This window comes from Martes martes (genome assembly GCF_963455335.1).
Source record: "Martes martes genome assembly, chromosome: 1".
In the NCBI taxonomy this organism is placed as follows: domain Eukaryota; kingdom Metazoa; phylum Chordata; class Mammalia; order Carnivora; family Mustelidae; genus Martes; species Martes martes.
In genome coordinates, this window is record NC_137888.1 from 148,728,655 (window position 1) to 149,017,012 (window position 288,358).

General features: G+C 40.1%; 1 protein-coding gene across 3 annotated transcripts; it reads right to left on the reverse strand.

The window, feature by feature from the left end:
• Positions 1 to 261,860: 261,860 nt before the first annotated feature.
• On the reverse strand, positions 261,861 to 274,802 carry MOBP (myelin associated oligodendrocyte basic protein; the record flags this gene model as incomplete). Of its 3 annotated transcripts, XM_080816586.1 has the most annotated exons (3): positions 261,861 to 261,900; positions 274,067 to 274,312; positions 274,597 to 274,802. In XM_080816586.1, 3 exons carry the CDS (start codon positions 274,800 to 274,802, stop codon positions 261,861 to 261,863), a joined length of 492 nt encoding a protein of 163 aa, XP_080672712.1. The 3 variants fall into 3 exon arrangements, with proteins under 3 accessions (XP_080672712.1, XP_080672713.1, XP_080672711.1); XM_080816587.1 differs by lacking the exon at positions 261,861 to 261,900 and having other exon boundaries at positions 274,057 to 274,306; XM_080816585.1 differs by lacking the exon at positions 261,861 to 261,900 and having other exon boundaries at positions 274,057 to 274,384.
• Between the last annotated feature and the right edge of the window lie 13,556 nt (positions 274,803 to 288,358).

Sequence of the window (288,358 nt, forward strand, 5' to 3'; positions counted from 1 at the left end):
AAAGCTGAAACAAAAGAAAAAAAATCATTACTAACCTTAAGGCAGTCCTATAGCCAGGAGGAACCATTCATGATGAAATTCAGGCTTAGCTCTGGCTGACTGAAAACATATTCTACCTATAGCACTTGAGAACTCTGTGCCATGTCAGCTGCTAATCTATAAAGAAATAATCATGACTGCTCCAACCTGATCCAGCTTTTCTGGGCATCCAAATTCCCGAATATTAGTCAGTCCGCACCTGATATCCCCTCCTTCCTTCTTTCAGGACAAAGTAAAGATAATCCAGAAGGACAACTTTGTTGAAGAGGTTTTCCAGGACCAGGAAAAGATAGAGCTTTCCTGGCTTGAGATCCTAGTCCTTCTCATGCAAGTAAACCCTGGCTAGCTCTCCAGCTCTGCCCCTGAACTGAGAATGACTCTATTCTAATCATGCCAAACCACAGTAGTCAGGTTTCCCTCCTTACCGTTTCACCTAGGCAGTGCCCCCCAACCCCAGTTCAGGATTCTTCTCAACTTTAGAAAACCTTTCCTGATCAGGCTAGACGCCCTCATTTTGTACTGCCCACCCTTCTGCCTTGGCACCCCTCATGCTGCTAGCCTACAACAGTCCGCCTATGGCAGAGCTCTCTGACAATAGGGACCATACATTGTTAGTCTCAATTTTTTCAATGTCTAGTCAAGAAGGCATTGAATAAATGAATAAATGTTTTTTTGAGGGCTGTAAGCAGTTTGGGGGAAGAGACTTCGGTGCCTTGGGTTTATCAGAGCGGGCACTAGCTGCTGTACGTAATGTCATTTAAAGTGAAATTATCAGTCCCATGTTACAGATGATAAAACCAATGCTTAGCTCGATTAAACACTTGTCTGTGCAGTACTGATGGAAATCAAAGAGGGGGAGTCAGACCAGGTGGAGTTTGGGCTCTAGGCTCTCTACCTCCCTACTCAGTGGGAATGAATCCTTTATATCTCTCGAGAGATCAATATCAGAACTCTACTAGATCCCAAAGCCATCTCTCAGATGACATGACTTTTCACCATCTTATCTTCTACTCTACAAAACTAGCACTTGAATTTCCAACACCAGAAACAATTTGAAAGTTGGAGAGAGGGTTCTTACAGCCTCTGAATTTAGAGAAGAATATTTATTCTGTTCACATCAAAGTGGCTTCTGCTCACCAAGCTTTGATCAATTCAGGCAGTTCCTATAAAGCTGTACTTTGAGAACAGACACGTTTACTCCTGCCCAGTATCCACCATCCCCCAAGAATTTGGTAATGTCACCCAACTTCATTCTTGGGAACTTCCATTCCCACATTTCCTGTGGTATTGGTGGAACCATTCCTTTTGAAGTTTTCGTCACTCTCAGCAAAGTACAGGCATAGAAATGCCAGGACAATGAGACCTTCACCCCCAAAATGTGACTCTTGTACCAAGTAGCCCAAGACTGTCTGTAATTGAATCTGAGTAATTCAGAAGGCTCTTTCGTGACGAGGTTCTCCATCTGCTCACACTACCAAGTACCAAGATCCTTAGAGCCATCCACGTTCCAATCTCTGAGGCCTCCAAGTCTCTTTCTGAATATTTCCTTGTTCTGTTTGGTAAGCTACAGGCTTCTCCTGTCCTTTGCAGTCAGATGATTCTAACTAGCATATACACACATATAAATAAAAGGACTCTTGCTTCCATACTTGAAAAGGAGCTGAAATCATCGTCTAGGTATTTTACACTAAAACTGGAAAACATCAACCTATTAGTAAGCATACATGAAGCTTTTTATTTTTATTTTTTATTTCATGAAGCTTTTTAGAAATAACAATGTTATTTTTATTGTAGAGAAGATTTTTGGGGGTGGGGAATAAAAATTCCAAGTAAAAGGGAAATTCCAAGTAAAAGGGAGACAAAGTTGATTTCTGGTTTTCACAAACAAATAAAAGACAGCCAGTAATAGCAATTTTTTAAATCCTTACCTAACTAGGCAATAGTCATGTACAGTCTCATACTTCCTATGGGGAAACGGGCTTGGAGGGATTCAGTAATTTACCCAAGGTTACAAATCTAGTCACTCAAATAGAGACTGGTTTTCCTCCAAAGTCAGTGCTCTGCCTACTGGGACACATTGCCTCCACAGAGCGAAATTCACTGCAATCCACCCAAAAGGCTCAAACTGCATCTAACCCATATCTTTTTTTTTTTTTAAGATTTTATTTATGTATTTTGAGATAGAGCTCATGAGCAGGTAGAATGGCAAAAGGAGAGATAAAGTCTGAAGCAGACTTCCTGCTGAGCACAGAGCCTAATGCGGGACTCCATCCCAGGACCCTGAGATCATGACTGGAGGCTCAATTAAGAGTCCAACACTCAACCAACTAAGCCACCCAGATGACCCTATCTAACATTTACCTTAATCTCCTTGTCCACCAATGCAGTAATTTAAGCTGCCTATGATTAGCAGAAATGGATCCCACCCTTCTCTAGCTCTGCATTCCCCCACAACTGATAATAAGTATGCTTCTTATGAAGTATGAAGATTGCTTTATCAGAGACACAGACACAGACTCAAAGGATCTCACAAAACTTGAATAACCAAGAGAGTTTCAGGTTACAGGATTCAATATTTAAAATGCAGGTTTCCCCTGATGTCTGAGAGTAGAGTGTTCTTATGAAAACTTTCTTAAGTTGAAATGGTGTAAAGCAAAGATACAATTACCATTAATTTATATGGAAAAATTTTTTAGCATTCCCAGAACCAAAAATAACCTCTCTTAGGCTTTTCTAATACCTTAGGGCACATCTTGCTAATGGATGCACAAAATATATCAAAATAAAGCACAGATGCCCACAGACACAGTTCAAATCTATGACGGCTTGAGGCTGAGATGCTGAGTGTGGTTCTCAGAGAAAAAGCTTGGGAGCACCAGTCTGACTGCTCAGGATGAATACAGCCTCTATAATAATGGTTCAGCTCACTGCAAAACAAAACACTGAGTGCTATCTTTATTTCTGGCTTTTTTTTTTTTTTTTGGTAAATATAGAAGTCCTTTTCTTTCAATTAGCAAAAACAGGTACTAAACAAGGTCTTTTGTAAAGAGCAAAACAGCATAACATGAAATTTCAAAAAGTGGCATAGACCTGTATAATGCTTTAGAAATTAGTTGTACAACAATGTGAGTATACTCAACACTACTGAACTGTATACTTAAAAATGATTATAATGTATATTTTGTTACATATATTTTACAGCAATTAAGATTTATAGATGTATATATAAATATATATACATATATAAATATAAATATATAAAAATATGTATATATAAATATAAATATGTATATATAAATATATCTTTATTTCCAAAAACAAATGTCAATTTCACTTCACATCTACTTGGGCTACACTAAGGAATGTGAAGCAGGTTGTCTTCTGTCTCAGGTTCCAATGGGCAAACCTATACTTCCTGGTAAATGATATTAAGCTTTCAGGAACAGATATGGCTTGGTATGGAAAAGATCAGAGTTCAGCCCAGAGCCAGCAGGCTTGTCAAACCAGCATCAGGAACTGAAGGATGTTCAGCACATTTCAAAAACATAAACAATCCCCACATTTCAAGTACACGCTGGACAGGTGAGAAGTTGTAAAGTTGTAAAGAAGGGTTCATCCAAAAAGAATTGCTACTCTAAATTCTAAATTTAAATTCTAAATTCTAAATTCTAATTCTAAATTCTAAAATCTAAATTCTAAATACAAAATAAGAACTCTAAATGCAACATGGTAAACAACACATATCTCATGGATGAGGAGTTTTCCCTATTTATAGAGTCCATAAATAGTCATTTGTTGCAGAAACATCTGGGAATATATTATACATTTCAGATTCAAAAAGAAAAAATAGTGATCACTGGTCTCCATGACCATCAAAATTTAGTAAGGAAAACATGCAAGTCAACAGATTACCTCACATAGAGAGTAAGCAATGCTCAGTCTAGGAAATGCACAAGGCTCTACAAGTTAGAAGCAGAATGAATATAAGGGGGCCCAGAAAAGGCATAGAGTAAAACTACTAGTTGAGAATAACAAGAGGTTGGGGTGCCTGGGTGGCTCAGTCATTAAGCATCTGCCTTCGGTTCGCGTCATGATCCCAGGGTCCTGGGATTGAGCCCCACATCGGGCTCTCTGCTCCACGGGAAGCCTGCTTCTCCCTCTCCCTCTGCTGCTCCTCCCGCTTGTGTTCCTTCTCTCGTTGTGTCTCTCTCTGTCAAATAAATAAATAAAATCTTTAAAAAAAAAAAGAATAACAAGAGGTTGGTCAAAACATTTAAAAGGAAAAACAGAAATGAGATGTCCATGGGAGGTTTTGAAAAGCTGCAATATATGCCTGGGAATCCATAAAGCTATGTACATACGCAGAGCTGTGTGTTTGCTTAGGAAAGAGATAAAAAGACTCTAATCGCTCATCTCTTGATGAACCTTCAGGCACTGAGCAAGCAAGAACCGAAGACTAAGAAGAAGTGTAAATTGCTTGCCACAGTGCTGAAAACATAAATACAAAACCTTTTGCAAAGGCTGGAAGATTTATTGATTCAAAGCATCAAGGCAATCTCTGTGCAATCCACTGACCACTAAATTAACAAAGAACTTCAGGAGTCATACATTACAAAGAATGCAGAATTTACAGGATTCGTCCAGAAAAGTCACTAAACAAATAGAAACAACAACAAACCCAGGGGAAGGGGAGATCTGATTTTCAGAGTTGCTATATTATATTATTTGAAATGTCCAATTTAAAAAAATTATGAGATGTGTAAGGAAATAGAAAAATGACTCACACAGGGGAAAATAGCAATCAATGGAAACTATCCTAAGAACTACATATCAGACTTACTGGGCAATGACTTTAAATTAGCTGTTAGAAATATGATCGGGGCACCTAGGTGGCTTAGTCAGTTAAGGGTCCAACTCTTGATTTTGACTCAGATCATAATGTCAGGGTCCTGGGATCGAGCCCCACATTGGGCTCCATACTTAGCAGGAAGCTGGCTTGAGGGTTCTCTTTCCCTTTCTCTGCCCCTCCTCCTGGTCATGTGCTATCTCTTTCTCTCTCCCTTTCTCTCTCTAAAATAAATAAATCTTTAAACAATGAATCTTGGAACATCGAAAAAAAAATTTAAAAATAAAAATAAAGTAAAATAAATCTTTCTTTTTTTTTTTTTAAAGATTTTATTCATTTGACAGACAGAGATCACAAGTAGGCAAAGAGGCAAGCAGGGGGTGGGGTGGGGGGGGGGAGAAGTTTCCCCGCTGGGCAGAGAGCCTGATGCAATGTGGGGCTCCATTCCAGGTACCTGGGATCATGACCTGAGCCAAAGGCAGAGGCTTTAACCCACTGAGCCATGCAGGCACCCCAAATAAATCTTTCTTTAAAAAAAAAAAATATGATCAAAGAACTAAAGGAAACCATGTCTAAATCATTCAGGGAAAGTATGAGAGTGATATTTCACCAAAGAATATCAGCAACAGGAGAGAAATTGTGAAGAAGAACCAAGTAGAAATTGTAGACTTGAAAAATGTAATAACTGAAATGAAAAAATCACCAGAAGAACTCGACAGCAAACATGAACTGGCAGAAAAAAGAAACAGGTAACACAAAAATGTTTTGAGGTTGCTTGAGATTTAGATGATCTAGTCTAGGGTACAAGAAAAAAAAAAATGAGAGTCTCAGAGATCTGGAGAATACCATCAAGCACACAAGAAAAATAGGAGTAAATGGCATAGAAAAATAGGTGAATAAATAATGCTGGATAACTTCCCAAATGTGATGAAAAGCATTAACCTGCTCATCCAAGAAGCTCAACAAAAACTCTAGGTATGATAAATTCAAAGAGATGAACACTTAGACATCACAGTCAATTATCAAAAAGCCAGAAGAAGAAGGAAAAGAAGAGGAAGGAGGAGGAGGAGGAGGGGAAAGAATCTTGAGAGCAAGAGAAAAAGTGACTCATCACATACAAGGGATCCTCAATCAGATCAACTGCTAAGCCTCTCTTCAGAAATCATGGAGGCCAAAAAACTGAAAGAAAAGGACTATCAACCAAAATATTCTATACCCAGAAAAACTACAGTAATGAATGATAAATTAGGACAACAAGGCATTCTAGATATACAAAAACAGAAAGACTTCATCGGTAGCAGACCCACCTTACAAGAAATACTAAAGGAAGTCCTTACAACCAAAACTGACAGAAGAAAAGGAAGAAATGAGTAATTCAGCAATAATAGTTGGAGACTTCAATACCAACTTTCAATCATAGAACAACTTAGCAAAATATCAACAAGGAAATAGAAGACTTGAACATTATAAGCTAATTAGACCTGACATCTTCTGAACAATCTACACAACAGAAGAGTACACATTCTTCTCAAATGCATATGAAACATTCTCCATATGGATCATATATTAGGCTGTAAAATAAATCTCAATAAATGCACAATAATGGAAATAATATAAAGTGTGTTTCCTAGCCACAGTAGAATGAAATTAGAAATCAGTAACAGGAGGAAATTTGGGGAGTTCACATGTATATGGAAATTAAACATCACACTCCTAAATAACAAAGGGTCAAGAGTTATACGAAAATACTTAGAGATGAATTAAAATGAAAACACACACAACAAAACTTAGGAGATGCAGTGAAAACAGTGCCTAGGGGTAAATTTATATATACTTCCATTTAAAAAATGAAGAACAACAACAACCTCATATGAAATTAGAAAGAAAAAAAATATATAAACCCAAGTAAGCAAAAGAAAGGAAATAATAAAGTCAAGAAAGAAAACAGAAGTAGAAATAAATAGGAAAAAATAGAAATAGAAATAGAAAAACAACAAAGAAAAATCAACAGAACCCAAAGTTGGTCTCTGAAAAGATCAGCAAAATTGACAAAATTTGTCAATTTGTCAATCAACAAAATTGACCAAGAAAAAAATATGTAAGACTCAAATTACTAAAACAAAGAGGGAGGTCAATACAGACATCAAAAGGATCATAAAAGAATTCTGAGAACAATGGTATGCTAACAAATTGGATAACCTAGATGAAATGGAAAAATTCCTAGACAGAACATACAAAAATTGACTCAAGAAGAAACAGAAAACAGATCTATAACTAGTAAAGATTTTGGATTAGTAATCAAAACTTCCCACAAAGAAAAGCACAGGTTTAGATGGCTTCACTGGTATTACACCAAAAGCAGAAAAAAAGATATCACAATAAAATAAAACTATACATCAATATTTTTGTGAAAATAGATGAAAAATCCTCAACAAAATATTAGCAAACAAAATACAGCAACATACCAAAAAAAAGATTATGTATACCATAGCAAAGTGTGACTTATGCCAGGAATGCAAGGTTGGTTGAATAAGTGAAAAATCAATGTAATACAGCATATTATTAGGCTAAAGGACAAAGATCACATGATCATCTCAACAAAAGAAAAAGCATTTGTTAAAATCCCACACCTTTCATGATATATATACCCAACAAACTAGGAACAGAAGGGAACTTTCTCAACTTGATTACGGCTGTCTCTAAAAAACTCCCAGTTTTAATGATGAAAGGATGAATGCTTCCCCCTCATATATCACTGACATAACAAGATTGTCATTCTCATCATTTCTGTTCAATAAGGTTCTAGCCAGAGCAATCAGACAGGAACAAGAACTAAAAAAGCATCTAGATTGGAAAGGAAAAAGTGAAACTATATCTATTTAGAGAAAACATGATATTGTATACTGAAAAGTCTAAGGGATAAACACACACACACACACACACACACACACACACACACATACAATCAGAACCAAAAAACTGGTATCAGCAAGGCTGTAGGATATAACACTGATATACAAAAATCAATCATATTTCTAAATACTAGAAACAAACACTCAAAAAATAAAATTATGAAAACAGTTCCATTGACAATAGCATTAAAAGAATAAAATACTTACAAATAAATTGAACATAAGAAGTTCAAGACTTGTACATTAAACACAGGAAAGACATCCCGTGGTTATAGATTGGAAGACTTAAAACTGCTAAGCAAAACTCTCAAAATTGATATACCAATTCAATCCAATTTTTATCAAAATCCCAGCTGCTTTTTTTTGCGAGAATTGGCAAGCTGATCCAAAAATCCCTGTGAGTGTAAGGACCAAGAAAAAACAAACAATCTTGGGGAAAAAAAGTTGTAGGATTCACCCTTCTCAATTTCAAAACTTATTTACAAAGCCACAATAATCAAGACAGTGTAGTACTGACATAGGATAGAAATATAGATCAATGGAATAGAATTGAGAGTTCAGAAATAAACCATTATTTATAGTCAATTGATTTTGGACAAGGATGTCAAGACAAATAAATGGAGAAGAGAATGGTCTTTCAACCAATAGCTGAGACAAAATGATAGGCATATGCAAAAGAGTCAAGTTAGATTCTTACCTCACACCATATACAAAAACTAACTCAAAAAAGATTAATTACCTAAACGTAAGTCATAAATTTATAAAACTCTTACATGCAAACAGTGTTAATTTTCATGACCTTGGGTTAAGCAATAGTTTCTTAGGTATAACACCAAAAGCACAAATGACAAAAGAAATAGATAAACTGAAACCTGCAAAAATGAAAAAAAATTGTACTTCAAAGACTCTATCAACAATGTGAAAAAACAACCTATAGGATAGGATAAAATTACATATCCAATAAGAGACTTTCATCCAGAATATATAAAGAACTCTTACAACTCATTAAGAAAAATATAACTCATCTAATTTAAAGAAAAAAAAAAGGCAAAGGATTTGAATAGACATTTCTCCAAAGAACATATACAAATGGCCAATAAGTATATGAAAAGATGCTTGACAACCATTAGCCATCAAAGAAATGCAAATCAAACCCACAATGAGATACCATTTCACACCTACCACAACGGATATATTCAAAAGCACAGATGATAACAAGCTAATAACAAGAGTACCTGAAACACTTTGGTTACACTATTTCACAAATTCATCTCTATAAATGTTCAATCCTCAGGACTTTGTGCAATGCCTGGCTCAGAGTAGGTGTGGGCTAAATGGCTGACTGCCAAATGAATCAAAGAATGAACAAAGAGGTCTCCTTTGGCTCCAGGGGCACTCTAGCCCATGAATGGCTATCCCCAGACATACTCTGCAAACCCGGATTCCACCTGAAACCTTTTGCACTGCAGAAGAAGTCAGATTAAGTTCCAGGCCAGATACATGGGGAACCCACGGCTCCTCTAGTCCGAATGCCATCACTCTGAGACTGCCAGGAAGCAGTTCCTATAACCCTTGTGACATCCCTCTGATCCCTTAATTCTCCTGATAAACCACGGGGACTCCAAACTCATGCTTTTTAGACAAAACTTCCCCATTAAACAGAAGGGGCACTATGATTTTATTCCTGGCAAGTGAGGATAGGTCTGGAAGTTGAAATTTGTTGGGAGATCTTATTATCTCCATCTATATGAGTTTTAATTGCATCTTCTACCTCTTAGATCATGGTAAAAACATCTTCCAAAGTAAGGACGGCAGAGGTGGGGGAGATACTTCCGTGGCCTCTTCTGGAAGTGTCTGGTGGCAACAGCTCTTGGGAGATGGTTTCAAATGGCATTGCACAAGCATGCACACAAGTCCTAAGCATAAAGAAGTGGAGGGAAGGGCAAGAGAGCAGGAGTCTAAACCTTTGGTTCTCAGCTGAGGGCTATAGTGGCTCCCAGGGGACATTCAGCAATGTTTGGAGAAGTCTTTAGTTGTCACAGTTGGGCGTGTGCTACAGGCATCTAGTGGGTAAAAGCCAGAGATTGATGCCAAAAAAACCCATGATGCACAATATAGTTCTTCACAACAAAGCATGATCTGGTCCAAAATGTCAGTAGTGCCAATTTCTCAATGGTTGAGAAATCCTGGTTCAAACAGAAATGTCCCCAGGCATACCCAGCAGATTCCACAAGGGGGCCTTCATTACAGTAACTCTGTAGGATCATTGCAGACTCTGGGCTCAGAAATCATTCCAAGACCCCTGAGTGTCAACTTGACTAGGCCACAGGGTGCCCACATATTTGACTAAACATTATTCTGAGTATGTCTGTGAGGATCTGTAGACAAAATTCACACTTGAATCAGGTAGACTGAATATAGCAAGTTGCTCTCTCTAATGTGGGTGGGCCTCACCAAACCAGCTGAAGGCTTAAACAGAACAAAAGCGGAAATCCCTCCCCCAAGTAAGAAAGAATTCTGTCTGATGTGTTCAAATTGAGACATTGGCTATTTCCTGCCTCAGAGCTGAAACTGGAACATCAGCCCTTCCTGGTTCTCAAGCCTGCTGGCCTCTGGACTGGAACTATACCATTGGTTCTCCTGTTCTCAGTCCTTCAGGCTCAAACTAGAACTACACTGTTGACTATTCTAGATTTTCAGCCACAGAATGTGGGATATGTCAGCCTACATAAGCATGTGAGCCAATTAGGACAAATCTCTTTATTTTATACATTTATATAAATACGTACACTTAAACACACATTCCTATTTTCCTGGAGACATCCGAGTAATACAGACACACATACACATTACACATTCCTGACAAATAGATGGCCTCCTTAATAAACCTTGATTATATTTCTCTGGCTTCATCTGCAATGACTATACTTATAGGAAACAAAAGCCCAGTGTTTATATTGAAGCCCAATGGTTTTCTCTCCCATCTTGACATGAAAGCAATGCCTGCAATCCCCTACTTTTGTTTTCTGAGCCTCTGGACACAGTGGAAGCCCTGTGATACCTTTCCTGCCATTTGGGTTTTTTCTGTCTGCATCCCACCCTTTGGGTGTTTTCATGTAGATCCCCTGCACAAGAGGATAGCTAATGAACACTTGATAAAAATACATAGCTCTTCACCCCACTGAGAATTTCCTCTTCAGTTTCAACTGGATAATGATGCTCTTTGCTCTCTCTGCCATATAAAAGTCTGGTGCATTTCTTCTATCTGTAATAAAACTGCATCAAGATAAGAGTTGGCAGCTGGCTGTATTTGGAATTAGATCACATAATTATAGTGGAGAACATAAACCATGAAGACATATACACTGAAACCTCACTAATTCAGACTTCATCAATTCTGAATTTGGGATCAAACGTGATAGGCTAAAATTTACTGTTCTGTTTGTTCTCAGAGTAAAGGGATCAAGACAACTAATAGTAGATGAGAAAAAGCGAATATTTACCTTCCAAAGGGAGCAAATTATTATCAGATACTTACTTAGGAGTATCAATTTATATGTAAACACCACAATTACAGTGTAAGCAAAGAGCAGCTGTAGAGCCTGGCTTTTTAGTATGCAAACCTCAGATCTGAGGGTTTTCCTAGTCACAGATGCTGGAACTTAATCCAGGGACCAAGGTGAGTCCTGTTTGTTCATACTTTGACCAAGTGGAGGCCAGGATAGCAGACAGCAAAGGACAATCTGTATTGTATTGTCCTGTATTGTATTGTATTGTACAGTGTGCAAAGAGCTACCTGAGGAATGGACTGCGAGTCACTGTCCCTGATGGGGGAGAAGAAGCCAGAGATGGAGAGGCTTCCAGGTGTTAGAGTGAGGGCCCTAAGGAGACTCCTCTAAAAAGGAGCAAGGGCTGGCTAGGTCTCCAGGCTGAGACAAGAGAGCAGATAGAGGCACCCCTTAGAGATGAGCGTTATCACTCAATAGGTCTGCTATGACTTATGCGAGAGCTCTAAGATGAGAAGAAAGCAAAGAAAATGACTCAAGTCTGTCTATTTACTCTCTAATTAAAATTCCCTCCTCCTGGAAAATGTTCAGGCTGGTTAAAGTTCAACTCCCCAGTGGGGACACTACTTCCATCCCCCTCCTCCTTCCCAGGATGGCATCTGTCACCAGGCGCAAGCTTTACCGGTCTCCTGGCAGTGAGAAACAGGATGACTAGTCCACCGGGGGTCCTGCTAGGCTGGGCTCTGCCACAGGGGGCCAGTATGGTGTCTGCCCATATCTATTAAGAGGTAACCAGCCTTCTTTGTCCTTTGTCATGAATGGCACACCCAGCTACCCACTGTGACTCCACTGAGGAAGCTCATCCCCAGGGTCCTTGTTGCTGGCAGCCTCCTCTCTGGGCTTCAGCAGCTCCGGTTGTCTATGCAGCCATTCAGCATTCTCACCAGGGCTCACGGGAACTGCTGGCTCCCTGCTATGAGACCCAGCCAGAGACACAGCTCCTCCAATCAGTACTCCACAGTCATTCCTGGACCACGGTGCACGTGCTCACACAGGGCCTTCTGGAGAGGGTTACAGCACCTCACCCCCAGCTAGTCTTCCCCACCCTGTCCTCAGGCCCCCATATCTGCTTCTGAAGGTTCTACTCTACCCAACACAAGGCATGCACACACACCACTTAGATCCCACTCCAAGAAGGAGAGTCAGGACACACCCTCCTCACCTCACTGGGCTCTTTCTCTACCCTCTCTTCCCCATACTTCTGGGCCCAATGGGTTGGGCTTTCTTCTCTATACCCACCATGTTTCATCCTTTGGGCCTCACAGCTGAGCCTTAACAATGGGAGACTCAGCCTCTCTACACTGGGGAAGAAACTCATCTGAGTCAGATGAAATGTGGCTACAGGAAAAGTGAAGCCCAGGGACAGCCACCGACAGGAACTCTTCAGTTCACAGTCTTAAAAAATGTCTCCCCTCTACCAAACTTAAGTGACTGAGAGACAATGAGGAAGTTCACATTTACAGCATACGTTAGAAGTTATCAGACATTATCAGGTTATAAGCAAAAGCCATGACATGCCAGCAGCCACCATCTCCACACCACATAGGGTTGGCTGGATCTCTGCCGCCCGTGGCCCACCGCCATATTCTGTGCGCTCAAGAAAACCTCTCCCTGGTGTTACCCAGTTACTATTTTTCAAATGCATCATCAATTTAAAACACCTCGTAAAAATGTAGCTGTTTTGATGGCTTCAAGTACATAGACTCAGAAATAAATGATGAGCACAGAGATGGTTTTATTTAATGATGAGCACAGAGATGATTTTAATCCAACGTTTGACCACCCGAAGCACCCTGGGAAAATCTTTCACTATCTTCTGCTAACAGGACAGGGGAGCCTACTTCAGGATTAGGGTGTTCAGCCCCACTTGCTAGTAACAGGAAATCATTCCAGATCCTTTGTCCTTTCCTTCTGCTCCCATTTCAACACAACGTGGTTTATCTATAGACACAGAGTTCATTTCTAAGCTACATCTTAGAAATGGGTTTCACAGAATGAAAAGTTCTTTCACAGCTTCACAGAACTGGAAGAATGAACACTCTAAGTGATTCATTCCCTTCTCTGCAAATCACTCCTATGCGTGTTTGATAGGGAAGTCTGAGCTTCCTCCAGCGTATTTGACCTGGATCTCCCCCATTCTCTTTCCAATTCCTTCCTACCACAGAGCTGTAAATTATTATGACTCCAAAGGCCTTCCTCCTTCTTGATGTAAAAATTCAGCACTACTTTTAGGAAAAAGACGGCAGTAACTAGGAACTAACATACTTCATAGATTTGCCTTCAGAAAGAAGAAAAAGTGCTGAACACTGATGGAAGGAACTCTTTCAACTTTTGTGCTTGTTGTAGCCTAGTTTAGAGGTTTCAAAACAAGATTTTCCAAACTATCCACACACTGTAATTCTCTAGTACACCCTTTGGAAGGCACACACTTATATTTGATCTGCGTGTTCTACACTCATTCTGTGACTGCAGGAAAGTCATCTCATTTTGTAGTGAACTTAAATTATTTAAATCTGATCTAAGCTTTTTAATCTGTGCATTCAGATCCAGGTGACTCCTGGAAGTATTCCAAGAGAGCAGGCCATTACAAAGCACTTGCCAAGGGGCACCCGAGTGGCTCAGCAGGTTAAGTGTCTGCCTTCGCCTCAGATCATGATCCCCGAGTCCTGGGATTGAGCCCCAAGTCGGGCTCCCTGCTCAGTGGGCGTCTGCTTCTCCCTTTCTCTCGGTTCCTCCGCCTACTTATGATCTCTCACTAGCTCACTTCCTCAAATAAATAAAATCTTAAAAAAAAAAAAAGGCACTTGTCAAATTTCATGAAATCCAGCCCCAAGTGCTGTTACTAAGATAGTACTAACTCTTCCATGCCAAATAAGATCATCCAAAATGCCTACCAAGTACCTCAAAGCTCATATGTGACTTTGAAACTCAGAGATACAGTCTATACATAAATAGACAAGAAAATGACCCCATTCAGAGCCCTCAGCAAGCTAAAGGAAGACACAGGAATATGGATAGAACAGTCTTGAAGAAGAGGGAATGAAATGTATAGAAATGGTCAACTCCCTAAGGGGGGGTACTCTTCAAAAGTATGATAAAAAGTCGAATTCTAAACCAGCTCCTGCAGTACTTCAAAGCAAGAGTTTCAGAAACGAGCATCTGTGCCCCCAGCAGTGCCTGCTGCCATCAGCCCACCTGTGCCTCCCCAGGCCCTAGAAGGAGACAGAGTTAGGATGCTACCTCACCAGCTACAACCTTCGTCCCAGCCACCTGAGTTTGGTCATTGTTTCTCTGAAGGATTGTCCTAGACACCCTAGGGTTGTAGTTTTATTACTGCTATTATTATAATCACCTTATTATCATCATCATCATCATCACTTAGCCTTTCAGTGAAAAAAAAAAAAAGGCTTGAAGCTTGGTGGGCTATTTTGGGTTTCAGAGATGGCACAGAGAAACAAGCTAGTATGCTGCTCTCAGCCATTTACTAAGTAAACTATAAGGCAGCCAGTATTGAGTGTGGCCCAGAATAAGAGAAGGCTCCGTCGCAAGTCCATGCAGCAATGCAAGCCCCTCCGGCCCTTCATTTATGCAGGAACCAACACACGCAGTGACAAAGTGTCTGTAACAAATAAAGATGCAGTACGGGACCTCTGGGAAGTTCTAGGAGAGGCTCCATAGACCTCAAAGGGTATTAGAACACAGCCATGCCCTCTCCTCTACATTAACTGCTCTCCTTGTCAGAAACAGCTCATGTTTGTTACCAGGCCCTGGTACTGAACACCTGACAATCGGACATCGAGAGACCCTGTAACCAGCAGAACCTAGCTTTGAGCCTCTCATTAGGATAGGCAGGTGCAGTAGGCATCCACTGTCAAGTGAAAATGGTATACAAGAAATCAGGCTCAAGCAGTATCAGATGGTGTAAGCTGCGTGGGCAGGGGTCTTCAACTGCTGGGTCTTCCATGTCTGTTGCTTTCTCCTCTCGCTCAATCCACACCTACATCCTCAAAGGAAGTTCCTGATGATCAGCCAACATGAGGAAAATCCCCAAGCCTGATTTTAGACAATTCTGTGAGATGTCTTTCACACCAACCCAAAGGCGGGATCTGTAGCCTCACGGCCCTGCTACAAGGGTGGCCCTAGAGAAGAGCAGTGAAGGGTAATCCTTCTGGTGGGCAGGATTTCAAGCAGCATACTGATTTTTCATGTTGTTCGAACCAAGAGTTGTCTGGAAGGATATACACCAATTCATGGGCAGTAGCTACCATGTGAAACAAGAGGATCAGGAAGCCAGTAACAAGGAGGTCTGTGGAAGAAGTGTGTGGGTGATGGGCCTCCTAGAGAGCACAGCACCACCAGTGTCTCAACATCTTTGTGGAAGCTCTCCATACTCAGGTGGACAAGATGACATGTGGGAAGGTGAGGCAGCCTCTTCCCCAATCTCTCTCCAGTGGGCTCTTGTACAGAATGGACATGGCAGCTGGGTCCACAAATGTGGCTATACTTGGGTCCAACTCGTAGACTCCCTCACTGCAGCCTCATCTGACTATCACCACTGCTGAGTGCCTGTCTTCCCTGTAGCCAAAAACAGTGCTGAGCCCGTCCCCTGGATTTAGAGGTGAGGAAACCAGTCAACCACCTGGTAGAGAGTGATTACACTAGACCCCTTCTGTCACATTGAGAGCAGTGGCTCCTCCCTGTACTAGAAACACACAGATTTGCCAGCTCTGTCTATAATGCCTGCCTGCATCTTTCCCCCCCATCACTCACAGAATACTTAATTCACTGACATCATCCCTTACCCCACGCCACATTGTGACTGACCAAGAAATTCAATTTACAGCAAAAGAAGTTTGGCCATGGACTCATGTCCATAGAATTCACTGATCTCACCAATATGCTGCATCACCTGGTGACGTGGGGGAATGACCTATGGATGACACCTGGCCCACCAGCTTTCTGTCTCTGGACCAGAAGACTGTTCAAAACCCCTCTCTGATCTGATCCTTTTTAACTCTGTGGTTTCTTCAATGACCCAGGTCCAGGTGTAATAAATAGGCTTCTTTCTTCTTCTTTCTTTCTTTCTTCCTTTCTTTCTTTTTTCTTTTCATTTCTTTTTTTTTTCACTACAATATACTGAAAGTTGAAATAAATGTTTAAACTAGACTGGAGTGTCCATTTTCAATGAGAAAATAGTTTTGAATAGAAGAGCTTATAATAAAACACTGTGCTGGGCTAGGCCTTTCAAACTGGTTATGATCAAAGATATACAAGCAACAGCATTATAAAGAAATGTGACCCTAGATCATATCCTATTGGATAGATGACACAGGGAAGAGTAAAGTTGCTCTAGGAAATTTTTTAAAAAAAATCTCCAATTCAGTACCATGGCAGGAGGGAAATTATTTAATGATCTTTAACATTAGCCTGATCTGTCATGGTTTCACAAACCCAGCTATGAAGTAGTACATCTTCCATCAGCAGGGGGTTCAGAGACACATGCTTTAATTACCGTTAGCTACTTTGAGGATAATTAAAGGTGTGTTACAGAATTCTATAGACAAGATTACAGAATTCTGAAGCATAAGCTAACCAAAATAGCTACAGCTTTATTTTAAATAAAGCGGTTCAGCAATTTGAAAGAAGGTAGGGAAGGTAGTTTAGTTCTAAGTAGTAATGCCCATGGACATTTAATTCAAATTGGATATAAGTGAAAATTTTTTCTTCCTTTTTTTCCTCAAAGGCCAAAGGTAACATCCTAAAAGCATAACCTAAGTGCTCTGTAATGTGGCCAGTGGTATCTGCTACAGTATCTGTCCATTGATTCTTCAGTCAACAAACACCACTTGATTGCCCACATGTACCCGGAGACATGACAAAGGAAAACTGAGACATAAAGCCTGCAGCCCTGCTCTTCATTTCCAGACAGCAATGAGAGACCCCCTCCTAACACTGTGTATTCCCATCTGACCCAGATGGGGCACCTCTCCTGTACCATCTCTTTTTTTGGAGTTCTCAGTTCTGCAAAACAGTTCTCAACCAGGAACAATGTTGTAGGTGTTCATCAGAAGGCTCCTCTAACTGCTGTCTGCCCCTTCTCATTCTTCTGAGTTTTTCCTTCAGAACTTTTGTGTGGTTTTCAGTATCCTCCAAAATTCCCACATAAGAAAATTTGGAAGACATGATAATGTCTTAAAAGAAAACTAATCCCAAGACACTATCAAACAAATACAATTTGTACTAACACATTGCTTCCCCAAAGTGCCATGTGTCCCACTCTTGGTGGGGACTGCGGTTGTTTTTGCCCAATTATACACAGAAGCATGTGCCTTTTTCCACTAAACCCCTTATCTCCAGTGTACTTTCACGTTAGTAAAATCCCTTTTAAGCATTATCCTTAATGGTTATATTACATTTTGTCCCATGTATATATCTATTGACCTATTCCCAGCATCATACATCTGGGTTGATTCTAATTTTGGACAGTTTCACAGAGAATGATGATACACATTTTTGTGCACAAAGCGTTTTCCACTTTAAGGACTTTTCCCCTATAGGCTAGATTCCCAGAAATGAAGTGGCTAAGTCTAAGGTTACAGTACTGAGGATCCTGAGACACATTTTTCAGGCATCTTTCTGAAGGGCAGCATCTTAGCCATGAAGCCACCTTCATGAGGAAAACCTGACAGAGATGACAGTCTGCCTACAATGGGTCTGTCTTATTTGTACAGGCTCATTGGGGCCATCGCTCTACACTAAAATTAGGCCTTAGTTTCTATACTGAACCCCAAGCCATTTTATAGATATTTTTTTAAAAAACCTGTTTTTGCTGCTGACTAGATTTTCAGTAAGTCCCTACCTGAGAAAGGAGTGCTGTATGCCCCTAAATTGGCCATGTTACAGAGGGATGGTGTTTTCTCCAATTTTTCTGATTTTGCCACATTTATCTGATGTAAATACTAAATACTGAACACCTGTCCTCCCAAGTCTTGAAAGCTTATTTCTAAGACAACTTCCAAATAATGAGTCCAAAAGGGCAAAAACATGAGATCTCAGTCTCTGTGTTTCTGTCTGGCAGTTAAGTGAATTTCTCACATGTTTTCCAACAGAAGAAATGGAAACACTCCAAGACATCCTTTTCCACTGGGAAAGGTAATTATTTGAGGAGCTCTTCTATGAACCTGGAGAAGAATCTCTTGAAGAAAATTAACGCCAGATGGCTACGCTATCTATCTTCTGGGTTATAGTCCAGGGATCCTCCCTATTCAGGAAGGAGACACTGAAACTATTTCCAGTAAAATATTGTGGTCACCTAGGCCTTTCACACTGTGGTTATATTCAAAGATATATAAGCAATAGCATTATAAAGATATTTGACCCTAGATCATATCCTATTGGACAGATAACAAAGAGGTGAGAAGAGCTGTTCTAGACAAAATTCTTGACTTGCTTCTGACCAACAGAGTGCTAGGTGCTCTGAAAAGTAAGTCTAACTCTTCCTGTTAAATGATATTCAATTCAGCTATGGGAAAACATTTAAATAAATTTAGAACAACTTGGGTGTGTGCATGTACTTTTTAACTGTATATTTCATTAAATCTAAATATGAATCAAGTAATTCTGATGAAAATTTAGCATCCAAATTAAGATTTTCCATGACTGAAAAATACACACCAGATTTCAAAGAGTAGTATGGGGGAAAAAAAGATGGCAAAACAAGGCATTAATAATTTAGTTAATTATTAATAATTTTATAATCACTTAATAATAAATATTTATAATGGGTTTGTGTATTATGCCAAGAGAAATAAGTCAACCAGAAAAAGACAATTATCATATGATCTCACTCAAATGTGGAATTTAAGAAACAAAACAGAAGATCATAGGGAAAGAGAGGGAAAAATATAACAAGACAAAACCAGAGAGGGAGACAAACCATAAGAGACTCTTAATCATAGGAAACAAACGGAGGGTTGCTGAAGGGGAAGGGGTGGGGGGATAGGTTGCTTGGGGGATGGGCATTGGGGAGGGTATATGTTACAATGAGTACTGGGTGTTATATCAGACTGATGAATCACTGAACTCTACCCTTGATACTAATAATACACTATATGCTAATTAATTGAATTTAAATGAAAAAACGAAGAAAAAAGAGAATGGGTTTGGGGAGATCAGGGGTTCAATTTTCAAAGAGCTGATGTGGAGATAAGTATTGCATATCCAGAGAGGTCAAGTAGGTTATTCAAGGAGTTTGAGAGAGAGGTCCAGTCTGGAGGTAAATGTTTGAGGCTCACTGACATAGATGGGACTCAAAACAATGATACAAGAGCATGGTGAGGTCTGTAGGAAGGGAATATAAATAAAAAGGCAAAGCAGGGGTGCCTGGGTGGCTCAGTGGGTTAAGCCTCTGCCCTCAGCTCAAGTCATGATCTCAGGGTCCTGGGATGGGACCCCACATCGGGCTCTCTGCTCAGAGGGGAGCCTGCTTCTCCCTCTCTCTCTGTCTGCCTCTATGTCTACTTGTGCGCGCTCTCTCTCTCTGCCAAATAAATAAATAAAATATTTCTTAAAAATAGGCAAAGGGGATCAAAGACTCAGCCATAGGGCACTCCAACATTCAGAGGTCAAGCAAATGACAAAGAAGCAGCTGAATAGAGGAGAAAGAACTACCAAGGATGTGGAAGGAATTTATGAGTGCATCCTCCACACCTAGGGGAAAAAGTATATCAAGGAAAAGAGGCTGACTGGTGGGGTCAAACGGTGCTAATGGAGCAAGAAGGATGAGGACAGGAGCAGCCCTTGTGTTCAGTAAACTGGGGTTCTTAGTCATTGGGCAGTTGCTGGTGAAGTTGATGAAACTGAGCTGGCAATCTGCAGGGGTGGGGTTAACAGACAATGGGAGGAGAGAATTAACAGACAGTGAGTCTAGACAACTCTCTTTAGCAGTTTTTATATACAGGAAAGCAGAGAAACAGAGCCATAGCTGGAGGCAGAAGGGAGTGACAGAGGGAGTGTTTTCCAAGAAAGGAGAAATAACATCTTTGTAAGCCAGTAAGAATTACCTGATAGGGAGAGAAAACTGGAAATACAGAGGGAGAATCCCTGGAGGGATACCCTTGAGTATTCACGGCAGGTGTGCTGCAGGGCCGTGGAGTGGAGGGTCTGACTTTAGATCTGAGCACAGATATTTCATGGTTAGTGCCAGAACACATGGCAGACTATGTAGCTACAGATGAAGGCCGGTGGGCAATGGTAGAGTCTGTGGGAGGCCCTTCCCCCACAGATGGCTCCGGCTTTTTCAGTGAGTGGCAGCAAACACACTGTGAGAATGAAGATGGAGAGAAGGTGTGCATGTCTGAGGCAATGGGAGAATTCGAGAGGGCCAGGCCCAGAGAAGTCTCAGGCAGCGCTAAGGATCCACCCCATGTTCATGGTCACACAAGGCCAGCTGACTTCTTGTGAGTGTTCCTTTGGCCACACTCCCCAGCACTGATGTAGGCAGGAGGATGCAAAGACGGGGACTGAACCACTCTGGGTGTCTGCTGAGTGAAAAGGAGGCGGTCCGGGTTGGGTATGTGAACTGAGGGTGTAGTCCAAGGATTGATTATAGGGCACACAATGAAATACAGGCTGGAAAAGGCAGTGGGAAAGGACCTCAAGGGTCTAGGGTCATGGACTGAAAGTCAGGAGATTGAGGGACTGTTGGAATTAGAGGAAGAGAGGGAAAGACTTGGAAGATGGAAGCTGGTTCTCAGAACACATGATGAATGAAAGAGATTAGGAAGAGATTGGCCATTACTGGGAATGAGTGTCCATCTATGACTGTGGAAGTCAGTGGCAGGGTGGGGTGGAAGACAGAACTTGGAGCAAAGTAGGTCAAGGAACTGAGAGGCCCAGATGTTAGAAGGATACTCTCCCTGTATATTGAAGTGCCAGGACTAAGGCAGGAGTGATGCTGCAGGAAGTGGTGGAGAAGCTGGAGCTGAGGTCATCAGGAACTGAGGGGGAATGGCCCTGGAGACCAGGAGGCTGACATATAGGGGTGAAGAGCATGATGGGATGAGTCCTGGTCCATTCAAAGCAAAGCGGAGGTGGGACCACAAGTGATAAGGGGCAAGAAGGAGGGGTATTTCCAATTTACTCTTGACCAGGTCAGTGGAGAGCAGGAGGCCAGGGGAGACATGATCTTTAACCCAGTGTGAGGGGCTCCTTTCAGCCTTTATTGAGGAGGGGAGCAGGGCACTGCCTCAGTGAGGACACTGGAGGAAGCCCAGTGTTACTTAGGCTCACAAACACCTGTTGCCCTTTATGATACAGGTGGGTAGCACATCTGGGGAGGGGCAGCCTGAGTTCCAGAGCATGGTTGCTAACCTGGCCACTCGTTTGTTCTCCTTAATAAAGAACCCAGAACTGGAAGGCCAGGTCAGTCTTCTCCAACTGCTAAATTCCTGTTAATTGTGAAATTATTTTATGTAAAACATTAAACAAGTGTGTTTAATATGTTTAAGGAAATAAGAGTTTATCAAAGTATAACTTCAAACAAGTAACTATAAAAATTACCACATTTATTTGAAAAAGTTAATGGAAATTCAGTGAACATATTAAAAAAAAACCAGAAGAGACAAAGCAGAGAAGATAAGTGGTAAATTGATAAACAGAGCTGAAATAATAACCCAAAGAAAATAAAGTAAGAAAGGAATTTAAGGACACAGATGATATAGAAAGGAGGTCTAACATGCATCTGATCAAAGTTTTAGGAACAAATTATTGAGAATGGGGAGAAGACATATTCAAAGAAATAATGGCAGAGAATTTTCTAGAACACCGATTAGACAGCAATCCTCATATTTAAGAAGTCCAGTGACTCCTAGGTGGGATAACTGAAAAGAAGCCCACTACCACATACACTGTCGTGAAATTCAGAACAACACAACAACAGAAGGAATTAAAATCAGCCAGGAAGAAAAGACAGATTACTACAGAAGAACAACAATCAGATTGTTAGCTGGATTCTTAGAATGCAACAATAGAACATGGAAAACGGTGGAATAATATTGTCAACAAATTACACACTATGTGAAAAAATAATTTAAAAAAAATAGAGTTAAAGTCTGACTCAAACACCAGACAACGCCAACATATAAATTGAGCAGGGAGGGTGATCAGAGTTTAAGTATAAAGTCCTTGAATTGCTCAGAAATTACTGTGATTCAGTTTGGATTTTGTTAAAGTAAACATGAATGCTGAACTTACCATATCATAAACACTAGAAAACAGAAATTGAGTGTAAAGTTTTGAATAAGTGAGGGAAGAAAATGTAATGTGGAGTAGAACAGAGGATCTAAATTATACAAAAAGCAACCCCAGAGAGTAACCAAGTATACGAAAGGTGGGATAATGTAAAATGGTAAAACAGATCAAAATACATTAACAGTAGCACTGTAAATGAATATAACTTTTATATTAACACATATAGGTTAAAAAAGGCAACTATATACTCTTTGAAACAGTTTCACAAGTGAAATAAAAATATACAGCACTATTGACAGTGGGACACCTGGGTGGCTCAGTCAGTTAAGTGTCTGCCTTTGGCTCAGGTCATGATCCCAGGGTCCTGGGATTGAGCCCCACATCAGGCTCCCTGCTCAGAGGGGAGCCTACTTATCAACTTCCCCTGGTTGTGCTCACACACTCTCTCTGTAAAATAAATAAAACCTTAAAAAAAGGAAAAAAAAAACTGTTGACAGTGAAAGTATTAGAAAATGATAAGACTGGGGCGCCTGGGTGGCTCAGTGGGTTAATGCTTCCGCTTTCGGCTCAGGTCATGATCCCAGGGTCCTGGAATCGAGCCCCGCATCGGCTCTCTGCTCAGCGGGAGGCCTGCTTCTCTTCCTGTCTCTGCCTGCCTCTCTGCCAACTTGTGATTTCTGTCTGTCAAATAAATAAATAAAATCTTTAAAAAAAAAAAAGAAAAAAGAAAATGATAAGACAGGCAAATACTAAGCAAAAGAAAATTGGCATAGCCTATTAAAACAGACTTGGGGCACCTGGGTGGCTCAGTTGGTTAAGCATCAGCTGAGGTCATGATTTCAGGGTTTTGAGATCACCCCACCACAGGCTCCCCACGGAGCAGAGCATCTGCTTGAGATTCTCTCTCTCCCTCTGCCCCTCACCCCCTCAAATAAACAAATAATTTTTTAAAATAAAAAATAAATAAAACAGACTTAAAAACAAAGAGCATTACTAGACATTAACAGGGTTGTTTCATAATATATACTGAGTTGACCCAGAATGCACCTAATTACATATTACTTCAAAATAAACAAAGCAGAGTGCCTGGGTGGCTCAGTCAGTTAAACATCTGCCTTTGGTTCAGGTCATGATCCCAGGGTCCTGGGATCGAGTCCTATGGTGGGCTCCCTGCTCAGCTGGGAGTCTGGTTCTCTGCCTCTCCCCTGGCTCCTGAGTTCTGACTATCTGTCTCTCTCGCTCACTCTCTATCTCTGTGTCAAATAAATAAATTTAAAAACATTCTTTTAAATATACAAAGCAAAAATTGAAAGAAGCCCAAGATGAAACTGACCAATTCACTTCTATAAATTCCTCCCTCAATAACTGATTAATTAAGCTGCAAAAAAATGAGTAAAGATGGAAGATCTCAATAACACAATTAACTAGCTTAAGCTAATGAACATATACTGGTCACAGCAACTAATTACTTTATTTTCAAGAAAACATTGAAATTTGTAAAAACTGACTATGAACCAGGCCATAAAACTAAACCCAATAAATTTCAAGAATTGGAATCTTATAGACCACATTCTTTAATCACTATGTACTAAAATAGAAAAAACAATGGCTGAAAAGTTCTGAAATTTCTGAAAATAAAACAAAAGCATGTAAGGAACTTATAAGTCAAAGAGGAAATGTTAAAAACTTACATGTGAACAAGAAAAACACTTCAAATCAAAACTGTGGAAGACAAATATTCTTAAGGCAATACTTCAGGCAAATTTATTAGGCTAAATGCATATCTAAGTAAGAGGAAAGGCTGAAAGTTAATGAGTTAACCTTGAAAATTAAACGGAAAAAGAATGAAGTCAAAGAAAGTAGAAGGAAGGAAATAATAAGGATGAGAACAGAGCTTAATAAAATAAAATACAATATCAAAATAGAGAAAAGAAAGCCAATAGTCGGTTCTCAGGAAAGTCTGAAAAGAATCTGTACCTCTGCTGAAACTGATGAGGAGAAATAGAGGGGTGGAGCTTCTGGGGTGGTAGGAAGTGCTGGCCAACACGACAGGCATTCTTATCCCACTGTGACCCAGAAGGAACTTGGGTTTTGTGCCCAACCAAGAGCTCTCGCCCTCCTGAGAAGTGGTCTTGACTGAACACCCATAGCACATCTCTGTGTCTCCCATGCCTCACCAGTGGATCTCACTTCTTCAGGCAGCCCTTCCTTTTGGGGGAAGCAATTTTAACCATCTCCCCCATTTGCCAAAAATGGCGTTGGGTATTTTGTTTCTCATTTTCTTCATTGTTTTGGATCATTTAAAGAAAAGAGAAGAGGGGAAATAACAGCATTGTATTGCCGTTTACCACCAGCAGCCGTCTGAAGGGAAGGAAACTGGGGCAGTAGACAAGGAAGCATGAGGCACCTGGAAGCTATGGGAGAAAGGATTCAGAAATGGGAGCACAAAGAGACACTAAGGGGATCTCCGCAGCATTCGGGCACCAGACTGTAAGACCTGCAGTCCTGGGAGAGGCACCTGACATTTACTGGACCGTAAAGCTGAAAAATCAACTGGCAGATTTTTAGACTAAACAAGGATTCAATTAAAATAGCATTTTAAAAAATTTTTCTTCTAATTAGCCATAAAAGAAAGACACAAATCTTGAATACTCTGGTTACATGTCATTCTAGTAAATCCAGGTCCCTAATGATCAATAAGTTGCTTTGCAAAAAAGAGCAAAACAGCCAAACCACATTTATATAACACAAACATGAAAGAGCACCTACCACATCTTCTGAGTCTGGAGCTACACAGAAAAAGTGAATTGATGCTTGAGACAATGGTCTTCATCAAGAGGAGGTTAGGAAGAGGTTTGGGGCTAGAAACACTGTTTCTCCAGACTGGGAAATCTTCAGAGAAAACAGTGTAAAGAGAGGGATTATTTTCCTTTTCTGCAGTGTAAGTATCACTTCCTGTAGTGTAGATACCTAGGCTTCCCAGCGGAGAAAATGACCCTGCACACTTTGACGTAGTTACATTTTATACCAAAAGGAAAGAACCACATAAGATGACATGGTCATCTGAGCCACGAATCAGTGTCAAAAGACTATTTGGGGACCTGGGCAAACAGCCACATCAGATCCTGAGCCACGGACCCCTCTGTCTTCCAGGCACCTGCCCTTCCTTGCGTGTCTTACGTTCTTTTCTCAAGTGTCTGCTCAGTGAGATTAAATTGTCAGCCCACAGAATGGATTTGTACATCCCAGCTGCAGATCGCGTGTCTGTCGTATCTGTGACATTATGCTGTAAATCACAGCCACAAAAGAACTTTCTATACAGTGTTTTTGTTTCCCCAGCTGATGATATATAAATATAGGCAAAAAATTTAACTCATAATTACTTACAGAAGGTAATCGGGGAATAGAACACATGGTTGAATACCAGACCAAAAACAGTTTTCAGACGGCATTTAGGCAGTTTCATCAAGCTCTTTTTATGCTCCTGACACAAATGCAGACTTGATTCTCAGAGTACACTTGAAGTGGGACAGGTTTCTCTCGGTGAACTTTCCAGCCTGTCCCCAACCAAGCTCATTGTTCAGCCTTTTCCCCACTAACCTTTTCGCGGTTTCAGGCTATTCTGGTCTTACTGTCACCAGCAACTGATTGCAAAAACTCTTCGGCATTAAGGTATTCGTGGCACTATATTACTCTAGAGTTATTCCCCCAGCCTTCTAAATTTTACAAGATGAGGTAATGAAAAGGAACAACTATGCAGTGGCGGAACCCAGTCCCTGGGATGGGGAGGCACCGTGCTGAGCAGAGGCACGTTTCCTGTTCTCTTCACTAGTCTCCCATCTCCTTGTGCAGGCTACTCTGAAAAAGCACTACTAAACAGATTACCTTTTACTTAAACTCTTACCAATTCTCCTAAGCTAAGGAAATATTGATATGATGTTTATGATTTATACTTACATATAATCAGTTCTAATGGTGTAAATTTCAAAACGAAATAGTCAAAAGCCTCTGAGTTTTCTCAATGAATTTTAGGATATTCATGTACATATAAACATACATACATTTATACTTTTTCCTTTAACACCTTTGTTCCTCCTTCTCTGATATTATTGTTTCCTTGTCGTGACAAATGCTATCTGTACACACTGCCACAGAAGTTTAAATGACCATGATCACTCTGGGGAGCAATTTGGCACCAGGTGGTCAAGCTGTGTGTATAAAATATGATCATGCAATCCCACTTCTGGGCATATATCCTCAAGATTTTCTTTTGCTTGTGCTTAAATACATTTCAAAGATGTTTACTGCATGCATGCATGCAATAGACAAAAACAATACAGAAGTAATCTCAAATTCATCATGGAGGAACAGATCTTTTAAATCTGGTATTTTCATAAGATGGAACGATATTTAACATTAAAATATGAACGTGATTTGTATAAAACAATCTGCTCTATCAAAAACACCCAGTGATAATACAAGTTTCTTTTACAGAAAGTAAAAGAGGGGCACCTGAGTGGCTCAGTCGGTTAACTGTCTGCCTTCAGCTCAGGTCATGATCCCAGGGTCCTGGGATAGAGTCCTGCTTTGGGCTTCCTGCTCAGCCAGAGTCAGGTTACCTTCTCCCTCTGCCCGACCCCTGTTCATGCTCTCTTTCTCACAAATAAATAAATAAAATATTTTAAAAGGAAGGAAAGAAGGAAGGAAGGAAGGAAGGAGAGACAGGCAGGAAGAGAAAAACAACCATCATGGAAAACTTTATAGGGAAGTCTACTATGAAAAACCAATAAACATGGCGATATGTTCTGCCTTGCTAGAAAAAAACAAAATAAAAAACAAGAGTCTTGGGGCACCTGCGTGGCTCAGTCGTTAGGCACTGCCTTCAGTTAAGGTCATGATGAGCCCCATATTGGGATCCCTGCTCAGCAGGAAGCCTGCTTCTCCCTCCCACTCCCGCTGCTTGTGTTCCCTCTCTTGCTGAGTCTCTGTGAAATGAATAAATAAAATCTTAAAAAAAAAACAAAAACAAGAGTCTTTGTGAAACTGGAAATGATGATGAATAATCCTGTTTAATGCTGGCAAGGCATGGGGATCTGGCACATTTGTACATGATTAAATAGCAAAATAAATTTATAAACTTTCCTAGAGGGTTATTTGGCAATATGTATAAAAAATTTAAGGAAAAGCAAACAACTTTCAACAAAGTAATCCATACTAAGGAAACAAACATGTATAGAAGGATGAAGTTACAATAGTGTAAAGTACTTAATGTTTTAAAGAATGATTTTGTTGAATAAATTATGGTACCTAAAAGAAATGAGTTATGAGGAAGACAAAAATAATGTCACAGAAGAATAATCACTGACATTAACATTACTTCTATGTTGTTGAGTTTAAAAAATGGTATTAGAGATGTTTAAAAAATCATATTCAAATGGTCCTTATTATTCAAGATATCTGGTACCAGGAAAGTGTTACTGAAAGTGAATCCACTTGAAATGGAGATCAAGATTTCACAGTAAATAATGGAAAATTAGAAGTTTTGATTAACACTATATTTGGAAAAAATAAGAAAATATGTTTTATTTGATATTTTACCAAATTTTGATACCAGTATTTTTCATGGAAAGGGGTATTTAGGAGGGATCCTAAAATTCCTGTTGAAGCCTAAGGTGTCAAGGATAACCTAGACAATTTTGAAGAAAAAGGCTAAGAAGAAAAGAATTATTATAAAGCTTTAATAATTCAGTGAAATGGTATTAGCTCAGGAATCACAAAAAGATGAATAGAAAAAAGCAGCGTTCAGAAACAGATCCAAAAACATAACAGAAATTGATATATGAGAGAGATGGCAACAAAATAAGTGAGAAAATAGGTAACTATTCATTAAATGATAATGGGAGAAGTGGTTTTCTGTATGGAAAACAATTAGATCCCTGCCTCACACAACACAGAAATATAAAATTCAGGTAAGTATAAGACTTGAAAGTTTTATCTGGGAAAAACAGCAATGTACAGAAAAGAAACTCTGAAAACCAAAATATATTTTTTTAGCAATCTCTAAGGGAGGGGTGCCTGGCTGGCTCAGTGGGTAAAACACGTGACTCTTGATCTCAGGGTTGTGAGTTTAAGCCCCACACTGGGTGCAGCGATTGCTTAAAAAATAAAATCTTTAAAAAACAAACAAAAAACTGCTACAGGAAATGCAAGTAAAAGAGCAGTGAAACACATTTCATGCTTATTAGATGAACCAAAATTAAAACATCTGATGGCACAAAGTAATGGGGATACAAGGAGCTTCAGGACAGTGATAGTAGGAGTAAAAAGTGGCCCAACAACTACAGAGGACAATTTCCAAAACCCAGCAACAGATAGATGTTGATGTAAGCATATCCTCCTACCCAGTTATTCTACTTCTGGGGTTATAAATCCTAGACACACATACACTTGCATAAGACCTTATCAAGGATATTCCCTGCAATATTTTTCATAACAGCAAAAGGTAAAAACATCTTTTTGTCCATCAATGATCCATATTCAAACTCTGGTATACCAAACAAGGAAATATTATGTTAAAATGTATCAACTAAACTTATGATTATCAACAAATGTTATCAACATATGTTTAAAAACAATGTTGGGTGAAAAAAAGCAAATTACAGAAACAAATAACAGACCTCCACTTACATAAAATTTTAAACATAAAATAAGACTACACATTCTGGTGGGCCCACGCTCAGTCCCAATGCTGCAGGTTGCAAGGACTCAATCCCAAACTCTCATCCTTCACTGTCTGGATTTCCCTCTTGCTCAGCAGGAAGTTTCTACTTAATGGCAATCCCATACTTTGCCCTAAGTAGCTACTACATGCAAGGCTCTCTACCAGATGCCAGGGAAGACAGAAGAAGAATTGTGCAAAGCTCCTCTCACCCCACATAAGGGCACACAACTCAGCTGGGGAAGTCGTCTGGGAGACTTGGCGCTCCGTCCTTGCTCTGGCTCACATAATGTAAAATTCAGAAAGAGTGTTTCCAGGCCCAGTTCCTTCATCCAGAAAATGGGAAAACCACCCTCCTCCCGTGATGAAGATTAACTGAATATACATAGGTAGGGTCCAGCACATGGCAAGTATACAGCATTTTGGCAACCACAGTCATGGCAGCCAGCACACGAATACAATCTTCTAAGCAGCATCTCCGTCTCACCGACGGTGAAAAGAAAAGGCACTGGATGGGTCTGCTTGGCCCTCTCCACAGCTGGATACAACAGCCCCCACCCTGTGGTCTCCCCTTGAGACTTGGCCCCCACCCTGTGGAACACAGAGGGCATTTCATGGGGCAGCAATTTGGCTACACCCATGCCTCTTTATTTTCCCAAGTTCACCACGGACAGTGCTGTGTGAAAATAGCTACTTGCCTCAGGAAAGAGAACTCCTTCTCTCACACCTTTGGGGTAATTCTGGGGTGAAAGGAGACCAAGAAAATCACAATACACCTAAGTTAGTTTCTCAGCCAATTCTCTTTAAAATTCCAAGGACACAGATGCCTGGGTGGCTCAGTGGGTTAAGCCTCTGCCTTCGGCTCAGGTCATGATCCCAGGGTCCTGAGATGGAGCCCCACATCAGGCTCCCTGCTCTGCAGGAAGCCTGCTTCTCTGTCTCCCACTCCCCCTGCTTATGCTCCCTCCCTCGCTGTGTGTCTCTTTGTCAAATAAATAAACAAAATTTTTTAAAAAATGAAATAAAATAAAATAAAATTCCGAGGACATGCCACAGTTCCATACTACCCAAGAGAGGGCAACAATGTCTCAGCTCCCCATTCTCCAACACACAGGTGCCTCCAACCCACAAGCCACCCTCCTGAAAAGCTGGGACAGGGTTCGATCCATGGACTTAGTGTAGCAGGTAACAGAGGGGAAACTTACCTGCCAAACACGGGAAAAACCACAGTGTTTGGAAATCATTTCTGGAGATGCCAAACTGTTGGATTTTATTCCTGGGACTGCTTCCCCAGGACTTAGGAAAGAATGCTGGGTATTGCTGGTCTCCAGCCAACGTGGCGCCACCATGTGGCAATAGCATAAACAGTTTATAAATCACTAAGCCTTGACATTCTTAGATCCTCTATCAGTTTCTAATTTTGAGAAATTCAAAACATTCCCATTTTTACGTTTCCGATGAGAATTCATTCAAATTTTTTATGTATACTTTACCATGACACTATTTCAGACTTGCATTTTTCAAATACACTCTGTGAATAAACTGGCTTCAATTTATCAATATCAGCCTGATGTATCTGGGGTCTGGCTTGCTTCACCGCCCAAGAACCTATTGGGGGGAAGGGAGGAGACAACCAGTGTAGACTCCACCCAGCTCCTAAGACCAAATTCTCCCTCCTAGATTTCTGGACTGGCTTACCTACAACAACTACCTTTGGTTTGCATACATTAAAAGAGGGAGTAGAAAATCATCAAGCAGTTTCATTTTAGCTTTGAAACTAAACTGCTGAAAGAAATAATAATAGGAATAAAAATAAAACTCGTCTGACAAAACAAAGCAGGATGATGATTACCCTTGGGGGGACAGTACCTATAGAGGACGGGGGAGACTGGGAATATTCTAGGTCTTATTCTGGGCACTGTTTACACAGGGGTGTTCAGTTTGTGAAAATCCAGAGTGTACACTTCATATCTATGCCATTTTCTGTCATTATGTCATAGCTTAATATAATATTAAAACAAAGCCACCAAGTTCTGACCACTTGTCCCTCTTTAACTTGCCTTTGGGACAAAAGGCTGTGCAGATACAAAATGAACTAAGAACAGGGGATGCGTGTTTCTCTCAGTTATTTCAGTCTTTGTCAACTGATTTCTCCAGAGGCCAAGGCCACAAATGCTCTCCTTTTGCCCCTTTGGGAGGAGAGGAAGGAGAAAGGACACGATCTAGACCACTGTGAGTTTACATTGCTGGAGCTGGCTAATACTTCACTTTTCCAAAAATGAGCATACTCTGGAGCAGGCAACTGCCCCTCCCCTTTCCCCCTCCACACGAAACCAAGACCACAAAGATATCCATGTCTCCACAGAGACACACTTCAGTTCCACAGAGACAACCATCCCACATACACACACACAGACACAGTGCCTCACCACCACCATAGACAGCCCAAACCCCCCAGAGACAGCTAGCTTCCAGCCCACACACCACAGATGGGGTAAGGGGACATTGTGAGAGATGTGGCTACCCATGGACAGGTAAGGAACAGCAACTGGAAGATGAAATGTAGAATTTTCAAAGTCTTACCAAACTAAATTTCTCTGGAAAGATTTTTAGATCTAATAAGGTCCCAGAGACTGCTGTTAAAAAAAAAAAAAATCTTGAAATCACCTCCACTTCTACCCACAGCTCAGATCGTCTGGAACATCTTCCTTCTGCTTTCACCTCTACCATGTCCCCTGAACCCCAACTGCCTTGGGAAGACTAAAAAGCAGGGATTCTTCTGTTTTATAGATTTAAAAAAAAAAAAAAATGAGGCTCATAGCGCCTGGCTGGCTCAGTCCAGTAAAACACTGGACTCTTGATCTTGGGGTCCTCAGTTCAAGCCCCACCTTGGGCACAGAGATTACTTAAAAAAAAAAAAAAAAAAGTTGAGGTCCAAAGATGTTTGTCAGACATCACAAAATTATCCAAGTAACTATCTGATCACTGAGTTAGGGCGAGGTAGCCTGAGTTTAAGGGACAGAATAACAATGTCAAAAGAGGGGGGTGACTTTATCTCCAGTCCAAAGCTCTGAGAACCACCCACAGACCCACAGGAGCTGCCTCAAAGGAGCTGGAGTAAACTATTCACATCCGGCAACAGTTACACATTCTGCGACTGGACTCCACCCTCCCCAGGGAAAGTGCAACAAACCCAGATCTGGGGGCAGGGAGTAGGGCCGGCAGGATGAAGCCAGACTCAAGACATTTTCTTAGAGCTGATGAGAGTCAATGTTGACTAAGCCAAAAGCAGAGCGCACACGCTTCTCTTACGAAGTCCTAGGGCCCAAACTGGTGTGTACAGTTAATCTCTCCCATACTTATCCTCGGGAACAGGGTTTATTTGGGAGAAGGAAACGGAGCAGGATGGATCTAAGAGCAGGCACCTAGCAAATTCCCCTACCCTGCCGAGACGTTAGTAAATTAAATGACTGAGATTGGAGGGGATGCTGCAAATGCTGCAGGTCCAGGGGTCCCAGCCGCAGAAGCGCTCGGCTCACCCCAAAGGTCCCCCGCAGATACCCCTCAAACCTCTGTAGGGTCCCTTGGGATCGGCTCCCGACTTCTCCAAATCCGGCAAAGTTGGGGGGAAGGAATTATGAAAAGGAGACCGGGATGAAGCTAAAGTGACCATCCATCTGCAACAGCGCGCCCCTACCCAAGCAGTCCGCGGACCTAGCCAGACGCGACCCACTAGGGTTCTTACTCCGCACACCGGCCATGACCTTGAGCGAGTCCTGATTAGCCCCATTTTACAGAAATTAAGAGTCGGAAAGAGTCAAGTCCGCCGCGCTGGGCTGCTCCGGGGTTCTTACCCGTTGGTTCCAGGCGCCCCGCCGGAGCGCCTGCAGCGTAGTAGGTGCTCGGTGAACCGCAGCCCAGGAGCTACGTGGCCAGCGAGGAACGCCAAACGCGAGGGAAACGCAGAGTCGAGCTCCAGCCGCGTCCAAGGGAGAAAGGGGCGGTTCCGACTCTGCGACGATCCTCGAGCAAGTTCAAGGGCTCCCACCCCCGCCCCCAAGCCCCTCCGCAGAGGCAGACTGGCCTTGCCCAAAGGCCCTCGCTCAGGATTCGCACGGGTGTGTATGGGCGGGGGGGGGGGGGTACGTGAGAGACACCTCCACACACCCACCCCCGAAGTTGCGGCAACGCAACCGGGAGAGTGGCGCAAAGCCGCCAGAGAGAAGGGGACGGTACTCACAAGGGGTGGCCGGGCTGGAGCAGTTCCGTAGCCGGGGTCATCGATGGCGGCCACCGCGCCTCAGGACGCCTGGGGCACCTGCCGCAGCAGCGCGGCGCGGTGCGTGGATGAGCGAGCTGCGAGCAGCGAGGCAGGGGCGCGGGTCTGTCGGCGCGCCGGATCTAAGCTGCAGCGCCCTGGGGGCTCGGCCGCCAGAACCGCAGCCGCAGCGGGAGCCGGGGAGCGGGCAGAAGGCGGGGAGCGCGGCGGTGGCAGCGGCTGCGAGGGAGGCGCCCGCGCCGCAGGCAGCGGGGGCCAGCCTGGCCGCAGCGGCCGCCGACACCTGCTGGCCCGGCCCACGGCCAATCAGAGGTGCCCGGGGCGGGGGCGCGTGCGGAGGCGGGGCGGGAGCGCCAGCGGGGCGCCCGGCCGGAGAGGCGGTGCGCGCTCGCGCCTGCGCCGGGGCAGAGGGGTGCCCGCCGGGCCGGTTCCTCCGAAGCTCCCCCGGCGCGCGGGCGGCACGCGCCGGGAGGGGCGGGGCGCATCGGGAGGAGGCGGGGCTGGGGCTGCGCGCGCCCGGGGCGGGAATCCGCGCCCCTTCCTGGGCTCTTCCCAGCAGCGCAGTGCAGTGCTGGGGCCAAGGCCTTGGAGCCCCCCAGGCGAGACCTCAGGTCACTCCTATCTTTGAAGTAAGGTTTTTCCTGTCCCCTGCCCCTGAGCCCCGGGGCCCGGACCCTCCCTGACCGCGGAGTGACGCGTCACCCGAATCCGGGGTCGGCTTGGCTCTACCAGCGCGGCCGCTCGCCCGGCGGAGTGTGGGCGCCCTCCCTCCCGAGCCTCACCAAAGCCTGCGTGGCGCTTCTCCAAAGACAGCTCTTCCCCACTTCACAGTCCGTGGGTATTTAAAGTCACCGTGGTGATCCATGCCCTGGTCTGGATTCCTTTCATTCTGCCAGGAATTGACTGTGCTGGCGACGCTTAGTCGTTCAACAGACATAGACTGGCTTCGCGCTGGGCTCAGGGTCTGTCCCAGGCTACTGCGAGCCCAAACCTACGAAGCCCCCATCGCAGCCTCACGGGCGGCTTAGTGAGCCGGCGCTGCCAGAAGGACGCCCGAAGATTGCTGCAAGTAAGGGACGCGTTCAGGGCCCTGCCAGGAGGTCCAGGTCCTGGAAGAACGCCTGGGAGTTGAAAGGTTCGCCTCCAGGCCAGGGCTTCATAGCGTGTTTGCATTCCCCAGGCGCAGGTCCCGGAATCTCCCTGAGACCTACTGCCTTAGCCCCAACACCTGGGCTGTGAAAACACATTGTCAGTTTTAGCCACAACATGGAAGTCACTCCATCAAAATAATGTGTCTGTGGAGCTACATTGGTGATTCCTAAATCCCTGGGAGTCCTCTGGCCGGACGGTGGATTGAGAGTGTTCACCCCGTGTAAATTTGCTCAGTAGAAATGGATGGTTCCTTTGCCAATCTGCTCGCAGCAGCAAAAAAACAAAAACAAAAACCTTTAAGAAGGAAACTTGAAAGATAAAAGAGTTGATTTCTCTTAAGATCGAGTTTCCTCTTTTAAAGGGATTTTATTATCCACAAACTGCCTAAAGTGGAAGAAAGTTTGTGTTTTGTTCCTATTTTGTTTACATTCAGTTTTAGTTACCTGTGATTGATTAGCATTGGCATGGTACAAAATTCACCTAGTGCAGATGGCTGCACAGTTAACAAGACTCCCTCCCATCCTTGCTCCCAGCCTCTCAGTTCCTCTCCCTGGAGGCACCATTGCCTTCATGTTCTATTCCCATTTACCCTAGAGAAAATCTAATCAACCAAAGGTATTCGTCCAATGTTCTTATTTTTACTTTTGTTATACAAAATGGTAGGTCTAACTTCAGGCATAGGTCAGTAGAGGAAAGGGCTGAGTGTAGAATGTGAAAGGGTTACTTTCCACATGGGGCCCAGTAGTGGCTGCATCAGGACAAGAATCTTGGTTCAAAGATTATTTGACATTGGGCTGGTGTTTGTAAAACTGACCTAATGTATAAATTCACTTCTTTACAGACTCTTTCAGAATCAAGATCCTAACATCTTATGTAAGTGATAAACATTTCAAAGTAAAAGCAAATACATACAGAAGAGTTTAATGATTTGGGCAGGCTTACAAATAAGACAGGAAGAAAGTAGAGATGGAAATCTGGAGATGTTATGAATGAGAAAGAGCCCCAGTTCCCTATTTGTCATCTTGTAGGTCAGAAACAGGCAAAACTTCCATTCTTCACCTGAGCTACTACTGGCTTTTTTTTTTTTTTTAACATTCCCTATGAAAGGTTTGGCATTTGAAGATGAGCTGGGTAACAAAGCCTGCAAGATGACCTAAAGTGCTATCCCCTTGGTTACTCCATCCTGAGCTGTCACTCAGCAAAATTTTACTGAATAGCCATCCCTTCTTTTGCTTCTCATGACTCACAGGCAGTGTTTGTTTTTCCCTTTTCTGCATGATTTTGACCACTGTAAAAGTTTAAATGGATTCTTCCTTTATCAAGAAGAGCTCATTGACTTTTGTGAACCAAGGATATGTATCTCATCTTCTTTTAAAACATGAATCAGACAGTCCATTTCTTAGCCAGAAGATTGATGAGTTTATCCTGGCAAGAGAAGGACATGCCTCAGGAGGATTCTGGATAGAATTAAAAGAGCATTAATCACAAGACTGAGGTGCCAGTATGACCTTACTGCTTCCTGTCTTTGTGACCTTGGACAAGTTACTTAACTTTGCTGAATCCCAGATTCTCTAAATACAAAATGTGGCATAATCCTGTCCACTGTGTTATTAATTGATACAGTGTATGTGAAATTGCTTGGTACATAATGAGATTTAATATGTTAGCTATCTAAAAATGATCATTTTAGTAAAAAAACCCAATTTTATAAAGGAAGTTTCTATATCATTTTGTGGCAAGCGCTGGCATAGAAGTGATGAAACTTTCACCCACCACTTCTCCATCAGCCAAAACATGATATCTCATTTTCCAAAATATGTATCTCTACCTCTTCCATTTCAACTTAGTGTTTGTTATGTAATATTAGTTATTTGAATGTATCTTCAGTCTCCCAATTAGACTGGAAATGCCTTGAAATTGGAACCATGTCACATCTTTGATTCCTATAGGCACCTTGAACATTATCTTGATAAATGGTAGACATCCAGTGATTATTTGTTAAATGAAAAACAAGTGGGTGAAAAGAAAATTTGTTGACTTGGACCTCATCAAAAAAAATTTTAAACCCATCTATTCTGTGAAAGACCCCATTAAGAGGATGAAAAGACAATGGTACACTGGGAAAAATATTTCCAGATAACGTATCTGACAAAGGACTTCTATCTGGAATATATAAAGAATGCTCAACATTCAATAATAAAAACTCCCAAACAATCTAATTAGAAAATGAGCAAATGATATGAAAAGATATTTCACCAAAGAGTATACGAATAAGCACATGAAAAGATGCTCAACATTATTAGCCAAGGGGAATGTAAATTAAAACTATAATGAGATATCACTACATACTATCAGAATGGGTTAAGATAAAAAATTGTGACGAGGAGACAAAGAAATTGTGACACGTATGCATTGCTGGGAATGTAAAATGGTGCAACCACTCTGGAAAACTATTTCTTCTAAAACCAAAATTGAACCTACTACACAACCCAGCAATTTCACCTTGGGCATTCGTCCTAGAGAAATGAAAACTTGCATTCACACAAAACATTTTACAAACCGAGCCACACAGCACCAGTCAGTTCTCAGCAGCTCCACCCAGCACAAGATAGCAAAAGAACAAAGGACCATGACGCACATCCAGTCTGCTTGCTATATGAAGAAATGGGATGGAGCTCACTGGACTGAGTGAACACTCATGGTTTCGGACAAGTCAAGGAGAAGTGGGAGGCTTCAAAATGGAAATCCTAGACTTTAAGTAGTGATTATCAGGAAAAACAAAAGACATGTGACCATATGTGTATCTTGCATTGATGAAACAGCTCACACTGGACTAAACAGAACTAGAACTAGAAATGCATAGAAAAGAATTCATTGTTTCTGGTAAGTACAGTGTTTTTCTCTAAGGTATTTTTAGGATAATTAATATTTTATCATACAGATATTTGTTCCCTATTAAATAATGGCTTCTAAAAAGCTTTATTGCTTTCTTTAGTAAATCTGATTCTATCTTGGAAGGATAGTGTAGAAGTAATTATAGAATCTTGTCATTCACTGATTACAGTATCCAATAAAGGATCCTGGTGCTGCTAAGAGATACTGTTAAAAAATATTATTTTACAGGAGTAGATGATTACTGAATTACAGTCTTTATTTGTGACTGTCTCCTCTTACAATTTTTCTTATTATAAATTAGGTTCCTACAAAAAACCCAGGCTCAGTAATTAACCTCTGGAGCCAAAGCAGATACTATGCTTCTCTGAATCCTGAACCAATTGATGTCTGAGGCAGCTGACTCAGCCTGCAGTTGTGCTGAGGGTTAATAAAATTAGCAGTAATGCCCGGAAACTTAGCCAGTGCCTTGTGTGTGAGTGTTCATCCCCTTCATAACAATCCTCAAAGCCTGAGGGATGGTTTAATTGTCGTGATCTTATTCACTGGGGCTTAACAATAAGTTCTGTCGAAATGGCAGTTAGGCATCCCTAAAGAGAAGCAGACAGATGAATCTGTCCTCTTTCCCTCAGTGCCTGATCCTCCCTACCCTGCTCTGCTTTTTCTTTATTCCATAGCACTTGTCACCCTTTATCACAATCTTAACTTTCTTATTCTGTTTGGTACTTATTGTTTGTCTTCCCCACTAGGATACAAGCTGCATGAGGGCAGAGATTTTTGTTCTGCTCATTGATACCTCTAAGTTCCTTGGACAGAGCCTAACACAAAGGAAGAGCTGGATAAATATTTATTAAATGAATTAAGATGCCAGAGAAAATGCTCATCCACCAACATTTACAATTCAAAGATGTTCAGATGCTTTCATGTATGCTGAATATTCACATTGCTATTTTTTAAATCAGGTGACCTGAATTTTCATGTATTTTAAAATTCCTTCCAGAAGTGAAGTGATGCTGGCTGCAGTGATGTTACCGGATCATTGAGGATATTTCTCCACTCAGTAACTCCCCCCTCGACAAAGGCCATCACTATCTTTAAGGCAGAGCCAAGTGGCTTATGGTTCCAGGAGACAAAAAAGGTGGATCCTACCTGGAAGACAGAAATCTAAGAAGATTGAGAGACGATTCTGCTCTATAGAAAGGGAAAAGACAAGGAAGAAGAAGAGAAGGAGAAAAAAAGGTAGAAGAGGAAGAGAGAAAAAAGGAGAAGAAGGAAGAGGAGGCAGAAGAAGAGAATTGAAGAAGAGGAGGAAGAGGAAGGGGAGGAAGAGGAGGATGTAGAAGAGAAAGAAGAGGAGGAGGAAGAGGAAGTAAAGGAGGAGAAAGAAGATGGAACAGAAAAAGGAGAAGAAGGAGGAGAACTCTCTGTGCCAGAAGAGCAAGAGAACCATTTGGAATGATTGTAAATAGGTAAACAACACTATTTTGTTCTCCCAAGGATCCAGGACTGAATCTTTCTTGATCCCTAGGGGACCCAGAATGGAAATGTGGGAAGATGGTAAGGAGATGGAGATGACATAGCATTTGGGGCTAGCAGAGTTGAGCCCTGGAGAGACCGAACGTACAAATGGACAACAGCCAGACCATAGATGACAACAGGACTGACCCACAATCTCTCCAGCAACCAGCCAGGAAGCCAAACCACACCCTCCGCAGGTATCTGTCCTCGATGATCAGAACTTGGTCAATGGGTACCAGCTTCCTTATTTTTGGCCCCTGCTTCCAACTTAGTGCCAATCAGAGAAAGCCATATATGTTCCCAGCTTAATCCTATTGGATGCCCTGCTTCTAGTTAGCCTGCTTCCAGCTTCCTCATGCCCCAAACCTGGAGTCAGGGAGAACGCCTGAAGTCTTCCCTCTGTTTCATTATAAAGTTTCTTATTCCACTGCCTGCCTTTGAGTCTCTGCCAAACACAAACGCTGAACAAAAAGCTTGTTAATTCTCATCTAGGTGATCTTCATTTATTCCCACAGTTTTCCTAAAGGTCCTACTGAGACAGACTGCATTGCCCACCACCACAGACCTCAGCCTTTACTAAGCCAGATGCCCACAGAGGCCCTTTGTGCCTTGCCACTAGTGGCTTGTCCAGTTCTCACCAAACATTTGTAAATCAGCCCTGGTTCTGCTCTCTGGGTGTGGAATTCCACAGCTATTCATTCTCGGTTTGGTTTCTGGATTTTCTTATTGTTTTCTCTGGGCTTCGCATCCTTAGTGTAATCAGGCCATTTTGGGGGGACCCATTTTGCTGTCTTTTGTGGTTCTGTTTTGTGATGTGCTATCTAAAAGTGTTTGTACTGTTAAGGAGAATCAAAGAATAGAAAACAGGCACAGGTGCCCTATAAGCTGAGTCTGTGGTTCTCATCAAACCAGAACCCATTTGGACAAATTTTGCCAAATTACTGATAAAACTAGGTGAGATATTCCTTCCACCAATTTGTTGTTGTTGTTCTTTTTGTTCTGAGAGCTTGGCTTTGATCCAAGGAGAACGTTCTCTTTAGTGAATGTTCTCTTTGGTTCCACCTGCCTGGATGTGCTGGTGGTCAAGCCTGTGTTCAGAGGCAGCCAAACCATCAGGTTGGGGGTCTAAGACAAAAAGTGCACAAGCATGACTTTTGACTCACAGTTGCTTGCTGCCAGGGGAACATCTCAGTCTAAGTCCTTTTCTCCTCCTCCTCCTCCAGGAGAAACTCCTCCTTTCTACCTGAACTCTTCTTATAATCCTAATTCTGTCATATGTTGCTCTAAATGGCACAACTTCACCAATGGCGATTTGGAGCTTCAGTAGCCATTTGGGAACATTTGGCTTGAATAAAATTGTCTGAGAGGCATCTTGGGAAAGAAAGGATCTAAAGTTTCTCAGGGTTTATAGGCAGCATTTGTATTGGTATGCAGAGCCCTCAAATGAAATTCTTTTCTTTTTTTCTTTTTTTTTTTCATCCTCAATGGGGAAAAGCTGACAGCCTTACCTTTGAGATCAGGAACATGACAAGGATGCCCACTCTCACCACTCTTGTTCAACATAGTATTAGAAGTCCTAGCAACAGCAATCAGACACCAAAGAGAAATAAAAGGTATTCAAATTGGCAATGAAGAAGTCAAACTCTTTCTCTTCGCAGATGACATGATACTTTACATGGAAAACCCAGAAGACTCCAGCCCCAAAGTACTAGAACTCATACAGCAATTCAGTAACGTGGCAGGATACAAAATCTATGCACAGAAATCAGTCGCTTTCTTAGACACTAACAATGCAAATACAGAAAGGTAAATGAGAGAATCGATTCCGTTTACTATAGCACCAAGAACCATAAGATACCCGGGAATAAACCTAACCAAAGAGGTAAAGGATCTGTACTTGAGGAACTACAGAACAGTCATGAAAGAAATTGAAGAAGACACAAAAAGATGGAAGACCATTCCATGCTCATGGATAGGAAAAATAAACATTGTTAAAATGTCTATACTGCCTAGAGCAATCTATACTTTCAATGCCATCCCGATTAAAACTCCACCGGTATTTTTCAAAGAGCTGGAGCAAAAATCCTAAAATTTGTATGAAACCAGAAGAGACCCCAAATTGCTAAGGAAATGTTGGAAAAGAAAAACAGAACTGGGGGCATCACATTGCCTGATTCCAAGTGAAATTCTGATTTAAAAAATTCCTTCACTAAAAGATTCTTTGGCCAAAGCTAATGAGCAACCTGACAATCTGAAGCAATGACAAACTAGACTCATTCCCTGAGTAAGTTCTTCCTCTGTGTTCTCCAGTTACCTCTTTATGTCTAACTCTCCTTCATTCCTCTTATTCTTCTGATCTCTCTCCTTCCACACTTCTGGTAATTTCTCGCTCTTCTTTCCCTTGTCCAGATCCCCTATCTCTTCCTACTGACTTTCCTAAAACCCCCAAATTCTGGTTGCTTCTAAAAATCTATCCTTCCCATAAGTCAGGTGTGCCTTGAATCTGAGCTGAATTCACAGTTATAATTCAGAATTTCCCTAATCCATAGAAGGTCAACTCCTATTCATAGAATTTAGCCTTCTTTTAGATGCATTCATATGTCCCACCATTACCTGAACTATGTCAACCTGTACACATGTTGGTCAAAACCTCAGATGTTAAATCCTGGATGGCAAAAACTGATTGGATGAACACAGAAAGGGATCTCCAGAGTCCCTCTTTTATAATAAACCTGAGGGTCAAGAAGGGCCCCGAAGTTAGGGCAAAGTCTACTAAAAGCCATACCCAAAACATTTCCAACAAAATTTTATTAGACCATAATTCAATCGTGCACACAAAAAATGGAACTGTAGGAGGTTATGGCTGTGTAGTCCACTCCCTCAGAGACACAACAGTTATCCCCCTAACATCTGGTAACTACAAGACCCACACATTTAGGGATTTCTCCTCTGATATTCTGCCCTGTTTCTTGCAGAGTTGGCAAAATATTGCAAGGGACTCCTGTGCTCATCCCCATCTGCCTTCCCACAACATCTTCCTAAACAGTCTCAGCCTCCTGATGTCCTTAAAACAGGACATTTCATCTATTAGAAGAGACATCAGAGAAAAAACTATTCTTGAACTTCACTGGAACAGACTTCATCATGTACGGTTAGCAACAAATATAGTAGTGAAACTCTAGGGAGTTAGTCCTTGGGTTCATGTTTCATAATTAAAAAAGCAATTTGGAATTCCACATCATTGGCAGGCTACTCCTATAAGGGACCTCAAATTTCAAATTCCCAGAGATCCACTAGTAGCAGCTGACTTTTGGAAGTAAGTAGCTGACCAAGGTCTGTCGAATATGCAGATGACTTAGGATAGTAGATAGCCACTGCCTAAGACATGGTACTTGACTCCTGGCTAATTTCTATTTTGTTATTCATCTGCTTGCTCATAACCATTCTTCTCATTTTCTACAGACCCTTGGTTATTACCTACCCATAATGGCCCTTTTCCTCTTTTCATCCCACTTTGTTATAATTGTTAGGTCAGAACATACTTATTATAATGCCATTCTTAGATGATCCCAAACAGTAGCCATGGCCCTGAGTCTTACTGATTGCTGTATATGTCATCTGTCACCAGATCATCATGATAAAAACCTCTAGAGAATTTCAGTCTTAATAAGCAGATCATAAGGGGTGCCAGCTGATGGCATTTGCATCTAAATAAATAAATCAACACATGAATATGGTAGTGTCCTTCTGTCACAGAAAAAGAACCAATTATTACAAGACATTTGAATTCAACAATTTTCATGGGAGTGATGGACCAATTACTTGCCACCTGGAAGAGGTTAATAGAGATCAAACTGTAACTGGGCTAATCTAAGACCTTTCTTCTGATCTTCTGCCATAAACTCCTTTTCTCCTGTGTGTCTGAATGCCCCCTACTGGATACTACTTATTTTGCAGCCAGAATGCCTGGTATTACTTGCCTCAGACTCAAAACTTCATACACTTTACCAACAGTATGCCAAGACTTATCTGTATACAGAGGCCGTAATCCTAGAAATCATAAACTTGGCAAATTCCCTGAGATGCAAGTCCCCAAACAAGCCCACCCTTGATTATCCAAGCACTCCAACTGGGAAATTATTAACCAGTTGTTTATGTGAACAACCAGAGCAGTGTTCCCAAGGGGGAGACCTTATAAGCAGAAAGTACTATTAAAAACTAAAGTACTATTAAAAGTACTATTAACCTTGGCAGAATTTAAAACAATACTCCTCCACCCTAGATGATGTACAGACCAATCTCTACTCATTGGCACAGGTAATGATAGGCAATTGTATTGCTCTAGATTTATTGCTGGCTAGTCATGGTGGTTTCTGTGTCATTGCTAATACTTCTTGCTGTACTTAGATCAATGAAATGGGCAAAGTAGAACAGGCAACACATTGCCTTAAGGAAAAAATGACTTGGCTTTTTCAGGTTGATCTACATGGCCCATGGAATTTGTTTACTTGGACTGGGTTGGGCAATTGGGGTTCCTGGTTCCTGTAAGTGTCTTATAGGGACTGTTAATTATACTTGTTTTTGTCAGTGGTCATGGTGTGGTCTTTGGTATTCTAACCAGAATTGTAAATCCTACTGCATAGCTGCTCTCTTGACAGATAATCACCATGACAATATGACAACAAAAAGCTGGAGATGATCTTGCAATACAGTTGACCATGGAGAAAACTGAACCATCCCCATAGTGAAGATCCAGATCTGTAGCCTTCCCTGAATAGGTCAATCTGCTACTTGCAAGAGTGGAAGAATAACCAAAAGGGAGACTGATGGACTGAATACACGAAGGAAAATGGCCAGCCTATATGACAATAGAATGCTGACTCACAACCTCTACGGCAACCAGTTCAAGAAGTGAGAACACAGCCTGTGTAGCAATTGGCCCAGAACAATTAGCACTCAGTTAATAATTGCCAACTTTATAAGTTTTTTGCCCCAGCTTCCAAGTGAGGATCAAAAGGAGAAAGCCAAATATGCTTGCCAAACCAATCCCATAAGATGCCCCATATCTAGTTAGACTGATCCAGATTTCTTATACCAACAATGTCCAATGAGATCATACCTAACACCTTCCTTTTTTCTTTTGTTATAAAGATTTCTCACTCTCTTGCCTGCGTTTGACTCTACCAAACACAAGTGATGGTGGATTTATTTGCATGGTCTTCATTTATTTCCATAGCTCATTAGGAACTCTGGAAGGAGACAGACCCACATGGCTACCATCTGGCAACACAGAGCAGCTGCTGCCAAAGAGGAGTGGGACCATATCAGATTTAAGGTGAGAAATGGAGATTGGAGATAGAACCCTTACAGTGCCTTGACTGTTACACAGCATAGAAGAAATCCACAAATAACCTCTATACTCCCTATGAAAAAATGTAGAAGGTACTGATTGTTGAGGGCCAGCAAGCCTGCAGGGGGTTACTATTGGGAGGGGGTAGACTGTACCCACATATTACTCCCACATAGGGGATATGAGGTAGTTTGCCAAGGCCAGGGACCTGATTGGGATTTGGCTGAAATTCAGAGGTTCTGTCAAGACATTAAGAGGCAAAATGGGGTCAGGTCATCAAGGAAAAGACTCCAGGTGCTCACCATGCCAAGAACACTGCATCAGTTAAGTTTTGCTGTGAAACAAACCACCTCAAAATCTAACAACTTAGAATAATAAACACTAGATCATCATTCTGTGGGTTGGCTAGGTGGGTCTTTGGGACTGGGCTGTCTCAGCTGATCTTGTTGGGCTCATTCAGGGAACAGATTAGTTGTTGGCTGGATAATTTAGAACAGATTACTCACTGAATGAAATGGATTGTAAGTTAAAACTCATCTAACAGTTTATCCTTAGTGATTTTCTATGGGTTTCCTTCACTATTCTTTTTCCCTGTCAACCATTTTGAAAATAAGACATAGTTGCAATTCCAAGGCATTCACAAATTTTGGAATATTTATTAGTTGGTTATATTAGCAAGTACAGTAATGTGCCTAGTAATTTACCTGGCAGTCTCCTTCTAGCAGGAATGTTAAACTTCTTTCCATTTATGACCTTACAACTCAACCTAATATATACAGTGTTTTCAAATATGAGCATGTCCAAGGGCCAAATTCTGGGAAGGGCTTTCTGCACTGACTTTTGAGTTATATAAAGGATCTCATTTCCCCACCATATGAAAAATGAGAATGTAGCACCATTCCCATGCCATAGCCATCTTGTCTTTTGAATCAAGTCATTGATGATGAGCTCTTCCATATGCTTATCTGGTAACCATGTGTATCACATAGGAAGTTCTGCAATTCGACAGACCAAGCTCAATTAACTTACTAGAAGGAAACACTGCTTCATTAACAATAAGCTTCCCAAAGTTTACTGTACATGGGGAGAGAGCTCATGGTGAACTGGGTGAAGATTTAGACACTGTTCCTATTCCATCACCAAGATTTATTTCCCCTAGGAGCTCATGACTACTTCCACCATGTTGACCTCAGTAGATTGCTACTCTTCTAATAAATGTATCCAAACAGGGATATAAATCCTTTTCTCATGCTTCTAGAGGACATTTGAGATATGATTTGGATATTTTTTTTAAATCACTGAAAACTAGGGGAAAATGGAAACAATAACAAGAGTATCATTTTTTGAGACTACTGTTTCTCCAGTTTTGTTCAACAGAATGCTAATTTGGGGAGCTAGTAGAAGATGCTCCATGACAAGATGTTTGTGGTTCAACCAAAATCGGGAATGGTGCACACTATATCTACCTCATAGATACTAAAATGTACATGAGCATAATAAAGACTCTGCAAAGTCATGCGGCAGACCTCTAACTTTTCCTAATGCAGTGATTCCCAGGCTATGAAAGTACAGAATATTTTATTTAAATAAATATTTATTTATTTAAAATATATTTTATTTTTTTATTTATATAAAATATAAGATAAAATATCTTGTATTTTAAGATACACAACAGTATCTTATGGGCAGCATGCCCTGAGATATCAGTTTGGTTACCTGCATTGTATCCTAAGCCTTAAAAAGGGGACCCCTGTTAAAGCAAGGGTTGTGGTGGAGTCTCTTCTTTCCCACATCTCCCTTCAGATTCTATATGGTAGATGCTGTCCTGAAAGCTCAAGGTGAATTACTCCATGAATAGAAAAGAGAAGAACATCAAGACCTTCTTGTGGCTACTTAATATCTGCGTTCACAGTCCTACTTTCTTCTCTAAGAAGTCTTTCCTTTTCAGATGAGTGATGCCTGGAATGACCTGTCTCACAAGATAGAAGAGAACTGTAGAATAGTTGTCAAGAGAAAGAACCCAAGAGTCTGACTCCACCACATCTTAACTTAAAATTTCCATGCTTCGATTGTCTCATGTGTAAAATGCTAACAGTAGTAACTACCTCATAGGATATTGTGAGTAGCACATGAGTGAAAGCTTATAAAATACTTAGAACAGGATCTGACATAGAGTGTGTACTCTAGATGTCAGAATTATTTAGTTTAGCCTAAACCTGGCAGCGCTCAAAAGAATATCTTCATCAGACTATAATACAGATTTCAAAATTCATACAAGAGAGACACATCTTGAGGAGCTAGGGAATCAGTTTTATCTGGTTGCAAATATTTTATTAGCATGACTATCAATAGGTTAATTGATGCACTTTATATTTTTATTTTTATATTTTATAATGATAAAAGTAATATATTCTAACACTGGGAGCCTATAAAATATAAAAAATAAACATTAAAGGGAGAAATGCATTCAAATGATCTGTCTTTGGAGACCCCACTGATAATATGTTGTTATGTACATAATACATATATTGTGAAAATGATATAATACACTGCTAGGTATATTTTTCACTTGGCAAAATGTTGTTTACACTCACCCTGTCACTATGCAACAGCTGCAGATTATTCCATCCTATGGAATATATTGTACTTCCTTTCTTGATTCCTGAGTGGTTTACTCACCAGGATGATTTGGTGAATTACCCATCACAAAGCTTGTATTTCAACAGAAGGAGCCCACACACTCTTCATCTCCTAGAGGATTATTAAGCCCTGTCAATTCTTTCCACTGATTTTCCCACTCGTACACCATGTCCACCTCTTAGTCTTCATTATTTCTGAGGGTAAATAAATTCAAGTCAAGCACATCTACAGTCAGCCAGAGAAAATCAAAAGGCTAAAAGACAAAGCTTATTAAGTAATATGAAAGGAAATAGTATTCTTTTGTCCATTATCTGTCAATTCTCTATACTTATTATTCAAGCATTAACATTTTCTTCATTTTTTCCCTTCTAACTCTACTTTCCATAAAAATGGGAGTATTTATTATATTGTGCATCATTCCATAACACATGACAGTGTAAAATTGACCAAAACCACCTTCCTTCACTTTCAGGAGAAAAGAGATCTGGAATGCTTCAAGGACAAAATATGGTAGAAAATAAGTTACCCAGAAATACCCCCACGCCAAAGCATCCAAAATACAAAACTTGGTTTGAATTGACTTTTTTCCCTAGTGATCTTCCACGTTTCAAGTCATGCAAATAGGAAAACTAACAAATGAATCACTCTGGTCTCTGTGGTCATGACAGAATCTACAGAGTAATGAATAACCATCCAGTTGGGAACATTCTAGCAGCTGAATTCTAGCATTAGAGGCAATGAAATACAGGGCATCCTGTGCATTGGACAGCTCTTTATTTTTGCCTTTTGGAGGTCATCACTCTCCTGCAGTCTATCCCATCACCCCAGTTTCTGAGAAGGACCCCGATATGGCCACCAAACATCCAACTCCCTGGCCACAGTGCTAGGTTACTTGAGCTAGGTCAAGATATTCCAGTCAAGGACTTACATGAACTATTGAGAAAGGGGGACTATTAATAAAACTGGACTTGACATGAATAGAATAAATGTCAGAGCAGCTTATAGTCATCTTCCTGAGAACAAAGGTGTATAAGAAATCTCTTTAAATTATTTGGTTCATGATTTTGTGGGCTGCCAATATGAACTGGGCTCAGCTGAGTTAATTTTTTGGTCTTGGCTGGACTCATGTATATATATGTGAGCATCCCTTAGATTAGCCAAGCCCAGCTGGTCTAGGATGGTCTCACCTGGGATGGGTTACCTCTGCTCCATGTAGTCTCTAATTATCCAGATGCCCAGCCCAGGCTTACTCATACAGCATGGACATGGCTCTAAGAGAGTGAGCAGAAATGTGTAAGACCTAGTGAGCATTAGGCATCTAAACTGGGATGGTCTCACCTTTCCCTACACTCTGTTAATCAAAACAAGCCTTAAATCCAGTCCAGATTTAAAGCAATGGTAAAATGGACTCCATCTCCATAAGGAAGAACCGCAAAGTCATAGTGCATGGAGGTCTAGGTAGAGGCTTCCCTCTAACTATGGCCATTTTTTTAGGTAATCTTCCACAGCCCATCTTCTGGCCACAATTAGTCACATGTCTTCTGTATGCAAAATGCACTTACCTCTTCCCAGGACCTTTTCCATCTGTATTGGAGTCCACAATTTTGGGACCTATATCCTTTTACACGAGGCTTGATTGGAGGACTGTGAACTAAAAAAACAATTTACATGCGCTCAACACACCCAACATAGAAATGGGAGGCATGGACAGGATGACCATGATAGATTTTTCCAATCAGGATACTCTGTTAAAAAGAGTTGCAGTGAAAATCTTGTAAATTTCATGAGCCAAAGGACCTCATCACTTTTGGGGAAGGTCATAGAGAGGATGTGATTGTGGGTTCATCCACAAGCTACAGGTGGGCAATTGGAGGCTCCTCACCTCCTTCTCTGTCCTTGGAATGTACCTTCTGCTCAACTTCCCCACAATTGGCCATTTTCCAGGACACAGACTTGAGATAATGAGGGGGGTTTAGAACCTCTGGGAGGTGTCTATACATGACTGAACCTCATACACACTGCCATATAAATTTGTAAGATTCCAGCAGTAGGTATGGGTCTACTGGTCTCGTGGCCACCCAAGACAAGCCTGGGTGTTAAACCTTCCACCTGCCCCTCTGGAGTGACGTACACCTTTCTTCAATCTCTGCCTGGCCTTTGTGCATGGGGAGTTTGTGAAGTAACAATCCCAGAGTGAGGGATGCTGCAGATGCACAGACTGAAGAGAGGTCCCAACAAGAGGCTATGCAAAGCACTGAGGCATTTTAAAGTGACAATTTTCTTCTTTGGTTTCTGCATATGCTGACACAACAAATTCTGATTCTAAGTGGCTTGGCCAGGTTCCTATCTACAGATCAAGCAGGATTTTCTGGTAAATAAAACATTCATGCATTTTTTATTAGTGCATGAGTCTTTTTTTATGAAGTTGTCATTGCCATTTTAAAGTGCATCCTAAATCCTGATATTCAGTGCAAGATTTTGATGAGTAAAAGATTTAAATTGTGTCTTATCATTAAACATTTAGGGTTTTCTGTAACACATTACTTTTTTTTCTGTTTTCTACAAAGCCTAGATGATTTTGGTTAATGTAAGCTGATAGCTACTTAATATATTCTTTGAGTCCTAGGATACAGTTTCATTAAACAAAGCTTTCCAAAGCATAGGTAACTTTTAAATATTTTTTAAAAATTTTGTTGAAAGTTAATATACATATAGAAAAGTACACAGACCATATGTGTATAGGTTGATGAATTTTCCCATTGAGCACACTTGTGTAGTCAGCAAGCAGATAAGAAACAGAATATTACCAGACCCCAGAAGCTTTCCTGTGCATGCTTTCAGCCATGACTCCTCTAAGACTGGGCTTCTCAACCCCAGCACTATTGATATTTTAAGCTGAACAGTTCTTTGTTGTGGGGGCTACCCTGTATATTTAGGATGTTGAGGAGCATCCTTGACCTCTACTCACTACCTGCCAGTAACAATGCTCTTCCCCAGAGTGATAACCCCAAATAAGTCTCCAGACATTGCCAGATATGCCCTGAGGACTGAACCATGCCTGGAGGAGAACCTCTGCCTCTAAGATGACCACTGTCATGACTTCTAATAGCATAGATTAATTCAGCCTGTTTTGTACTTGATATAAATGAACTCACACACTATTTTCTTTTGTATCTGGTTTCATTCTCTGAATATTATATGCAACATTTATATTTTTCTGTATACTTATAGATTATTTTGTTACTGAATAGTACTCAAATGTGTTAATATACCACAATTTATTTATCGTTTCAACTATTTTTTAAGATTTTATTTAATTATTTATTTATTTATCTATTTATTTATTTATTTTAGAGTGGGAGGGGTGTGAGAGAGAGAGAGAGCTGGGGGAGGGACAGAGGGAGAGAATCTCAAGTAGACTCCGCTCTGAGCGAGTTGCTGATTCTGGGCTCAACCTCATGACCCTGAGATCATGATCTGAGCTGGAACCAAAATTCAGACACTTAGCTGACTGAGCCACCCAGGCACCCCATCCATTCAACTATTGAAGGACATTTTGGAAATCACCAGTTTTTGACTAATACAGTTTTAAAACTCATTTCTTTTTTATCATACCTTACATCCCAAATTATATATCATAGCTCATCTTTAAAAATTTTTTTTTTTTTTTTTTTTTAGTTAAGGCATCTGAATTTTGGAAATTTTGTTAATCTGGAGCAAATCACATGCTAGGCATTATAAATAAAATACTTCTTGGTAATTTTATAAGAAATCCACAGTGGGGCCACTGATCCTGAAGGTGAGGTGGGGAGGGGGAAAAAGGAGTCCAAGTTCAGTGCAACCAAAATCACAGAAGTGACTGCCGGGCATTGTTGGTAGCTCTGGAAATGTGAAGATGAATAAGACAAGTTCGGTGCCTTTGAGAATTTTGCCATCCATTCCTCCTAGTGCTGACTGATTTTTCTCTCCTGGGGTTGATATGATCTAATGGTACCTCCTATGTGGAAGGTTGCCTCTGATGACAAGATCTGGGCATTGCCAAGAGGATGGGCAGTGGAGCTGCAGCTGCTTTTGGTCTTTTTCAAGAAAGATAGAGGTGTCCTAGAGTTGTAGGTCCACCCACCACCAGGGTACAGAAACAGGGAAGAGTTTAAAGCAGAAACCTTAGCTAAGAATAGGTAGGGTGCAAGCCACAGGGGGGAAAACACTCCCTGTCCCCAGAGACCTCTAACCACAGGGGACACTGGATGGGGGAGGGGAGGCAGCAGATACAGTCTTCCAAGGAAATCCAGCTGACAGGACAGAAATGCTTGCTGATTCTCCATGAGTCACTTCATAACTGTGTCTAAAAAGTTCATCTGCATTCACAACATATATCCCACTAGACAAGGGAGAATATGAGCCTAGGGACAGAACGGCTCTGCAGGGCTTCTCTCTTTTAAAAATTGGCTAATTTGGTCTTTAATAGGCATCAAACAAGTTGAGTGGCTGTCCTTTCACAAGAAGACTTTCATCACCAGTATTCCATAAAGCATCTTTGTCTCTTATCTTTGCTACTCAAATATTTCATTAATTCTCTACAACTTCAGGGCAATGGAACGAGGGCCAGTGTGACTGGTATCATCCTCCCTACTTATTCATCATTATCAGCCTTCTGAGATTTTCACTTCTCTTCCTCAATTTGTATTTGTTCATTATTGTTACACACTTGTTAAACTCAGTATTGTTTAATTAAATTGATCAAATGTTTATGTTGTGAATTCATTTTGAATTGACCTTTCAATTAAGTTTGCATTATAATTATCAAATTATAAATATTTAAGTAATTAAAGAGTTTCAGCCCAACATAGGAAGGTTTCTAAATTTTCTCTCAAGTAAATCAATAGGAAATAAAGGAATATTTAAATTTTTATAACCATGTGTATATTTGTCATTTAAAAGATCATTGCATTAAACCCAGACCCATTTCCAAGAAAATGTTAGATTATATTTGTAAAAATGGTATTTCAACTACTTCACTGGGCAATCCTTTAGTAAACATCTTGCCTAATTTATTAAAATAGCAACTGGCAAAGCAAAACAAAGCCAAATTCAAACCTTTCAACGGTCCCATTGTTGTGCATGCAGTCTCAAGAACGGCACCCTCCCCAATACCAACCCTTGTCCCTTCCCGCCAATTAGCCAATTAGAAAACAATGAGCCATTGAGCCACTGAATGGCAGAGACTTAATATTTAAAAGCCAGCTTTTTGTTTGTCTTTTGTCCCTCAAGAAAATCCCAAAGGACACATTTTTTCACTGTATTTATCCATCACATGGTAAAATAACTCAGAACAAATGTGCAAGACTTTGCATCGAACTACTTGTGCTTTCCAGTTAATCTGTCTCAAAAGCTTCCACGGCAAAGGATTTGTAATGGGCTGCCACATGATAACAGAAGTGCTTTTTCTCTTCAAAATTTTTACTTACCTATTTGTGAATCCTACTATTATAAATTGTTGTTTAAATAAGTATGCTTATTGTTTAAAGGAAACTGCATCTTTTTTTATTATGTTCATTTAGCCAGCATATAGTACCTCATAAGTTTTTGTTGTAGTGTTCAATCAATGATTCATTAGTTGTGTATAACACCCAGTGCTCATCACAACACATGCCCTCCTTAATACCCATCAACCGGTTACCCCTGCATCATTTTGTAAAGCAAAATGTGTATATATGTTAAGACATTACCTATACACATATATGTATCTGTGTGTGGGGGGGTACACTCACAAATGGCATACGTACCTATCTAGACAGATGGATATATACATGCATGGACTCACACAGTATATATAAAACATATATATGTATGTATATACATACAATATGAAATAATGGTTTAGAGCATGGACAGTGCAACCAATCCACTTATATTTAAATTCTAGATCCATATGGCAACAAAGGCAAGTTACTTCATCTTTATGTGCCTTAGACTTCTCCTCCTAAAATAAGAATAATATTTGTATCTATTTCATGGGGTTGTTAAAAGGCCAGCTGAATGAATATACAGACAGCTTTACATAGAGCTTAGCATGGCATCCAGCTCATGGCAAATGCTATGTAGATATCTGTCTGTAATTAATCCGTGTGTATTTGTGTATGTAATGCTGGTATAAATGTTAACCTCTCCTGTGCTTATTTCACATATTTTTGTATACTAGGTTTTTCTTCATGTGAGATACATGTGTACATTTAAAGATGATCAAAAAATTAACTATGCTTCTACAAATTCTTCTTCTACCAACTCTACTTCTCCCGGCTAAATAAATCTAATTTTTGACCTTTGCCTCATATATTTCATTTTCCAAATCCTCAAATCTTCGATTCCACTTTTTTCTTTTTTAAAAATTAATTCATTTATTTAAAAATTTTATCTATTTGAGAAAGAGACAGAGGCAGAGAGAGCAAGCATGAACAGGGGAAGGGAGAGAGGCAGCGGGAGAAGCAGACTCTCCACTGAGAAGGGAACCAGTCACAGGGCTCAATGTGGGGCTCAATGTGGGGTTCGATGCTGGGCTCGATCCCAGGACACTAATATCATGACCTGAGCCAAAGGCAGACGCTTAACCAACTGAGTCACCCAGGTACCCCTTTCCTTGAATCTTCCTAGGCTTCCACATCTCTAAGGCTGTCAAATACCCAAGTACTGCCAGTGTTCTAACTGGGACATGAGCATGCAGCTGTGAAACCCTCCATATGACCGGGTTCTTCAAGGAGGCTGAGACCAGCTACATTTCCTGAGGCTCACCCTAGAGCCTTGTACTTGGCTCTGCCTGGAACATGCCTCCTTTCAGTGTTACCCTGACTCTAGCACCCCAGAATTATAGACCAGATGCTGGCCCCCTGATGGCACATTAAAATCACCAGGGGAGATTTTAAGAAGTGCCAGTGCCTAGGTTCACCCAAAGCAAATTAAATCTGAATCTCCTAGGGGTGTGGCTGTACACTGCTATTTCTTAAAAGCTCCCGTCTGGGTCTAAAGTGCAGTCAACGTTCACAGTTGGAGTTGCGTGGAGAGGACATCACCACCAAACAGATGTCCATATCCTTGCTCTGCTGCAGGTAAATGCTAGCAGGGTGCATTCTGCACTGACTGTGGGAGGCAACATCTTCCCAGCCCTCAAAGAAGGTCAGTGGACAGCTTCCTGAGGCCACGCTCCCTGCCTTGTCACCTAATGCCTCCAGAAAACAAATATCTGCACAATGAGGCTGGGAATTGGGTTTTGGAGCAACTCTTAAATTTTTTTTCTATTGCCACACATATGATAGAAAATATTCATGTGCATGACACAATCCTGCTGGAAGAGGCGAGGGCCAATTCCCAGCTGTAATCCTACCTAGAGAAGCATTTTATTTTATTTTATTTTATTTTATTTTTTAAAGATTTTATTTATTTATTTGATAGACAGAGATCACAAGTAGGCAGGGAGGCAGGCAGGGAGAGAGGAGGAAGCAGGCCCCCCGCTGAGCAGAGAGCCCGATGTGGGGCTCGATCCCAGGACCCTGGGATCATGACCTGAGCTGAAAGCAGAGCCTTTAACCCACTGAGCCACCAAGGCGCCCCTAGAGAAGCATTTTAAAATGTTAGTGACAGTGATGTAATTATAGCGGCCATTTGGGCTGTCATTAAACAGTCAATAATTCTCAGACTTAGATAATTCAGATACAGTTCACTTACTCAGCACATATTTACTGAATATCTACATTCTACGCACTGGTCTAGGGGCTCAGCATGAAAGAGTTTAAAAGAACAACAAATTTCTTGCTATGTGTGGAAGTTACATTTTAGGGTAGTTACCTTTTAGTAAGAAGACAATAAACATATAGATGAATGGATGTGTGTTTCTGTGTTGGAGGGGGGGACTATGGGTAATGTCATGAAGAAAAGAAAAGGTGAGGGAGTGCCTTGTTGGGGAAAGTAATCAGGAGAGATCCCTTGGAGGAGGTGAGATTGAGTAGAGATCTGAAGGCAGTGAGAAGGCCAGCCTCCTCTGTGTCTGGGGGAGGGGTGGTACGAGCAATTATAAAAGCGCTAGGAAGGGAAGCTGCTATGTGTTCAGAGAATATCAAGTGAGCCAGAGTGGCTGGAATAGGAAAGGTAACAATAAATAATCAAGTCAAAAAATGTGCAGAAGACATGAACAGACACTTTTGGAAAGAAGACATACATACAAATGGCTAACAGACACATGAGAAAATGTTCAACATCATTAGCCATCTGAGAAATTCAAATCAAAACCACATTGAGATACCACCTTACACCAGTTAGAATGGCAAAAATTGACAAGGCAGGAAATAACAGATGCTGGAGAGGATATGGAGAAAGGGGAACCCTCTTACACTGTTGGTGGGAATGCAAGTTGGTACAGCCAGTTTGGAAAACAATGTGGAGGTTCCTCAAAAAGTTAAAAAAATATTGCATTGCTGGGTATTTATCTCAAATATACAGATACAGTGACAAGAAGGGGCACATTACCCCAATATTCATAGCAGCAAAGTCCACAATAGCCAAACTGTGGAAGGAGCCAAGATGCCCTTCAACAGACAAATATATAAAGACAATGTGGTTCATATGCACAATGGAATATTACTCAGTCATCAGAAGGGATGAATACCCACCATTTGCATCGACATGGATGGAACTGAAGGGATTATGCTAAGTGGAATGAATCAATCAGAGAAAGGCAATTATCATATGGTTTCACTCATATGCAGACCATAAGGAATAGTGCAGAGGACCACAGGGGAAGAGAAGGAAAACTGAATGGGTAGAAATCAGAGAGGGAGACAAACCATGAGAGACCATGGACTCCAGGAAACAAACTGAGGGTTTTGGGGATGAGGGGATGGGTGATCCTGGTGTTGGGTATTAAGGCGGACATGGATTACATGGAGCACTGGGTGTTATATACAAACAATGAATCATGGAACACTACATCAGAAACTAATGGTGTACTGTGTGGTCACAAATATACCATAATATAAAAAATTAAGGTAAGGCATGGGGCAAGAGGTGGGAGTAACGTCAGTGGTCACAAGGAGTTTAGAGTCTCTGGATTTAATTCTTAGTGCAGTGGGAAGCCACTGGAGAGTCTGAGCTAGGAGATGCTTAGACTTAACCTGTAAAAGGATTGTTGGAGCTACTGTATTGAGTGCTACTATAGTAGAGGGGTAGAACTGGAAGCAGGAGACCTGGCAGGTGGTTACAATCACAACACAAGGGAGCTGTTGGTCAGAGCTGGAGCAAAGGAGTGGGGGAGACATGATGTTTTGGGTATGTTTAGAAGCACGCTTACCAGGATTTGGTGATGGAGTAAAAGTGGGGTAGACAGAGAGAGAGGACTATGGGATGCAGATGTCATTTATTGAGAGGAAGGACACTGGGAAAGAGGGTGTTAGGGTGAAAATCAAGACTTTGATTGAGACGTGTTGAATTAGAAATGCATGTCTAGTGAAGATACTGAGCAGAGAGCTGACTACTTGAGCTACAGTTAAAGGGTGGTGATCTCAATTTGATAGTCATCATTATAGATTATATATTTATCTGTTCATTTGTTTTTCAACTCTTTCTTCCCCAAGAATATGTGTTTCATGAGGGCAGAAAATCAATGGTTTGTTTTTCTCTATATCCCCAGCTCCTAGAACATGGATTGGCACATAACAAGTGTTCAATAAATATTACTGAATGGATAAAAAATTAAGTACCAATTCAGGGCAGTATAACTTAAATGAAAATAGCAGGGTAGGATAAGTGCTAAAGGATGATATGGTGTGTGAGTTGAGACTGGGGAGTGATCAGCATGGGCTGAAATGGCCAAGGAAAGTCTTGGAGGAGACTGACCTTTATCAGGTCTTAAAGAAGGGGTAGGTTTATAGGTAAAAGGAGTCAGGAAGAGGTATTAAGTTTGGGGGAAAATGATGACTTTGGTTTAGGTTATGTTGAATTGGAAGTAACAGAGGAACATTTGAATTCAGTAGAAAGACATTTACTTTAGTTCTTTCTTCTTTTTTTTTAACTTTAGTTCTTTAGATGGTTTGAGATCTGGACCTGCAAAGGACAGATACCAGCATTCTTCCTTTCTGAAAATAGAACCCACAAAGCCACATCAGGATATTGAACCATAAATGTGTTAACAGAATATTAAGTAGGAAGTTTTGACTGAAACACTAAAAAGCAATTGGACAGAGATTCTAAAGCAGCACTTCTCAAAATTTAATGTGTACACAAATTGCCCGGAAATCCTGCTAAAATGCAGATTTTGATTTTGTAGATCTGGGACGGGGGCCTGAACTTCTCTGTTTCTAATCAGCTCCCAGGCAATGCTACAGGGTCCTTGGACTACATTCAAGTAACGAGGTTTTAAACCAAAATGAAAATTTTCTAAGGAAATAAGTAAAAACCAGTTATATGACTCTTAAACTCCTTACTGACATTGGGAGTATAAACACTGACATTGGACATTGAAGGGAGCTTATTTTGGTTTGGAGTGATTTGTGGGGAGCTGTTAAAGGACTGTGAGCAAGGATATATGGTTGAGGGTGCATTCCCTTAATCTCAGATCAAGAGAGGGGATGCCAGTGAGATTCTTGACAGCACAGTACTTATCCCCTACAGTTGGTGAGACACAGTGGACTGAGAGCTGCCCGGGAAGGCAAAGGGCGAGACACAGGCTGCTACATGACAGGTTAAGACAGCTGCTTAGCAATGAGGCTGTTCACACAATTTGCCAGGGCAAAGCAAATATAGGTCAGAAACCAGGCTAGTAGGCAGAAGGAGAGGTAGAAGAGAAAGACTGCAGAAGGACCTAAGTAGAAAAGCCTGGAAGATTTAACTTTAAATAAAGTTTGGAATCTAGATATTATATGGGACCAGAATTTTAATTTCTGCTTGGAGATTCTAGATTTTATTTCTAAATGTTTGTAGCCTCTTTTATGATTTATGAGAGATCAGAAAGCAATTTACTGAGTGAGTTTTCATGTAGGGGTGGAGAAGTTCTCCCACTGAGCAAACTTTAAAGGGGCAGTGGGAAACAAAGTAAAAGTGATTTATGGTTATGCCCATGAGTTCTGGCGGTTCAATGTTTTGGCGATAAGTGGATTCAAGGCAGAGAAGAAAAATCAGCCTCAGATCTGCATATCAGCTACAATTTCAACAGTTTCAATAATGTTGCCATTGAGTTTCTTTGTCTGACATCACCAAATCTAACAAGATTATTTTCTAAATGCCAACCCTCTCAGAGATCTTCCACTACCCGTTGTTGTTTACACCACTTCGGTAGGTCAGCCTGTCTGCTCATTCCGGACAGAGTTCAAAACGTTCCCATTTGTAGAATGCTCTTGATAATTCCCCTTCTCACTGGGCAGAGGAGGGCGGCAGAAGAGCAGTCACTCCTTGGTCTCCTAGCAGCAGCAACAGGAATACATTTTCATAGCCTGGGTACATCAGAGTTAGGACAAAGGTGGCTTGGAGCAATTGTGTGTCTGGTATTGTCATCTATGCCCAGGGAGGCTGTGAACGTGGAGATCTAATGAAACACGAGTGGTTCTTGGTCCAGCAAATACTTAGACCCTGACACAAGCAGAGATGATTTTGTTAGCTAGCAGGCTTGGAACCTGAGAGGGACTGTCTGAGATAGTAGAGTAGAAGGATGCATGGACCTCCTAATCTTTCTGGAATCTTTTCTTTGGGCTCTCAACTTACATTTCATGTATCAGCTTCACTAAGCGTTCCTGAAGTCCTAGTGTCTGAAGACTTCCTTCAAGACTCTACCTCAGTATCCCATCTTCTCTGAGAACCTCCCTGATCCTATTTCCTTCAGGTAAGTGTGGCTAAATGAGACGACCTTCTGAACCTCCACATCACTTGCGACAAAATTCTGTAAGACCCTCTTTCTGAGTGCAGTCATTCTTGGTGCATTAACAGATATGTATATGAAGGAATGGTCTCCTATTCGTGGGTAATTTTTCTCTTATTGGATGTTTGATTCCTTGTGTAGTTAAGCTATAGCAACATTGTTCTGATGCCCTAAAAGTTAAGAACATTCTGGATGATGAGATCCTTAGATGTATAGCAGAGAATCATCATGAAAGCCCCCCAATTCTTGCACTCTTTTTGCTCATTGCCCTTTCGTTTTTTTTCTTAGAATTTAGAATTTAGTAGATTTTGAAGTAACTCATTTTTTCTTCCTGATTATAAAGCTAACATATATCTATGGTACTTTATAGTACATACTAGCATCTGGCATCATCCCTGTCATCCTGGTGTAATTATTAACAGCACTGCCTTTCACTCTCACAAGTATCCTGGCTAAATCTGTAACTTACATTGAGACCCCCCTGACTGTACAGGATTTGAATGACCTCTTGCACATACACATGCTGGTACTGAAAATAACATTGTATACAAATTACTGTGCATTTGATTGTGTGTCTCCTGTGTACACATGTGTACATCTGATCACTCTTGGGAAAATTTCAAAAATAGAATTTCTGAATCAAAGTTTATGAAGGTATTTTAGACCTTGGATACATTATGTCATTTTACTCTCCAGGAAAGTGACAACCATCTAGTTTCTAAAAGCCTATGATATTATTAAACAGGAGCTTGGTTATTAAAATCAATAATCTTGACATCAAACCAATATAACAACTTCAGAAACCAAGAAGTTTCTGGAGTGCCTGGGTGGCTCAGGTCATAATCTCGGGGTCCTGGGATTGAGACTGCTTTGGGATCCCTACTCAACAGGGTGTCTGCTTCTCCTTCTCCCTCTGCTGCTCCCCACCCTGCTCCCTATCCCCATGCCCACTAGTGCACGTGTGTGCATGCACACTCTCTCTCTCTCTCAAATAAATAAAACCTTAAAAAAAAAAAGAAACTATGAAGTTTCTATTTTATCCCAACTAAAGTAGAAAAATTAGCAACTTGTACTTCCTCCCGATTCTGGCCCCATTTCCCATTATTTGCAAGTGTCCTTTGAGCTTCATTTCTGTGTCTTAAAGATAAATACTTTTTATATTATTTATCTTTTAATTTAAAAACTATATATATACATCATGTTGGTAATCAAGATTACTGTAATTATTTAGACTATGATGAATATATTTTAATTAAATATTAATTATGCATATTAATATATACTTACATATTTGTGTCATAATATACCAATATATATCTATATATTGTACACAGACATCTGTTTACATATAATAATGTATTTAAATGGAGCCCTTTTAATGCCACAGCCTCTCCATTTGTGAGATCTTTTCTTTTTGCTCCTTTCTCTCTCTTCCTCTTGGGCTGGATTGTCCCTGAAGTAAATTTAGTTAGGGAGAATTTGTTTTAGATTTTCTGGCATGTTTGATCCCGTCTTCTTCAGGTCTTCTGAATTGGATGGCCCTCGGTGGAGTCACAGATTTCCTGTTCTCTTCCCAGTCTGCCTAAAATGGTTAGAATGATGCTGTCTGCACCACCAGGCTTTTGGAGCACAGATACATTTATTGGGATACAATTTGTTGAAATCATAATAAGCCCCCAACTGCGATTTCATTCTACTTTTCCTGTTTTTCTAGCAGGTCACTCCTTTGGTTGGAGTTCCACAACCTTGGGGAATTGTGTCTTTTCGAATCTAGTCTTGGCACCTAGCCATTGCTGAATCCAATAATTACTCAACTAGGGTGGGGTTGATGGGCAAATCCGGATCTCCAGCTGTGTGCTCTGGAACTATCAGACAACCATGGACTGCCAAGGATGCTTGAAGGGTTTAGCGCCCCCCCCCCCACACCCCATGTCAAAGATGGTCAGTTAGGTTAAGCTCTTGAATAAACCCATGAGCATAGATGGAAGATTAGTAGGTAACTTCTGTGGCCTAATGCCTTTGAAATTTCTCTGTTCCTTAAATTTCTCTGGCTCAGACTTTTAGAGCATGTATGACCCATGTTCATCCACATTTACCTCTCACCTGTTTCTTCATGGCATCAATCCCTGAATACATTCATACACCAAAGGACATTCCAGGACCAACTTCACAGGGCTGACTGGTGTTAGGCTACAACTACCAGGTGTGTATCTACATCCAAATATAGCACACTTTCAGTTAGCCAGTCATAAACTCAAGATTTTTTAAAAAAGCAAAAAGTACATGATCAATGCTATGCATGTCATTTTAAATTCCATTATACCTTCTTGTCATGTAGATGACACTTGGTGTAGAATGTTTGGTGCATATTCTTTTATCTTCTGCAATCATGTATGTTGTTCTGTGCTCTTCTGAGGCTAGTCTAGTTCACTTTCCTTTGCAAGTGTGCTGCTCTTTTGAATGTCGGACTGTGAAGGTTGGTGATGGCTCCATCCCTTCTTCCCTTGGAATCTGTGGGTCCCTTCATTCTGCAGGGACAGAACATCCTTTTAGTCTTGGGGGAAAAAAGTGCTTTATTAATCCTCTGTGATTTTTCTCTGTGATTTTTTTCACCCTCAAATCTGCACTCCATATTCCTGGTACAATTTCCTGCATGGTCCGTTCTACTTTTGCTGATTTTAGTTTGAATTTTTAGTTTCGAGATGGTATTAGATTTCTCTGCTGTCTTTCTTTTGTTCCACTAGCTTCCCCCACATCCCGTTCTGTAGCTTTATTGCTTCTTTGAAATACTGTGTCTCCTCTTTAATTTCTATTTTGTTGAGTCCCTGTTCTCTTTTGATTCTTTTTCCATGGTGAGTTTATATTAAAAAATGTGCTGGTTACGACTGATGGAAATCCACCTCTAACCAGTTTAAGTACAAATGGGAAATCTGCTGGCTCACAGAACCTAATTGTAGGAAAGGCAGTGTTGAAGCTGGCTTTAGGGGCATGATGCCACCTGCAGCCCCTCTGTCTTCTGCCTCTATTCTCATTGTATTGGTTTCCTTCTCTCTTATGGCATACCTGGTCCTTACAGGCCCTCACTCAATTCATTCATTTTGGAAGAAAGACTTTCCCTCTGTGAGAAATGTCTTAGGAGGTAGCCTGGTTACATTCCTATTCCTACATCAGTGAGTGTGGCCAAAAGATAAAGGAGAGAATGGCTCAGGTTGGGCCATGGCTCTGCCTCTGTGATCAGGGGTGTGGGATCTGATTCAATAATCTGTGTATTTTCCTCCATCTTTCTTTTGCAAGCTGTTTAGTCCTTAGGGTTTTTGTTGTTGTTGTTGTTTTATCTAAAATATTTTATTAACACATAATGTATTATTTGCCCCCAGGGTACAGGTCTGTGAATCATCAGACTTACACATTTCACAGCACTCACCATAGCACATACCCTCTCCAAGGTCCATAACACAGTCACCCTATCCCTACCCCTCCAGCCCCCAGCAACCCTCAGTTTGTTTCATGAGACTTAGAGTACCTTACAGTTTGTCTCCCTCCTGATATCATCTTGTTTCATTTTTTTCCCACCCTACCCCTCATGACCCCCCTGCCCTGCCTCTCAAATTCCTCATATCAGAGAGATCATATGATAATTGTATTTCTCTGACTGACTTATTTTGCTTAGCATTAATACCCTCTAGTTCCTTCCATGTCATTGCAAATGGCAAGATTTCTCTTTTTTGATGGCTGCATAGTATTCCATTGTGTATATATACTACATCTTCTTTATCTAATCATCTGTTGATGGACATCTAGGTTCTTTCCACAGTTTGGCTATTGTGGACATTGCTGCTATAAACATTTGGGTGCATGTGCCCCTTTGGATCACTACATTTGTATCTTTAGGGTAAATACCCAGTAGTGCAATTGCTGGGTCCTAGGGTAGCTCTATTTTCAACTTTTTGAGGAATCTCCATACTTTTTCCAGAGTGGCTGCCCCAGCTTGCATTCCTACCAATAGTGTAGGAAGGTTCCCCTTTCTCTGTATCCTCACCAACATCTATAATTTCTTGACTTGTTAATTTTAGCCATTCTGACTGGTGTGAGATGGTATCTCACTGTGGTTTTGATTTGTATTTCCCTGATGCTGAGTGATGTTGAGCACTTTTTCATATGTCTGTTTACCATTTGGCTGTCTTTGCAGATATGTGTGTTCATGTCCTCTGCCCATTTCTTGATTGGATTATTTGTTCTTTGGGTGTTGAGTTTGATAAGTTCTTTATAGATTTTTGGACACTAACCCTTTATCTGATACGTTATTTGCAAATATCTTCTTCCATTCAGTTGGTTATCTTTTGATTTTGTTGACCGTTTCCTTTGCTGTGCAAAAGCTTTTGATCTTGATGAAATCCCAATACTTCATTTTGCCCTTGCTTCCCTTGCTTTTGGCGATATTTCTAGGAAGAAGTTGCTGCAGCTGAGGTTGGAAAAGTTGCTGCCTGTGTTCTCCTCAAGGATTTTGATGGATTCCTATCATACATTGAGGCTTTTATCCATTTTGAGTCTATTTTTGTGTGTGGTGTGAGGAAATGGTCCAGTTTCATTCTTCTGCATGTGGCTGTCCAATTTTCCCAACACCATTGATCCATTGATCTATGTGTCTGTTTTGTGCCAGTACCATACTGTCTCCATGATCACAGTTTTGTAATAGAGCTTGACGTCTGGAATTGTGATGCTGTCAACTTCGGTTTTCTTTTTCAACATTCCTCTGGGTGTTTGGGGTCTTTTCTGGTTCCATATAAATTTTAGGATTATTTGTTCCATTTCTTTGAAAAAAATGGATTGTATTTTGATAGGGATTGCATTAAATGCATAGATTGCTTTAGGTAGCATAGACATTTTTACAATATTTGTTCTTCCAATCCATGATCATGGAATGTTTTTCCATTTCTTTTTGTCTTCCTCAATTTCTTTCATGAGTACTTTATAGTTTTCTGAGTACAGATCCTTTGCCTCTTTGGTTAGGTTTATTCCTAGGTATCTTATGGTTTTGGGTGCAATTGTAAATGGGATTGACTTCTTAATTTCTTTTTCTTCTGCCTTGCTGTTGGTGTATAGATTTCTGTGCATTGATTTTTGTATCCTGACACATTACTGAATTCCTGTATAAGTTCTAGCAGTTTTGGAGTGGAGTCTTTTGGGTTTTCAACATAAAGTAGCATATCATCTGCAAAGAGTGAGAGTTTGACTTCTTCTTTGCTGTTTCTGATGCCTTTAATTTCTTCTTCTTGTCTGATTGCTGAAGTTAGGACTTCTAGTACTATGTTGAATAGCAGTGGTGATAGTGGACATCCCTGCCGTGTTCCTGACCTTAGGGGAAAAGCTCTCAGTTTTTCCCCCATTGAGAATGATATTCGCTGTGGGTTTTTCATAGATAGCTTTGATGATATTGAGGTATGTACCCTCTATCCCTACACTTCAAAGAGTTTTGATCAAGAAAGGATGCTGTACTTTGTCAAATGCTTTTTCAGCATCTATTGAAAGTATCATATGGTTCTTGTTCTTTCTTTTATTAATGTATCGTATCATAATGATTGATTTGTGGATGCTGAACCAAACTTGCAGCCCAGGAATGAATCCCACTTGGTAGTAGTGAATAGTCCTTTTAATGTACTGTTAGATCCTATTGGCTAGTATTTTGGTGAGAATTTTTGCATCCGTGTTCATCAAGGATTTTGGTCTATAATTCTTCTTTTTGATGGGATCCTTGGTTTTGGGATCAAGGTTGTGCTGGTCTCATAAAATGAGCTTGGAAGTTTTCCTTCCATTTCTATTTTTTGGAACAGTTTCAGGAGAGTAAGTATTAATTCTTCTTTAAATGTTTGGTAGAATTCCCCTGGGAAGCCATCTGGCCCCGGGCTTTTGTTTATTGGGAGATTTTTGATGACTCCTTCAATCTCCTTACTGGTTATGGGTCTGTTCAGGTTTTATATTTCTTCCTGGTTCAGTTTTGGTAGTTTATATGTCTCTAGAAATGCATCCATTTCTTCCAGATTGTCAAATTTGCTGGCATGTAGTTGCACATTATATGTTCTTATAATTGTTTGTATTTCTTTGTTGTTGGTTGTGATCTCTCCTATTTCATTCAGGATTTTATTAATTTGGGTCCTTTCCCTTTTCTTTTTGATAAGTCTGGCCAAGGGCTTATCAATTTTATTAATTCTTTCAGAGAACCAGCTCCTAGTTTCATTGATTTGTTTTACCATTCTTTTGGTTTCTATTTCACTGATTTCTGCTCTGATCTTTATTATTTCTCTTCTCCTGCTGAGTTTAGGCTTTCTTTGTTGATCTTTCTCCAACCCTTTTAGGTGTACGGTTAGGTTGTGTACTTGAGAGCTTTCTTGTTTCTTGAGAAAGGCTTGTATTCCTATATACTTTCCTCTCAGGATGGCCTTTGCTGTGCCCCAAAGATTTTGAACAGTTGTGTTTTCATTTTCATTTGTGTCCATGAATTTTTAAAATTCTTCTTCAGTTTCCTGGTTGACCCATTCATTCTCTAGCCTCCATGTTTTTGAGTTCTTTCCAACTTTCTTCTTGTGATTGAGTTCTAGTTTCAAAGCATTGTGGTCTGAAAATATGCAAGGAATGATCCCAAACTTTTGGTACTGGTTGAGACCTGATTTGTGACCCAGGATATGATCTATTCTGGAGAATGTTCCATGTGCACTAGAGAAGAAAGTGTATTCTGTTGTGTTGGGATGGAATGTTCTAAATATATCTGTGATGGCCATTGGTCCAGTGTGTCATTTAAAACCTTTATTTCCTTGTTGATCTTTTGCTTAGATGATCTGTCCATTTCAGTGAGAGGGTGCTAAAGTCCCCTACTATTACTGTATTATTGTTGATGTGTTTCTTTGATTTTGTTACTAATTGGTTTATATAATTGGCTGCTCCCATGTTAGGGGAATAGATTTTTTAAAAATTTTTTTTTAAATTTATTTATTTGACAGACAGAGATCACAAGGAAGGAGAGAGGCAGGCAGAGAAAGAGGAAGGGAAGCAGGCTCCCCACTGAGCAGAGAGCCCAATGCGGGGCTTGATCCCAGGACCCTGAGATCATGACCTGAGCTGAAGGCAGAGGCTTTAACTCACTGAGCCGCCCAGGTGCCCCAGGGGAATAGATATTTAAAACTGTTAGATCTTCTTGCTGGACAGACCCTTTAATTATGATATAGTGTCCTTCCTCATCTCCTATTATGGTCTTTGACTTAAAAACCTAATTTATCTGATATAAAGATTACCATTCCAGCTTTCTTTTGATGTCTATTTACATGATAAAGTGTTTTCCACTCCCTCACTTTAAATCTGGAGGTGTCTTTGGGTTTAAAATGAGTTTCTTGTAGACATCATATTGATGGGTCTTGTTTTTTTATCCATTCTGATACCCTGTGTCTTTTGATTGGGGCATTTAGCCCATTTACATTCAGGGTAACTATTGAAAGATATGAATTTAGTGCCATTGTATTGCCTGTATGGTGACTGTTACTGTATATTGTCTCTGTTCCTTTCTGGCCTGTTACTTTTAGGCTCTCTCTTTGCTTAGAGGACATCTTTCAATATTTCCTGTGGGGCTGGTTTGGTGTTTGCAAATTCTTTTAGTTTTTTGTTTTGTTTTGTTTTGTTTTTTTGTCCTGGAAGCTTTTTAATCTATCCTTCTATTTTCAATGACAGCCTAGCTGGATATAATATTCTTGGCTGCATATTTTTCTCATTTAGTGCTCTGAATATATCATGCCAGTCCTTTCTGGCTTGCCAGGTCTCTGTGGATAGGTCTGCTGCCAATCTGATATTTCAACCATTGTATGTAACAAACCTTTTGTCCTGAGCTGCTTTTAGGATTTTCTCTTTGTCACTGAGACATGTAAGTTTTACTAGTAGATGATGGGGTGTGGACCTATTTTTATTGATTTTGAGGGGAGTTCTCTGTGCCTCTTGGATTTTGATTCTTGTTCACGTCACCAAATTAGGGAAATTCTCTGCTATAATTTGCTCCAGTATAACTTCTGCCCCCCTCTCTCTTTCTTCTTCTTCTGGATCCCAATTATTCTAATATTGTTTCATCTTATGGCATCACTTATCTCTTGCATTCTCCCCTCATCATCCAATAGTGGTTTGTCTCTCTTTTGCTCAGCTTCTTTATTCTCCATCATTTGGTCTTCTATATCACTAATTCTCTCTTCTGCCTTATTTATCCTAGCAGTAAGAGCCTACATTTTTGAATGCACCTTGTTAATAGCTTTTTTGATTTCAACTTGGTTAAATTTTAGTTCTTTTATTTCTCCAGAAAGGGATTCTCTAATATCTTTCATGCTTTTTTCAAGCCTAGCTAGCACCTTGATAATCATCATTCTGAACTCTAGTTTTGACATATTACTAATGTCCATATTGATCAGATCCCTAGCCATCAATACTGCCTCTTGTTCTTTTTTTTTTTTTTTTTTTTTTTTTTGGTGGTGAGTTTTCCACCTTGTCCTTTTATCCAGATAAGAATAGATGAATGAGAGAACAAAATACTAAAAGGGTAGCAATGACCCCAGAAAGATATACACTAACCAAATCAGAAGAGACCTGAAACCAGGGGGAGAAGAAAGTGGGAATATATATATATATATATATATATATATATATATATATATTTATGACTGGTGAAGAGAACAGAGCTACATACTTGATTTTGGGTGCATTTTGATCTGTTATAAGAAACTACCTTCCAAAATTTTAAAGAAAGAAAATCTTATATACATACAAAAATAAGGGTAAATGATGAAGGGATGGAATATGACTGTAAAGATGAAAATTAAAGAAGATTCTAAAAAAGGAATTGATAAGATAAGAAGTTGTTTGAAAAAAGAAAAGAAAAAAAGAGGAAAGAATGTGATTAGACTGAAGATTAGAACAAAGCCATATGCTAGATTTAGAGTATATTTTGGTCCATTAGAAGAAATTGTATCCCAAAGCTTTTTAGGGAAAAAAAAAAAAACCTAAATGTATACAAAAAATAAGGTTAAATACAATGAAATGATAAAATATGACTATACCAATGAAAATTCAAAATGATTTTTAAAAAGGTATTGATAAGATAAAATAGTTTAAAAATGTTAAAATAGGAAAGAGGAAACATTTTTAAAAACAGCATAGGAAAAAAAATAAAATTAAAAAAATTTAACTTTGAAAGACTAAAAGATCATGGGAAAAAAAAAGCCATGAATTCTATGTTTTGCTTTGCCATAGCTCTGGAGTTCTTCAATTCTCATCCGCTGGTGAACTTGGTCTTGGCTGGATGTTCTTGCTGATCCTCTGCAGGAGGGGCCTGTTGTAGTGATTCTCAAATGTCTTTGCCTGAGGCAGAATTGCACCACCCTTGCCAGGGGCCGGGCTAAGTAATCTGCTTGGTTTCACTTTCGGGAGCTTTTGTTCCCTCAATGATTTCTGTAGCGCTTTGGAGGAGGAGAATGAAAATGGCGGCCTCCCGATCTCCGGTGCCAGAGGAGCCAAGAGCTTAGGGCCCACTCCCCAGTGCACCCTCAGAGAAAAGCAGTCAGTCACTCCTGTCTCCTTGGTCTCTGGCCACACTTCGAGCTCACCCAGCCTGTGATTGAGCGTTTCTATCTCTGGTGCATGGTGCTGTTTGGAATCTCCAAACCCAGCAGATTCCTGCTGTGTGCTCCCATGCCACTCCTCCCAGAGGAGGAAGGTGAGTCTCCCCAGATCTGCTGCTTGTTGTGTCCCTGCCCAAAGAGCAGTGACCCAATTGTGCCTCGGATCATGGTTTAAGGTAACCCTCAGCTAACAGCCTCTCCTTGGCTCTGTCTCTGCAGCTGGCTTCTCCACTCCAATACCTGGGAGCTCTGCCACACACAGACACCCCTGGTCTTTCTATGATGCCAAGGGACCTAAGACCACACTGTCCCTGCGAGGGCTCCACATTCAGTTTAGCCTCTGGAGCAATGTCCCTCAGGGGAGAAGACATCTAAAAGTTCCAATTTTGTGCTCCACTGCTCTCTCACTTGCCGGGAGCTGGCCCCTCCCCCCACAGTCTATCTTCCTGAATGTTGCCTCGGATTCACTTCTCTGCATGTCCTACCTTCGAGAAAGTGGTCAATTTTCTGTTCCTAGAATTGTTGCTCTTCTCTTCTCTCTCCTATTGAGTTTGTAGCTGTTCAGAATGGTTTGATAGCTATCTAGTTGAACTCTTGGGACCTGATGATATTTAGGTCTCTTACTCTTCTGCCATCTTTTCTCCTAGTCCTTAGTTTTGTTGATGTTCCTGCTTGTTATATGATTTATAAATTGGACAATTCTAACTGAGATTGCTCTTTGCCCAATAACAATATGAATGATTATCCTAAACCATGCTTTTGCCTACCTTGTCCAAGCCTCTTTGTATATTGACACTGATGGCAGGTCCTCTCTTTCAGTTGTTTGGTTGCATATTGATTGGTGCATGTAAGGGATTGGAGGAGGTGGTGTGTGAAGGCAAGGACTTCCGTGTGCCCATGGCCGAAGGCAACCAGCTGCCACTGTTGCCTTTGTGCACTTTCCAATGGATGAGTAAGTCATCAAATGAGAAACTACAGCAACTCTCATTGGGTGGATATGGGATGTAATCTAGTTATAGGCCTCAGTGAGGCCCTGAGTACCATAGACCCTAGCAATGTAAATTCAGCACAGTCTGATTATATCAGTCTTTAACTGCTTTATTGAGGTATAGTGTACATAGCATTGCATTCACCCATTTTAAGTGTGTAGTGAGTTTTAGTAAATTTATAAAGCTGTGCAAACCTCACCACCATCCAATCTTACAATATTTTTATCACCCCAAAAGAACTATCCTGCTTATTTGCAAACAACTGCTCTTCTCACCCCTGAGCCTCATGCAATACTAATCTACTTTCTCTTTCTATAGATTTGTCATTTCTCGACATTTAGTGTAAATGGAATCAGAATATGTGGTCTTTGGCATTTGGCTTCTTCCATTAACATAATGTTTTTGAGGTTTATTCATGTGGCAGTCAATATCAGAAGCTGGGGCCATTTTTTGCTGAATAGTATCCCCCCGGTATGGGCTTAATTGCTATATTTTTTAAATCTCTAAGTGAGACACATTATCTGACAAAGATTGTTTTCCTGATTTGTAGGGAGAATAAAATATTTTAAATTGAGCCTGGCCTGGATAGTGGCTATAGATAGGGAATGAAAACATTCTTTCCCCTTTCCCTTTGGTAGAGTTTGGCACATACCCCCTCAAAAAAATTAATGTTGCCATTTGGACAGAATCATTTGGCTAGAACATATACATTCATATGCCAACACAGCTGTCATGGGTGGAGAAAGAGGACCGGGGAGAGAAGGATGGCAGAGGATTTGTACAATTCTTGGATTGGTGAGAAGCAGCACCTCTTTGAAACACAGACACACAAACACACTTAAACACACAAATTACCAGATATAAGTCCAGGGACACACCCATGCAAAACAGTGAGTACATATCCACACAACACCAAACAGATACACAAAAGCATTAACATCACTCACTCAGAATGCAAGAATCTTTGATTTCCTTTAAGGTGAAAATAACAATGATATATTCTTTCTATTTCAAGATCATTAAAGACAAGGAGACATTGCTTTTCTTGGGGTTAAAAAGTTCAGATATCGGTAAAGAATAAGTTTCACATAAAATAAGTATATTATTTATATCACTCAACCCTCTTGTTGCTTATATTTCTGAAATCACAGGGACAATAATCATGTTAAAGGAAGAGGAGGCAGAAGCACAAACTGAGGGGCACCTGGGTAGTTCAATAGGTTAAGTGTCTGGTTTGGCTTAGGTTGTGATCCTGGGGACGTGAGATGGAGCCTGGTGTCAGGCTCCCTGCTGAGCCTCTTTTTCCCTCTCCTTCTGCCGCTCCCCTTGCTTATTCTTTCTCTCTCCATCAGATAAATAAATAAGTAGAATCTTTAAAAAAAAAAAAAAAGCACTTTCTTATCATGGATCTATCATTCATCTATATTTGTCTATCATCTATCTGTCATCTACCATCTATTTCTTTCCTTTCTTTTAGAGACACATAGTATTTCATATATTCATACACTTATTTATTTTAAATTGTACTCTTTAGACTTTTACATTATTATCAATTTTCTGAATATTTTCTTTTGTGGACATTCAGAGTGTATAATTTTCTGAACCAAACTTTAACTAGCGTCCTTGTGCATACACACTCGTGCATGAGAGAGAGCATTTCTCTAGAATATTTTTCCAATGTTGAGTTGTGCAATAAAGAATATCCCAAGTTAAAACCTTGATAGATGTTGCCAAATTGCCCTTAAAAAATATTACAGGGCACCTGGGTGGTTCAGTGGGCTAAGCCTCTGCCTTTGGCTCAGGTCATGATCCCAGGGTCCTGGGATCAAGCCCCGCATCAAGCTCTCTGCTCAGTGGGGAGCCTGCTTCCCTCTCTCTCTTTGCCTGCTTCTCTGCCTACTTGTGATCTCTCTTTGTTAAATAAATGAATAGAATCTTTAAAAAAAAATGTTACACCAATTTTCATTCCCACCAACTGTATAAAGTAAGTTCCCAGGCCCTTCAGTTTTTAGCATTCCTTTAAATTTTTTTGCAATCTATATTGATATATGCCACAACTTTTTGTTTTGATTTGCCTTTTTCTGACTATTTAGAGTCTTCTCATAGACATATTGGTCATAGGAATTTCTCCTTCTGTGTTTGTTTTCCACTTCATATTCTTTGTCCAGTTCTATACCAGATTGTTTGCCTTTCTCTTAGTATAGGAGCATTTATGTATTTCAATTTAAAGATATAAAATATACTTTCCATTCTGTTGTTGTAATACAGTCTTTGTTTGTGGTGGGGATTTTTCATTATTATCAAGTTTTTAAACGTTTTAAAATCTTGAAATAATTTTAAATTTACAAACAAGTGGTAAAGATAGAACAAAGAGTTCCTGTATACCCTTTGCCCAGCTTCTCCTAATGTTAATATCTTAGGTAATCATTGTGCTTTTGTCAAAATAAGAAATCAACAGTGGTTTGATAGTGCTAACTAATTTGTAGACCTTCTTCAGATTCCACCAGATTTCTCACTAGTATCTTTTTTCTGGTCCCAGATCTCATCCAGGACACCCTGATGCACTTGGTCATTATGTTTCTGTTGTTGCCTCCAATCTGTGACAATTTCTCACTCCTTTATTTTTCATGACATTGACACTTTTGGTGAGTACTTATCTGTATTTTGTAGAATATTCTCAATTTGGGTTTATATGCTATTTTCTCATGATCTGACTGGGGTTATGGATTTGGAGGAAGAAAACCTTGGGGGTTAATTGTACTTCTCACCACATCATATTGGGGGTACATGATATCCACATGACTTGCCACTAGTAACCTCAGCCTTAATCACTCATTTACGATGGGGTCTGCCAAATTTCTCCACTGTAAAGTCATTATTTTTCCTTTCCATTCTCTATTTGTTAGAAGCAAATCACCAAATCCAGCTTATACTTAAGGGGAAGGAAATTAAGCTCCACCTCCTGGAGCTGAGAAAAGAATCTACATATCTTATTTGAAATTCTTCTGTAAAGAAGGTTTATCTCTTCTCCTCCATATATTTCTTCATTCTTCAGTCATTCACTTATGTCAGTATGGCTTTAATGAATATTATATTTTTTGGGCTATTGTTTATTACAGAAATTTGAAGTTTGGTGTTTTCAAATTTGTCAACCTTTTACATATGTCTTCTATGTTTTACATCTTGTAAAAGAAGGTTTGCTGCCACCCTAGTAATAATAGTACTTCCCTGAAGTTTTTTGTCATTTAAGTATTTAATAGCAATTCAAAATTGTGTGTGACATGAGAGAAGGCTCTAAATTTGTTTCTTCCATATTTGCTTTTATTTGTCCTAACATCACTTATTAACATTCTGACTGGATTGAACTGTCACCATTATCACGTGTTAAGTGGTGGTCTCCTTTGTGTATGGGTGTTTGTGTGTGTGTTTGTGAGAGAGAGAGAAAGAGAATCATTATATACCTTTCTTTCTTTCTTTCTTTCACTCTTTCTCTTCTTTCTTCAAGTATATTGACATACAGTGTTATAGTAGTTTCAGGTCTACAATATCATGATTCAGCAAATCTATACATTACTCAGTGCTCATAAAGTTATGTGTACTCTAAATTCCCTTTATCTATTTCATCCATTATCCCCCATACCCCCTCTTCCTGGCAACCAGAGGACCTGAATAGACATTTTTCCAAGGAGACATACAGGTGGCCAACAGACACATGAAAAGATGCTCAACATCACTAATCATCAGGGAAATGCTTTTCTATCAAAATTCTACACCATTTTAGTAGTTACTGAACAGTATGTCTTGATATCAGGCAAAACTTCTTCCATTTCTTCTTTTCTCTAAAGAAACCAGACACAAAAAGGCACATACTGTGATTCCATTTATAGGGAAATGTCCAGAATAGGCAAATCCATAGAGACAGAGACTAGATTTGTGGTTGCCAGGGGTGGAGAGAGGAACGAGTAAGGAGTGACTGCTAAAAGATTTGGTGTTTCTCTCTAGAGTGATGAAACTGTTTTGAAATTAGTGGTAATCTGTATACAGCCTTGTCACACATTTAAAAAATCACTGAATTGATTCTTTAGAAAGACGAATTTTATGGTATGTGAATTATATCTTAATAAAGCTATCACTTAAAAAATGAAGCTAAAATAGATTTTCTGTTTGAGATGAGAATATTCTAAATTTAGATTTTGATGATGATTGCACAACTCTGTAAATACTAAAAACCACTGAGGTGTACACTTTAACAAGTTAACTTTTTGTTTATAAATTTCATATCCCTAAAGCAGTTCAAAAATATTTGGCAATCTTTGTTAATTTTGTCACCTGATAAAACAAACTTGGAAAATTAAAATAAGGACTTTGAGAACTTTGATTAACATTGCATTGAATTAAATCATGGAATAATTTGGAAAGAATGGTTAACTTTACATTATCGTTTTGTCCCATCGGGATGATTATGATCTATGTCCTGGATCATTGCACAGTTTCCTTCATGCAAGTCTTGCACATATTGAGTGCCATTTGTTAGTCTGTGTTTTCTTTGTGAATCAGTCTTTCTCTAGGAATATTTTCCTGTATGTAGAAAATGAATTTTGAAATTGTTTGTTATGTTTTTGGCTACCTTATCAAATTGTCTTATTGGTTAAAATAACCTTTCATTTGATTATCCTAAATTTCTAGGCACATAGCCATATCATCTACACAAAGAGTTTAATCTTTTCAGAACAATATTTCCATCTCATTTTCCTATTTCTTGTATTGCTATGATGACAAAGTTCTGTATTATAATCTTATACATTAGATGAGAGAGCTGGCCTCTTTCCTATTCCTTGTCCTTTTATGTATGTTATTTGATGTTGGTTGCTGTAAGCACCTCTCTTAAGCAAAAGCAGTATCCTTGTATCTCCCATTGCAAAGGTTAATTTTTCCCTTTGCAAATGAATAATTTACAGAAAGATCATTTGAAACCACTTGAATATTCTGTTTCCAAATAACTTATCAACCAATGATGTTAGTATCCATTGATAACTTTTGCCTGAATCAATTATTACATTGAGATTGCAAGATGGTAATTTTCCTCACTAATTTCTATTATTTTTTTCTACACCTATTAGCTAGATTTCTACTCTAAAGAAAAGGTCTTTCCTTGTTTATCTCTATTTTGGAGTATCATTATGGACTTATGGATTCTTTTCTAATTTATGTGTTCTAATCTATTACTACCATTATTCTGTTTGGTACTCACGTTGTCCCCTATTTGGCCATGTGTACTCTTTTAACTTAGCTCTTATGTCCTTTTCACATGGCACAAAAAAAATATTCAAGGTTTATCTTTTACTCCTCTACCCCCAGCCCTGGAATCAGCCATTTCTCTAAGGACTTATGTTTTCTTTAATTAGAATATGATATATAGAAACTATAGGGTGCCTGGATGGCTCAGTCTATTAACTGTCTGCCTACCAGCTCAGGTCATGATCTCAGGGTCCTGGGATCAAGTCTGCATTGGGCTCCCTACTCAGCAGGTTGTCCGCTTCTCTCTCTTCCCCTCCCCTCCTCCTGCTCAAGTGCTGTCTCTCTCTCTCTCTCTTTCAATCTTTCAAATAAACAAAATCTTAGAAAAAGAAAAAGAAACTACAATCTGGGCATTAGATGCACTCACTACTACTGTTGTATCATGGCTTCCAGACTCATAGTGTGCAGGCTAGGAAATATATGTATGTACATGTAAATATACACATTTCTCTCTTTCTCTCTCTCTATCATCTATCAATCTGACTATCTCTATATCAGAAACCATGAGTTTATGCTGATAATTTCAACTCTAGTTCAAAGCCACAGCTTTGATTTTAGCTTCCCCATCCTTAATATATTTACTTGTTTGCTCAATCTTAGAATGTATAAAAAGTAGTTTTAGAATTGCTAACACACACAATGGTGGAGGAGAAAAACACCCTACTAACTAGAATTCAATATTTATATTTTTTTTTATTTTAGTTTGAAGGTATATAGTCAAAATACTTTGTTGAAAAGTTACAAGGGTTATTTCTTTTTATTTCCCCCTTCAGTTTGGTTATGTTATTGACTTGAAGTAATTAAATACACTTTATGTATTTATGTATGAAGTATAATTAAATACACTTGGTTTTCTTTGTATCCTATTTTAGGGTTTCCCTTCTTATCCTTGGTAACCTTTTAATTTTACTTTTAGTTGTATAAAACATGACCATGATTCCAAAAGTCAAAACTATCCAAAACCCAATACTCAGAGGAGTGTGAATTATTACCCCCAACCCTTCCAGCCCATTCTCATCCACCTCCTTTAGGTAAACAGTCCTGTTAGTTTTTAGTTTATCCTTGTTGGTTCACAAAGTGGGCTCCATACAGGGAGGGAAAGGAGAAACTGAAGAAAGAAGCAGACCATTTCAGATAGGTAGGTGGCAGGTTTAAGAAGCAAAGGGAACTCACTTACTTATGAGACTTGTCCTGGGTGGCTGCAAGACAAGTAGATCCTTTTGCCTCCCCACCAGAATCTTAAACGTTATATGGAGGCCTCACAGCATTGAGTCACGAAGACTGTGCAGATGGTCTCAGGACCACTGCACTAACCGAAGGCTGCATCCTTGAAAACAGCTCCCACTGTGGGAAGGCTGGGGAGAGTGCACCTACCAAGGAGAGGGGATGGGGTGAGGAACATCTGACTGCTGCCAACCAGCTTCTGGGTCAACCGGGCATCACGTCCTCTCAATAACTTTCTCCCACCAATCCTTCCTATATTTCTTTTTGTAAAAATAAACATACATAGATACATACATAGTGTATTATTTCATTATCTTCCTTACACCAGAAGTAGCATACTATATTTACTCTTTTCATTTAAAAACGCAAACCATGGGTTCAGTGAAGTTAAGTAACTTTTCTAGGCTCACAAAGCCAACAAGTGGAGGAACCAGATAAATAGTCTCACACCCTGATACTTTCCATCTTTTTAATAATCTATTCTATTGTGCTTGTAATTAATTTCAAATTTTCAGTATTAAGGAGTTATTGGGCAAAAAAAATTTACATTTTTATTTTGTGGAAATATTGCTGCTTCCCAGGAAGCAAACCCAGCTTTGCTCAGACAGTTTGATGATATGTTTATTGGGCATTTGGAATAGTTTTAATATTTCCTGTTGTGGCAAAGCTTACTTTCAAAAAAATTTTTTTTTAGAATTGAAAATACCCTGCAAGATTACTTGCTTCCTTACCATCCCACACTCCTTCTGTTTAGTCCTACTTTAGGCTTCCCAGCTGAGATGTATATTGCCTTCAAAATCTTTGCAATTTAATGTATTAGGGAGTTGACATTACCATCAAAATCACAGTAACTGAAGCTAGTATACAATTTCTCCTCTTTTTTTTTCCTTCCAGCAGTCAGAAAAAAAAAAAAAATTTACTTTGGCCCTATTTACAGAAAAGGACACATGTAGCAATTCTGTATTTTACTAATGTGTAAATTAATCTAAAATATCCATCAATCACAGAAATAGTTTGAAATGTGGAGCTCAGATCAGTTAACTTGAGGCTTTGGATACCCACCTCTCAGCAGAGTGAGTAATATTCCCGCCATGCAGCATTTTACTTGAAAACTCACTGTTTTCTTTGCTGCTTGATTCCAAAGACTAATTCAACCACATAAAACCACCAGAACTGTAAAGTTTAAATTAAGGGAAATAAAAGAAAATGTAAATTAGGGAAACAAATGGCTTTAAGGAAAAAGATATGATCATTGAATTGTACAATACAATGGATTCTCTAAAATTCTCGGATATAAAATTATATGATCTACATATAATAATATTTTTGCCTGTGCCTTTCTAATATCCTCTGATTTACACCTCTTGTTCTTTCTCTTGTCTAATTGTATTGGGTATTAGTTATATTACATGTATTTGTTGTATAGTTACAGTGATAACAGGATTTTTAAAATTTTCCTACCTGCAGGATTTTGTCACTGTTTATAAGTGAAATTCCTTCCTTCCTTCCTTCCTTCCTTCCTTCCTTCCTTCCTTCCTTCCTTCTTTCCTTCTTTCTTGCATGTGCTCTTTGTCAGGTTTGGGTATCTGAGTTATGTTGGCTTTTAGAAACAGTGGTTGGAAGTCTTTTTTTTTTTTTTTCCAATATTTTATTTATTTTCAGCGTAACAGTATTCATAGTTTTTTCACCACACCCAGTGCTCCATGCAATCTGTGCCCTCCCTAATACCCACCACCTGGTTCCCCCACCCTCCCACCCCACCCCTTCAAAACCCTCAGGTTGTTCTTTCCTCTTTTTCTTTGTTCCAGAGCGTTTACTTTGGGACTAGTAGTACCTCCTCTGTTTGTGTAAGAGCTAGGTGATGTTACATCTATAAAGGTCTTAGATCAGTGTCAAGCATGTAGTAAGCACTCAGCTAATATTAACTAGGATGAGACATGGTTCGACCTAAGTTTCAGGCAGTTTTTGTTTTTGACAGGAGTGACAAATACATAGTTATAGAAGTTAGTATAGGAGAAGGATGGCATAGGATTCTTCCTAGGGAGAAAGTAGAATAAGCATTGCTTTTAATCCATTCATCCAAAGGCATGCAAAAAAATGGGATGAATAATTACAAATAAGCACATTAGAAGCTCCAAGACCTAAGTCCTCTTTAGTACCTCCATTTTGCAGGGTAACTCAATACCCTTGATTTAACTGTTCTTGATACCCACTCAGATCCCCACTCAGGTGCCACTGTCACCTCAGTATTGTGAGTGTAGGCTTCTCTTAATGACTCACAGCCGCCTCTTCTCCAAAATGATGCCCTCAGCCAGAGGGGAGCTGCCTTATTACAAGGTTACAGCCCCCGACCAGAACAGCCTCAAAACAATGACCGACTGACAAAGGGATTTCTCTCAAAATGGGACGAACTCTGCAATGCAGTTCATACTCCTGAGCTTCCAGTGGGTCAGGCTGAAGCTGGACCCCAGCTGAGATCATGTTCCTTCTCAGGCCCTCCGTCCACCTTATCTTCTCTCTTTCACTTTCAAGTTTCCCATGAGAGCACGTCCTGTATAAATACTGTGCATGTGAATTCCTGTCTCAGACTCTGCTTCTGGGGACCTCAACTTTACAGAGCCATGTCAGAGAGGGGGATCTGTGGGCATGGGTGTTGGAAGGTATTAAGAAATAAGGAAGAAAGCAAAAGTTGCTCTAAATGAAGCAAGGGGTGGGATTTGTTGTTGGGGTCCTGAAAGAAAAGGAGAGAGTAACCTAGGGAAACATGGTGGGAACCAGTCAGCCAATGAACTGAGCTGGACTCATGTCCTTGCCATCATCCATCTGGGTCTATAACTTCACAACTCAGCTATTCCTTAATTGCTTTAACTGTGCCCAGCCTCCTTGTCATTAAGCAGCATGACTTTTCGAACACCTGGCCAGCATCCTGAAAACATCTCACTGACTTTTTTCCTTGCAGGTGTCCAGGTGCTCGACCCCAAAACAGGGATCTCTGCTGGAAAGCTGGTTGTGATTGTAGATATTATGTCCTTAAGGATGCCCTTGACTTTGTCAAAGACATAGTCATGCGTAGATGTGAACAGTATCTGCCAGAGGCGGGAATGTTCAATGCTTTTCAAGCAGTGTCATACACACAGTAATATAACAATCCCAAGAAACCTATGTGATAGGAATAATATAGATAATAGCTTTGTTTTAAAATGATGAAAAAGTCGATCTAGTGGTTAGGGTCCAGGCTCTCAGATCAGCCAGCCTCAGGTTTCAGTTTTGACTGAAGGATATTCCTGCATATCATTTATCAGACAAGCTTGGTGTATATACACACACTATGTGTGTCCTCCTTGAAGCATAATTTGGTAAATTGGTTGTAGATCTGTTGGCTTTGAATCAGTTTTCTTTAAATTCACTCTTCCATCCACTCACTGACCAATGTTTACTGAGCTCCTGCTGTATGCAAAGCTGTATAAAGGTTCTAAGGAGAAAGCCTTAAGGAACATGGACACAGACCAAACGTGGGTGTTTAACTTTGTTAGGAAGAGAGATAATACACTAGTAAACACAATAATCTTATATTGTGACAAGTGCTCCGAGAAAATAAACAGGGTGCTTTGAAAGAAGCAGAAACAACCTGTTTTGGATTTGTAAATGGGAGAATCATAGTTTGGGTTGCCTCGGAAGCAGGACCTGACAGAGTGCATGGAGAGCAATTAGCTTACTTGGGAGGTGAAGAAAACACTGGTAGGTGAGTGGGGAAGTGAGACAGGAAGGGAAGACAACCAACCAAGGATGTGTCACCAAGCAAGCTACCACAGGGGTGTACCTGAACCTTACTCCCACAGAGGAAATTTGGAGCCAACATAAAACTCTGGTCTCAGCTTATCTCTGACTTATCTCACTTAGCATAATGACCTCAAGGTCCAACTCTGTTGTCAAAAATATCAGAATTTCTGGGTGCCTGGGTGGCTCAGTCAGTTAAGTGTCCACCTTTGACTCAGGTCATGGTCCCAGGGTCCTGGGATCAAGCCCCACTTGGGCTCCCCCTGTTGTGCAGGGAGCCTGCTTCTCCCTCTTCCTCAGCCTGCCACTGACCCTGTTTCTGCTCTTTTTCCGTCAAATAAACAAATAAAATCCTTTAAAAAAAGATCAGGATTTCCTTTTTCTCATGGCTAAATACTACTCCATTATACCACATCTTTTATTATCCATTCATCTGTTAATGGATGCTTGGTTGTTTCCATATCTTGGCTACAGAGAATAATGTTGCAATGAACATGTGAGTGCAAATATCTCTTCTAGATCTTGATTTCTTTCTTTTTTTTTTTTTAATATATATATCCAATAGTGTGATTTTGGGGTGGTAGGATAGCTGTGTTTTAATTTTTTGAGGAATCTCCATATTGGTTTTGTTTCATTTTGTTTTAAGATTTTATTTATTTATTTTAGAGAGAAAGAGAGAAAGAATGGGGAAGTAGAGCAGACGGAGAGGGAGAGAGAAAGCCAAGCAGACTCTGAGCTGAGCATGGAACCCAACGAAAGTTTTGATTTCATGATCCCGAGATCAGACCTAAGCTGAAACCAAGATTCCGGCCCTTAACTGACTGTGCCAACCAAGTGCCCCTCCATACTGGTTTTCATTGTGACTGGCCAATTTACACAGGACACAAGGGTTCCCTTTTCTCCACATCCTGCCTACACGTGTTATCTCCTGTCTTTTTTATCATAACCACTCTGACAGGTTTTGATCTGTATTTCCCTGGTGATGAGTGATGTTGAGCATCTTTTCATGCACCTGTTGGCCATCTGTAGGTCTTCTTTGGAAAAATGTCTATCCAGGGCCTCTCCCCACTTTAATGGAATTACTTTTTCCCCTTTTTGGGCTCCTTGGTTGTGAGTTCCTTGTACATTTTGGATATTAAATTATCAGCTGTATAGTTTGCAAATATTTTCTTCCATTCCATGAGTTCCCTTTTCATTGGGTGATGGTTTGCTATACAGAAGTTTTTTTAGTTTGATTTAGTCCTGCTCATCTATTTTTGCTTTTGTTGATCATACTTCTTACATCATAGCCAAAAAAAATCATTGTGATGCCCAATGTCGAGAAGTTTTTTCACTATGTATTCTCCTAGGAGTTTTACAGTTTCAGGCCTTACATTTATGTCTTTGGTCCACTTCAAGTTAATTTTCATGAATGGTATAAGATAGGGGTCCAAATTCGTTCATTTGCATGTGACTATCCAATTTTCCTAACACAATGTATTAAATTATCTTTCTATATTGAGTATTCTTGGCTCCCTTATCAAATATTAGTTGACTATATATGTGGGGGTTTATTTCTGGGCTTTTGACTCCATTGGTTCCATTGGTTAATGTGTCACTTTTTATGCCAGTACCACACTGATTTGATCACCATAGCTTTGTCATATAGTTTAAAATCAGGAAGTGTTATACCTCCAGCTTTATTCTTCTTAAGATTGTTTTGGGTGCTTTGGGGAATTTTGTGGTTTCATACAAATTTTAGGGTTTTTTTCCTGTGGGAAATCCCATGGGAATTTTGATAAGAATTACACTGAATCTACTGACTGCTTTGGGTAGTAAGGATGTTTTAACAGTAATAATTTTTCTGATTCTTGCATATATGTTATAATTCCATTTGTGTCTTTTTCAATTTCTTTCATCAATATCGTATAGTTGGCAGTGTACATATCTTCCATCTCTGGGTTAAATTTATTCATAAGCATTTTTTTGTTTTGTTTTTGAACTATTGTGAATGGGATGTTTTCTATATAATGCAAGACATAGGCCCGATTTATTTTATTTGCAGGCAAATGTTCAGTTGTTCCAGCACTGTTTGTTGAAATGACTGCCCTTTCTCCACTGATTTATCTTTGGTTTGAACCTTTGTGAAAAATCAATTGATCATATTCATGTGTCTACTTCTGGAGTCTTAATTTTATTTCAATGATCTATGTGTCTATCCTTTCACCGATACCATGTTGTCTCGGTTACTGTGGTTTTATAATAAGTTTTTAAAATCAGTTAGTCTGCGTCCTTCAAATGTGTTCTTAGGACACTAACTTTTACAGCTCAACCTGTACAGCCCCCTCCCCCAGAGGCAACCTCTGCTCTGATTTCTGTCACTATAGACTTGTTTGGTCTGTTCTTGAACTTCATGTACATAGATGCTTTTTTCGTTTGTTTTTGTTTATTAATATAATGTCATTGAAATTTATCTTTATTTCTGCATGTATCGGTACCATATCCATTTTATTGCTGAGTAGTATTCCATTGTTTGAAAATTTTTGTCCTTTTAAATGTAAGTGTTTCTACTTTTCTTGAACAATTAGGCATGGAATTGTTGGATCACAGAATGGATATATGGACATCACTTCATTTTGCTCTACATAAAAGATGAATTTCAATGAGAGTGATTTAACAATTTTAGATATTGAAAGCCAGATGTTATCTTAACCTCTTCTCATAATCAAATTTAATTACAGATACGGGCTGAATTGACCTATGACCATCACCTTCCTGCTCAGTAAAAATATTAGCCAGGCAAAGAGATAAATCACAGACAGCTAACTACCACCTCCAAAGAGATTTCCTGGCTTTGACGTGCCTTTAGAACATGAAGAATTAGGAAAAGGGATTGAGAGTGAGGTTTACTCTAGGAGATATTAAACATGGTATTCTGGTTAAAACAATTTTATTTGGCAATGTAGCTCTTCACTGAAAGGGATAGGGAATTTCTTGTGGTCCAGTATGTGTGGCTATAGGTAGAAGCCAGAGCTGGATCAGAAGGACATTTATCTATCAAGCTACACAATTTACATTTTATGTTGAAGGCAACAGAATACCACTGAAAGTTTAAGAGGTGGGAGGTAGCAGGATTAAATTTAGGCAAGAGAATGATCTTTCTCATCACTGTAGGAAAAAACATATTAGCAAAGGAGAAGGCTTGGAAGCAGGGCAAATAACTGAGAAGACATGGGGGTCATCTACCTGAAAGTCAGTAGTGTCTGAAACCAAAGTAGATGTAGTGAGGATTGAGTATGAAGGAGGCAGAGTCACCCTAGAAAGCTGGGACGGCAGAGGATGAGAACACCAAGGAGGTAAGAATGACACTCTGATTGCTGACTTGGCTATTTAAGGGGATACAATGCCATTTGCTGCTTCCAGAAACAAAGGAGCAGAAGGGGTTGTGAAGTGACAGAGGAATAGAGATGAGTTTTGGACACAGTGAGTTGGAGATGTGCCTGTAGGATAACCAAGCGGCAGTTCCCAGGAGACAGTTGTTATTTTTGTCTGTATCTCGTGGCAGAGCAGGCCTCATGGGTGTGCAGCCTGTGACAGTCACACAGAGCCTCAAGTTCAGAAGAACCTCTGTCTGGGTTTAATGTTCTGCTGTTGCTATCTTGAAATTCATGATTATTTTTTAATAAGACATCATACAATTTTATTGTGTACTGAACACCACAAATTCTACAGCTGGTCCTACTCAGTAATCAGTTCTGGGGATATAAATTTATAAGTAACCAGCATACAGGTGGTCACTAGAGCCAACGGAATGAGTAATAATCTGCATAGGACTTTCCACAAGAAGAAAGTATGGAATGAGAAGAATCTAAAGGTGTCCCTGAAAAAAGACACACTTAAAGGATAAGTAAAAAGAAACCCACAAAGGAGACTGTGAGGAGCATCCAGCAATATCAGTGGAGAATGAATTCATGGATTTATGGAATCAGCATCTAGAAGGATGGACAAGGGAAGTCACATGAAGAAAAGAGAACACAGTTATAAAATCCTGAGAAAGTTGTAAGAAATTTTATACTTTCTCTGAAGCTGTATATTGGTCCATATGGGGGCCTCTATCAAACACATGTGAGCCCTCTCTCTCTCTGATCTTCCTCCTTCTCCCCTTCCCCAGGATCCATTTGCTTCTTCTACATTTCTGTCCTTCTTCTAGGAGCTCACTTGGGAAGTAGATACACAAGATTCTGGAATTGTGATAGCAGGTCTTGATGATCTAACCTTGGAGGTAGGGGAGTGGGAGGTAGAGGCAGCAGGAAGACCGTAGCTCCAGGCCCTTCAGATTCTTGAGAATGATATCTTCAAGGTAAATGTATCTTTCTCCTGCTTATATTAACCATATCCTATGGCATACCTTTAAGCATTATTATGGAAAGCATATGTCTATCTCCTTGCTCTGTCTTACCAGAGACACACCTCCACTCAGACCAGGTAAAATGTGGGGTAGGAAAGGAAGGACAAAGAAAAAAGTAAATCCCAACCTATCATACAAATCAAAAGAGGAGAGAGCATTAAAAGGAGGTGGTAGTTACCGGTCAGACAAGTCGAGTAATATAAGGTCTCAAAAAATATGCATCAGACTCTACAACATAAAGATCATAATTGACTTCTTCCAGTCATGGTGGCATAGCTTGTAGCTGACCAAGGCTAGCCACATTGATAATTTTCAAAATATTTTGGGAAGCATAATACAGATTCTGGGGCTATAAGGACTTTAGGAGCAGTATTCTATAAGAAGGAAATAAATCCTGGAGAGGTGGGCCAGAACTCTGCAGTTGCTTTTGCCTTGGAGCATTTGCCATTTCTAAGGTCAGGGACAAGACCTAGAAATCTGAGTAGCTTCCATGGCTGAGAGCAGAGAAGCCAATACATTTGAGGGAAGTCTTACAGACCTAAAGGGACAAAATATAGAGCCTTAGAGGGCAAGACTGTGGTAGATTAAGAGGCTGTAGAAGGAGAAATCACAAAGAGTGAATGGTAGTGAAGCTTTTGAGAAACAGCTTTCAAGGGGAGAGCAAAGAAGGTAGTAACTTTGAGAAAGCTTCCTGGGTGGGTGGAAATGTACACACCTGTCAAACTAATCAAACTGTTTGCTGAATCATTATATTGTGTGCTTGAAACTAATAAAGCACTGTAAGTTAATTGTATGGGAATTAGAAAAATAAAAAAAATCAAGCTGCACACTTAATATTTTTGCACTTTATTATAGGTTCAATTTTTAAAAAAATATACATTGGAAAAAAAATATACATTGGGAAAAAATTAAAAATTAACTAGATAAAATACCAGAAGTGTTTATTAGATCACTTAGATTTTTCTTGTGAAGTTAATTAACATTATGAAAAGCCATTTTTTATTAAGTTTTTATTTGGATTACAGTATAGTTAACATACAGTGTTATCTTAGCTTCAGGTATATAATACAGCAGTTCAACAATTCTGTATGATACCTGTTGCTCATCACAGGCGCACTCCTTAATCCCCATCACATACTTCACCTATCTACCCGACTCCCCTCTGGTAACCATCAGTTTATTCTCTATAGTTAAGAGTCTGCTTCTTGGTATCTCTCTCTCTGTTTTTTCCCTTTGTTCATTTGCTTTGTTTCTTAAATTTTACATATGAGTGAAATCACATGGTATTTGTATTTCTCTGACTGACTTATGGAAAACCATTTAAAAACTCACCAGAAGTACGTAAATGAGCAAAGTGCATACATCATAAGTGTATGGAAAGAATATCTGTCTTAAAGACGTCAGGTAGTAAAGCATCTATGTGATTCAGTCATAAAAAGCTGGAGGCAGAAGCAGGCACATTAACCACATTCTACTAAAAGTTACAGTTTCTGGGGCACCTGGGTGGCTCAGCGGGTTAAACCTCTGCCTTCGGCTCAGGTCATGATCTCAGGGTCCTGGGATCAAGCCCCGCATTGGGCTCTCTGCTCAGCAGGGAGCCTGCTTCCCCCTCTCTCTGCCAGCCTCTCTGCCTACTCGAGATGTCTGTCTGTCAAATAAATAAAATAAAATAAAATAAAGATTTAAAAGTTAGTTTCTGGTGTAAAAATGACGTATAGTATGCAGTCTCCGAAGCAGCCTTTCATTTTTTCTCAGTAACATACCATACTCTTCTCAATGCCCCAAAGTAGACAGATTGCCAGGATCGAGGAGATTTCACTAATTTTAATACCCTGCTGAGATCTAGAATAACAAAGGATGCCCATGTTGCCCACTTCAGGTCCCAGGTGGAAAGCACTGGACATGTTGGGGGAAGTGATACAAGCACATGCTTTCCTCCTAGGACTAATCTTGGAGTTAGAGCTCCAGGAATCCTAACAACTGAAAAACCAGGAATCATCATGGCTTGTTGAAGTGTTCAGAGTTCCCTACCTCCTATCACCATGATATCCCTTAGGAATTCTCTTTGTAAATCCCCCCAAATGGCAGTTCCCTCCCTCCTACTCACTACCAACCACCAAGGGAATGGAGTCCAGGAAGTGTAGGCAGGAGCAGAGACCAACAAAAAGACCCTGGATACTCATGGGTGCTAGGGAGAGTTTTCCTTCTAGTACAGTGCTCTAACTGTTGAGGATGTCATGGTAACTGGCCAGATCAGGACAAAAGGAATCGCCTTTGTTCCTGGGAAACCACCTTTGGATGAAGAGCTGTAGACAATTAAAATGGTACTAGAATCAGGCACATCACCCAACTTCCACCAATCATGTATCTTAGAAGGGAATGTCACAATAGCTAAGTGTCTGGGCAATGGTCCAAGAGAACCCCTTTCCAACAGTCATAATCTTTTCAGAAACATTGTGTCTAGGTGGAGCTTTTCTCACTCAAAATGAAGATTTGATTTTATTATTTTTGTATAATTTTTAGAGATTTTAGGCAAAACCATGTATTTGATCTGCCATCATGATACAACCTTTACTTTCTTTAGAACACTATTTGCATTAATTTTGTGCAAGTTATTTTTTCCTTGTGATTACTGTACTGCAATAATAACTTCTCATGGTTGTAAGTGGGAAGGAAAGAGTTTTAGTTTAAGTAGAAGATGTTTGGGAATATACTTGAAAAATCCAATTTCTACATTTTATAATGCCAGAGTGATATCTACTTACATGTTACCAGCCTTGCGAAATGAGTTTCTATTCCCAAGTTATTTTGCCTTTATTCCTTATAATAATCTTTGCTATGCAAAATGCTGTCTCTGAATGTGCCAGTTAGTACCTTGAAGAATGGTCCATGTCTCTTTTGTTAATCTCTGTGCCGGATGTTGCCTCTTCTTTTTAAGATCCATTATGTGGTCTTGCTTTGGACCAAAAGAGTTCAAGAGTAACTAAACATTCTGGCATTGTCATCTATTCAGAGAGAACAACTGGTCTTTATTTCATTTCTACACAATTGCAATTACATTAAAATGCTTCCTAAGCTCCAGAGATGGTCATTTTTAAGATCCTGATCATTGTCTTTTGAATTGAAAGTAGCCCTGATGGGACTGAACTGAGGTGTTACTGAAGAGGAAGCACAGAAAAGCTTTGGTCAAACCATTAACAAACCAGGAGGCTTCCGCATGTGCCAGGTGCTGTCTCGGAATACAAAGATGAGTGAGTCAGGGTCCCAATCCTCAATATCTCAATGTTGAGACAGACACAATAAACATATTAACAAACCCAAGGACCACAGCAGAGGTATGAATATATTGAGACGGGGGGTGGGGGGGAAGGAAAGCCAACCAAGGGCCCTGGGTGGTCCTAGGGAAAAGCTACAGAAGGAAAAACGTCAATTCCTTCCCAATGGCACTTGCTATACATTCACATGACACAGAGGCTCCTTGATTCTGTGAAGTTCCTGCAGTAAATGCTGTTGGTGCCTAGATACCTTTTATCTGACAGGTTCTCCCATCACCAGCTACTGTGAGTGCTAGATAGCTATCTATCCAGACACCTGCCCTTCATCTGTTGGGAACAACTTCCAGAAGTGCCTGAATATTACGGCCTTCCCATCAGTGGCCTACCAATCACTGGTTGATACAGAGTGTAAGAGCCTGGTCCCCTGGCCTCAGGGAAGGAACACTGTGATGTACTAACCCTCCACATGGGGTCAGGCTGAGGCTAGACTTCAGCTTCCTCACATCTTTGCCCGGTTTCTTTCCCCCTCCTGCCTGCTTTCCTCATTTTCAGGGGAATTGACATCATTCCCTCTATCATTTGCAAACAGCTCATCTCAGGCTCTGCTTTTAGAGACTACACATAAGATAGTTTTCTATGTTTACTCTCAGCTGGTTGGTTGTATGGCTCTCATGAAAGGAAGAAAGAAAGAAGAATCAAAGAAAGAAAGAAAGAAAAGAGAAGAAAGGAGGAAAAGAAAAAAGAAGAAGGGAGAAAAGAAAGGAAGGAAGGAAGGAAAGAAAGAAGGAAGGATGGAGGGAGGGAAGGAGGAGGGAAGGAATACTAGCAGGGACAGATGGAGGGAAGAGAGGAGGGTCAGGGAATACATCTCAGCTCCGTTCCCTTCTAAATGAAAGAATTACTGTTGCAAGGAGCAAGCATGCATGGAGGCAGCATTTGGGAGGAGAGCTTGTAAACAGAAGGCTGGCCTCCTCCAAGGATCCTGAGACCCTCAGTCTGTCTTAAAAGTTAAACTGGGGCTCCTGGGTGGCTCAGTGGTCTAGGCCCCTGCCTTTTGCTCGGGTCATGGTCTCAGGGTCCTGGGATCAAGTCCCACATCGGGCTCTCTGCTTGGCGGGGAGCCTGCTTCCTCCTCTCTCTCTCTGCCTACTTGTGATTTCTCTGTGTCAAATAAATAAATAAAATATTTTTTAAAAAAGTTAAATTGAAAATTGGTTAAAGTTAGGAGTCCAATCACTTGGTTGCTTGAGGTTTCAAAATTCACTTACGTGGTAAAAACAAAAACAAAAACAAACAAACAAACAAAACACCAGAGGAAATCAAACTCATAATCAATTTGTTTATGAGGGTCTTTGGCTTTAACTTCTGACTTTCACAAAGGATTTAAATCTACCTGGGACTGTCCCTGAATTCCTCATAGACCAAAGCCCTCCTTCACTGGGGCAGCTGAAGCGTACCCTGGGGATCATCCAGAATAGGAGGTGTACTTCCTAAGGTACATCCTGGCTACCTAGGAAGGTGGTACTGAGAGCCGAGTCCATTCGGGAGAGAACATTTATCCAGAAGAGCTTTTCATTCTGAGTACAAGCCCTGAAGGAGGCACTTGGAAGTTGTCTTGGATAAAGTGTTTTTGTATGCATTAGCAGTCCTTCATTAAGAAGATTGGAGCAATTAATATTATCTTGATTAATGAAGCTAAATTAGCTTTCTATTTTCTAATGCTTCTTCCTTCTTGCCAGGCAAGAATTTGGAACTAACTTAATGCAGCCCACCGGGGAAACTTTTACACAACACTGAAAATTGTCTGCAGCTGCTTTTCAGTGAGGTAACTGGTGAAGCCAGGCCTGATCTACTTGTCTATAAGATTAGGCAAATAGAGCATAGATTTTAACGGCATGGATCCCAGACCTGAGCTCAAGTTCTGGCTAAGTCATCACCAAGCTTCGGTTTATTAACATGGAAGACAGTTCATTAGTATTAGCACTATCCTCGAAGTTGTTCTAGATCGATGGTTCTCAAAGCGAGGTCTTCAGACCAGCAACATCAGTGGTCACTTGGGCTCTTGTTAGAAATGCAAAATTGTGGTCCCCACCCAAGATCTACTGAATCATAAACTCTGAGAGTGGAGCCCAGAAATCTTTTTTATCAGCCCTCTGGGGCATTGTGATGCACATTGGTCTGGAAACCACTATTCTGTGCAATGGCTCTTCCCTCAGGTTGTTCACTACAAACACACCTTGAGTTTTTAGTGATGCCATGCTCCAACTTCAAGGAAGTCCAATATAATTGATCCCAAGTGGGCCACCAAGAGTTCATATGTTTAAAAGCTCCCAAGTAATTCTAAAGTGTCATCACAGTTGTTCTGATGATTAAGTGGCATGCACACTGTATAGCATATAGTAATTTCCCAAATGCTCTTTATTATTCAGTTATCATTAATACTATAGGTAAATATATGGCAGGTGATGCTTTAGTACCCCCCACCCAGATGTCTGCTAGGTATAAAGCTTGTGTTGGCCTGCAAACTACAACAACTGTTGGTTTTAGGTTAAGTCAGACCCGGTTTGAAGGTGAGCATTGTCACTGACTGGCTAAATCATCTTAGGGAAGTCATGTAACCTCCCTGAGCTTCAGAGACATCATCACAAAATTAAGACGACACCCTCTCACAGGCTGGCACCTCTCTGTTCTTTCTTCCTCTCTCTTCCTTCCTCTTCTTCTTTCCCTCATACTTCCCTCACTCTCTCCCATCCTTGAGTTCCAAGACAAGTGGCACTCCTGTCATAGGTGTATTTCTTTCCTAGTTTGGTCTTTTTCCTTGATTCCTGTATATATCCCTGTGCTCTAGAGTAACCCCGGGCCACATAGGAACCCCGAAGACTGGCTCACCTCCATTAAAGATTTCACATAAGCCAACCCTCAGGAGCCAGACTCAAACTATCAGCTCCCTAGAGCCCTGCTGATCAATCTCAACCCTGTAGCATGAAAGACCCTCATAGGCAACAGGCACTTCCTGCAACAGAGGAGCTTGCAATGATAGTCCTATAATCTTTTCATCCATTCTGCCAAACAGCTAACTCACAATATCTGGAAAGGGATTAGGGGGCCATTTCTCTATGGTGATCCCTTATATCCACGATACAAGTTAAGGCAGGTCCTCCTGTAGATCAGAGGGATGTGGAATCAGTTTTTCTAAAAAGTTAAATACATACCCAAAGGATGCTGCTGATCAAATTTCATCTTGTGACATTTCCAGCAAAAACCTCCAACCTCTTTCTTCTGTTTGGTCCAATGTAACAACAGAAGAGGAAACATAAGAAAGCCCATCAAGTCTGAGGATGGTGTAAGTCCAGAAAGAACAGGAAATAAATAAACTGAGCAAATACATGTATCGTGTTCCACATTGCTCTAAATTAGAAAGAGGAATATGAGTGGGGTAGACTTCCATTTTGAGGACTCAAGAGTCACAGACAGTGGTATCAAGAACTTCCTGAGACTAGGGGCAAGACATACGACACAAACTCTTTTACATTTTATTTTTTTTAAAAGATTTTATTTATTTATTTGACAGAGAGAGAGAGATTACAAGTAGGCAGAGAGGCAGGCAGAGAGAGAGGGGGGAAGCAGGCTCCCTGCCGAGCAGAGAGCCCGATGCAGGGCTCGATCCCAGGACCCTGGGATCATGACCTGAACCGAAGCAGAGGCTTTAACCCACTGAGCCATCCAGGCGCCCCCTTTTACATTTTTTGATGTGTTTCTTCTCTGAGATCTGGTTTCTGTCTGAATATGGAGTCTTATGCACAAAACCTGGTGTTGCCAAGAGCAACAGATGCTATCAGTGCCTCTCTGCATATTCCCTTGGACCTTACCTTTTTAATGCACACTGGCCAATCTCCAGCTGCCAGCGTCAGCATCTCTGGCAGCTGGGGTCTTCTGCCTTTGTGCAGAGCAGATCAGAAGTGTACATCAAGAATTAATACCCATAATACCCTTCCTAAGAGGAATTATCCCCACCCTGGGGTAACGGGGTGTTCTACACTGGTTTCCAGAGCTGTCCAGTGGACTCAATCTCCAGTTACCCACACAGCCACTAGCTTTATAAGAAGCCTTTTATTGGCAGGCTGCCCTGCCCCACTTCCCCATGCTTCTCTCAGTGTCACCTGGCACCATCTCTCAAGGGAACAACTTGCTGCAGATCCTTGTCTCTGGGTCTGCTGCTGAGGAACTTGAACTAAGACACAGAAGAATCCCAAGGTTGCACTGTGGTCACCACTTTCAGAAAAGATGTGGGGGTGGGGACTGCTCTGTTGAACTTAACCCCACAGCTTAAATCTTTTTTTTTTTTTTATTGTATTATATTAGTCATCATACAGTACACCATTAGTTTGCGATGCAGTGTTCCATGATTCATCTTTGTGTACAACACCCAGTACTCTATGCGATACGTGCCCTCCTTAGTACCCACCACCATGCTCACCCATCCCCTGACTCCCCACCCTGTAAAACCCTCAGTTTGTTTCCCAGTGTCCATAGTCTCTCATGGTTTGTCTCCCCCTCCGATTTCCCCTCTTCACTTTTCCTTTCCTTCTCTTAATGTCTTCCATGTTATTCCTTATGTTCCACAAGTAAGTGAAACAATAAAATTGACTTTCTCTGCTTGACTTATTTCACTCAGCATAATCTCCTCCAGTCCCATCCATGTTGATGCAAAAGTTGGGTATTCATCCTTTCTGATGGCTGAGTAATATTCCATTGTATATATGGACCACATCTTCTTTATCCACTCATCTGTTGAAGGGCATCTCAGCTCTTTCCACAGATTGGCTATTGTGGACATTCCTGCTATGAACATTGGGGTGCATGTAGCCCTTCTTTTCACTACATCTGTATCTTTGGGGTAAATACCTAGTAGTACAATTGCTGGGTCAGAGTGTAGCTCTATTTTTAATTTTTTGAGGAACCTCCACACTGTTTTCTAAAGTGTCTATACCAACTTGCATTCCCACCAAAAGTGTAAGAGTGTTCTCCATTCTCTGCAGCCCACAGCTTAAATCTTACACCTGAGACTGCTCATGGAGAGCTTTGCTCTTTCAGCCTACAAAGAGTTAATTTTCCTCTGGTCTACATTCTTCCAGGGCAGACAAAACAAATTGAGCTCTTGGAACAGGCATAGTAGAGATAAATTTATTAGTGCCCATTGAATTAGGAAGGAAGTTGACTGCTTGTCCTGTTTCTCTCTGCCTCTGTTCTGGGTGGTGATTCATGTCCTAAGTATCGTCCCTTGGGATGGATGTGACTAACAATGGCTCAGATAGCAGTGGCTTCTGAAATTCCAGTTCTGAGGAAGGCTAAGGGATAGAGAGGTAGTATCAAAGATTAATCATTCAAATATTATGAGTATTATGGAACAAGGGGGTAGATTATTTATAAAAGTTGGGTATTGCCCAATTGTGGGTTGAGCTGGGGAAGTGAAGTTCTGAAAAAAGGATCAGGAGGCCAGAGAATAAGCCCTAACTAGATCTCCTGAAACACAAGTAGACAAATCAGAGCTTGCAGGGATCTCTGAGAAGCCAGGCATGCCCAGCTTCCCAAGCAGAACTTTCATGGAAAGAAAGCTGTTGTTTCTGAGCTACCACCTCTGTACTTCCACAGTCACATTTCTGGTGGTGAACTGGCGTTGTTGTTGGTCCTCAGAACAAGCTGTCAGGAAGAACTGGACAATGAGTGGACTAGAATGAGGATAAGCTAGTTGGCTATTCATCGTGTCCATTTTTGTACCAGACCCAGAAGTTCTTCTGAGAGTGATAACTGGTGCCTCACTTTTGTCTCTCAAATTTGGGGCATGTTCCTCTGTTGACCAGCCCTGCCCTAAGCTTCTCATGGATGGGGCTTCTAGACAACCTAGTTCCAGCTTAAAGTTGATAGCAGAATGACCCAGCATAGCCAAGCCAGGCAGAAATCATCATGCTGAAAGCCCCACGCCACACTCTGACCAAGTCTCGGGCTGCCTTTATTTTTGTTTTTCTTGTTTGTTTTTATATATTCTCTCCTGTCTTCAGAAATGGGGGACTATTTATTACTGATTTATCTACTCCAAATGCTACATGAGTCTAAGATGAATGCACTAGAACTGTGATTCTCCATGGGGGTGATTTTGGTCACCAGTAGACATCTGGAAATGTCTGGAGACATTTCGGATGCCATGACTAGGAAGTTAGTAGACCCTAGGGATGCTGCTAAATATTCTATGATGTGCAAGGCCCCCACAACAACAAATTATCCCACCCAAAAGTCAATAGTGTCATTGTTGAGAACCCTGCACCAGAAGTAAAAGACTACTTCTTAATTACTCACTTCCTGTAGTTTGTTAATCAAGCACATGTAGAAATACTAACAGAATAGAAAAGCATCTCTTGGTAGCTATGGGGTCTTATCTCCTTCCTTTACCCAAAGCCATGCATTCCACACCTAAACTTTTGTAATCATCTCAAGATACTCCCTTTGTCTTTTCCTAACTGGGTATAATGATGACATCTTCTTCAATATATCTCTAAGATGTAAAGCCTCCCTCTTATTCCCGACCAAACCAGATCTCTGTTAGTCACTCTCATGGTACCCTGAATGTTTCCTTTTTGTCATTCGTCATGACAACCAAACACTAATATCATCATGGTTTGCTGGCTGCCTGCCTGACTACAATGTCAACATTATCACACAACAATCCTATAAAGAACACATTCTTATCCCATTTTACAGATAAGGAGACTAAGATTTAGAAAGGTGGAATGCTTCGTCTCAGCTCACCCAGATAGCATGTGGAGGAATCCAATATCTGCTCTAGTAAACAGTCCTAAGAAGAGATAAAATATTACTAACACAAAAAGTGAGATGGAATATTTGCTTCGTAAGTGTTCTCCCTGAAGTATTTAAATGACAGCTCTGCTAAAATCCCTTCTGCCTGCAGGTCTGTGCATAGAGGCAGACCCAGCTCCCACAATTATCAGCCAGTGTGTAAGCTCTTCTCTACATAGCCGTTAGTAAGAAAAATGTAAATGAGGAAGGCTAATTGCAAATTGCTCTAGCCCCATTTCAAGACCTTCTGCGTGACTGAGCTAAAACTTCCTCCTAAGCAGACAGATGTGCTGGCTTCTCTGCTCTGGAGCTTAGCTGCTTCCCTGGCAGGGAGCCAAGACTGCTGGAATGACATTGGCTTGCCTGCTTCAGAACCTCTGAGGATTGTGGTCCTGGCTGGAATCTGCCCAACGTGGCCACAGCTGTGAACAGGAGCCAGCCATGTCTGCTGAGAGTGCAGGACCTGGGGACTTGGCTTCATTTTTAATTATAAGCAATTATGTTGCCATGTTAAAGGGTAGTCAGTGAAAATAACATAAACATGTATTAAGACATATGAGCTTAGGCGTGCTTGGGTGGCTTAGTCGGTTGAGTGCCCAACTCTTGGTTTGGGCTCAGGTCATGATCTCAGGGTTGTGGGATCAAGCCCTGTGTCAGGCTCTACACTCAGCATGGGTTCTGTTTCAGATTCTCTCTCCCTCCTACTCACTCTCTCTCAAATAAATAAATAAATAATTTTGGGGGGAAAAAAGACATATGAGTTTATACACACACACATGCACAAGGACATATATACATGAAGATGGATGACTATATAGCACGTAAGAGACTGGAAAGGTCAGGCTCCCCCAAAATGAAAGAACAATACATGGATGATAAACTTTCTTTTAAATTTCACCCAGGTACAATTCAACAATGTTTTTGGTGTTCATGTAGGACTTTCCTATATGAAGTTAAATCAAACAAAATTGTCCTTCTTGTAGGTAAAAATATGGATAATATGGTTTAACTGAATATGTAATGAGCACACAACAGGGTAGAGTTAAGAGGCCCCCTTCTCCAGGAGGCCCAGGAAGTGAGGACCCCAAGGTCGGAAGAAATGGGGAACTAGCAGACCATAGAGGCAGGATCTCATGAACAGGGTATGGGGGACATAACCTACAACTAAAATGGGACAAAAGAAGTAAAATAAAGTGCTGTCTTGTCAGAGAGCTGGGCTGACAATAAGATAAGCAGCAAGTGTCAGTAACTGCTTTTCTCTAAGCTCCTGACCTAGGCTGGTTGGCCAGCACCTAGTGGAAGCTTCATTAAACCACAGATGACAGGGAGCACCCATCCTGCAAAGCCCAGCATCAGACAAAGGGGCTGCTTGTGGAGAAAGATCAGAGAAAGTGGCAATCAGAGGACTGGGCCTGTCCCTGGAGCTAGTGGAACAGTGACTCCCAGGAAGGAGCATCTCTGCCCCTGATAGGCTGAAGGAGGGAAAAACGTCAGCTGAGGATGGGGAAAGGGTTGCAGGGAAGGGTGGGCCAGATGCTAAGTTCTTCCAGGAGCAAGTCGTGATGGATGGATGTAGAAAGCCTGTATGAGAGGGGGAGCAGAGTGATTGCTGGACAAGGAAGTGCCCAGAAGAACGAGGACAAAATGCTCTCTTCAGTGGGTACCACAGAAATTGCATATGGCAATCAGGAAACTCACTCTCATGTCAGACTTGATTTCAGCTAGCTATGCTTCTTGGCAGATTGTTCAAGCTCTCTGGGCCTCAGTTTCTTCATCCAAAATGGAATTACAGTTCAGTTTCTGGGCCCAGATCACTTGGCAAAGGACTGATGGATGGCCAGTCAGAAAGTACTTGCTGGGGAAAAGAAATGACATTCCAGGGCATTTTCATTTATCTCACCTGGGGGTAGTTCCAGAAAACTGAGTCGTGGCACCCTGGCATATTTTAATCTAAGCAGACTTCTTAGCAACCTAATTTTTGGATCTGACTGCCTTCACACTTGCTAATACTTCTTTTATTTAGTGCTAGATGCTATGAAGCACAGACCCTTGCTTTAAAGGGCATGTCTGGGACTCTCCCTTTTGGGGACATTTGTATGGCCATAGATGAAAGTAGAAGTTTCCTTTTCAGAGAGCAAAAGAGGTGCCCTAAACTATGGCCCCCTTCCAGGGGAAAGCTGGGGCAGTCCTGAACTTGGGACTCAGTGCCACCTTCCTAATGGTATTCTGCAGATGCTATGGTTGGGCTAACAGTTCATTTCTAAGAGGCATTTACGAAACCTTGGATTTATGTTACTAATAAATTAAAGCCTAAAGTGATACATAAAAAAACTAAACAAGGTCTTATGAATACCAAAAAATGCTCTTCATTTAGGAATTAAATTGATCATAATTTCCAAAATATTTAAGCATCTGCATATAGTTATACACACTTGTCATTTTCCAATTTGCTGAAGAACAAATTTCATGCAGAAAGCTTGAGGAAATATAAACAGAATTGAAGCTCCTGGCCCCACCACCCAAAGTTAAGCATTATTAAAATTTTAGTATGTAAATTTCTGGTCTTCCATTCATTCCTAAATATTTATGGAGTGACTACTAGTGCCAGGCACTGCTGTGTGCTAAAGAGAAGGAAAGGGCACTGTGGGTCCCATTTCTCTTTCCTCTCATTTCCCCACCACGCTTTCCTATGTGTTTGTAATGGAATAAAAACATGGTTGCATGGCACTGTGGCCAGAGGCTGGTGCTGGCCTTATCCCAGCCTTACAGATTTGTTGCAGGGATTCTGAAGAATAAATGTAAGGAACCCGGCAGAGAGCCTCCAAGGGCCTCACACTCTGCAGGTGCTCAACCAATGATAGCTATTGTTACTTTTTATTACTGTTATTTTTATGTGAGGGTTCTTATTACCAATTGTAGCTAATTTCAGTTCCGCTTCTAAGATTGTTCCAGATGCATTTTTAAGTACTGGATCTCCATCCTTGCTCTTCCTAAAGAGGTTTGTGTCCTTCCGTGCTGTCTCCAAACCTCTTGCTGCCAGTTATTTATTTCCTCCCAAACATGGCTTTTCTGGCCACTTTTAGGGTCTTTAGCTTTTACATTCTATGCCCTTTGCTCGGCCAGCTGCTTGCCTTCTCCCTGTTGGGGAGGTGAGTGTCAGTGTTGACTTCACCCTTTTGGGTAGGAAAATGACCCTAAGTGGGTCACTCAGTTAAGTGGTGAGGGATGGGCCCCTGGGGAAGAAACAATGTCATTTTTATATTTCCTGTAGCCTCCTGCTCAGACTTCTCTAGTTTCAACAACTCAGTAGTTTAACCACATATGACTCAATCGTCGGGATGGGAAGGACACAACCTACTAGACATTTCCAGAGTGAGGTCCCCTTGGCCAAAAACAATACCCACCCCCACCCCCACCCCAAGAGGGAGACAGTGGAGAGCCAGGAGCAGCCACACAGCAAGTAAGGAATGGGTCCACTGGCTCCACAAAAGGGATCCGGGACAGTTAACAGCAACATCAACTATACCAGCCTAATGCACAACTTGCTTTCCCCCAAGAACTCTGAATATTCCTAAATGTCTCTTGTTAGAAGTGATATAACTCAACCATATATACAACAATTATAGTGACAGTTATTTCTGGAATTCCACTTAGGAAAATGGATCTACCTTATGAAAAGAGGGGAGAGTCAGGGATTTGAGGTTGGGCAGAATCATGCTATTTTAAAAAAAGGGATAAATTTAGTGTTACTTTAGAAAAGGAGGGAATGAAAGAGAAAATGGTTAATGATTTTCATACCATTTTGCCAGATACCACAACCCCCTTTCCTACCACTCGGATGATTATTTAAAACATTGGTAAGCAATAAAGAAGACATACTAATGGCCAACAGACACACAAACAATGCTCAACATCACCTGACATAAGGGAAATACAAATCAAAGCCACAATGAGATACTACCTCACACTGGTCAGAATGGCTAAAATGAACAAGTCAGGAAACAGCAGATGTTGGTGAGGATGTGGAGAAAGGGGAAACCTTCTACACTGTTGGTTGGAAAGCCAGCTGGTGCAGCCACTCTGAAAAACAGAAGTTCCTCAAAAAGTTAAAATTGAACTTCCCTACAAACCAGTAATTACACTTCTAGAAATTTATCTAAAGGATACAAACATAGTGATCCAAAGGGTCACATGCACTCCAATGTTTGTAGTAACAATGGCCACAATAGCCAAAATATGGAAAGACCCAAATGTACATCCACAGATGAATGGATAAAGATGTGGTGTATACACACAATGGAATATTACTCTGCTATCAAAAAGAATGAAATCTTGCCATTTGCAACGATGTGGTTGGAACTAGAGGGTATTTTGCTAAGTGAAATAAGTCAATCAGAGAAATACAAATACCATGTAATTTCACTCATATGTGGAATTTAAGAAACAACAGATGAACATAGGGGAAGGGAAGGAAAAATGAAATAAGATGAAAATCAAGAGGAAGGCGAACCATATGAGATGCTGAATTCTAGGAAACAAACTGAGGGTTGCTGGAGGGGAAGTGCTTGGGGGATGGGGTAACTGGGTGTTGGGAGTTAAGGAGGGCACTTCATGTAATGAGAACTGCGTGTGACATGCAACTGATAAATCACAAAATTCTACCTCTGAACTAATTTTTAAAAACATTGGGTAAGCACTATCTAAATAACAGAAAATACCACATTTATTTATACACAACATCTGTATATTATATATATATATATATAATATATATTTACATATAAATATGTACAGCATAAATAAAACATTAAGCATGTGGTTTGAAAATAGCTACTGGGAATTTATGGGTGACAAAAGTTTGCCAAATACACTCATATCACCTTTGTGGGACCCCGTTCAGATCCTCAGGTGTGCATGGGCACAGAATTCTACCATGTTACTCAGTCTGGTCCTCCCTGTCACAGATGGCTTTTGTCACTATCTTTTTCTATGTCTGTCTTGCTTTTAGCTTAAATAGTTGCTAATTTTTCCTGTTCTATGGGTCCTGGTATCATGCAGGCTTTCTATGGTTTTTCTCCCACTTGAGGTCCTATGCCATCAGTCCCTTCCTGCTGTCTCAAGAAGGCTGCAAAGGAACTTAATCCATTTCCCTGCCCCTTTACATTTTATTGGTCAGGAGTATGCCTTGGATGCTGGAAATACTCCTCAGGCCTGGTTGCTTAAAAGAAAGCAAACATTCTTCTATACATTTTAGCTAAAATAACCTAAAGCTGAGATTTCCTAGAGCCATTCCAATTTCACGTTATGAGTCATTGTCCTGAAATTATTTATCAAACCATATGTCTTCATGTTGAAATTATAATGCTGTCATTGTAGTTGGGCTGATTTCAAATAAAGTCTCATTTGGCTCTTGGATCCTGAGTCTATCAGAGTTGCTGTCCCCATAATGGATGACTTTGGACATTCACATAGTATCTGCTGTGCCTGGCAACCTATTAATTAAACCAACTATTAGGCTAAGAGAAAAATGGTCAACATTATTAATTTCCTTATCATTATCACACTGTAGCTAGACACCATAGTCGTCTAGCAACTGACAAATAGAAGGTACAGATGCATGGCTGAGCTGCCAGGGCAAAGATAGGCTGGGTATTTCAATCCCATTACCCCAAATTTGGGGTGTTATTTCAAATGGCAAAAAATGAGAAGATAACAAATGAAACAAACACATCATCCTATTTTTAGCAGCTGAGGAGATAGTCTGTATCACACACCCTTCTTGGGTTCCCTATGCTGGTTGTTATCACTGAGTCAAGCACAGAGTGGGAGACCACTAGAAAAATAAAATTGTTAGCCATCCGTATGTCTTTTTTGGAGAAGCATCTGTTCATGTCTTCTGCCCACTTTCTGACTTGATTATTTGTTTTTTGGGTATTGAGTTTGAGAAGTTCTTTATCGATCTTGGATTCCAGTCCTTTATCAATCTTGGATTCCAGTCTTTTATCTATAAAGTCATTTGCAAACATCTTCTCCCATTCTGTGGGCTGCCTCTTTGTTTTGTTGACTATTTCCTTGGCTCTGCAGAACGTTTTTATCTTGATGAAGTCCCTAAAGTTCATTTTTGTTTCCCTTGCCTTTGGAGGTGGATCTTGAAAGAAGTTACCATGGCCGATGTTGAAGAGATTACTGCCTGTGTTCTCCTCCAGGATTTTGATGGATTCCTGTCTCACATTGAAGTCTTTCATCCATTTAAGGTTTAACTTTGTGTATGGTGTAAGAGAATGGTTCAGTTTCATTCTTCTGTATGTAGCTGTCCAGTTTTTTCAACACCATTTATTGAGGAGACTGTCTTTTTTCCATTGGATATTTTTTCCTGCTTTGTTGAAGATTAACTGATCATAGAGTTGAGGATCCATATATGGGGTCTCTCTTCTGTTCCACTGATCTAAGTGTCTGTTTTTGTGACAGTACCATACTGTCTCACTGATCACAGCTTCAAAGAAGACATACAATTCGCTAACAAACACGTGAAAAGATGTTGAACATCATTAGCCATCAGGGAAATTCAAATCCAAACCACACTGAGATACCACCAGTTAGAATGGCCAAAATTAACAAGGTAGGAAATAACCAATGTTGGAGAGGATGTGGATAATGGGAAACTCCCTTACACTGTTGGTGGAAATGCAAATTGGTGCAGCCACTTTGGAAAACAACGTGGAGGTTCCTCAAAAAGTTAAAAATAGAGCTACCCTATGACCCAAAAACTGCACTACTGAGTATTTACCCCAAAGATACAGATGTAGTGAAAAGAAGGGGCACATCACCCCATTGTTCATAGCAGCTACGTTCACAATAAGCAAACTGTGGAAAGAGCCACAGTGCCCTTCAACAAACGAATAGATAAAGAAGATGTGATCCATATACACAATGTAACATTACTCAGCCAGCAGAAAGGATGAATACCCACCGTTTGCACTGACATGGATGGAACTTGAAGGGATTATGCTAAGTGAAATAAGTCAAGCAGAGAAAGGAAATTATCATATGGTTTCACTTATTTGTGGAACATAAGGAATAACATGGAGGACATTGGGAGAAGGAAGGGAAAAATGAAGGGGGAGAAATTGGAGGGGGAGACAAACCATGAGAGACTATAGACACTGGGAAACAAACTGAGGGTTTTATAAGGGAGGAGGGTAGGGGGATGGGTGAGCCTAGTGGTGGGTATTAAGGAGGGCACATATTGCATGGAGCACTGGGTGTTATACACAAACAGTGAATCATGGAACACTGCATCAAAAACTAATGATGTACTGTATGGTGACTAATATAATTAAAAAAAAGAAAAAGAAAATTGTTAACTGTTTTCCATTGTGTATGTAGGAAATTGTTGGGAAATACAGAAAAGTGAAAAAATTACTGGAAGTTATTGCAGAACTTTTTTTTATCTAAGCTATCTGATCACATATAGTAGCAACTCATGGTGGTAATGCCAGATGGAACAGAGAGTAAGGCTGTTTGAGCCTCGGACACTCCACTCCGACTACACATTCAGAACTGTGCCTCCTTCTTTTAGGCTTCAATAATTTTTTTAGTGACCTAGCAGTGCATGTGAATTGAAAAGTTATCCTATGCTGTTAAAAATTATTTATAGTAACATATTTTGATGGGACTTAAATCTGAAGTATTCATTTTGGTTCTAGTATTAAAGTCCAGAAGGATAGTGGAAATCCCTTCAATAGTCATTCAATAAGGATTTACTGAGCACTTACTATGTGGTAGGAATTAGTTTAGGCACTGGAGACACAATGGTGTATATAAAGTGAATATTGGGATGTTTGCAGCCACTACTGCTCTGCCTTCGCTCTCTAATGCCAGCTCTGCCTCTAGCTCACTGCGCTCCAGCCAGAGGAGAAGGGAGGGTAAGGAAGCAGGTCTTTACACTGTGGCACTTGTAGTAGGGAGGTCTTTACAAAGCGGACTGCCCGCCAATCAGCCAATCAACCCCTGGTAAAACGTGGAGAAAGCACCTGACTACAAAATGCGCCCTCTACTGAGGGGTGAAGAAACTTTGTTGTTATAGGCCTGGTACCATGGCACTCCGTGAAATTGGACATTATCAGAAGTCCGCTAAACTTCTGATTGGCAAACTTCCTTTCCAGCGTCTGGTGCTAGAAATTGCTCAGGACTTCAAGAAAACAGATCTGTACTTCCAGAGTGCAGCTCTTGGAGCTTTGCAGGAGGCAAGGGAGGCACATCTGGTGCACCTTTTTGCAGACACCAACCTATGCGCTATCCAGGCCAAAGGTGTAACAATAGGGCAAAAGACATCCAGCTAGCATGCTGAACAGGTGCAGAAGTGCTTTAGAATCCATATGAGGAGAGTGCCTGGGTGGGGCTCAGTTGGTTAAGCATCTGCTTTCAGCTCAGGTCATGATCCCAGTGTCCCTGCTTAATGGGGAGTCTGCTTCTCCTTTTCCCTCTGCCCTCCCTGCCCTGCTTGTGCTCTCTCTCTACTCCATCTCAAATTAAAAAATAAAATCTTAAGGAAAAAGAAAGAATCCACTCTGATGGAGAGCATTTCATTCTTTAAAAAAAGATTCTCTTCTTCCTGTTATGGTAGTTCTGAATGTCAGATTTTTTTCCCCTCATGGGATTAAAAAGGTACCTAAGCATATGATTGCAAGTGGAAAAACAGGGGACAGAAATCAGGTATTGGCAGTTTTTTCATTTAATTTGTGTGTGAATTTTCTGTATAAATGTGGGGACATAAAGCATTAATGCAAGTCAAAATATTTCAGTGAACAAGCTCAACTTTATAACAATTATAAATAAACCTGTTAAATTTTCCTGGAAAAAAAAATATATAGTGAACATTGCTCCTGCCTGCGTGAAATTTACAACTTGGTGGAGAAATGCCAAAGACAAGATCACAAATGGATATAAAACAGGAAATCATGCTAAGTGCAATAAAAAAGTAGTGTAGGTACTAGGAGAACGTATAGGAGAGAACAGTTCCTAGTTGGGTGGTGTGTTCATGGCAGGTATCCCTGAGGAATACCTTTAGGTTGACACTTGAAACATCAATAGGGGTTAAGCAGGTGGAGAAAAAGAGGAAGAGAATTCCACGTAGAGTGAACAGCATGTCTGATGGCAAATCTTAGGAAGGCTTTATGAAATAGTGAGAGGAAGTTAGAGCACAGAGTCACAGATGAAGGGCCCTGTGAGCCATGAGGGGAACATCTAATTTTATGGTAAACAATGAGCAAATGATTGGGAAGTATGGCTACAGTTAGTTTCAATCCCTTATTATTATTAGAACAGATCCACCAAGAGCTCCACTCCAGGTATTGCTGGAAGACATTCTACTACTCTTGTCTCAAAGGCCACATTGATACCACACAGACTCAAGGCTACAGGGGAAAACATCCCAAAGAAAAGAGAAGGCATTTCACCAAGAAAAATGTTTGGGACTCGTCACTGCCTTCTAGGGTCTCATAACAAAAGAAGAATTCTGCAAAGGCACTGTTCAAGTTCTCTGCAGAAGGATTTTTATTTAAGCTGCAAAGTGAGACTCATAAATCCCATTAAAACATTATCAGAAGAAGTCTAAACGCCCCTGAGCTATCCCAATCTCTTCTCTTGTTCATTTCTCCTAAAACTCAGATCTTTATACAATGCTGATGACAAAGACAGAAATGTTTTGTTGGAAACGGCATCACCTTCTCACCTTCCCTCACTTCTCCATCTATCACAGAGGGCTCAAGGAGCTTGATTTGAAAAGATTACTGTCCAGGTGATATCCTTATACCCATGCAGCCCTTATTTCTTAGAACACGTAAGCAAGCTGGGATGCCCGGGTGGTTCAGTCAGTTAAGCATCTGCCTTTGACTCAGGTCATGATCCCAGAGTCCTGAGGCTCTGTCAGGCTCTCTGCTCAGTGGGGAACCTACCTCTCCCTCTCCCTCTGCTGCTCTGCCTGCTTATGCCCTCTTGCATGCATGCGTGCTCCCTCTCTCTCTCTCAAAAAAAAAAAAAAAAAAAAAAAAAAAAAAAGAACACATAACAAGCACAGCTCACCTCTGGCCTTGTAAGTATTGACATGCTGACAAGGTCTTTCTGCTGAGAAGTACATGGACCTGAGGCCACTGCTAGGTGAATTGGGATGGAAGCTTCAAATTCTTTTTCTGCATCTATGGAGATTATCACATGACTTTATGCTTGAGTCTGTTAACATGGTAAGTTGTATTGATTCTTCTTAGAATGTTGAACCTATCTTGCATTTCCATGATAAACTTCACTGGGTCGTGATGTATTATCCTTTTTATACACAGTTGAATTTTATTTGATTACATTTGGAGGGGGGTTGTATCCATATTCCTGAGGGACATTGGTCTGCATGTTTCTTTCTTAATGTTTTTGAGAAGTTTCCTTTTCTTTCATTTGCTTAAATGATTGTGTAGAATTAGAATTATTTTTTCCTTAGATGTTTGTAGAATTTGGCAGTGAAACCTTCTGGGCCTGGAGTCTTTTTAAATTGCTTTTAAACAACAGTAACAAGTAGGAATTCAGTTTCTGCAATAAATTCACCAACATTCAAGTTACCTGCATTTTTTTTCTTGAATGAATTTGATAGTTTGTGTCCTTCAACGAATTGATCCATTTCATCTAGGTCACCAAGTTTATGCACATAGTGTTTTTATAGTATTCCCTTATTATCTTTTTATCTTTTGTAATATTCCCTTATATTTTTAGTTCCCTCATTATCTTATTAAGTTTATCACAGATGAATTAAGTATTTTTTTAGTGTCTTGTCAGATCTGTAGCAGTGACCCCTCTTTTATTCCTTCTATTGTTAATTTGTAATTTTACTTTTTTTCTTAGTACATCTAGCTAGAGAACTGACAAATTTTTCAAAAGATTTATTTATTTATTTATTAGAGAGCATGAGCAGGAGGGTCAAAAGGAGAGGGAGAGAAAACCTCAAGTAGACTCCACATTGAGTGCAGAGATGACATGGGACTCAATCTCATAATCCTAAGATCAGGACCTGAACCAAAACCAAGAGGCAGATGCTTCGTGGACTGTGTCACCCAGGTGCTCCAAGATTCACTAATTTTATTAATGCTTTTCAAGAACCAGCTTTGGTTTCATTCACATTTCTTTTCTATTGTATTTTTATTTTTAATTTTGCCGATTTCTGTTCTTTGTAAATTGCTTCTTTCTGCTTGCTATGGATATATTTGCTCTTCTTCTTCCAGTTTCTTATTTTGGAAGACTAGATGATTGATATTAGAACTTTCTTTTTCTAATATAAGCATTTAAGCTCTAAATCTCCTCTAAATCCTTCTTTAGCTTCAGCTTATGTAGTGTTGGTGGGTCTGGGAAAACTGAAACTCTCATACAATTCTGGTGGAACTATATAATGGCAGAGCCTCTTTGGAAAATAGTTTGTCAGCTTCTTAAAATATTAAAAATAACCTACCATATGATCTGCTCATCCCACTTCTAGATATTTATGTAAGAGTAAGAAAATGAACTATTGTTTCAGGTTACATACTTACTAAAACATGTGTGCATACAAAAACTTGCACACAAATGTTCGTGGCATCTTTGTTTGTAATAGCCAAAATCAACATAAACATGTATCCACAGCTGAGTGGATAAGTAAACTGTAGTATATACATAGAATTAAATACTGTTCATTAATAAAAAAGGAAGTGAACTATTCAAGTATGCAACAACATAAATACTTTTTTTTAAAGATTTTATTCAATTATTTGACAGAGAGAGATCACAAATAGGTAGAGAGGCAGGCAGAGAGAAAGGGAGAAGCAGGCTCCTTGCTGAGCAGAGAGCCCGATGCGGGTCTTGATCCCAGGACCCTGAGATCATAACCTAAGCTGAAAGCAGAGGCTTAACCCACTGAGCCACCGAGGTACCCCAATAGGTATGCATTTCAAAGCTGTCATGCTGATTGAAAGAAGTCAGGCTGAAAATAGTACATTTATAAAAAGATTCTAGGAAATGCAAAGTAATGTTTAAGTGCATAGGAGTGGAAAGTATTTTCTTTTTTTTAAAAAATATTTTATTTGTTTATTTGACAGACAGAGATCACAAGTAGGCAGAGAGGCAGGCAGAGAGAGAGGAGGAAGCAGGCTCCCCGCGGAGCAGAGAGCCTGATGTGGGGCTCGATCCCAGGATCCTGAGATCATGACCTGAGCCGAAGGCAGAGGCTTTAACCCACTGAGCCACCCAGGCGCCCCGGAAAGTATTTTCTATAACAACGTTAGTTCTTTATTTTTAAAAAGATTTTATTTATTTATTTATTTATTTGAGAGAGGGAGGGAGAATCTGAAGCAAACTTCACTAAAGACGACAGATACTACCCCCTGATCTGTGTTCTTACTGTCTTTAGAATCACTTTTTCAATCCTGATACTATTATTCCGACTTGTGTCAGAGATATTTACACCAAGGGGAATCATGTAACATAGTAATTTTCTGGATGGGTAAGAGGTGGACCTTTATTTTGTCAAGTGGGATAAGAGTGGTCATTAAATGGGAGTTTAGAAAGAGGAACCAAGAAAACTAGTTCTGAGAAATAGTTCACATATTCAGAATGTAGAAATTGATTCCCATGAAACTATCTATGCCCATTTACCTCCATGGAAAATCTTTGTATACTCCTAAGGTAACTGTATCTTTTATTGAAGACTACTGGTATATTTATGGAATATTTCAAAAATAATTATAAGAATAAAATGCTTGAGGTATTTTTCTGATATTTTTAAGCATAAAAGTTTGACAGGTAGGGCACCTGGATGGCTTGGTCGATGGAGCACCAACTCTAGATTTCGGCTCAGGTCATGATTTCAGGGTTGTGGAATTGAGTTCTGCTCTAGGCTCTGTGCTCAGCAGGGGGTTTGCTTGAAGATTCTCTCTCTCCTTCTCCCTCTCCTGCTATCCCTCCTCCCACTGCCATGTGTGAGCATGCTCTCTCTCTCGGATAAATAAATAAATCTGGAAAAAAACTTTGGCAGGATAAATTTTTGCAGGGGCATAGGAGTTAAGTTACAACTTTTTCTTAAAGTCTACAGAGGTTTTGTGATTGTCCTTTGGGTGTTTGGTATTTCCAGGGAAACTTGAGCCTGGACTGATTCCATTCCCATTTTTTTTCTGCTTTATTCAAAGCTGATAGAAATCACTATGCTCCTCCTCTCTCCTCTATTTGTCTGTATACCTATCTACCTACCTTTCATTCTTTAAATACAAACTTTACCTAGGATGTGTTTGCTGTTGATGTGCATACCCTGGTGTGTTATTCTGAGTTCAGAAATGTTTTTCTTCAACTATTAAAATAACAAATATTTATTTAGTGAGTACTATGTGGCAAATCCTCTAATATGTGTTCATGAAGAAGGCACAGCGACTCTTATTTCATGATACTAGTTTTCCCCTTATGTTTCATAAAGCATGACAGTTTTTAAAGTTTTCTTGTCCATAGCATGTCATTTTTTTCCCCAACGACTATTCTTCTAATCTTTAAGAGGTGGTTCTCCTGTTACTTGTAATTTTAATAACTACATCTTAATTTTTTAAGCTCTTATGCATCTTGAAAAGGAGAGAGCTGACAACTTTGTGCAAGAAGAGACATTTAGAATAGTTGGATTTACTATTCACCATGCACAGATGTGTAATAACATAATTGTGGTGGTGGAATTTCTCCCTTGGACATATCTGTGCAGGAGCAAATGCACTTTAATATTGTTCATGGCATCTGTGGTCAAGCAACTTTGTATGGAGGTGGGGAAGGAAACTGGAGGTGTGGGTGTTGTGCGTTAAAATACTATACAACAAATTACGAAAGTTCTACATGGCACGGCTGTTTGCTGCTGGTGTCTTTGCATTCACTAAAATTAGAGAATTGTCTCTGCTTCCATAATGAATGCTGAGATGAGAAATACTTATGTAAAATAAAATTACACAAAAGTGGCCTATAAAGAGATGGTATGTGTCAAAGCAGACCAGATATATATTTTAGTTATTTTATTTATCCACTGTAGCTGATTATTTTACTATTGACTGAATGAATACAACCTCATTGAAAAACTCTGCCTCATAAAAAGAGGAAACTTATTATCTCAGGTGACTTATTTTTGGGAGATAATGAAATTTTTTTAAAAAGATTGGATATCATTTTTTAAAAATCCACTATTCTTCTCTCTTTTGATTCTATTTCATTGACTACATAAAGGGATTAGAATTTGACTTTATTGCTTTGAGTATTTTAATTAAAGTTTTATACTTGATCTTGGAGAAAGGAAGTTTTACATCAGCGAAGAGACACTTGTAGACACTTGTACTTAAAAGAACTCTTTGAATAATAAAAGTGGAAGTTATTCATAAATCCTTTTATGAGAAACTATAGTTACTAAAATAATAAAAAGGGGCGCCTGGGTGGCTCAGTGGATTAAGCCGCTGCCTTCAGCTCGGGTCATGATCTCAGGGTCCTGGGATCAAGCCCCGCATTGGGCTCTCTGCTCAGTGGGGAGCCTGCTTCCCCCTCTCTCTCTGCCTGCCTCTCTGCCTACTTGTGATCTCTCTCTCTGTCAAATAAATAAATAAAATCTTAAAAAAAAATTTTAATAATAAAAAGATCAAACTGGGTAGGCATGCAAATCAGCATTGGTTTATTGGCCTAGATCCTGAGTATGTTTGTGCTGAAACTAAACAATTACTATCTAGTGATAAAAAATTTCTACTCAGAGGTCAGCAAAACATTAAGAAGGCTACATCCTAGAAAGGTCAGGCTTTATAGGTGATTTGATTTATTTCCTCTAAGTGAATGAATGTATTAGGAAATAAAAATAAATAAATAAAAATGTGTTTCAACTGCTATGCCCAAGAGCAGAGACTAAGAAATAACTCACTTCCCAGTACAAAGGTATAGAAATCCAGTGATAGTGAAAAGTGCAAGAGCATAGATGCTTGTTCACTTATGTTCATTGATGACCACCATGAGTTCTTTAAGGCAGGGAAACATTGCTCCATCTCCAACACTCAGTGAAGCTTGTGGGGCTAAGTGAGGCAACAGTTGAAGCACTGAGAAAGGAATAATGGGAGAGTGAAGTTAAGGCTGGGCATAGGGGGTATTCCTTTCTGTGGACCCATGGACCAGCATGACTTTATCCTTCTTCAGCAATTTCTCCTTTCCTGTCCTGGTTCCCTTGCCCACTTACAGGTTTTTCCTGAAGAACACTCCTTCAATAAATTCTGTAACCTGCAGTCTCTTGTGGGCTCTGTTCTAAGAAACCCAACTCAAGACAGATGAGCACAATTCTGATAACATGGCCCCACTCTACTGATAGTGGAAGATATTCTAACATGTCTCATTTCATTGGTTACCAAGGGGCTAAGCTCACTGGTTATTATCCCCCCATTCCTTCTCCCCACATCCATAAGTCTTTTATGATTCCTATTATTGGGGATAAGAGAAACTTCTCTTTGGGTCTAAGATCTTAGGAATGATTATGCTCTAAGAGCCTGACCCTGTTCCCTAAAGGATTATCACATGCTTATCTTATCCTTGTGGGGAAAACACCCTAAAAAAGAGGCCAGCCAGTGCAGAAGGTCTTCTAAGAGACTATGCAGAGTTTATCTCAAGATGAAAATTATCCCCCATTTCAGTTTGAAAGGTGATACAAAGTCAAGACAGGAGAAAGCTTTGGAATGGGTATTAAAGTCCTCTTTCCCCACAGCTACCAATTCTGGTCTGAGCTCTCTTAGCTCATCCTGGAAAGGCATACCACAGTACTTAAAGTTCTGCCTCAGGCTTGAGTTCTACGGAGCTCTTCATCTACCTTTGCTGTCCCAACTCTTCTTCCAGGATAACTAGGTGGTGAGCCTCAGTGACCTCCTGCAGAGCCAGGCAGAAACATGCTCAAGATATTGTTCTCCAGTTCTGGCTATGCTTATAGAGCAGGTAAAGGCCAGCTGGAGCCCTGACCTCTATGTGCTGGCTGCAGCTGAGTCCCACTGTCAAAAGTAAGGGTGGAAAAGGTGACAGATGGGCAGAGAACTTGTAAGGGCCTGGTGGAGGCCCCCTGAGACTCCAGAAACAGCTGCAAAGGCTACATAGAGTTTACAGGAGATAATTAGTAGGCCACAATGGTATAGCATCTACTTAAATGAGGTCACCCAGACTACGTCAGGAGATGAATGGACAAATGTTAATGCAAATGTGTCATCACTGTTCCTCTCACCTCAGCAGCTCTGTGTCTGGGGAAAAGAGTGAGATGGTGGGACAATACAGCTCTGATTTGTAGCAAGCCAAATGTATGTCAATCAAGAACTAAGGTTGAAATTCAGCAAATTTGCAGAATATAAAACCAATCTGTAGAAATCTGTTGCATTTCTATACACTAATAACAAAGCAGCAGAAAAAGAAATCAAGGAATTCATCCCATTTGCAACTGCAACAAAAACAATAAGATAGCTAGGAATAAACCTAACAAAAGAGGTAAAAGATCTGTACTCTGAAAACTATAGAACACTTATGAAAGAAATTGAAGAGGACAAAAAGAAATGGAAAAATGTTCCATGCTCATGGATTAGAAAAACAAACATTGCTAAAATGTCTATACAATCCAAAACAATCTATACATCAAATGCAATCCCTATCAAAATATCAGCAGCACTTTTCATGAAGCTAAAACAAATACTCCTAAAATTTGTATGGAATCAGAAAAGACCCTGAATAGCTAAAGCAATTCTGAAAAAGAAAAACAAAACTGAAGGCATAATAATTCCAGATTTCAAGCTATATTACAAAGCTGAAGTCATCAAGACAGTATGGTACTGGGAAAAAAATAGACACTAGATCAATGGAACAGAATAGAGACCCCAGAAATGAACCCACAACTATATGGCCAACTATTCTTCAACAAAGCAGGAAGGAATGTCCAATGGAGAAAAGTCTCTTCAACAAATAGTGTTGGGAAAACTGGATAGCCACATGCAGAAGAATGAAACTGGATCACTTTCTTATACCACACACAAAATTAAATTCAAAATGGATGAATGACCTAAATGTGAGACAGGAAACCATCAAAATCCTAGAGGAGAACACAGGCAGAGACTTCTTCGACCTGGATGGTAACAACTTCTTATTAGACACATTGCCAGTGGCAAGAGAAACAAAAGCAAAAATGAACTGTTGAGACTCCATCAGAAAAAAGCTTCTGCACAGTGAAGGAAACAATCAACAAAGCTAAAAGGCAGCCCATGGAATGGGAGAAGTGTTTTCAAATGACGTATCTGATAAAAGGTTAGTGTACAAAATCTATAAAGAACTTCTCAAATTCAAGTAATCAAATAATAACTTATCAAATAATAACTTACCAAATTCAAAAATGAATAATCCAGTTAAGAAATGGGCAGAAGACATGAATAGACAATTTCCTAAAGAAGACATCCAGATGGCTAACAGATCCATGAAAAGATGCTCAACATCACTCATCATCAGGGAAAAACAAATCAAGACCACAATGAGATACCCTCTCATACCTGTCAGAATGGTTAAAATTAACAACACAAGAAACAACAGATGTTGGTGAGGATGTGGAGAAAGGGGAGTGCTCTTGCACTGTTGGTGGGAATGCAGACTGGGTCATATAGTAAGTATATGTTTAACATTTAAGGAAACTCCTGAACTGTTTTCAAAATTGGTTATAACAGAGACATATTCTGGTTTGTCTTTTTTTTCCATGTTGGACAAATGGAAAGAAATCCTTGCAAGTTTGCATTTAACAATTGAGCCTTCTTTGCATTTTTTTCTTACATTCCCTAGGAAATGTTTGTCTTCATTTGTTGTAAGTCTTCTGATTTCATGGGATTTCTTTTCAGTTATTACATTCTGGCCCTTCTACTGGCCTGTTTCTCATCTGAAAATTAGGGATAAGTCACTGACCAGGCAATCTTAGGTTCAGAGAAATTACGTTCACCTTAGAGACTTGCAGGGAAGATTAGTGGAGATTTTAGGAAATTTTCAAACCAAACCCCTCACCTGTGGTGGGTTGGATTTCCTACCTACATTTGTTAAGGGGGACAGGTTTGTGTTGGTTGAATGTCAGTGATAGAACCCTGGAATGGGAAATAAACAAAAGCCCATACATTCCAACTGTACTGGGATCGCCTCCTGGGCCCCCACACATTTGTTCCAATTATTTTAGATGTCAACCACAGGAAAATTTATTTCGTTCCTCAGAGCCCTCACTGACATGTGGGAAGAGAAAGGAGACACTTTTTCAAGCTTAAAAATATTCATATGAAATGGGAAGAACAAAGGACAACTCAGGACCTGAAAGGAGCAGGAGCGAGCCGCCCACTGCAGGGAGCCTCCGTCATGGAACCTCGGCTTCTGACCTAGCCAGAGCTGCACTGTGTCTTCTGAGAAAATTTAGAACAAAAATTCACCAGGAAGATGGATGTCTGAATTACAAGCTTCAAACAAACACGGCCCCTTAGTCCCAGTGCTTTCCCCGTTGGGAAGAAAAACTCATTTACCAAAGTCTCTGAAGTGTGAAGGCAAGCTTCCAGCCTCCCTCCGCCACTCGCTCTCCTCCCGCCAGGCCTTTGACAAGGGCGGCCTGCTTGGTAAAGCAGGGAAAATGAAGTCTGATGCTTGGAGTGTGAAGGAAAGTTGTCCAAGGCCTGGGGAGATCAGTTAGAACAAGGATGGAGCCTGGCAGCCTGAGGAGAAAGGAGTTTGGGCAGCTGGCTGGTGAGAGGAGCGGAGGACTTTATATTCACTCCAGCTGTCACTCACACCATCAGTGACTCAGAGATGAAGGGAGCCGTCAGGAGGACACAGAGCCTCTCAGCAAAGGGAGCCCTGAGCAGTAAGTCACTCACGCTGCCATGCTCCTCATTGAGTCCGTCTGCCCAGCAGCCCTGTCTCTGCAAGCCAGCTTCGCACGGCCTTGACATGATCAGGGAGTCTGGGTTCAACTGGCAACCTGTGTTTTCCAAATTCATTCCTCTTCTGTCCAGTGATTTTGAAAATTTTGCCCAGTGTGGGCAGAAGCCCCTGAATGGTAAAGCTAGTAGAAGCCCATTTGTTTATCTGAAGACATTTGCTCTTTCTCTGCCCACCCTCCACCTTACAAGAACAACGCAATAATAAAAAACTCTGTCTCCTCCTCATAGTAATTCTAATATATATGCTATTTTGCAACTTGTGTTATTACCGCACAGGCATCCTTCTATGTTGTATTTCATTGCCATTAGAGGTGGCAGGTAGGTGAGGATGTCCGAGAAACACAAAGACTCATGTCTCAGAGCAATGACGGTGTTCTATTACCTAACTCACCACAGGCTGGCCAGCGAAAAAACACTCTGTGGGCCTATTATACATCTATCTAGACTAGATATCGACATAGACATCGGGGTGGGTAGAATTTTAAGATGGGCCAGAGCTTCCCTGCTCCTTGGTGCACATGCTTGTTACAACCCCAGGACTGTGAACACGACGGGTTTCATTCCGTGATTAGAGTAAGTTATGTGGGACAGTTGTCTCCAAGAAGGGAAGTGTCCCCAGGTGGGCCTGATCTAGTCACATGAGCCCTTCCAATCTAGGTCTAGAGGCTGGGGTTCAAAAAGTCAGGAAGATACAAAGCATGACAGGGACTTAATAGGAGGGGGACTCTGTTGATAGAGAGGGTCATATGGCAAGGAATGTGGGCAGCCTCTCAGAATGAGAGTGGCCCCTCGCTGACAGCCAGTAAGGTTCAGCCCTACAACACTTACAAGGACCTGAGTCCTACCAGACTTCTGACCGACAGACTATGTATTAGTAAATGGGTGTGTTTGAAACTGCTAACTGTATGGTAGCTTGTTACACAGCAGTAGAAACATATATACATATCTACATATGTGTATACATATATGATTTTTTATTGTGTCATGTTAGTAACCATTAGACACTTCATTAGATTTTGATGCAGTGAGTCTTGGAACACTGCATATATATGTATTTTTTAATGTCAGTTGTGTCCCTGGCATATAGTTCCCAAAGTCCTAGTTTCTCTTTAAACCCACCAACATGTGATGCCACTTTATTTCTCTAGTTTCGTGAGCAGAAGTTGGTATTTAGTAAACAAGCTCTTGGGAAAACCTTCAGATTATATGACTGCTAGTATGTAATTACACTGAAAAATCCCTTTCTGTTAACACTGCCAGAAAGGCCTAGCATAAGTGGGTTCTGTGCACTTTTCTGACTTCTAGTGCTGCCCTTGCTGTGTGTGTCAGGATTCTAACAGAGAAGGGGAGTTCATGAGTAGGCTCCCAGCTTGTGCCCAAGCTGTCAGCCACAGATGGAAATTTTTCCCTCACTGGCTCCCCCTCAGCAGCCTCAGCCCTGCTTTTAAGGAGTTCCAGGTGATTAAGTCAGGCTGGAACTTACTTAAATACAACTGATGAGGGACCTTAATTACACCTTCAGAATCCCCTACAGCAACACCTAGATTAGTGCTTGTTTGAATAACTGGGGGTTATAACTCTAAAAGTTGACACAACAAAAACCATCACACTCCCTTAGCTCAGTTACTAGCTCTAGCCTCTTGGTTTTTCTTTTTCTTTTCCTAAAACTTCTTTATCTGATGTTCTAAGGGTGATGCCTCAAAAATGAGTTGGGAAGTGTTCCTTCCTTTTGTATTTTCTTTAAGAGCTGTGTGATATTGGTATTATTTCTTCCTCAGATGTTGGCTAGAAGTCACTGGTAAAGCCATCTGGGTCTGGTGTTTTCCTTGCGAGAAGCTCTTTTTTAAATTTTGGTTTCAATGTCTTTAATAGACACAAGGCTCTTCAGACTTCTAACTTCTTTTAATGTCACCATTGGTAATTCTGTCTTCCAAAGAATTTTTTTTTCATCTGTTGCCACATTTATTGGCATAAAGTAATTCATAGTAGTCCTTAGTAACTTTTTAGTATCTACATGTTCTGTAGCAATATCCTCTTTTTTATTTCTGATACTGGTACTTGCGCTTTTAAGATAGGGTCCATCGATTTTACAGATCTTTTCAAATGACCCACTCTTGGTTTCTTTGCTTTTCTCTGGTGTGTCATTGTCTCCTATTTCACTGATTTCTGCTCTGTACTATTTATTTCCTTTTGCTTTTTTAAAGCTTAATTGCTCTTATTTTGTACGTTTTTTTTTTTAAAGATGAAACTCAACCTCATTGATTTTATAGCATCCTTTTCTACAGCTGGGATTCCATCTAAGGACTTTTTCAGCTGATATATTAGGTTTTAATTTTCATTAGTTCAACTCTTCCACAATTTCCTTTTAGGCTTTTTCTTTGACCTGTGGGTCATATAGAAGTGTGTTGTTTAATTTTTAATACTTGGATATTTCCCATGGATCCTTTTATTGTCGAAATTTTCATTCCATTGTGGTTAGTTCCATATAGGTCATACTCCATATAATGTCAGTCCCTTTAATTTATTGAGACTTTTCTGGGGCCCAGCATATGGTATATATTGGTGTATGGTCCCTATGTACTTCTAAAGATGTTGTATTGTTCACTTATTGGGTAAACTTTTCTCTAAATATATAGTTGGTTAAATTATTTGATGATATTGCAACTGTCTACACATTACTTTTTTGTTCAACTGTTCTAACAATAACTAGATAATTATCATGAAATCTCCAACTATAGTTATAGATTCATCTATTTCTTTTTTTAGTTCTGTGATTTTGCTTCATTTATTTTGAATTCATAGAAGCATAATGATTTAGGATCACTATACCTTTTTATGAACTGAAAGATCCCTCTTGTCTTGAACTGTACTTTAATACTAATATAGAGATTTTGCCTTTCTTATGGCTACTGTTTGCATATCTGTAACTACTCACAGTATACCTTGCTTTAATATAATTCTTTATATCTAAGAATCTTACAACAAAATATTTTCCTTTACCCTGTTTTAGTCACCTATTTTATTTCTATATAAGTTTTTATTCTATGATGTATTATTATTGTTCTTTGTCTTTTAAACATTATGAATGAGAAAAAAACTTCTTGATTTATGTACATATTTACCATTTCTAGATATCTCTGTTCCCTTCTGTAAATCCAGATTTCTCTCTGGCATTATTTCATTTTTGCCCTTTGTTCCAAATGACTTCCTTCAGTACAGGTCTGCTGACAGTAAATTCCCTCAGCTTTTGTTGATCTGAAAAGTCTATATTTCATGTTCATTTTTAAAAAACACTTATGGTGAATATACAGCTCTAAGTTGACTGCTTTATTCTTCCAGCACATGATAGATGCTGTTACATTGGCTTCTGGTAGCATCGTGTTTGATAAAACATAAGTAGACATTCTTATTATTCCCTATATGTATTTTCCTGCGTGCTTTACTTAATCTTTATCTTTGTTTTTATCACTTTGAGTATGATGTGTCTATGTGCAGTTTTCCTTGTGTGTAACCAGCTTGGATTTGTTGAGGTTCTTGAACCTCTGGGTTGATTTTTTTTTTTTTAATCAAGACTAGAAAATTTTCAGACGTTTCCCCAAACTTTTGTTTGTTTGTTTGGGTTTTTTGGCACAATCTCTTTCCTCTTCTTCTAGGATTCCAATTACTCATGAATCAGACCACTTGATGTTGTTCCTCAAGTCACCAAAGATGTTTATTTTTCCAATATCTTTTTCTTTTCATTTAGTTTGCATCATGTCTATTGATCTATTTTCAAGACCACTGACCATTTCTTTTCCAGTGTCCACTCTGTGTTCAGCTCATCCAGAGAATTTCAAATATTGTACTTTTTAGTTCCTGAATTTCTCTTTAGTTCTTTTAGAAAATAGTGTCAATCTCTTCACTGAGATGAACCCGTCTGTTCACTCACTTAATCTGTCTTTTTCTTTACATCCATAAATTTATTTATATAAACGTTTATGGTCATTGTCAGCTAATTCCACCATGTGTATTTTCCATGGATATATTTCTCTTGACTTTCTCTCCCTCTTAGTCCTAGCTTACACTTTCCTGCCTTTTTGTATGTCTCAAAAATTTATATTCTGGACATTGTAGCTGTTATGTTGTTGGAAGTTCGCATTATGTTGGCTTTTTTATTTTTATTTTTTAAATTTTTTTATTGTGTTATGTTAGTCACCATACAGTACATTATTAGTTTTTGATGTAGTGTTCCATGATTCGTTGTTTGTGTATCAAACCCAGTGCTCCATGCAATCTGTGCCCTCCTTAATACCCATCACCAGGTTAACCCATCCCCCTACCCTACTCCCTTCTAAATCCTTCCATTTGTTTCCTGGTGTCCATAGTCTCTCATGGTTTGTCTCCCCCTCCGTTTTCTCCCCCTACATTTTTCCCTTCCTTCTCCTAATGTCCTCTATGTTATTCCTTATGTTCCACAAATAAGTGAAACCATATGATAATTGACTTTCTCTGTTTGACTTATTTCTTTTCATATAATCTCCTTCAGTCTTGGCTCTTTCCACATTTTGGCTATTGTGGACATTGTTGCTATGAACATTGGGGTGCATATGGCCCTTCTTTTCACTACATCTGTATATTTGGGGTAAATACCCAGTAGTGCAAATGCTGGGTCATACAGTAGCTCTACTTTTAACTTTTTGAGGAACCTCCACACTGTTTTCCAAAATGGCTGCACCAATTTGCATTCCCACCAACAGCATAAGAGCATTCCCCTTTCTCCATAACTTCTCTAACATTTGTTGTTTCTTGCCTTGTCAATTTTTGCCATTATAACAGGTGTGTAAGGTGGTATCTCAATGTATATTGGCTTTTTTAAAAAAACATGTTGAACTCTATTTTAGCCAGCAGTTCCTTTACTGGAGACTAAGCTTGATCTTATCAAGTCTTGAGTTTAGCCTTAATTGGATGAGTATAGAGTATCCCCACTCTTATTCTGCAGCCTTTACAGGATGTCAGCTGAATTCCCAGGTACACAATGAAATCATTCCAGTCTGGCTGGTTGAAATTTCAAACATCACCAATCTCTGTCATCTCCAAAATCCATTCATCTCAAAAGTGAATAGTATTGCATGGAGCACTGGGTGTGGTGCATAAACAATGAATTTTGGAACACAGAAAAATGCAATAAAATTAAATTTAAAAAAGTGAATAGAATGTCTGTTCCTCTAAAGCCCAGTACCTGTTCTCTTCCAAACCTTGTGGAGTCTTACTCTGCTTATATATATTTTAGTATTTGACCAGACTTAAATGGGCTCCTATGCAGATTTCTTAGGTTCCTTCTTTGTACAACTCCCTCTTCTCTACTTTCCTGCTCAACAAATTCCAGTTGCCTCCAAAGCACTAATTTTCAATATGTGTTTCCTTTGTTCAAGGAAATAACTGATCTCTGCTTGTTCTTTCTTCCCTATGCTACCATTTTGGAAGTGCCCTCAGGTGCCTCAGACACCAGGATGCAAGTGGCATTCACTTCATGTGTTTTTTCCTTTTTCTCTAGAATCACAGATCTGCACTGCCTGTGGTCCAAAGCCTTAAATACTTCTTCATATATTTTTCTGGTTTTAAAGATGTTTATACCAGGAATATAAGTCTAACACCCATTATTCCATCATGGTCCAAATCAGAAGTTTTCTTCAATTATGTTAAACATTTATAATGTATAGTTTCTATCAGATTATATATCATATATGTATTCTTTCACCGTGGTGAATTTTTCCTCCTGTGTCTTGTAATTTGGGATTGTGAGTTCATTAACAGAACTTTACTTATAGGAATTCTTTACAGTACAGGTTGAGGACATATTCTTCAGGGTAATTTGTTTTTCTTTTCTTCCAACAGCCCAGAGTGGTACTGTAAATTTACCATTGATTTCTTGTATTATTTAGTTAAAATATTTTTTGGCTTAAAGCCCAGGTCAGGGACAGGCCCATGTTTTTAGTCTCAGTTGAGACTATCCCCCTCACCCAGTGCTGGTGTGGGGGGGTGAGGTGAAGTTGATTTTTTTCCCCTGGATTGCCTTTCAGTTTGGGTACAGTCTACTAAAGATCCTAGCTTTATTCTGGGGGTCTTGGTTCTGTTTCTCAGGGGCCAAAGACTATCTTATTTCCCCACCTCTCCATTAGAGCCAATTCTTTACATCAGTCCTTAAGCAGGACCAACTACTCTTCTCACCACCAAACATCTATGGAACACAAAAATAAAGACATGCACTTATATCTCTGGTATCCAGTTTTCTCTTAGTTTTTGACACCCGAGAATTTCCAAAATGTTTAGTAATGCAATTCAAAGATATCTTTCCTTCCCTCCAATAAAGGGAAGGGGTGCCTTTATGGCTCATTTGGTTAAGCATCCAACTCTCAATTTCAGCTCAAGTCATGACCTCGGGGTTGTGAGATCAAGCCCTACGTCAGGCTCCACAGTGGGTGGAGCCTGCTTAATATTCTCTCTCCCTCTCTCTTTGCACTCCCCACTCTGAAAAAAAAACCAAAAATGTCGTATTTCCCACGATTTCTTAATGTTTTTCATGGGAGAAGCTTTAGATTCCTTATTGCACAAAATTACTGAGATGAGAACTTTCTTTATATATTTTTAAAAAATTAAATATGGTTTAAAAAATTAAAAATGATAACATTACTTGCATGGTCTGAGCACTGTTAATGATCTCAACATGCTCAGTCTTCTGTGATTATTCAAATGTATAGGCAATTGCCTTCTTTTAAACTCAGGAGAATAATTTATTATTAACATTTTCCCCAATCCTACTGAAGTCAGAACACTTGTGATTCTACTGTGCATACAATCACTCTGAACATGGCCAACTTATAGTCTCCTTGCAGAGACACTGAATCTCAAAGGAAATATCCATCTCATTCATTTAATGGGTGCCTAGAGTCTTTGGCTTTTGAATAATGTAACTAAGTATTTTAAGGCTAGGAATAAAAATAGGAAACTAGGAATAAGGGAACTAGGAATGTCAAATAAGTTTTTTTATCTTCCCCATATTTAAACGAAACTGATTTTGAAAGAGTTCAAGAAGTTTGAACTTCCTCTCCATGCAGCACCATTATTTCATTACTTAATATACACTTGTGGCATAGGTTAGATTTCTGGTCCATCTCTACCAGATTCAATATTTCACTGGAAAATGTATTTTAAAACAAGTATTTGTTTTTATTTTGTATATTCATAATTATTAAACATCAAAAAAAGGAAACTCAAAATACAGGAAAAGAAATAAGATCTCACTTAAAGCATAAACATTGGTAGGAAATGTCTTTTTTCTGTAGTTTTAGTCATGTGGCATGTAAAATTGTGCCTCTCACTTTCCCCCCATAAAACATTTGATATGCTATGCCATACATTTTATAAAAATCTTAGCTTAATAAATGGACTATAATATTATTTATCATATTTTGGTATTTGGAAGTTTGGGTTTATATAAGTTATGATTACCTTGAGCTGTCTGACAATAAGTTAGGCGATATGAGGTCTGGGGTGGATACAGCTGCTCAATTTTTGCATCAGGAGGTCAAGTTCCTTCTATGCCCCTGCTCTACCACCCTTGGCATGTGTTTTTGTTTTTGTTTTTTTTTAAGATTTTTATTTATTTGACAGACAGAGATCACAAGCAGGCAGAGAGGCAGGCAGAGAGAGAGAGGAGGAGGAAGCAGGCTCCCTGCGGAGCAGAGAGCCCGATGTGGGGCTCAATCCCAGGACCCCGGGATAATGACCCGAGCCGAAGGCAGAGGCTTTAACCCACTGAGCCACCCAGGCGCCCCGCCATGTGTTTTTTGTCTCTGTATTTACATGCTCACTATTTGCTTAATGAGCTTCTAGGGGTACCTGTGTGGCTCAGTCAGTTAAGTGTCTGACTCTTGATTTCAACTCAGGTCATGATCTAAGGGGTGATGAGATCAATCCCCACATCTGGCTCTGTGCTCCGCAGGTAGTCTGCTTGAGATTCTCTCCCTCTCCCTAGGACCCTCCCCCTGCTCTCCTGCTCTCTAAAATAAATAAATATACCTCTTTTTTTTTTTTTTAAAGGTTTGTAGTATGAACTTACTGGGCAAAAGGGTATGGACATTTTTAAGGCTCTTTTAATATTCTTTTTAGGAAGTTTATACTCCATCTTTTTACTAATGTAGAATGCTACTGGATTTATATTTAAGACTGTTCACTTCAGCTTTTCCAATACGGCACATCATAATTATGGTTACTAGATGTAGAGTCGTGGTCTTAAATTGGCTCCACAGAGCACAATGCAAGTACAATACATTATTTTATTTTTACGAAACACATTCAATATGGCCCCAAGCTCCCATTCACTATACTTGTGACAACCCAATATCATTCATTCTGGAGGAACTTTATCCCCTCCCATGGTTACTCAAAAGTCTTAAGAGTTCTAACTGATCGGGGCGCCTGGGTGGCTCAGTGGGTTAAAGCCTCTGCCTTCGCTTCGGCTCAGGTCATGATCCCGGGGTCCTGAGATCGAGCCCCGCATCAGGGTCTCTGCTCAGTGGGGAGCCTGCTTCCTCCCCTCTCTCTGCCTGCCTCTCTGCCTACTTGTGATCTCTGTCTGTCAAATAAATAAAATCTTTAAAAAAATAATAATAATAATAAAAAAAGAGTTCTACCTGATCAACTGGTAGAGGGCTAGTAGCTGAACTCGGGCAGACTGGTTCTAGCATCAAAGTTTTTAAACATTATACTATGTCTTAGTTCCAAAGACAAAAACTAAGTATCACATATATGAAATAGAGTTACTGACATGGACAGTGCATAATCAGTATCTTCATTAGATAAAAGGATAAATTAGTAATATGATGCAGAACAAACAGTCACATAAAAGAAGCAAGTAGACATATGGTACACAACACAACAGGATAAAGAGAGAATGGAGAGTAAAAGATCAAACAAATAATGTAGAACACAAGGAGATAAACGATGGCCCATGGGTCAAGTCCAGTCCACCAACTGATATTTTATTGAGAAAAATGGCATGGGTGGACATGAGGTAAGTGGACAGAGGCTTCCAAACTAGGGCCTCACCATGCCTCACTTATGACTTCATTTGTGCCACCTCTCTGCCTCTCCAACATATTCTTCCACCTCTCTGTGTGCCTCAGTCTCCTGCAAGAAGAAATGGGTTGAATCTCCAGGAAGGCTATCTGAGGAGGGAGGAGGGCCTGGGGAGAATTCTGTCTACTTCACACCCCCAGCCACAGGGTCTCCAACCAGGGCCTAGGGAAGGAGGGAGTGGCTCTGTGCTGTCTCGCTTCAGCACCCTTCCTGCTCCCTACCTTTTCCCCACTGCTGTTCACAGTGAGTAGGATGGAGGTCTAGTGCCTAACCTCTATACCCCAGGTCTGTGTCTATTAGGTTTTTAAATGGCTGGTTGGGATAAAGCCCTAAAGAAATAAAACATTAGTGGACCAGAGGGAAAAGCCTCATCATCACATCCTACCACACTATCACACAGCACATCGGGGGGATAGTCCTCAATACTGGCAAGAATGTGGAGAACTGGGTCCCTCAAACATTGCTGGTGAGAATGTAGAATGATACAGTTACTCTGAAAAACAGTTTGGCAGTTTCTGAAGAAGCAAAATACATATTTACTATATGACCCAGCAACCATACTCATGAGCATTTACTCCAAAGAAATGAAAGCTTATGTCCATACAAAAACTTGTATATAAATATACATAACAGATTTATTTGTAAAAGCTGAAATTTGGGAACAAGTCAAATGTCCTTAAATTAACAAATGATTAAACACACTATGGTACTGGAGCCAAAAGGAACAAACCACTGATAATCTAATAACTTGAGTGATCTCAAGGGCATTGTGCTGAGTGATAAAAGACAATCTCTAAAGGTTACACACTATGTGATTCCATTGTATAATATCCTTGAAATAACAAATTACAGAGAGAGAGAACAGATTAGTGATTGCCAGAGAATAAAAGTAGAGGGTGAATTTGGCTCTAAGAGTTAGCCCAGGGTGCCTGGGTGGCTCAGTTGGTTAGGTGTATGCCTTTGGCTCAGGTCATGATCCCAGGGCCCTGGGATTGAGCCCCATGTTGGGCTTCCTGCTCAGCAAAGAGTCTTCTTCTCTCTTTCCCCACTGCTCATGCTCGCTCTCTCTCTCTCTCTCTCTCTCTCTCTTTCTCTGACTCTCTCAAATAAATAAATAAATAAAATATTTGAATAAAACAATAAATGGGTAGTCCAGGGATCTTTGTGATGGTGGAACACCTCTGTATCTTGACTGTGGTATGGTTACATGATCAACACACCAGAAATAACTGCTTAGAATGACACACACACCTATGCACACAATGAGTACCTATAAGATGTGAAATATGAATAAACTTGGTGAATTGAATCAATGTCAACTTCCTGGTTTTGTTATTACCCTGCAGTTTGGTAAGATGTTACCTTTGTGAGAAACCAGTGGAATACATGGGCCCTCTCTGTACTATTTTTGCAACTTCCTATGGATCCATGATTATTTTAAAATTAAAAGTTAAAGAGATTCCTAAGATTTAAAAAAGCTATTAAACAGAAAAGACAATTGATGAATTGGCTTTCATTAAGCATCAATATGAGACTGAAGAGGCAACCTACAGATAAGGAGAAGATAGTTGTAATGAATATAACCCACAAAGTTCCCATGTCCAACATATATAAAGAACTTCCATAAATCAATAAGAAAAAAGACAAACTACCCAATTCAACATGGATAAAATAATGAGCTGCCACTTTACAAAGCAGGAAATCCAAATAACATCAAGCATATGAAAAGAAGCACATTAGTGACATTTAGGGATATGCACAGGAAAACCTCCGTAAGATACCACTCTCTGCTTATAGGAATAAGGAAAATTAGACTGATTAGAACCAAGAATTGTTAATAATGTGAAACAACTTTCTTGCTGCAGTGTAATTGGTACAATATGTTAGAGAGTTGATTGTCATTATCTCATAAAGCTAAATGGCTTCCTACCCACTGACTCAGCAGTTCCACTAGTGGGGCTATGTCTAAGAGAAATGACTGCATAAGTATATCAAAAAACAGTAGATGGATAATGAAATTGTGGTCTATTCATGCACTGAAATAATACAGAATAATGAGAACAAATGAATCACAGCTATGTGAAACAACATGGGTGAATCCCAGAGAAATAACATAGAGTGAAAGAAGCCAGATATAAGAGAGCATATACCAAAATTTCCCATTTTCATGAAATTCAAATAGTCATAAGAGTTGAAACAGAAATTACCTCTGGGGTCAAGGTAGGGGGTAGGAGTTGACCATACTGAGGCATGAGAAGTCTTCTGTGATGTTGATGTTCTGTATCTTGAGCTCAGTAGTGCCCACACAGATATATACAGATGTAGAAATTCATCCAGCTGTATGCTTGAGATGGATGTTAAACCTCGATAATTTTTTTTTTCCTCAGTAGGTATTATGCAACAATCTCTGAGAAATTAAATCTGCTCTAATCTTTGGAAATACAAGTTAAACCATTTTAATTTAATTTTGAATGTGAAATTAAAATGTTTTAAAATTCCTCTTCACATTTGTTAATTACAGGATGAATCTTTTCATAAAAACAAAGCAAAAACCGATTCTTTCAAACGAAGCAGCCGCAAATACTTTCTTGCCATTCCCAAAGTTTTTTATTTAGAGCTTTTGCAGACTGTAGGAACTAAATTCCTTTCATTTTTGAAAATCTTTCCCCTGCCAGATGCAGGATCTTCCTGTTTGCCACTGATAACTTAAAGGTGCTAAATCCAGATACTTTCAAACTGCATTTCTCTAGAGATCACCCTTCTTTCTATAGACGGGACAGTTAAAACTGAGCTTCTCTTCTGCTGCCACTAGCCCACAGATATCAAAGTTGGGAATCCAAGGGGCCCAGAAACAAGCTATTTAATGGGGTCAGGGAAAGTATGTCTTTCACTGGGAATTGTGCTCTTTCATTTATGCTAGATGAAAGATTCATTTTTGAGGTTTGCTGGGATCAGTGATATTTGATGGCATTTTTCCTTTTTAGAGTGTACCATATGGGTTGCCTCCAAGGATTTCTCTGTATAATTTTAACCAGGATCCATTCTTGAAAATTTGTGTATGTTCTTATTGAATCAGAAGAAAAGTCAAAGGGTTTTGTTTTTTTTTAATATATATCAAGCACACCTAAAACAGCTCTGTATCCAAAAGCTAGAATTAATTTTATATTGAAAAGGAACAGTGACCTTGGCCACAGTGGACACCCATGGCTTTGTCTTCCAGAGCATGCCCGTTCTTCTGGGAACTGCTCTTCCACCACTGCCCTGAGGTTCCCGTCCAAGGTCTGCCCACAGCTCCACCCTCCTGGTTACATGGCTTGTTCCAGGAGTAGCATCTGAGTATTTATTTACTGGTTGGTTTGTTTATAGTTATTTTTGCATTGGAATTGAGGAAGTTAATCAGTTTCTTTTCAGTGTTAACAATGAATAAGAAACATTGCTCAGGAGTTGTGGGTGGACATATTTCCCACCAAAGCCCATACAAGGATGAGCATATGCCCGAGATCTTGGTTCCTTGTCAGGCCTAGAGAACCATTGCCACGTGCTAAAATTTTATGATCTGGGAACATGGGATGGTAAGCTGTCAACAGGAGAGCAGGATACAGCAATACCCAGGTCACTCCATTTCCTTGAGATTAATTTCATGTTATGAGAAAGGAAAAGAATGAATGAATGAATGTGATGTGTTTGTACCACCATATAAAATTTTTGCTCACTTGTTACTTTGAAATAGCCCTTCAGAAAGTAGACAAAGCCTTGAATTAAAAAGCAGAAGCTAGAATAATCTTTTTCACCATTAGTCATCCTAGACATAAAGTAAGGATGCAAGTTATCCTGAGGGAAAGCCACTGATCAGTTCATGTCAATGGTGCTTCATAGTAGATGAAATTATTTGTCTCCTCTTAAGAGGCGGCGGGGGGTGGGGCAGTGTGACCTTAGGTGATCCCAGGGCAGGTATGATTGCCATTTGAAACAACTAAAGGACGGCTGCATCACCAGCAGAGAACAGAGGGGAAATGGAGGGTATCCTCACATTTTTACCTAATGGTATCTTGAGTAGGAAAAGTATTGAATTTTGTCCAAAACCTTTGCTGATTGGTGTCTTCTTCCTGTGACCTTCTTAAAGGAACCAGTTAGTTCATTTTGTACCTAGCTAAAGGAAAGCATTCTCCTCCAACTTTTAGCCAAAAATTTCCCTGAAATATTCTGATGTCATATGCTGGAAATCTCAGTGAATTCAGAATTCTTATAGACAACAATATGAGGAAGAGAAAACAAGCTGTGTTCTTGGGAGACATGCATGAATGCATGTTAGTTGCTGACTCCCCAGCATTGGGGTCAGTGCTTGGTGGGTAGTAGGTGCTTAATAAACATTCTCTGAAAGGAAGGAATGGTTGGTTTCATGTTGAAACACGGACCAGTAATCTAGTATTTATTAGTATTTTCCTTTTTCTTTCTTCCTTTGTTTGCATTTGGTGATCTGTATAAAAAAGTACAGTGGTTTGAAATGTTTTTCTAAAAAAATTGTAAGAAAAAGTCCACTGCCCTTTAAATGGAAAAAGATCTGGGTGACATTCTTTAGGCCACTACAGTTAAAGTTCTTGCAACCCCTAATGGCCATCCATGGGGTCACACTTCAGATTTAGAAATTAACCAAGTTAGAAATAGGATCATATTTTCAAGAAAAAATTGTATTCTGGAACTGGACCCAGCCAAGCACAGTCGAAGGGCACTTTTTGGTAGGACTTGTATGGTTTTTTATTACCAGCAAGAAATGACAGATTATGTTATTTCTGAACAAGCTCTCTGTAAATTTAAAGAGAGAGAGAGATCATTGTTCACAACAAAAATTAATAGAAACAACGTTTCACAGCTCACCTTTGAAAAAATAGGAACATCTAGAATGAAAGAAAACCTCACTCTAATGACTTTTGGAAGAGCCTGTTTTAAGGTTGGATTCTGAGATGGGGGAGATGCTGGCATGGACCGGGCAGGAGTGTGGCAGAAATCAGGTGGCCTCTCCCCAACCCAGACTTTGCCCCTTCCGTTCTCCCTGGGTCTGTATTCAAAGGTAAAAGATAAAATCACATCGTTTCTGTAACACACCTCAGTTTCTCTGGATAATTATTATGGATGTGAGTAAAGAGCCTATGGAGGAAGGCCAGCGAACATATAAATTTCTGAAAAGTCTGGGCCAGAAATACTGCAGGCTAAACTTAAGCATATATGTCTATTCCCTTACAAACCCATTAAAGTGAGAGGTAAAGAATGAAAAGTCCATCAATCCATGAGAACAAAGAGAGCAGCCGTTCAGTCAAACAAAACTAGAGATCACATAAATTTCCAAAAATTCTCAAAGGCTAAAAGTGAAATGGTTAGTTAGCTGGTAACTGGTTTAGCTAACCAGGTAAATCTTAAACCTGGTGCTGCAGATGGTGAAGGCAACAAAAAAACAAGTGAACTTTCATCACAGAATCAAAGAAAATGCCGGAATTAGAGATACTATTTACTGGGGGTGGGAGGGGGGAGTTGAAGGGGAGTGTGTTTATGGGGTGAAGCTGAAGAGGATTTGCTGGTAGTTTGAATGTGGAGCTGATAGAACCCATCCATCAGATCTATCCCTTACCCTCTGCAGCCCAGGGACATACTGGTGGGAGGATGGAGACTCATTTTCTGGAGAGCTTGTACAGCTGAGCGTGGGGTGTTTTCTGGGTGATGACACCTCACATACCTCATTTTTTATCTGGTATGGGAACTCTGGTGTCAGACATATGCATCTCAGGAAGGATACTGGAAAACTTCTTTCTGGGGACATTGAACTTTAAATTTATATAAGTGTAATACTTGGATTCAAACAAAATTAAACTAAAATAAAGAGAGTGGGGGACTCACTAAGAAGTTCAACTCAAGTCATGATTTACATCAAACCTCCTGCACAGTCACATTACCATGGATGAGAAGGTCATGAGATGATCATGGGAGGATAGTCTGCTTGGTCTGGGGGCTCCAGAGAGCCTCACTGGGGACAGTTCTCTAAATATGCTTATGTGAGAAATTGAACTCACACTGGGTTAATGCTTTGGGCGGTAAGAATAAGGAGTTTATGCAAGTCCAAATTTTGTTGTAAAGAGGAACACTTCTGATGATGGGAAACCCAAGAAGAAGGGATCGGATATTTATAAAGGAAAAGGACCCAAACTCATAGCTACCCTCAGAGAAGTAAAAGGCAGTGGCCTTAATCTGCTTTTTAGTGTCGTGGAAGAAACCGGCTTCTTATTCTCTCTCTTAGATATTGATATCCCACTCCCTTAACAGATTTTAGTGAGGGCAGGATATGATAAATCCTGCTGATGCCCTCCTGAATTCTCTTTACCACTTGGCATACCCATCTCCCACCACTACAATCACTGCAGCTATGTGAGCAAACTCCCTAGATTGTCCTTGGCTGCTGGAAGCTGCCTCACCAAGCAGCAGCCTGAGAAATTAACACCCCCAGTCCCCAGGAATCGGATCAAGATAGACTCTATGTCTTTCCTCTTGGGAACACTTGGCCTTTTCCCTGGAACTTTTCCACCAAGCCTCTTTAAATGTAAAATTACTCAAAGGAGAAACCACTCCTTACTTTTGCTATAAGATTTATGGACCTCTTATCTTGGTATTCTCTATCTTGGCTTGGCTTCCAGACTTCGAACTTTTCAAGTTGACCATATGCCAAGACTTTTTTCCTGCTTGAAATGATGTCTGAGAGTTTAGCCCTTACCCATGCTAATCAATTTTATTTAAAATTTTGTTACTTAACTAGTAGGCTTATTAAAAATACAAGGTTTTGGTATTCCCAAATCTGTAATCCCTGTATGGACACTTTGTAAGAACTGGGCAACCTACCTTACAAACAGCACAGAAAATTGGCTATAAAAGCCTTTTTCTTCAACCAAATCACTGTGCCTTCTACTGCACTAGCTTTGTGACTTAGGTTAGATTAACTAGAAGTAGAGTCTGAGAAAGGGATTTGGATACACGTGGTTTATTGGGGGAGTGTTAGGAGAGCAGGAGGGAAGCAAAAAGAGGCAGGGGAAGTAGTTGGGCAAGGATGTAAGTCCAGGTGAAGTCAAGCCATGGCCTGAAACTTAGCCAGCCCTGGAGTATATATTTTATCCCAGTACTGCTCCACCTTGAGGCAAGGAGACAGTATTTTATAGTCTTATGTTAATCATTGGTCCCCTGGGAGCAGGAATTAACCTTGTAGACACCTCCAAGTGAGGAGGCTCTGTTAGTCAAAGGTAACACTGAGGAGATCACAGAACATTCCTGAAAAGGGATTTGGGGAGTTGGGGTCCTGTAGCCCTGTAGCCTGGCAAGAGAAGAGAAATTATATGGGGCCTGGTAGGTCAGGATATGATTTGATGTGAGATGGACATCATTGGATGGCTGTGGGCAAGTGATGTAAGTGATTGGAGGCACACTCCAGAAAGCTTGCTTTGAAGAAGGTTAGGCAGGCAAATGCAGAAGCAGGAAACCCACCTAAAGGTTCTAGGAGAGAGATGATCGTGGTTTATGATCATGGTGTGAGGGCTGGGGAGTCATGAGAAATGGCTGGATTCAAATTTTTAAAAAATTTTGAGAAAAACATGTTTTGGAAGCAGAGCCAACTTGATTTGCTATTAGAGCATATGTGCAAGAACCAGGGTAGTCAAAGTTGACAACAGTTTTGTTCTGAGGAAAAATCAGAGAGGGACAGGCTTGACAGAGGAAAGAAGAACTTAGTATATTGATAGTTCTCTTCTTATTGCTGTAGTATTCCACTGTAGGCATATATCAGAGCTGGTCTATTCATTCACCCATTGACAGACATCTGAGTAGTTTCCAGTTTAGGACTATTATAAACTAAACTTCTAAAAGTATACTTATATAGATCTTTAGAGAATACATAGATGCATTTCTGCTCAGTGTATGTTTAGGAGTAGAATTCTTGGGTCATAGGGTAATTTCATTCATTTCTAATCCTAAGATTTCTATCTGATAGTTTACATATTGCAGTTCTCTTGTGAAAATCGTGATTCTTCAACATGTTATTTATAAAAATTTCAAAGTCATTGTCTGATAGCTCCAATAACTGTCTCATCTGTGAATCTGCTTCTATTGTTTGCTTTTTCTCTTGGTCCAGTTTCTTAGGGAAGCTTTGTAATTCCTTATTGAGTGCTGTATATTGTGTGTCAAACTGTAATAACTCTGAGTGGGGTTTTCATTCTCTATAAAGACTCAGTCTCTCCTCTGACAAGCAGATAGTGAGGTGATATATTACCTTAATCCACTCAGGGACTGGGCTCATTCAAAGTTGGGTTGTACTTTTTGCACAAGTTAATCTACCTCTGATTCCACTGCTTCTAGGTTGTGGTCCTTTGGGGTTCCTAACTGAGCTCCAAGTTTATTATTAGCCCTCTCTCCTCTGATCAGTCCTGAACTCAAATTTTTATTTTCTCAGTACCATGAAAGTATAAAAAAATCTGATTTGTTCTTTGTCTTTCTTCCTAGTATCTTATATTTCTTCCCTGTACTGTTTAAGAATTTGACAAATGCCTCCAGGAAAACCAACAGCATCAGACTCACTTCCAAGTACCAGCTTCTCCCACTGGGGTCTTGTGGCTTTTGGGGCAACCCTAAACTCCATCTTTCCTCTCCAGATTTGTGAGATTGTTAGAATTTCTTCTGGCTTCTCTGGCTATACGCAATTGTTCTCTTCCTTTCTTAGCCTTCTACCTCGATTAGGGCCAAGAATTGGCAAGTTTCCTGATGACAGAACTATTCCAGAATGTCTACTCACCAATCTGCATTCTTTTCACCTTTTCCAGAATTGTGGCCTCCAGAGAACTCATCAGTTCTCTATGGTTTCCAAACAGATGGGATTTTATATTTTATCCAGCCTCCTTAGTCAATCTTGGGGAAGCATCAGTCTCTTGCAACTCACTGCATCATATCCTCTCATTTAATTTTAATAATTGTCCATCATATATCATATATCTTCTTTTCATTTTTATACTAATTTACTTTTAAAATTTCCATGTTTCTATCACTTCTCATCATTATTTTTAAGTTGTTAATTGTTAAAAAAAAAAAAGATATGGGATATAGCCAACAGTGTACAAAGAAGAAAGTACAGAAGCATGCATATTTTCATTTTCAAACAAAAGCAAATAAAGAAATTAAGCTAAGAAACATTTGACTCACAAAGTTAAAATATATCTGAAAAAGAGCAGAGAATTACATCGAGGTTAAAGAGGATATAAATGAACTAGAAAAATATATTAAAAGAATGGAAGGACAAGCCAGAGACTGGGAAAAAAATCTTTGCAAAACACATATCTGATAAAGGGCTGGTATCCAAAACATACAAAGAACACTTAAAACTCAACAGTAAGAAAATGAACAACCCAACTGAAAAAAATGGGCAACAGAACTGAACAGATGCTTCACCCAAAAAGATATGCAGATGGCAAATAAGCACATGGAAAGATATTCAATGTCATATGTCATCAGGGAGTTGCAAATAAGACAACAGTTAGATACCATTACATACCTATTAGAATGGCCAAAATCCAAAATGCTGACAACAGTAAATGTCAGTAAGGATATGGAGCAACAGGAACTCTCATTGATTACTGATGGGTATTCATAATGGATAGCCAGTTTGGAAGACACTTTGGCAGTTTCTTAGAAAACTAAGCATGCTCTTATCATACAATCCAACAATCAATGCTTCTTGGTATTTACCCCAATAAGCTGAAAACATATGTTCACACAGACACTTGCACATGAATGTTTATAGCAGATTTATTCATAATTGCCAAAACATCAAAGCAACCGAGATGTGATTTAGCAGGTTAATGGACAAATTGGTACATCCAGACAATCAAATATTCATTGGTACATCCAATCAAATATTATTCATTGATAAAAGGAAATAAGCTATCAAGCCACAAAAAGACATGGAAGAAATTTAAATGCATATTAGTGAATGAAAGAAGATTATCTGGAAAGCCTACATATTGTATGATTCCTGCTATATGACATTCTAGAAAAGGCAAAACTCTGGAGTCAGTAAAAAGATCCATGATTGCCAGTGGTTCTGAGGGAAGGGACAGATTGAATAGGCAGAGCACAGGGGATTTTTATGGCAATGAAACTATTATATATGCTATTTTAATGGTGGATATAAACAATTGTGCATTTGCCAAAACCTAATTTACGTACAATACAAAAAACGAACTCTAATATAAACTATGGTCTTTTAAAATAGTATATCAATGTTGGGTCATCAGTTGTATCAAATGTACCACACTAACACAAAATGTTAATAATAAGGGAAACATTGTGTGTGTTGTGGGGGTCAATATGGAAACTCTGTACTTTCCAATATAGTTTTCCATGAGCCTAAAAATGCTATAAAAATAAATAATATATATATTTTTAATGAAACAATAAAATAGAACTGTTAAATTGGGCCATGTACTGGTTTGTTGGGGGCAGGCAGGATAAAAATAAACAGAACTAAATTTTTCGACAGTTAATAAAGAAAGAAAAATAGCTGATACTTACTACCTACCAACATTGTTCTCAGCACTACACAAAAGCCCAATGATATCAGTGCTACTATTCCCACTTTACAGATAAACAAAAACCAGGGCAGGTTTGGATAACTCATCGCGGTGTGCACACCTCTCCTGAGGGTCACATAGCAAGTGGTGAGGCTAGGTGTTAACTCAGTTCATGGTGCTCCAGAGTCTGTCCTCTTAGCTACCAAGATATACTGCCAAAACATAGTAAGTAGTCAATAAGTGTTATCTACTATTTTAAAGAAAACCCAACTAGATATACAGCATTCAAAATTTTAACAAGCATATGATAAGAAATAGATTTTGTTAGCAACAAAACATTACTATAGTAATAAAGTTGAAAATCTGGAAGTAATTGACATGTGACTGTGTAATGGAAACTTTCTTTTCTGGGACTCCTGCCAATCCCTCATCAGTATAGATTTCTGGGAACTGCCCTAGTTTTCATTGTGCTGCACCATCTGGCTGTCAGTCCTAGTGTCCACCCCCAACCCCATCCCCTGCCAACCACTAATCTACTTTCTTTCACTATAGATTTGTCTCTTCTGGACATTTGTGTAAATGGAATCCTACCACATTTGGTCTGCTATGCTTGGCTTCTTCACTCAACTTAATTTTTGAGGATCATTCATGTTGTAGCAGGCATCAGTACTTAATTCCTTTTTATTGTCAGATAATATTCCATGGTATGGATATACCACATTTCTTTTATCCATTTATTAGTTGAGAGACATTGGATTATTCCCACTTTGCTATTATTACAAATAATACCACTATGAGCAACCTGTACAAGTTTTCATGTGGACATGTTTTCATTTTTCTGGGATATATACTTAGGAATGGAATCACTAGGTAATATGGTAACTCTGTTTACCCATTTGAGGAATTGCCAAATTGTTTTCTTAAGTTGTCTATACCATATTACCTTCCCACCAGCAGTGTATGAAGTTTCCAATTTTCCACATCCTCACCACACATTTTATATTGTCTGTCTTTTTTATTATAGCCATTCAAGTATGTGTAAAGTGGTATCTCATTGTGGTTTTTGATTTGCATTTCCCTGATATTTAATGTTGAACATGATTTCATGTGCTTATGAGTCATAGATATAGTTTTTTTACTACATTATTTACAGTAGCCAAATTATTTCATGTGCTTATGAGTCATAGATATAGATTTTTTTTTTTACTACAGCATTATTTACAGTAGCCAAATGACAGAAGCAGCCCAAGTGTTCCTCAATCGATGAATGGATAAAGATGTGGTACAATGGAATATTACTCAGCCATAAAAAGAATGTTGCCATTTGCAAAAACACGGATAGATATAGAGAGTATAATGCTAAATGAAATAAGTCATCCAGAGCCTGGGGTAAAAGAGGAACAGAGATTGCTACTGAGCAGAAGTGTGCTCCCTGAACAGGTGTTCCAGGTGAGGCTAGACATGTAAGCCCAAGCTTGTGGGTGACTCAGCTCAGATAAAGTCTCACTACCTTCAGCTGTGTGACTTTGGGCAAGTTGTTTAACTTCTCTGATCTTGTTTAATAGGAATCATTCCTATCTAACAGGATTGATGTGAGGATTAAATGATATGCAGAAATAAAATGCCCAGAGCAGTGCTTTGTCTCTAGTGGCCACTCCAAATATTTGGGAGAAAATAAAAGTCAATATGACACCATGGTGCCCATCCTTGCCTATGACTCTCCCACCTCACCTCTGTTGTAGTCTTGGGTCCCTGCATCCTAGAAACCCTTGAGCCACTCATATTTCCTTGCTTAAGTCACAACTTTCTTCCTCCAATGTATATAGCTTTTCTTCATTATCTTCCAGTGTTTTCTTTCAGAGATATCAATAGGGAAAATTTTTCAAGTACTACAATTCATATTTACTTCTTAAAAAATTTTAATTCTTTCCATATAAATATCAATGTGTCATCTCCTTACAGTAGAAAGTTTTGAAAATAAAAATTTATGGACTCATTCATACACTCATCATATATTTACTGAACAGCTACTACTTGCCAGGCCTTGTTCTGAGCACTGGGCACCCATGGTCAACAAAAGCAGGCACTGCCCCTGCTTTCATGGAACTTGGGCTTCAATGGGAGAAGACTGGCATTTGTCAGCAAGGCTCAGGATCTTGGTTTTATCAGGGCCTGGGCTGTGGCATTTTCTGAGGTTTCTACAACTTGTTTACAGATGTCTGCTCACACTAGTATTGGCAGAGATCCCTGCAGGGTATATGAATTATTCTTATATGTAAAGCTCATCAAAGTCTCTGTTGTTTCATCACTTCAGGATTTTGTTTACAATATAGAATCTCCTGATACAAGAAATGACAAGCTGCTCTGCTTGACAACTTCAGCCATAATATGATCTGTGAATTTTCCGATTTTAGCAAGTATAATTCCTTCCTAGCTATGACTGCAGCATTCTACCAAGTCAGCGATTTAAAACTCAGTTTGACCAGATGTTTACACTCACCATATGAATACCCACATATTCACAGAGGATGTTGCTTCTTTATTTCCTATGACTGATCTAATGTCCCCTTTATGTCCCCACCCACTGGGTTGCAAGGAAAAACAAATAAACCTTGAATGTTCCTCCAGGGAATGGTGTCTCATTCCCTTCTGGTTTCAATCATTTTCTTTTGATCTCTGAGTCTTTTGGGGGTACATATTCAGGGAATTTGAAGATCAACTCTTTATCACAGAAATTCCTCCCTTCTATCTCCTTCACAATGTGGCAAATGGGCATAAGAGGAAGTTTAGGAATCTACCTTCCATAGGACAGAAGAGACCTCCTTGTGTCCTTCATTCTGTGTCCTCATAGATTCAAGTTAAGATATTGGATCTTGTTTATTTCTGGGAAGGAGCCCCTGGCCTCCCTCAAGCCCCTGACAACATCACTCGTTTTATCCAGCCTTTGGGCTGATAACAAAGTTCTTTAAATTCATCAGAGACCAAGGACCCTTCAAGCTTTCTTTTCTGCTGTCCTAAAGGACAATCAAAGATGTCTGTTGGAGTTTCAGTCTCTATCTTTATATTCCAGACAGCTGAAAAGAGAAAGGGGAAGGGAAGTGCAAGCCCCTCCCTTCAAAGATGGCTCATCACATACACTACTTTTGTTTATATTCCACTGGCCAGTCTTAGTCACATGAGTATGCACAGTGAAAGTCAGATAGGCCAGGACTAATAGTTGTTCTGGGTGGCGATGGGCTCAGATAATATACAGAGGTTCTACTGCAGAGGAAGGTGAGCATTCCAAAGATATTGGTACCCCATTTTCTATCTGTTAAGGAATAGAACCCTGAAATTGTGCTCAGACAGATGAGAAATCAATCTTAGAATCTTATCCTGAGGGATTTTTCATGGGACCACTCCTTATACCAACACCTGTATCAATCAAGGTCTTAAGGGACCACTCTAAATATGTAAAACAGAGGGAATTTAATGGGGAAAATCAACTACACAGGTGATAAAAATTCTAGGAATCCAAACAGGAAATGGCAAGGTAACTTAGAAATTAATCACGGCAAGAAACTACTTCCAGAAGATGGCGGAGCAGTAGCAGGCTGCGACAACATCAGGTAGTAGGAGATCAGCTAGACAGCTTATCTAACCATTGTGAACACCTACAAATCCAAAGGGAAATCGAAGAGAATAAGAGCAACAATTCTAGAAACAGAAAATCGATCACTTTCTGAAAGGTAGGACCTGCGGAGAAGTGAGTCCGAAGCGACGGGAAGATAGACCCCGGGGGGAGGGGCCGGCTCCTGGCAAGCGGTGGAGCAACGGAGCACAAAATCGGGACTTTTAAAAGTCTGCTCCACGGAGGGACATCGCTCCAGAGGCTAAGCTGGGGTGGAGCCCATGCGGGGTCAGCGTGGCCCCAGTTCCTGTGGGGTCACAGAAGGACCAGGGGTGTCTGAATGTCACAGCGCTCACAGGTATTAGAGCAGGGAAGCCGGCTACAGCAACAAAGCTGAGGAGTGAGCTCTCAGCTCGGGGTTACCTTGAACCGGGCACAGGCTGAGTGAGCTCAGAGCACGGCCGGAGGCCAGGGAGATGAGTGACTGAGCAGTTCTCTCCAAGCGCGTGGCTGGAGGCCAGGGAGACGGAAGCAACCGAGCACTTTTCCCCAAGTGCGAGTGATTGAGTGCTTTTCTCCAAGCGCGACCAGAGGCCAGGGAGACGGGAGTGATTGGGCGCTTTTCTCTGAGGGCACACTGAGGAGCATGACCCGAGCTCTCGGCTCCTCCGGGCTGGAGATTGGGAGGCCTCCATTATCATTCCCATACTCCAGAACTCTAAGGAAAGCTCTCAGGGAACAAAGCTCCCAAAAGCAAACCCGAGCGGATTACTTAGCCCGGCCTCTGATAAGGGCGGGGCAATTCTGCCTCCGGCAAAGACACTTGAGAATCACTACAACAGGCCCCTCCCCCAGAAGATCAACTAGAAACCCAGCCAAGACCAACTTCACTCACCAAGGAGAACAGTGGAATTCCGGAGGAGAAGAAAGCAAATCTTATCTGGACAAAATGACAAGGCGGAAAAACTCACCACAAAAAAAAGAACGAGAGGCAGTACCAAAGGCTGGGGACCTAATCAATACGGACATCGGTAATATGACAGATCTAGAGTTCAGAATGACGATTCTCAAGGTTCTAGCCAGGCTTGAAAAAGGCATAGAAGATATTAGAGAAACCCTCTCTGGAGAGATAAAAGCCCTTTCTGGAGAAATAAAAGAACTAAAATCTAACCAAGTTGAAATAGAAAAAGCTATTAATGAGGGGCAATCAAAAATGGAGGCTCTTACTGCTAGGATAAATGAGGCAGAAGAAAGAATTAGTGACATAGAAGACCAAATGACGGAGAATAAAGAAGCCGAGCAAAAGAGAGACAAACAAATACAGGACCACGAGGAGAGAATTCGAGAGATAAGTGACACCATAAGATGACACAACATTAGAATAATTGGGATTCCAGAAGAAGAAGAGAGAGAGGGGAGCAGAAGGTATATTGGAGAGAATTATTGTAGAGAATTTCCCTAATATGGCAAAGGGAACAAACATCAAAATCCAGGAGATGCAAAGAAAGTCCCTCCAAATTAATAAAAATAGGTCCACACCCCATCACCTGATAGTAAAATTTACAAGTCTTAGCGACAAAGAGTAAATCCTGAAAGCAGCCCGGGAAAAGAAGTCTGTAACATACAAGGGTAAAAACACTAGATTGGCAGTGGACTTATCCACAGAGACCTGGCAGGCCAGAAAGAACTGGCATGATATATTTAGAGCACTAAATGAGAAAAACATGCAACCAAGAATACTAAATCCAGCTAGGCTATCATTGAAAATAGAAGGAGAGATAAAGAGCTTCCAGGACAAACAAAAACTGAAAGAATTTGCAAACACCAAACCAGCTCTATAGGAAATATTGAAAGGAGTCCTCTAAGCAAAGAGAGACCCTGAAAGTAGTAGATCAGAAAGAAACAGAGACAATATACAGTAACAGTCACCTTACAGGCAATACAATGGCACTAAATTCATATCTCTCGATAGTTACCCTGAATGTTAATGCGCTAAATGCCCCCAATCAAAAGACACAGGGTATCAGAATGGATAAAAAAACCAAAACCCATCAATATGCTGCCTACAAGAAACTCATTTTAGACCCGAAGACACCTCCAGATTTAAAGTGAGGGGGTGGAAAACAATGTACCATGCTAATGGACATCAGAAGAAAGCTGGGGTGCCAATCCTTATATCAGATCTATTAGATTTTAAGCCAAAGACTATAATAAGAGATGAGGAAGGACACTATATCATACTCAAAGGGTCTGTCCAACAAGAAGATCTAACAATTTTAAATATCTATGCCCCTAACATGGGAACAGCCAACTATATAAACCAATTAACAGCAAAATCAAAGAAATACATCAACAATAATACAATAATAGTAGGGGACTTTGACACTCCCCTCACTGAAATGGACAGATCATCTAAGCAAAAGGTCAACAAGGAAATAAAGGTCTTAAATGACACACTGGACCAGATGGACATCACAGATATATTCAGAACATTCCATCCCAAAATAACAGAACACACATTCTTCTCTAGTGCACATGGAACATTCTCCAGAATAGACCACATCCTGGGTCATAAATCGGGTCTCAACTGGTATCAAAAGATTGGGATCATTCCTTGCATATTTTCAGACCACAATGCTCTGAAGCTAGAACTCAATCACAAGAGGAAATTTGGAAATAACCCAAATACATGGAGACTAAACAGCATCCTTCTAAAAAATGAATGGGTCAACCAGGAAATTAAAGAAGAATTGAAAAAATTTATGGAAACAAATGATAATGAAAACACAATGGTTCAAAATCTGTGGGAACAACAAAGGCAGTCCTGAGAGGAAAATATATAGTGGTACAAACCTTTCTCAAGAAACAAGAAAGGTCTCAAATATACAACCTAACCCTACACCTAAAGGAGCTGGAGAAAGAACAGCAAAGAAAGCCTAAACCCAGCAGGAGAAGAGAAATCATAAAGATCAGAGCAGAAATCAATGATACAGAAACCAAAAAAACAATAGAACAAATCAATGAAACTAGGAGCTGGTTCTTTGAAAGAATTAATAAGATTGACAAACCCCTGGGCAGACTTATCAAAAAGAAAAGAGAAAGGACCCAAATAAATAAAATCATGAATGAAAAAGGAGAGATCACAACCAACACCAAAGAAATACAATTATAAAAACATACTATGAGCAACTCTACGCCAACAAATTCGACAATCTGAAAGAAATGGATACATTTCTAGAGATGTATAAACTACCACAACTGAACCAGGAAGAAATAGAAAAACTGAACAGACCCATAACCAGTAAGGAGATTGAAACAGTTATCAAAAATCTCCAAACAAACAAAAGTCCAGGGCCACACAGTTTCCCAGAGGAATTCTACCAAACATTTAAAGAAGAATTAATTCCCATTCTCCTGAAACTGTTCCAAAAAATAGAAATGGAAGGAAAACTTCCAAACTCATTTTATGAGGCCTGCATCACCTTGATCCCAGAACCAGACAAGGATCCCATCAAAAAAGAGAATTACAGAACAATATCCTTGATGAACACAGATGCAGAAATTCTCACCAAAATCCAATAGGATCCAACAGTACATTAAAAGGATTATTCACCATGACCAAGTGGGATTCATTCCAGGGCTGCAAGGTTGGCTCAACATCTGCAAATCTATCAATGTGATACAATACATTAATAAAAGAAAGAACAAGAATCATATGATACTCTTAATAGATGCTGAAAAAGCATTTGACAAAGTGCAGCATCCCTTCCTGATTAAAACTCTTCAAAATGTAGGGATGGAGGGCACATACCTCAATATTATCAAAGCCATCTATGAAAAACCCACTGAAAATATCATTCTCAATGGAGAAACACTGAAAACTTTTCCACTAAGGTCAGGAACACGGCAGGGATGTCCGTTATCACCACTGCTATTCAACATAGTACTAGAAGTCCTAGCCTCAGCAGTCAGACAACAAAAAGAAATGAAAGGCATCCAAATCGGCAAAGAAGAAGACAAACTATCACTCTTTGCAGATGATATGATACTATATGTGGAAAACCCAAAAGACTCCACTCCAAAACTGCTAGAACTTGTACAGGAATTCAGTAAAGTGTCAGGATATAAAGTCAATGCACGGAAATCAGTCGCATTTCTTTACACTAACAACAAGACAGAAGAAAGAGAAATTAAGGAGTCAATCCCATTTACAACTGCACCCCAAACCATAAGATACCTAGGAATAAACCTAACCAAAGAGGCAAAGAATCTATACTCAGAAAACTATAAAGTACTCATGAAAGAAATTGAGGAAGACACAAAGAAATGGAAAAATGTTCCATGCTCCTGGATTGGAATAATAAATATTGTGAAAATGTCTATTCTACCTAAAGCAATCTACACATTTAATGCAATCCCTATCAAAATCCCGTCCAGGGACACTTGGGTGGCTCAGTGGGTTAAGCCTCTGCCTTCAGCTCAGGTCATGATCTCAGGGTCCTGGGATCGAGTTCTGCATCGGACTCTCTGCTCAGCGGAGAGCCTGCTTCTTCCTCTCTCTCTCTCTGACTGCCTCTCTGCCTACTCGTGATCTCTCTCTGTCAAATAAATAAATAAAATCTTTAAAAAAAATTCCATCCATTTTTTTCAAAAAAATAGAACAAATAATCCTAAAATACATATGGAACCAGAAAAGACCTCGAATAGCCAAAGGAATATTGAAAAAGAAAGCCAAAGTTGGTGGCATCACAATTCCAGACTTCACGCTCTATTACAAAGCTGTCATCATCAAGACAGTATGGTACTGGCACAAAAACAGACACATAGATCAGTGGAACAGAATAGAGAGCCCAGAAATAGACCCTCAACTCTATGGTCAACTAATCTTTGACAAAGCAGGAAGGAATGTCCAATGGAAAAAAGACAGCCTCTTCAACAATGGTACTGGGAAAATTGGACAGCCACATGCAGAAAAATGAAACTGGACTATTTCCTTACACCACACATGAAAATAGACTCAAAATGGATGAAGGACCTCAATGTGAGAAAGGAATCCATCAAAATCCTTGAGGAGAACACAGGCAGCGACCTCTTTGACCTCAACCGCAGCAACTTCTTCCTAGGAACATCGCCAAAGGCAACAGAAGCAAGGGCAACAATGAACTATTGGGATTTCATCAAGATCAAAAGCTTTTGCACAGCAAAGGAAACAGTTAACAAAACCAAAAGACAACTGACAGAATGGGAGAAGATATTTGCAAAGGACATATCAGATAAAGGGCTAGTATCCAAAATCTATAAAGAGCTTAGCAAACTCAACACCCAAAGAACAATAATCCAATCAAGAAATGTGCAGAGGACATGAACAGACATTTCTGCAAAGAAGACATCCAGATGGCCAACAGACACATGAAAAAGTGCTCCGCATCATTCAGCATCAGGGAAATACAAATCAAAACCACAATGAGACACCACCTCACACCAGTCAGAATGGCTAAAATTAACAAGTCAAGAAATAACAGATGCTGGCAAGGATGCGGAGAGAGGGGAACCCTCCTACACTGTTGGTGGGATTGCAAGCTGGTGCAACCACTCTGGAAAACAGTGTGGAGGTTCCTCAAAAAACTGAAAATAGAGCTACCCTATGACCCAGCGATTGCACTACTGGGTATATATCCTAAAGATACAAACGTAGTGATCTGAAGGGGCACGTGCATCCGAATGTTTATAGCAGCAATGTCCACAATAGCCAAACTATGGAAAGAACCTAGATGTCCATCAACAGATGAATGGATAAAGAAGAAGTGGTATATATACACAATGGAATACTATGCAGCCATCAAAAGAAATGAAATCTTGCCATTTGCGATGACGTGGATGGAACTAGAGGGTATTATGCTTAGCGAAATAAGTCAGTTGGAGAAAGACAACTATCATATGATCTCTCTGGTATGAGGAAGTGGAGTTGCAATGTGAGGGGTTTGTGGGGTAGGAAAAGAAAAAATGAAAGATGGGATCGGGAGGGAGACAAACCATAAAAGACTCAATCTCAAAAAACAGACTGAGGATTGCTGGGGGGGAGGGGGGACGGGAGAGGGTGGTGGGGATATGGACACTGGGAAGGGTATGTGCTATGATGAGTGCTGTGAAACGTGTTAACCTAGCGATTCACAGACCTGTAACCCTGGGGATAAAAATATATTATATGTTTACTAAAAAATTTAAAAATTAAAAAAAAAAAAAAAGAAACTACTTCCAAACCATTTCATAGCAGAAACCCAATTGCCCATTACTTATCAGGACCAATCACCCCAGACAGTTATTAAACCTGTTTCAATGACTGCTTTGCCTGTTGTTTCAGTGGTATGAGGAAGCCAACCTGGCCAGGGGCAACCCATGTTTCAGATTTGATGGGGCCATTCTTTGTCTCCCAGTAGAAGGATCCCTCCCATGGGAATGAAGCCCTTTAGATCAAGAGATCCCAAGGTTCTGGGGTGGGAAGCAAAAACTGTAACCACGGGTTATTAAGAGTAATAATGAGAGGGATCACTACTACTTTGTTCTCAAGTTCTGTGTATCTGCTGTAGGTTGAGAATATATATAGCACATTCTGTGCACCCTGACCATGCAGGGGTTTGTTCTCCATTTAGCAACATAACCACTTTAAGTGACCAGCTCCTTCTCAGTGATGGAGTAGGTGGTGAGTCCTGAGAATTCCAGAGGTGAGAGCCAAGTGTCATAATTTTCATGCTGTGAAATTTGTTGCTCAGCCTGAATCTATGTTGTATGGGATACTTGATGGGTTCTAAGGCATTTGATAAATCTGTGGATGGGGGTGCTGGTGCCAGTAGAGAAGGAAAATCCATTCTCTAAATAAGAACCTATTCCAGTGATGACAAATCATTGTCACTTCCATGATGAAATGGGTCCAATGTTATCAACTTAATATTGTGCAGTTTTTCATCACAATTTGCATTTTAAAAAGGGAAAACTACAAAAAATTTATTATTGATCATTCTAGAAGAAATAAATTTATCTACTGTATGTGTGTATATGTGTATACATGCATGCTTATTTGCATCTCTCTTGTGAGGGTAAAGCTTTTAAGGAAAAAAAGCAATAACCTGGATAATTCAGAGGAAAACAGGAAGTTCTTAAAAAAATGAAAAATTTTCAAAAAGATGCCTTTTTCAAATATAGATTTATTCCCTGCTCCCCACCCCACCCCCAGCCTGCATGCCAAATGTAGTCAGGAGCCAGGCACTTTCAGAAATAGCAATCTGGTAGTTTCATAGATTTGTAAGTCTTAAGCCAGATGTTTAATACCCTGTGGAAAGTATTGCCTGTTTTAGTAATGTCAGCTATACTACCATTAGGTGGCTCATCTGGGATGAGGACACCAATCTATTTCAAGTAATTTTATATCTGTGGGTATTTGCAGACCATGACAAGGACTTAGGAATTAAGATTTCAAGGATATAATAAACTTGTAACTTTGCTTTTGCTGTGAAAGGTCTTCACATGCTATATTCAATCACCTAAGTTTGAATCTGATGTTTGATCACTGCTTGAAATATTAACCTATTTGCTCTTTTTTAAAGGGAGTTTTTAGAAAGCTTTAAATACTTGATTACTTCATGTTAATTTACACTTTGATTTTGTTTTTGTTTTTCTGCCCATATATTTTGCTCTTTCTTGGCACTTCCCTAAAAGGGGATCATAAATAAGCATTATATACTAACTGCTTAGTCCACAACTTTGCCTAGATTCTGAATTGGTGCTCAGACTGAAAGGGAGCCTTATTGGGCCAATTATCTGATTAAGAAATTAGAAAACTGAATGTTAAAATCTCCCTTCCCCTAAATACACTGCTGGCTAAGAATTCCAACCAACTGACCATTTAGGGGCTAATAATGTACATCAGAGATTTTTCCCAATTATAAGGTCCAACTGCCAGATTTAAAGTCCAGAAATTCAATGTTATCAATATCCCAAACATGATCATTGTCTAAAGAATGGGATCACACACATTATACTCTCAGGAGACTGGTGGAAGGAGACTTTGGGATTGTTTCTCTCTACATATATTTTTGACAGTTTTGAAAGTGAATTCAAAACCTGTATAACATTAGCTTCAGCAGTGAAGTTAAAGTTCTGCCTGGCTTCATTAGCCTTCAAGAACAAGATCCTGTCATTAGACAACTGTAAGACCTTAGCATGGTCCATTGTGATTAGACTAGTGACATAGGATCCACTCATGACAATTCTATAGCTCCCATGTAATTATATCTAAAGGCAGGTCTTACAAACTTATCTACTGTCAACAACTGAGTTCAAGCAGTTGGTCATAGAAAACAATGTAAGAATAAGAACTTAAACTAGGACAAAAGCTGGTTTCGTGTATAATAAAAATAGATTCAACTTCAGAGAGGTCATACAAACACGCCTGAATATCTTTCATCTTAAGCAAAGCAGCACAGAACAAACACTCCCTTGACTTTTTAATCTACCTCCAGAGAGGGCCACATTTTTTTACCCCCTTCAAAACTAAATCACAAATTAATTGTCCATACGGTATTTCCATTTCCTTATCACCTGGTTTGTCTCCTCCTACTCCAATTTGGCTTTTCCCCTACCATTTTCTGAAATTTCTCCTATCAGGAATCACCAACAACCTCCTATATAATGACACCTTATTGTAATCTGACCTCTCTAGTTTTCATGATATACTTCCTTCTCTTGGGTTCCATGATGCCACCCATTCCTGATCTGACTGATCACACATTGTGCAACTCTCTTCCTAGTATCCAACCCCTAGATACCTCTATGAGTTCGACTTCACATTTCACAATTCTCACCTTATTATTTATCTTAATATTGTTCTCCTGGGTGGCATTTTATTTGATTGCTCCCAGCTTGGGCCGTATGCATACCCTGTTGGGAATCATTAAAATCCCTACCAGTTGTACATGGCATGGATAGAAAGCTCTCCAAAGGAATCAGAAGGGATTGAGTGAGAAAGATGCTGAGTATGCAGCTTTCACCCATTGCCCTCAGGTCAGTTGAAAATTAATTAATAGCTTCTGCTCCCATGGTGCTAGTCCTATGGAAAAGTGGTCCGAGATGCTCAGTTCACTTCTCTGTGTTCTGTTCTCCAAGATCCCTGGACTTATAATTCTTCACTATCTTGTTAATTCATTGGTTCCTCCAAGCAAATTCTTTAAAAATATTTTTTTTTTCTATTTACCTAGTGTTCTTAGTGAGAAGTTGATCTGAATTATTTAGGCTCTACTACCAGAACAGAAAATTCTCAGGGTGGAATCTTCATTTTATAAAAACCCAAAAGTTTATTAGAGTTTCCAGTGTCCTGATTCTCTAGCCTGATGGCCCATATGCTCTGGTCATAGATAAAAATGCCGTCAGGTTCTGTCTTTGGTAACCACAGTGTTTTGGAACATAAACTCCTTTCTAGAGTTCTTAGACATTAAAAACAGAAGAAAATGTTCTGTTTCCTGAATTAAAACTCACACAACTCTAAGTAGAATCTGAACTGAATGTCCTAATTTTCCAGAGACAGTGTAACATTTAATCTGTTAACTAAAATTCATTCTTGATGAATCATAGCTAGAGAGTCTGGGTCACACACCATTGATTTCCCTATTGGTGTAAATAGTTTGCAGAAGAAAAGCTGTGACTCTCTGATAGATGATCTAGTTCAATAGCAGGAACTTGCTTGATTTGTTGGATTTCCAATAAGCACTAAAAACTCAGAGGAGGGGCACCTAAAAGCTCAGTTGGTTGAGCATCCTAATCATGGTTTCAGCTCGGGTTGTGGTCTCAGGATCATGGGATCAAGCCTCACGTCGGGTTCCATGCTTGGCTGTGAGTCTGCTTGGGATTCTCCTCTCCCTTTCCCTGTGCCTTTCCCCTAACTCATGCTCTCTCTCAAATAAATAAATAAATAACATTCACAAACAAATAAATAAATAACTCTTCTTTAAAAAGAAAAGAAAATGATTGAACAAGTATTGTTTTTACAAAAATAAATAAAATAAATAAATAAATAAAATAAAGTAAATCTCAGGAAAAATGAGTCCTTTTTTTCTAGAATTCCTTCTTTTTTTAATTTTTTTAAGCTTTTATTTAAATTCTAGTTAGTTAGCATACCGTGTAGTATTAGTTTCAGGTATACAACCCCCGTGATTCAACACTTCCGTACAATACCCGGTGCCCATCACAACAAGTGCCCTCCTGAATCCCCATCACCTATTTCACCCATCCTCCCACCCACCTCCCCTCTGGGAACCATCGATTCGTTCTCTAGAGTTGAGTCTGTTTCTTGGTTTGCCCCTCTCTTTTTTTCGTTTTTTCCCCTTTGCTCAACAAACCTCAATTTTTTTTTTTTAAGATTTTATTTATTTGCCAGAGAAAGAGAACAGAAAGAGCACAAGCAAGGGGAGCAGCAGGCAAAAGAAGAAGCAGGTTCCCTGCTGAGCAAGGAGTCCAATGCAGGACTTGATCCCAGGGCCCTGGAATGATGACCTGAGCTGAAGGCAGACAATTAACTGACTGAGCCACCCACGTATCTTGACAAACCTCAATTTAACCTCATTTGTTTATCCAACAATGCTTAGCACTGTTTGGGTTAGCTTCACCAAGACTTCCATCTCAGGACACTTCCTAGTAGATAGGCCACAAAGGACAGTTTCTTCAGTGGCATTAATTTCCTTTAAAATAGGCCCAGGATAATGCCACACCCCTTAATTTCTTCAGAGTTGCCTCCAAAGACATTAAGGCCCTACAAAGAAGTTAATGCATAGAACTCTCTTTTTTAAAATTATTTTTTATTACATTCAATTAGCCAGCAGCATACAATACATCATTAGTTTTTGTGTAGTGTTCAACAATTCATTAGTTGCATATAACACCCAGTGCTCATCACCACATGTGCCCTCCTTAATACCCATTACCCTGTTACCCTATCCCCACCTCCACCCCTACGCCCACCCCATCCCTCTGTAATGCTGAGTTTGGTTCCCAGAGTCCAGAGTATGAATGTCTTGAAATATTTAGTCTACCATCTTTGATCACTATTTCTTCTGACATAAGAAAGCCATTATCCTTAACTCAGATAGAGCTACTTTATATCCACAAGTCACGCCATATTAACTTATCACATTTAATTTAATTCAGTTTATCAATTCAGAAGAAAGAAGAGAGAAAAGCAGTACCACAGGCATTTAAGGGTGCATACAAACCTCTGTTCAGTAGTTCATGGCTCAGGTGGATGAGACCCTGAATCTTGAGGTTGAATCTGTGCTAGTAAAGTCTTGTGGGGAAAAAAGGGTGGGGGGCACCTTGGTGGCTCAGTCGGTTAAGCATCTGCCTTCAGGTCAGGTCATGATCTCCAGATCCTTGGATCTAACCTCACATCAGGCTCCCTGCCTGCTTCTCCCTCTTCTGCCACTCCCCCTGCTCATGTACTTTCTCTCTCTCTCTCAAATAAACAAAATCTTGAGAAGAGAGAAAGAGAGTATGTTTTGTATGTTTTTACAATCAGAACCATCTATCAGCACATATCCAAGATTCCTGCAGGCTCACACAACCACCAGACACACTGTGTGGAGGAGAGGTCACCACTAGGCAAGCTTAACTAACAAATGCTCTCAAACAGATAACTCACCAGTTTCTACCTTTCTAGCTATTTCTGAATGTCTTCACAGGCAGCTAGGATCCACTAACCCAATACAAAGCTCAAATCCTTGCAGTACACTCTTTATATTTGCTGACAAAGATGCCTACCATCACCTCTTGAGACATATTGTATAGAGTCTTAATTGGGACTTCTTGGTACATCTGTATTCAGTTCCCAGGGATTCTGACTTCCACATGCCATGTGGAATGACTTCTCAAGATAGCTCTAGCAGTCTTTAGCTTCTAAACCACTATAGTTTAGAAATTCTGCTTCTGGAATGGTGGGGTAGCCTCCCAACAGTTTAACTCTCCCATAATGGCTGAAAACTTCCTCAGTTTGATGAAAGACATAAATTTAAAGATTCAGGAATCTCATCAAACTCCAAACAGGATAAACAAAAACAAAACCATGCTTAAGCATGTCATAGTCAAACTTCCAAAAATCAGAGAAAGTAGAAAACTTGGGTGCACCAGAGAAAAATGCCAAGTTACATATAAGAGAATGATCTGAAATATAGCATACTTCTCATCTGAAGCCATGTGGCCAGATGATAGTGGAAAACACTTTTAAAGTGCTGCAAGGGAGGGAGAATAAACCCAGCTAACCTGGAATTTTGTATCCAGCAAAAATATCCTTTCAGGAATTTTGGCAAAATAGACATTTCAATTAAACAAAACTAAGAATTTGTCCAACAGATGTGCTGCTGTGAGGGTACTAAGGGAAAACGCAGATTTCAAGGAGGTAGAAAGGACATTAGAAATGATAAATATTTGGGTAAATATAATATTTTTTCTCTTACATTGTTTAAAATACATATGATTGGGGCCCCTGTGTGGTGCGGTCATTTGGCTTCGGGTCAGGTCATGATCTCAGGGTCATGAGATCAAGCCCCATGTCTGGCTCTGTGCTCAGTAAGGAGTCTGCTAAAGTTTCTCTCTCTCTCTCCCTCTGTCCCACATTCACTCTCTCTCTCTAAAGTGAATAAATAAATCTTTAAAAAATAAACAAAAACACATATGATTGTGAAATTTAATGCATTACCTTGTCAAATTTATAATACATTTGACAACTATAGTATGAAGAATAATGGAGAATAGCTGAACTTATGTTGCAAGGTTTTTGTATTTTACATAAATTACTGTAATATTAACTTTAAGTAGACTATGTACATATACTATATGCTACATGAATAGAATTTGAAACTTTAAGGGGCTTTCACATTTATTTTGATTCCAACCTTCCCAAAACAAAAGTTTTCAACACCTCCTTTTTTAGATTAAAAAAAAAAAAAAAAAGGCAGGGCACCTGGGTGGCTCAGTCAGTTAAACATTTGCTTTCAGCTCAGGTCATGGTCTCAGGGTCCTGGGATCGAGCCCTATGTCAGGCTTTCTGCTCAGTGGGGTGTCCACTTCTCCATCTCCTTCTGCCCCTCCGCCCACTTGTGCACTCTTTCTCTCTGTCAAATAAATAAATAAAATCATAAAAAAAATCAATGAGCCTGCAGTTACAGAACTAGAAAGAATACAGATCTAAATCTTAGTTCAGGGGCCAACTACTCCATCTTTCTTTTTTTGTAACATTTTCTTGACTTAAGTTTATTATGGATTTTTCTGTGATGTGATTTCACCATCAGAAGCTACTGAGGTCTTTATGAGTTGAATCTTGTCCCCACCCCAAATTCATATGTTGAAGTCCTAACTCCCAGTTGCAGAATGTGACCTTATTGGGAAATAGGGACGTTGTAAATGCATTAGTTAAGATGAGGCCATACTGGCCTAGGATGGGCCCCTAATTCAATATGATCAATGTCCTCATATAATGGAAAAATTTGGACACACACACACATGAGGAGAATGCCACAAGAAGACAGAAGTTATGTTGACACAAGCTAAGGAAGTACCAGGAGCCTGGAGAGGAGACTGGCACAGAACCTTCTTTACTGACTTCCAAGGAAGCATAGCCCTACTGATCTCAGCAGCTTTAGCAAACTAAAAAAAAAGGTCTGTGAGTGGAGTTGTTGTTCTTCACATGTGTCTGTTCCATCCTTCATGTATTCCTGCCCACCACCATCATCCCACCATGTTCTCTGTTTCCCATGTGCTTCTGAGTGTGTCAGGAAGCCACATACCGATGGCTGTCACATATATCTGAAAATACAGAAGATAAATAGTTTCTGAGTGGGAAGATGACAGACTCAAGAACTTAGATTTAACTTTTTATAAGAGTAGCAACAAAAGATGAAGGCAGTTGCATGCTGGTTGACAGAAACAAAGGGTTTAGGTTTAAAACAAGACTTACTGATTATCTTTCAGTGACTAATAATACTCCAACCTCTTCAGTCACTGAGGCAGAATTGTGAGCAATCAAGTGTTGTGAATCCAATCTCTAGTTTCTTGTCTTCGCCAGTAATGCAGCATCACTGCCATGACTGTTCACTTTAAAAAATTTACTTTTAATAATCAATGTCAGTAAATACTTAGAGCTTTTCTGGAAAAGAAAATGCACACACATCAGAAGTGGTAGATGTGGTGCCCAAACTTGAAAATGCAAAAGCTTGGAGACACAATAAGAGAATGTCCCAAAAGGTAGTTGTGTGGACAACTTGGTATGTACTTTAAATTTCAAAAGCAGGCAGATTGGCCCTATTCTCAGAACCACTTAAATAAGGCCATTAGTTATTATATGGAGACTTAAATAAGTCCAAATGGCCAATTCCTAATTAGATTATTTTTAACAGACAGGTCAAAAATTTCTTCAGTAACATCTACTTCCTGTGGTATCCATTTGCATTCCAACCAACTTTAGTAACCAGGTCAGTTTTCACTGTCTGCCACTGTTTCCAAAAATACTTTAGGCTGATGGAATACCTGTCATCTATGGTCTGCATGCCATGAGAATAATTCAACCTTAACATCTGTGAGAATGAGAAGCTTTTCTTTTTGATTAATGAGTTGATAAGACTTGCTCATTTCTAAACATAAGCATTTGGCATTTTTGAGGGAAAAGTCACCAGCAAACACATTTTGTGTTTAATATTTGCTCCTTATTTTTCTTTTTTTCTTTGCACATGTACCACTCTTTCCTCCAATCTGTCCTATTGCCTATTCTAGCCCCACTCTATGTGGTATGTTTTCCAAATAAAATACGCTTTGGATCTGCTTAATGATGTGTCTGTGATCATAACAGAGACCATACGGGAGACAGGAAAGGGAGCTGGACAGAGTGCTAGAGCAAGTTTAAAGAGAATCAGAATTCTGGTCCCTGCGTGAACTTGAAATCTTAGGTTTGGGTTCCCTGTCCATGCCGTGAAGTGGAACTATGTGGAAGACTCTATTCCTGTTTTCCAAGCATTGCTAAGATGAAGAAAAAGAGGAGAAGCATGCAAAAATCCAGCTGGCCTCCTTCTACACACACACACATACACACACACACACACATTCAAGTGCACTTGTACATCTTGGGTAGAAAACTCTATATGCTTTTTATAATAGAATTCTGCGTGGATTGCTTAGAAAATGTTTAATCTATAAATAACTTTTTAAAAAATCATGGATCTTGATAATCAAAGGACCTTTGACTAAAGTTTCAGGTTTGTTATGAGCAAGTTCCACTTACAGACTAAAATGTTTGCCTTGAACAGATCAGGCTAGCTGACTCTTAAGGTTTTCCCAGGTGTCTATCCTGGAGGGAATGAAAATTTGCCCCTCACATTATTTGGGCATTTTCTGATCCCCATGGGGTAGAGGGCTAAAAAGAAGAGTGTCTTCTGGGAGGGGCGTCAGCATCCCTGTACCCCACACCACATAACATATTTCCTCACATGAAATGACTATAACCTTTTGAGGCAAGATAAGACTTACCTCCTCATAAAAGTCCTGGATTTCAGCAAAGGAACCAGTCTGTGCCTCTTAACTTTGGGAAATTATCATGTGGGATCTTTTTCATTGCCCTCTAAACCTGCTTCTCACTCCTTCCATTTTGCTCTCTTCTCCCATATGCTGACTTCTGTGGATTACCTTAATAGATTCTCTTGTCCTATCAGGTTCCAGCTGGGTTTGGCCAATGGGAATTCCTGGATATTAGAAGGAAGGAGGACAGATAAAGCAGGTGAGATGAGCAGGAGTCCTAGCATGTTGGGCCTTGTGAGCCATGTGGCTTTTAATCTAGTATAATGATAAAAGATGGTAGGGTTTCAAGTCAGGAAGTTAATGAGCTCATTTACACATGACAAGGGTCAACCTAGTGCTACACCTGCCTAGGGATGGGGGAGCAAATAGTGGTAGTGGCTAACACTTTGGCAAGTCTCCAAGCATTTCCTCACTTCACAGTTCCTTCAACCCTGATCCAGTGGCTGAGCCTCTTACAAGAAAGGGTGAAAGCTCCTGGGCAGAGGCACTTTAAGGATGATGGTCACCTGTGAAATGCAGGAAGATACTAACAAGGGCAAGTCAAACCTGGATAGCATCGCCTATTCCTTTCCTCTCCATCTTGAGATGTTCCAGCTCTGCCTCTTAACTCAGCTAAGAAATTTGTTTGAATTGTTCAAGATAAGGGTTAGTCTTATTATATGCTTCCTGGGTCAAGTTAATTGGTAAAATAAAATAACCCAGTCTCTAAGAAATATAAGCACTCTTCAAGCAAAGCAGACTGGATGAACTTTACAAAAGGAGACCAAACTCAAAAACTGTACAGAATAAGAATTTAAAGTATGTTTAATACATAGCCTTGCAGTGATAAGGACAAATTTTTGAAACAAGAAGCTTGAACAAGCTGTTATGGAAAAGAATCAATTACACATATTGCACATGAGAAATAAAAACTGTCTTAAATCTGGTCTAAAAACTATTTTGTGTAATGTAATTAAATTTTAATATCAAACAAACCATGTTGTTTTGCAATATATTTTTCTATGATACCATAATGACATTTCATTTTAATGGACATTTAGGGTATTGCCAAAGTTTCAGTATTATAAAGAATGAAGCTATTATCATCTCTTAGTCAAATCTTTTCACGTCTCCTTAATTATAGCCCATGCTCTTTCTACTGTTCCAGGCTGCCAAATTTGTATGTCACACATATATAGCTCTATAGGTGCTAACAAGGAAATATGTCCAAGACACAGTGTTAAGGGATGAAAACATGTTGAGGAACAGTATGTATATTAAATCCCACATCTGTCAAACTATATTTATATGTCTTTATATAAGCAGAGAGTATTTCTGAAGTAACATAGGAAATGTTTGAGACTTATTCCTGCTGAGGAGTGGTCCCTGGGTACCCAACATACACAGAAGGAAACTTCCTTTTATGCATTTTTGTATGGTTACCCTTTTGCCACCTGCATGTATTATATTTATAATACTTTCACTGGATATTATTTAAGAAGTAGTAGTCACAAATACTAGGTAGTATTAGAAGCAGTAGTCACAATGTTATTAAAAGCATCAATACTGGTTAAAATTACAATAAAAAGAATAAAAACCAACAAGCACAAGACAATTGGTAGCTCTCTTTCTCTTTCTCTGACAGTTTTTGAAAGTCTGTTACCTCTCTAACCTCTTGGCAGGAGTGCTCTGTTTCTTCAAGCTTGGACTGCAGAACTAAATCATCCTGGCTAGAGAATGTCTGCCATTATCCCTAAGTCTTCTGAGCTCCAAAAAGACAGAAAATCAAACCATTATTTAAGTCAACAAGTAGGATCAGGCCTATGCACTTCTTTGAATTCTCCATCATTATTTGTGATTCATGCAGGATTATATGCCACCCAAAACATAGGATCTTGTGTTCAGTTTCCCAGTATCCATTTCCAATGTCCAGTTATGGATTTGCTGTTGCATTATCAAGATACTCATTTCTATAGGGCTGATCTCTGATGTTTCTATGTAGATCATTTTTACTAGCTTGGCCTCAAAGGAGGAATCTAAACTACTTGCTTTCCCTACAGCATATTTTCCCCTTCATATACCAGAATGGGTACATATTCTAATAAATCTGACCTTTACCTGTGGGTTTTAGGCATTTACTTGATTTTCTGTTCAGGGAGAGCATTACGACCCTGGCAACCAGGCACCATTATTCAGATAGCAGATCTAACATCCAAAGGTTGTTTGATGGTGACACATGCTAACACTGCAGGCCGTAGCACCTCTTTTCTGTACTTTGACAGGCCTTGAAATTGAGTTCAGTTCTACAAAATAGAATCTTCCTCTTTCCTGGACACAATAGAACTCTCAGTGGTTTACTAGGTTTACCAGCCTCCCATCTACCACCTCCAAATCTAGCTGGTGTTAACCTTTGGTCCCAACCTAGGACAAGAATCTAGAGAGTTAGTATTCAAAATACTAAAGATACCATTCCATGATTCCATAGCACATGACAGTAAGCAGTGGGTGAGTTAGTCAAGAATAACAGCTTCTGTGATTAGGTCCATTATTGAGTCTTGGATAGAAGTATCAGGAACACACTAGCTGGGTGGATGTAAGCATGTTGATAAGTCTTTCTTAGCATTCATGTACTACTATATCTCATCAAGTCTAGGATGGAATATTTTTTTAAATATTTTATTTATGTATTTGACAGACAGAGATCACAAGTAGGCAGAGAGGGAGGCAGAGAGAGAGAGAGGGGAAAGCAGGCTCCCCACTGAGCAGAAAGCCTGATGCGGGGCTTGATGCCATGACCCTGGGGTCATGACCTGAGCTGAAGGCAGAGGCTTTAACCCACTGAGCCCCTAAGATGGAATATTAAAATATGTAATTGTATCATCTTTAGTTGATGAAATATAGTAAGTAGAGTAGGCTAGATGATATAACACAAACCTCCAAATCTCAATAATGTAACACAGTGGAAGATGATTTCTTGCTCATGTAACTCAATTATTTAGTGACTCATAATCCGGGCTCTTTCCATCATGTAGCTCTTCCTTCATGCAGATAGATCCTCAGCATCCTCATACAGCCATGACAACATAATTTTTGCTCACTTTCTGTTGGCCAGAACTAGTCATGTGACTATGCTTGGTTGCAAAGGAGTCTGGGAAGTGTAGTCTCATTGTGTACCCTAGGAAAAAAAGGAAAGAGGTCTTGGTGAACACCTAGGAGTCTCCACCACAGTTGGGCAGCTTACTAAATATCCAATTTATTCTTTCTACCACAAAAAGAACACCCTCAAACTCTTCTGCAAGAGAGACCACCTGGATTCCCGTTATGACCTACACACAGCTCAAAGTCCAGGATCTCAGAGTAATGTAAAATCCTCTTTATTAGTTTCACTCTTAGGAATGGGTATCTGATACCCAGTGCAGCAGACATAGGCTTCAAATTCCAGGTAAGACACCAAGATATCCTTCTTAAGAAGACCTAGAAGTTTCTGAGGAGAGGGGACAAATTGGAAAAGGGCTTGGAGTCCTGGATATGCAACTGGCAGCTTGAAATCATATATCCCTGGACATTCCCATGACCTCAGCTGCAGTCCCATGTTGGGGAGGACCTGGGATGTTCAAACAACATAATCAAAAATGAAAGTGAGAAGAGAGTTATTGAGTGACTTTCCTCAGGTCACACGGTCAGATAAAACTTTCCCCAACATCTCACTGACCCTCTGCAGTGATTGCCTAAGATCCAAATCCTCCTTGCTGAGCAGACTAGACACCTTCTCCATAGAACCCTCCAAGACAAAGAGTGACAGGCTGGAATCCTATGTAATGTAAGCATCTCCATGTGAATTTGTGTGATAGGGGTGGGTCCATGCCTTGCTTTGCCCAGAACCTAGCACAGAGCCTATCTATACAGACATTTCAAAGAGGGGTCAGCAGTTTCTCAAAGGGCAAGTAGGGCTTTACTTTCCTAGATACAGGGGCCTGGAAATATCCTGATCCCATTTCTGCTCCCCAAGTGTTGTGTGACCTTGAGAAATTCCCTTTCCTTCCCTTCTCTGAAACTTGGGGTTTTTGTTTTTGCCTGAAAAATGACAAAATTGGACATAATCAATTTGGTAATATCTTTCAACTAGACTATACCATGACCCTGTGATTAGATTTGGCTGACTCTTTAAAATGGGTTGCTAATTGTTGCTCTTTCTTTGTAACTTTTACACCAGGAGTCTGGAAGTCTCTCTTCCAAATCTTGTAGGTTTCAGCTAATTATAGAGCCATACCATCCTACATGATTCTTTCTGACTACTACTCATAACACAAACACATATTCTCTCACTCTTTCTCTCTTTCACATACACACATGCACACAAAGACAATCCCAATTCCACTGTTCTCTGTAGAATAGTTGCCTAGGCTTCCTCAAGATTTTTTACAGAACACCCTGAACCTCCATGGAAAAGAAATAACATTTTATTAAGTACCTATTATATACCAGGCACTTTTCATTTACCCCATTTAATCCTCATAGTTTTCAACAACATCTTTTATTTCTCTCACTCTACATATGAGGATATTGGGACTCAAAGAAGTTAAAAATATATTTGTTACCACCATTTTGAGTTAAAAGCCAGAGTCAACCCCAGGTCTGTTTGATTTCATAGTCCTGCCACCTCCAGGCAATTTATGTTAGAAGGGTCCTGAAGTCTCTCCCTCATTGTGTATATTGTGTATAATGGCAAAGACAATTATCTTTCAAAACAGTTTGGCTCTCCTTGTTCTTTGTTCAGTTCAAACAATCCTTTAATCCCACAGACATTGCAGCAACACCGTGAGCCCTCATGAGGTTACACAGGCAGAGTTAGAACACGTTTTCCTTCTGGATTTGGAGGTATCAGTGAGGTCCCTATGAGAACAAAAGCCTACTTTATAAGCCTAGTCACCACATAGCTTTCTGTTGGTCAGTGCTATGGAAACAGAACTCATCTGATAGATCATCTTTTGTTGCACATATTGTTGTGGATTTGATAACTGAGAGAGTGTGGCTCAGATAAACATGTTGCTTAGTAATAAGAGAGCTTTACTGTTTTCACCAGAAAGGGAAAAATGAAACTATGGGAAATACTTGATTGAGAGTAGGAATTGAAGTCAAGACACGGAAATAAATGCCCCTGGTTTTACGAATGCCCCTTGCCGCCCACTGTGAATTAGCTACCATTTGTTTATTTTGCCTTCAAGGTGAGAGTAGCAAAAATATCAAATGGATTCCTCTCATTTGGCAGAAAAGTATACTAAAAGCCATCAAGAATAATAGTTTGTTTACAAAGTGAAACTCTTATTTATACCAATATATTTATATTCTGAGGTAATGTGGATATCTGGGAAGGATTACTTAAACTCCCATAAATTCCTTTTCATAAATATAAATGTAATTTTCTTTATGGGAAAACAATGCATATTTATTAAATATAGCTTTATACACAGAAAATGGAATATAACTGCAACAGCAAACCATTCCATGGCCCCTGCCTCCAGTCATAATGACATTTCGATTTGCTTTTTTCTATCTTTTCTTCCCTAATATGTGAAACTTTTTAAAAAAACAGTATTTCTACTTTTACTATAGATATATAATCGCTAGATTTTTCTTCACCTGCTATTATATAATAAATATGTTCCCATGCTTTTACTTATTTGGGAAATATTTTAAACAAAATGGCAAACAAAAACATGGGTATCTTATATTAATTTAGTATATATAATAGTTTTTTAAAACTTATTTTTTAAAACTTTGTATTGAGATACGATTTTTATGCAGGTAAAATCATCCTATTTAGTAAACAGTTCTGTGTTTTGATAAATTTATGCTTGAAAACTACATGGCAAATGCATGTGGCCATCACTGCAGTCAATATGTAGAATCATTCCATCACCAAATTCTTCCTTTCTGTAGTCAACATTTCTCGTACTCCCAGCTCCTGCAAACCACTGATCTGCGTTTTGTCTCTATAGTTTTGCATGTTCTAGAATGTCATGGAAATGGAATCATACAGCCTTTAGGCATTGAGTCTGGCTTCTTTAGCTTAGTCTAATGAAGAATTTCAGATTCGTCCTCATTGTTGCATTAATATTATTTTCTTTTCATTGGCGGATGGTACTCCAATGCATGGCTTATTTACTCCTCAAGTGGAGGACATCTGAGTTGTTTCCAGTCTGGGGAGATCATGAATAAAGCTGCTATAAACATTTGTGTTCAGGTTGTTGTGTAAACATAAGTGTCCATGACTCTTGGGTCATATGGCAAGTGTGTGTTTATAAGAAACTGTAAATCTGTTTTCCAAAGTGGCTGTACCATTTTTCATTCCCACTTGCAAAGTGTGGAGTTCTGTTTCTTCACCATCACTTGGTGTAGTCAATTTTTTTTTCATTTTAATCATTCTAATAGGTATGTAATGGTTATCTCATTGTGATTTTAATTTTCATTTCTCTAATGACTAATGATATTGACTACCTTTCTGTGTAGCATATTTAAGTTTGGCAAGTAGAACTATAATGTCATTATAATCTTTTCTAGTTTTTAAAAATTTGGATTTTTAAAAAATTTAACAACTATCAATAGTGATGTAATACATATCTTTCCTTCTAAATGGACCAAAAGAGATAAATTTTAGCATTCTTTTTAAAAAATATTTATTTATTGGGGCACCTGGGTGGCTCAGTGGGTTAAGCCTCTGCCTTCAGCTCAGGTCATGATCTCAGGGTCCTGGGATCAAGTCCCGCATCGGGCTCTCTGCTCAGCGGAGAGCCTGCTTCCTCCTCTCTCTCTCTCTGCCTGCCTCTCTGCCTACTTGTGATCTCTGTCTGTCAAATAAATAAATAAGAAATCTTTTAAAAAAAGTTATTTATTTAAGTAATCTCTACAGCCAACATGGGCTCAAACTCAACCCCAAGATCAAGAGTTTCATGCTCTTCCCACTGAGGCAGCCAGGTGCCCCTAAATTTTAAACATTTAGGGGCATTCTTTTTTTTTTTTTAAGATTTTATTTATTTATTTGACAGAGATCACAAGTAGGCAGAGAGGCAGGCAGAGAGAGAGAGGAGGAAGCAGGCTCTTTGCAGAGCAGAGAGCCCGATGCGGGGCTCCATCCCAGGATTCTGGGATCATGACCTGAGCCGAAGGCAGAGGCTTTAACCCACTGAGCCACCCAGGGGCCCCATTTAGGGGCATTCTTGATGAAACTATCCAAGTTTAATCCAAGTTAATTTTATCAAATTTTATACCCATTAAAATATATAGAAAGAGCTGAGTGATAGTTTCAACACATTTAAAACATTTTTAACAGCTTTTTAAGAGATAATTCACATACCATACAATTCAGCAATTTAAAGTATATAACCTAAAGTTTATTAGTGTATTCACAGAATTATGCATCCATCATCAAATTCAATTTTAGAACATTTCCACTACCACAGAAAGAAACCCCATATCCCTTACTTGTCAACCACCTACCCCCCTCAGCCCCCTCAGCTCTAGGCAACCACTAATCTATTTTCTGTCTCTATAGATTTGCCTGTTCTGGGAATTTCACACAAATGTGGTCATATAATCTCTGGTCTTTTGTGACTGGTTTCTTTCACTTAATGTAATGTTTTCAAGGTTTATCCATATTGTAGCATGTATCAGTACTTCATTTCTCTTTACTGCTGAATAATATACCATCATATGGATATAAGATTTAACTTATCCATTCATCAGCTGATGGACATTTGGGTTTTCCCATTTTTGAGCTATTAAGGAAAATGCTATGAACGTTTATGTACAAGTGTTCTTGTGAGCATATGTTATCAAGTCTCTTGAGTAGATGTCTAGGAGTGGAATTACTGGATTATATTTTAATTCTCTGTTTAAGCACTTTGGAACTGCCAAACTATTTTCCAAATTGGCTGTATAGTTTTACATTCATATCAGGAATGATGAATATTCTAATTTCTCTACAGCATTGTCAACACCTGTTATTATTTTGGCTTTTTTATTTTAACTATCCTTGTGAGTGTGAAGTAGTATCTCACAGTGATTTTGATTTGTATTTCTCTGATTTCTCTGATAGCTAATATTGAGTATCTTGCCATGTGTTTATTGGCCATTTACATATATTTTTGGAGAAGTGTATATTTAAATGTTTTCCCCATTTCTAATTGGGTTATTTGTCTTTTTTTAATTGAATGTCAAGGTTCCATTATATATTCTAAATACAAGTCCCTTATTAGATATATGACTTGCAAAATTTTCTCCTGTGGTTTGTCTTTTCACTTTTTTGATGATATCCTTTGGAACACAAAAGTTTTTCACTTCAGTGATGTCTGCTTGATCTGCTTTTTTCTATTATTGTTTGTCCTATGTTTCTTCCAAGAGTTTTATAGTTTTAGTTCTTACATTTAGGTCTTTGATCTATTTTGAGTTAATTTTTATATGATGTGAGGTAGGCTGTTCAACTTCATTCTTTTATGTGTGGAAAGTAGATTTAAGTATTCTCTGTTTAATTCTCTGTCTTAAGTATTCTCTGTTTGTCAATACATTTTCACTTACCTTGAATTTTCGCTAATTTTATCAATTAAAAAATGGTATTTCAGTGTACTTTTTTAAATATGTATTTTGTTTGTAAGAAATCTCTTCCTACCCCAACCTTATGAACGTATTTTCCTGGTTATATTCTGGAAACTTTGTAGCATTATCTTTTACATTTAGGTCTGTGTATGGTATATAGTATATGGTATATAGATCTCTGTAGTGTAAGGTATAGGTTGAGATTCATTTTTTTCCCATACAGATATCCAGTCAACTCAGTACTGTTTTTTGAAAAGATGGTCTTTCCCCATTGTTCTGTTGTGCCAACTATGTTAAAATCAATGCTCCACACTGGGTGTTAAAAGCAAACAACGAATCATGGAACTCTACATAAAAAACTAATAATGTATTGTATGGTAAATACAGTAAATATTTTTATGATAAATTCTCAAAACCCTAAAAAAAATCAATACTCCATATGTATTTGGGTCTGTTTCTGAACTTTTTATTCTGTTCCCCTGGTCTATTTGTCTACCTTGGTAGCAGTACTATACCAACTTTATTAATCTAGTGTTACAACAAAATTTGATAGATGGTGATTCCTCCAACCTTCTCTTTAAGATATTCATCACCCTTTGAATTTTCATATGAATTTCAGAATAAGTTTACCAATTTCCAATTGGAATGTGCTTGTATTTGGTAACATACTATATTAACAGTTTCTGCTCTAGATTTTTTTCCATTTTATTTTATTTCTTTTCTGCCTTCATTCATTGTTATGCACCACACCCAGTGCTCCATGCAATACGTGCCCTCCATAATACCCACCACTGGGCTCTCCCAGGCCCCCCACCCCTCCGCTCCAAAACGCTCAGTTTGTTTCTCAGAGTCCACAGCCTCTCATGGTTTGACTCCCCACTGCTTTCCCCCAACTCACTTCTCCGCTCCATTTCCCAATGTCCTCCATGTTATTCCTTATGCTCCACAAGTAAGTGAAACCATATGATACTTGACTTTCTCTGCTTGACTTATTTCACTCCTGCTGCAGATTTTCATAGTTCTCCTTTACTATAATAAAGTCTTCCTTACTTTAATAAGTCTTCCTTCCATACCTATTTTTCTAAACATTTTTAAAAATATAAACAGGTGTTGAATTTTACAAATTACATTCTCCATCTACTGAAATTATCATATTATTTTTCTTCTTTATTCTGTTATGTGGTTAACTGTACAGATCATTTTTAGCTGTTAAGCCTACTTTGAATTCCTTGAATAAGTCTACATGATCATATTCTAATAAACTTTTTATATATTTCTCAATTCAGCTTGTCAATTTTATTAATATTTGATGGTTTTTTTTTATTTTTGGATTTAGGTTGTTAACATTTTAAATCTCTTGCAACTTTTCTTTCCCTTAGTGAATTTGTCAGGTTTCGTTATCAAGGTTATGTTAGCTTTATAAAATGAGTTGGGAAGTATTCTCTGTTTGTCAATATTCTAGAAGAGTTTCAATAATTTAGTAGAATTAATCAGTGGAGGCATCTAGATCTGGAGTTCTTTTTTTCCTGTTCTTTTCAGTTTTTTAAGTCCAAAGTGGAGCTTGAACTCCACAACCCTGAGACCAAAATCCAAGCTGAAGTCAAGAGTCAAATGCTTAACTGACTGAACCACTCAGGAGCTCCTGGAGTTCTTTCCAAAAATGTTTTTAATAGCACATTTAACTTTTAACATTTAACATTAACATCTATGGGTCAATTTTATTTTTCTTTGGATCAGTTTGTAACTTGTTTTTTTCTAAGGATTAATTAATTTCATGTATATTTTCAAACTTATTGGCATGGAGTTATTCTTAATATTACCTTAATATCTGTAATGATATTCCTTATTTATTCTTAATATGGGTTATTTGTGTTATCTTCCTCTTCCTTTCTGTCTCTCTCTCTTTCAGTCTTGCCAGAGTTTTACAATTCTATTTTTTAAAAGATTTTTATTTATTCATTTGTCAGAGACAGAACAGAAGCAGGGGGAGCCCTAAGCAGAGGGACAAGCAGGCCTCCCTGCTGAGCAAGGAGCCCAATATCGCACTCTATCACAGGACCTGGGGATCATGATTTGAACTGAAGGCAGACACTTAACTGAGCCACTAGGGGGTCCCAAGAGTTTGACAGTTTTATTCATCTTTTAAAAAAAACTCTTTTGGTACCGTAGATTCTCTGTATTTTGAATTTCTTCTGTTTCATTAATTTATTCCTCTTTATGATTTCCTTTTTCTATTTTGTTTGAGTTTCATTCTCTCTTCTAACTTCTTTGATTGTTGACCTTTATGACTTTATAATATATCCGTTATATTTACTTAAAGCCATAAATTTTCTTTTAAGCTCAGCTTTAGCTTCAAAGTCCAATGATTGATTTTAGCATTCTCATTAATATTTATTTGAAAATGATATGTTTTTAAAATTTCCATTATTATTTCTTCTTTTACCCAAGCATGTGTGATTTTTTTTAAGGTGGTGGTTGTTACAGATTTCTAGTTTAATTACACTCTCTATGATTTCGATCCTTTCAAATATCTATTGTTTTATGGCCTATGATTTTTGTAAATCTTCTCTTTGATTCAAACAGAGTAAATATTCTGCTGTTGTTTATATAGTGTTTTAATATACATGAATTAGGCTAAGTTTGTTAATCATGTTGAAATCTTCTATATACATTCTTTAAATCAAGAAAAGTTTTGGGAAGGACAGAGGAGAACATCTTGGGTCTTAGCGCTCTTACTTCTTAATAGAACCTAAGCCAAATGGGACTAGAGCATAGGTACATGAATGGATTGATGTCTATGGGCAAGTAGAAATGGTGTCCCATTGCAGGTATTTCTAAAACACCTTCACACCTTCTCCCAGAGAGAGATGATCTTATCCCACCTTCCTAGATGGATCCCTTCAGTTAGTCTCATAGGGTGAGGGGATTTTGGAAGGATGAGAGAAGAGCTTAGCCCTGAGAACTAGGCCTGGGTTATACATACAGTGAGTAGAACAAGGCAGAGCAATCCTTTGTGTGAGGGAAGCCAGACTACTGAAGACATGAGCTTCAGTGTTCAAGATTTTGATTTTTAAGATATATCAATTTGTGTTCTGTTTTTATTAACTGTAGCTTTAAGTTCTTTGGGAAGGGCTATAATTTAGGTATTTGCTCCCCTAGTCTGGTCTCCTGCCTCCTTCTTCCCTTCTACAACCATGTCCCATCACACACACACACACACACACACACACACACACACTCAAGCTGGTGTCAGGATATGCTGTTTTGGCTCTTGAGGGAATATAATAAGATGAAGCCTCCTAGAATTCCAGCCGTTATGAGGAATGGAGAGTCTTACCTTTTGGGTAAACACTACAAATAAGAAACCCAGAGATGCTGTGTTTCTCTATATTTGTAGGACAGGATAAACCCTCTCATGACCCTACAAGTGAGGAGGACTATCTTGGCCACAGTTAGGGTATAGGCAGCTGTCTCTTTGCAAAAATTCTGCCCACTGTGGCCCAAAGGTCTTACATGGAAAATATCTGTCCATGCATATGTTCCTCAAAATCTTCTTTGCATAAACACACAAACTCCTGGACATTATGGGGGGAAAAGGTAATCATTTTTGAGGTTAGGCCAAGGTATCAAGCACTTCTTCCTAATCCAGGAAAAAAAGGGGGGTGGAGGACTCTTCTGGGATGACATCACTCTCCCCCTCTGTGGGCCTCAAACCATTGAAGTCTTCTCCAGTTGCATGTGATATTCCAGCGACTACCCTGAAACTGCTCTAGTTCCTTTGTTTTGGCTGTCCTATCATTATTTGACAGCAATCACATTTCTAGAGATCTTTTCCAACAATACACTGGAAATTTTGAAATAACCCAGTAGTTGTAGAGTTGATAGAAAAATCTTTAACTAGGATTAATTTTACCATGATTTTATGTACAAAGCTCCAGGCATATTCTAGGTACTCAAGAAGGAGCAGGTATTATCCTCTGGACAAGATTAGAGAGTAGGAAAGTTTCAGAAATAGGCAATTCAGAAGTAAAATAAAGACAAAACTATGAAGCTTAAAACCTCCACTGAAATTCTTCCTCTTCTTCCCTTAATCCTTAACTATCTTCCTTGGAATGCCCCTTCCAGCACTATTTAGCCACTACCATTGCATTTTGAATAGCCATATTGATTCTTCCTTCCCTTTACCAATGAAATCCTCCAGGCTCTGTTGACAGAGCAAAGCAAGTGCTCTCCTTCTTTCAAGCCCTCTTCAAAACCAGTGTACTGCATCAGCTCCCTATGCCTTGGTGTGCAGAGAAAGCAACTGGAGGATGCTGTGGAGCTTTGTGGATTACATGTCCATTCCTGGCCAGTGTGGGCAAACCAAGGACAGTTGGAATTGACTTGGGGTCAGGACTTGGGGAGATATGAAGACTCTTTCTTTTTTTTTTTTTTTTCCATGGTAAAGAAAGGAAGTCGGAGAAAATTCAGAGCTTTTTATACTTATCTTTTCCTTTATACATGCGTTGTGCCTCACACACTCTCTCTGGTGGCTGCTGCCAGCTCTTGCTGAGATCATGCCCAGAAGACTGGATGCAACTTCCTCATCTTCAGTGCTCGTGACTCAGCCAGAGCCCAGACATGTAGAAAGTGGCCCATGGCCCAGTGACATTATTGTGAGGATCAATCCTGGTGGCCTGATGCCACCCTCTGCATGTTTGTTAGAAACTTCATGTCTGCTGAGGGTGTGGAGAGAAAGAGGCTACCCTTACACTCAAGTGCCCTCACAGGCTCAGAGTGCTCTCCCCCTGGGCCTCTGTGCTCAGCAACCCCTGAGCCAACCAGTGTGGAGACAGTGGAGGGGAGGCAGGGAATGGGACCACATGGGAAATCAAGGTACATAGTAGGTAGATCTTTTGCTGGCCTTTCCTGCCAGGACAGAGGGATTAGAAGAAACTTGGAGACAGTCTCTTCCTTGTACTGTGAGAACTACCAGAAGCTCTGGATCTCCCTCCCTCTCTTGTTTCCATCCTCCCTCCCTCCCTCCCTCCCTCTTTTCTTCCATTTGTTAACATCTTTTTCTCAACATATCCTGTGTTGTAGGCATTGCCTTGGGTATTGGGGACCCAATGATGAACAAGACAGAATCCTTATTCTCAGTCCAATAGTGGAGAAGGCAATAAAAAGCCATTTCTCTCTAGGGAGTTAAGTGCTGTCCCAGAGGCTGGGGTGCCCAGGGTGCCTTGGGAGTACACGGATGAGCACCTCATGAACAATAGGTGGTAGAGGGTGAAGGTGGAATTGGGAAGGACTTCTTGGATGGGATAGAATCTTAAACGTAAATAAATATTAGCTGAGGATAAAAGTGGACAGACTTCAAGGTGCTCAAGCCACTCAGCTTCTTCCCCAAACGCTTTCTCAGTTCAAACCTTCCAGAGCTAAGAATAGCATCTCACTTTTGAAGATCCAAAGTATCTACATTTTACAAACTAAAAGGATGATTCAGAGCCATGCAGGGCTAATAAAGGCAAATATAGATAAAATGAATCATTATTGATATTTTAAAGCAATTAATTAAACCAATGAAACCCTCTGGACATTCAAAGCATTTTGCCTCAAGATTACTATTTAATACCTTTGGGTGACATTCAACAAATATTTGTTACGAGCTGGTTTCCTTCCAGGTCCTATTCCAGGTAATGGGGATAGAGGAGAGAGTGAAATGGACAAACTCTCTCCCCTAAAAGACCTTATACTTTTGTGGGGAAAGATGGAAAATAAACAACAGCGCCCCCTTTCTCTCTCTGTCTATATATTACACACAAACATATATGTGCAGTAATAGGGATAGTTAACACAAAATTGAGTAATTCTAAGTTTGTTTTGTCCAGCATGGTAGCCACTAGTCATATGAAAGAATTTGAATATACTTTTAAATTAATTAAAACAAAGTAAAAAATTCAGTTGCTCAGTGTCACTAGCTCTTTCAGTTGCTCAATACTGATATGTGGCTAGCTAGCAGCTATTATATTGGACAGTACAGATATAGAACATTTATAACCACAGAAATTTCCACTGAATGACACTGTTCCTGCTTAGCTATTTGCATGACTAACTTCATTTTCCTTAATATTAAGCCTCTTTGATTGTCTTAGTTGGGGTTCTCCAGAGAAACAGAGCCAGTACATAAATATAATGAGAGATTTATTGGGGCCCCTGGGTGGCTCAGTGGGTTAAGCCTCGGCCTTCAGCTCAGGTCATGATCTGAGGGTCCTGGATTAAGCCCCACATTGGGCTCTCTGCTCGGCAGGGAGCCTGCTTCCCCCTCTCTCTCTGCCTGCCTCTCTGCCTACTTGTGATCTCTCTCTCTGTCAAATAAATAAATAAAATCCTAAAAAAAAAAAAAAAAGAGAGAGAGAGAGATTTATTATAAGGAATTGTCTCAGGGGATTGTGGATAATGACAAGTCCCTGGATCAGCAGGGTGAGTCGTAAGCTAGAGACCCAGGAGAGCTAGTGGTATGAGTTCGAAGGCCTAAAAACCAGGAAGGCCTTCAAGGCTGGCAGTCTTGAAGACCAGAAAGAAGTTTACATTAGAGTCCAAAGGCAGAAAAAAACCTTATATCCCAGTTCAAAGGCAGTGAGGCAAGAGGAATTCTCTTTCGCTCTGTAGGGAGAGTCAGCCTTTTTGTTGCATTCAGGTTTTCAAATGATTCCATGAGACCCAGCCACATTATGGAGGACAATCTGCTTTATTCAGTCTACTGCTTTAGTTAATCTCATCCCCAAACATTCCCACAGAAACACCCAGAATAATGTTTGACCAAATATCTAGGCATCCTCTGGCCTAGTCGAGTTGACATATAAACTTAACAATCACACCAACCTTAATACATGGTAGCACTATTGACTGTGACATTCTCAAGCACTGTCAGTCCATACCCAACTGTCTGGCTACCAAAATACCAACTCTGCTTTCATTTCATTTCCAAGGAAATAAATCCTGTTGCTAGAGGGAAGAAGAAGCTTCCACTGGAACTCTATCGCATGCTAGTTTAGAGCATTTCCTTCCTTTAGGGCAAAATAGAACATGGCATTCCAGAAAGAGCTTGGATTTATGGTGACAGGACATGGATGCAAATCCTAGGCCTGACACTTGCTAACTGTATTGCGTTGAGCAAGTGACTTAACATCTCTGAATCTTGGTTTTCACTCCTGGAAAACCAGATGACAACACCACCGTCACTGCTCTGTAAAAAATAAATGAGATAATGCAAAAGAATGTCTGAGAGATATAGGCTATGCCAGTACCTGTATAATGTAACTTTGAAATGGGAGACCATTTCACTGTGAGATGAGAGGGCATAGGATATGTTCTCTTCCTCTTAATTTACTTTCAGCATACCTGCCATGTCTGGTGGATACTGAATAAAATATGAATAAATAAAATGTATACATGAATTTTGGGTTCAATCTATTGAGATTTTAAAAAATAGACACCAAATTTTGTCTTCCTATATTTAGTACAATGCCATGTTCACATATTAAGCTTTCAAAAATGTTTTTATGATAGATTATCAGTGTTTGAAATTCAAAAAAGAAGAGTTTGTTCATAAGCAATTCAAGTCTTAGAGATTGACTACTCTATAAAAATGTGAAACTATTAGATAATCATTTTTGTGTCATTCCTCTTAGTGTGTCAGAGATTAAGATCACATTTAATAGCTTTTTGTTACATTCACACCATCCAACCAATTTTCAATTCAATAATTCACCCACTATGGAAGTCATTACCTCTCGCTTGGGGAGAAAGAATAATTCTGTTTCACTCAAAGATGGCACATTGGTCTCTTTTACTCCCTCTGATATCACCTATAAAATAATTCCCGATTTTCTATTTTTCATCTTAGTGTGACCTTTCTCTGTAATGAATAAAAATGTGCTCATCAACTAATCTCAGTAAATTTTCTTTCTGAAAATAAATGCCATGACTCTGCAAAGAGACTTCTTCATTTTATTAACGAAAGGAAGAAGGTTGAGTCACCAGTGACTTATGATTCATTGATTTAGCAGGATAGTGAGTCAGCTGGGCCTGGACTAGAGATGTTGCATATGACAAGAGAACGAGGTAGACCTCTGATTCTCGAGTTGCCAATATAGAACAAGGGAGCAGGTCTATGGTCAGGACCAGAGAAGGGAGGCTCTGTGGACTTCCAGAGAGCAGCCAATGAAGGCAAATGGGCTTCCAGCAGGAATGACCCAAAGGCTAAGGAAACATGTAAAGTTTCACAGAGATGGCAAAGACATGAATTGGTCACATGTGGTCTTACTTGTGAAGTCTGGAAATCAAAGCAGCCTTAGCTCTGGGAAAAGTTTGCAATGTTATATAATACAATAGTCCTTTTCAACAAAGTGCTTAGTAAAAGTGGAAATACTAATTTCTAAGAGACTAAAAAGCAAGAAATACAATTGAGTTCAAGAAAACTAGAAGGGCAAGAAACATTTAGCAAGCACCTATACGTGGGTGCCACATAAATCATTCTATTTAATTTTCAACACTCTTAAGGATTATGGTGAAGCATAGGTGTTGGGCAGGATACAATACTGCCTTTTTTAATGATGGTGTTAAGAAGAGTGCCATATTACTGTGCAAACAGGGGACCCATTTCTGAGCAAGAAGGGACTTCCTACATTTCTACACCTAGTGGAAGTAAAAATGTTCCCAACTTTCTTGGAGCAAAATTCAGCAGTGTTATGCAAATTTGCTTTTGCTATCTACAGAATATTGATGTATACAATACTATAGCAACAAGGATATCCTTTATGATTCCAATAATAAAGAAAACATAGAAATGACTTGACTACATAGAATGAGACTAGATAAAGTCCAGAAAGAGTAATAAATATAATGGAATACTATTCCATGATTTAAAATGGCTATGTAAAAGAAAAAAATTAATAATGTGGTGTAAGAATGTGTGCAATGGTTACATGACAAAGTCATAAAATATTGTGGATACAATTATCACTAATACAATAATACTCTTTCATTATAGAATAATACCATGTGTACTACACAATGCATCATATTCTCTTGTCATCATAGTCTCTTGATCATCTAACCAAATCTAAAGCCTTTTTTTCCTTGTATCAGACAAAATTTTCATTGCAGTTGCCTAAGTCTCAGCTCAAATGTGATATCCTTCATGGAGATTTTCCATGGCAGGTAATTCTTTCTCCCTCCTCTATGCCCCAGAGCACTTTGTTTTGACCGCCCTTGTGGAACATTGATCCTCCAAACTGTGTTATATCTAAGCTCTTCTACTAGGCTGTCAACTCTTTAAGAACTTGCAGAATTCATTTTTTTGAGTTTCCTTAACTTAACAAAATGCACATTTCCTCAACGTATGAGTTCTCTCCCAGCTCCCGTCTTATTGAGTGTAAACCAATCATTCTATCTAGCCTTCAGTACCTCTGTTGAAGCTCAGCCGCTGCTCTTGTCTTGGCCTCATGGCCAACCTTCTCAACAGAGTAGTTAGCCTACGTGTACAGTCTTACAGTCTTCCTTTCGTGGCATGTTTACTCTTCCACTCACTGCATGTGGCCTTTGTTCCCAGTGGGGCCACCTCTGTGCAGGTGCTTCCATATTGTCTGCATCTGCTTCTTACAGCTTGGCACATACCTTGATTTTTAGCCTTCTTAGTTCATTTTTTTTTTTAAGTAGGCTCAATGCTGGGCCCAACATGGGGCCTAAATTCATTACGTGAGATCAAGACCTGAGTCAAGATCAAAAGTCAGATGCTTAACCAACTGAGTCACCCAGGCACCCTTCTTGACTCATTTTATAAATGAGTTTTATACAGTGTAGAGTTCAGTCTTGTTTTGTAAATTGATCTCCAAATTGTGTTACTTTAATAGATGAATTGCAACTACTAGATTGTTTTATAGTATTGAGTTGACCTATTCTCAACTGTGTCATATGATTTTATGTTATATTTACTTTTGTATTGTGTCATATTTCTCTGTGGTCCATTTTCTCTGCTATTTGTTTTTTGTATTCCTTTCACTATTTATAAAAGTTTGTTATTTTTGTCCTAGTCATTACCTCTATACAAATGCCCTTTATCATGTCCTTAGGTCCCTTTCCTTACTTAGGTTTCCACTAATGATTTTTTCAGTCCTGAATTATACACTTCTTTTCTTAAATACTACTCCTGTGGCAACCAATTAGATTTTATTTCCCCCTCTTTATTTTCTTCCCCTATTTTTAAGTTGCTTTCCTAGAAAACATTTGTGTTATTTTATTTTATTTTTAAAGATTTATTTTATTTATGAGAGAGAGAGAGAAAACATGTGTGTGAACATTTGACGGGAGGGGGAAGGGCAGAGGGAGAGGGAGAGAAACTTCAAGAAGACTCCCCACTGAGTATGGAGCTGGGCACAGGGCTTGATCCCATGACCCATGAGATCATGACCTGAGCTGAAACCAAGAGTCAGACTCTTAACTGACTGAGCCACGCAGGCACTCCATGTTATTTTAGAAGTTTAATGGGATTTATCTTGAATACAACCATTTGGAACCATTTTCAGCATTTAGATTGAGACCTTTTATTTTTTAAAATACCATGACCAGGTGGGATTTATCCATGGGATGCAGGGGTGGCTCAACATTTGCAAATCAACCAATGTGATAGAACAAATCAATAAGAGAAGAGAGAAAAAGCAATTGGTCCTCTCAATTGATGCAGAAAAAGCATTTACAGGGATAGAGGGAACATTCCTCAACTTCATAAAATCTATCTGTGAAAAACCCACAGCGAATATCATCCTCAATGGGGAAAGGCTGACAGCCTTCCCTTTGAGATCAGGAACATGACAAGGATGCCCACTCTCATCACTCTTGTTCAACATAGTATTAGAAGTCCTACCAACAGCAATCAGACAGCAAAGAGAAATAAAATGTATTCAAGTTGGCAATGAAGAAGTCAAACTCTCTCTCTTCGCAGATGACATGATACTTTATATGAAAAACCCAAAAGACTCCAGCCCCAAACTACTAGAACTCATACAGCAATTCAGTAATGTGGCAGGATACAAAATCAATGCACAGAAATCAGTTGCTTTCTTATACACTAACAATGAAAATACAAAAAGGGAAATTAGAGAATCAATTCCATTTACTATAGCACCAAGAACATAAGATACCTGGGAATAAACCTAACCAAAGAGGTAAAGGATCTGTACCAAGGAGCTACAGAACACTCATGAAAGAAATTGAAGAAGACACAAAAAGATGGAAGACCATACCATGGTCATGGATAGGAAGAACAAACGTTGTTAAAATGTCTATACTGCCTAGAGCCTTCTATACTTTCAATGCCATCCCGATCAAAATTCAACAAGTATTTTTCAAAGAACTGGAGCAAACAATCCTAAAATTTGTATGGACCCAGAAGAGACCCTGAATTGATAAGGAAATGTTGAAAAAGAAAAACAAAACTGGGGCCATCACATTGCCTGATTTCAAGCTTTACTGCAAAGCCGTGATCACCAAGACAGCATGGTACTGGCATAAAAACAGATGCATAGACCAGTGGAACAGAGTAGAGAGCCCAGATATGGACCCTCAACTTTATGGTCAAATAATCTTCGATAAAGCAGGAAAAAATATCCAGTGGAAAAAAGACAGTCTCTTTAAATAAATGGTGCTGGGGAAATTGGACAGCTATGTGTAGAAGAATGAAACTAGACTATTCTACTTTTTAGATTATAATTCCACATGTTAAGTGCATTTCAAGTTGAAAAGATTCCTTAAAGACTCCAATCATATACATGTTTATACTCTATCTTATTTCTATCTCTGTTACTTTCTCTTTGATTCTTTTCACCTCTTTCTTTATTTTGCTTTTCTTTGCTTTTATTCGCAATACTCCTCATTATTTTTGGCCAAATCTATTCCCTTTGTGTATGTATAATTTCGTTCATTTCTGTGATGACTTTGCCTGGATTTGTTTTGTTTTTGCAATTTCTTTCTTGAATTTGATCAACTCCCTTTTCCTGTGTTCTGTCCATTTCTATTGCGAGTTTTAAAATTGCTTAGGTGAGCCTGGAGGTGGGTATTAAGGAGGCCATGTAATGCATGGAGCACTGGGTGTGGTGCAAAAACAATGAAGCTTGAAACACTGAAAAAATAAAATTAAATTAAAAACGTAATAAAATAATTTTTTTCTTTGAGATTTTTAAAATTTATTATTTGACAGAGAGAGATACAGCGAGGGAGGAAACACAAGCAGGGAGAGTGGGAGAGGGAAAAGAAGGTTACTTACCAAGCAGGGAGCCCGATACAGGGCTCGATCCCAGGATCCTGGGATCATGACCTGAGCCGAAAGCAGATGCTTAATGACTGAGCCACCCAGGTGCCCACAAATTTTAAAATTTCTTTCCCGAGATGATTTTTCATAATTACAAATGTTAGTTTATCAATGTTTACATTAGGCTGGAATATCATATAATTTTTTTTCTTTGCTTCATTGCAGGACTGGAAAAAATTATTAGGTGAAATGTTTATCCCCATTTAAAATTTTCTTAAGGTAGCTACATACAAATGCAGCCTTGCATTTTCTTTTTCTTTTTAAAATGCTTATATTTTTCTGGACCAGATGAGATCTGGGGCTAAGGAGTTTGGATAGCTCATTGGCTTTCTCAGTTTAAGACAACCCTCTCAGCACGCTGACTTGCAGTTTCTTTAATGGGTGGCATGAGAAAAGAGGGAAGTTACGATCTTTCTAATTTTATGATCCTTTGGTTTCTCAATGACCCTTAATTTCCACTTCTTGCCTCATTCTTTCCATTCACCATGAAGATTCCAAGGGTTGACCTTCCCTTTTAGTCGCCTCTCTATCCCCCAGAGCAGTGCCTTTCATTTTGATTGTGTCCTTCCATACATCTTCCTCTCAATTTCCTCACAGCCACCCAAACCCCATCCCTCAGCCAGTGCTCTGGCTTGTCACGTTTCAGATTTCTTTTCATTTTTCTCTGCTTAGGGTAGGACCATCTCTCTGTGGTGAATTTTATTTTGTATTTCATTACAGCTAAGCTCCTGTTATCCTTTGCTTTCCACGCAGTCTCTGGCCATGTTCCATTTGGGTATAAATTCTGGAGCTGGCTCTGGTTTTGCTATTTTGAATATTTATTCTGTTACTTCCATATGAATTGGTTATTTTGGTAGTCCTTGTGTCCTGGTTCTGCTGTAGCATGGCTTACATGTGGTTTCTTTGTTTTCTTTAATGGTCTATATACTTTCTGAAGGATGTATAATTGATTCTAATTTAGATGGCTACCATTGTCCTTTAAAAACTTGGATTCCATTCATGTCATTTTTAAAGGCATCGACACCTTTCAGAAAATCCCAAATGTAAATCACATACAAAGTTGAACTCTGGCATAAACTTGGAATGGAAGTATATAGTATATTGGGGGCCTCCAAACCCTTCTGCCCAATCTTTTTTCCATTCTTGGGACAGACCTTGAAAGAAATCAGTAGAATGCCTCCAGAGAGCAGAATAAAGATCCTTGAATTTGATACTTATTACAGCCCCTCCAAAAGCAGGTGCTGTATGGGCACATGATCCAGGAGCTTGCCATTGATGCTTAACTAATAAAAAGATTCAGTTCCTTGGAATGGTATCATATGCAGCTTAGTCAATTGATTATTTCTTGGATTTTCCTCTTCTTTGTACTCCAGATCGTCTTGTAAGCAATCATAAAAATGCAAGGAGTAGGGTACACAGATGAGAATTCATGTGAATTCATGTGAACCCCTACCAGTGTGCTGAGCTAAAGTCCCTAACTGTTATGAAAAATTGTCACTCTGCTAGAAAGATTCCTCTCCCTGAAACAAAACTTCATAAATGTTTCCTCCTCAGTAACCATTTTCTGAAGGCTCTGTGCTGGATTTGCTAAAAATGGCTCTACAATATTCCCTTCTGCTTCTTGCTAATTAGAGTCCATAAGCTTCTGTTTGCATTAGTGAATTTTGAATTCCCTTCTGAGTGTCTGGTCTGATGCTCTTGATCCAACAGTAAGAAACCTTTTCTAACCATGGTGCTTCTTACCATGAATATAATGCTCTTGTTCTTTTCCCTGAACACTTTCAAATCCATTACCTTATCAGACCCTTCTCCTTGAGCTTAGCTGGGCAGGCATTCTCAAAAGTGGTTTATTTTTCATAAGACAAAACTAAGGCCAAGACAAGTGAAGTGACTTGTTGAAGGTCTGGTTGAGAAAACTAGATTTATAATTCATGTTTCTACATTCTCAGACAAATGCACACTATCCACTAAACTTCCCCAAATTTATAATTAATGTAGATTAAATTAGAGAGTGGCCTCTTTCTCTCCACACTCTCAGCAGACATTATCTAATGGGTGTTTTTAGCAAACATACAGAGGGATAATCAGACCATACCACCAGGGCCAATCCTCACAATATGTCACTGGGCCATGTGCCACCTTCTACATGTCTGGGTTCTGGCTGAGTCACAAGCACTGAAGGTGAGGAACTGGCATCCAGTGTCCTCAGCATTGTCTCAGCAGGAGCTGGCAGCAGCCACCAGTCTGAGTGTGTGAGACACAACGCATGTGTGAAGGGAAAAGACAAGTGAACCTAAGATCTGAATTTCCTTTGACTTCCTTTCTTTACCATGAAAAAAAAAAAGAAAAAGAGCCTTCACATCTCCCCAAGTCCTGATCCCAAGTCAATTCCAACTGACCCTGGTTTGCCCACACTGGCCAGGAATGGACATGTAATCTGCAAAGCCCCACAGCATCCTCCAGTTTCTTTCTCCACAAACCAAGGCATACAGAGCTGATGCAGGGCACTGTGTTTGAAGAGGGCTTGAAAGAAGCAGAGCACATGCTTTGCTCTGTCAACAGAGCCTGGAGGATTTCACTGGCAAAGGGAAGGAAAAATCAATATAGCTATTTAAAATGCAGTGGTGGTGGCTAAGCAGTGCTGGAAAGGGCATTCAAAGGAGGATGCATAAAGCCTTGGAGGATGTCATACCCCAGACTTCATAAGTGGAAGAAAGTCTAAGGAAACAAATTTCCAGAAAAGATAGGATGTTTCTACTTTCATCTTTCCACTACTTCTGAATCGCCTTCCTTGGAAGATTTCTTACCACTCTCATCCTACATGGCACCAACAGTAGGTCCCAGGTCTCTATTACCTACTTTGTATCAGGTCTATTCAGCCCTTCTCTGTCTTGGGAATATGCTGAGCACTTTACACCTAAACAAAGATGCAAATATTATCTCCAGTTTGCATTTAAGGAAACTCACACTCAGAGAGGTTAAGTAAGGTGACCTTCTTCACACAGCTAGTGAGAAGCAAAATCAGTTAAACCCAGGTCTGTCAGATTTCAAAGCCTTTAAATATCAGCATGCCACTCTAGTGAAAGTCGTCTGAGAAGAAAATTATCTGCTTCAGTAATTTGGAGTTGGTTAGTAGTTTTGGAGCTTCTCCTAAGTATTTCACTTGGGAATTTGGCTGTAGTTCAGTCCTAAAGCTGCTTACGGGTCAGCTCACTAGTCATCTTGACAAGGATAATGGGCATATAAAGCCCAGGCTGCAGAGTGGTAACAACATGAATCCTTGGTGACTGATTTTGTCTTTAAGTTGCCTGAAGTTCTTGATGCTTGGCCTAAGAGTCAGGCTCCATTTCCCATTTAGGCGAGTGGCTGGTGCACACTGGGACTCTCATATCCAATTCAGAATTTGAAAGGGGATATACACATACCTACCAGTTGACAGTTTCTCTGCTTTTTTTTCTGTATCCATAAAGAAGTTCTGAGGATGAGGCAGTCAGTAGGACTGAAGAGAAGGTGAGAAGACAGCAGCAGTAAGGCTGATGTGATTGCAAGAAAGGAAGAGATTGCAAGAGAAAGAGAGAGTGAAGAAGTAAAGGGTAGACCCAAGAGATGGTTGGTGCCTGCCTTTAGGCCTGTGGGGGTTAGTGTGACACATGATGGAGAGGAACCACATGTGTGACAGGGAGATTTTTGTTGTGAAGCTCCCAGTGTGGATTAAATTGAAGAGCTCCAGTGCTGTTACCTTGATGACAGTATTTGTTTCAATATTTACAGAGTTAATTTTAATCAAGATGAATGTAGTAAAAAAATTATACATACAGGTGGAATGGTAGAATCCACTGAACTCCACTTCTAACAATTTCATTTAATTCGCCTCATCATTATTATAATTAACAACCAAATAGCCCAGAATATAAAATAATGCTGTTCAGGGCTCATTTCCATAAGAGAGCTGTTTTGAGATTTGCTTCCCTGAGGAAAGCATCTCACACACATCATCCAGCTGGACTCACAGGTGGAAAAAAAGAGGTGGGGGATGTTCCTCAAAATTTCCCTCCACCCTCCTGGATGTAATTCCTGACAGCCTGACTGCTTGGCTTTCTTCCTCACTGGGCAATGCTCAAGCAAGTTTTCCTTCAGGATGGAGTTCAGTGAGCATCTGGCAGGGCCCTCAGAATAAGAATGAGAGATGGGGTTCCACTTCCAGAAAACCCGAGAGGGAATTCCCTGAGCAGGGAGCCTGGCCTTTGCCCAGAAGACCCTTGCTTGGATTTTGCTCAATGCCCTAAGTGACCCTCCAAGCCACAGGCTCCCCACCAACACGGGGTAGGTAATGAACCTGTTTGCTCCCCAACATCTGTTGAGAATCTATGCATGCTCTATCCATCTTTTTTCTCTCAAACTTCCCAGCCCAGAGTGGTGTCTAACTTGTAGTTGTGGGGTACATGATCTGGCCTACAGGAATGAGGGACAGCAGGACAGTGCAGACAGAGCACGTGACCAAAGTTTCTATTTGCAGAAGAACCATACTCAGCTGTCTTGAGCCCTGTACCTTGGTAGCCCGGCCTAACTGAAGCCTCACAAAAACCCTATGAGGGCTGTAGTTTTATTCCGTTTTTTAAAATTGTGTTTTCTAAAACAATCAAAACAACAAAAAGAAAGCCTAATATAAAATTTACCACTGTAATTTCTAAGGGTGCAATTGAGTAGTGTTAAGTATATTTATTTACTTTGTCATGTGACCAACCTCCAGAGCTCTCACATCTTATAAAATCAAAACTGTACCCATTGAATAACTCTCCATTCTCCCACCTGCACCCCTACCCAGCCCCAGCCCCCCATGACCACCATTCTACTTTCTGCCTCTATGAATTTGACTACTCTCAGAACCTGATGTAAGTGGAATCATACAGTCTTTACCTTTTTGTGACTGGCTTATCTCACTTGGTGTAATAACTTGAGGTTCGTCCATGTTGTAGCATATGACAGTATTCCCTTCTTTTTTTTAAAGCTGAATAATAGTGTACTGTGTATATACACATTTTGCTTACCCATTCCCCCATTCATGGACACATGGGTTGCTTCCACCTTTTGGATATTAGTAAATAGTGATGCTCTGAACGCGGCTATATGGTTTTATTCTTATTTTTACAAATGATGGTACTTAGATTCAGAAAGGTGGGGAACAGCCCAAAGTCACATAGGGAGCTAGTGACAGAGGCTGAGAAACTAAAAAATCAAGGGGATCAAAGGGATCAAGGCTCAAAATTGTAAGGCAAAGTGCCGCTCACTGGAGGCCCAGCCCCTCCAGTCTCCCTGCTAGGGCCAGAGGCCGAGAAGACAGCTTTACGTGTCTGGGCTCCATGGCTCAGATTTTGCATAGGCTGCTGTAGAGATGTTCTTCAGGGCAGTTGTCTTCTCCCTCCACACTCCCTCTACCCTGCCCACAGCTCAGCAAGGAAAAGAACAAACTGCCACCATTCGCAAGGGTGCCTGGCCGGGCTTGCAGAGAGAAGAGACCACCTTCAGAGCTCTCCTCCTGGAGGGTGAGCAGCATGGAGTAGAGTGGGAAGGGGCTGGCTTGAGAGAGATGCAGAAAGCGGCCAGGTGTGGGGAGGCCTGGATCTGTATGCTCTGAGCTAGAAACAGCTATTTTGGTTTTGTTTTTATAAGATTTATTTATTTATTTATTTTTGAGAGAGAGAGAGTGCATGCATGAATGAGGGAGGGATGGAGGGAGAAGCAGGCTCCCCGCAGAGCAAGGAGCCCAATGTGGAACTGGACCCTGGGGTCATGACCTGAGCTGAAGGCAGATGCTTAACCGACAAGCCACCCTGGTGCTCGGAAGCAGTGGAAGGAGCCACATTGGTATGTAGTCCTGGGACTGGCAGCATCAACACCCATGCATAAAAATGCAGAATCCTGGGTCCTGTCCTAGACCAACTGAATCATTTCATGTTACAGGGTCCCAGAGGCCCGAGTTAACATTAGCATCTAAGGAACGTAGCTTTAGAGCTTTTCAAGGTACATATACACTTATAACATTTCTTCCCCATTTTTAAGCTTCACAAAATCCTGTCATGACAGGGGCGATGGGGCAGGGAGGCAGCTCCCTGCTTTTCCGGTATTTTTGGGCCTCAGGCCTCTGAGGCAGAGCAGAGCTCTCCCTGCAAGAAGGGCACTACTTCCCATGCCCTCCACCCCCTGAGTCTCGGGGTGTGGCTCCAAGTCTTGGAGGGCGGCTGCTCGAGCAACAGGACATTGTTGAGAGGGGCAGAGATAGGAAGGGAAGCATCACTCTGGTTGAGTCAGGCATACACATTACAGACTTACATCACTGACCCTCCCTGAGGAAGTCGTTGTGTTTACACCATTTTGTGGAGAAGGAAAAGGAGATTTAGAGAGGTAAAGTGCCTTATCTGGGGTCACACAACGCCGTGGCTTCCCGGCCATGTTCCCAAACGTGGCTGTTTCCCTTGCCACCTACTTTCCAGTAGGTCCCAGTGTCAAGTTCTCTAGCCCTATGGTCTTAGGACGTTTGGGCAGGGCTGACAAGGTCAGCCAGGCTCTAGGGCTCCAGGGCTAGAAGCACAGGGAGAGTGAATGTAAGGATGTGAAATGAGGAATAAGTGAAGTATGCACTTTAATTAATAGCTTGGTTCCAGGCACTTAAATGGGTCACTCAACAAACATGTGTTGAGTGAATGGATAGAACAAAGAAGAGATGACTGGCCTATCCCCTCCTCCTCAGAGACTTGGAGACACCTGTCAATATGTTTTCAGCTTCTGCTCTGTGCGTGGGGCTGATGCTGACCCAAAGGGAATATCCCAGAGACCAAATGGTCTGCTCTCTTCCATACCAGCCACACTGTGGCAGCCCCAGGCTCTCTGGGACACTGGCTGCCACCTCAAAAACCATTGCTGGAGAATAAAAAGACAATGCTTAAAATGGGAAAATTTACCAAAAGCTTTAGAAACCAAGAAATCCAAAGATTCGATCCAATCCAATCATGTGCCCCCTGTTTTTATGTCTTTCAAGAAACAACAAAGAAATGCAATGCTTAATTATAGATTTTATTTTGTACTGGTCTATACTATAACTGTATACCATCTAATCACTTTCTGTGCATTCTATAGTTTATACTTACTCTGTACTGCTGTGGGGAGATCCCTGGGTTGGTTTTGGTTTTGTTTGATCTCTTCCCCAGTCCTGCCCTGAGAGAACCTCCATCTTTGTAGCACGAGGTCCAGAGGTGGAAGGAGCCCTCTCTCTTTCTTTTCTCTGACCGCTTCCCTCAAAGGCAGCATAAGGCACGGAGAAATGTGTCTCCATGGCCAGAAGAGCCAGGAAAAGGGGTCCCGAAGAGCTGGAAACAGTTGGAGAGATCCTAGGGAAAAGAGCATTTCCGTGGGATATATAGCTAGTTGTAGAATTACTGGGTCACAGAGTTTGGGCTTTTCTTGCAGTTTTAATTTGCATTTCCCTGATGACTGATTTGCATTTCCCTGATGCTGAGCATATTCAAAACATGCATATCCTTTTATGTAAAGTGCCCATTTTTCTGTTGAGTTCTCTAACTTTAGAATGATTTGTGGACGTTGTTTGTTGCTAATATATGTGTCGCAAATACCTTCTGCTGTTCTGTTCCTCAAGGGAGTTTCAATGACTGAAAGTTCAGTTTTCTTTCTTTTTTAAAAAAATTTTAACAAGGAGGAAAGATTGGGACAGGGCACCCTTTTCTAAAAGTTCTTAACTTTAATTCCAACTTATCAATTTTTTCCCCTTAAGTATTCCTGCTTTTTGCGATCCACTGAAGAAACCTTTGCCTACCCTAAAATCAGAAGATATTCACATGTTATTTCTGAGAATACATAACGGCTTACCATTCACATTTAAATTAATAAACTGTCTGGAATTGGGTTTTGTGATTAGGGTGAAGTCAGGGATCTGACACTGTTTCTGGAAGAGACCATCCACACAGCAGTGTTACCTTTGTGACAATCAGGTAATGCAGGTGTATGGGTCTGTGTTAGGACTTTACATTCTGTTGCACTGATCTATTTGCCCAAACTTCTATTAACTAATTATATAATGAGCCTCACTGTCCTCTAATCTTTGTTCTTCAATATTGGCTTGGCTATTTGCATCCCTTTGCATTTCCTTGTAACACTTAAAACCAGCTTGTCCATTTTCTCCAAGAAAACATCCTTGAGGTTTGACTCTGATTACATTGAATCCACAGATCAGTTTGGGGAGAACTGACATATTCATAATACTGAGTCCTCTATTTCATGAGCATTGTATATTTTCGTATTTTTATAGATATTCTTTAAAATCTCTTGTTGTGATTTTTAGTTTTCAGTGTGGAGGTCTTGCACCTCTTTAGTTATACTTATTCCTAAATCCTTAATACATTTATGCAATTGTACACGGTATTTGTAAATTAGAACTTAGATTCTATTTTCTATATGGTTTGTATAAGGAAATACAGTTGATATTTATATGCTGACCTTATAGCTCAAGGACTTTTTAAATTCACGTACAATTTTTAAAAATTCACTTAGTAATTCTCATAATTCTAATTCTATTAATTCTACAACTATTTCCTTGCCTTCTCTTCCTTATCCCTCACCACCGACACCCCTGTGTGAGGGCAGTGCACAGAAGAGAAATGAAATGAAGTCCAGTTCACTTTATATCCCCTTATTAGCTGAATGCTGCCACAAATGTAAAAGCGAGCAACCTTACCCAGTGTGCCACAGACCATGACAGGGACTGTCTCTTTAAATTGGCGGCAGACTCCCTGCTTGTGCTTGCTTCATTAGCAGAAGCAGCCCCAGCTCCTGCAAGCCTAATTCTAATTTATCTCGGTTTGTTGTCATCCTGTGACTCAGGCAAGAGGCTACATTTCTGTTTCCAATTAAAGCTTGATTAGCTCCCAGGCAAGAAACTTGGGTGAAAAGCTGGTAATAGAGAATCAGGTGGATTAAACCTGGTAGAGCATAGCAGAGCTTTTAGCATACCCCAACCATCCTTTGTCTAAGTTGTCCTGTGCCTGTGGCTCTGCCTACAATTGCAATAGGAAAAAAGAGCAAGTAATACATTTTCTAGATCTCTGGGAAGGCTCTGAATTCCTCCTCACTTCTGCCCAGCCCACAAAACCTTTACAAATGTCATGCCATGACCGGTGATTGGGACACCCTCAGAGACAATGTTGTATACAAGGAACAACAGAGATTTTGATATTAAACCCTTTAAATCTGAAGCTTGCACTCACTCACTAAGTCACCTTGAACCCAGTATCTACCCTCACTGAGCCTATTTCCCTACATAAAGAAAGTTGTCACTGCTTCCTCTTGGCAACTTGGCCCCACCCCTAGCATGGCAGCAGTTAATGTGAGCTGGGCCTCAGCTTGTGCTCTAGGGCTTGACACATTCATTGTCTGCTGCCTGGACATGTCTCAGATTTGAGTTTTCAAGCCTTGACTTGGTCCAAGCACCAAGTCACTTACTATTTCTGTGGGGAGTCTGCTGGGGATTCTCTCTCCCTCTCCCTCTGCTCCTCCCACACATGCATGGGCTTGCTTGCTTTATCTCTCAACTAAATAAATAAATGTTGAAAAAAAAAAAAGTTTTCCTGGGGCACCAGGGTGTCTCAGTTGGTTAAGTGCCTTTAGCTCAGGTCATGATCCTAGGGTCGTGGGAATGAGTCCCATGTTGGACTCCCTGCAGAGCAGGGAGTCAGCTTCTCCCTCTTCTTCTGCAGCTTCCCCAGCTTATGCACACACACACTCTCTCTCTCCCCCTCAGTCAAATAAATAAATAAAAAAAATCTTTTAAATAAGTAAATAAATAAATGAATAAATGTATTGCTGAAGGACTACTCAGAGGGTGGTTCCCAAACCAGCACATCAGCATCACCTTGCACTTGTTAGAAATACAAATTCTTAGGTGCCTTCTGGGACCACTAAATCAGAAACCACTGGGTAGAGCCAGCAATCTGTTTTGCCAACTCTGTCATGTTACTCTAATGCATGTTGAAGTTTGAGAGCCATTGGTCTAAGCAAGGACTGGAGACAATGCACACCCAACTTGCTGGTCTCATTCCAGGGAAATGGGGGCAGCTAAGGGAGCCTGGTATGCACACTGAGGGTCCTGGGAAACCGTATGCAAAGCTAACAGGTCTCTCAGGAGGAGCCCACTGAGGAACATGACACACCAGCTTCTTCTATGAGTCTTGACTTTAGCCTGGCATTCAAGGATCTCCAGGCGGTATCTTCTTCTCTAAACTTATCTGCAAGACTGCTCTGCTCCAGCAACTTTTCTTCTCTCTTATGTGGACCCTGTTAATGTCTCCACTGGGCTGTTATTATATACTGCTATCGTTCAGAGGCATGTCATACCTGTTACAGTCCTTCTGAGATATAAAGGTCCAGATCAGCACTCCCAAAATGTGTTCCTCTTTGTGTTGGTACATGTTACTGAAAACAAGTTCTGTAGTCAAGGAAATGTGGGAAATCATGGCTTTTATGGGTTCTTTGCAGCAAGATTCACCAAATTGTTTAATCAATGAATATGCACTCTGAATTCCCAAAAGAGCTGATGTGTGTGTATATGTGTGTGTGTGTGAGAGAGAGAGAATTTTCCAAGTTGATTTAAACATAAAAGCCCTTTCCTCAAAGTGTTTTGAGAGACCTCTCTTGAGGGCCGCACCCACAGAAAGGCAACCCAAGACCATGGACTTGCATATTTAGAGTTCATCTGTGAATCTAGTCTCCACCTGGGCTGATGATACAACTATTCTCATGGTGCTAACACCAAGCTTGGTGAATCTTACGTGTTAAGTAAGGTTTTCATGCTGCTGCCACTGCTATTTTCCATTTGAATAACATTTCTGAAATAGCTCTTGAACTTCACAATGTCTCTCTTTAATTACTGTAGGATGAAGTCATCTTTAAGGTGCTTTAATACCCAGGTAGGGCAATAGGTTTCCTCAAATGTTAAAAGTGTTATTTGCAGGGTGAGCTGGACAGCAATCCAAGTGCCTTGATCCCCAGTCCAGATTCATCTGGATCTAGCTGGTTCTGGGGGAGGAACAGGTCTTGGGATGTTCCCACATATGCCAACAGTCACAGTCGACAGAGAGAGGAACATGAGGGTGTAGGTGACAGCATAAGTTTGGTTGTTCCTGCTCCTCACTGTTCAATATTAAAAATATTTGATACAGAAGGTACAATCTTCCATTTATAGAAGAAATCACGGGGCTGTATATACAGCCTGGTGACTACAGTTAATAATATTCTATTGCATATTTGGAAGTTGCTAAGAGAGCAAATCTTAAAAGTTCTCATCACAAGAAAAACTATACAACTGTATGGTGATGGATGTTAACTAGAATTATTTTGGTAGCTGTTTCACAGTATCTACAAATATTGAATCATTATGTTGTATACTTGAAACTAATATGTTATATGTCAATTATACCTCAATTAAAAAAAGAAAAAGAAAAATGGCTGGATTTCACAACATGTTGCACACCTTACACTCACACAATGTTATGTGTCAATCATATCTCAAGAAAGAAAGAAAGAAAAATAATGGTTATTAGCAAGCACAGCACAATAATTCTGACTTGTCTAGAAACCTGGAATATAAGAAAATATAAGAAAATATAAGCAGAGCTGCTGACTGGTCCAGCAATAAACAAGTAAGAGAAAAGTGATAAGACAGTGATGAGATAGTGACATGAAGTCATTCCTGATTTCTCTGTCGGTTCCAAGACTTAGCCTCTGAGACCACAGGACACCAATCTCCAAAGTCACAAGCCATTCAGCAGAGGGAAAGGGACATATTAGCATCTACAAGGGGTATTCACTGGGCACTACGGGCTTGAGATCTGGTCAGGGCACTGCCACTGTCCAGCCATTAGGTCTATCTGCCTCAGTTTCACCAAGACAAAATGATGATAACGTTCAAAATATTCTTTGAATTCTTTTTTTAAGTTAATATTCTTATTTTTTAAAGATTTTATTTATATATTTATTTATTTATTTGAGAGAGAGGGAGAAAGAGAGTATGAGCAGGGAAGAGGGGCAGAGGGAGTGGGAGACGCAAACTCCCCGCTGAGCAGGGAGCCCCACATGGGGCTTGTTATCAGGACCCTGAGATCATGACCTGAGCTGAATGCAGAGGCTTAACTGACTAAATCACCCAGGCACCCCTATTTCTTTTTTGTTTTTTTAGACAGAGTAAGTACACAGGGGAGGAGAACATGGAGAAAGAGAAGAATCCTAAGCAGAGAGCCCAACAGGGGGCTTGATCTCACAAAGCTGAGGTCATGACCTGAACCCAAATCAAGAAGAGTCCGATGGTTAACGGATTAAGCCACCCAGACGCCCCTCTTTGAATTAAGTGAATCTATTTTCAGCACAATAACAGTATAGTTTTTGAGGCTTGCCCCATTTGCTCCAGAACACTTAGATCTTGGGCGCCTGGGTGACTCAGTTGGCTAAGTGACTGCCTTTGGCTCAGGCCATGATCCTGGAGTCCTGGGATCGAGTCCTGCATCAGGCTTCCGGCTCAGTGGGGAGTCTGTTTCTCCCTCTGACCCTCCCCTCCCTCATGCTCTCTCTCTCTCATCCTTTCTCTCTCAAATAAATACATAAAATCAATCTAAAAAACGAACACCTAGGTCTTAAGGGAAATTGACCTTTGGGACTGTCGTGTTTTCAGGAAGTAGGGAAAATCTCCAAGGAGCCCTGCCTCCTAAAGACATGATGCCAAATTCAGCCAGAACCAGAGCTGGGAGGAGTGGGTGGTGAATGAGCTGAAGGAAGGAGGTTGCTCTGAGGGCAATGGTGGTAGCAGCGCTGTGATTTGCAATGGTGATATTAAACCTCAGGCTGCAGCAAGGAAGGGGAGCTGAACAGAAATCTCTGCGTCATTCCAAGTCAGTAGCAACCCTCTGGCTACCAGCAAAAGCAGATGCACATCATGTTCATGTGTTCAAATAGCTGCAAGTAGAGTCCCACTGTGCCCCACTCATATTCCTTTCCAGGATTTTTGTGTTTACTCTTACAAGCGTATTTCTTAGACAAATTTTATTTTGTGGTATCAAGTTCCAGCATGATTTTATAGATTGTTTTGGGAAAGATAAACATCTTTACAATGTTGAATTTTCCCATGTCTGGACAGGATATGTCTGGAGAGTCTGTCTCCGGGTAAAAGAGTTTCGCATCCCTGATACAGGCTATCACTGTGTATCAGCAAAGATGGCTTTAATGAGACTGAGCAGGCTGATCAGAGGGAGAGTTGGTTCAATACGTGCCGAAAACAAAAAGGCGTTCTATTTAAAAGCCACTCGTGGTCATCCCTTGGGCCAGGCACTGTATTGCGTGTGCTGTTGTGGAGAATACAGAGGTAAGTGAACCACCCATTAGGATGGCTACTATCACAAAAAGCAGAAAACAACAAGTATTGAAGAACGTGGGGAAATTGGGACACTTGTACACTGTCGGCAGGAATGTAAAATGGCGCAGCCCTATAAAAACAGTATGGAGTTTCCTCAAAACATTAAAAATAGAATTACCTATGATCCAGGGACACCTGGGTGGCTCATTCTGTTAAGCATCTGCTTCAGCTCAGGTCACGATCCCAGGGTCCTGGGATCAAGTTCTGCTCAACAGGCAGCTTGCTTCTCCCTCTGCTGCTCCCCTTGCTTGTGCTCGCTCTCTCTCTCTCTCTCTCTCTCTGACAAATAAAAAAAATAAAATCTTTAAAAAGAAGAAGGAGGAGGAGGAGGAGGAGGAGAAAAAGAAAAAGAAGAATTACCCTAAGATCACAGCAGTTCTCCTCCTGGATATATTTCCAAAAGAATTGAAAGCAGAGTCTCCAAGAGGTGTTTGTGGAATCATGTTCACAACAACACTATTCACAACAGACAAAAACTGGAATCAACCCACGTGTCCATTGACAAATAAACGGGTAAACAAAAAGTGGCATATCCATAGCTTTAAATACTGTATGATCCCATCTATATGAGGTACCTAAAGTAATCAAAGTTATAGAGACAGAGAGTAGGAGGGTGGCTGCCAGGAGCTGGAGGGGAGGAGAAATGGGGAGTTGTCTTTCAACAGGTCCAGACCTTCCGTTTCAAAAGGTGACAAGAGTTCTGGAGTTGGAGGTGGCGATGACTCCACAACAGTATGAATGTCCTTCATGTCACCAACCTGTACATTTACAAATGATTAAGATGGTACATTTTGTGCATGTGTGTCTTTCCATAATTAAAAATCAAATCAGGGAACCCCGTGGGGGAAGATGAAGGGCGGGAGTCCCAGGACACAGACAAATGAGGGCTGTCATAAGTGTATGGAGACCAGCTGTGTGGCGCAGTCCTACCTGGGCAGGAGACTCACTCCCAGGCTCACGGAGGCTGGCGGCCTTAGGGAGGGACTCCAGGAGAATCGAGGAATGGCCAGAAGAAGCTTCCTCAAAGCATATTCTGAAGACTACAACCACATCTACTTTGTCACGCGATATGCTTGTGAGCTCCTGAAACAAAGATCACCCTGGAGTGGTGAATTTCCTCCCTTTCTCCTCTGTGTTTACCCTCCCAAGTCTTTCTTAAGTGTTCTGACCCTCGGCCTTGCTACTGACAGATCTATAGCTCTGGCCTGGCCTTGGCAACCATCCATAGCACTCCAATAAAAGCTGCACCTTTTCTCTGCTCCAGAGGCTTCCATTTCCCATTGCAGAAGGTCATATCATTTATTACAACGGGCTGAAGCACATTTTGGAAGGTAAATCTGTTAGCCTGCAGGAACTGCAGAGTTGACACTTAATTAATTGGAAGAGTAGATGTTGGCATTAAGCCTCCAAAGAAATCCATTAAAATGTATCTAAATATAATCTAAATACTGAGGAACAAAAGGGTCTGAAGTGCTTTCAGCAGAATTCCTACAAAATCATGAAGAGCTGTGAAGCCAAGCTCTGCATCCCGATACCAACTATAGTTCATAAATACAAAAAGGTCAATCTTCTTTGTAAAACATTTTTTTTTGCTTCGGAAAATATATTATGCATATTACGTATGTTATGTGTCTTAACATACGTGAGTGTATGATTGTTATTTTAAGATGAATTAGTACATACATATTTTTAATTTCTTGCCGGTAATTTCTGATAGGGTGAATATCAGTAGCTATAGCTCATATAATCAAGCTTTTCTGGGGCGTCCTCCATACCTTATAAGAGTGTAAAGGGATCCCGAGACAGATAGCCCAAGGCAGATGTAAGAACTATGTCCTGACATGGAGGCAGGCCATGAGGGAAGTGCGGGTTCCTGAATGTGTTGTGACTTATCCTGTCAATATGGTGGGTCAGGCGCTGTTCCTTCATGCCCTCCTGTCCCACCAGCTCTCCTGTGGCACTGAGAACTGGGGGCTCTGAGTCCTCTCGGCATCCATCTTCCGCACCTAGAGAGTCCCCTGGAATCTGGCCAGGCTCCTCTCTTAGGTGAATCCCTGTGCGACCTTGTCTTTGCACAAACCATCCATGAAGGCAGTTCTCCTGGCAAGACCAGACGCTCTTGAACATTTGTTAGCCACTCAGGGAGAGCTATTATGATCATCATCATTGTTAGTAGAGAAAACAACCTCTCAAATTCAGTTTCTCTATCTGCAAAATGAGGATCATATTCCTGACTTCCCTGCTTCCTAATGTTGCTTCCAGAAACAGATTGGTTAATGTGTCTCTCCAACATGTGCTCGTGGCCCACCATTGAAAGCGGTCAATATAGAACACAGGGCGGAAGGCAGTTTCCCGCTGGAGTCAGGGGGTTGGCTGGACTCTGGATGCCATCATTTATTAGTGAGCTAATCTGGGTGATAGAATTCAACTTTCCCATGCATCTCCAGCTGCAAAATGGGAACGGTAGAAGTACCTCAAGTTCAGGCTGCAATCAGGATGAAATAAAACAAGGTATGAGTACTGCAGGCCAGTGGCCTGAGTATGGTGAGGATTCAGTGGAAGCTCTCCTTGTAACACGAAGGGAGATACGGATTTTTATTACAAAGCTTCCCAGACAGGGGTATTGTTTCTGTCTCTGCATGTCCTGCATGTGTCGTGGTTTGTTGTTGTTTTTTTTTTTTTCTCACTGATTTCTTACAGCAATTCTGTGAGATGAGCCTTACTACCTTCATCTGACAGATAAGTAACCTGAGGCTCAGAAAGACCAGGTAACTGTGTCACGCAGCTCACAAGTGACAAACCCAGACTTCCAAGTCAGGACAGCTGTGCTCCCAACCTCTCCCTCCTTCTCAGTTCGGATTCAGCTGTGGGATCTTCTGTGAGTCCTTCATCCCTGAACCACTAGACGACCTGGACCACCCCCTAAACCCAGTCCCACCTCCCCAGACCTTTGTAGATCCTCTGTCACCAGAAATACTTCTCAGGGAAGAGCATGTGCACTGTGGGCGGGCTCCTGGGAGGCAGAAATTCCTGTCTAGGCTCAATGCTCAGTCATTCAGTAAACGTTCCCCTGAGGGCTGACTGTGTGCCAGGCCCTGTGGGTAGTGGCGAACCACACACACACACACACACACACACACACACACACGTGCACACACACACGTGCACACACACTCACACATTCTTACCACACAGTCTCACATACTCCACACACACATATACATACACATACACGTGAAGCCTGCTTATGTTCCTTCCCTTATTAATACTGAGAGAATACTGGCAATACTAATTTTGAGCCTACTAAAGGTAATTTCAAAGTGGCCCAAGATGCCATTGACTGAGAGCAGAGCCATGGCATTTTTTCCCCCACAGTCTTTGGCAAACACCTTTACATGAAGAAACAGTTTGTTAAGCAATATAATAGTGTGAATGAAATTGTTAGGGAAGCTGTTTAACCTGCTCAACAGAATAACTCCTGAGCATTCTTAAATGAAGCATTTTATAGAAAATAACCTAATCTTAATTGTAAATCACCCTTATCTACTTCTTAATGCATCTCTCTAAGACCCACCAACCTCTTTTTTTTAAAAAAGATTTTATTTATTTATTTGACAGACAGAGATCACAAGGAGGCAGAGAGGCAGGCAGAAAGGGAAGCAGGCTCTCAGCCGAGCAGAGAGCCTGACGTGGGGATCATGACCTGAGCTGAAGGCAGAGGCTTAACCCACTGAGCCACCCAGGTGCCGCCCTCCCCCCCCCCCCTTTAATGGTATAAAATAACCCAGGCTTTCTCTAATTCAGCCTCCATTGCAGAATTGGTACGACTTCTATGTTTGTTCACATCAGTCATCTTCAGAAAAGGGATTTGGCGCTTATCTTTGTCCACTGTTACATTCACATCAGCTGTCATTCTGCTTTGTGGAAACTTCCTGGGACCCCATCACCACCGAGGAAATAAGGCACTTTCATATGAAGAGGAGAGACAGGAGAGTTGACAGTCAGAGAAGGCGTCCAATAGACCTCTCCTTCCTTACTGCGCTTTCCCTCAACCACAATTGTCTCCTTAATGAGGTAAAGTGAAATAGGAGTACTATTAGTTCAGTTTCTAACTAAAACTGTTGCCAGGTCTCTGAGAATATGGCTTTCCTCAGTCTGCTCCTGACAGCAGTGCTCATCCCTCATGCAAGGAGGGATATACAACATCTTCTTCCACCACAAAGAATTACTAATGATTTCCTGGAAGTCAATGTTACTGTCTTATTAATGTCAGTTTGCAATTTGCAACGATGTAGATGGAACTAGAGGGTATTACACTAAACGAAATAAGTCAGAGAAAGACAATTATAATATGATTTCACTTGCATGTGGAATTTAAGAAACAAAACAGATGACCATATGGGAAAGGAGGGGAAAAAGAAAGGGAAGCAAACCATAAGAGACTCAAGGATAGAGAACTAACTGAGGGTTGTTGGAGAGGAGGTGGGTGAGGGATGGGTTAGATGGGTGATGGGCATTAAGGAGGGCACTTGTGATGATCACTGGGTGTTGTATGTAAGGGATGAATCACCGAATTCTACTCCTGAAACCGATATTACACCATATGTTAACTGACTAGAATTTAAATAAAAACTTTTAAAAAATCAATGTCAAGTAACATAGTAGCAGTAGTTTATGTTCACTGGGCGCTTACCATGACAACCAGAGTTCTAAATGCCTTTCATACCTCAGGCCTTTTAGTCCCCCAACAATCATAAAGGTCATAACCATGATTACAGTAGTCCCCCCCTTATCTGGGGTTTCAGTAACTCACTGTCGAGTGTGGTCCAGAAGCAGATGATCGTCCTCCTGAGGGATCATCAGAAGGTCAGTAGCAGCCTAACACTTTGTCACACTGTCTACGTCACTCACCTTGCTTCGTCTCATCAGGCAGGCACTCACTGGTCACATCTTCACAAGAAGAAGGCTGAGTACAACACAGTAAGATATTTTGGAAGGGAGAAAGAGAGACCATGTTCCTGTAACTTTTATTACGGTAGTCTGTTAAAATTATTCCATTTTATTATTAGTTATTGTTGTTATTCTCTTACCATACCTTATTTGTAAATTAAACTTTATCATACATATGTATGTATAGGAAAAAAGTATGCGTAGGGATCAGCACCATTCAGTTTCAGGCATCCACTGGGTATCCCCTGCAGATAAGAGGGTACTGCTGTATTCCCCCTTTTCAGAGGAAGAAACTGATCCTACAGGAGATTGGAAGCTTACCCAAAATCAGGGAAAGAGCCTTCTCTCCCACACTCCAACCACTAACCACCATGGAACACAGCTTCTCTAGACATCTTACTCACTGTCATGGTCCAGCACCTAGGTGCCAACTTTCCAGTCACCCAGGAGTTTCTGTGTTTAGATTCTGTTTCAACTAACTCACTAGGTCCTTGTAAACAAGTTAATGTAAATAAGTTAATGTACATTAGCTTATTTAACTCAAAGGATATCGATCTTTTTTTAAGATTTTATTTATTTGACAGAGAGAGAGAGATAGAGCATAAGCAGGGGGAGTGGGAGATGGAGAAACAGACTTCCCACTGAGCAGGGAGCCTGATGCAGGACTCAATCCCAGGACGCTGGGTGGGATCATGACCTGAGCTAAAGGCAGACACTTAATGGACTAAGCCACCCAGGTGCCCCATGGCTAACATGGATTTTCCTTTTTTCTTTTTTTTTTTTTTTGAAGATTTTACTTATTTATTTGACATAGGGATAGTGAGAAAGGGAACACAAATAGGAGGAGTGGGAGAGGGAGAAGCAGGCCTCCCATTAATCAGGGAGCCTGATGGCAGTGCTCCATTCCAGAACCCTGGGACCATGACCTGAGCCAAAGTCATATGCCTAATGACTGAGCCTCCCAGGTACCCCTGATTTGGATCTTCTTAAGAAGTCATGTTAGTTTCATCTGTAATAGGTTTAAGAAAACTAACACATTTGTTCCATGTCACATTGTTATGTTTTATAGAGTTCGGCCTCTAATGGGCTGCCTCCACGCCCTCCCACCCTGTGACACCAGCAGCCACAGCTGTGTCAGAGAAGGAACATGGATAATGGGAGGCAGGACAGCAGGAGGGGATCAGCTGGGATCACGTTCCCTGGCCTCGGTCCCCACTAGACCCCAGCTAGGATTCTGGGTTCCTGCATCCTGGTCAGCCCTCTGACCCTGACCCCTTCTGTTCTGATGTTTATATAAGGCGGCTTCCTTTGGGTGGTGAGAAGGGGTCAGGTCACTTGAGAACAGAGGAGAGAGAACAGACCCTACTCACAATCCAGAACTGACCTCTTCCAGTCCGTCCCTGGGGTCACAAAGAAGAGCCATTGAATGCCCCGACATCATCAGGGAAAACGCACAGAGGCCTGGTTCCTCCCCATCAGCCCCACATTTCTGCCATTTTCCTTTGCTCTGAGTCTCTTTCATTCTTATTCCTTATTAAATTTTCTTTGTATTCTTTTGTGTTACCTGTGCTTCTCTAACTACCCCCAAATCTCTGTGAGAGGCTGACATGTATGGAGATGAACCACGGTGTGTAAGATGTCCTTGAGGCTATGAGGCCTCCCATCCCTTCAGAGAAACATTTCAGAGTCATGAAGGGCCCGGCCCTGGAGTTCTCTGCCACCAGAGGAGTGGCGATGACCCCGACAACTTGCTTTACTTTCACAAACTCAGCCCAGGCTTTTGAGAATCTTGTTTCCAGTGCCTTAGCCAAGAGGCATCTTCCCACAACGAGGGAGCCCCAAACCCCCGAAACTCCTGTTTGTGGTTACTGCCTCTGGATTTCTCATCAAGCCGTCCCAGCCAGTGACCATCTGATGGTATGGAATAACCCAGACTTTCTCCAATTCAGCCACCACTGCAGAATTGGTGCGATTTCTATGTTCATACACACCAGTCATCTTCAGAAAAGGGTATTTGGCGCTTGTCTTTGTCCACTGTTACCTTCACATCAGCTGTCATTCTGCTTTGTGGAAACTTCCTGGGACCCTATCACCACTGAGGAAATAAGGCACTTCCATACAAAGAGCAGAGACAGGAGAGTTGACAGGGGGAGAATGTGTCCAGTAGACCTCTTCTTCCTTGATATGAAGATGGTGCCTCTCTGAGAGCGAGCATCTGCAGGAAACACGTGGCTGTCTCTTGGGTCTGTTGGGACAGAGAGCCTGCCTGGTCTCTTCTGCCTCTTCTAGCAATAGAACATACAGTACTGTCAGTTCCAAATAGTCTTTGGGCAGAGAAAGCCTTGGGCACCCAAGGCAGAAATCCTATAATAGGCAGGGCTCTCAGCCAAGACAACCTTGAATACCACTGATAATTGCATGAGCACCTTTGTTTCCCCAATGTAGCATTCTTTGTCAGCAAGGATCCTGCTAGCTGGGCAAGAAGCCACCATTCCCCCACATTTCACAGAGGGAAAGTTAGAAGTGTGGATGCATCTAGGACACTAACCAAGGTCATACCCTAGGTTTGTGACAGAAGTGACTTCCTTCTGTAAGGCTGGTGTCCTATTTATGAAGACATCTGCCGTCAGGCAATACCAGTGCTGGGTAGAAGCTGCATTCAGCCTGTGATAGCACTCACCCTGCAAATGTGCTCCTTGGAAGAAAGCTCGTGATGAATATTTCTGCCATAAAGTACATCAACCCACGTGCCTACCCCTGGAACTCAGCCCCACCTCCCACCCTCACACACTCATCTTGCTTTCCCACTGTTTACCACTTCTGGGAGCACAGAACTCCGGAGGGAGTCTCCACAGGTGGACTAGGTGACAAACTTAGATGACTTTTTCATTCATAGGAAAGGCGTCCTATGTTTGATAGGTTTATGTAGGGCTAGAGCAAACAAAAGTAGCAACACCAAAACCAGAAATTAGACCCATGTCCCTTTTCCTCTTCCTCTGTCATAACTGGTGAGCCAGACATGGCCTGGTCACCACAGTAGGCTCCTATGGAAGTTGAGTTTTTCTTTGAGTAAGTTAACAGATTATGAAACCGGGCCCATGTGGTATCTTTCAGAGGGTCTAATGGGGATTAGAAGCTGCACTATTCCTGTCCCAGATAAGCCAGTTGTTATTTCTCTGCCCACATCATTTGCTGGTGGGAGAAGTGATCACATCCACAGGTCCCACTGAAGTTGGCCATAGTTGAATAAAGATGGACATCGAGCCTGGAGGTGGGGAAAGCTGGGGTAGAGGGCACACTCCCAGGCTGGGTGAAGTCTAACAGGTTTCTCTTTCACAATGTGCATGACAAAACTCAGATGCTATGATCAGACCCTGGATCATATAGATCTGGGCCCATGCTGCTGCCGTGGTGGACCAGAGCCATAGTCATCGAGTACTCTAGTGAGTGTCTATGATGGGGAGGAATCAGAAGAAGAATAGGAGAGGCCGAGGGCCCAAGAGTTAGAGACCCCAAGTTCTGACCTAACAGGTTCTGTCCCATGAGCCTGGAGGTCTTCACTTTCAGCCCTTAGAAGCCTGTGCAGTTACCTTTTGGGCCTTCATAAATAATTTCCCTTTTTTAAACATACACAAAAAAGATACTGTTTCTTATTGCTCTGCAAAGCCCAAACAAGGCAGCTCCTTTCCCCACCATGAAGATCAATGACTGTAGGATGTATGTTCAGGCCAGTGATCTGCTGCTGAGGGCAAGAGGCTTCTGCTTGAGCCATCACTGTCCCTGAACTAATGCTGTCTCTCAGGGGTGCACACACATGGGCCAGGTGACGGGGAAGTTTGTGGAGACAGAGCTGCTGTAAAAATTCTTAAGTAGGAAAAGCAAAACTTAAAATGAAACCGATCTAAGGTATTTCTTCGATTCTGAAGCATATCACTTTTTCCTTCATGGTTTAACATTTGTGAAATCAGGATATGTCTCACAAACACTGTCTGCCAGCTAGAACCATTGTAGTTATCATAAACCAACTTCGCTTTGGCTATTCACAACGCTGTGGCATCAACTGAATTATATGCATTGTCAGAGCCATAGATACTGAATTTGTTGTTGAAAAGATTTTCAGAAAGATTTCACTATGATCTGGCAATCAAATAAGAAAGTCGTTATGTTTATAGAAAGGCATGGAAATGGAGCAGTGACGTATATATTTTATATTAACCAAGCAAATATTTGTTGTCAAAGGAATGATTGCAATCTCGTATTTCCTTCAAAGCAGTAACTGAGTGCTTTGGAAATCCACAGGTGGAAAAAATCGTGGTACATTTTGTTACTGAGATCAATGCACAAGAATGGCATATCAGCTCCCAACACAATGCAACTAAAGGAGGAAGGAATGCCAAATCCCTCAGAACTTAAGAAAGGCATTCCAAAGTACCAAAAAGCTAGTGCACCCAATCCATGCATTGAGCAGGAACATTGGTGAGGCTGTGCCTTAGTTTTTTGGCAGTGTTTGCTTTCTTTTTTTAGTGGTACTGAACATAATGCTATGACTGAGAGCTGATGGAATCCTAGATGAGATAAGACACAATAATAAGAGCCATCAAACTGTGGCTGAACAGGCTTACCCTCAACCAAGAAGAAAGCCACAGGCATCTTGCATCTCAGCCACCTTTTTGTCCACCAAGGGTGACAATGGGAGAAAGCAAAGTAGTTCACACTGATCTACAGACCTTCAAAGTCAAAACCTTTGTGACTACTTCAGTTTAACACATGAAATGCACCATCTGTGCTACAAACTCAGGACAAGCACCAAATGCTCAGAAACTTCCATTTTGTCGTGGTGGCCTATCAGTTTTAATTGGCAAGTGCAGAAAAGACAAAGGATGGCAATAAGTGTCCCATTCTTCTCTTTACTTCAGACTGAGTGCCCCCTGCTTGTGTTGGCATGTGTTGACATCCCTATTCCCTTACTGCCTTTCCCATCCCCTTCCTTTGACCTCCCCACAGTAGCAGCCCATACATACTGGAGAGAGAAAGTTTAGACATAAGTTTATTGTATAAGGGCACCTGGGTGGCTCAGATGGTTAAGCATCTGCCTTCGGCTCGGGTCATGATCCCAGGGTCCTGGGATCGTGCCCTGCATCTGGCTCCCTACTCAGCGGGGAGTCTGCTTCTCCCTCTCTTTCTACTGTTCTCCCTGCTTGTGCTCTCTAGCTTTCTCTGTCAAATATATAAATAAATAAATAAACTCTTTTAAAAAATAAGTTCATTGTGTTAGTGTGTTTCTGTCCATATGTTCACAGAGCCAACATTTCTTATCCTGTTCCCAGCACGGTCTTCAGAAGTAGCACTGTGAAACCCTGAGTTCCTCTCAATGCACACATTTAAAAAAAAAACTATCAAGAAAATATGTGTGTGTGTTTGTGTGTGTGTGTGTGTGTGCACGCACCCTTGATAAACCTCCCCTATCTAAAAGAGCTTTTGAGAATTTGAAATTTTTACCTATCAAGAATATACTTTGGGCGCCTGGGTGGCTCAGTGGGTTGGGCCTCTGCCTTTGGCTCAGGTCATGATCTCTGGGTCCTGGGATCGAGTCATGCATTGGGCTCTCTGCTCGGCGGGGAGCCTGCTTCCTCCCTCTCTGTCTGCCTGCCTCTCTGCCTACTTGTGATCTCTCTGTGTCAAATAAATAAATAAAATATTTAAAAAAAAAGAATATACTTTGATGTATGTGATCAGGAATACTAATATTGCATTCTTTTTTATTTTAGTTTTTATTTATTTTCTTAAATTTCTTTTCAGTGTTCCAGAATTCATTGTTTATGTACCACACTAAGTCCTCCATGCAATACTTTTTTTTTTTTTTAAGATTTTATTCATTTACTTGAGAGACATGGGAGGGGAGAATGTCAGAGGGAGAAGCAGACTCCCCACTGAGCAGGGAGCCCGATGCGGGACTTGATCCTGGGACTCCAGGATCATGATCTGAGCTGAAGGCAGTTGCCCAACCAACTGAGCCACCCAGGCACCCTATGCAATACTTTTTGATAACAAACAAACAAACAAACAAACAAAACCTAGGCCAGCATTTATACTGAATAAACACTGGAATTGAAAGGTCAACATCGTCATAAATCAGTTGTCCTACATTCTCAGATTCATGTATGGATTCTGCTCTGCCCTACCAATTTCAGTAAGTTTTATACAGCACATTTTAATGACTGATAAAGCAAACATGCAGTCATTTCATATCATAGCGACTCTTCCTTGTGAATAGTCATTTGAATGAGTTAATTTTAAAAGGTTGGGATTCTTACTGGAAGAATGTGTGTGTGTGTGCACATATAGTTTGGAAAGATTAACATTTTCATATTACATTTTCCCAACCAGGTATATAACATATCTCATTTTATATTTTATTTTCAATGAAGTTTTGTGATTTTCTTCATTTGGCTTTTGTATCTTTGCAAGTTATTGTATGTTTTTGTTGCTACTGAGAATTGGATCTTTTTATTTCCATTTCTAACTTAGTGTTGTTTATGTAGGGAAAGCCACTAGCACTTGGGTATCGCTAGCTAATCCACTCACCTTACTGTATCGTTAAATAGAGTCCCTGAATTTTTTTAGGTATACAATTTTAACACCAGTGATAAATTTATTCTCTCTTCTTTTCTGAAACATACATATATTAATTTCTTATATATTGAATTAGCTAAAATCTTGAAAGTGATTTTAAGTCATAAAACACCCCTTTCCAGCTCCCAATTTTAATAACATTGGCTTTAAATTTCTTACGATGATTGGCATTGGTTTTTCATGATTAGTTAATACACTTATGTTTTACTTTTGCTTGTAAGTGTTTTTTTTTCTTTTTGAGATTCAGTTAATGCACAGTAAAATGCTGAGAATATAAGTATATAATCCATAATGTAAGTATATAATCCATGAGTTTTGCCAAATGTCCATGTCCACGTAACTAGTAGCCCAGAAGTTTTGGTTATTTACTGATGCAAAACAAATTGTTCCCAAACTGAATAACTTAAGAGCAATTTATTACTTTTCAAGAAACTGACCAGAGAGTTCTGCCTCACATGGTGTCAGTCAGTGACTGGGATGACTAGAAGGTCTAAATATCTTGGCAATAGGGACCCACTACCGGCTGAACCCACTGACCTAGGCATCAGTTCTCTTCTTAGTGTGGCCCTTTGGGCAGCTGGGCTCCACAGAGTGTTCTGAGAGGCCGAGACTAGAATGATGTTCCATTAAGGTCCAGACTTGAAAGCAACCCTTTCTTTCGTTCTTATTTGTGACAGTTTTCCCGGATAAGGTAAATTTTCACTTTTCTTCTTTCCCAGAAACTAAGCCACAAGCACAGTAACACATTTTATTTTCTGCAACTCATTTATTTGAAGTCTTACAAATTGAAATTCCATGTGTTGAAGATTAAAATTCAGTTATTATGAAAAGAAACCAATGGCTCAGATTTTACCAGTCAAATATCCTTGAAACCTAGAAAGGAAGGGCCAGCATCACCTCTTCATCTGGTTGGTCAGGAAAGGTCACAGCACTAGACCACATTCAACGAGAAGAGAATCCTTATGGCAGGGTAGTAGTGAAATCACATTATAAAAGAACATATGGAGTAGGAGGGACTTTGAAAGCACTGCCAAGGTGGTCTGGATATAGGACATGTCTGTCATCGCGACAGTTTCCATGTGCTTCCTTCTGGATATTCCCCACCCATCATAAGCACCAATATTCTGTCCCAATAGACTAGCTTTATCTGTCCTTAAACATCAGATAAACAGAGCCATGTACTTATTCATTTTACTATTGGTAGATATTTGGGTTGTTTTAAGATTTTGTCTATCATGAGCAATGCTATGAACATTCTTGTATGAGTCTTTTTGAGAATATGTTTTCAATTCTCCTGGGAAACACCTAGGCATAGGATTGCTGGGTCAGGGGCGCTTAGGTAGCTCAGTCCAGTAAGTGTTTGCCATCAGCTCAGGTCATGATCCCAGTCCTGGGATTGAGCCCCACATCAGGGTCCTAGCTCAGCAAGGAGTCTGCTTCTCCCTCTTCCCCTCCTCTAGCTAATGTGCATGTGCACTCTCTCTCTCCCTCTCTCATAAATAAATAAAATCTTTCAAAAAAGAAAAAAGAATTATTGCATCATATGGTAAGGGTATAGTTAACTTTATGATACTCTAAAACTATTTTCCAAGGATTATATCATTTTTTTCTCCTCCTATGAGGTATGAGTGTTCCAGATGCAGTGCATTGTTGATGGCATTTAGTGCTACCAGGTTTCCCATTCTTCCAAGTGTCTTTCACAGCATCTTTTTTTTTATGGTGATGATGTCAGATATATCAGTTTTCAAAAATGGATCGTGTCTATGGCAATTTAAAGAATACATGTGTGCCAAGCACTGGGTGATATACAGAATTGTTGAATCCCTATCTTGTATACATGAAATTAACATAACACTGTATGTTAACTATACTGTAATTAAAATTTTTCAAAATATTTTAAAAAATGGATCATGTTGGAGAACTCTTTGCTTTGTCCCAAATTATGAAGATTTTCTCCTGTATCTTATTCTAAAATATTGATAGTTCTGTATTGTACATTTAGATCTGTGATATACTTTAAGATAATTTTTCTATTAAGTGTGAAGTTTTGGTCAAGTTTAATTATTTTGTGCATGAGATCCAGTTTTCCCAGGGTTATCTGTTGAAAAGAATAATATAACTCCATTGAATTGTCTTTGCACTTCTGTCAAAAATCAATTGGTTGTATATGTGCAGGAATAGTTCTAAACTCTCTGTTCTGCCTGGCAGATCTTTGAGGATATTGCTTTACCAATACTGTACTGTTTTGATTAGACTAGCTTTATATTAATTCTTAAAATTGGGTAGTGTAATTCCTCCAACATCATTTTACTTTTTCAAGTTATTTTGGCTATTTTAGTTCCTTTGTCTTTACATACAAATTTTAGAATCAGCTTGTCTATATCCCCAAAACTCCTACTTGAATTTTTATTTAAATTCCTTTAAATATGTAGATCAGTTTGGGAGAATTGACATCTTTACTATGTTGAGTCTTCCAAATCATGACTACAGCGTATGTCTCCATTTATTTAGGTCTTCTTTGATTTCTTTCTCCAGCATTTTGTATGTTTCAACACAGAGATCTTACACTAGTTGTTGTTAGATTTACAGTTAAGTATTTCATTTTGGGGAACCATTATAAAAGATATTATTCTTCACAATTTCAGTTTTCAATTGTTCATTGCTAGTATATAGAAGTACAATTGATTTTTGAGTGCTGTCTTTGTATCCTGCAAACTTGTGGAACTCTCTTACGTTCCAGGAATTTTTCTTTGCAAGATTTTCTACAAAGCCATGTCATCTGCAAATAGGGACATTTTTATTCTTCCTTTCTGATCCGTATGTTTTTTGTTTTTCCTGCCTTGAAGATCTAGCTAGGACTTCCAGTACAATGATGAATAGGAATGGTAACAACATACATTCTTGCCTTACTCCCAGTCTTAAGAGAAAAGTGACAGTTAACAAACCACAGATGCAAGAAGCTCAGAGAATACCAAGGAGGATAAATCTACACCTAAAACAGAAAAAGGAAAAAGGAAAAAAGAAAACACACCTACACATATCACAGTTGAACTTCTGAAAACCAAAGGCAAAAACAAAATCTTGAAAGCAATCCAAGAAAAAAAAGACAAGTCACCTATAAAGAACAAGGATAAGAATTATCACCAATTCTCATCAGAAACCATGACTTTTTTAAGTGCTAAGGAAAAACACTGCAATTGTGTGATTCTAAACTCACCAAAAATATCTCTCAAAGGTCAAGACTTTCTCAGACAGACAAGTACTGAGGACACTCACTGTCGGTAGACTTACTCTACAAGTAATGTGAAAGGAAGTTCTTCAGACAGAAGGAAGTTGATATAGCCAGAAACCAGTATCCACACAAAGAAATGCAGAGCACTGGAAATGGAATAAATATATGTAAAATAAAATATTTACTTTTAATTACTTCTCTTATCCATTTAAAATCTGTTTAAAGCAAAAGTTATGTCAGTGTACTGTGTATTTATAGCCTATGTAAAAGTAAATTGTATGACAGATGGCACAAAGGATGTGTCTTAGTCTGTTTGGGCTGCTATCACAAAATACCACAGGCTGGGTGGCTTGCAAACAACAAAAATTATTTCTTAATGTTCTGAAGGCTGAAAGTCTGAGATGAGGGTGCCAGTATGATTAGGTGAGGACTCTCTTCCAGATTCAGACTTCTCGTTATGCCCTCACAAAGCAGAAGGGGCTAGGGGACTCTGTGGGGTCTCTTTTATAAGAAAACTAGTCCCATTCATGAGGGCTTCACCCTCATGACCAAGGAAGCTCTCAAAGCCTCCACCTCCAAATACATTCACGTTGGATGCTAGAATTTTAACATATGCATCTGAGAAGAAACACAAACATTCAGACTATAGTAGGACAGGCAATGTAAGAGTCTTATACTACATACAAAGTAGTATAATATTATTTGAAATCAGATACGTATTTTATAAATTATAAATTTATAAATATGTATTTTATACATTTTATACATATTTTATAGAGAAATTTATAATTTATAAATATGCATAAAATACATATTTATAAATTATAAACCTATATTTTATGCATATTTATAAATCACATATTTATAAATATGTGTTTTATACATATTTTATAACTTACTACAATTTCTATAATGTAAACCCTAGAGTAACCACCAAAAACATGCTCAGTTAAACCCAGAAAAATCAGGAAAGGAGGAAAAATCAAAAGAACAAATGGAACAAATAAAAGCTAGCAAACTGACAGATCTTAATCCAATCATATCAATAATCCCATCTAAGTGTGAATAGTTTAATATGCCCATTAAAAGACAGAGATGATCAAATGGGATAAAAAAGCAAGACTCAACTATATGTTATCTAAAGAAAACATACTTTTTTTTTATTATGTCATGTTAGTCATCATACAGTACATCATTAGTTTTTGATGTAGTGTTCCTGATTCATTGTTTACATATAACACCCAGTTTTCCATGCAATACATGCCCTCCTTAATAACCATCACCAGGCTAACCCATCCCCCCACTCCCCTACCCTCTAAAACCCTCAGTTTGTTTCTTGGAGTCCATAGTCTCTCACGGTTTGTCTCCCTCCCTCATTTCTCCCCCTCCATTTTCCCCTTCTTTCTCCTAGTGTCCTTCATGCTATTACTTATGTTCCACATACAAGTGAAACCATATGATAATTGACTTTCTCTACTTGACTTATTTCACTTAGCATAATCTCCTCCAGTCCCATCCATGTTGATGCAAAAATTGGGTATTCATCCTTTCTGATGGCTGAGTAGTAGTCCATTGTATATATGGACCACATCTTCTTTATCCATCCATATGTTGAAGAGCATCTCAGCTCTTTCCACAGTTTGGCTATTGTGGACATCACTGCTATGAATATTGGGGTGCATGTAGCCCTTCTTTTCACTACATCTGTATCTTTGGGGTAAATACCCAGTAGTGCAATTGCTGGGTCATAAGATAACTCTATTTTTAATTTCTTAAGGAATCTCCACACTGTCTTCCAAAGTGGCTGCACCAACTTGCATTCCCACCAACAGTGTAAGAGGGTTCCCCTTTCTCCACATCCTCTCCAACACTTGTTGTTTACTGTCTTGCTAATTTTGGCCATTCTAACTGGTGTAAGTTGCTATCTCAATGTGGTTTTGATTTGAATCTCCCTGATGGCTAATTATGATGACCATTTTTTCATGTGTCTATTAGCTTTTTGCATGCCTTCTTTGGAAAAGTGTCTATTCATGTCTTCCGCCCATTTTTTGACTTGATTATTTGTTTGGGGTGTTGAGTTTGAGGAGATCTTTATAGATCTTGGGTATCAGCCCTTTATCTGTAATGTCGTTTGTAAAACCTACTTTAAATATAAAGACATAAATGGGCTAAAAGTGAAAGGATAGGGAAAGATATACCAATTTTTTGTACTAACCAAAAGAAAGCTGGGGTGGTTTTATTGATATCAGACAAAGTAGATTTTAGACCAAGAAAGATTATCACAATAATACAAAACCAAAACTAGTAATTTTAAGTCTCACTTAAAATTTTATTAAAATATCACAGAAGAAAAGAAAAAAATAGTTTCAGGGAATCTTAACGTTCAAACTGAAGCTTAATTTCACATGTGCTTTTACTTAGATTTTCTTACTTTGTGCATACATGTCTTAAATAATTACTGACATTTTGTCATTGAGAAGTATTAACTAAAATCATGTATCTTTCAGATTTGCACAAATAGCTTATTGTTTTGCAAGAAGATGTCATCTTTTTAGGCAAAGTAGTAGGGAAAAATTCCAGCAGTTTGTTGAAAATGATTTAGGCATGTAATGTGTTCTCTTCCCATTATAGCCTGATGCAAACACAATTGGGAATCCAAGTAGGAATGAACTGAGTTACATTCTCTGGCTATTGGGAATACTGCCTATGCTTGTCTGAAGATAGATAAGAGCAAGGAAGCTGTGAGTTTGTTTACTATTCTTGCGGTATTCTCTCTCTTAGAGATATTAGGACCAGTGCAAGAACATTTGCACATACCTACCAGTAGATTTTTAATCACTTTATCTTTTGGATAGAAGGTTATATTGCTTTGTAAATTTATGTAGGATAAATTGACTGGTAATGCTTGATTTTGAGGCTGGATTATTTTATTGCTAATGTATAGTAATATTCAAAAGACTTATAAATAATGAACATACATTTGTGATTTAGGGCTATTATAATGAATGCCCCAGCAACCAATTTCAGCTAATCTGATTTAATTGACATTATGTCAGGTGTTTTGAAGTTCTTAATAAAGGACCAAGAATAAAAGATTCCCAAGGGTGGCAACTACAGGTAGTAATGATTCTAATATGCTCACTAATCCATTTATAATGAAATAGTTATTGGCTAGATATTACAAATGATTAAAGTACCTAAAAGAAAATAATGCATGTGGGCAGATTGTTACTTCAGAGGACCTTAAGATAGATTCCTGGGTGTTGATAACGTTAATATTAATGAGATTCATTGAGGACTGTAGGCAAATAGTTACTGCAAGTGGCACAGTACATCTCCTGGGTGGGGGTGGGGGTGGGGGGGTACCTAACTGGTAGTGCAGAGCCTCAGATTCTGGTTTTACAGTATCATCTTGTACAATTCAGGGAAGACGCTAAAGCTGTGTGCATGTGTGCCTCCATTTTTGACTGTGAGAAAGTATCAAATGATTTCCCAAAGTGATCTGTAGGGTCAGCTGAAATGAGAAGATAGCTAAGAACTTATGTGGGAGAAGATTAGAGAAAAACATCCCAAATGTGGGTGAAGAACATGGGGATCATCTCATAACGAAGAGGCACAAGTGCCTCCATCTCAATTATTCTGCTGCTGGCCTTGGCATCAGAACTCTTGATGTCGAGTCTTACATGACGAATTATCTTTTTACCAAATGAGAAAATACATGAGAAATGTCAACACCTGATAGCGGTGTTCATATTATACTACCCTCAAAAAAAAAAAAAAAGCAACTTTTTGCCTGCTTTCTGCAATTATGAATACACTACAAATTAACCAAACTGCATCATTTGAGAGAGATGAGTGTTAATGATACTCACAGAATCAAAGAATCAAAATTATTATTATGGTTTTTTTTTAAATCACTTTTTCCTTTACTTTCAAAATGCATTTTTTCTCTATGGAAAAAAAAAACTTGTATAAAAATATATATTTTTTAATTTAAATTCCGCCAGCCAATGTATAGTATGTCATTAGTTTTTCTTAAAATTTAATTTAATTTTTTTTTTTTAGTGTTCCAAAATTCATTGTTTATGCACCATACCCAGTGCCCCATGCAATATGTGCCCTCCATCATACCCACCACCAGGCTCACCCATTCCCCCACCTTCCTCCCCTCCAAAACCCTCAGCTTGTTTCTCAGAGTCCACAGTCTCTCATGGTTTGTCTTCCCCTCTGATTTCCCCCAATTCCTTCTCCTCTCCATCTCCCAATGTTCTCTGTGTTATTCCTTATGCTCCAGAAGTAAGTGAAACCATATGATAATTGACTCTTTCTGCTTGACTTATTTCACTCAGCATAATCTCTTCCAGTCCTGTCCATGTTGATACAAAAGTTGGGTATTCATCCTTTCTGATGGAGGCGTAATACTCCATTGTCTATATGGACTATATCTTCTTTATCCATTTGTCTGTTGAAGGACATCATGGTTCTTTCCAGAGTTTGATGACTCTGGCCATTGGTGCTATGAACTTTGGGGTACAGGTGACCCTTCTTTTCACTACATCTGTATCTTTGGGGTAAATACCCAGTAGTGCAATTGCTGGGTCATAAGATAACTCTATTTTTAATTTCTTAAGGAATCTCCACACTGTTTTCCAAAGTGGCTGCACCAACTTGCATTCCCACCAACAGTGTAAGAGGGTTCCCCTTTCTCCACATCCTCTCCAACACTTGTTGTTTACTGTCTTGCTAATTTTGGCCATTCTAACTGGTGTAAGTTGCTATCTCAATGTGGTTTTGATTTGAATCTCCCTGATGGCTAATTATGATGACCATTTTTTCATGTGTCTGTTAGCTATTTGTATGTCTTCTTTGAGGAAGTGTCTGTTCATGTCTTCTGCCCATTTTTTGATGTGATTATCTGTTTTGTGTGTGTTGACCTTGAGGAGTTCTTTATAGATCCTGGATATCAGCCCTTTGTCTATAGTGTCATTTGAGAATATCTTCTCCCATTTCGTGGGTTGCCTCTTTGTTTTGTTGACTGTTTCCTTTGCTGTGCAGAAGCTCTTGATCTTAATGTTTATAGCAGCAATGGCCACGGTCGCCAAACTGTGGAAAGAACCAAGATGCCCCTCAATGGACGAATGGATAAGGAAGATGTGGTCCATATACACTATGGAGTATTATGCCTCCATCAGAAAGGATGAATACCCAACTTTTGTAGCAACATGGACAGGACTGGAAGAGATTATGCTGAGTGAAATAAGTCAAGCAGAGAGAGTCAAGTATCATATGGTTTCACTTATTTGTGAAGCATAACAAATAACATGGAGGACAAGGGGAGATGGAGAGGAGAAGGGAGCTGAGGGAAATTGGAAGGGGAGGTGAACCATGAGAGACTATGGACTCTGAAAAACAACCTGAGAGTTTTGAAGGGGCGGGGGGTGGGAGGTTGGGGGAACCAGGTGGTGGGTATTAGGGAGGGCATGGATTGCATGGAGCACTGGGTGTGGTGCAAAAACAATGAGTACTGTTATGCTGAAAAGAAATAAAAAATTTAAAAAAAAAGAAAAAAGAAGCTCTTGATCTTGATGAAGTCCCAAAAGTTCATTTTTACTTTTGTTTCCTTTGCCTTTGGAGACATATCTTGAAAGAAGTTGCTGTGGCCAATGCCGAAGAGGTTACTGGCAAGTTCTCCTCTAGGATTTTGATAGATTCCTGCCTCACATTGAGGTCTTTTATCCACTTTGAGTTGATCTTTGTGTATGATGTAAGAGAATGGTCAAGTTTCATTCTTCTACACATAGCTGTCTAATTTTCCCAGCACCATTTATTGAACAGACTGTCTTTTTTCCACTGGATATATTTTCCTACTTTGTCGATGATTATTTGACCATAGAGTTGTGGGTCCATATCTGGGCTCTCTACTCTGTTCCACTGGTCTATGTGTCTGTTTTTGTGCCAGTACCATGCTGTCTTGGTAATCACAGCTTTGTAGTAAAGCTCGAAATCAGGCAATGTGATGCCCCCAGTTTTGCTTTTCTTTTTCAACATTTCCTTAGCAATTTGGGGTCTCTTCTGGTTCTGTACAAATTTTAGGATTGTTTGCTCCAGCACTTTGAAAACTGCCAGTGGAATTTTGATCGGGATAGCATTGAATCGCTTCTTGGCCTTTTGGCTAAGATCAAGTGTGACCGGGATGGCACTGAAAGTATAGATTGCTCTAGGCAGTATAGACATTTTAACAATGTTTATTCTTCCTATCCATGAGCATGGAATGGTCTTCCATCTTTTTGTGTCTTCTTCAATTTATTTGTCCTTGATGTTTATAAAGTTTTAGGTTCGGACTGTGCAGCTACAAACTTCAAACTGTACTGTGAAACCTGAATTCTATATATGATTAAATGAAGTTGCAAACACTTGATAGAGATTTTCCCAACCTAGAAATAATACCAAAATTTGAAACCTCACAACAGTACTGAAATGAGAATTTGATGGGTAGTCAATTGCCAAACTCTAATAAAAGTTTTCACTCTGATAAGGCGGATGGGTGTAGCCAAAGAAATGCCCATAGGAGCCCAGTGTTTTATTCCAAGTACCAGCCCTGGTTGTTGGTATTTGTTGTTGTTTGAAAGAAAGTAAAACTTTCTGGGACACTTGGGTTGCTCAGTCAGTTAAGCATCTGCCTTCCACTTGGGTCATGATCCTGGAGTCCTAGGATGGAGTCTTACATCAGACTCCTTGCTCAGTGGGAAGTCTGCTATTCCGTCTCCCTCTGCTTCTCCCCTGGCTTGTGCTAGCTCTCTCTCTCTCTCTGACAAACAAACAAACAAAATAAAGTCTTTAAAATAATTTAAATTAAAAAAAAAAGAAAAGAAAAAAAGAAAGTAGAACTTTCTTCTTCTCTCCCACTGTGTGTCTTCTGGAGTAATTAGACATAAAGGTATCTGTCTGTCTGCCAGCTGGGTGCTGTATCTTAGGGTGGTTAACCTATTATTCCTGTGCCTTTATTCCATGGAAGTCTTATATGCCTGCATGGAGCCTAGAACTCCTAGAAGATGTCAGGGCAAGGGTGGTAGAGAGTGACTCCAAGACTGGTGACTTTCTAAGAAGTTTATGGTTTATGGCATAACAACTTGGGAATAAGAGAAACAAAATTTTTCATCAACAGCCAGATTGTAAATTCATCAGATAATGAAATGGAGAAAACTTACTGTACAGAGTTAGCACAGATCTCTCTTTGGCAGGTCCTCACTCTAATCATATCAAGTGTATTGGCACCTAAAGGAGGACTTGCCATCAGAAAAGGGTCTGCACCAGCCATGTAGAAACAAGAGAATCCAGATAAACAACGAGGTTCACACTCAGTAGACCTAGAGCATTAGGTCTACTGATTAGGTTGGGTGGTGAAGACATCTCTACTATGGTGATGGATGTAGACATGGTGAATCATTGTTAACAGACTCTGGGTATTCTTAGATGACTACTCTCAGACTATCCCAACCATAAGAGGAAAACATCCAGCTATGATGTCCTAATGGCATTGAATATTTCTTTTATTTAACTTCCTTTGTTCTGCTTTTACCCTTACCATTCTACCAGAGAATTACTTGGCTCCCTGGAAAGACTGCCCATGGGGAGTTTATGGGCTCTCTTGGGATACAGAGTTTTCTCTCCATGGTAGTGATTTCTCATTGCAAATCAGAGTTGGGGTTCTGATTGTGGTTTAGCTTTGAGATAACTCTGTTCCACGGAAACAGCATGCTACTGATTTGGACTTTACTGTACTTCTTGAGACAGTTCTTGTAAACTATTAATCTAGCCTGTTTATTTTCAGCTTCATTCCCACTTATGAGCATTATTAATGTGAAACCTGCTTCAGAGATGAATCCATCCTCAGGATGCTGATAAAATAAGCACAAATAAAGAAGCTGAGGACCAGTGAAGGGGAACAGTGCCACCAAGTGAGGCCTCTTCAGGGAAGACTTTGTGTCCCTTTGACACAACCTGCCATCACCACAGGCCTAAGAGCATGTCCACAGCCAGCGGTATATCTCCATAGATGGGGACACAGAGAGAAAGAGCGTAACAAGGAGCATGGCTCAGATTATTATTCCTATCACCTCTCATCCAGTCCAGATCATCAGAGAACCAAGCACTGGGATGGAAAAAGCTCCTGACTCACAGAGCAGTGATACTGGGAAGACTGTGAGTGGTGAAGAATCCTTGAGATTACAACACAAGTGTGTACCTCCACACTGATAAAAATATTACAGAAGAAGAATACAGAGCATTTGCTCAGATGAGTTCGTGTTAGAAGGAGATCAAAAACAACACCCATAATTGGTAAAAGGGCACATGTGCTTCAATGGAGAAGTGGAGGGTGACAGGATCCAGTGCTCTGGAGAACATCCCTGGTAGAATTATTTCTGGGGAAACTAACAAGCTGGAAACCAAATAGCCATAAGGCCTTGGAATCTTATAGAAATGTAAACTATTAGCTACTAGCCACTGGGGAGAGAGGTTAAACTCCTCTGTCCCCAGAAGGACAGAAGGCTGAACTGAATAGAGTTGCCAGTCCCCCATTGTTGAGGTTTTTTTTTTAATTAATAAATTAATTTATTTGTTTGAGAGAGAGGGAGCAGTGGGGAGGGACAGAGGGGGAAAGAGAGAGAGAGAGAAGCAGACTCTCTGCTGAGTAGGAAGCCCAATGTGGGGCTCAATCCCAAGCCCTGGAGATCATGACCTGAGCCAAAGGCAAACGGTCAAACTCTGAGACACACACGTGCTCCTCCCATTGCTGAATTTGAGAAGCCCTTAGTAGGTAGACTCCTTGCCATGAAGCCTAGTTCTTGTCTTTGTCCATGTGGCTCTTTTAGTCAGGAATGTTCTCATTCTCTCCCCAGTCCTGGATGCCCCAGGACCTTGTCAGAATCTCTTCTGTGAAACTTATGACTTCGTATTTGACACTATGCTATTTAGGTCCATGTCTCATCTACGTTTCTAGACTATGCTTCTAGGAGCTGGGGCCTTGCTGTGTCAGCTCCATGCCCAGGATCTGGCACAGTGCCTCAAATGCAGAGGTGCTTGGTAAGTGGCGGCTGGCAGTCATCTGAATGAAGTCTTCCTATTAATACATGAGGAGCACATGCCAGCTCATGACTAGCTTGGGAAGTAGTGGGACCCCTCCAGAGCTCAGGCTGCCCACAGGGCCATTTGGGATGCACTCAGTTCTTTCCTTCCACTATCCCCGCCCTTCAACAGCCCATTTCCTGGCATCAAGCTAACAAAAGGAATTCTTCCTGAGATTACTCCCAATTTTGAATTTTCTGTCCTGACCAAGTAGATTTCATCAACTGTGTTCTGCGCTTCCAGTAGTTTTGGTTCCCAGAAAACAAACTAAGTACAGAGCAGAAATTGCTTCGTCTCTGTGACATGGCTGGCAGCAATCTGGGACAGGCAGCCCTGATTATTGCCGATCGTTGTTGACAGAGTGAGGTGAGAAGAGCCTCAAGTCCTTGGGTTCCAGATTTCCCTTCACTTGCCTTTTTGCCAGGCTCCCCAGGCTGTGAGGATGAGGCATCAGACCTCCAGCCAGCAGAGGTTCAGAGGTTTTTCATTTGGCTTCCCTGCCTGGGCTTCAGTATCTTGTTGCCAGAGTTACTCTCTGAGGAGCAAGTGTTCCACTGAGCATGAGCCAAATCCAGCTAAACTGGGCCAGGCTTTGGAGTCCACATGCTTCTGCCTGAGTCTTGCCTCTGCTCCTAATGGCCTTGGTAACCCTAAGAAACTTACTCAGCCTTTCTAACTCTGTGAAAAAGATAGACTCGGTTTCTAAAAAGGGGTTCCCATAGGTGTCTATCTCATGCGGGAGGGTGAGGCTCAGCTGACAAAAGTGATATGCTAATGTGTTCAAAGCTGTTGGGTGCTGCACATGTTAAGAAAGTTCAAAGAGAAACAGGCCTCAAGTCATTTCATGGGTCTTTGGACCAGGAAGTGGAAGATGGGGTGGTGAGGAAGAAATAGATCTAAACAGATGGGGCTCCTTGTAACATGTCTGAGTCACACACTCATCCATCTATGTACAGTCATTGTTCATTCAGTCTGCAATTATTGAGTGCTCACTACATGCCAGATGCTGTTCTAGGTGCTGGGTGCAAATCTGAAGGCAGGGAGATGCCAAGGAATGTGATTTCTGTAATTCAGGTTAGAGATGATGATGTCCTGAGTGAATGAATGCAGCAGGAATGAAGTACATAGATTGAACTGATAGTTGGGAAGTTGACATAACAGAATAAGATTTGGGGAATGAAGGAGAGGAATGTTGGTTAGAGAAGAGATAGAGTCAAAGATGCCTCCTATTGTCTGGCTTGAGCAAAGAGGTAGATGATGGTGCCAAACACAGAGTAGAGGGGCCATGGGAGAGGAGCTCTTTGGGTAAGGGACATGGGGAGTTCATGTTGGGTCACAGTGAGCTTCAAGTCCCTGTGAGACAGCAAATGAAAAATATTTGTTAAAGACTAGATCTAGAAATTGGGGGGTGGGGTGGGAAACTGGAGTCAGCAAATGGACTTTGGAAATAACAACATACAGATGGGGATGAATGGGATTACCCACTGAGTATTTATTACACATAGAGATACAGAGATGGAGGATCTCTGCCTTCAAGAATTTTACATCTAATGGAGGAGGTAGACATTAGATATGATCCCAATATGATAATAGCATAGTGCTATTATAGTACAAAGGATTGTGGAAACCCAGAGAAGGGTGACGAAGAGGCTGGGGGATGTAGGAGTGATGCAAAGAGCCAGAGTAGAGGAGCTGAGAAAACAAGACCAAGGGAACTGTGGCATTTGTAGAGGTGCCAAGCACTGTGAGGTGGGAGTTTCAGGATAGGGTTGGGAGACATGAGGCTGAGAAGGCATAATGAAGTCCAGGTATGCAGGCAAAGAGGCATGGTGGTCATTCTGTGGCCTCAGGAGATTTTCTTCTTTTGTTTGTTTCTTTCTGTTGGTTTGTTTGTTTTGTAGGGAGTGAACACAACTATATCTGCATTTTCAAGGGATTATCCTGGCAGCACCATGAAGGCTGGTTTAGCAAAAGTTAGAACTTTTGTGTCAGAGCATCAGGGCATTTTCCGTTGCTTTCTTCCCTTGCTGTAAAGATCCAGGGCTGGAAGAGAACTAGGACTTGTGGTTTATCTGAGCATTAACCCTTGCTGAGTCTTTTTGCAAGACAGTTTACCTTTTGCAGATTTCAGAGGTAAAATGAGTTTCACAATAGCCTTACTTTCTTCAGTATATTCTGGATGGTGCAATAAGAAATATGTGACACAGATTGAAAAGTATTCCATGGGCTTTATGCAGGGCTATTTTTCATGTATGGTAGGGCAGGGTCTTTGGTAGATCAAGTCAAGAGGCAGAAAGAGTATTAGCATAAGAACTCATCTAAGTTTGGCTATGGAATGCCATCAAAATTAGCAAGAGAATAATTTGTTTCTCTTGTGGAGACAATATCTGAAGACTCTGAAATGTCTAAGTCAATTCTCTTCTGAGATACTGTGAATCTGCCAGCGCCCTTTTAAGAAAGTGTAAAAACCCGTGATTAAGATGGTCTTCAGAACCTTGAATGAGTATCATCCAACAGAATAAGTGAACGGGTGGGAGTAGGATTGCTGAAGTTGGAAAAGACCCAAGGATTTGGTGCAAAAATGGATTCCTGAGAACCCTTCTAGATGGGCTTCAGGGGGACTGACCATGAGTCAACAAGAATATAGTTTTCCCCCATCTTCTGAACCAGAGCTGTCCAATAGAAGTATGATGTAAATCCCATATGCAATTTTAACCTTTCTAGTGCCCGCATTTTTAAAAGTAATAAGAAATGGGTAAAGTCAATGTTAATAACATTTGATTTAACACAATATAGCAAAACATTATCATTTAACAAGTAATCCATATTTTTATTTATTTTTTATTTTTAAAATATTTTTAAATTAATATGATATTTTACAATGTTTTGTACATAGTCTTTGATGAAGTTTGAGAACATAGGTGTGGTTTGGTGGGGTGAGGTCTGGAGCCGATGACCAAGAAAGAATTCTTGAGACATCTTTGGTGCAAAATGGTGGTTTATTAAAGCGTGGGGACAGGATCCATGGGCAGGAAGAGCTGCTGCCCCGGGGATGTGAGGAGTGGTCTATTACATACTTGTAAATTGGGGAGGGGATTATGGATGGCATAAGTCTCTAAGGAATTTTGGAAGCAAGGTTTCTAGGACTTTGAGGGGCTAGCTATTTTCTGGGGAAAAGGTTATTCATTACCAGTAATAAAACCTTCTCCTGAGACCCTTTAGATGTATATCAGTGGGCCATATGCTTGAGAATGATTGTTAACACTATCTTGGAGGTTTAGAGATAAAGTTTCCAAAGGAATTGTTAAAGTAGACTTACAGGATCCTGGTTGGGGGTAGGGGGTCAGTCAGGCTAGGATTGTCCTTTGCCCTTAGCAAAGCCTTAAGGTAGGGGTAGTTGAGTCCCTAGAGGAGAGTCACTCTGCCTGTTTCAAGGGCTTGTCAGTAGGTAAGGAAATTTAATAATTTTTCTTCTGCCTCTGTTTCCTACATCAGTCTTCAAAATCCATTGTGTATTTTGCACTTAACTGTTATCTTAGTTTGGACTAGCCACATTTCAAATGCTCTATAGCTACCTGTGACTCATTGCTATCATATTGGACAGTATAGTTTTAGACTGTATGTGGTTTTAATCATCTACTGTGGTTTTAATAATTGACTCTTGGTGATAAATTGGTCCACACTTCTTAGTATTGCAGACATAACTGAAGGTTACATGTATTTTCTTCCAAGCAGTACTGTTTCTGAGAATTTTTCATTAACATGACTCAAAAATGCTGCATTTCATTTCCTAATTAAAACATACTTCATATAGAGTTTTGGAATATAAGTTGGAAATTGCCCACCACTTTTCCACCACAAAGAGACCACTCCATGTATGTTTTGAGAAATGGGTGTACAGCTGACAGGACTATTAGAAGCTATTCAATAACCCTCTATGAAATCTTGGTTAATTTAGTGACTGTCTAATACCTAGTTTCACTGTCATCTTTCCCCATTTAGTTCCTAGGATGAAAATCTTACCCAGCTTTCCACCTGTTAACTGACCCTCCTTTTCCCTTGGTCTGAGGAAGAAAATATAACTATTTCAGCTCAGAGATGAGTGTGTGGCAGATGTGAGTTTCCATTTTAATCTTGCATTTATTGGGAGATACTCTTTGCTCATTGATCAAGCTCTCTTTGACCCAATGCTTTGGCCACTAAAGACTTGCAGTAGAATGGACAGCCACAGCAGGAGTGAAGAAGTGGGTTCCTAAAGGAAATAGAGAAAGTAAAAGGGAAAACTAGCTGTAACATTTCCAATGCCACTTCTTATGGACAGAGACAGGATTGAGTCTAGGAGAACACTTTAGGAGGGAGATATCTTGGAGCTCATGGTAAAGAGGACCAGCCACTTGCTTAAAAGGCACTTTTGTGGGAATTAGAAGGAAAAAATGCCCCCTGTGAGCAGATGCAACTTCATAAATAGTGCAGCCCAGTGAGAATCATGGGCTGGATTTTAGCCCTCATTCATTGCTCATCAAGCCAGCTATCATTGTGCAGTATACAACCTGAAGAACTGGGCACTGCATCCCCGACAGTACACATTCACACATACACTCCCTGGGCTTGTGAGAGGAGATCAGAATCAGCTGTTGAGGGCTTGTGGAATGGGACTGAACCCCTGGATGCCGGAACCTGCTGACCCAGTTAGCACTGAGTAGGGCCCTGCTGGGGCCATAGAGGTCAATAATGGACTCTTACATATGCTTCCCTTCTGCTCCTGTTTCATTTCTCTGCCTTACTGGAGACTGGAAGTCCTGGGGAGCCAGGGGACAAACAGGGTAATGGAAGGTAAAGAGCTCTGGCTCTGAGGGTCAAAGAGGATCAACTAAAGGCAAGTCACCCTTCTTACACTGGGTCTTCCCTTCCAAATCTGAGAACTCATCATTCTCCACATCTAATTCCTTAACTGTGAAAGGGCCTGTCACTCAAGATGTCAGAAAAATAGGTGGTTGAGGGTACTTTACAAACTGAAGGGTAAGAAAAGCAGTCTGTGCATGCTGCCTTGGTCCATCCTTAGGGAAATGATAAACAGCTACACACAGCTCCAGGTCTGGGCCAGCAAAACTTATCTCCTGACCTGGGGGCAACACTTGCTTAGAATGCCACCTAGATGGCTCAGTTGCTAAGCATCTGCCTTTGGCTCAGGTCATGATCCCGAGGTCCTGGGATGGAGCCCTGCATTAGGCTCCCGGCTCAGTGAGAGGCCTGTTTCTCTCTCTCTCCCACTCCCCTTGCTTGTATTCTCTATCCCACTCTCTCTCTGTCAAATAAATAAATAAATAAATAAAGCCTTACCCCCCCCCCCCAAAAGAAAGAAAGAAAGAAAAGAAAAGAATGCCACCTCTCCCTGCTCCCTGGAAGATTTTCCTGATGGATTGGTCATTCATCCAGGGTTGGATGACCTCCCTGCCCCTCAGCTGTTCTGCACAGCAGTATTCTGTTACCTTCCTGATTACTCTCTCATTACAGACTAGTGCCCAAGCCCTAGCTAGGAGATGCTCAATAAACACCATCGAATGAATGAAGACAACATCAGATAGATGATTGGAAGAAACAGAATTAAAAATCCCTTTTCTATCAGTCAACTTAGGCTAGGCTTTGCTGCAGTAACAATCTCAACTCATGAAGGTTTATTTCTAGTGCATTAACAATGCGGGTCTGAGGTCTCTTCTGGGAGCCACCTTCCAAGTGGTGACCCAAAGACCCAGGCTTCTGGTAGCAACTGTGTGGAACATATGACTTCCCTGTTGCTGCAGCAGCTGAAGAAAGCACAGGAGAGTCACACTCAGCAATCCTCCTCCTCATAGCCAGAACGAGTTACATAACCCCATCTGTGTAACTCCTGTAACACATTGTAATTAGCCATACTGTAACTAGCCATGGCTCGTTGTATGACCTCAATTAACCAAAGGAGGACAAGGGAATATGGAGAAGCCACAAATACAAATGAGTAATAAACATTTAAGCCACAACTTTCAATCAGTGATAACCTAAAAACTCTCTTTTTCATGTAATCAAATGCTCTTGGGATGGTTAACAGAAGAACCCGAAATACTAAAAATAAACTAGGATCTCTGCTCGGTGATAGAGTTCACATCTCTTCAAATCCTCTGGATAATGCCAAAGGTTTTACAAATGGTGGTGTCAATTCATGCTCTCTTCAGTAGGAAGTGAAAGTTCGTGCTGCACACTGACTCCAACGTTTGATATTGTCAGAGTTTTATCATCTGTGCCATATCTGTTGGCTGGGTAATGGATAGCCATATGTTTAATGGTACTTAATCAGAGTTTAATGTATCACTTAGTCAGTTTAAGTTTGCGAGATCTTTCACATGCTTATTGGCCATTTGCACTGCCTCTCTGAAGTGTCTTTTTAGGACTTTTGCCATTTTTTTTAAAAACCAGATTTTGCATTTGCAGAACTTTATACATCTTTGATACTAACCCCTTCTTTTATCTCTGTGTCTCAAACATTCACTCTCTTTAGAGTAACAATGAAAGTCTCTTTTTTTAAGATTTTTAAAATTAATCATTTGAGAGAGAATGAGAGCATGAGCAGGGGGGAGGGTCAGAAGGAGAGAGAGAAGCAGACTCCCTACTGAGAGGGGAGCCTTATGTGGGGCTTGATCTCAGGACCCTAGCGTCATGAATTGAGCTGAAGGCAGACATTTAACTGACTGAGCCACCCAGGTGCACCTGAAAGTCTTTAATGTATTCAGAGTTATTAATCATTACATTGTTGGGTAGCGTGTTTTGTATCTCATGATAAATAATCTTTCCAGGGCCACCTAGCTAATTCAGTTGGTAGAGCATTTTGATCTCAGTGTTGTGAATTTAAGCCTCACATTGGGCACGGAGCCTACTTAAAAAAAGTAAAATTAGGGTGCCTGGGTGGCTCAGTGGGTTAAGCTGCTGCCTTCGGCTCAGGTCATGATCTCAGGATCCAGTCCCACATCGGACTCTCTGCTCAGCGGGGCGCCTGCTTCCCTCTCTCTCTCTCTCCCTGCCTCTCTGCCTACTTGTGATCTCTCTCTGTCAAATAAATAAATAAAATCTTTTTTTAAAAAAGTAAAATTAAAAAATAAAAAATAAAAATCTTTCCTTATCCAGGGTCATGAAAATATTCTCCTGTATCATCTTCTAAAATCTTCATAGTTTTCACTTTAATCTACCTGGGACTGACATTTATGTATAGTGTCAAGTTGTGTCAGATTCCTTTTTATTATATGGATAACCAGATCCTATTTATTGAACCACTGTTTATTGAAAAGTCCTTCTTCCAGTGATCTTCAATGCCTTTGTCCTTATAAATGAGACATTCATATAAGAACGGGTCTGCCTCCAGAGTCTCTTCTTTGTTCCACTGGAATATTTTTCTCTCCTTGTTTCAATTCCAAACTGTCTTTACTACTAATGTTTTATATCAGTCTTGATAACTAGTAGGGCAAGTCCTATACCTTATTTTTCTTATTCAGAACTATCTTGGCTATTCTTAGCATTTTGCAATGCCGTATAAATTTTATAATCAATTTGTCAAGTGCTATAAAAAAATCTTCAAAATATACAAATCCATTTGAAATGTCTGTATCTAAATATACAGACATAGAGATTTTATATCCAATAAATTGCAAAACTAGTTTATTAATTCTAATTTGTCTATAGATTCTTCAGAATTTCCTGTGTTCATATCTGTAAAAATGACCACTTTCTTTCTTTCTTTTTCTTTCTCATTAAAACCTCCAACACAGTGTCGATACACAGTGATGATGGTAGCTATCTTTGTCTTATTCAGGACCTCAAAGCTGAAGCTTTTAATTTTTCAACACGGCAAAGGGCATTTTCTCTGACTGTTCACACATACTCTTTCTCAGATTTAGGAAGTTCTTTCTAGTATAGATTTCCTAATTTTTAAATCACAAATCAACGTTGAATTTTATCAGATGCTTATTCTGTATTAACTGAAATAACCATATGACTATTCTTTAATCTGTTAATATGATGGGTTGCATATTATACTAATTAATGTTATGTTAAAACATCATTATTCTCCAGTATTAGCCTTACCTAATCAGTAGGTACTATCCCTTTTATACATGATGGGATTTAGTTTGCTAATAATTTAAATCCACGTTCCTGTGTGATACTTGGGCTGAAATTTCCTTTCCCAAGCTGCTCTGAGATGTCAAGCAATCTCCTTGAAGTGAGTTGGGAAGTAGTTCTCTTTGTATTATCTCAAAGAGATCTTACAAATTAGAGTTATTTATCCTTGACTCTTTGGTAGAAGTTACTAAAGAAGTTCTTTGGACATCTATTTATCTTTGTGGTTATAGGACTACATAGGTAATTCCTATCAGATTTCTGAACATTAAATATATCTGATATTTCTTGATATATCTATTTTAGAGCATTATGCCTTAACTTCCTTTTAAGGTATTTGAAGCTTTAACTCTTTTATCCCCCAATCTCACCCCTCATGTATCATTCTAAGAGCTATATTACAATTTTTGTTCACAATTTATAAATAAATTTTTTTTCAAATACATTATTATTGGTAATGTGAAACATACCTAGGTGTACACTTAGTGGAAAAATTAAAGGCTGTAAATAGCCTCATGTCACTTCAAGTCAGGTTTTCCCCCAAATAAGTTCAGGTCAGACCATGTTATGCAGCTAAATGAGCTGCCAAGATTTTTTTTCTCTGCCTTTCAGCCTTGGTAGATTTTGCAATTGCCGATGTTTTCAAGTGTTGGACCTCTAGGGAGGATTTCAGGTATATCTGGCCCAAGATATTGAACTGGAAGGAATGAGGCAGGAATGCAAGTACTTTCTTTTTTTTTTTTTTTTCCCTTCACAATTTTTTTTTAATTTTTTTTTAATTTTAATAAACATATAATGTATTTTTATCCCCAGGGGTACAGGTCTGTGAATCGTCAGGTTTACACATTTCACAGCACTCATCATAGCCCATACCCTCCCCAATGTCCGTTTTCCCACCACCCTCTCCCATCCCCCCTTCCCCCCGAAACCCTCAGTCTGTTTCTTGAGATTGAGTCTTTTATGGTTTGTCCCCCTCCCAATCCCATCTTTTCATTTTTTCTTTTCCTACCTCCCCCCAACCCCCCCCGCCTTGCATCTCCACTTCCTCATATCAAAGAGATCATATGATAGTTGTCTTTCTCTGATTGACTTATTTCACTAAGCATGATACCCTCTAGTCCCATCCACGTCGTCGCAAATGGCAAGATTTCATGTCTTTTGATGGCTGCATAGTATTCCATTGTGTATATAAACCACATCTTCTTTATCCATTAATCTGTTGATGGACATCTAGGCTCTTTCCACAGTTTGGCTATTGTGGACATTGCTGCTATAAACATTCGGGTGCACGTGCCCCTTCGGAGCACCACGTTTGTATCTTTAGGATATATACCCAGGAGTGCAATTGCTGGGTCGTAGGGTAGCTCTATTTTCAGTTTTTTGAGGAACCTCCACACTGTTTTCCAGAGTGGTTGCACCAGCTTGCATTCCCACCAGCAGTGTAGGAGGGTTCCCCTCTCTCCGCATCCTCGTCAGCATCTGTCATTTCTTGACTTGTTAATTTTAGCCATTCTGACTGGTGTGAGGTGGTATCTCATTGTGGTTTTGATTTGTATTTCCCTGATGCCGAGTGATGTGGAGCATTTTTTCATGTGTCTGTTGGCCATCTGGATGTCTTCTTTGCAGAAATGTCTGTTCATGTCCTCTGCCCATTTCTTGACTGGATTATTTGTTCTTTGGGTATTGAGTTTGATAAGCTCTTTATAGATTTTGGATACTAGCCCTTTATCTGATATGTCCTTTGCAAATATCTTCTCCCATTCTGTCAGTTGTCTTTTGGTTTTGTTAACTGTTTCCTTTGCTGTGCAAAAGCTTTTGATCTTGATGAAATCCCAATAGTTCATTGTTGCCCTTGCTTCTGTTGCCTTTGGCGATGTTCCTAGGAAGAAGTTGCTGCGGTAGAGGTCAAAGAGGTTGCTGCCTGCATTGTCCTCAAGGATTTTGATAGATTCCTTTCTCACATTGAGGTCCTTCATCCATTTTGAGTCTATTTTCGTGTGTGGTGTAAGGAAATGGTCCAATTTCATTTTTCTGCATGTGGCTGTCCAACTTTCCCAGCACCATTTGTTGAAGAGGCTGTCTTTTTTCCATTGGATATTCTTTCCTGCTTTGTCGAAGATTAGTTGACCATAGAGTTGAGGGTCTATTTCTGGGCTCTCTATTCTGTTCCATTGGTCTAAATGTCTGTTTTTGTGCCAGTACCATACTGTCTTGATGATGACAGCTTTGTAATAGAGCTTGAAGTCTGGAATTGTGATGCCACCGATTTTGGCTTTCTTTTTCAATATTCCTTTGGCTATTCGAGGTCTTTTCTGGTTCCATATAAATTTTAGGATTATTTGTTCTATTTCTTTAAAAAAATGGATGGGATTTTGATAGGGATTGCATTAAATGTGTAGATTGCTTTAGGTAGAATAGACATTTTCACAATATTTGTTCTTCCAATCCATGAGCATGGAATATTTTTCCATTTTTTTGTGTCTTCCTCAATTTCTTTCATGAGTACTTTATAGTTTTCTGAGTATAGACTCTTTGCCTCTTTGGTTAGATTTATTCCTAGGTATCTTATGGTTTTGGGTACAATTGTAAATGGGACTGACTCCTCAATTTCTCTTTCTTCTGTCTTGTTGTTAGTGTAAAGAAATGAGACTGATTTCTGTGCATTGACTTTATATCCTGACACTTTACTGAATTCCTGTATAAGTTCTAGCAGTTTTGGAGTGGAGCCTTTTGGGTTTTCCACATATAGTATCATATCATCTGCAAAGAGTGAGAGTTTGACTTCTTCTTTGCCGATTTGGATGCCTTTAATTTCTTTTTGTTGTCTGATTGCTGAGGCTGGGACTTCTAGTACTATATTGAACAGCAGTGGTGATAACGGACATCCCTGCCGTGTTCCTGACCTTAGCGGAAAAGCTTTCAGTTTTTCTCCATTGAGAATGATATTTGCGGTGGGTTTTTCATAGATGGCTTTGATAATATTGAGGTATGTGCCTTCTATCCCTACACTTTGAAGAGTTTTAATCAGGAAGGGATGCTGCACTTTGTCAAATGCTTTTTCAGCATCTATTGAGAGTATCATATGGTTCTTACTCTTTCTTTTATTAATGTATTGTATCACATTGATGGATTTGTGGATGTTGAACCAACCTTGCAGCCCTGGAATAAATCCCACTTGGTCGTGGTGAATAATCCTTTTAATGTATTGTTGGATCCTATTGGCCAGTATTTTGGTGAGAATTTTCGCATCTGTGTTCATCAAGGATATTGGTCTGTAATTCTCTTTTTTGGTGGGATCCTTGTCTGGTTTTGGGATCAAGGTGATGCTGGCCTCATAGAATGAGTTTGGAAGTTTTCCTTCCATTTCTATTTTTTGGAACAGTTTCAGGAGAATAGGAATTAATTCTTCTTTAAATGTTTGGTAGAATTCCCCTGGGAAGCCATCTGGTCCTGGACTTTTGTTTGTTTGGAGATTTTTGATGACTGTTTCAATCTCCTTACTGGTTATGGGTCTGTTCAGGTTATCTATTTCTTCCTGGTTCAGTTGTGGTAGTTTATATGTCTCTAGGAATGTATCCATTTCTTCCAGATTGTCAAATTTGTTGCCATAGAGTTGCTCGTAGTATGTTCTTATAATTGTTTGTATTTCTTTGGTGTTGGTTGTGATCTCTCCTCTTTCATTCATGATTTTATTTATTTGCGTCCTTTCTCTTTTCTTTTTGATAAGTCTGGCCAGGGGCTTATCAATCTTATTAATTCTTTCAAAGAACCAGCTCCTAGTTTTGTTGATTTGTTCTATTGTTTTTTTAGTTTCTATTTCATTGATTTCTGCTCTGATCTTTATGATTTCTCTTCTCCCGCTGGGTTTAGGCTTTCTTTGTTGTTCTCTCTCCAGCTCCTTTAGGTGTAGGGTTAGGTTGTGTATTTGAGACCTTTCTTGTTTCTTGAGAAAGGCTTGCACCGCTATATATTTTCCTCTCAGGACTGCCTTTGTTGTGTCCCACAGATTTTGAACTGTTGTGTTTTCATTATCATTTGTTTCCATGAATTTTTTCAATTCTTCTTTAATTTCCTGGTTGACCCATTCATTTTTTAGAAGGATGCTGTTTAGTCTCCATGTATTTGTGTTCTTTCCAAATTTCCTCTTGTGATGGAGTTCGAGCTTCAGAGCATTGTGGTCTGAAAATATGCAGGGAATGATCTCAATCTTTTGGTACCGATTGAGACCTGATTTATGACCCAGGATGTGGTCTATTCTGGAGAATGTTCCATGTGCACTGGAGAAGAATGTATATTCTGTTGCTTTGGGATGGAATGTTCTGAATATATCTGTGATGTCCATCTGGTCCAGTGCGTCATTTAAGGCCTTTATTTCTTTGTTGATCTTTTGCTTAGATGATCTGTCCATTTCAGTGAGGGGAGTGTTAAAGTCTCCTGCTATTATTGTATTACTGCTGGTGTATTTCTTTGATTTTGTTATTAATTGGTTTATATAGTTGGCTGCTCCCATGTTAGGGGCATAGATATTTAAGATTGTTAGGTCCTCTTGTTGGACAGACCCTTTGAGTATGATATAGTGTCCTTCCTCATCTCTTATTATAGTCTTTGGTTTAAAATCTAACTGATCTGATATAAGGATTGCCACCCCAGCTTTCTTCTGATGTCCATTAGCATGGTACATTGTTTTCCACCCCCTCACTTTAAATCTGGAGGTGTCTTCGGGTCTAAAATGAGTTTCTTGTAGGCAGCATATTGATGGGTTTTGTTTTTTTATCCATTCTGATACCCTGTGTCTTTTGATTGGGGCATTTAGCCCATTAACATTCAGGGTAACTATGGAGAGATATGAATTTAGTGCCATTGTATTGCCTGTAAGGTGACTGTTACTGTATATTGTCTCTGTTTCTTTCTGATCTACTACTTTTAGGGTGTCTCTTTGCTTAGAGGACCCCTTTCAATATTTCCTGTAGAGCTGGTTTGGTGTTTGCAAATTCTTTCAGCTTTTGTTTGTCCTGGAAGCTCTTTATCTCTCCTTCTATTTTCAATGATAGCCTAGCCGCATATAGTATTCTTGGCTGCATGTTTTTCTCGTTTAGTGCCCTGAATATATCATGCCAGTTCTTTCTGGCCTGCCAGGTCTCTGTGGATAGGTCCGCTGCCAATCTAATGTTTTTACCCTTGTATGTTACAGACTTCTTTTCCCGGGCTGCTTTCAGGATTTTCTCTTTGTCGCTAAGACTTGTAAATTTTACTATCAGGTGACGAGGTGTGGACCTATTTTTATTGATTTTGAGGGGCGTTCTTAGCATTTCCTGGATTTTGATGTTTGTTCCCTTTGCCATATTAGGGAAATTCTCTCCAATAATTGTCTCCAATATATCTTCTGCTCCCCTCTCTCTTTCTTCTTCTTCTGGAATCCCAATTATTCTAATGTTGTGTCGTTTTATGGTGTCGCTTATCTCTCAAATTCTCTCCTCGTGGTCCAGTATTTGTTTGTCTCTCTTTTGCTCAGCTTCTTTATTCTCTGTCATTTGGTCTTCTATGTCATTAATTCTTTCTTCTGCCTCATTTATCCTAGCAGTGAGAGCTTCCATTTTTGATTGCACCTCATTAATAGCTTTTTTGATTTCAACTTGGTTAGATTTTAGTTCTTTTATTTCTCCAGAAAGGGCTTTTATCTCTCCGGAGAGGGTTTCTCTAATATCTTCTATGCCTTTTTCGAGCCCGGCTAGAACCTTGAGAATTGTCATTCTGAACTCTAGATCTGTCATGTTACCTATGTCCATATTGATTAGGTCTCCAGCCTTCAGTACGGCCTCTTGTTCTTTTTTTTGAGGTGAGTTTTTCCGCCTTGTCATTTTGTCCAGATAAGATTTGCTTTCTCCTGCTGTGGAATTCCGCTGTTCTTGGTGACTGAAGTTGGTTTTGGATGGGTTTCTTGTTGATCTTCTGGGGGAGGGGCCTGTTGTAGTGATTCTCAAGTGTCTTTGCCGGAGGCAGAATTGCCCCGCCCTTATCAGAGGCCGGGCTAAGTAATCCGCTCCGATTTGCTTTCGGGAGCTTTTGTTCCCTGAGCACTTTCCGTAGAGTTCTGGAGGACGGGAATGAAGATGGCGGCCTCCCAATCTCTCGGCCCAGAGGAGCCGAGAGCTTGGGGTTCCGCTCCTCAGTGCACTCTCAGAGCAAAGCGCCCAACAGCCCCGCCTCCCTGGCTTGCGGTCGCGCCTCGAGGAAAGCAGTCAATTGCTGGAGCTGGAGAATAGCGCCGGGTCGCTTTTGTCTCCGTGGCCTCCGGCCGCTCTCCGAGCCCACCCAGCCTGCGACCGGCACAAGGTAACCCCGGGCTTAGAGCTCACTCCTCGGCTTTGTCGCTGTAGCCAGCTTCCCCGCTCTAATATCTGCGAGCTCTGCGGCACTCAGACACCCCCAGTCCTTCTGTGACCCCGCGGGACCTGGGGTTATGCTGACCCCGCCTGGGTTTCCCCCCAGTTTAGCCTCTGGAGGGATGTCTCCCAGTGGAGCTGACTTTTAAAAGTCCCGATTTTGTGCTCCGTTGCTCCACCGCTTGCCGGGTGCCGGCCCCTCCCCCCGGGGTCTATCTTCCCGTCGCTTTGGATTCACTTCTCCGCAGGTCCTACCTTTCAGAAAGTGATCGATTTTCTGTTTCTGGAATTGTTGCTCTTCTTCTCTTCGATTTCCCATTGGATTTGTAGGTGTTCACAATGATTAGATAAGCTGTCTAGCTGATCTCCTGCTACCCGATGTCGTCTCAGCCTGCTACTTCTCTGCCATCTTGACTCCCTCGCAAGTACTTTCTACAACTCAGGCACAGAACTCTTTCCCCTGGTCTCCAGGGGTTATGAGGGCAGAAAAGAGGTGACACCAAATCCCCTGGGATGGTCACCAATGCTAAGGAGGTGTGAACCAGGATGAGAGATGACAAGATGGGGGAGGGCTTTTAGACATGGAGGTGGCAGGATGAAAACCCCAGAGGCAAGAATAACCTTGTTTTTGTAGTTCAGTGTGGTCAGGGTGTTAATTGTGGAGTGAGTGTAAGGGAGATAGGACGAAAGAGGCAGATAGACGCCAGGCTATGGAGGACCCCTGGGTGTGTAACAGTCTACTCTGTCAGGCTAGAAACCTCGGAAAGATTTTAAGCAGGGGAGTAATAAGCTCAGAACCAGAACCTGACTCCCAGAGTGCTGGCAGTAGGGAAAGAATTTAGGAGGTTCCTTATAATAAATCTTCAAACACTGGTTTCTGTTATCTTTGAGACACTTCTTCCTTGGACAAGAAACAACAGAAGATAATAACCATGTGGAGGGAACACACTGCTGTCCTTCCAGTATGTGCCAGGGCAGACATCTGCTGGAGTGCATCCTGCAGAGTTTGAACCATCTGGCAGAGTAGCTGAGCTAGACCTTACTGGTTACATGTTCACCCGAACCCCTTTGCCATGGATCCATGCATGAATATCAAATTCTGAATATCAAAACTTAGGTGGAGTGAATGTGTGCCTTTCTTTGTTACAAAGACTTGGATGAATGACTTCTCTTGGGGTAGAGAATAGAATTTCCTTCTGAGGGTAAAGATCCAGCCCATGAATTTCTTGTCGGTTACCGGCAGGGCAGGTGGAAGCTGACTTCACTGTGGTAGAAGTTAATGTTCATCACTGATTGAGTTGGAACAAGAGTTCATGCTGTGCTCTGGGTCTGTAGATTTCAGCTGAGGATCAAGAAAGAAATTTTTTTCTATTCTTCACCCTCTGAATTTTCCTCTTTGAGATTTGACTTTTTCCTTTGCAGAAATTAATATCCTATTTGCAACATTAAAGGTTGAAATTTCCTGCTCTTGCAAGTTTTCAGTACAAACTGCTCAGCTTGAGGGCAATGGAACCAAATCTTAGGGACACAAATAAAATAGTTTCTTAAAATTTTTATGAGCTATTCTGTATCTTATTCCATTCTAGTTAACATGGGAATTTAGCTAAGTAATATTTAAGTCATGTTTATTGAACAATGAACTAATTTATAAACAGTCATTGCCCCTGGAAATATAAAGCTTCTGAGTACTCTGCTCTAATATTTCAGTAGGAAGGTGGAAGTTTAATTCTGCTACTGGTTCATGGAGGAAAACTCTGAGGTGATTACTTTGTTTGAGAAGGCTTTGACCAAAAAAAATGAACAACCAAACATAAAACTAACAGGTGAACTTCAAAGAGTAGCCAAGGCTAGCTGTGCTTGGATCAGAAAAACCACTTGTGGATGTTTTGTTTCAAGTTGATTGATTTCCTTATGTTCAGTGGGTGGCCAGACAGATACCAAATTTCCTTAGTGTCATCTCGTAGAACACCGCAAGGGTGAGAACATGGGTATTGAGGCATTACACTTCATATCAGTACCCTGAGCCCGAGTAAACCACCATGCAGCTGTACTCAACTCATTTTGCTCTCCCAGATATCTCATTGCTATTCATAGAGTAAATGATGTGGTAGCACAGTGGGAATCTGGAGAAGGCCCCAAAGAAAGTTCATCCTGTGCAGAGAATTGTGTCCCTTCATGTAGGTTTTGAGGGTTTTTTGTTTTTTTTTTTAATTTATAGGGAGAATTTTTACAAAGCCTTTATGGACTGGAGTCTTATTTCCCATCATTTCTCAGCAAGCTTTGAGGAAATGGTAGACAGACTTATCTATGAGGAATCAGGGTTCAAGCCAATCCAATTTCAGCATGTGTTTGTAGTTCACACAGAATGTAAATAGCTCTGGGCTTGATCTGTGAGAAATTAAGAAATGAACCTCATATGATTTCTGCCCTCTTTCCTGGAGCTTGGTCTAAATAGTGAGAGACACATGCAAGGGTATTTCATGTAATTGACCAAGGAATTTGTACCCATCTGACTTAGAGCTCTGGAAACCTATGGGCAATATTTAAGACACAAAGGGATAGCATTTGTCTTAGCATGTCCCCCCTTACACTGGCTCACCCCAATTTCACGAGTGATGGGGAAAAACTAAAGATAAAGAATATTTATAGGATCATGCTTCAGTTTGAAATTTCTCACTGCAGAGCACCCAGCTGGCTCAGTTGGAAAAGCAGGCAACTCTTGATCTCTGGGTCGTGAGTTCCAGACCCACACTGGGTGTAGAGATTATTTAAATAAAAATACAACTTTGGAGAAAAAAATTTCTCCCTCCAGCCCCTGCCCCCACCTGCCAAAGAAGACAAGGTCAAAGAAAGTGAAAGTGGAAGGATTAAAACCCATTAATGCTGCCTTTAATATATACAATTTTATGGTGGTGGAAAGCCCCCTCCCAGGTGCAAATGTTATAAGTGAATAAAATCAGAATACAAATTATAGATAATTTTTGAGTAACATAAAGTTGGGTTCAAATTTTCCCTCAGTCACTTTTTAGCTACATTATACTGGGCAGGATACTAAAACTCACTAACCTTGGTTTTCTTGTCTATAAAATGGGGAAGATAAAAATTAATCACACAAGATTAAGTGAGAATTGAATCCCTCAATTAAATGAATTAAATGAGACCTTGTATCTATAGCTTACTCAGTCCCCAAGTCTGTCAGATACAAATGTCTATAGTAAAGTTAAGGGATGAAGACTGACTGCTCACTCCAAATTCTTTCCACTGATAACCCTGTTTGTTGTCTTGCCTCTCTGGACATCTCATTTTTCCCCAAACAAGGAATAACCATTTCCCCATCATTCCTCAGAGTATCATTAGCCCAAACAGGTCTGTATAATGGGTCTCTGCTACCTTACTAAAGATTCTGAAATTATGGTGGATAAAGGAGTCAGAGAGAAGACATTTTTCTACACTGGTCTCCCTCTGACCCTGAGAGACAGTCTTGTTGACTTCTGCTCGACCTTGTTGCCCTCTCCTCCCTGCTTTGTTCTTGATATGGATAAGCCCTTCCCCCAGTTTCCCAGAGTGCCAAACCCAACCTAATATGTATCACAGACTTTAAGTGTTTAATTGGGAAAAATGAAAGATGACTGGAGCAGAGCAGGGGACAGGAAATATAAAAAACAGAGTATCTGACATTTTACTGTATCTCACTCATCCACACCACAGAATATCCATGTGATGTCTTTCCCTGGGAGACTACTTACCAGTGACATTCTTGTCAAGATTCTCTCCATCTCAGTGGTTCTTCTAGCTCTCAGGAGTCCCCAGTCCTACTTGTCAGAGGGCAATTCTTAAATTGGGTGCTTTATTTATCAGAGTAATGATTTTCCTTCTGTTCTACTTTCTTAAGTTCTCACATTTCACAACTTTAAGAACCCATGTTTTCCTAAATATAGGAGTTCCTTTGTTTATACTCATTTTACTTATTTTTTCCTTTACAGTCATTTTACTAGGAATTCTTGGGGAGTTGGAGATAAATATGTGTGTTCAGTCTGTCATATTTAATCAAAAGCTTAAATTTCATTTTTCTATATCCCATGTATATTACCAAAAATATGAAATAACATTTGATTACTTCTTGGAAGTCCTAAAGACTTTGGAGAGACCAGTATATTTGATGTTTATTATGAGGGTGATATAGAAGAATATACTTTATCCCTCTGCATAAACATCTCCAAATCACATTACAAAATAAAATTGTTTTCACCTGCCCAGAGGGCTATGGTTCTTGTCAGCTTAGCCACAGAATCAGGGTTTTCTCCTTGTGGTGTGACATGGGGTGATCTTCACTTTTGAGCCCCTGAGCCTTGATTCCTGCTTCCTATGAACCAGCAGCAGTGAGGGGCATCTCCTGCTTCCCTCTTCTCTAGGGTGAACTCTCAGGAGGTCTTGTCCACTAGTCAGAAGAAGATTGACCTGGAGTCTAAAGACTGAGATTCAAGTTCCAACCTTGGCAGTGACCAAATGTGGAAACTTGAACAAGTCACATGGCCTCTCTGTGCCTTGGTTTCCTTGCCTGCAAATGGATCTTGCAAGAATTTTGTGGGAAGTAAATGGATGAAATATGTGCCTGGCATCTCAAAGTGTCAAATGAATAGTGATCTGGATATTCTCTATGCAGGTTTATTAAGATTCACAACTGCCTTGTTCCCTGTTATGGAAATGAATCCACTTGGTTGTATTCCTTAATAAGATAGTGTGCTTTTAAATTGATGGTCTTTCTATTTTCTATTGATGGTAAAGCCCCCAAATTTGCATCACCATCTAGTAGGTAAGTTACTCGAGTAGCTTTGAGCAGACTTCTCAAACTTTAATGCTCCTGCTAATCATCTAGGGATCTTGTTAAAATGGAGAGCATGACTCAGTATGCGTGGAGTGGGGCAGAACATGTTGTTTACAGATGTGGGTTATGGATGTTGGCTGCTATTGACATCTCCCAATCACAGAGCTTCAGGTCATGTCCAAACTCTGCGTGTCTTACCTGTACCCTATCAGTCAGAAGGGCTGCAGGTGAGATAGAGGAAAGCAGATGGGGAGTTTGGGAGACAGAGATAGAGGATAGGGAAGATGGGGTGGAGTGGTGATAAGGACCCCAGTGTAGGTGTCAGGTAGATTTGGGGTTGAAGTCTAACCCTGCCATTTGCTAGTTTGACAACCTTTGGCAAATTCGTGTAAGCATTTAGAGGCTGACTTTTCCCAACTCTAAAATGGGTATAATAATGCCCACCTCACAGTATTGTAAAATTTGAACAACATCATATTCACACACCTCTGTCACTCTTTTAAAGAGTTGCAACATCACATGGTGCCCTGCAAGTCCTGAGGGTAGAGCATGATGTTCCTTACTATTCTTCTCTGGCCACATTCAATCCATCCAAAATATATTGATACCCTCCTCTTGTCCTTTGGTCTCCTCCTACTTCTTTTACTATGCAACTGCTCCCTGTTCCATCTTCCCTCAGTCTCTTGGGGGACTAGTAAAACCTAATCTCAACTTCTTTCTAGGAGGGGTGGAGTAGAAATTCTATGAGACAGATAAACACACTCTTGATGAGATTGATGAGGGAGCAGGAGGCTGACTGAGGACAAAGCAAAAGCTGGCACCTTGCACCCCCCTCCATCCACTCTCCTCAGGTAATATGTGTAGCATTCCTCAGGCACCCCTGACTGCCATAATTGAGAAACAAATAGTTAACTTGCAGAGATCACAATCCTGCAAGACAGGAATCTCCCAACGATCTTGATGTTAATGGCTTGCCAAAAGACAACACTGATCAAGCCTCTGGTATCCCGGCACCTTGTAGACCCTCTTTAGCATATGAAAGCTCCGTTGAAACCTCTCTTTCCCTCACCCTCCCCCAACTGCAGGGTACATAACCTGCCATCCCTCACAACCCGGGGCAGCAGCTCTTCCTGACCACGGGTCCTGTCCCCGTGCTTTAATAAACCACCATTTTGCACCAAAGATGTCTCAAGAATTCTTTCCTGGTCATCGGCTCCGGACCTCAGCCCACCGAACCTCACCTAGGTTCTAGAACTGCATCAAGATTGATGACCTCTCTTAGCAAAAGTTCAATATAAAACTTCTCAACACAAGTAAGAAAGAGAAAGAATAGAGGCACTGAAAGAGAGTGAACTCCTTTCTCCTAAAATGTAAATGGCACTGAAAATCCCAGTAAACTGTGGCCCCCTACAGTTGTCCTTTTCCTTTTAGTCCCAAATCATTAACACACTTAAGAATGGAGTATGCAAAGTTCTTAATTCCAAGGTTTGCTTAACACCTTCCTGCGTATTCTCTTCTTACCATTTTTTTGTGAGTCAAGACTTTGCTAGCAGGCCAAGCTAGCAAAAGGAGCTCCAAGCTATATTTGCCAGCAAAACACCATCAGCTGTTGTCTATGGAATCATGTGCTTGAGCTGAAAATACCAGAATGCCGAGTTAGCACAGCACAGTCCATTCCCAGGGATCTGTAAATGGATTAACCACTTGGAAGAACTTTTCTGCTGACCCCAGTGTTTCCTCTTTTCCTTCTATCTAGCCAGGTTTTAGGACAGTGCAGAAGTAGGAACAATGTTAAGACTACAGAGCAGAGACTCCTGGAAGCCATGCCAAGTGTACCCTCCACTGGCAACAAGGAGACTTGGTATTAAAGTAAATACCTAATTAATGCCCTCTTCTTGACATGACATATTTGGGGGACAGTAGTTCAGAAGCAAAGCTACAAAAACTGTTTTCATTCAAATTTAGAAGTTTAGTGTTAAAATGATGCTGTTTTGCTAGACTGAAACATCAATGTTGGTTTAATAGAAAAATGTATTTGTAAATTTATTTGGTCTTTCTTACTTGTTGGCCTATTCTGTTTTTCTTTTGGAGCATGCTCAGTCATTGCTATTTTTTCATTTAACAATGATCCATTATTATAATGAAATAATCAATAAAATTGTGCAGTCAAAATAATGAGAATGTATTGAAAATCTTGCCAGCTTCTGCTACCAAGCTGTTTTGAGTTGATGGCACAAAACCAAGATCTGTACAAGGTTTTTACTTTCTACGAGTATATTTCTATCTGTTATGATCTGAGTTCAGCTTGTCTATCATATAGTTTGAGTGAGGACTCAATGCTTCTAACTCTTTTTACTTTCCGACCCACCTCCAACTTTCTAAAATTCTTTGTTGTATGTGGCATATGCAACATGGTACATTGTCATGTGACTTCTAACTTGCCTGATGCATTGGTCCTATAATATTGTTCTGTTCTCTTCTCATTAGCCCAAGAAGTGAAAGACATAAAAGAAATACAAAGTAGTAAGTACATCATCCTTCTGCAATATTTTTCATTATGTCAAATCAGAATCTCAGTTTGCCAAATGACTTATGACTCTAAAGCCTTCTTGTATGACAATGCTTTTAATTGCATACGATCTCTGCCGAAGAGAAAATTTGTCTTTATAACATGAGTACAATGCTAATTATAAGTCAACTGTCATCATTTTGACAACACCAACCTAAAGTTTCCAGAGAGGCTTAGCAACACATTAAAAGTTCAGTGCTGTCACTTCAAGACAGGAATCACTCGGTACCAACGTAACTCTCAACACATCTCAGGAACTGCAGGGCAGAAGCTGGCTTGAGTGTGAGTGTATCATCACATGACTGAGAGTGTGGGTAAAATAATCCTTTCAAGATCAGCAGCTTTTGAGAACATAACATTTTCAAGAAGGTTGTATTTTTGAAAAAAGAAAATTTAAAAATTCTCCTACAATTATTCCATCCAGATACCAATGTGTGGTAAACACTAATCTCTGTCATTGTCTTGATTATTCAGGAGAGAAATAGGCCAGGAGATAAGGGAAACTGAGGACTGAAGGCACACAGCTGCTTCATGACGCAGCTGGAACTCAGACCCAGCACCTTTCCCACCCCACCCAGCCCTGTCCCTGCACCATTTTGGCTCTTAGACACCAAGAAGCAAGTTTGGTCTCACTAAGGTCAGATATACAAAATGGTGTTGTTAGAAGATCTTTATTTGGTTTTAGCATAGTTTTTTTGAAATATATATTCTGTGTCTCCATTAAAACATGGAAATCTGGAATTCCAAGTTAACACTACCAATTCATGGAGAATAATTTTGTTTCTAAACTGCAATCAGAGCTCCCTCTAATGGCTGTTTATTTGGACAGCAAATTCTTGGGAAAATGAAATAACCCCTGTTCTTTTATAACCCAGAACTTTTAAAGTTTTTGTTGTTGTTTTAGTGAGTCATTATTTGCCTTTAAAATAGATCATTTGTATCCACTTCAGTCTGCAGGTTTTAAAAATCTGCAATTTTCCCACCTCTGAAAATCACATCAGTATATGTGAAAACAAAATTTACTTGATGTTATGGTTAATTCTATGTGTCAACTGGACTGAGCTACAGATATTTGATCAAACATTATTTTGAGTGCCTCTGATTGTTTTGGGAGTGAGATTAATTTGAATAGTAGCCTGAATAAAGTATATTGCCCTCTGTAATGTATATGGGCATTAGTCAATCAGCTGAAGGCCTGGATAGAACAAATAGGCTGATCCTCTCTCCAGCAAGAGAGAACTCCTGTCTGGATGCATGAGCTAGAACATCAGTTTTGCCTGTCTTCAGAGTTGAACTGAGACACTGGCTTTTCTTGGGTCTTGAGCTAGCTTTTGGATTGAAACTTATACTGTCAGTTCTCTAAGTTTCCAGGTCTTCAGGATCAGATAATAACTACACCATCAGCTCTCCTGAGTCTCGCTTGCAGCCACAAGTCTTGGAACTTTGCAACCTCTGTAATTGTGTGAATATATATATGTATGTATATACATACATACATACATATATATATATATATATAAATACACACACAATTATATATTCACACAAACTGTGTGAAAAAAATATATATATAAATACACACACACAATTATACACAATCAGTTCTATTTCTCTAGGAAACTCTAAAACACTTGATTTCAAGGCATTTTTTTTTAAACATAAAAAAAAATGTTTGGATCCTTCTCTTACACAGTCAGTAACAGGGTAGAGTAGCTCTTCTTGAAGCATCTGTCTTCCTACCATCATAGGCAGTTTTGCCTAATTGGTTGTCAAGTCATGCTGACAATGAAGAACACAAAAAAACTGAGATCTGTGATCACCACATTTTAAAAGTATCATGAAAATAACATAAAATATAAAAATATACTCAATAAAAGTAATACCAACTCTACTAATACTGTATTTTACATTTTACGTTTACTATCACATGTGATTGGATCCTCACAGCAATTCTGAGAGACAGAGCAAGTATCCTACACTCAACATACAGATTTATAACCTGATCCCCGCAGAGAGTAACTGTCTCTAATATTGTGCCTTTTCCATTATAACCACAACACTCTAAGTCATTCTCTGCCACAAACCAGTAAGACAGCAGCTCCAGTTATATCTCTAACCACGTAGGCTATAGATGCTTTTCAACCCCAAATGTGCTATGCAATGGCTATTTTCTGGCTGACTTGGCTCAATAGACCAGAGTACAATGTAAATAATCCCACACTTAAGGTTGGAATTTCTGTTCAGAACACGTGACTTTCCTCCACTGAGTGGGCATTCCATATACCTCGTCACTGTATAAATAAATGACTAGGATCCCATATAAGTTATTTGGTTCCAAAGTGATTTGGAGTCTAGGTAAAACCATTCGATTATATCTCCCCAACTAAAGTGGAACTTCCTAGAAGTCAGGAAACATATCTTAGTCATCTCTGTCCCCCAAAGCCCTTGTGCAGAACAGGCCTTCTATAAACATGGATTATATAAATACATGAATGTTTCAATAATAATAATATTGCTATCTGATTATTTGTTGTGCATCTACTAGATGTTAGGACCTGTGCTAAAGCGTTTACATTCATTACTTGTAAACTTTTCAACCATCGTCTTGAAAAGATAGTATTTTTTATTATACAGATGAGGAAATTGAGGCTCAGAGAAGCCATGCGCTCAGGGTCTCGCAGATGAAGGTCATGGTGCAGAAACCAGTCTCTCAACTGCTGGTTCCAAAGCTCACCTAGTCTCCGTGCCACTCTGAGAACTGCTTACCATTGATGAGAAAAAAGACAACTTCCAAGCCCATAGAAAGTATCTTAGTAGCATCAAGTTGGTATATAATTTTCAGAAATGACCAAATAATCAATCCATGGGTCAGTACGAGGGCCATCCTGTCAGATCTCAATACTCCTTCCACTTTATCTGGTGCATTTTTTAAAGGGTTTATTTATTTATTTGAGAGAAACAGAGAGAGAGAGAGAATGAGCAGGGGGAGGGGCAGAGAGAGAAGCAGACTCCCCACTGAGCAGGGAGCTGGACATGGGGCTTGATCCTAGGACCCTGGAATCGTGACCGGAGCTGAAGGCAAATGCTTAACTGGCTAAGCCACCCAGATGCCCTGCCATCTGGGCATTTGAATAAAGGGAATGTTAAGAGCCTCACATAGAGTTGGAAGAATGAGAAGGTTAAGTATCCTCTCTGGAATATAAAAACATCACTCATAGAGGCTGGCTCAGTTGGTGGAGCATTCGACCCTTGGTCTCCAGGTTGTAAATTCAAGCCTCAAGTCGAGTGTAGAGATTACTTGAAAGAAAAAAAAAACTTCAACAAACAAACAAACAAACAAACACTCATGTTCCAAGGGCTGGGAGCAGGATAGGGATCTGTTCCCTCTTGCAGTTGGGTGTCCCAGGCTGGCTAACCTTGTCTGAGTGCTCTTAAGAGATGATCCCTATGGCTTTGGGTAATTGTTCTCAGAACTACTTTATAATATAAAAGGGAAGTTTTGTAAGACCCAATTTTTTATTTCTATTACTTTATTTACAATCTGTAAGAACTCAGCTTTATTTAGAGACTCATATACATCCTTAATGTTTATTTTCTAAGAGCTTCTTTTGTTTCTAATCTTTTCTTTCTAAGTCACATTTTAGCTATAAAGATTATAGTCATCAACAAGGGTCGGTACATTTTCACTGGATTCCAGATGACATCAATACCTTGAAAAAGAACTTGGCAGAAAGAGGACCTTCCTTTCTCAGAGGAGGGAATTTGCAAAGTAGCGTTTTAAGGTTATGTTAGATAAATTTATCAAGATAAATTGTTAGTAATACATATAGAGAGTTGACCACTGAGCAAATACATATCACTGTTATTTTTTGAAATAATATTTGCCTCTTTCTAATCAACTCTTATAAAAGGAGTAAACTCTAAGACAGCATATGCCAACATGTGCTCCATGGAGTATTAAGAGATGTTTGTGTAAAAAGGATTCTGTGGTCAAATCATTTAAGGAGATACTGTAGGAAACTGTTTGCTTAAAAAGGTAGAATCCTCCCCAGAGTTTCCTAACATACTAATGGGAACTATTACTCTCCATAAATGGAATACAATACATAGTGTATTAGTCAGGGTTCTCCAAGGAAACAGAACCAATGAGGTACATATATATAAAGGGAAACTAGTTTACGAAGATTTGGTTCCCATGATTGTAAAGGTTTAGAAGTCCCGGGATCTGCTGTCTGAAAGGTTTCCTGAAACCCAGGAAAGCCAGTGGTATCATTCAGTTCAAGTCCAAAGGCCTGAGGACTAAGAGAGCCGATCATGTAAATCTCAGTCTGAGAGCCTGAGATGAGATGAGGTGTCCTAGCTCAACAGTGAAGTAGAAAAAAAGAAGGACAGAGTCATTCTTTCCCCACTTTTAGTTCTTTCCAGACCTTCAGCAAAATGGATGGGCATTGGGAAGGGCAATCTGCTTTACTGAGTAACTGATTCAAATGCTAATCTCATCCAGAAACACCCTCACAGAAATTCCTAGAAATAATGTTTCATCTGGGCACTGCATGACCATCAGGTTAATACATAAAATTAACACATAAATTTAACACAAAATTTTTTGCCCAAAATTGTTCAGTCACAGAACCAATCTATTTATAATTGAGTGAGGTGAAGGGCTGGCATTCGTAAAATATCTTTGGGAAAGGTGTTTTGGTTCCTTGATATTTAATGAATTCCTTCTCAGCATCATTAGTGTTGTCTTGGTACTCTGGCAAAGCACTGAAACAAATTTGATAAATGTCGACTGAACCCATTCTCTTCCTAACCCAGCAAGTTGCCAACTGGCAATGAATGTCAGTTGCAAGTGACAATATCAATTATCTTGGTATTTTTCTTCAGTTTGATAAAAACTTGCAACACATTTTTGGCCTGAGGCATGATCAGTATTTAGGCTTTTTGTGGACACTAGGTTTTCTCTTTTCTGCTTCATCAATTTCTGCCTTTATATTCATTGTTCCTTTCTTCTGCATTTCTTTGGATTATTTGTTGTTTCAGTTAAACATTTGAGTAGCATGCTTATTTCATTTACTTTCATTCTTCTTTTCCTTGAAATAAGAATGTAATGCTGTTAACTCGTATCTCAGCAGAGCTTTAACCATATCCTTAATGATTTGTGTTGTTTTCTCAAAATTTTGAAATTGGGGTTTATATTCCCCCCCCTTTTTAGAGAGAGACAAAAGCAGGGCACAGAGGAATAGGGTGAAAGAATCTCAAGCAGGATCCACAGTCAGTGCAGCGTCCAATGTAGGGCTCAATCTCATGAATGTGAAATTGTTAGGAGTTAGTTGGACAGTTAGGTAGTCAGGACCAGGGTCCACTACAATAAAACATGGAATCGGGACAGCTAAGACAAAACAACACTAACATCCTGTTTTGCAGCTTAGACGAAGCCATCAGCGCATGAACATTAACCTAATAGGTAGGCAGATGCTTGATCAAAGCCCTGATTGGCGTGTTTTAGCACACCTTGGTTGCTTAAGAAGTTCCACAAAGAGCTCATAAAACCCCCAGACATAGACACTCCAACAACAACCCTCTTGGGTCCCCTCCCTCTTTGTGAACTTTGTACCATCACCCAATAAACTTGGCTTTGCTGCCCATCACTCTTTGTCTGGTCTACCTCTTCATTCTTCAAAGTGTTGTGACCAAGAACCGAGGGCACAAAAGGAAAAGAAACCTGAAACAAGATCATGACCTGAGCCAAAATCAAGAGTCAGATACTTAACTGGCTGAGCCACCGAGGCACCCTTATATTTCCTCTCTAACCAAAAAATTGAGAGAGGCATAAAGGTGGTGGTATTTTTTTTTTAATTTTTACCTTTTCTTTATTTTTTTAGTAGGTTCATTTCCCAACGTGGGGCTCAAACTCACAGCCCTGAGATCAAGTGTCATGTGCTTTACCAACTGAACCAGTCAGGTGCCCCCCCCACACCTTTTTGTTTATTTTTTTAAATTTATTTCCTTTTTAGTAGGCTGTGGTGGTGTTTCTAAATTAGAGGGGGGAAAAGTCGTTCTGGGTTTTATCATTATTAATTTCTTTCTTTTTTCTTATTCTTTTTTTTTTCTTTTACATTGCGGGACTTAAGGATTTTTTCCAACTTTAACGAGGTATACCTGACAAATAAAATGCCATATGTATAAAGCATACAATATGATGATGGATACACATACACGTTGTGAAGTGATTCCCACAATCTACTAATTGACATCTATCACCGCACACAGTTAATTACCTCCTCTTTTTTTTCTTTTTGTTGAGAATGTTTAAGATCTACTATCTTAGCAGATATCAAGTCCATAAAGTAGTATTATTAATTATAGTTACTATGCTATACATTAGATCCCAAGAATTTATTCATCTTATAACTGGAAGTTTGTATTAATATCTCCCTATTTTCCCCGCCCTCAGCCCCTGGCAAGCACCATCCCACTCTCTATTCCTATGAGTTTGACTTTTTTTTCCCCACATGTAGGTGATCCCACAAAGTGTTTTTACCTTTCTCTGTCTGGCTTATTTCTCTTAGCATAATACCCTCCAGGTTATCCATATTGTCACAAATGGCAGGATTTCCTTCTTTTTGTGAGTGAATAATATTCCTCTGTGTGTGTGTGTGTGTGTGTGTGTGTGTGTGTGACACTTGTATACATTCATCCATGGGCGGACACTTATGTGTTTCCATACCTTGCCTACTGTGCATAACGTTGCAGTAAACATAGCAGTACAGATCTCTCTGAGATAGTGCTTTTGTTTCCTTTGGATATATATTCAGAAGTGGGATTCCTAGATCATGGGGTAGCTCTATTTTCAACTTTCTGAGGAACCTCTATACTGTTTTTCATGATGGCTGCGCACCAGTTTACATTCTCACCAACAGTGTAAGAGGGTTCCCTTTTCTCTGCATTCTCACCAACATTTGTTATCTCTTGTCTTTTTGGGAATAGACATCTAATAGGTGGGATGTGGTATTTCATTGTGGTTTTCATTTACATTTCCCTGTTGATTAGTGATGGTGAACATCTTCTTATGTGTCTGCTGACCATTTGTATGTCTTTGAAAAATGGCCAGTTTGGGGCACCTGGGTGGCTCAGTGGGTTAAAGCCTCTGCCTTTGGCTCAGGTCATGATCTCAAGGTCCTGGGATCGAGCTCTCCTGGGATCAGGCTCTCTGCTCAGCAGGGAGCCTGCTTCCCTTCCTCTCTCTCTCTGCCTGCCTCTCTGCCTGCTTGTGATCTCTGTCAAATAAATAAAATCTTTTTAAAAAAAAAGAAAAAGAAAAATGGCCAGTTTTCTTGATCTTCCATAGTCACCTATATTTGTAAGAATAATAGATCCATACATGTCAATTACACCTATCTCACTAATTGTGTTATTAAGATTTCTATATCCTCGCTTGTTTCTTTGCCTTCTTTCTCTGTTATGGACTGGGAGAAGGAAGTTAAAGTTATCTACTATACTTTAATCTTTTTATTTGCTTTCTTGTCCTTAATTTCAGTTTAATAAATGCTAACATTGTATTATTTTGTGAATAGATATTTGTTACTTTTGTTATCAAGTATACACTACCATTATATAGAAAGCACTAGTCTCACTTTTTGGCATTAACTAATATTCTTGTTTGATGTTAATTTGATATGACCCTCCTTGTCTTTTTTTAACTGAGGTCAGGGTCATGTTTCAGGTATACCTTTGCCCTTCCTTCTTTTTTTTTTTTTTTAAACTTTTCTGAATCACTCTATTTCAGATGTTTTTCTTAAATAGATTGCTTTGTGGTTTAACCTGAATTTTTTTAATAAGTAATTTGAATCTATTTACATTCAATAATATAACAAATGTATTTGGCCTTTGGTCTGTCACATCATTAAATGTTATGTGTTCTCCATTTTCTCAAGTTTTGTAGTGTGCATTTATTTTTTTGTGTGTCTATTTCTTCTTCAGAATGTTTGTGGAAAAGATGGGGTTATAGTGGCCTGAACTTGTCCCTTCCTCCTTGGGGATGCCTGAGGCAGTTTTTATCCTGGTTGAAACTCTTACAAATATTCATTGATGGAATTTACTCATTAAAAGAAAAATGAGGGTGTGTCAGGGAAGGTTGAGGAGGAACTGCTGGTTGACCTGTGAGCTGAACCTGGGCACTCTGCACTACTTACTCCCTCCCCTGTCCTTGGAATGTGGGTTCCATTTGCCTCTCCTGCTCCCAGAGGCTGCTCCAAGGACATGACCTTGAGATGGTGCTGTGGTGAGAATACCTGCAGGGTATGTATGACTGAACTCAACTAAAGCCTCTGTATAAACTTTTAAGGTTTGTCAAGCAGGTACCAAGATCCACTCATCTTGCTGCCTACAAAGACAAGCCTCATATGTGAGTTCCCTTCCTTATTAAACCTGCCACCTACCAACCTGGAGTGCCTGGCCAGCCTCTTTCTTCCATCTCTCTCTGCACCCCATGTTTGGGAGCTGATTTCAGATTACATCTGGGAAGATCCCAAAGAGCTTGCAAACCAACAAGGTATTACAAGGTTGCTTTATACAGAGTCATTGCTTTTTATTTTCTTCTTCTTTTTTTTTTCTTGACAGCTCACTTTGTGTATCTTCCTTTGGGTTTTTGTATTTCTGCTTGGTAATCTTCCTTCATAGGAACAATTGATTTTTTAAGAGTTTTTTTTTTTTTTTTTAACTCAAGACAAAATGTTTTGTTAAAATGTTCATCTATTGCCTTGCAAGTTTCTTTGCTATCCTTTATCCGGTCAGTTTTGCTGATTTTTAAACTTTTATCTTTCCATGATTCTCGGTCAACTTCTTTTTATTATTCTCAGCACTGGTTAGTTGTATTTCCCTGTCTGTTTGCAGCAAGTAGGTATTTTTGTTGTTTAAGTTTTAGGGTGTTTTGGAGGGGATTTGATTTGTGGGGTTTTGGGGGGGTTGTTTTCTGAGATTTGGCTTTGCTTGTTTTCTATCATACATTTTCTTTGTTGATGTTGCTTAGAATCAAAGATCATGTATTTTCTAATAATAAAGAATTGAACTATCTGCTTAAGGTTCTATCATGCACTTCCTCTTCTACCCTGACATAATCGCTCTTCAATCCTCACCCCGACTTCCCAAATCCTTCAATTCCTGACATGTGCAAGAAATGCTTTTGTATCACTTCAGTGTGTATCCTTACCTACAGGAAGTACAGTTTTGAAATCCACTACCCTACAGCCACCTTTCTACTCACTTCCCTTAAGCAGACTCTATGCTTATTTCCGGTGCCTTTGCAGCCCTTGAAACTTAGATCTTAGCTGTCTCTCTCTCTCTCTCTCTTTTTTTTTTTTTTTTTTTTTGCTTAAGTGATATTTAATACATTGTCCCCTCATCTGTTGCTTTCTTATAACGTACAAGAGAAGATTACTGTCTCACACAAATAAGTTCATATTGGAATTTCAGGTATATTTTCTTTAAAGAGATTTCTTTTTATTTTTTTGTCCCCAGCAGTTCCTGAGCAGAAACCCAACTATGTGGCTCTCACAGAAAAGTTTGCTTTCTCTCAAAACAAAAGAAAACAAAAAAGCAAAACAAACAAAACAAAAGAGTTGGCTTTTTCTATGGGGAGAAAGCAAAAGTGACCCACATCTCCCAGTCTTCCCATTTCCTTCATCTGAAAACTAGCAGGCATTGCTGTGAATCTAAGCCAGGATTTTGCTTTCTTCATTCTGTTGTCTTGGAGATTATCAATAATATCAAACAAAGCTTTCATTCATTTTTCAATATTATGTATTTGTCCAATATATGAATTCCCAATAATTAATCGGACAAGTTTTATTAACGAAATTCAAGTCAAGAAATCTGTATTCAAGTCTGAAGGTAGAATGACATACATTAATTAGAGATGAATAACATTTCAAGGTAAGTGAGAAAAACTCTGCCCTTTAGTATATGAAATATTTATAAATAGAGGGGCTTTTATTTGCTCTGTCTTCACGAAATATCCATAACTAGAACTCCCGGTAAGCGTGGATGTCTGCATTCCTCAGTCATCTACAACTATAATGTGCCTAGTCACATGAAAGGTTTCAGGTTACCCAGATTACAATTATAGAAATACCAGTTTAGAAGTGAACAATGTCCAGGGTGCAACCCAACACCTGTAAAATCTTGGGAAATGTTACCCAAATGTAGCTTTTTCTTCGAAACCCAAACAACCTGCTACCCTCCCATTTTCCCTTCCACATATGACAGGCATCCATTTTATACTTTGCTGTACATTCTTCGTGCTATTGCTCATTTACTTAATTTCTTTTCTTCCACCTTCCATAGACTTAAAGAGTAGACACACTCCATAAAATAGAAGACTATGAATATATAAAAGTTGAGCCCAGTAAAATTCAGAAAAGCAAACTGAAGAAGAAAATTAAAATATGAATGTATAGACTATTACTTGTTAAAAGTGGAAAACGGCAAGAATAGTTTATTGTTTGCCAGAATCAGGTTTTTTCCTTGGGCATGCATCTAGCTTACCTTCTCCAGCCTCCTCTGCAGCTGGAGTCCTTTGTCTGAATTTCACCTAATAGGAAGTGTACACACATGATATGGGCTACTTCTGAGCTGTGGCCCATGAAAACCTTCCGTGTGTATTCTTCCATATTCTATCCTCCTCCTTCTTGACTGGAAGGGACATGACAATCGTGACATCAAAAGCCCTCTACTGAGGATGGCAGAGCCTCTGTTATGCTAGGGCCTTAAATAACTGTGTAGGGGAGAGGTATCCAGCCAATCCTGGTAATTGCCCAAGACTGTCCTCTGAGCCAAGGCACAAATTTTGATTGTCTTTGAGCCACTAATCATGGTGTGTTTGTTACTTCAGCTTAGTATAGCACAAATAATACATGTGATTGATACCAAATACAGTAAACCCACATTTTCTATTTGGATTTCAGGTCTTTTAACAGCTAGGAAAAAGTCTAGACAGATATTTACCCAACAAATAGCAGTTCGGGGCACGAGTTAGTCTTGGTTTTCAACTTTGGAGTACGTCTGAGCTGGCACAGGGGAATAAATGACTTTCCAAACCAAACCAAGAGCACTTGGGCAATGTTGCCATGAGCCTCAAGAAGCTTCTGGGACAGGAGGCATCCAGTTGAAGGACATTACCAGTTCAAATAACACAGGACTGTAACTGGAGACTGAGGAGCCCACATTATCTGTGAGACATTAAGTTGCAACCAGGATAAGAGCTGTGGTCAGTTTCTGGAGTCAGGCACTGGCAAAATCAAGAATCCCAGGGAATGGTGGGTCAATATGGAAATTGAGAAAGCCAGGATCCAGGCTGCTGAGTTCAAATCCCAGCTTCACTCCTTACTAATTATGGAGTCTTGAGCAACTTCTTAATGTCTCTGGGCTGATTTCTTTCTTCTTCTATAAAACTTGTATAATATATATGTGTCTCAAAGGGTTGTTGTGCAAATTAAATACATCTAAATTTCAGTGTCTGGCACATAGTAAGCAATCAATAAATGGTGACTTTTTTTTTTTTTAAGATGAATGAGAAAGATGATGGAGCATACCTGGGGGAATTAGGCTGTGGCACAAACCAGGAGAAAGCCGGAAAGGGTGAGAACCTGGGTTTTGCTCAATACAAATTCCCATCTGAAGCTGTAACATCTGACTTTTGGTCTTTCCCCCCCTGATATAAAGTGTGGAGTAACATATAGGAGCAAGCCACCATTTACCCTTTTATCCTTCCCTGAGGGAAGGAACCTTAAGGTCTGGCAGCCTCATAGTGGGACACCAGGCAGTGTCAGTTCATTGAGATATACCAGGAAAAGAGGGCTGAAGAATAGAGCTTGCGTTGGTGTCAGAGTTTCAGATCTTCTAAATATCATGTGTGTGACTTTGGGGTGAGTCTTTGAAACTAATTTTTTTCTCATCTAAAATATGATAGTATTTAAAGAGCTGCTTATGACTAAAAAGATAACACATTATCTTATAAAATATCTAATAAGTCATAGCTCAATAAATCTTTAACACATATCAGTGGAAGGGAGGGCATGGTGTCTATATGGTCTCCAATGACGGGAAAGTGGCTGGGCCAGGCATGGGAACCATTCAGTTTATTCTAAAAACCACACTTGCGAGCATTACTAGTTTTAGTGAGCACTTAACAACATCCAGCTTGTGCTGAGTTGGCTCTGATCTATAAATACATTTAAGACTGTGAATAAGTGTATGCTCTGTCCAGTAGGCCAGCCTCAGAAATTTCTATTTCCTCAGCAGTACCCCTCTGTTCCCAGGGCTGCTCTTGGTCATGGTCTGGGACACTTTGTTCCTTCCCCCATGGATGTCCCCCCATGGTCTCCATGGTTCCCTGTGTTATGGCTCCCAGTTCACAGAGAGAAGTTATGGATAGTGGCTCTGTTTGCATTCTCTTTAGTATGGAGCTTTCAACAACTCCACTCTGCTGCCTTACGGACTTAGATGACACCTATGCATGGGAACATTTCTGATTCTAAAACTTTGCTCGCTCTTATAAGAAACTGTAGCATCTGGGACACCTGGGTGGCTCAGTGGGTTAAGCCTCTGCCTTCAGCTCAGGTCATGATCTCAGGGTTCTGGGATTGAGCCCCACATCAGACTCTCTGCTCAGCAGGGAGCCTGCTCCCCGCCCCCGCCGCCTACTTGAGATCTCTCTCTCTCTCTGAATAAATAAATAATTAAGTAAAATCTTCAAAAAAAAAAAAAGAGAAAGAAAGAAAAGAAACTGTAGGACCCATTCTGTAAAATACTAACGTTAGCAAAGAATTAATTCAAGAAATTTTTTCTGGAATACAGGAGAACAGAGACAGATTGACCCACAATGAGAGAGATGATCAATCTGGTCCAGTTGTTTCTTGAGATGGGGTAGTGGAGGCCCATGGTATTAAAATTTAGTCAGAGGAGCAAAGTTAGAAACAGAAGGCCCAGATTCTCAGTGTCAAGTAGAAGCCACTGCCCAGGACCTGGAGGGAAAGGTATAATTGGTCTATATAAAGGTAGTGATGGCAAGAACCAGGAAGAAGTAGGGCATCATCAGAAACCACAAAATAAAAATCCATTCAGTATGAATAGGGAAGCAAATAAGAGAAGAAGGAGAGTGAGGGTAGGAATGAGTGAATTTGTAAGAGGAACATTATTTGAACTATGGACTCACCAGCCTATGACTACAGAAAAGAGACAACATCTATATTTCTGTTCCTAAGACAGCTCCAGTCCTTACCTTGTGAAGGAAATACCCCTAAGTTTCTCTCAGTGTTCACGGCAGGGCTGACAATGCAGTCTTCCTCAGCAATTGCTATTAAAGCCAGTCAGTCTTCTCTTCATGCTGGTGTTCACCATCTGCAAAGGTCCCTGTTTTTCCTGCTTACCAAAGGCCTAGAGATAGAGCCTTCTGAATTTTTTTTTTTTAACATACATCCAGGCAGCAGATGTTCAGTGGTGTCCAAAACACAAATTCTGTGATTTAAAGAGCCAGTAAAGGAGGGATGTTCATATGTTGACAGCCTCCCTTTACATCCTCTCTCCAGGGATCCCACCTGAGATGGCAGGAACAAGGACAATTTGGTTACAGCAGTTGGCTCTCCCCATTACTACAAATCATGTTTAACTTATAATTCTCACAGTGACTCCCAGGGCAGAGAAGACTAAGCAGGGCAAATCTGCCAATCCCGAGTAGCTGATGCTGACCGTGGGCAGTGCTCACAAGCTTGAAGCCCCTCATTCTTTGGTTTACACATTATACAAGGCCAAAACCCTCTTTTCCTTGTTCCTCCCTAGATCCCATTGAGTTTCCAACCAAGTACCTCCATCATGCCTCCACCAGACTGTCCCACAGCGCTGCTGACTTCTTGCCCAAAGCACGCTTCCACCACTACCTCCTTTGGGGAAAGTGGTTTGACCTCCTACCTGCATATATTGGGCATGGTGCTATCCTTTGTTGATGATAAATCTGTTGTTAGTTGGTTTTATTCCAATTTTGTGTAACTACAGTATATATCTAAGATACGAATTTTGCAAAGAAGAGGATGCTATCATAGGCAAGAACTGGTGCTAAAATGACCTTTTCTTCATTTGGTTTATCATACCTTTAATTCTTACAGACATCAACTGGCATTATATTGACTCATTTTCCACTTGATTTTGGTTCTTTTGATTGTTTTTAACACAAACATCTTTTTCCTCATATATTTATGACCAAACTTACTTCTTACCATTCTATTTTCTTTTCCTTCACTCATTTTTTTTGCTTCTTTATCTAATTTTTAAACCTTTATTTATTTAAGTAATCTCTCCACCCAATATGGAGCTCGAACTCACAATTCTGAAATCAAGAGTTACATGACTCTCTGCTGAGCCACCCAGGCACCCCTGATTCTTTAATTATAAAATCTCCTTAGAAAGAAAAGCTCATTTAAAATTTATATTTTTATGGCATATTTTCCCTTTATTTCATCATTTTCCTTTTCCTTTTTAAATACTTTTGGTACTTTTTCACCAACATGTTTTTTTTTTTGTTTGACATTACACACCGAATATTTTTTGTTCATGTGTCCTTTTAACATTTTTCTGACGTCTGTAGGATTTTTTCCTCCCTTGGAATGAGGCCAAGGGGTCTACTACAGGTAAAGAAGCTTGTTCTAATTGGCCATCTGAGGCATATAACCCCATGATAATAAAAATAATAAAGAGATAGGATGCAGAGCCCCTTTCTGTGCGAAGTGAATCATTATTGGATAAATGGTTATAGCAACATGGCATAATTTGTAATAGTGCACATGTGCTGGTTAGTTGATAAAACTCAGTGCAGCTTTCAGGAGATGCCTCTATCCATGATGCAGACATTGCTGGGCATACTTAGGCAAGATTGTGATTTACTGCTGGAAAGATAGGAGAAAAAAAACTCTTAAAGGTCATCCCTGGAATAACCAGAAACCGTGGTTCTCCCCAATCCACTGGCATCCTTGACTAGTCACATATATCACATTTCACAGAGATTTTTACAATAGTCATAGTGTACTGTGATATCCTTCTGACTATGTCCTGCTACAGGTCCACAGCATCTGGTATTTTCAAACTGTTGGTTATAAAACTTAAGTGTAGGCCTCACATAATTTGTATTAATCAATACACAGCTTTTTAAGTAAAAAATTTCAGAGACCAGGTATGTTTTTCAGGCAAATCTATTTTATCTTCTTTTTTACATCATTATGGGCTTATGGCTCTTTGATACCCTAGGGCAACTTTGCTTTCTTTCAACATCCCTAAGATCCACAAGCTAATCCTGATTTTTTTCCTCTGCCCAGAATTATGAAATCAACTATCCCCCAAGGGCATTTGTCTTTTTCACTAGAGAATAGTTTTAGAAGCCACAGGCACTAGTTCTACAAATAATCTTGTTCCACATTCTGACTGGAATTTGGCAAGATGATAGCAAAAATATCCAACAGCATGAATCATTGTAGGGACAGAACAGATAAAGTCTCCTTTAAAAAATGTTCAAAATTTGTATTGATATTTTCAATTCACCTCTATTTTAGTATGTTCTTCTTTCCTTAATCTGATAGAAGAGTTTATTCATCCATTTCAATTTTTCAACAACTCATTTTCCTTGTTTTCATTAATGTTAATTTTTAAAAAGCTCTGTATTTATCATACCAAACCATGGGTCTAAATATCAGCATTGCCTCCCCCAAATTCAAAGGCTCATATCTTTTCTTCTGTTTTGAACTTCAGCTCAGCCATCCTGAAACTGGCTCCAAACTGCGGAGCTCCCATTGATTCTTTGGTTAGCACTGTCTTCACACTAATATCGGGAAGGGAAGCAGCCCAAGCCTTTGTGTAGGAGAACACCAAAGAAACTAAGAGTTCAGAGCACTCAGTGTGATATCCTGATGCCTTGTTTGCATAATAAAAGACAATAAAATGCAGATGATATACAAATACCCCTTCTTAAAATTAAAAAAAAAAAAAATCCACTGTCAATTATCTCTGTTTGAGCTCCCAGTTTGATTTGATTTGATTTTTCCTTCTTATTTGTTCTTTCACTAGTGCCTTTGTATATCTATGTGACAGGATTTTTAGTTAAAAAAACTGTATTTCCTGCCCTTGGGTAATAGTGGGTACACCAACTTACAAGAGTCGGCTGCATTCATTACCCCTGATTCTGCACTCAGTGACATCATGCTCACAACGTGCAATCAACCATAGCAGAAGCGTTTACACCATGGAAATTGGCAAACACTATAAATCAGGACTTTCCACCCAAAAAGCCAGTTGTCAGGCATTTACAGGACAACTCTGGTTCAGCTTTGGGACAACTCAGTTTTTCCAAAACCAGTCAAAATATCAGAACATAAAATCAATTAACATACAGAATAATCAGAGTTAATATGCCAAACATTATGGTCAAGAATCCCCACTTAAGAAGTTTACATAGATTAGCATTTGGAGCTTTATGTAATTTTTGCAATATTCATGGCATAATGCTTCCCAGAACCAACACTTAGAAGACAAAAAAAAAAAAAAAAAGCCACAATTGGATTATAGCACATTTTAGTTATAATATCCATTTAGTTATCCACTAGTTTCAAGTAATTTCCAGATATTTTTGATCCATCCCCAGGGGTTTCATTTCCACAACAGACAAACACAGACAATTCAGTAATTTCTAGTTATTAACATTTCTGTGGTATTATCCAGTTTTTTACATAAGTTAATACACACCATGCTCTTTCCTTCTCAATTTTGCGTTCTGTAATATCTGTATCTTCTGAGTGATATAGAGGATAAACCAAGGAAGTTACTAAGTATGAGGTCTGGCTTTGCCAAAATCTAAAATGGGCTGAAGGAATATTAAGTTTCCTTATTAGGTCGGAGTGGGGCTGGCCGACAAATTTGACCTTTCTAGTGGACTGTCATGGCACCCCTGGTGTCATTCCCAGGAACGTAATGGCCTTACGTATCTCATTGCTAAAAAGTGTTCGTAGTAGAGGTTCTCATTTTGTTGTTCATTTAGCACCTGAGTTTAGGCAGGAGAAACATTTCTACCTGAGGGCTTTGTGCAGTTCAATTCCCCTGCCTTTTTATTGCCACTTGCCCAGAGAAGTGGCCTCCCCAGCTGAGGAAGCCAAATGCTCTGACTTGTTCTTCCAGTTGCCTTGGGAGTTCTTGTCCTGATTCTGCTTTGCAGAGGAATAGTCTTCTGAGCTGGATCTTACCTGAGTCTAGCATTTTTCCTCCCTACTCTCTGGTTTCCCTCTCCCCCCAGCCCCACACCTTAAGCAGACTTCCTCTGGCATTGCCCCATATTCCCACTTGCCTTTTAAACTTGGCTGGGTCTGGCTGTGCTCACTCAAGGACACAGAGCCACAGCCTTGTTGGAGTGTCAGGCATCTGCCTGTGCTTGGCCACCCAACCCCCAGCACAAGACTGCTTCAGATGCCCTCGCCTCCTGAGCTTCCTCTACTAATACTACCCATTTTACATCCCTCCACATTCTGCAACATTCCATTATCTTCTACTGTGCTTTCCTACCTATTGCTACAGGAAGGTTGGGAGGGATGGTGTATTCTAACTCTACGCCTTTGTCCACATGTCAGAAACCTGCTTGAAGCCACAGCACAACCCAGGTCCAAAATGAGCAAGTGTTCTGTTCTCTTAAGACTTGTAACCTTGGAAAGACCCCAGGCTGATCATGACTCTCCCACTTATCCCGCCAAACTCCTTTGTGTCTGACTAATATTGTTGACTATTTCTATATAGCTTTTAATCTCTTATTTCTTCAAGCCAGGAATTATTTCATATCTTCCTTTGACTTCTGGGGGATAGATATTTTTTAGATAGGCTTTCATTTTTTGTTGTCATTTTTTTAAATCTATTCCATTATAGAGAGCATTTGAGATATCATGGTTTCTGCTTATCACACAATTATAGTATTATGAGTCATTAAAATGTACACATGGGACATCAGATTGCATTTACCATCAATTGTTTGCTTTTTATATCTTCATTTGTCTTACAAATTTGTGTACCTGGTGTAGGTATATATGATTCATTTGTTTTAACTGCTGTTAAGAACTTTATTTATAAGTATACCATTGTTGATTTACTCATTCTATTAGTGAACATTTTTATTAATTTCTTTCTCTTTCTCTCTCTTTTTTTCCAATGGCAAATAATTCTTTACTGAGTAGATGTATGTGTGCCTCCTTTTCTCATGAATGCAAGTTTTCTCCAGGATCAGTACCTAGAATTATAATTGCTTGATCATAAGTTATATAATATCTTGTTTTGCTAGCATCCCCATTTTGTACCCCAGAAGTATTATAATAGTTTATAAATTTTTATCAGTGGCTTATCAGAATTTTTCCCAAAACTCGATAATTTTTTTTATTTTTGCCATTATGGTGGCTATACAACCATATTTTTTTGTGTGCATCCCTGAAGAAAGATATATATCTTCAGATTGAAGAAACTTGAGTCCTAAGCAAAATAAATAAAAATAAGTCTATACTTAGTGACATCATAATGAAAATTCAGAAAATGAAAGACAAAAAGAAAAATCTTAATCCAAGGGAAAATAACAATTTACTTACAATGGAAGAACAAGTAGACTGACAACATATTTCTCATTGGCAGTGACAGAGGTCAGAAGACAACAGAGGGGTATCTTCACAAGGCTGTTGGGGGAAGAAAAACTTGTCATATTAGAACTCTATGTTATTCTCCTAGAGGTTGTATCTGCACATCCTCAACTTGCCTCCCCCACCTTGCTTCAGAAAGATACCTCCCCTTGACCAAATGGTAGAGTAGGTATCTGAAGCTGGGCAAATCTTAGAGCCTCATGCTCTCTGGTCACATGACTGGTTCAAAGAGTAGGTATATAAACAAAGAAAGAAAGAGCTCTCTTTCCATGCACTGTCTTCCTTTTGGTCTGTTCCATCTAAGAGTACTTATAGGAAGATTTTCAGGAAGAAAGAGAGAGGAAGAGGGAGAGAGAGAGAAAACTTTAAAGTTTCTAGTTAGAGTTCGTTTTTTAAGTGACTGGAGGTATAGGAGTAACAGAGGGCAAGTAGGGCGTATAGATGGGAAAAATGTAGCCCAACCACTGTGAGAGATGGGAGACAGAGGCAACAAAAAACGGCACCAGATGAAAATGCTGACCATCAGTGGATGAACTTTAATAGGCTCCACCTACCAATAACTTAACCAAGGAAACAGAGCATCTCAATGTGTGCATAGTCCCTTCACAAGCACAGAAACTGCAAATCTGATATCCTTGTATTGTACACCTATGTTCTTTTTATTCAAATGTGAGACAACATAGTCCATTTACATCACAGAATTTCAGACCTGGGAATTTTCTTAAAGGTACCCTTTCTTTGCATAGACGGGTGAATCAAAGGCCAGAGATTAAAGTATTTGGAGCAATGTAGCTGAGTAGTGACAGACACAGAGACAGAACTTGGATCTCCTAACCCCCAAGTCACTTCTTTTCCCAGTCACACCACCTCTGCACCCATAGGGACTGAATTTTTGAAGTGGCCTTCCTAATGTTCCTGGGATAATTCTCTGTATCAGACATGTTCTAAATGCTGGCTATCCACTATGTCCTTCTTTTCTCTTCCCATGTCTCTCCATTTTCCTCTGCTAGAAAGTTCTTGGGTTTAATGTTAAAACTGATGTCCTAAAACACTGCCATTAAGCTGAAGACTCCACCCCTCCTTATGAGGGGGGTTAGCCCATGCCATCATAATAACCAAATGGAATGGGAAAAGGTATCTTGCAGCAGATAGTATACTGATGTGGGAAAACCGAAGGTGACCCAGCAATTTGGTGTGGACGCTACTCCAAGTCCTCCTTAAATTCATGCTCAACGTGTTAATGTATCTCAAAAAGAAAAAAATCCTACCCCAAAAGAAGTGAAACCTTCAAAAGGCACTATAGCAGAGACTACCTCATAATCCGATTGGTAATACTTAGATTTTGTCATCAAGTCTACTTTATTCTCTTTCCAAAGTCTTTCTCTTCATGTGTTTTATTCCTTTGGAGTTTCTTTCCTCCTCTGCCATGAACTTCCCCTTCCTTTGTCCAGAGCCCTTTGCCTCCACCCTAGGACTGTAAACACCACTTGGCAAGGCACAGTGTTTTAGTTAGCCAAATATCTCATGTTCCTCAAGGTTGCCCCACCTCAGGGAGCTAAGTTTGTTCAGTAAGGGGTACAGATAGTGCATGCAAGGTTGTCTGCCCAGAGTATGGGACCAACACATTCTTTTCACAGTCCAGTGTTGCTCTAGGTATTGTCCTATATCAATAAACAAACCACCTAGACTCTATTTGATCACAATACTCAGGTTCCTGAAGTTCTATACGACTAAGAACAGGTAAGTTGACCTCTATCAACTAGAACTCTTTATAATATTCCTCCAGAAAATTTATTTCCATGTAAGTGTGTTAAATCTTTTAGACTCAAAAATTTTATCTTCTTTGGTCTGCATGACAGCCCTGAAAAGGGAAGGTTGGCTTAAATGACTTGCCCAAAGTAATGAAAAACAAAGCCATGCCCCAGCTCAAGTTTTGTTATGCACATAAATGGTCTTTCCAGCATTCTGCCCATTTTCCTGAAACTTTCTTTGAACCACTACTTTGAACACCAACAATTGGAAAACTTACTAATTTACTATATTTACTCCAACATGAATGTATTGAAATTGTACAGAATAGCCAAGATATAGACAAGATAAGAAATATCAAATATTTAGAAATCAATATTTTTATAAATCAGATGACAATTTTTTTTATAAATCAGGTTATACTAAAAGGTTAACATATTCAAATGAAATCTTACTTTATAAATATTAATTTGGATAAAACCTAAATATGAATACCCATAGTAATATTGCTTGGGGCAGAGGAAAAGTGATTTGGCCCAGACCCATACTCACACCCTTCCACCACAAGACTATCAACCAATAGAGCAAGCATTCACCAATACAAGGTGTGCTCAGTGCACCTGTGAGCCCTGGTCTCTGTCCAGTATGGGTAGAGGAAATGGTACCATACACTTTGGGGCTCTCAGTTATCCTCTGGAATAGTTACCTGAGCTTGGTCTCTAAAGCCCTGATGGCTGGAAATTTCACTTCTGAGACTCTACTTAGTACTCAGTACTTCTCAAAATGATTTTTTTTCTTCAATATATTTTCATTATTTATTCAATCAGCAAATACCAGCCCAGCTGGCCAGGGATACTCATGATGATCACACTTATCTCTGGACTCGCCTGCAGACACTTCTGTTTTGATCTCTTAGATACAAGTAAAAAAGTACTTAGTGCTCCTGGGTTCCAAGGAAGGAGGGTTCCTAAAAAAACATGGATGAAAATCAAAGTTCAGGTGGTCCCCTAAAAATTTAAAGTGGGAACTCAGATTTTAAGACAAAATGAGTTCTGTATCTAGGAAGAAAACACATACACACAAGCCTGATTTTTCCCCTGTGTAAATAATGTTCTCAGATAGGGTACCTTGGTGGCTCAATCAGTTAAGCATCTCTTTGGCTCAGGTCGTGATTGCAGGATCCTGGAATCGAGCCCCACATCAGGTTCCCTGCTCAGTGGGGAGTCTGTTTCTCCTTGTCCCTCTACCCCTCCCCCCAGGTTATACTCTCTCTCTCCCACTGTCTTAAATAGATGATAGATTAGATAGATAGATAGATAGATAAAAAATACTGTCCTGGAGTAAACAAGTTTGTGGCATAATGCATCCTTGCATGAGAAAGTCACTATATAACACGATTCCAAATCAGTTATATCCCAGAGAGGGTTAAAAATGTTCAGAATACAGAGCTGCCTTGAGAAGAAGCTATATGAAGATTTGTTGGGTGATATATGTAGACTAATGTTTTTTCATTTTCACAGCAACTTGAATTTTGCAAGTCAGAAGAGAGAGGAAATTGGAATGGCATGTCAACCAAATCTCCTTCTGTATGGTAAAAGACATCACTATGTTTACCCCCGTACCTTCCATCTGCATACGATTTTGAGCAAGGGGAAGACAGGGAGTGGAAGGGAAAGAAACCACCTCCCCCAGGGCACATGAAGCAGCAGAAGGAAAGAAGCCACAAAAAGGAAAGAATCTCTCTCCCTCCCCTCTGCTACCCACATACACATTTGATGCCAAATGCTTCCAGATCATCTTTTGGACTCCAGAGATTCTCTTATTAGGACTCCAAGAGTTCACTGAAGTGAAACTCACACCAGAAGAAAGGGGTGGGTATCACGTGAGAACCTAAGTTCAAGTATTTGACTGAGGACTTTTGGAGGCATGAGACAATGCAAGTTAAAATTGTAGGTGAAAGCAAGTTAAGGAAGTAGAAACAGCCCTGACATAACCATCCTAATGGAGATAAGTACATTCGCAAGGCACAGTGAGTGGTAGCTTGGCACCAAGCCATGTGGGAAGGCGAGGAAAACTGGAATTAGAGGGAACTGGAGCCAAAACAAACCCAGCTTTGGGTCATCACCCCATCTGGATCATTCTTGGTCACCTGACAGTGGGGACCAGCATAACTCAAAGTGTTGATGGTTTGGGCAGAATCTCAGTTAACATCTGGGAACAAGATCTGGGGAGGACAGTATGAAACCCAGAACAATAAAAATGTATGAAAGTTGTTGGTAGATCTGCTAGAAATCTAAAAACCAAGTTCTTTTGTGAATTTAAGTTGTAGGAAAACAGATGAGTGAGGAAAGAGATGCAAGTTGGAAGAAAGACAGGAGCTGGAGGAGAGGAAGCTGTAGCCATCGGAAATGGTGGAATGGAGACAAGGCTGTGGTCTCCTCCTGCCACTGGCTGTTCCTACCTTCCCAGCCCTACCTCCTGAGATCAGCAAGCAGATCAGGGGAGATCTCAAGTCTCAGAAAATAGCTGTGGCTTAGGGAAATAATGGAGTTGAAGTTCTGAATAAATGTGCTTTGCAGCTGACACTACTTGTTCTTTATCTTTGCATCAGAGAAGAAAAATCATAGAGAAGGAAATAAACAGGATCATTTTAAAAATAAGAGTTAGTTGGCAGATTACCATAGTAAAAAGATAAAGAGTCAGGAAAATCAGATGGTACCAAAATCCACATTAAAAAGAGTTGAAGAAAACAGACACCATTTATATTCTAAGCCAAATAATGAGGTATCAGCAAGGCAGCAGCTGGAAGACAAAAGTTGGAAAATTATTCTTTTTTGTTTGCTTGTTTGCTGCTTATAGGCAAAGCTCTAGTTTAAAATTGAAGGCAAAATCTTGCAGCTGGCAGTAGAGATCCATAATGATCTCCATCAGCAGAAAACTAAGATTCTGTTAAAGGGTGTGACTCAGAAAGCTTATAAGCCACAGGGAAAGAACAGGGGCTGTCAGGGGCAGAAGGGGATGTTCACAGATGATTCAAAAAATGTAGAGTGAACATAGATTGTGTATAAATCTATTGGATCACTATGTGAGGGTAAAGAAAGCCTAAGATACCAGATTTTTTCTTTTTGGTACATTAAAATTTATTCCTGGATGGAAAAGAGATGTTGCCTTCCTGAGACAGAAATTGCAAATAGCAAACCCAGAGACTGGTGTACTTCAGAGATCTCAGACATAAAACCAAGTCCAGGAAGATCACTAAACAACTTCTATCAGTAAGAGGTCCAGGAAGCTGGGCTGGCTCCCATGGGACACTCCCTATGAGTACTGGGGTAGTCTACTCCCCACTGTGCCATTCACTTGGAAGAAGCATGCCTGGAAGTGGATTAGCTGTGAATGGGCTGCCACCCATGTGGGGTAACCTGTGAGGTGTCAGGAAACACTTTATCCCTGATCTTTGGGCACACAAAATTTAATTGATGAAAAGTAGCCAGAATGTCTACTGAGTGCTGCCCACTGAAAGACAGACTACCCAACCCTCTGTGATGGTAGTAGGCACAATAGAGATATCTCTATTTCAGCATTAATCAAACAGATTTGCTTAGAGTTCAAAGGGGGCTGTGCATGAACCATCACCTGGGCCAAGGGATCATTTCCAGTTTCTGATAATACATATACCTCTAATATTGTCCAAGTGTGGCTTCATTAACAAAGACTGTGCCCCAAATCTCTTACTTTCTGCAGAGAGGGCTGGTTTTGGCTAATGCTGATGCAAATAACTTCTTATCTTTACCAGGAATATGTGTCACTAACCTAACAGATGAAGACTTCCAACTGCCATCATCATCATCTTCTCAAATATGGACCCAGACAGTACCAACTTTTCCTCTGGGTGAGCTTCCATCTCCTAACTAAAGGAAATCTGAGAAACCTAGACCCTCTTGCTGTAAAAATACCTTCTTTCTAGGCATCATTACCTGAGATTATCTACCTCTCTCTCTACAAAGTATTTATAGCCTTTGGGCTCTAGAGAGGAGTGCATCATTCTCTCCAGATACCACCATTGGGCCCCAGGGGCTTCCAGCCTCAGTTATGAGTTATGGAGGACTCTTGGCACAGTGCATGTGCTTCAAAATCCAAGTAATATTTGCAGTTCTTTGGTAATTAAATTTAACACTATTTTAAAACTGAGTTTTATTGTTCTGAGATCTTTTTGAACCAAGTGACTCAAATCTGATAGATATTTGATTTGTATGAAGACTACCACTTACACTCTAACGTCTCATTTTCTCCACTCCCTGCAAACCTATATTATGTGTTATTGATGTAGTTTAGTTAATGTAGCTTATACTACAGAAATGGATTTTTAGTACCATGTTGAATATAATATTTCAATGTAAATTTTCTTAAAAGCAAAGTATAGGTATAATTATCAGGACTGTTTGCTAATCTATGTACTTTTGCTCATCCATACTTTGGATAAACCTAGTCAGTTGATCCTAAGTCAAAACACTCAACTTGGTGGTGGGTGAGTTGTTGCCTAAGAGGAAATAATTTGTCACTGAAACACCAGTCAACTAAACCCAAAGCTATGATGCAATGCCAAATAGTACACTCTTTGATTCAATGGATCATTTAGAAAATCACTAGCATAAACATTGTACCAGTATTTGCTCTCAGTTGTGACAGCGGAGATTGTCAGACCATTTGACTTCAGTGGAACCCCTCATCTATATAAAATTAGAAGTCAGCATAGACCCTAGAAGCTGCCTTAGTTGATGTGGAGTGCTGCTTGGAGCCCTGTTGGCTCCATCTCCCTCTTATCTTATGATATTGTACCCCAAGTGCCCCGGGTCTCCACCAATCTCAGTTTGGAAACCTCTAGGTTGCAACATGATAACAAAAAGGCCAAGGTCATGGTTTCAGTGGTCATGGCAGCCATGGCCAACCTCTCCCATTTACAAACCCAAAATACCATGTAGTATAGGATGGATGTATACTTGATATCTAACAGAAAGAAGTTATTTTTATCACTATACTTAACCAACCCTCCTACAAGTGTGTATTTATGTTACAAACAAGAGTGAGCATGCAAAATCTCTCCAACTTACAACCATACACTCTACTGTTGTGTTAATAGAATCATCTTTGTCTATTAAGAACACTTCATTTTGTTTAGCAGAGATAATAAGTACCCATTAATGGTGTTATTAGTGGGATTGAGACGTGTGCTATGGAGTCAGTCCAGAAACCCTCCCAGGACCCTTTAGGCCTGAGTTTCCACATCTCTCTGGTGTTGGAACAGAGTCCAGATGGATATTCAACAAATGACTCTCTCAGGGCACAGTCCCATCTTGCTGTGATTTGTCAGAATTTTTGTGGCTTCCCATAGCGAAAGCTTCCTTGTGATTCTTTATTCCTTGAAAAGTTTAGATTCTGCCTTTCTTTCTCTAATTCTTTCATCTTCCATCTGAGACCATATGGGACTTAAGTTTAGATCTGGGATTTATATCTAAATATGAAATTGTAGGCAACCACTTAGTGGCAAAATGTTGCCTTGAATTGTTAGTTAATTAATTAAATTTCTCCGGAGAAAGTTGTTTGTTTGTTTTTTTTAGGATTTCAAAGATCTGAAATGAAGTGATCTCTTCATAATCCTGTTCACTGTCCTTATATCTCTGACCCTCAACACCACCAACTATCCCATCATGAATAGCTCACTTCACCACTGACATCAAGAGGAAATCAAAGTCACAGGCAGGAACTGCCTCAAGCTCCTGCCACTAACACTGCAAAACCACCAAAATCTATATCCTCTCTTCCTCCTCCCTTTTCCACTGAAAAGGAACCCTACTCTGTGCCTGATCCCCTCACTTGTGCCCCACTTCCTCCATTCTTGACTCCCTCAATATCTCCTCCTCCTTTGCATACCCACTCTGCTTCTTCCTTTCCAGCAACCTTCACCATACTCAAGCATCTCCTGAGTTCATGGAATGTTCCAGCTACTGGACTACCTTCTGCTTCCCTTCATGGTCAAATTCCTGTTCCTCACCTCCTATTTACTCCAAGAGTGCCCCAAAATGTCACCAATAGTCTCTTATTGCTAAATACAATTTAGCAATAAATTTTGAAGTACTTCTCAAAAGTATCTAAACTTTTGAAAAATTATTCCTATTTAAAAAACAACAAGCAAACATCTATTCAGTCAATAAGTATTTATTGAGTTCTTCCTAGTGCTGGGAACTGAAGATGTAGCAGGAAACAGGTGTTGGTGATCATTGAGGTTACATTAAGAGCAGAAGGAGAGCCAAGCAATAAACAAGTAAATAAGTGAACAAGATAATTCCCAAGAGTGATAAGTGCTATGAAGACAAATATAACTAAAAAATCTAAAGTCCTGGGATAGAGAGTAACTATGGAAACCTTAGTCAGTTTCCAAGGGAAACATCTCTGAGGTGATATTTGAGCTGAAGTCACCAGTGCAAAGATCTTGGACCAGAGCATAACAGGCAGAGTGAATAGCAAGAACAGGGCCCCAAATGAGCATAAGCACTGAGTAGCTATGACAACATATTGTTTATATGTACAAAAGGAGACAACAGAAAGAATACAGGAAACTGTCATCTTGCTGGGTAGGGAAAGGGCTTCTGAGTTGCAAATGGGGTAGATGAAACCTGGAAGGGCAATAAGTCTTGTACCCTTAGGGCTGGAGCATAGCTCCAGCTCCCCTCCACTGTTCTCCTAAGTAGAAAAGTGTTGGAGGGTTGAGGAGGAATGGGACTTGGATCAACTGTCTATATTTCTCACCCTTTGGTCCCAACTTTAAAGCCAACAAACAAATCAGCCAAGCTTGGGCTTACAACAAGCTGAGATAGCTTCTGGAGTGGACCCCACTAGAGCCTCAAGAGAGATGGGCCCACCCCAACCCCTCTCCTTCCATCCCCCAACTCTGAGATGAGTAAGGAAAGTGGTCCAAGACAGGTTCTTGCAAGGCTGCTGCTGGGCAAACAGTAGAACCCTAAGTCAGGGTCAGGCCCCCGAAGGGAGGCTATTAGTTTGTGATCTTCTCATGTGATCAGTTTCAGTGGTCAGGGTCCTCTTGGGGGGAATGGAATTGCATGAAACTTGGAGGGGCTCTCCAGGATTTGTGCCTAAGAGAGAAAATGAGAGCCCAAAACTGTTTCCCCAAAGCCAAGTTCCCCAACACATACACAAAAACACACACACCAGTCAACAGGAGGGCAAGATGATCTGAGAGTCCTCCAATTAACCCAGGGGCAACCCCCACCAAAAGTGTGTGTGTGTAGGGATGTGGTCTAACAAGGGCAGAGTCAGGGGTTACTTCCTATGACCCTGACTGAGAGTCCATACTTAAGGTTAAAGTTCTTCCCAAGAGTCTGGGGCTATGGATATTGGGAGAAAACCAGAGATGAAGTCAACTCCCAACCTTACTCCATTATAATTGGGTTCAGACCTGCACACATCATGGGTTAACCTCCTACAAAGGAGGGAAGTCTTGGACTACTTATCTACCCTAACTTGCCAATTCCTCACCCCCATCCCCCACTTAATTCTCTTTTCCCCAGGGTCGAGCTCCTCTCCTATTTTACCTGATTCCACTATAGTATGTGGAGGCACCAATCAGGGACAATAGAGAGGGACCAGGACTCAGATCTCCCCAGGAATTTGGGGCACTATGGCCTGGAAATAGCAACTATTTGAGTACCCCTTCTGGTCCTATGAAGGGCCCTGGGGCCACCTGTCTGTGTCCTGAGGTGGGAGCATGGGAGAACAGAATCTCTGCCTCACAGATGGCCCCTCTCAGCAACATTGTCTCCAGGAGCCTTCAGGAAACAGACAGGGAGTAAGGCATTGAGTAAGCCCAGACAACTTGCCCAAGTTGAAGCAATTAATTCTAGAGTTGGATCTGTCCATATGGGTTAGATAAGGCTCAAAAACAGTGTCTTGGAATATTTGCTCTCACCCAGGCAGAGACCAGAAGAAGACATTCACAAATCCCTGTGTGAGGTTGGGACAGGGGCCTGGGGAGTGGGAGGGAGTTACTTCTTCAGGACTTTACTCTCATCTCTGACAGAGCACATTGGCTGAATTTAACATGTGGATTTAGACAACTCCTACCCTTCTTGGGAATTTCCTTGCATGTCTGGTTCATCTGCTAGCCTAATATCTTACTCAAAAGAACTTGGATCTTCCCCAGAGCCAACTGTAACTCTGACTGTGTGCTAGTACAGGGGAACTGGTTAAAGAGGTCAGATGGAAACCAAATGGCACAGGGAAAGAGAGGAACCAGGCAGAGGATTAGTTACAAAGAAGACCAAGAATCAAATGTCAAACTAGGTAACAGGATGCCAAAGATAGAGGGGAAAAGATATTGGAGGACAACAAAAGGGCTGGCACCTGACTATCCTGGTCCAAAGACTCTGGAGGTCTGTGCATGTTCTGGGAAAGAAAGGACTGCAGCTGAGACCAAAAAAGCCATGTACTGAGATCTGGAGCCCAAGGGGGCACTGCTGGGACCCACCAACTGGAGTATGACACATAGAGATTCCCCCTCTCACCTCCAGGCAGGCTGCCCAGGAGCCCCTGCACCGAGGGGACTGTGGGCATTGGTAGTTGCCACATCAGCAGGTGTCTGCCCCTGCACCATGTTTGAAGCTAGGTGACTTGCCCAAGAGCACGTGAGTCAAGAAGCAGTGAGTCCAGGTCCTGAGGTGGTCCATTCACTTGAAACTCCTCCCTCACTTTTTCCGTGGGGTTGGCTTGCTCCTCTTTTTCAATCTGGTTTACAAAGAGAAACAAAAATCCATAGCGTTTCTAAGTGATGAACATTCTCTCTGTGCTCAGTTAACATAATTGTGAATTTGTAGATACATTTAGGGTTATTATTTCTCTGGGAAATCTAGCCTTAGAATTTCTTTTCTTAACTTCCCAAATCTGGTAGTATCTGGCCAAAATAATATGTTAACTTTTTCCTGGCCTAAGCCTAGGAAAAATTATTCTTTTGAAGTTCTATTTCTTGTACAATAATTATTGCTTTTTTGCTTAATCATTGCAGATAATTTTAAGACACAGAAAAATACAAAGGAAATAAAAAATGCCACTCCACTCCTTAAAAAAAAAAAACTAGTTTTACTGACAATAGGCATAAAGACATGATGTACATTTATATACATTAAGGTATTTAAACTCACATCATAAAATTGTGGCGATATTAACATGTTGCTATTTTGATGGGGAACAGATTGTGTTCAGGAGATAAACAACACCCAGTAAAAACATTATAAATATGTGTCTCCAAACAGTTGCTTGCAAGCTTGTTCTCCAACTGAGGGATTACATTTTATTAACCACAATTTATTTAGACAGCAGAACTCTATGTGACTACCTTGGAAATGAGGCCATGTCAAATAGTTTCAGAACATCATTAAAGTTCTTAATTTAAAAATCAAGCAAGAAAAAACCCCACCAAGATACACACATTAGGAATACCCAACTTTTGTATCAACATGGATGGGACTGGAGGAGATTATGCTGAGTGAAATAAGTCAGGCAGAGAAAGTCAATTATCATATGGTTTCACTTACTTGTGGAGCATAAAGAATAACACAGAGGACATTAGAAGAAGGAAAGGAAAAGCGAATTGGGGTAAATTGGAGGGAAAGATGAAGGGTGAGAGACTGTGGGCTCTGAGAAACAAACTGAGGGTTTTGGAGGGGAGGAGGGAGGGGGAAAGGGTGAACCCGGTCGTGGTTATTAAGGAGGGCACATATTGCATGGAGCCCTGGGTGTGGTGCATAAACAATGAAAAAATAAAATAAAATTTAATTTAATTAAAAAAGAAATGTGCCATACTTTTAACACTGAAAACTAAACTTATGAGAAACACAGTTTTTCCTATAACTGAGGGGGGTGTTTAAAATTAGAAATAAGATTCATATTCAGGTGTTAGCAATACCATTTTCCAAAACCCAAAATTATATATCAAGCTAACAGGGCTGGATACCAAGAAGAATAAAAGAATAAATACTTTATTTTAACTTGTAGAATAAATTATAGCCGGAGAAGGTTGGAACACATCCCTGGAAGTTTGAGAAGAAAATCTCTACATTTTCTGGATTGCTTCCATGAACTCGAGGCATGACAGCCTATTCATAATAGAATGTCCCATAAATCATGCTAGATATGAAACCCTGGGTGCTGGCACTGACATGGAAGACCACAAATCCAGGCATCACCCTGTGCAGGTAGCACTGCAATCAGCCACTGTGGCATCTTAGATGGTGTGAGCACCTTATTATCTAATTAGCCCTCCACTGGCAATGGCAGCTACATGGGTGCCACTAGGGGTAGCCAAATTGTGCAACAATAGCTCATGAACTCCAATTCAACAAGGGGAAGCAACTGAGTTGGGGAGGATCTGCTAGTTGCCAGGATTAAATGACACAATGTATCTATTAAATAACAGTTCTAATAACATCTGCTTACCTAACAGTATAAGATGATAAACTATGCACTTTACACTAATAACTGATGAGGAAGGTAAAATCCTCATTTTACAAATGGGAAAAATATAACCTTCAAAGAATAACTTTGACAGACAGCAGAGCTTGGATTCAAACCTGATGTCAGAGTCTTTGCCCTTCCCACTGTGCCAGAATGACAACTAGGTTGTATTTACAGGTCTTATCACTCAGTAACATCAGCCAACCCCTGAATCAGGTCCTGGGGATATAAGTGTTAAGAGTCCCAGGTCCTGATTCATGCAGATTCTGGCAAGAGAGATGCACACTATTGTGTCTGAAATGTAGTAATGGAAGTACAAGACAAGCCGAGGGGAGAGGTGGCCATCTGATAGCAAGAAGTGTGAAGACCCTTAAGTCAAAAGGCTATGCCAACTCCTTAGAAATGACAATATAGTGGTGGGTATTAGGGAGGGCACAGATTGCATGGAGCACTGGGTGTGGTGAAAAAACAATGAATACTGTTATGCTGAAAATAAATAAATAAATAAATAAATAAATAAAAATAAAGGAAACAAACAAACAAGTTACAAATAGAACCACCATATTAAAAAAAAAAAAAGAAATGACAATATGATGAGTCTGCAGACACAGGAGAGAAGGAGTTCTATGCCTACATGAAATACTCTGTACATCATCCTCATTGACAAGTCAAAACAGGAAAATAATAGGTCATTATTACACAAAAGTCAAATCTTATATAAAATGTCCTAGTCATCTTATTGTAGCACAGCTTTGAGGGATGAAAATTATAAAGACTCTCCACGTAACAGAACATCTAATTTGGGTTCTAGCCTCCTTTAATGTTCCAGAAAGCCAATTTTGTAAGGACTTAATCTTGTTAAAATATTTCTCTAAGAAGAAAATCTTCAAGTGAAATCGTAATTTAAACCATACAAAAATTAAGCATACATATTGAAAAAGAAAAAAAAAGCACCAAAAAAATTCATGGACATGATTGTCAATGTAGAAAATCCCAGAGTCTGCCCCAGAAAAAGAACTAGACTCAGTTTAGCAAGATCACAAGATACATGATCACTATACAAAAATCAATTATGTTTTATATATTGTTAAATAAATTTTATATATTGACAATTATATTTTATATATTTTATATACATTGATATGTATTTATATATCAATTATATTTTATATATAGTATATATTTTTATGTATATAATGCATGAAGTGCTTCATTATAAAGCAAACAAAATATGTACAGTATCTGTATGCTGAAAATGCAAAACAAAAAAGGTCTAAATGAATGGGCAGATATACCATGTCCACGGATTCAATATTGTTACAGTTTTCACCACGTTGATTTATCAACTCAACACAACCCCATTCAATTCTACCAGAATATATTGTATAAATTCACACAATGACCCTAAATTTTGTAGGGGAAAGTAGAGGAACTAGAATAATCACAACAAATTTCAAAAATAAAGAACAGTGTTGGAGAATTCACACTAAACTGATTTCAATACTTACTGTAAGGCTATAGTAATAAAGTTGGTAAAAGAAGGATACATAAATTAACAAACAGAATAGAAAGTCCAGAAATAAACTCATACATTTAGTCAACCAATTTTTGACAAAATTGCAAAAGTAATTCAGTGGAGAATCTTCTCAATAAATGGTGTTGGAAAACTAAATGTCCATGTGCAAAAAAAAAAAAAAAAATTGAACCTCAATCCATACTTCACACTATTTACAAAATATTAACTCAAAATGGACAATAATGTAAATGTAAACCTAAAGTTTTAGATTTCTAGAAGAAAGCATAGGAAAAAAATCTTTGGGACCTTGGGTTAGGCAAAGAATTCTTACATATAATACAAAAAACATTATCTATAAAAGGAAAAAATTGATAAATTGGGGTTCATGAAAATTTAAAATTTTAGTTCTTCAAAAGACACTGTTAAGAAAATGAGAAAACAAGTCAAGCCAGCCATAGACTGGGAGAAAATATTTGCAAAACATATATTTGATAAATATATTTAATTTCTTATATTTGATTATATATTTAATATATATCCAGATATATTTTTAAACTCCAAAAGCACAATAATAAGAAAAATAGCAACCAACTTTCTGAAATGGGCGAAAGATCTTTTGTTTAAAGATTTTATTTATTTATTTGACAGAGAGAGACACAGCAAGAGAGGGAACACCAGCAGGGGGAGTGGGAGAGGGAGAAGCAGGTTTCCCGATGAGCAGAGAGATGTGGGGCTTGATCCCAGGACCCTGGGACCATGACCTGAGCTGAAGGCAGACACTTAATGACAGAGCCACCCAGGCACCCCTAAAATGGGCAAAAAGATTGAGCACACACTTGACTAGTAAATATCACCGAACTTTGGTGGTTGATATGTAAGTTCATTTAAAGATGTTCAATGTCACTAATCATTAAGAAAATACAAAATTAAAACTACAATGAGATAGCACTATACATTTACTGGAATGGGTAAAATTTTAAAAGCTGACAAAATGCAGAACATCCCACATTGTTAGTGGGATACAAAATAATATAACCACTGTCTAAAACAATTTAGCAGTTTCTTACACATTTAAACATATATCTACCACATGGCCCAGCAATACCAGTTCTAGTTATTTACTCAAGAGAAAAGAAAACTTACACTCATATGAATGTTTACAGCAGGTTTATTCATAATCACCAAAACCTGGAAACAATCTAAATACCCTTCAACTGGTTAATGGAAAACTATGATAGGTACATGCATATAACGGAATATTACTCAGCAATAAAAATGAAAAAACTGCTGATTCATGCAACAACATGTTTCAATCTCAAATGCATTACGCTAAGTTAAAGAAGACAGACTCAAGAGGGTACATACTGTATAATTCCATTTATATGACATTTTAGACTTATAAGACAGAACTATAGGGACAGAAAAGATTGTTGGTTGTCAGGCGTTTGGGGATTGACTGCAAAGAGGAAATATGAGGGAAATTTGGTGGGGGGATGAGGTGATGAAAATACCTGATGTCTCAATTGTGATGGTGGTTACATGATTGTGTGTCTAGAACTGTTTGCCAAAAAAGTCGAATGCTGCCACATGCAAATTATATCTCGATAAACCTGACATATGTAGGTTATGTGTGGGGGTGGGTGGGTGTATTACATACATATATATGACACTTTTGGGGTCCATGCCTTTCTCCTTTATCTGAATGCACATAACTGAACTATGACTGCCCCAAAGTTAATAGTGCTAGGTGATATGATGAGCATAATCCTGCTTATACCCAACTACTGCTTTCCTGATATGTGTTATTTTCCAATGAGACACAGCTGCCTGGAAACAGACATGGTGAAGACAGATGGCTGGATTCACCCAAAGTTAGAGTTCTCCCAAAGACATGAGACAGATATTCAGAGGGTAGTGGACTTCAGGGTGCTTTTGAAAGAGATTAAAATGTTGAGCCATGGCTTCTAATTTAGAAAGGGAGAAAAGTGAAGAAAGGAGTTTGAATAGACTTTTTTTTTTTTCAGAGAAGACATACAGATGGCCAACAGGTACATGAAAAGATCTTTAACATCACTAATCAACAGAAAAATGCAAATCAAAAACACATGAGATACCATCAACACCTGTAAGAATGGCTATTACCGAAAAGATTGGAAATAATAAGTGTTGGTAAAGATGTCGAAAACAGGCAACCCTTGTGCACTGTTGGTGGGCATGTAAATTGGTGCAAACACTATGGAAAAGAGCATGGAGTTTTCTAAAAAAATAAAATAAAACAGCTATATGATCCAGCAATTTCATTTCTGGGTATTCACCCAAAGAAAATGAAAACACTAACTCAAAGAGATATAGGCACCTCTCAAAGAGATATAGGCAGAATTATTTAAAATAGCCAAGATATGGAAGACAAGATATGGAAACAAACTAAGTGTCCATCAATGGATGAATGGATGAATGGATAAAGAAACTGTGGCTTATATCTACAGTGGAATATTATTCAGTCATAAAGAAGAATGAGATCCTGCCATTTGCAACAACATGGATATGCCTTAAGGGCATTACACTGAGGGAAATAAAGAGAATGGATTGATGGTTGCCAAAGGTGGAGGGTGGGGAGTAGGGGGAAGGAGAAATGAGTGCTGGGGTTTTTTTAGTTTAAATAAATTGGCTAATCTATAATACAATACAATACTATACAATATAATAAATGTAAAATCAAACTGCCAGAGGGAAAAAGGGAGTCTAATGAATGTAGAAGGAAAAACAAGGGTCAGAGCACTAGCAACACCTAGTGAAGTTTAAGAACACTTGTGGGAACATTAGACAAAGCAAGCTGTAAGAAAAGCAGACTTGATGTGGAATTGAATGATTCCATTGTCAATTGTGGAGATGATAATTTGTTTCCCTCCCTGGAGAATAAATTCCATAAGAAAAAAAGATTCAGATGCAGCTCCAAGGATCAGAGCTCAGCTAGCCCTCAGTACTTTTCCAGCCTGGTCTCTGGTATTCAAAACCTACCCTAATTTTCTCAACTCCCCCCAGCTCTTTCATCTTTGGGTAGAACTTGCCTTCATCGTAATGACCATTAATGTGTCTCTCTCTCCTTTGCAAAACTGAATGTTTTTTCCTGCTCCCATCAAAGGCCAGTCTCCACACATACTGTGAAGGAGCTTTACTCTATCAACGATCTCCATTCCCCCTCTTTTATTTTCAGTCTCACGCTCATGTCCATACACCTTCTCATCAACTTTTAGCATACTCTAAGTTATAGTTTAAAAAAAATTCTAGAAGTAAAATTAGCCATCATTTGTTGGGGATGTTTGAAAGTTAAGATGGTGCTTAGGTTTTCAACATGGGTGAAATGAGATGAAATGAGAGAATGAGCAAGTCTTCATGGGAATGCAGTCAAGTGGAAACTGCTGGGTTTGGCAACATCCAGAGTGATCTGCTGGACTAACAGGCCAAATGTGAATTTAATGTTAGGGCTGGAGTAAGGTTTGAAAGTCATCAGTGTGCTAGTCATGAAAGAAGGAAAAATCTCCCAAGCAGCAGGCTCAGGATGGAACCCCAGCAGATTCCAAGGTTTATCAATTAGCAGGAAAGGAAGGATTCACAATAAGGACAGAAGGAAAGTCCACAAAGAGAATTATGAAACAGGAGGGTCATGGAAGGCAAGAGTACAAAAAATTTAATGACTGAGTGAGTAGTCAACAAATTTAACAGACAGTACCGTTGATATAAAGACAGGGTTCAGCATTTATCAAGTAAAGCAGCACAAAGAGCATAGGGAAGCCATTAGAGCAGATGTTATTGGGACTTTGTCTATGCTTCCTCACCCTTACCACTGTATGCACATTGGCTGAATTTCCAGATGCCTTTCTCTGTCTGTGGGCTATTTCCTGCTGCTGTAGCCCACTTTGCCATCTGCTTGGTAGGGCACAGGGTCAAGAAATTAATACCTCCACTCTCGAAGTGGCATTGGTTGACCAATGACGGACAGGACCTGGTGTATGAATAACCCAGTTCCTTGACCTACTGCTTAGATAGGAAAACTGAGTGCACATCTTATACTGGCTTCTAGGGCTCCTTAGCAGGATTAAGCCCCAGGAACCCACAGTGAGAAGTGGTTTGATAACATAGAATCAGCTGCTTCCTTTCCCATCACGCTTCCCTGTTCCTCCAGCATTACCTTCCTTGCCCCAATGAACTGCCTGCCCTTGCATTGTTGCTGCTGTAGGAACCTGCACAGGAGAAATTCCATTGAGGTGCTATGGGAAGAATCAGAGCAAAGTAAGTTGAAGAGTAAATGCAATGTAGAGAAGTTAAGGTGATGAATTTACACTATTTTTAAAAATTTGCCTGAGAAGAGAAGAGATAGGACAGGGCCAGAGGCAAACTCAGTCATTAAGAGACAGCTCAACATGTTTAAAAGCTAAAGTGCTTTCTCTTTAGACAATAGAAAAAGGCTGAAGTTGTCAGGGAGGTTCAGCAAGACCCTGGAGGAAACATGAGTGGGGAGAGGAAGATTACACAGATCACACATAAGCAGAAGAAACGAGGGGTTGAACTGCTCAGGAAAAAAAATGCTTTCTCCCCTAACAAGAAGGATTGAAAGACAGATGCATATCATAACAAACATGTTGGGGCTGGTGGAAGAAAACTAGTCTGGAGAGAGGCAGGTGCTCATCCACCAACACTTATAGGCTATAGGCTTTTCCTGGCTGTGCTCAGCAACTCTCCACATCCATGAATGGACTCAGCAGCTGGAAGTTGGAGTAGAGCACATGGCCATCAGCTTGATGTAGGGGAGGGATTTGTGGGATGATTGTGGCTGTATGATGGACAACAATGGCATTAAGGCTGTTAGAGAGAGTAGTTAATCATGTGGTCTAAATTAAGGACCAGGCAGGAGTTGTCAGAATAGAAGAACAGACACAGCTCATTGAACCAGAGACCTCTCTGGTTCACCCAGGCCTCTGTGAGTACTTGCTCTACACAGGCACTATGCTCTGGGGAACACCACGATGTGTAGAAGCCTGCTTCTGGTCAGGAAGGAATTAATGACTTAGGTAGGGCAAGACTCAAGGGTTCAGTCATCCAAACTCACAAAAGCAGTAATGCGATCTGAGAGGCAGGCAGAATCACCGGAGCCTGATCTAAGAGCAAAGTGCTCAGGCCCTTTTCTTAACTCTGCCATTACCTGGGGAATGGTAGATGAATTTCTGATTCTGTTTGGCTGATGAGACCAAAAATAGATTGCCAGGGTGTAAACATAAGGATACAATTAAGCATAATATATGCCTGGGTGACGTTTTTCCACAAGCATGTAAGAAATTATTTCTAAGACATGAGTACAAAGTCAGTGTTTTTGCTTGTGTAAATACAGGGAAGGCTCAGAAAAGGGACTGGAAGGACAAGTTTAGCCAGTCTTGTGCAAAGAAAGAGAAAATGATCCATGGTTTTCCAGAAGAACAAAGTGCAGAGTGTACCTTTTGGTATCAGGAAGGACAAAGAAAGGACATAGAAGTTGTCTGGAGTAAGTTTGGGTCTGCACACCTGAAAAGGAGACAGGTACCCCCATCTAACAGTTGAAGCTTAGCCCCAATACCTGGTTCTGTCAGTGCACACTCAGACCATCAGACCATCAGAGTAATTGCTCTGGGTCAGTGATCTTCAGAAGTAAATTCTAGCTTGTTGAGTATGTAAGTGTTTATAATTGCATTATAAACATGCATGTTGTTTGTCACTCCTAATAATTTCAAGCAAGCTCAAAACTATATGTGTGTGTGTGGGTGTGTGTACTATATATATATTTCTTCTTCTACAGTGACAAAGGGAAAGTAGAATGTTTTCTACTCCATTACTAATGTAACCAGTATGTTGTCATTCAGTGAGTGGGCTTGTCCTAACCTTTGGAAGCAATGCACTGCCATGTCTCTCAGGACAATGCATGGTCAATAAAACACCAAACCCTGCTTGCTTCAATATGAGACTCAAAGTTAAAGCACTCTGTCTCTGAAAGATCAAATTCTGTGGAGAGCCTGAAACCACTTAGAACCTTAACCCTCCAGCAATCAGCTACTTTCCTGGGCTTTGATTTTATCATCTGCTGAAGTGAGACAAGAGGGTAAAAAGCAGCTGGAGGAGGGGAGGGACCAGGCAGGGACCAGGCAGGATGGAAGCAGCCAAGCTTCGGGTAGTTCTTGGAGGGAAGAGCAGCATCACTGAGGGAGGGGCCACTCATAAATACCATGAGCAGCTAGACCAGGGGCATACATCATTTCCTTTGATTGCCCAGAGCTTGGTGCAGTGCTGTGCGCATGATCTTGATGAATAGGCTTGAAAATACATGTAGAAATAGATTGGTTCTCCAAGCTTCTGGTGTGCAGGGCTCAATGGGTACAAGACATTTTGTGAAAGAATGAGTCAAAGTGCAGATCACCTGCACCTAAAGCAGAGCACCGAGGAGCCAAGAGAGGCTTGGCCCAGGAAACATGTGTTAACCCTAAACAAGGATGACCTGTGAAATCCTAAAATCTTGAGGAATTGAAAGTAGAATAAATTAAGAGGAAGATCCAGGGTTTCCTCCCATCAGATACAAGAATGCTACCATGTTCAATCAGGTTGCAAGGAATTACACCAATCAGATCCTAAGATTTAAATAATCTCTGTTTTTTGAGATCTATCCAAGGGAGCTACTAAGGATCCAGTAGGCCTCTGTCAGTATTTATTTAACCTTTAAAGGTCAGAACTCAGGAATGGGAATGGCACCATCTCAGAAAATCTGTTTAAAAGCTCTTTATTGACCTTTTCTCCAAGTGCAATTTAGTAGCTCTGCTTAAGAGTGATTTTTTTTCCCCATTAACCTTCCCACCCCTTTGATTTGGGAACAGCCAATCAGTAGCAACAGAGGGAATAAACAATGTGGTGAAGCAATGGCTCTAATGCATTTCCTCAGAACATTTGGAAATCTGAGAAGGAAAAATGAGCGTCTCGAGAAGGGCTGAAATGGTGCACCCTCAGTGTTGTGGACCATTGCGAACAGGGGTTTTCAGGTCCGCTGTCCCAGTGAACAACAAGGACTGAGGAGGCAAGGACAGCCGGAAACCTAGTAAGAACTGTTAACTCGGGGAATCAAGTTACACCAACATTAAGATGTCTCTGGAGTTCAGGTGGATAAAACCAGCAGGATGGGTGCAGACAGATGAAGTTGGCCTTCGTGGTCTTCCATCTGTGTCCTGCTTGAATTCCCAGCCACCCAAGCAGCCATCACACAACTCACTGCAAATGGTGGCTTGAAGCCACCCCCCGAGATGATCTGCCATGTATCCAATTAGTTTCCTCTGCTTCTCACACTTCCTAACCAGTTCCACATATCTTAACTTACCTGGCCATCACCCTTGGACTCAGGCTCCCAGGGACATCTTGATTAATGACTAGGTAACCCGGCACACAACTTCCTATTCCAGGGTTAAAGACGGCAGCCTCTTACCTCCTTCACAAATTAACCTGATCTTGCATCTTTTTAATTCTTTCACTTTTGGTGTCATACACATGGCTCCTTCCACATGTCTTTATTGCACATTACAGATAATGTGGATTATTTATTATGGATGAAAGCATCAGTGCTTCTCAAAGGGTGGTCTGTGTACCACCTGTGTCACTATGCTGGGATGGAGGTGCTGCTTTTTGGAAATATACATCTCCAGACCTCATTAGTGACCCAAGGAATTAGATTCTCTGGGGGTATTTCTAACATGATCCTGAGTTGATTCTTCTGCATCCTAAACTGGTAAACAGTGCATGACATGAACACATAGTAACATGCTATGCAGAATAAGTATGAGAATCTCAAATACCACGAGCACCCACTATTAACCCGAAAAACAGTTCATTTTCAAATATTAAAAGGACTAAAAGATTGGCCTGCCATGTGTTTGGGCAGGGAGTATATGGAAAATCTCTGTACTCTCCACTCAATTTTGCTATGAACCTAAAACTTATCTAAAATTAAAATATATTTTTTAAAAAAGAAGAAGAGGAAGGAGGAGAAAGAGGTAGAGGAGGAGGTGGAGGTGGAGGAGGAGGAGAAGGAAAAAGAGAAGAAGAAGGAGGAGGAGGAGGGAGGAAGAGGAGGAGGAAGAACCTGACCTGCCTCAGATGGGACAGATAAACATGTCTCTGGCTCACTTTTTCCCTCTGCACAGCCTCCTTTTTTCCTCTGCTTACCCTACCCTAACCTTCTCTGTGAGGCTCCAGATGAGAAGCCTGCTCCAGGCTCCTACAGCCCAGTGTACTTACTGATTATGACAATATTAAGGCAATATTGCCCTACACTTTGACCAACCATTCTCTTGTTTCACCCTGGTGAGTCACAACCTAGCTTGTTCGCTGCTGTATTCCCATGCCCCTGCATGAGATATGGAACTCTGGTATGCAAGTTTGTTGAATGACTGAATAAATGAATAAATGATCTTGCCACTGAGATTAACATCAGATGAAGTGTGTCAGAAGGATGGATAAATGAACTGGCTAAACCTCTCCGTTTTTAAACATGCATTTTTACACATGCACAGATATCCCTAGAGTCACCCTTCCTCCTCTCTGAGGCACAGCAATGAATGGCCTCAGTCTCACAATCTGTTACTGGGGTGGATACTCTGAGTTGATAAATTAATTAATTGCAGTCCTCCTAGACAAAAGCAGCAATGGATACTGCCATCTGAAGTACTGTACTGGCAGCTTTATGAGGAAAACAAGCCACACTAGGTATTTCCAATGAGGGGATTTAATGCAGGGAATTGACACAGGTTTGGTAAGGTCAAGAGAGGGCCACTGAGGTAACCCAGATGTTAGTAAACACAGGAGGCAACTACTAACCTTAGGGCTGGGGGAACAAAAGGGAAGAGATGGTGTTACCAGAACCTAGAAGCTTTGATGGGGGACCCCCCACGGCTGGTGCCTGGCCCTCTCTGGGGGCTGCTGCGCGGCGGCTGCTTGGACTTCTGAGGGGGGCGCTGCTTGGCTGGTGGTGGTCGGACCTCTGGGCGGGGGCGTGGTTGACGCTCAGACCTCGGAGGGGACCGTGGCTTGGCTGGCGCTCTGACCACCGCGGGGGGTACAGCTGGCTGGAGCTTGGGCCTCTGAGGGGACGTTGCACGGCGTCTGGTGCTGAGGGGGCCAAAAGAAGCTGGAGGCTGGCGCCATGGCTCTCTTCTGCTGCTTAAGGGATACTGACAGGAGCTGGAAACAGGGAGGCAGGCCCTGCTCCCCCTCCCGCCTTTCGATGGCCCTTCAGAACCTTCCAGTGGCAGAACCTAACCAGGAGCGGACTGCAGGGCATTAGGGGAAGAGCAGCCCAGAAATCACCGAACGGAACAGGATGGGGGCGTGTTGCTGAGAGACCGCAGGCCAGTACTCAGCCAGGTGCTGAGTGGGCAGTGCAGACCACTTACCTGGTCTTCTGGCAGGCACAGCAGATCCAGTCCTCTTCTTTCTTCTGGTAGAAGCAGCCACTTTTACAGATGCTGTATTTCCGATCCACGATCTCACGCTTGGAGTTGAGGAAGGTGAATGGTGGGCAGCAATGTATGCTGAAGTGCTCTGTAAACTTCTGGTTCTTGGAGAGTCTGGGACCCTCCTTAGTCGTTTTCTGACTCATCTCACTAGAAATCGTTGTAGCAAGGGGAGACATAAAACAGCACATCAGGCTGGGAGCTTCCTACTCAAGAAGCCTACTTCCTGCTATTTCCATAGTTCAAAATTAACATTCAGCCTTGCCTTACACCCTGAATCTGGAAGATCAATGTCTTGCCCAACTCTGTGGAAAGGAACTAAATTAAGGGTTTATTTTTATTTGCATACTTGTTAATCATGTTTTCTGAAAATGAATACTTTCTCATTTATTTTTTTTTAATTTATTTATTTGGCAGAGAGCACAAGTAGGCAGAGAGGCAGGCACAGACAGAGAGGGGGAAGCAGGCTCTCCGCTGAAGCAGAGAGCCTGATGTGTAACTCGATCCCAGGACCCTAGGATCATGACCTGAGCCGAAGGCAGGGGCTTTAACCCACTGAGCCACCCAGGTGCCCCTCTCATTTATGTTTTAATGACCCACTTAGGGTAGGAAAAATATTATAAAACCAAACATATCTATAGCAAAATATTAGTCTAGGTTTAGGAAAGGCCTTTTCTCTAAAATAATAATAATGGTAATAATAGTTTGGTACTAAAACCATAATCACCATTCAGACAAAATTACTTCGTAGCCATGAAAAAGAATGATCAATATGTTTGCATCTCACAAACATCATGTTGAACAAAAAAAGCTGGACACGAAGGAATGCAAGGTGTATGAATCAATCTACATGAGGTTCAAAAACAGACAAAGCTAGTCTATGGTGCTAGAAATCAGAGCACAGCTATGTTTGGAGAAGGTAAAGTCTGGCTAGGAAGGGGCATCAAGGAAGCCAGAAAATGTTCTGGATCTGGGTCTGAGAGGGATAGCTTGGGTGCACATGCATGTCAAATTTCACTTTGGGGCACCTGGGTGGCTCAGTCGGTTCAGCATCTGACTCTTGGTTTTGGCTCAGGTTATGATCTCAAGTAGTGAGATCGAGCCCCACCTCTGACTCTGTGCTGGGTGTGGAGCCTGCTCAAGATTCTCTTTCCCACTTCTCTCTCTGCCTCTTCCCCCTCAAAAAAAAAAAAAAAATTCAGTGAGTACACACTTAAATTTTGTGCGTCTTTCTGTTTATTTCAGCTTATTTCAGTTAAAAAGAAAGAGGAGAAAGAGGAGGAGTGGATGGAGGAGGAATCAAAGAGAAATTTGAGACTTGAAAAAACTCCCAAGCAGGAATAAATAGTTTAATTACTGCAACATGCTTTTTAGGAATGTGGCAAATGCAGAAATAGTCCCACCTAATACTACAAACACTGTAGCACATAGGGGACTTAAATGACTATTAACTGACAAGAGTCAACAAATATACACAAGCAACATGCATATATTAGACCCTGAGAATGTCCTTGCTCTCAACAAATCCAAGGTCAAGTTGGACATACAGTTGTGCTGTATGTAATTACCGTGTGATGGTGATCAAGAGAAGTATGTACAAAAGTCGAGGGAAGCACCGAGAAGGGATGGATTCTTTGAAGATAGAAAAGATGATCTGGGCTTTAGGGATGAATACATTGAAAACAACTAAGTTACACTGAGAGGATATTCTAATTGTTGTGGTTTTTGATGGGGCTGTCTTCTGCAAACAGAAATGAGGGCTGAAGAGCAAGTTGAATGCAGTTAAGAAAATAAAATAACATTTTTTTGCATCTCAGTTTGTAGAGTCCAGACCATGCATTACACCTATTAGGTGTGTTTCAAATGTTCTTTCCAGGAGTTTTACCTGCTTGTATCATGCAAAAATATTTTTTATGTAGTTAAGTTTTTTAGTTCTTTATCCACTCCTTCAGCTTTCATATACAGTTTGGTGTATCCCATTGTAAAAGAAAAGTCCCTCTCGATCCCACTTTTATATCTTTTCTCCTCTCCATAGCTCCTCCTCTCTATAGGCAGAGTACTTGAAAAATTATTGATACTATTTTTCTCCATTTCTACATCTCCTCCTCTGTGTACTCCAAAATGGCTTCTGTTCCTCCCACCCAAAGAAAAATCATTCTCCATAGCCTCCCAAAGACCTCCACGCTGTCGAACAAGTTCTCTTCTTCTTTGATTCCTCTCTTCATCTAAAGTCTTCCTCTCCTGTCATACTACATTCTCCTAGAGTCTCATCTCCATCTCTAGCCCCTCTTTATCATTTGGATAAAGGCTCCCCTGCTTTATCCAAATCTTTCAATGTTACAGTTCTTCGAGGTACAGTAAACACTAAGTGATTAATGGGGTTACCTTCAACCATTCACTTCAACACTTATACTTAGGTCAAGCCAGCACGGTGCTCAGCTGCTGTCACACAGAGCTGAATCATGCTTAGTTCAGTCCTCAAGAAAGTTATCCACAAGCTGGGGAGATAGGCAAGGATAAACAAAGGGTGTTGATGGCCACAAAATCTACTTATTGGCCCCAGTTATATACCAGACCCTGAGGGAATAAAGGGCAAGAATCAGATAAACATCCTACTGACACTGAGCTCACAGTGTAGATGGGGGATACAAAGAAAGCATCCTGTGCAACATGAGAATATGTGGGTAAACTGTATAGAGGGTCGATAGGAGAGGGGCAATATGCTGGGCTGGGGAATTAGGTAAAGCATCATGGGGACAAACATTACATCTCACCCTAAGGTTCGGACAAAGATAAGAGTTTGTGGAGGGATGGGAATGGTTGATACCTAAGAAAGACACAGAGGGGTCAACTGCAGTCCCCCCCAAGAGCCCACACTGTCTGCAGTACAGTGTGGGAGATGAGAGGGTGGCTGGATGCAGGTGATGAGGCAGGACAGGAGTTACCTGTCACCATGAAGGGTCTAGTCCTAGTGACTGGGAACATTGTCATGCCATCAAGTCATCAGTAGTCTAAATAGATGAGAGGGAAGGAGAGTATCTCATTATCTGGGATACTGTGAGTTGAGGGCTCTCAGGACATTCATTGGGAAGTGAGTATCCAAACCACAGCTGCTATGGTCTTCATCTTGAGAGTCCCTCACCTTATGGAAGAGGCACAACCTTGGGAATGGATGTGGTGAGTATGAACTGAGTGAGTAGCCAGGTGAGGGAAGGCTCCTAGGAGGGGTAGTGGGCCTACCTTCAAACTGCCAGGAGAGGGTCAAGGGAAGAAGGAGCAGCAGAGGCAGCCAGAGAGGTGAGAGGAGCAGCAGCCTCTTAGAAGAGGAATTTCTAAATTTGCAGAGAAGGATATGGTTAGCAGTACCCAAAGAAACCCTTCATACAAACAGGAATTTTTAGACCAATGAGAAACTAAGGTTGATTCTTAGGGTCTGATTCATCATAAGACCCAGTCAGACCCTTAAAGATCTGCCAGATTCTTACCCAAGTCCTGCACAATGTGGCAAAGTTCAGCTCAAGTTTCTGCTCTCAGGGGAAATGTTGAAACACTCCAGGACAAACCTGCAGGACTTACTTCTTTAGACTCCCAGCACATGGAGATGACGTTACTCAACTTTTCACAGCCAACCCGGACATCCACCAGTTCCTCCAGCTTTCTGGAATCCTCTTTTCCCAAATGGTTCAGGCATTCATCACAAATAGCAGAAGCTCTAGCACGTGTCCCAAATTTTTAAGAATGACTAGCATGGGGTCAGAGGGAGATTTAAAGTCTCCCGTGACTCTGAATTCCTGCTCTGACTGAATTCTCAATTCCCACCCACCTGATGTGATGCCATGTCCAACCCCATGCCTGTCCAGACCTTCATGCAGCCATCTCTTCCCCCAGCACATCTGGAGAAAGTTCTCCAATTCTCGTTCCATGACTTTTCTCACCCTCCGCCTTCCCCTACTGTGTCCAGCAGGGGGCAGCCTCACTTTCTGCTATCCTCTGTATGTGGTTCCTTAAAGGAAAAGCAGTTCTCTTCCGTGGACACTGACATTCTTCTGGGGCAATCAGCTGAAAATTCATACCCTCTTTCCCTTAGTGAAGTGTTTATAGTCTGTGGAAAGGTTCTGGCTACTGTTTCTCCTGGTAGCGGAAATACAGCGTTTAGCTGGGGTAACCTGATTAATTGGGAATATGCACTGCCTCTCCAACTCTTTGCCCCAACCGTGCTCCAGTTTAGGAATGCTGAGCCCCACACGCTGAGCAACAGCAGCACACAGGTGAATCATCCTTTCCCAACACTCCAGACTTACTAGAAAATTAGTTATAACTACAGACAAATAAGTAACAGCAGAGGTGAGAACGCACATTTACTGAGCACCCACTGTATGGTGGTTGCTCTAGGCTCTTTACCTCGTTTTAGAACATGGCCATTATCACCAACAAACTGAAGAGGAGGGAAGCTAAGGGACAGGACCAACTTCAGAAAGTGGAAAGAGGCAGACAAGGAGTATGAATCCATGTCTGTGGGACTCCAACATCCTGTGTCCTTTGACCAGGCCCAACAGTATCTGTGCCCCCTGTGCTCACCCCTTCTGTCCCCAAAAGCCTGGACTTTGGGCAACTGGAGATGGTCCAGGGGAATGGGATAAGGCTGCATAGAAGCAAGGGTCTCTGTCCTAGGGTAAGAAAACCTGTAGGTTGGAGAAACAGCTCACCGAAGAAGGGAGGGTAAAGAATGGGTTTGGGAATGTCACACAGCACAGCGGCCTGGACCTCCCTGTCAGAGCAAGAGGTGCATGATGGGACACGAGAATGTGAACTCTGAGCATCCTGTGAACTCTGCGGGCTTTCTCCATCCCTCCTCAACCAGCCCTTAGTGGGCTTTAAAATCTATATTTACTGTTGAGAATCAGAAAACTTGGATGGGTAAAAATAAAAGTTCCTAAATTTGTAACCCATAGTTAACCACTTACAAAATATTTAACATTTTTTCTTTGATAATATTTACATATAAATATATAGTTAATAAAATGCAGGACCATGCCTTACATACGGTTCAGATTTACATATTTGGAAAATTATTCAATTTACTTAAGTTTTATAGATATATACATTATTTATAGCATACTTATGGCTTGTAAAAGCTGTGATAAATTTATAGTTATAGCCCCCTTTATAGTTCATATCATATATTTGCATCTTGTCTCATTTTTCTTCAGTCATCTTGCCAGCAGTTATCCTACTTTATTACTCTTTTCAAAAACAAACTCTTGGTTTTCTTGTTTGTCTTTGCTCTTATTTTTCCTAGTGTTTTAGCTTCTGTAGGTATTATTTTTTTTCTTCAAGTTTTTTAGGTTTATGTCCATGTTTTTTTCTCTTTTTTTTTTTTAAGTTTATTTATTTCTAAAGTAATCTTTACACCCAACAGGGGGCTCAAACCCACGACCCTGAGATCAAGAGTCACACCCTCTTCTGACTGGTCCAGCCAGGTTCCCCTCTCTATTCTTGAATCAAGCATTTCTCACATATATTTTTATGGTTATAACTTTTCCATTAAGTGCAACTTTAGCTGGATATCTGTGGTATCTGTGGATATCTGCTGGATATCTGTGGGTAAAAATGACTTATATTCATGTATAAGTCATTTTTACCCCATTTTAAATATGGCTGAGTTCTTTGATTCATCCATTATTTATAAAAAACTGTCACAAAATTTCCAAGTGTAAATTAACTTCTAATTTTAATGCATTCTAGTTAGAGAAAGTGGCATGTATGATAATGACTCTTTATGTGTGAGGTTTGCTTTATGGCCTAGTTCATAGTCAATATTTTTAAATGTTCCTTATGTGATTGAAAAGATTGTGACTTCCAGAACAATTTGATATTATCTAGTGAAGTTAAAAATGGGCACAAACTACCATCTAGCAATCTATTCTTGAGCACAGCAGCCATCTTGGATCATGGCTCAGCACCTCAGAGGAAGCCCCATGGAAGAGCACAAAGACTAGAGGAGCCTGAGTCCATTGATTTGTGGAGTTGCTGTTCTAGGTTTAACTCTTGAACACTGAACATCCTTTTATTTTTTTTTTAAGATAGTGTGACATTTAATAAACAAGTCCAATCCAGGCACTTCTTCACAATACATTATATATTAAATGTATTTTAATTTAGAGGGCTTCCTAATACCTAAACATTTGAATCTTCTTATATATCTACCTACAGGATGCAGCTTGCATTGTGGTCAAAACACCAACTTCTGCTCGTAGGATAGCTGGGTTACAACTTAACTGTCCTTTAACCAAGAACCAGTCTGTTTAACCTCTAAAAAATCTACATCTTCATTAAAACTGGACATCTTTTACATGAGAGAAAAGTCAAACTTCCACCTCATTTTAACCACTATTATTTCAGTTACAAGCAAGCAAATACAATTTGAATAAATATGCTCAATTTATTCATCTAACTGGGTGGTTTACAAACAACAGAAATTTATTTCTCACAGTTCTGGAGGTTTGGGAGTCCAAGATCAAATTGCCAGATTTAGTGTCTGGTGAGAAGATGACCTATTTTGGAGATGACATTTTTCTTGTTATGTCCTCACATGGTGGAATGAGCAAGGGAGCTCTCTGCGGTCTCTTTTAATGAGGACACTAACTCCATTCACTAGGGCTTCTCTCTCATAACCTCATCATTTTCCAAATGTCCACCTCCTAACACAATCACATTGGAGATTAGATTCCAACATATGAATTTTAGGGACACTAACGTAACAGAGGGGAAGAACAAACAAATAATAATACCTCAGGGAGCCTTTGAAAATATTAAATAGAGTGGATAAAGAACCTAGAGCTCAACCTTATGTAAATCACTTACTTAATAAATTCTATCCCCCTTTCATCAAGAATTCAAGTGACCTAATTCTACGGACTTCTCCAGACACATTCTCAAAGAATCTCAGTATGTATCTCTGATGACATTTAATTCAAGAATTAATTACATCCTTATTTACATTAATGGCTAAAGACAAATCATTATAAACACTACATGATGTTTTCAAAAAAGATATCACCTAATTGAAGAGAAAATATAATATGAACTATCTGGCGGGATGAAGAATTTTAATTAGAAACTATAAAATATAGTCTCCACACTTCCCAGATGTTTCCATATACTCTAAAACTTAGAGGGGGGAAAGTAAGGCAGATATCTGAAGAAGGAGAAAAAGGGAGTGAAGGAGAGGAACCAAAGGGATAGGAACAAGAACCTTCCCCCACACACTATTTATTGCATAACTGCTATGTCCCAGATCCTTATATCCATTATTTTTTGTCCCCAGGATAATCATTTTAGGTAGTCGCTACTCACCCCATTTTAGAGATGAGGAAACTGAAGACTGAAGAAGTAAATGCTCCAAGATCATCATAATAATAAAATAACAAACTCATCACAGTCAGTATGACTGGTTGATTGCCCAATATCCACTCTTCCCTTCAATAGCAAATTTGGATTTTGTTTGGTACCATGATAAGCCCAGTTAAATATGTACAGCTTCCCATGTGATCATGTTCTGGCCAATGAGATGTAGGCAAAAGTCCATAAGGAGATGACCTTTCTTTAATAATAAGACTTTATTCAAGAAGAGACTCTTCCCTGGTGTGTGCATCCAGCCCAAACCAGCTGGACCCAGCTCCCAGGAGGCAGGATTATTTCAAGCTTTTGGAGCTTGATCCATAGGACTCCCTTGCTTCCTTCCCACCCAACAATTACACAGCAAACACCTCCATCATCTTTGCCCAAAGGCAGGTCACTTCTTAGAAACTTTCCGGAGCATCCCTTAACCCAAAGAGAAATTATCACTCCTTCTTCCATGCTTTGAACTTGGTGTGCTGTACATAATTCCAGGGAAGCATCTGGAAGCTTTACTTTACCCTTACTGTTTCACTGCTTCCTTACATTTTCTGTCCCTGTTGAATGCCTGTTTCAGAACAATGTTCTGACACCTGACACGTGATTAAAATGAGAGAATGAACAAAGATGTCTCCCACAAGTGCTGTCTCCAGATGTCCTCATAGGGACCTCTGTTCTGGCTTAGACAACAGTATCTTTTCAATGAGAAGGGCAACACAGAAAGGGACCTCCCCAAATGACCTTGAAAGTTATAAAACTAGGTTCTTTAGAAAAAAAATTGTAAAGACTCTGTGAACCCACTATATCTTTTCTTAATTCATGCAAATTAATTAGCAAGCTTTAGTCAACACACACATTTAATTACACATTCTAGAGATGACATTAGCATCTCTATATAACCACCAGCTGTTTTTACATATAGCTTCACTATTCCCTAAGGAGACTGCAGGTGGATATTAGAACCCAAAATATAAAATGGATTTTCTTCCTTTCATCCATCCTTCCTTCCTTTCCACCATGTTTTCTTAAAAGAGAATTGGAATATGGGTTAGTTAATAGAAGTGGCATGTAAGAGGCGCCTGGGTGGCTCAGTGGGTTAAAGCCCCTGCCTTTGGCTCAGGTCATGATCCCAGGGTCCTGGGATGGAGTCCCGTGTCGGGCTCTCTGCTCAGCGGGGAGCCTGCTTCCTCCTCTCTCTCTCTCTCTCTCTCTCTCTGCCTGCCTCTCTGCCTACTTGTGATCTCTGTCTGTCAAATAAATAAAATCTTAAAAAAAAAAAAAGAAGTGGCATATGACCCTAGTCCCAGACAGTCCTCTGGCAAGGGAAGACAATGCACGTAGTGAGCTGAGATGTTGCAGCCATGTACTCCTTATGGCATCACAGGAAGTCAAACATAGAAATGGGTACAGGCTCTGTGAAGTGAAGAGTGAATGCAGGTCAGTACTGGGGAAACAGAACAGGCCCTCAGTTTTTGTCAGTCAGAGCCATGAGCAAGGGTCTGCACTTGTCTCCTTTAAGGAACTCAACATGGGAGAGACAGGAGAAAGACTTCACCCTGATTATCAGAGTCTGATGCCTATGTGAGAACAATATTCTGGATTCAGAAAACAAAACTGCAAAGGAAGATTATGATCAGTCCCAAGGACTTAATATGCTATATGAATTAAGGAATGGGATGCTTAATATATACTTGGGAAAATTTTTTAATTAAAAACCAAAGCAAGATGGGGCACCTGGGTGGCGCAGTTGGTAAAGTGTCTGACTCTTGGTTTCAGCTCAGGTCCTGATCTCATGAGTCGTGAGATTGAGCCCCTGGTTGGCTCCATGAACAGCACAGAGTCTGCTTGAGTTTCTCTCTTCCTCTACCTCGGCTTCTCCCCTCCACCTTGCCCTGTGCTCACTCTCAATCTGTCTCTCTCCCAAATAAACAAATCAATCTTAAAAAAATACCAAAGCAAGAAATTTTATTTTATTTTTTAGCAAGAAGTTTTAAATTTATTCAAAATCATCTCCATTGTACCCCCCAAAAAAGGACTTTTACATTTTGCTATAATTATATAACTGGTACAGTATTACAAACACATAGCATGCTGAATATTGGCTGGGAAAGGAGAGACAAAACTAATTTCTGAATTTATTCTGCCTTGATCACTTCTGACATAAATTATCTCTTCCTAATAAGTGGTCAGTTAAAGTTCAGCTCCTTGGGATGCCTGGCTCAGTTGGTTAAGCTTAACTGGCTCAGTGGGTTAAGTGTCTGCCTTCAGCTCAGGTCACCATCCCAGGGTCCTGAAATCTAGTCCTGCATCAGGCTCCCTGTTCAACGGGATCCTGCTTCTCCCTCTGCCAGCTACTCCTCCTGCTTGTCCTCTCTCTGTCTCTCTCTATTTCTGACAAATAAATAAATAAAATCATAAAAAAAGAAAATAAAATAAAAAGAAAGTTCAGAACCTTGACAGAACTATTCCCTGCCTCCCTCTGATCCTTCTAAAGGTGGATAAGGGTATGGGGAACTGGTAGTCTTCATGGCTTCATGTGGGTGGGATGGCTAGTCCAGGTAGTATCCTCCTCTGATGGCTGTGGAGTGCCATAGTGTGAATGACACAAGATACTGCTGACCCCAGCAAAGCCACTGGTCATCAGAGTCCCTGTTTAGTAGTCACCTATTCTGGTCCAGCTGTCCTCTCATCTCCTGCATGTCTAACTTGAGGCAACGTCTGGATCCCATGCACGCCCTGCATTACAGGTGGGTTGTCAAGAGCCTTATCTTGGGGTCATTGGCCTAGCAGCTCCCCAACCAAAGCTGGGCACTCACTCATGGGTCACGCTGGATATGGCTGAGGGCAGGGGGCTTGCAGCCTGTCCTCACTGTTCCTGTTCAAGTGTGTCAGCAGGATCCCCCCCCGCCCCTCCCACACACATGCACACAATTTCAAACCTATGTGGATGATTCCACTGCACTATAACACATCTCCTCCCATGATTCTGAAACTTCATCTGGAGAAAAGGAAGAATATGAATGTTTCCTCCTTAGGTTGCCCTCTCTCCCCCTACCTTGAATAAGCTTCACAGAGTGCAGAGTTCCTCCATAAATTCACAAAGTGGAGAAGGCTTAAGCAAATAAGGACATGCTCTTCTTAGGCCTTTTCTTTCATTTACCCAACTTCTCCCCGTACATGGCTATCAACTCTTATTAAAGCCTCCACTGCCACCCTCTTTGCCTTCAAGTGATTAGGAAAACAGTAAGGAAGAGATAGGAATAACCAGGAATTGCAATTTTCACAGACTGGTTTCAAGAACAAGATGAAATGTCTGATATTTAAAATGCTAAATTAGGTGTACCTGTCTGCCTCAGTCAGTGGAGGGTGCAACTCCTGATCTCAAGGTTGTGAGTTTGAGTCTCATGTAGAGATTACTCAAAAGTAAAATCTTAAAAATTAATTAATTAACTAATTAATTAAAAATACTAAATTATTTCAAAGCATGGAGAATTACTTCAAGTACTTAGAATACTTACAAATCTTGAATGAATTTCTGTCAAACCTTGCCTCCATTTTACAATTTAACATTTACCCTTTGAAAAGAGAACTCCTTAACAATAAAATCTTTTAAACTTTATTTCTATGAGAAGAGACAGAAGTAAAATACATTTTCAGTAATCATATAAGAATATGGAGGGGAAAGAGTAAGTAGGTTTTTACTTACTGGGAGGGACATTTTCTGGGGAGAATGGTAGGAAAATCCCCAACTTAATTTCTGCATATTCCCCAGCAAGAGGGAATCATCTTTCAAGAAATTGTTGGAACAGAAAAAGTACAGCATTCATTATTCTATAGATTTCTTAAAATCAGGCTAGCTTATGAAAGGAGAGAAGAAGGGCAAGAGAATCTTAGCATTTTTGTACAAATACAATGGAATCAGTAAGGCTTTGATTTTTGTTTAATTATTAATATTCTTATAAATGATAATCACGGAACTATTAGGGAGCCATTTGAAGACTGACTGAATATTAGACAACCCTTTTACAAGGTGAAGGAAGATGTATTAACATAGAAAATACGTTTGAAATATCAAAGTGAAAGCCACCGGAAGCTAGATTACTTATTGCATGGCATCAACCCAAGGAAGCCAGCCATGCCAATTAAGCTAGCTCACAGCCCATGTGATAGTGTCTCAAGCACCCCCAGACATCTCCAGTGGTAGCAGCCCCAACACAAGCTGGGACAGAAGCCAGGGGGCCTTCAGCAAGGTGGCTGCATGCTCAGACCCTGTCTTGAAGAGATGAGACACTGGTCGTCTGGAGACCTCAAGCAATCTTGGGCAAATTTTCAAGCTGGTGACCTCCCTCTGAAGTGTCAGGAGGAGTTTGGAAATAACTTGTGACCGCAGGTGACAGAGGGGTCCAGGTGACATCAGGCTGCACATGTAAAAATGATACACAGAACAAGACTGAAGTAAATGAAGCTAAATAGAACACTAACACTCAGCCATTCTCGAACATTTGTTGAGTGTTGAAGTGCTGGGGATGAATGAGACAGAAGCTTGGGTACTCGCAGAGTTCAGGGGACAAGGGAGGGAGACTCATCAGACCATCTCAGGAACAGAATAGCCAACGTATGACTGCAATGTAATGAGGGCTCTGGAGGAAAGGAGTGGGGTACTAGGAAAGAATACAGTGGCAAGACCACTGTAGACTGGGGTGCTAATGAAGGGCTCCTGATGAAGAGACATCTGTCTGAGATCTGAAGGATGAATGGAGTCCACCATGAATGGGGAGGACAGAGTTCCAGACAAAGGTACCAAAACTTGATGTACTGGAGGAAACAGAGAAAGGATATAGCTGGAGCATTGTGAGGCTGCAGGTTAAGGCTTGGGAAGACCATGCAGGGCCATGAAGGTGAGCTAAAGATTGGTAAGAATGGGAGGCATTGAAAGATCTTGACTGGAGGAGGTAAGTCTTCCCAATTTGGTTCCATGAAGATCAGTCAGGCTTCTTGCAATGTAGACTGGAGACAGGCAGGAGGGGAAGCAAGGAGACCAATGACAGAGGACAGAGACTCCAATCAGGGCAGGGGAGCAGAGGTGGGTCTTGGAAATCTAATAGAACTTGAGGATGGGTCAGATGTGGGGTTTGATGTTATGGCTTGAACAAATGACCAATGGAGACATTTACTGAGGTAGGGAAAGCTGCAGGAGAGGGGAGAAACATTCATTTATTCAACATATTAACTGAGAACATACTGTGTGCCAAACATGTTAAATTTGAGATGCTTATGAGGATCTAGTGTTGATGATGACACATGGCAGAATGGAAGCATGGCAGATGCCTCCAAATTGCTAAGGGTTAGAGCAAAGATTATTTCCTACAAGTAAACAGTTTGATTGTGTCCCATCTGCTGTTATTATTATAAATGATGTTTTCGTGAATAAAGTTGTGCACCCATCATTTCACACACATGCAATATCTGAGGGATGTATTTCTAAAAGTGGGATCATTAGGTCAAAGAATCTGTTCACTTGTAATTCTGCAGATTTTAATAGATGTTTTCAAATTTGCTCTCCATGGGATTTGTACAAATTATTATTCTACAAACAATGCATGATAAAGCCCATTTTCCCATCACCTCAACAATAAGAGTAGGTTATTAAACCCTCAGATTTTTACCAGTCTGATAGGTAAAATGTCTCATAATACAAAGTAGACAGGGTAAATCTCAAATGTTTTAGATTTGGGGAGTCTATAATTATGACTTACCATATTAACAAAATAAGGGAGAGAGTAAGAATGGTAATAAATACTAAGAAAGCATTCACTAAAATTCAATACCGAATCATGATAAATACTCTTAATATAGAAGGAAGAGAAGGGGATGTTCCTAATATTATTAAAAGCTAGCTACCAAAATATCTATAATAACAACTTACTGGGGGTGAAATTTGAGAAATATTTTCATCTAAATCAGACACTCCAGAAAGGATGCTCTCACTTACTATTCAACACTGTACTTGAGTGAAATCTTAACAAGAACAACAAGCAAAACAAAATACTAAAACTCTACAAACTAATTAGAATTAAAAACAAGATTTCTGGACACAAGATCAATATTCCAAAATCAAAATCATTTCTATAGATTAGGAAGATTCAACTAGAAATGTAAAATAAAAGAATTTCATTCAAGCTGACCACAGAACCACAGAACACTTTCAGGCAAAAATATATCTAATAAAAGACATGCAAGACCTTCATGAAGAAATTTGCAAATCTTTTTTGAAGGCTGCAAAGGAAACAGTCAATGTAAGTAT